Source organism: Mustela nivalis, assembly GCF_964662115.1.
Source record: "Mustela nivalis genome assembly, chromosome: 4".
NCBI classification, from domain to species: domain Eukaryota; kingdom Metazoa; phylum Chordata; class Mammalia; order Carnivora; family Mustelidae; genus Mustela; species Mustela nivalis.
In genome coordinates, this window is record NC_139023.1 from 137,516,791 (window position 1) to 137,794,943 (window position 278,153).

Here is a 278,153-nt window from a genome sequence, read left to right on the forward strand (position 1 = left end):
GGTCATGATCTCAGGGGCCTGGGATCAAGACCCACATCAGGCTGCCTGCTCAGCAGGGAGTCTGCTTCTCCCTCTCTCTCTCCCTCTGCCATCCCCCTGACCCCTGCTAGCTTTCTCTCAAATAAATAAAATCTTTAAAAAAAAAAAAGAAAGAAAAAGAAATCATTGGCTTTAAATTCCTAAACAGCAACACTAGAAGCCAAAAAACAAATAAATGATAACTTCAAAATTCTGTAGGAAAACAAATTTCTCACCTAGAAGTTTATATTCAAATTATCATTAAAGCTAGAGAGGTGAATAAGGTCATCTTCAGACATACAATACAACCAGATATAGACCTTCCACATATCTATTTTCTGTTTTTTTCCATCATTATGAGAGTAAATCCACAAAGAGGAGGATATAGGAAAAAGGCAGGAAATCTAACACATGATGCATATAAAGAGGATTTCTAGAATTATAATGAAGGGGAAAGAGAGAACAGATAATCTGATGCAGAATGATTTGGGTTCAAAAATTTTAGCCACAAAACAAAGCTGGCTCAATGTTCATATCCATGTAGAAGTTATTAGTGACAGAATAAACATACCTGGGACTTTATGTCTCGATGAAGAATTTTTCGATCATGTACATGTTTCAAGGCCAAACATATCTGTACAAACCAGTCCAAAATCTAGGGGGGGAAATCAAATTTGTCATTTCTTCTAAAATTTATATTGTAGTCTTTCCTTAACAATGAAAGCACTCATAGAATATTTGGGGTTGAGCAGAACTAAGTCCTTAAAAAACAAATTTAGGTTATAATTTTTAAATTTCACTATAATTAATGTTTTTAACATTAAGGAGATAATCAAGCCAACTGACACATTATGTGCAGGGTATGCACTAACTTTCAAATGTAAGAGACTGCTACTGAGCATCTCTTAGAAATCAGAAAACAGAAATTTCCAGAGAAGACTGAAAAGTAGAAATACTTTATATTTTATGATACTGTGATGGTGAGTCACTTTATTTTTAAATACATATTTTTTCTACATAAATAAAAGTCATAAAGGAAAAAAAATCAGGCTCAAAATTTGGAAGTCATCACTGATTATTCATCTCTTTCCACACTTACCATATATAAACACACTCTGAAACTGGCTACTTGAAAGTAAAAGAATTTAATTTCTACCCCATTCCTAACACCAAAAGAATTCTAAGTAAATGGCATTTTTAAACAGGAAAAAATTAGACTATAAAACAATCAAAGAAAACACAGGTTAATTTCCTATAATCTTTGATTGAAGGACTTTTAATCCTTCACAAAACCTCTAAATCACAAGAAAAAAGACTGACAATGTTGCATATATAAAATTTAAAACATCTGCATGGCAGAATACATAATCAAGCATAATTAATTATTTAAGAAAATAATTAAAATAAATAAAACAATAACTAGAATAATAGTAACTTGAGAAAAATAAAATAATACACAAGATTGGCCAGAATGTGAGGAAGTAACTCTTTGCATACCTTGTTTGTGAAAAAGTTAATCATAGTCATTTGGCAAAGTATGTAAAAATTTTAAATTCATATACCATTTGAAAGAGCAACTGGAATTTCAAATTTGTCTTACAGATACAGCATCACAAATACAAAAAGGATGTGTTAAAGGATATTCATCCCAGCAATGTTCAGCAGAGCAAAACATGTATAAACATATGAAGAGGCCTAGTTAAATACACTGTGACATCACTGTACTAGAAATACCATGAAGCCACAGAAAATAATTAAGTACTTCCATGTATACTGTTAAGTGAAAAAAAGAAAGTTCTAGAATGGGTATGCATAGCATACTCCTAGCATTTTTAAAAGAAATCTTTGTGTATTTTACATACCTAAGCTCCATATAATTATATATGAGGTATGGTGTTTCTAAGAATGAAAGAAGAAATAAAGGAAGCACAGAAAAATAGCTACCAATTAACAGTGTTTACACCTCAGAGAAGAGAACTTTCATTAGATAAAATGAAAGCAACAAACTAATTTTTACTCTTTGCAGTATTTTTTAAAAAGAATAATCCATTTAAAAAATAACTTTTAATTAATTTTCTTTCAAAACAAACTAATCTCCCAGTGCAAATATATGTATATATACTTACTGAGGGCTACACAATTTTTAAGTTTCTTTCTATATTCACATCAGGCACTATAAGCAGAGAATTGAAATACTGTTCTGACTTTGAGTTCACATGGTGGTTGAAATATATTTATAAATAAATATATCTATAATAAAATGCTCAAGTTTTATAACAGTGATACATACATTAAGAGGGCAATTAGTTCAACAAGGCTTAGGAAAAAGTACCAAAAGATAAAAGAAATAAGCTCAGTGGAGTCTTATTTTTATATGGTCTACCTGTACAACTAGAACACATTTTAGAAACCATGCATGTCTCTTTTACAGATAGGGTTTTTCACTACCATATTTCCCATACCTATATTCCTTTATAATTTGACAAAAATGTATTCAGCACCAATGATATGCCAACAGCTGTAGGAACTGGCAAAAAGGTAATGAAAGAGCTCACAGACCAAATTTATTCTGTAAAGGGCCAGAAAGTAAATCTTTCGGGCTTTGCAGGCCATATTGTCTCTGTTTCAACTCAACTTTGCCACTGTAGGATAAAAGCAGCTATAGATTACTATATGCAAACAAACATAACTGTGGTTTTAATAAAACTTTGCTTACAAACAGACAGTGGTACGAGGTTGGCCCTTGTTTGTTGGCCCCTATCAAAGACTACTGAGGGAGGGGAGTAAACCCAAAGTAGTAATAAAGAAGCACAAAGAAGGACAGCCAATTCAGCCTAGAGGTGATAAAATAAAACTGGACAAAGAGATGATTCCACAGCTAAATTTTGATGGGGAGGTATACACAAAGCTGAGAAGGACACATATCAGTGTAAAGGCAACATTTCCATTACCTCTGTCTATCCAGTCAAGACTCTTTTTAGGGTTTGATTACTTACAGTTGAGGTTGAATAAGAGGAAAGGCCCTCAAATTGTAATGTGCTTCTAAGCTCCCCTTTTCACTTCCTTGTACGTATTAATTCATATTAATATTTGTAAAATACTGCTAGGATAATGGCACTTTTTGCTCAAAAGGCTTTCAAATTCTTGTTACAAAATGTAATCCAGCCAATCAAACACTATATAATGACCATAAACTTGTCTGAATTACAATTTTATGTATATAGCATTATTTTTACTACTATAGATTGTGTTAGATCACTAAAACAATACTACATACCACCTTCTCTAATTCAAAACTCAAGTTTCTTTGTGTAATGAGATATTTAAATTTTACTAAAGTATGCTAAGTTCTGACAAATTTTTTACTAAAAAAAGTTTGAAAAACTTACAGTGCTAAATATATTAACAGAAAAGTAAAACATGGCTTTCTATTAGAACAGTAAATTGATTTTAGAATAAGAACTTACTCTTTACCTTTCTGCATAATGTGCCCAGAAAGCAGATATTCCAAGCCTACCAGAATAATCTTCTCTGATTTGTGCTGACTTTATCATTTGATTTTTTTTTTTGAACAAATGTTAATCATCTATGAAAAAGCTAAGGATCCTTATAATTGCACTGCCTTTATGTATCTTGTTTTCAATTTTTAAATTTTTTTAAAAGATTTTATTTATTTGACTGAGAAAGACACAACGAGAGAGGGAACATAAGCAGGGGGAATGGGAGAGGGAGAAGCAGACTCCCTGCTGAGCAGGGAGCCTGAGGTGAGGCTCAATCCTAGGACCCTGGGATCATGACCTGAGCCAAAGGCAGATGCTTGATGACTGAGCCACCTAGACACCCCAAATTTTTTAAATTGTAGTAAAACACAAATAATACAAAATCCATCATCTTAACCATTTTTGAGTATATACTTCAGTGGTATTAGGTACATTCATACCGTGGTACAACCATCACCACCCATCCAACTCCAGAACTCTTTTCATCTTGCAAAGATGAAACTCTATAACCATTAAATAATAACCTTAATAATAAATAATAACCCATTCCTTTCTCCCCCTCGTCCCCAGAAAACACTATTCTACCTTCTGGCTCTACAATTTTGGGTACTCTAAGTGCCTCATAAAGTGGAATCATATGGTACTCATTTTTTTGTACCTGGGTTATTTGACTTAGCATAATGCAGGTTGATCCATGTTATAGTGTATTTCTAAATTTCTTTCCTTTTTAAGGCTGACTGATAAGGAGGTACTTCTGTCATTTTGTTATTGGTCTTTTATATGCCTCATAGCTATTCTGTCCCTCATTTACATTAGTTTTCTTTTGTGCTTAGGTTTCTATAGTGAAACATTTAAATTCATCTCTCATTCCCTACGTACATATTCTATATCTATTTTCTTTGTAGTCACCATTGGGGCTTATATTTAACATCCTGAGGTCACAATACTCTAATCTGGATTTGTACGAGCTTAACTTCAGTAACATACAAAATCTCTACTCCTTAACATCTCTCTGTCCTACTCCTTTTAGTTGCCAATGTAAGAGAATTACATCTTCATACAATTATATCTTTGTTCATGTGTCCAAAAACATAAACTGGTGATGTTTAAAAGTGCATTGCTTTCTTAAATTTTATAAAAAAAACAAAATGTGGAATTATAAACCAATTACAGTAATACCACGTTTTAGACTAATAATTGTATTTTTTTAAATGTGTTTGTCTTTAAATCTGTAGAAAACAAAAATGGGCACTAGAAATCATTATTACATTATCAGCTTTTGTAATTACCCATATATTTACCTTTACTGAGATCTTCATTTCTACATATGACTTCAAGTCCCTGTCTATTGTTCTTTTACTTCCATCTGTAAGGCTCCCTATTAGCATTTTCTTCAGTGCAGGTCTAGAAGTCACAAATAACCTCAGCTTTTGTTTACCTGAGAATGCCCCTCATTTTTGAAGGGTGATATTGCCAAATACAGGATTCTCGATTCACAGTTTTTTCTTTTAGCACTTGAAAATATCAGCCCAGTGCTTTCTGGCCTCCAAAGGTTCTAGTGAGAAATCTCCTGAAAATTTTGGTGAGGGTCCTCTCACATGTGATGACTCACTTTATTATGCTGCTTTTAAGATTCTTTGTCTTTGACCTTCAACAGTTTGAATCTAATGTGTCTGGTGCAGATCTCATTCAGTTCATCCTATTTGGGAGTTTGCTGAGCTTCTTGGATGTTTACATTCATGTCTTTCATCAAATTCAGGGAGTTTTCAGCTATTAGTTCTTCAAATATTTGCTCTGTCCCTTTCTCTACGTTTTTTCTGGGACTCCTACAAAGCATAAGTTGGTCAGCTTGATGATGTCCCACAGGTCCCTTAAGCTCTGTTCATGTTTCTTCAATCTTTTTTTTTTTTTTCTGTTCCTCAGACCCAATAATTTCCATTGTCCAAGATTCAAGTTCACTCTTTCTCCTTTCCATTCAAATCTGTTTCTAAATCACTCTAATGATTTTTCATTTCAGTTATTGTATTTTCAGCTCCAGAATTTTTTTGGTTTTTTAAATCTTTATTGATATTTTCAATGTGTTTATACATTGTTTTCTTTATTTTCTCCATTTAGTACTTTAGTACTTTGAGCAGCTGAAAGTTGCTTTAAAGTCTTTGTCCAGTAGATCCACCATCAGGTCCTTTTCAGACAGTTTCTGCTGATTATTTCCCTTTCAATGGACCATACTTTCCTGTTTCTTCATATGCCTTGTGATTTTTGTTGAAAAGCAGACACTTGAATCTAATAATGTGGTGATGCTAGAAATCAGATTCTTCTTGATCCCCAGGGCTTCTTGTCTTATTTTTGCTAATTATTGTATGGTGTCTCCATGCCAAGGTTCAGCTTGAGGCTTAAAGGCAAACTTAAATTTTCAGGTCTTTTCCAAGCCTTCATCTTTCTCTGGGTATACATGGTGACTTTCTAATTTCACTTGTGTATGTGGCTGCTTTCAAATACCTTCGTTTTTAATGTCTGTCTCCACAAAGAGAAAAAGAGAAAAGAAGGGGAATAAAGAGGGCAGTGGCCCTTTAAATCCCCTGGAAATCACATCAGCAAGAAGGGTGGGTCTTACAACAATGGGGGGAGGTACAACAACAATGGCTGCCCACATCCTTGTTTGTACCTCCAAGATAAAAAATGACAACATTCAGAACACAGATCCCTGACATTTGGAGGACATGGACCTTTTTGCCCACCCTGGTTCCCACAAGGTGCATTCAAATTCCTTCTGGAAAGCCTGCAGGGCTGATTGCCTGGGTACTGGGAGGTAGGGAATGGGTAGGAGCCACCGTTACCTAGCTAAGAGCTGAAATTGACTGAAAATAACCACAATTTATTATTCAAGCTTTTACTTAGAAATCATACGCTTACAATAGACTCCAGAGATACAAAATAGTTTCATCGGATAGATTCTACCACAATTCTGTAATTGTGTTGGTAGGAGAGAGAGTCCTGCTTCCTATTCTACCACCTTCCCAGAATCCTCTCCAACTATATTTATTTTAAAATATTTTGTCACTTTGATTAAACAGGTAACCAAATATTATTTTTAAGGTATATACAGTATTAATAGAAAATATATTAATATATTAATTAGCTCAAAACTGTTAAGACTAGCATGGTAAGACTTGGTTAATCAACAAAAAAGTTCAGCCTCTCAGGTTAAGTTTATGTAGGAAATTACTATTATTATAAATATTGCAGAAAACGCATGCTTTATGGGAAGGTTTTAGACATACGTCAATGGTTTTGCTACCTATATTTACCCTTAAGCAAAATATTCACCTTTATCAAATGTCCCACAGAAAACTTCTGTTTTATTATTACTATAAGAAATTAACCACAGACTTTGCCTCATTATCAAACAGGCTTTTGCTTCTACTGACCAGAGGCTCGTGGAAAGGACCGTACTAAGAACACTGAACTACTGATACTTCAAAAAATAGACTCTTAAGTACAGGCTTCAATGGACTGAGTCAAGATTTCTAGACTTTTTTATAGTCCACAAGCTGACATACATACATACACCCGGACAGATAAGAATTACTAGAACTGAGGGCTGCCTGGGTGGCTCAGTGGGATGGGCCTCTGCCTTCGGCTCAGGTCATGATCTCAGGATCCTGGGATCAAGTCCCGCATCGGGCTCTCTGCTAGGCAGGGAGCCTGCTCCTTCCTCTCTCTCTCTACTTGTGATCTCTCTCTGTCAAATAAATAAAATCTTTAAAAAAATAAAAATAAAGAATTACTAGAACTGAATCAACTGAATTAAATGAAATTAAATTATGGGTACTTGTTTGGAATATGATTGGTATTATTCTTTTTTTAAAATTTTATTTATTTACTTGAGAGAGAGAAAGGAGGGGGGCAGAGAGGCAGAAGGAGAAACAGACTCCCTTTTGAGCAGGGGACCTGTTGTAGGACTCAGTCCCAGTGACCTAAGCCAAGGTGCCCCAATACCTAATAGGTATTTGTCTTAATGTCCTATTTTATATCTTATATTTATTTTATATTTAATAAACACATGAAGTCTATTTTTGTTCTTAAGAACCATCTCTAGCCTTCAACTCAGCAGATTATGCTTTTGTAAATTGAATTATCACATATTATTTGATTATCTGATTCTCACTGACCCACTCAGAAATCAGAAACAGTTTTACTTTTCAGGACAATATTGTAATTTTCATCAGTTCAATAAAAATCTATACTCCTTGGGGCACCCGGGTGGCACAGTCAATTTATGGGGTCATGATTTCGAGCCCCCCACCAGGCTCACTTCCTCTCCCTTTGACCCTCCCCCAACACACGTATATGCATGTGTGCACACACTCTCTCCCACTCTCAAATAAGTAAAATAAATCTAAAAGAAAAAAGATTTTTTTTAAAAAGTAAAAAAAAAAATTATACCTTTTCCCAATAATAACTAATCAATTATGCAACAAAGCCATACCTTAATTAAAAATTATTTTCATTCAGTTATGACAAGCCCACACTAATAAATATATATGGAACCAATTCCTTTATCACACTGCCAGGAAATTGCCCTAGTACCTAACTTAGAAGGTCTTGGCAAGGTCATTTCCTAATAGCCAAAAACCATGGATGAACAGGAAACCTTCAGGAATAAAGAAAATCACCCAAATCTATAGGTACCACAGGTGAAATCCGCTGGAGAATGTATTGGCCTTAGGACAGAAAAGAAAACAATAATTTGTATATTTTTAAAAAATCTAATTCAAGGTCTTATGAAAACATCTGGACAGAAATCAATTTTGCAGCCTTAGGAGAGCCCGATACTGCAGGGCTCTAGATTATCAGAAAAAACTCAAGGTACTTATATGCTTCATTAATACTCCCACTGAACCTAAATATTAGGGAAATCCCATACTTTTTCCTTTGGGAAAAGTATACATTTGGAAATTATATATGATCAAAAGAAAGTAGACTACCAGGAAATGTATCCAGAACTTAGAAATAAGGTAAAAATAGTGGGAAATCGTTTAAATATTTATGTGGGCAAAGGCCATCCAAGGATTATTTAGTTCATTTCATTGCTTACTACTGATTAAAAGGCACAGATTTTAAGTTGCTTCCTAACTATAACTTAATTTCCTAACTTCCAACTATAGAGCTTTATCCAACAAAGATGCAAACAAGGAAGTATCACTGAAGAGAATGACTTGAGTAGTTGGAGAATCATCTTGTTTCAGAGGTCTTGCTCTTCCCACTTCTATTCTAGAAATGGACAAAACCCATCTCAGACTCATGCTACCTGGCATTCTAAAACAAAAAATAGCCTCTGGCCTTCACATTTTTGTGCTGGAAAGAAGTAGGATGTAGTAGTAGTAGGATGTTTCTCTTTAAATAATCCCCATTTCAAATAAGCTAAAATACAAAGGAAACAGTCAACAAAACAAAGAGGCAACCTACAGAACGGGAGAAGTTATTCGCAATTGACATTACAGACAAATGGCTGATATCCAAGATCTATAAAGAACTCCTCAAACTCAACACTCAAAAAACAGATAATCACATCAAACAATGGGCATAAGACATGAACAGACACTTCTCCAAAGAAAACATACAAATGGCTAACAGACACATGAAAAAAATGTTCATCATCATTAGCCATCAGGGAGATTAAAATAAAACCACAATGAGATACCACTGTATACCAGTTAGAATGGCCAAAATTAATAAGAAAGGAAACAATAAGTGCTGGAGAGGATGTGGAGAAAAGGGGAACCCTCTTACACTGTAGGAAGGAATGCAAGTTGGTGCAGCCACTTTGGAAAACAGTGTGGAGATTCCTTAAAAAATTAAAAAGAAAAAAAGGAAAAAGAAATTAAAATAGTGCTACCCCATGACCCTGCAATTGTACTACTGGGTATTTACCACAAAGATACAGATGTAGTAAAAAGAAGGGCCATCTGTACCCCAATGTTCATAGCAGCAATGGCCACAACTGTCAAACTGTAGAAAGAGCCAAGATGCCCTTCAACAGACAAATGGATAAAGAAGATATGGTCCATATACACAATGGAATATTGTGCCTCCATCAGAAAGGATGAATACCTAAAAAATAAAAAAAATAAAAAAAATAGTAAAATAATAAAATAAAAAGAAAGAAAGAAAGGATGAATACCCAACTTTTGTATCAACATGGACGGGACTGGAGGAGATTATGCTGAGTCAAATAAGTCAAGCAGAGAGAGTCAATTATCATATGGTTTCACTTACTTGTGGAGCATAAGGAATAACATGGAGGATATTGGGAGAAGGAGAGGAAAAGGGAGTTGGGGGAAATCGGAGGGGGAGACGAACCATGAGAGACTGTGGACTCTGAGAAACAAACTGAGGGTTTTGGAAGGGAGGTGGGTAAGGGTTGAGTGAGCCTGGTGGTGGGTATTAAGGAGAGCACATATTGCATGGAGCCCTGGGTGTGATACATAAACAATGAATCTTGGAACACTGAAAAAATAAAGTTAAAAAAAAACAACAAGCTAGGGCGCCTGGGTGGCTAAGTGGGTTAAGCCGCTGCCTTCGGCTCAGGTCATGATCTCAGGGTCCTGGGATCGAGTCCCGCATCGGGCTCTCTGCTCAGCAGGGAGCCTGCTTCCTCCTCTCTCTCTGCCTGCCTCTCTGGCTACTTGTGATCTCTCTCTGTCAAATAAATAAGTAAAATCTTAAAAAAAAAAAAAAAAAAAAAACAAGCTAAAATAAATAATGTTATCTGTGTTAACAAATCATCTTTCTGAAGGGTAGAAAAAATATTATTAACTTAAAAGAAAGACTTAACAAATTCTCATTGTTTATTATGGAATAATCTCAGAGATGGACAAAAATATATAGAATAGAATAGATCTCCATACTAATTTCTAGGATAACAAGATACATATAGGGGCACCTGGGTGGCTCAATTGGTTAAGTTTCTGCCTTTGGCTCAGGTCATGATCCTGGAGTCCTGGGATCAAGCCCCACATCGGGCTCCCTGCTCAGCGGGAAGTCTGCTTCTTCCTCTCCCTCTGCTGTTCCCCCTGAGCTCCTTCTATTTCCTCTCTCTCACTCACTTTCTGTCAAATAAATAAAATCTTAACAAAAAAACCCACAAGATACATATATATTCATACATATACATCATTATGTACCAAAAACATTTATCCAACTGCAGAACCAAATCCACAGACTATCAATGTACTTTACAGGAGAATGTTATGAAATCTAATAGTAAGCATTTTTTTAAAGTCCACTAAAACACAAAGAATAAATGTAAGCACAAGCAATGGAAGGTATTAGATAAAATTCTAATAAAAAACAGCACTCTGTACACTAGCATAAATTATTTGACTTCACCACAATAGTGAAGTTGGCTATGTGGTATGAGCATCCCTATTAAAGAATGAGAAAATAGGGACGCCTGGGTGGCTCAGTTGGTTAAGTAGATGCCTTCGGCTCAGGTCATGATCCCAGCATCCTGGGATCGAGTCCCACATCGGGCTCCTTGCTCCGCAGGGAGCCTGCTTCTCCCTCTGACTCTGCCTTCCACTCTGTCTGCCTATGCTCGCTCTCGCTCACTCTCTCTCTGATAAATAATAAATAAAATCTTTAAAAAAAAAAAAAAGAATGAGAAAATAGTCTCAAAATAGTTAAAAGTCATTTGTTAACATAACTATTACCAAGTTGAAAAGCAGAAAAATGATTCAAACACAAGTTCTGAAGTTCTGTGCTCTGTCTAGTAGGCTTAGTTGTGGAAACAGGATAAGTAAAGTGAAAAGTATGACATTACCCTATTTAATAGTACTTAACTAAAATAGAACTCAAGATTTCAGAACCTTACCATATTATCAAGTTACTGGCAAGAAGCTAAAAGTCTCCATCAACACAGTATTATCAAATGATTAGTTGTGCCAATTAATTTATGGACACAGCTTTCCTAAGTATCCAAAGAGGACATCAGTGAAAATTGTAATCTCTGCTCCACAGTAAATTACAACCTTGTTGGGGAAACAATTATAATGTGAAATTATTCAGCATACATTAAGGGTGCATGATACAGTAAATTAAGTGTAGACTTGGATGAATATCAATGGAGCATTATACAGCAGAAGCAACAAATGCACAGAAAGCAAAACAAATGATCAGAAACTGTACTAAGGGGAGAAATAAAACTGAATAAGATGTAAAACAACAGTTACGCATTTAAAAATACAAGACAGTGGGGCACTTGGGTGGCTCAGTGGGTTAAGCCGCTGCCTTCGGCTCAGGTCATGATCTCAGGGTCCTGGGATTGAGTCCTACATCGGGCTCTCTGCTCAGCAGGGAGCCTGTTTCCTCCTCTCTCTCTCTGCCTGCCTCTCTGCCTACTTGTGATCTCTTTCTGTCAAATAAATAAATAAAATCTTTAAAAAAAAAAAAAAAGGACAGTGACAGCCATTTGGAAAAATACGCAGATATTAATTAAAGATTAAAATAGCAGCCTATGGATGGGAATGAAATGAAAATAGAATATGAACAAATAAAAAAGCACAGGCCTTGCTACAAAGGGATATAATGTAGCTATTAAAACTAATAAAACTGATCTACACAGAGGAACATGTAACAATAATCAAGATAATTTTTTAAATGAAAGCTGCATTTTTTCCATATTATAAATAACATTTTCGTTACTTTCTAAATTATTTTGAGAATAGCTGATACACAGTGTTACATTAGTTTCAGATGTACAACATAGTGATTTAGCAAGTTTGTACATTATGCTATGTTCACACTTGTAGCCACCATATGTCTCTGTACACTGCTGTTACAATATCACAGACTATATTCCTTATGCTGTGCCTTTTATTCCGATGACATATTCATCCTACAAATGGAAGCCTGTATCCCTCATGTATCTACACCCATTTTGCCCTACCCCTCCTTCTCGTTCCCCCCTCATAACCATCAGTTTGTTCTATTTATAGGTTAGGATAATCAAGATAATTTTTAAGTGACAAAAGTAAGACAGAGTACGCTATGTATAATATCCCCTTTCTGAATATGTGTGCCTTGATGTATATATTTCCATGTACAAGTATGAAGAAGAAAGCCTAGAAGAATGTACCAAACTAAAAACAGTGGTAATCTTCAGAGACAGAACAGTAGGCAAAGAATTATTTCCATTTCTGAACCTTTTAATAATTGTACAATTTAAGTTTGTAAACAAATATTAAATAGATTTTGGAGTTAGACAGAAGTAGGTTCAAACACTGACTATATGATTTGGGCCAAGCTACTTAACCTCTGTTAGACTTCTTACTTATTAAATAAAGAAAACTACACTAATTCATGGGGGATTATAAAATTTAAGAGAAACAAATACAACACTTTTAGTACAATGTTTCCCCCATTTCCTTATGTAAAAACACACAAGTTAAGAATGGGTGATAATGAGAAATGCAATAGAAATTTAGAGAAGGAAAAGATCACAGAAGATTAGAGTGATTAAGGAAAATCAAAGAAAAGGCTGGGACTTGAGCTGAGCTGTAAAAAAAGAAAAAAAGGTAGAATATTAGTAAGAGAGTTGGCAGGGAAGCGTTACTAAAATAAAAGAAATAATAGAATAACTACACAGGAAGAAGAATGAGATATATGAGCATGTGTTCCCAACACAAATAGTGCCGAACAAAATGAATGCTCAATAAATATGTGTTAAATAAATGAAAAGGGGTACACATTAAGTAATACTAGGAAAAAAAATAAGACTGCCTCAGTAGGATAAGGTCATATTTTAAAGATCCTTGAGGTCAAAACAGAGATTAGATTTAATGCAATTGTCAATGCAAGGCTTCCAGAGCTGGAATTACCTAGGAAAGCCACATTTTAGGAAAATGTGGTCTATTAGCAGAAAGCCAGACAGAATACAGAATACTTAACTAGTTATAATGAATAATTAGGTTATATACATAAATATAAGTGTTTATTCATACACAAAGGATATAACATACATTTAAATATTATAATATTACTATAGACAGGAAGTGAGACAGAGAAATGACTAAGGTAGAAGCTAATTAGAACAGAAATATGACTGAGATATTAGAATATGATATCAAACTGTCCTAGTAATTATATTAAGAATTTTGTAGTTACAAGTAAACACATATATAAATTTTGAATTGCTTCTGAATAACAAGGATTAAGAGTCAATCTCCTACATGCTAACTTACCTGATCCTCTTGAAACAAAATGCCTTTCTGAGCATTAATTCGTTTAAACAGATCGCCCCCTTCACAGTAATCCATGACTATGTAGAGAGAGCCATTTTCTACAAAATATAAACATGACATTTCATTTTTTTTTAATCTTTTTAAGTTTTTTGTGTGTGTTCTAAGATTCATTCTTTATGCATCACACCCAGTACTCCATGTCCTCCTCAATACCCACCACCAGGCTCACCCAACCCTTACCCATCTCCCCTCCAAAACCCTTAGTTTCTCAGAGTCCACAGTCTCTCATGGTTCGTCCCCCACTCCAATTTGCCCCAACTCCCATCTCTTCTCCTTCTCCCAATGTCCTCCATGTTATTTATACTCCACAAGTGAAATCATATGATAATGTAAGTCAAAAGCACAGCTAAATTAAAGGTACTTAAGGGTTTACTAAAACATAGTGATTAATTATGTTCCACTAAAAACAGAACCACCTTCAAAAGAATTAGACTACAAAATTAAGGTATACTGCTTATACAGATTGTATGATAACCTGGTTTAACAAGAAGCTCTATCATCAATGATTTTCTACTAAGAATACAGCATCTTATTGAATAGCATATCCACAATGATCTAAACATCTCTGGAATACAGACAAAATGCAGATAAATATACTTGGTTTCATTTAATAGATTTCCTTAAACATCATCTATAAAAAATGTTTTTCTACCAATTTATCAAAGATGGGTTATAATTTGGTTTTCAATTTACCATTACTTTTCAGCTTTGTTTCATCCACTTAATCAATTACTTACTAAACAAATAACAGATATTGCAATGAACTCTAGGGATTCAACGGTGAATAAGAATGTACAACCGCTGGAGCTTTATTTGATTTTACTTCTATTTTTAAAAATTAGATATAATCTGTGAGCAACATGAAAATAGGGCAATACTTTATTTCCCTTTATGTCTCAGTCCACAGAAAGAAAGGTTTCTATCACTCTTCCCCTGGGTACACAGGACTAGAAGAACCCTTCTCATCCCTCCCTCCACCTTTATTCTTAGATTAACACTATGCTTATTCTGCACAAATTAGGGAGTAGCTGATATAACTTCTAACATTACTAAACCACTACTTACCAGTGAGACTACTCCAACTCAAAGAACAGTTTTCACTTCCCTTACTTCTCTGTGCTTCTAGCCTAATTCCATCAGTACTTGTACCTTGCACCCTGTGTAGTGTTTCTGTTACCCATAGTTCTTATACCTCCTTTTTTATAAACTGCTCCTAATGTGCCATGGACTGGGAATCTATATGACTGACTAATTAAGATTCTGTATAATTTGTGGGCACTTCTAAGGAAGATGGTGGAGTAGGAGGATCCTGGCCTCACCTCCTCTCATGGATAAAACCAGATAACAATCACATCAATGTAAATAAACCAGAAAACGACTGGAAGACTGGGACTCTCCACAGCTAAATGTAGGGAAGAGGCCAGATGGAAGAGCATAGGAAAGGTAGAGATGTGGTCAGGAGCTAAATAGGTCCATGGGATTGTCTTCAGGAGGAAAGAAGGGAGAGACACCCATGGTGTGGAGAGAAGAAGGAAACAGAAACTAAGCCCAGGCACTCCAGGTACTGCAGGCACCCCAGGCACAGGGAACCTGCGAGAGAAGATGAATGCCCACATTTGGCTGTAAAAACCATTATGTGGGGCATAATTTCATGAGTTCTTATAATCCGCAGGGCTTAACATCTAGATCATTAAAAATCAGTATGCTCAGCTTTAGGAAAGTGAAAGAGCAACAGGAAACTGTCCCCACTCTTAGAGACAACACAACAAATGGCCCAGCAGAGATGCAGCACTAAGAAAAATGCCCGGGATATAAGGGAGGGGGAGTAATTTACTAATCTGCATGTGCAGGAGGGGCAGGGATGTAGGGAGACTTCTACAGGAACAGAAGAACTGGTAGGCTCCATAAAACTCCCCCATCCCCCAGCCTAGATACATGGACACCTTCGAGAACTAGTGCAGTGCCAACACTCTCCACCTAGCTTGCTAACAGCACATCCTGCAGGTACAGTCCCTCCAGCCAGGTCCTTCTTCCACGTTTCCTCCAACAGCAGACCCACACAAACTTTGCTAACACCCTACACCCTGTACCCACATTTTCCTACAGACCTGACCCTTTCAATATGCCCCTGGCCAGAGCCTATCCAAAACAGTGCCACAAGCCTGGCAGGCTGAAATCAGCCCCAACAGGGGCTATCAGCCCTCCAAAGTGACTCAGGTCTGAGAGACAGGGAAAGATAACCACACACCAGACCAACTGTGCCCCAAGCATGGGCTGGAGGCAGACGCCTGGCCTGAACGCAGGCCCCACCCGCCAATGAAAGTTTCTGAGGGGAAAAACAAACGGAAAGTGCATTGCATTTTCATGCTACTGCACCTCTAGTTAATTCCTGTTCTAACTCAACTCAAACCCAAGGCAACCCCAGACCAGCCTACTAACAACACAGGGACCAAACAATGCCTACAACAGGTAAAGTGAACCAGTGCAGACAAGCTAATTAAAAACAACCGCAGCTCAGCCACAACAGTGCCGTATACGTATCACACACAGGAGACACCCTGAAATGCCAGGTTCTGGTGAAGAGAGGTCATTGCACTGCATGGCACTATAGGATCTCTTCTTCATAAGGCCACTACTTTCAAGAGCCAAAATGTAGGAAGAATTTCCTAACGTTACAGAAACAGACACGGAGTGTTAGAAAATATGAAGACAGAGGAATACATCCCAAGTGTATTAAATAGGACCAAAACTGCCATAAAAGACCCAAACAAACAGAGATAAATAATATGCCTGACAGAGAATTTAAAGTAATGATCGGGGCACCTGGGTGGCTCAGTGGGTTAAGCCGCTGCCTTCGGCTCAGGTCATGATCTCAGGGTCCTGGGATCGAGTCCCGCATCGGGCTCTCTGCTCAGCAGGGAGCCTGCTTCCCTCTCTCTCTCTCTGCTTGCCTCTCCGACTACTTGTGATTTCTCTCTGTCAAATAAATAAATAAAATCTTTAAAAATAAATAAATAAATAAAAATAATGATCGTAAAAATATTCACTGGACTTGAGAAAAGAGTGAAGGACCTCAGTGAGACTCTTAATACAGAGATAGAAATAAAAAAGAATGAATCAGAGATAAAGAAATCAGTAACTTAAATTGAAAATTACAGTAGATATGGTGGATCAGTCATCTGAGCCTCCAGCGCTTGGTTTCAGCTGAGGTCATGATCTCATGGATGGTGAGATTGAGCCCCATGTCAGGCTCTGTACTCAGTGGGGAGTCTACTTGAAGATTCCCTCCCTCTGCCCTTCCCAACTCATGCTCACACGTAAATACATACAAACAAACATACATACATACATCTATCTTTGGAAAAAATAAAAATAAAAATATAAATACACTAGATGTAATAAATAGCAGACTAAAGAAAGTAGAGGAATGGATCAGCAACCAGGAGTAATAGAAAGCAATCAAATAGAATAGGAGAGAGAAAAAAAATAAAAGATGGACTTGGGAACTCAGGGACACCATCAAGGATAATTAATAAATCACATTATAAGGATCCTAGATAGAGAAGAGAAAAGGGGGCAGAAAATGTATTTGAAGATAAAATATCTACAAATTTCCCTAACCTGGCAAAGGAAACAAAAGTCCAGATTCAGTGGATACAAAGAGCCCCCAACAAGGTCAATGTAAGAAGGTCTACACCAAGACACATGGTTCGAATGGCAAAAAGTGGTGATAACGAGAGAAGCTGCAAAACAGCAAGAGATGGGGCTCCTTGGGTGGCTCAGTTGGTTGAGTGCCTGACTCTTGGTTTCAACTCAGGTTGTGATCTTACAGGTGAGATACAACCCTCCCTCAGATAAAATAAAATCTTTAAAAATCTTTTAAATCTTAAAAAAAAAAAAAACCTCCTACTAGAGTATTTGTTGACATCATTAAAAGCTTTTTATTTTAAATACTAAAATTTTGGTGATGAAAGAGAAAAGAAACTGAAAGAGATCTGAGGAGAAAGATAAAGGAATCTAAGCTCATGGGAAGAAGATAGTTAACACTGTACTCCTGTACACATAAACGTGCATAAATGATAATTTCACTACCATCATAAAATACAGTACACCTTATGACATAATGTGTTAATTGATCAATATTTTTTTAAAGCATGTTCTACTTTAGTATGTACCCAGTTAATCTGGGAATGAGTATACTTCTGCTCTAAATCAGACTGTATTAGAGCAGTCATTTGAACTATCTACTACTTTCAATCTAAATTATTGTTAAGAGTCACCATACTGGGGCACGTTGGGTGGCTCAGTTGGTTGGGTGACTGCCTTCGGCTCAGGTCATGAACCTGGAATCCTGGGATCGAGTCCCACATCAGGCTCTCTGCTAGACAGGGAGTCTGCTTCTCCCGCTGACCTCTCTCCTCTCATGCTATCTTTCTCTCTCTTTCTCTCAAGTAATAAATAAATAAAATCTTTAAAAAAAAAAAAAAGAGTCACCATTCTGTCTGGAGTGCTTAATTGTGATTATCAAGAGGAAATTGTGTTGCTGCAACACAATCAAGTCAAGGAGGACTATTACTGGAACTCCATGGATTCACTGAGGTTCCTCTTTTACTCGCTTGCAAAATAGCCATAATTAATGAAAAACTGCAACAAATATAGTACTCACAAAGACTCAGATCCTCCAGTGATAAAGGTTTGTGTTATTCCACTAGGTAAAACAGAACACACTCAGCCAAGATGTTGCAGAGGGCAAAGGAGAACAAGGAATTTGTTGTAGAAGGAGAAAAAACATGATTATAAACTTGGGACTCATAAGCAGCTAGAAACTCAGGACCCGAAGAAGCTATTCTTTGTTTCCTTTTTCCTTCTCACCACCACTGCCTTAAATAAACTGTTAATGTTGTCAAATTAAATATATATACATATATATACACACATACATATACACACACAGTATAAAAATACACATAGTATATATACACATATGGTACATAAATATACACATACAGTATATATATACGTATACTATACACATGTATTTATACACACATATACTATATATGTATACATACATGCATATACTACATATATGTATACATACATGTGTTTTTTACTTTTTTAAAGATTTTATTTATTTGACAGAGAGAGAGATCACAAGTAGGCAGAGAGGCAGGCAGAGAGAAAGGGGAAAGCAGGCTCCTCGCTCCGATGCGGGGCTCGATCCCAGAGACCATGACCCGAGCTGAAGGCAGAGACTTTACCCACTGAGCCACCCAGATGCCCCAAAATACTTTGTTTTGTAATGTGTAGGGATTTATGATAATGGGCATGAATTCAAAGGACTTCAACCAACCATCTTGACCTGTCTTTAGAGAAGCTTTGTTCTATCTTAGTTCCTACATTACCAAATATAATAGCATATATTTCCAAAACAACATATAACATTTTAAGCTATGACATTTTTAAGAACCTGAGACCACTTTCAATATACCTCACTACTATGATAATGAGGTAAATAAGAGAACACAAATAAGAAGGATCCCTTTCTAAAAATCAGAACATTTTCTTAGTGGCAGTAGTGGTAGCACTTTAAAAGAAGTTTAATTTAAAATGATATAAATTACTGTCCTTGCTTTGTACAAATTTTTACACTTAACCACATGGCTTCTTTTTAAGCAATCAGAGTAACAGTGAGTCAATATAAAATTACACATGGACAGTATGGTGTAGTGTTGGGTAGAAGCTAGACCTGAGCAGTGGAAGGAATGCCCCAAGGCAGAGTCCCAGTTCTTTTTTTTTCTTTTTTTTTTAAAGATTTTATTTATTTATTTGACAGAGATCACAAGTAGGCAGAGGCAGGCAGAGAGAGAGAGAGGAGGAAGCAGGCTCCCTGCAGAGCAGAGAGCCTGATGTGGAGCTTGATACCAGGACCCTGGGATCATGACCTGAGCAGAAGGCAAAGGTTCTAACCCATTGAGCCACCCAGGTGCCCCCAGAGTCCCAATTCTTGAAGGGGCATTCCCTTCCAGCCCTTATCTGTGCAATCGATAAGGGTTGGAGGCAAGGACAGTGATAAATAAGCTATACATTAAAAGCCTGGGGCACAATATCTGATCTTGTGGCTTCCAAGACCTGGGGCTAACAAACTAAAGAGCCATAGGTGCAAACCAAGCACTCTCCTCAGCCACATCGGCCCCAGTGTAACCTTAGCCCTAGACTCATAATGCATTTGAATTGTGGGTACAGCCCCACCAGATGGAGAAAGGATGCCCAGACCTTTCTGTACAAACCTTGTAAGGCTAAAAACTCTCCCTCCCAATTCATGGGAGGAGTCTCCCAAATGACTAAAAACAGATCCACAGGGCACGTGGGTGGCTCAGTCGGTTGGGCAACTGCCTTCAGCTCAGGTTATGAACCCGGAGTTCTGGGACCTAGTCCTGCATCGGGGCTCCCAGCTCAGCAGGGATTCTGCTTCTCCCTCTGACCTTCTACCCTCTCATACTCTGTCTTACTTGCTCTCTCTCAAATAAATAAAATCTTTAAAAAATTAAATAAAATAAAAACAGACCCACAATACATCACAGTTCTTTCCAGCCCATAGAGATGCAACAAATATCTAATAACAAAAAAATGTCCCCACTCTCCCATGTTGACAGTGTACATTCACTTTTTTTTTTTTTTTTTACGATTTTATTTATTTGACAGAGAAAAAGGGAAAGAGTGAGCAAGCAAGAATGAGCACAAGCAGAAGCAGCAGCAGAGGGAGAGGGAGAAGCAGACTTCCCACCGAGTAAGAAGCCTAATGCGGGACTCAGTCCCAAGACCCTGAGATCATGACCCAAGCAGAAGGCAGATGCTTAACCGACTGAGCGACCCAGATACCCCTGTACATTCACTTTAATAAACTGCTTTTTGTTTGCTACTCTCCTTCTGGCTGTCTTTATTAGAGCACAGATAACCACATAAATCTTCTCATGGGCAATACAAGAACTGAGACCTCCATTCATACAGACTGCCCACCAGTAAATTTGTATTACCCTAGAATCAAGTTGTTAAGAATATGCATATGTACTGAGGCAAAGACAATGTACTTTTCTTCCTGAAAATACTTTATAAGTAAAATATCCGAAAGTTGTCATATGGCTTAGTTCCTTTGAACTCTCTTGCAAAATTTATCTGACCTTCAAATGATTCTCTATACTGGACAATATTTGGATGCTTCATGTTTGCCAATACTGCAACTTCTCTCCTTGATTCTTCCCTTTCTTTATTGGACATCTTAAATGGGAGAGAAAAAGAAAATATTAAATTAGACCATCAGTAAACCATCTAAATGTCCATCAATAAGAGAGTGGTTAAAAAACAATATAAAGCATAGTCAAAACAACAAAATAGGGCGCCTGGGTGGCTCAGTGGGTTAAGCCGCTGCCTTCGGCTCAGGTCATGATCTCAAGGTCCTGGGATGGAGTCCCACGTCGGGCTCTCTGCTCAGCGGGGAGCCTGCTTCCTCCTCTCTCTCTCTCTCTCTCTCTCTGCCTGCCTCTCTGCCTACTTGTGATCTCTCTGTCAAATAAATGAATAAAATCTTAAAAAAAAAAAAAACAAAATAAAGCAGAAGTTAAAAGAAAAGTTGAATCCACAAGTAAAAACATTTTAAGATGTTCAAATCAGATTAAGTTACAGAACAGTAAGTGTATTTTTTTTTAATATTTTATTTATTTATTTGACAGACAGAGATCACAAGTAGGCAGAGAGGCAGGCAGAGAGAGGGAAGAGGAAGCAGGCTCCCTGCTGAGCAGAGAGCCCGATGCAGAGCTCCATCCCAGAATCCTGGGATGATGACCTGAGCCGAAGGCAGAGGCTTAACCCACTGAGCCACCCAGGCGCCCCAGTAAGTGTATTTTTTAAAACACTTAAATACATAAACATAAGCTCACAGCATAGAAAAAAACTGCAAGGATATACAGACTATTCTAAAATTAGTGGTTCTCTCTGGGATTATGGTAGCCTTTCACTTTATGTTATGCCATGCCGTATATTTTTTTTTAATTCTCTAACAATGAACCCATTGAAATCAGAGTATTCATTGAATTAACCAAACAAAATATATACTTACTCTTGAGATGTTAATTTCCTTGATAACATATTGCTTGCCATCTTCTGTAGATTTAACAAGAATGGCTTTTCCAAATGAACCTTCTCCAATCTTCTGTAGTCTAGCATACTTCTCCATGATTCTTTTTCTAAGGCATCTTAACAGATATACTAGACATTTAAAAAAGTTGACAGTTAATAGAGATAAAACATGTCTTCCATAACCATTAATAATATTTAATTCAATTGTAATTCCTTAGTGATTTGCTTACTTAAAAACCAGATATTTAAAATCTTTACTCAAAGTTAAATTAACTTTATCTGAGTTTTACTCATGTGACATAGTTATAACTAAAAAGAGAAAAACAATGACGTTTCAGTTTTATAAAAATGATTTGGAAAGTTGAATACTAAATTTACTTAATGTATATGGAGAGACAGACAAACTTTTCCCTATGTGAATTATTTGGCAGCATTACTTTATTATCTCCAATGTGTGTCTGAAAGTTATTTAACTAATCCTCTTATTAGACATTAAAATTGTTTACACTGTTTGCTATTACAGAAGAACTTTAGATAAAATTTTGGTACATACATTTTTATGTACCCTATTATAAGGATATAAGGATATCCCTAGGATAAATTACTCGTCCAAAGAATATGCACATGTTAAAATTCTGGTCACTATTTGTTGCTGTTGTTACTTCTACATTTGACAGAAAAATGGTGCCTCTTTTTTTTTTTTTTTTTTTAAAGATTTTATTTATTTATTTGACAGACAGAGATCACAAGTAGGCAGAGAGGCAGGCAGAGAGAGAGGAGGAAGCAGGCTCCCTGCTGAGCAGAGAGCCCGATGTGGGACTTGATCCCAGGACCCTGAGATCATGACCTGAGCCGAAGGCAGCGGCTTAACCCACTGAACCACCCAGGCGCCCTGGTGCCTCATTTTTAATTTCTTTTGCTTATCAGTAAATTTGAAAAATTCCTCCACATATATTGAACATTTGTAATCTCTTTTGAACTGTTCATTCATGTTCTTTCTTCATTTTCTATTTGAATAGTCTTTTTAGTAATTTCTAAAATTCCCCTCTTCAATGAGTATGTTAGCCCTCCTCTGTCAAAAATATTTTTTCTTTCTATACTATCTGCCTTTCAATTGTATTTAAATATAAAAATTTATTGGTCTTTATATTTGTTATAAAATGTTATTGGTCTTTATATTTGTCCTTTTGGTATCATAATTAGATCCTTACCAGACTAAGATATTGACAAAGGTCATTAGCAACTTTAGCAATAGTTAATTTCAGGAGAGTGATCTGTGGGGACAAAGTCAGAGTCTAAAAGCTAGTTAGTGAAAGCTTAAAAAAGTCAAAGGGAAGGAGGAGGGAAAGAGAATGATATGGTCACAAGACAATCATGAGCATTACCTATTGGCAAGACTACTCTTATTGTGGAGATACCTGAATTCACTATATCAATTTAAAACTAATGAATATTTAATTTACCTAACTTGCCCTCTTCTATTTCCATTTACATCAAGCAGCTTTCTATGTATGATTCCCTTCTAGGAGAAAATGGGCTTGTTACGAAGGCCATAATAAAATTTCTGTGACAGTTTATATATTTCTCATTGTAAATTAACAAATCCATGTTCTCATTTTATCCATCAATACTAAATTTGCTTAATTTTATTCTGCCTCTAAAATATGATCCAATCTCCTTAAATGACAAAATTTATATTCAGGGCTTATAAAACCAAAGTCCAGAACCCAGCCTCTGATAAAATCAATTGGATAGGGGGCGCCTGGGTGGCTCAGTGGATTGGGCCGCTGCCTTCGGCTCGGGTCATGATCTCAGGGTCCTGGAATCGAGTCCCGCATCGGGCTCTCTGCTCGGCGGGGAGTCTGCTTCCTCCTCTCTCTCTCTGCCTGCCTCTCTGTCTACTTGTGATTTCTCTCTGTCAAATAAATAAATAAAATCTTTAAAAAAAAAAATCAATTGGATAACTATACATTAGGAAATTTTGTAGGAAAGAACCTTCTTCTACCTTAGAAAACATTATAACCATATTGCATTTAAAATAGGACAAGACTTTTGGCAACTTGGAGAGAAATAAGAAATTAATGATTACAATAGCAATACAGCACCATCAGTGAGTTAAAGTCATTCCAAACATATATACTCTCCTCTCAAGTCCACGCTTGGTCAGCTGGCATAATATAATGATTACCTGGGCACCAGCCAGAATTTTATGATTTCTCCAGGACATGAGTATATTACATTACCATGCTATTTAGAAAAAAAAAATCAAGATAAACTCATCTTAGAAAACTGAATTTCATAAGTCAAATTACATTAAATAATAACCATATTTCATTATTCTGTGACTGCTGCCCAAAAAAAGAAACAAAATTTGTCAGCTTGGCTCTGCCTCAAAATTTAGTTGCCAATTCCTTTCCAGGGACCACACTAACGAAATGGAAGCTCCAAGAGTCCCTAGTATTGCACAGTACTGCCTATCACTTTACTGATCATTGTGTTTCTGACAACTCAGTATAGGAGATCTACTACCCCTGGTAGTGAAAAAGGATGACTCTAATTGTCATCAAATGATGTCAAAGCAGAAAGTTTTCTGAATAAAAACTATGCTGTAGGGCGCCTGAGTGGCTCAGTGGGTTAAGCCGCTGCCTTCGGCTCAGGTCATGATCTCAGGGTCCTGGGATCGAGTCCCGCATCGGGCTCTCTGCTCAGCAGGGAGCCTGCTTCCTTCTCTCTCTCTCTGCCTCTCACAGTGTACTTGTAATTTCTCTCTGTCAAATAAATAAATAAATAAATAAAATCTTTAAAAACAAATAAATAAATAAAATCTTTAAAAAAAAAAAAAACTATGCTGTAAATGAGTTTCAGAGAAACTCACAACTCCTCCTTGCCTGCAGAATCTACATGAGACTACTGTGGTAACTGGAGGGAAATGAAGGGGGACACATGAGGAGATAGAGTGCTTTCAGTGTCTTACAACATATTTAACCAAGCTATTTATTTCCTAGTCATGAGACTTCCCAGCTGAATTACAATCCTAAAAGATTTTTCAAACTGAATGAGAAACGTACTATAGGTTTATACATCCACAATCATCATAACGTATAACTGAAGGAACACAGTAATCCTGTCCCAATTTCATATTTGTAATAAACTGAAAATAGGAGTGTTTGTCCTTTTTATGCTTCAGTTTCCAGCATCAAATGAAAATTATATACAAACTTGACAGTATTCTAAGGTCTCCAACTATTTTATCAACTTTATATCTATAATATTAAAGACATTTCAAAGCATAAAACCAAAGACATTTTTGACATTTGAACTTTCCAAAGAGTTATGTGATAAAACAAGCAAAGCAATGGATTTGGAAGAGAAAAGATTTATGACCAAAAAGCAAACCACTTGACCTCTGCACCTTGGTTCCTTCACCTGAAAACACTAACAATTTAAACATAGTGCTATCTTAAGGGCCCTACCAACTCTAATAATCTATGATGCAAAGAGATGAAAATAAAAGAGTTGAGTAGATCAGAAAATAGGAAACTTCAACATTGTTTAAAATTGTACCATTAGCCACAAAAAGTAGGAATGACAGATATGGCCAAAGCCTTTCCTTCAGAGAAATCAAAAGAAGACACAAGAGTAATATTTTTTTAAAGATTTTATTTATTTATTTGACAGAGAGAGATCACAAGTACTTGGTGGGGGGGGGCAGGGTCCCCACTGAGCAGATAGCCCAATGCAGGGCTCAATCCCAGGACTCTGGGATCATGATCTGAGCCAAAGACAGAGGCTTAACCCACTGAGCCACCCAGGTGCCCCAACACAAGAATAATTTCTTCAGCCTGTATCTTTAAAAAGTAAAAAAATAAAGTGCAATTTAGAATTAAACATATTAAACTGAACCTCTCTTTCTACCTCTACTTCTTTCCTAAACCAAATACAACTTGAAAGAGATCAAAAAGGCAAAAATGGAGAGTAAGCAATAGCAACAAATTTCTGGAAGCTAACAAAAATAAGAATAAGCAGCAACTGACTCGGGAGACTAGAGAAAGCATACAGCTTTCTTGTATTGTAACCCAGCAGTGGCAAATAAGTCAATTTCCACTATAGACTAGCTCAATAATTAGAATAAGGTGCTCTGAGAGTAAGGATATCAGAACTAAAATAGAATTGGCTGAAAGACTATGTAATAAGCAGTTAGACAGTTTGCCTCCTCCACCCCTCTCAGTCAGGTGACCATACCTTTCTTGTGTTGGCAAAAGACTAGAGATGTCTCTAGACTGGTGATACCAACACAGTTGAGAACGGTACCATATCTGATATGGGCGATTAAGTGAAGGCTGACATCATTAATGGTTCTAATCATGATGCTGTAGCTCATTATCAGACCATCCCACTTCCCAAAACAATCAAAAACTCTGAGTAAAATGAATAATTGACCAACAGGAATTGAGGGGCTATAATCCTTGAGAGGTAGGAAAACATTAGTCAGTTTCACATCCATCCCAGCCTTCTCCCTGAAGACATTTTCCAAATTGCTGCATAGCATGATGGAACTTAAGTAGAAAGCAGCAATCTTACTGAGCTAAGGAGAGAGAAGTTAGAGTTTAAGGCTGCCAAAGTCCTAGAGAAAGGAAAAAGAACAGGAGAAGCCCCAAATTTTCCATATAAATTTTTCTCCTGTCAGTTAGCCCATTCCTAAGATGTGCATACAAAGGGCAAGTCTAAACAGACTAGTTCTAGGAGAGCCTAACACCATTCCTTGACAGGATCAAGGAAGGTAATCTACTGATACTCCCATCAACCTTCCAGAATAAAACATAAAAATTTTTTGGAAGATACATATTTCAGAGCCTCTATGACTTTATTTACAACATCCAGTAAAAAGTTATGAGGTGTGTAGAAGAAGAAGAAAAACCAAATAGCCCAAGACCAAAAGAAACAATAGAAATAGAATCCAAATGATTCAAATGCGGATTTTAAATAACCATAAGAAATATGTTCAAGAAAATAAGAAGATGAACAAAAGTGATTTTTCTTAAAGATGGAGAACTTCAACAAAGAACTGACATTTATTTTTGAAAATTTAATGAACATTCTAGAACTGAAATACAAGATCTATGAAATTAAGAAGGCACTGCAAGGGTTTTATAGCACTCAGGATACAGTAGAAGTCAGGACTATTAATCTGGAAAATGAACCAACAGAAAATATTCAAGAAAGAACAAAAACACGCCAAAAAAAAAAAGGTGGAAAGATCTAATATCAAAAAGATTTTAATTCTTAGTCTCTACATTTATTCTGACCTATCAAAAACACAATCTTTGTGGGTGACAGTGATTAGACAAGCTGATTTGAAGTTAGTATGAGAAAAAAAGAGTAAATACTGAAAAAAGAAGAAAAAGACTAATGAAGGCTTTTCTATTCAATATCAAAACACAATATAATGCTACAATAATTATGAAATTGACAAGCAAATAATTGAACGTCCAGAAACATATAAAAACATTTTTGGGGGGACACCTGGGTGGCTCAATCAGTTAAGATTTTGATTCTTTATTTTGGCTCAGGTCATGATCTCAGGGTCATGAGATTAAGCCCTGCATCTGGCTCCATGCTGGTTGTGAAGCTGCAACTCCTCCCCTGCCTTTCTCTCCTTCTCTTTCAAAACAAACAAAAACAAAACATCATATTTTTAACTTGGTGGATGACCAAAATTGGTGGGGAAAAGTTAGATTCTTGAAATAAACAGTATTTAGACAACTAGGTAGTAATATGGAAGAGAAAAACTTAAACCCATTTTCTTCACTTTACATCAATATAAATTCTAGATAATAAACTACTTAAATGTAAAGGAAAAAAAACAAAAATAGCAATAAAACATGGGAGGATGACTTGTATAATCTTAGAGTAGAGCAGCTTAGTATGACACAAACCCAAAAAGCCTTAAGGTATTAATACAATTACATAAAAAACATGTATACAAGGGGTGCCTGGGTGGCTCAGTCAGTTAAGTATCCAAATCTTGATCTTGGCTCCGGTCTCAATCCCAGGGTCATAAGTTCAAGTCCCACGTTGGGCGTGGAGCCCACTTAAAAAAGAAAAAAATATGGGGCACCTCGGTGGCTCAGTTGTTGAGAGTCTGCCTTCGGCTCAGAAAATGACCCCAGGGTCCTGGGATCGAGCCCCGCATCGGGCTCCCTGCTCGGTGGGAAACCTGCTTCTCCCTCTCCCACTTCCCCTGCTTGTGTTCCCTCTCGCTCGCTGTGTCTCTCTCTGTCGAATAAATAAAATATTTTTAAAACATCATGATGGGTTCCTGGGTGGCTCAGTGGGTTAAGCCTCTTGCTTCAGCTCAGGTCATGATCTCCTGGGATGGAGCCCCACATCGGGCTTTCTGCGCAGCGGGGAGCCTGCTTCCCCACCTCTCTCTCTGCCTGCCTCTCTGCCTACTTGTGATCTCTGTCTGTCAAATAAATAAATAATCTTTTAAAAAATGTATAAGAAAAGCTAGTATAAGTCAAAATTCAAATGACAGAAAAATGATATATATGCATATTAGTTCATATCACCAAGGGCTCATTTTTCTAATAAATAAAACATTCTCATATTCATAGAACCAAAAAGCTAATCTAACAGAAAAATAAAGGATTGAAGTTACAAGTTAACAACAAAAAGGAATGTAATTAATGTTAAAATTTGCAAAAGTATCCAATCTCTTATAAAGAGAAATATAATTTCTCTTTATAAGAAAATATATATTTCTCTTTATAAGAGATCCTGTACTTTATAAGTACAGGATAAATTTTGTTATGTGTATTTTACCTTGATTAAAAAAAAGTACAAGTGATGCATTTTTCACCCATCAGAATGGCAAAATTCATAAAGTTTGTTACTATACTATGTTAGAAGGGAATATAAGGAAGCAGAATATGATGAGAATACAAACTGATACAAATACCAGGGAAAATAAAATTCCATAATATCTACCAAAATTATCAGTGTTCACTATGATCCAGCACTTCCATTCTTAGGACTCAACCTTATAAATATTTCCAAATGCGTGAAAATGATACATTTACAAAGTTTTCCTCTGCAGTACTGTCTGAAATGGTAAAATGTAAATATCCATAAGCAAATCAAAAGGAAGAAACATTTATATTGATATGAATTAATTTCTAAGTACCAGAATTATAAACATGGTATACTATCATTTGTGTATTAAAAGGAAATATATATGGGGGCGCCTGGGTGGCTCAGTGAGTTGAGCCTCTGCCTTCGGCTCATGTCGTGGTCTCAGGGTCCTAGAATCAAGCCCCGAGTCAGGCTCTCTGCTCGGTGGGGAGCCTGCTTACTCCTCTCTCTGCCTGCCTCTCTGCCTACTTGTGATCTTTCTTTCTCTGTCAAATAAATAAAAATTTTTTTAAAAAACCACTTTAGGGACGCCTGCGTGGCTCAGTTGGTTAAGCAGCTGCCTTCGGCTCAGGTCATGATCCCAGTGTCCTGGGATCGAGTCCCACATCGGGCTCCTTGCTTGGCAGGGAGCCTGCTTCTCCCTCTGCCTCTGCCTCTGCCTGCCTCTCTGTCTGCCTATGCTCGCTCGCTCTCTCTCCCTCTATCCCTGACAAATAAATAAATAAAATCTTTAAAAAAAATTTTTTTAAAAACAAACAAACAAAAAAAAACTACTTTAAAAGGAAATATATATAGGTTTATGCTTACACTTATTTACTTACACATGTGAGTATATGCAAATATATAAAATCTCTACATGTGTACAGACTCACCTAATTGCTTGTATACGTAACACCTCTGAAGGGATAAACCATAAACTGGTACACTATTGGCTGCCTTCAGGGAAGAGAACTGAGTAATTAAGAGGAAGATTTTTTAAATCTTTTGTGCCTTCTGAATTTTAAGCCATATGAATATATTATTTATTCAAAACAGTAAAATTTAAAAAATAATAAATGCTGACAAAAAGAAGAAGAATGCTAGCTAAATCAATTTCTCCAGTTAAAATCTTTCAACAGTTCCCCATTTTCAAACTTCTAACACTGGCATTCAAAGTTTTCCTATACAGCATACTTCTTTTCAACTATGTCAACTATGCTCCACAAAACTATCTTGGCCTGTAGTCAAATTAGACAACTTTCCTTGCATTTAACTAAAAAAATTTTAAGCTACAATAAGCAATGTTTGATATAATAAAATTTCTGTACCAAATATGAAAAATGCCAGAGAATATGAGCAAAAACTATATCCCCTTCAATCTAGAACTTTAAGTTTCTTCAGTTGTTTTAGCTATTTGATGAACAAATTTTCCTGAAGGGAAACACTAGTAGAGGAACATCAACAGATTTCAAGAAGTCCCTATGGTACTGCCTGCAGCTACAATCCATATACATGGTTTTCCAAACATTAAGTAACGTCTGGATGGTGGGAGGGGGACAATTTACCATCTCAGTGAGTCAAGTCCCTGACTTATTATCCAAAAAAGCAGAAAGCAAAAATGGGATTCCTATTAGACTTTCTTCAAAACATTTGTTTTTCTTCTCTGTAAGCCTATACAGACAACAATTAACGGCTTCCCTAATGGAAATTACCAATGTCTAAATAATTTATATTCATGAAATGGTGTCATGACCACAATTTAGATTTGAAGGGAGAGATTAGAGAAAATGTACTTAGAATACAATGCCAATGTATTAAAATGACCTCAAAAGAACTGTGGCCAAGTTCCATAACCCTCACTAAACTGTTAATGCTGATTCCTACTGTGCAAAAACCTGTTTTCCCAAAGAAGAGGCTCCTTACCTTTCACCTAGAACAAAGAGCAATCTTAAGTGAAATAGATCTGTGGATTCTCTAACAACAAACAAATCTAAACTAGAAACAAAGGACTACTTCTCTCTGTATTTGGCTCCCGTCCATCATCTCTACAATACTGCTGCATCATAATAAAAAGCTATTACTTGCATATATTGGATATTACTTTTAATCCTTCAAATACTTCTGATGTTACCATGGCAATAAAAAAATTTCTGCTTCTCGGAGGTGGAGCTTACATTAGAGAATAAAAATTAGGCCTGTATAAAAAAGTTATGATGAACTCTTAAAGTAGTACAACTTTTACTGTCTTCATAGGGAAATTGCTTCAAATAATATAAACTGAAATATAAGATTATAAGCTAACCAGTTAACTGCTACCCATTTTTAATTAAGATGTATATGTAAGTTAAAGAGACAACATAAATGCAAAGTAAATTACTGCTTATGCATACCAAGATTTCTGTTATTTTAATTCCTTTATCAATTAATATTCTTTAACTAACGTCCAAGCACTGCTTTGTAATACATATTGTTCTTTAGAGAATTAACATTTTAATGAGGCGGAGGTATTATTTTCTGTCTACTTAAAGTATCCCTGCAAGCTCTACATAAACAAATCTAAGCAAGGTCTCCTCATTTCCAATATGATTTTACTCTTTTGCATATCATTGCTTCCCGCAAGTTAACTCACCTCAACGACACAGAGCGTTAGTCGGAACACGCATCCGTCTAGGTGCAGCAGCCTTCCTACAGCAGTTAATGAGGCGGGGGCACCATCCAGGATTTTGAAAATGACATCCTGAAAGAGAAACCAAGTCTATCTAACCTGCAGCTCCTCACAGTCCAGTTTAAGGAGGGCAGTGAGACTCCCACTCTAGATACCAGAGTTTCGCTGACCCCTCAGGCTTGACTCCTTCCCGCCTCCGGCAACGCCCAGTGAGACAGCCCCACACTACTCCGGGCGAACAAATTGGTTTCTGAGCCCCTTGGAAACAGCGGGCGGTGGCAGGGGGAGTGCCCGGGTTACCGCCCCTGCAACTTCACAGAGGTGGTTACTAGTGACCTCGGCGGGATGGGGGTGGGGAGATAGCATTTGGGACTGGGAGGCTACCTGCCTGCCACGTCCTTCTGCCTCCCAACGCCGGTACTGGACTCGGGGCTACGCGGAGAACTGCTTACGACTCGGAGCTGACGACTCTGCACCGTAGCGCCCCAAAACCCTACAGCTAATGCAGAGGAAGGGGGAGCGGCCGGCGCGTCACTGGCGCTGACGTGTGACGTCAGCGTGCGGAAGTCGGCACGCAATGGGAGAGGCGGGGAAGGAGTGGCGCGGAAGGGCGGGGCCAAGGCACAGCAGGTGGGAGATGATGCGAAAGAAGGAAAAAATGAACAGGAAGGAAAGGAGTTAAGGCAGAGATGAGGGTTAGAGCTGTTTTGAATAAAGCATTTTATAAATTTGTCCCACATACATAGAGAAAGGGATTTTTTTTAACATGAAGTCTGTTACTTAGGGATACCGCATTTTAAAAAGTAATTTTGCTTTAAAAAGCGAGCCTTTTTCTAGTACATTTTGGATGATTAAAGCAAGAAACTATTTTTAAGTATTGAAAATATTTTAAAAGACTATAATGTGATTTTCACACACATTTACATCCAATGTGTGTATAAATTACTTGCCAGTATATTGAAAGATGGTCTAATTTCATGGCACGACTTTAAAAGATAGGAACAGATTTTCCTGTATAAGGGATTAGGTCTGTTGTCCTGAATAACCCCAGGACTCAACTGCCTTACCTAGAGTACCCCTGAGGTACAGGAGAATCCAAATTTGAAGCTGAAGGAAGATGATGGCTTGTCTACTACATAAGTTACACTCCAGGTTATACCTGTTGTATATGTGATGTATGCAGCCTGCTGGAGTGTCCACAGATTTTGCCAGAAACCTCAGAGGTCAAAGATTCAGATCATTGCTTCAACAAAATCTGCTTCCTTCTCTCTCATCCTCTCTCCAACACACCAACACCCAAGACCTCTCTGAGTTTTTCCAGGTTTCGGTTTAGCCATGCTTTTATAAGAAACCCTTAAAAAGAAAAAAAAAAAAAGAAAAGGGGAAAAAAGGAAAAGAAAAGAAAGTACTTTATTACTAACATGGAAATTGAAAGTTTTTGGCTTCTTTGCCAGAAGATGGCACTGCAAGTCATCTAACCTGGCAAATTGGAGAAAAATCTGCTTTGGTTTATCTCCTCTTCAATCTTCACCCATGCAAAAGACTTGTTTTTCTCATTTTCCCATTTCTAGGCTAACCTCCTGTGACCCCTCCAACCCCCAGTTAGTAGGAATTTTGTTGTCACAATGCACAATAACTCTAGCTCTACCCACGTACGGTTGCACAGCAAAGCAACATAGGAATGTTGCAAATTGCCAATCCAAGTCAATTCTCTTTAGCTGCTTTCATGTAGAATGGCTAGTCAGATACCTCCTTAGATCATTTTTCAGGCTCCTGTCATAGACTGTTGGTGGGACTATGAACTGCAACAGTCTTTGTAGAAGGTATGCTAGCAATATGCATATCCTTTTGACTTGTTTTGCCAATTCTGTAACATACAACATGACACTCCCAGAGTGGTAGAATTGTCGGCAGAAGGGAATGGCCAATACAACCTCCATTCTCAGGTAATCTCCACCATTTGTTTCTCTGTATCTTCCACAGTAGCAGCAAGACTAGTGAACAAACGGTTCTAGACCTGGTTGGAATAGATGAATTCTTACCACTGTGAGTTATTCTTTTTTTCCCTTCCTTGAAGGCTTTAAGATTTTGTTGGCTGCTTAGTAGGAAGGGAGGAAAACTAATTTGAGTATTGATAGAGTTTTTGTTATTAATACTTCACCTTAGTTCTAATCAAAAGAAACTGTAATATACCATGCAAGAACCTGATGTTATTCACATAACTTGTTTTGCTATGCCTCCAAATATTTCTTATATATTGAGGGCTTACTAATTTTTGTTTGGGCTAATTTCTTTTTCCAATTTTATTAAGATCTCATTGGCATACAGCACTCTGTAAGTTTAAGATGTACAGTTTAATGATTTAACTTACATATATTATGAAATGGTTATCACAATAAGTTTAGTTAATATCCATGATCTCATATAAAGAAGAAAGAGAAAAATTGTTTTTCTCTTATAATGAGAACCTCTAGAATTTTTTGCCCTAACAACTTTCAAATATACTATACAACAGTCTCAACTATTTAGTCATGTTGTACATTACATTTCCAGTACTTAATTATCTTATAACTGAAAGTTTATAGCTTTTGACACCTTTATCAAATCCTCCCACCCACCTTACCCTACTGAGGACTTTGAAAAATGCATACTAAGATCTGTGGTCAAAAGATAAATTAAGCAATGTATAGTAGGCAGAAAAATAGCCACCCAATTATGTCCCCGCCCCCAGTCCCTGGAATCTGTGAATATATTAGGTTACATGGGAAGTGGCGAGATGGAATTAAAGTTACTAATCAGCTGGCCTGATTAGTAAGAGGGAGACGAGCCTCGATTATCCAGGTGGACCCAATGTTATCACAAGAGTCCTTAAAAATGAAAGAGGGGGCGCCTGGGTGGCTCAGTGGGTTAAGCCGCTGCCTTCGGCTCAGGTCATGATCTCAGGGTCCTGGGATCGAGTCCCGCATCGGGCTCTCTGCTCAGCGGGGGGCCTGCTTCCCTCTCTCTCTCTCTCTCTGCCTGCCTCTCCATCTACTTGTGATCTCTCTTTGTCAAATAAATAAATAAAAAATCTTTAAAAAAAAAATGAAAGAGGAAGGCAAGAGAGAATCAGGAGGAAATGTGACTATGGAAAAAGTTCAGAATGATAGGATATGAGAAGGACTCAACTCCAGTGTTGCTGGCTTTGAAGATTGAGGAGGTAGCTTGTAGAAGCTGCAAAAGACACAGAAATGGATTCTCCCCTAGAACCTCTAGAAGGAGGCTGACACCTTTATTTTACCCAGTAAGATTTGAGTTGAACTTCTAATCTACAGAACTCTAAGATAATAAATGTGTGTCAATTCAAGCTACGAAATTTGTGGGAATTTGTTGCAATAGCATATTAATGCAAACTCCTATTTTCTTAAGGCTCCAGGAGCAATGTATATCTGGCTGACTGGTAAATTCTTTTTATTGTGTAGGAGAAGCCCACAGCTGGATCTGTAAAAACACCTTATTGAGAGTTACCTCAGCCCGAGGAAGCTCCTTCTTAGCCACCTTCCCTAAAGTAAAGGATCTGGTAAGAACCCCAATCAAACAGGATCCCTTCTATAACACTTGCTGAGAAGGAATGAGATCAAGCTAAAGTATTCACATTGGGACAAATAAAGAAAATGTTCAAGGGCATTGGTTATAGTCCTTACCACGTAAAACACCCAAGTCTGTTGAAGAGGAGATTTATCACCACCAGATTCTTCTAACAAAAATACCAAAGGAATTATAGAGAAGGTTCTTCCCCCGATGGAATCTATTGTTGTATCACCAAACTATCATGTAGCACATTGTTTAGATAGATTGCCCCGTGTCTAAAATACTGGTTCTGACTGAATGCAGCTTATTAACTGGGAATAATTAGGAATTTGCATGTTTAGGCCTAAACTTGGAATAATTAAAACACTTTCTGAGAGTGAAGCCCAAGCAAGAGTATTTTTTGAAGCTCCCTGGGTGATTCTGAGGCAAAATGAAGGTTGAGAACTGCTGGCAAGATGGTTGTATGTTAGAAATCATGGATTTCAAAATAAACACAATACTGTAATGTAAAGAAATAAGGTAGTGCACAGAATAAACAATATTACAGAGAACAAAATATGCAAGTCAACTCATTCTTGCCTGCTTCCAAGAGATCCTTAGGATAATCCCCCATGTAGGAACTAAAACACTATCATGAAAGGATTTAGGACTGATTAATAAAAGGATCATAGAAAGTAGCTATGATTAATAGCTTGTGACTATTATCTCCTATCTCCAGAATCTCTGTGCTCCTTCCCCAAAATAGGCTACATATTTGCAGTGAGAGAAGAAGATATCTAATGTCTGTAAATCCTTGTAAAATGTGTTCAGTGGTGTTCCAAGTAAAATAATATTGTGCTTGGATACTACCATGGCTCAATGAATGTTACCTTGTTAAAAGTAATGAAAGAGTCATACGAAGTTTGACTATATTGTGAGTGCCCCCACCATCACCATGAGCACAAGACCAACTCTAGCCCAGAACTGTACTGTTTGAGAATATTGGATTCCACCCTGGAAAAAAAAGAAATAGGATGGGCAAAACTCACGAGTTAAGCAGAGATAAAGTTACTAATCTGTGACATATGGTGGATAAAGTCAGCAGGGCATATACTTGTGGACATAGGTAGAAAAGGCTAGGAAAGACCAAGAGGTGCCCAATATTAATGAAGCACTAATCATATGAGAGCATCTAATGTTCATTGAGCACTATATTTTCATGATACATTCAATGTTACATGAGACACTCATGTAACAACATTCATGGTTTTTTTTTTTTTTTGTGCTCAAATTCCTACTTTATTAATTGATGACCCAAGGCTGAGTTAGACGCAGCTCTTGGAAGTTAGGTCACAAGCCCAAACAAACATTAACTATATACATGTTATAGTCTCGGAATTTTGTCTAGAGTTTGTCAGTAAACATGGCCACACAATGCATACATCTTACCATGGAAGAGACAATATAAAGTTGTACTCCGTTTACACTAGACCAATATAAAAATGCACATGGTGTCTATATTACTGAAATATACATTCATGGGTCTTAATTCTGCCCTCCAGTGGTGACGCTCACACTGTGTCCCACATGACCTGCTCCAAAAGTGCAAAACCTTCTCACCAGGTTAATTGGCAAGCTACGGATGTGCCCAGGCACTCTTATCCCTGCATCTCTTTGGTAGAGCCAGAGTGTCATTGGCTTAGGCATCTTTCATCTCTGAACTTTTGCTCAAACATCAACTCTCATCCTAATTACCTCACCATCAACAGGAAGGCTAATATGCCAAAAAGAGACAGGACATATGAGCACTGCATAACCACATGTTTCAAATCATAGGTCTTTTTCTCCACTTGTACCCTATCTTAAGTATGTTAATTTTCTTTACCCCCTTGCTTCTCATGGTATGTTAGCCTTTCTGTGACCTCTGGGATTGCTTATCTGGTAGTATATTGGGGAGATATCATTGTATTAATGTGATTTACCACACGACACCAAGCATGTAATATTTGGATATTTCTGGGACTGTGTGTTATAATGAACTTTTAAACAGTGGACCTCTTTTGCCCAATATCCTATAATTTTTAACTCTGCACTCAAAAAATACCAGTGTAGACTTTGCTGGCAACAAGGGGGAGAATCCCTAATTTTGGCAGGTCCTAAGATATGTCCTTAGAAGAATTTTTAATCTTTGGGTTTTCCATGCAAACCTGATTAGCAATTTTTGGAATATTCATTTTAATAGAGTACAGTTTATTTTAATTGCAAGAAGCTAAATTTCTTGATCCTACAAAGATCATTTGAGAGGCCCGCTATTACTGTGTATGTTGGGTGACAAGACCTCATTGTTCCAGAACTAGATAATGAGAATTTTTGGAGTGTTTTGCCTATGTAAGTGGCATAGCCTGAGATTCACACTTATGGAAATACGTGTGAAATCCTAGCTATAAACTTATACAAGACCTAGTGACAGGGAAGAGCAAAGGGGGTTTTGGTACAAAGTTACATTGAGAGAAACATGATTTATGGGTTGGTGCCAGCACTGAATCAGGAAGTGAATACAGTGATTTTAGTCTGTGACATTGTCAGCAGGTAGAAATGGATAAATGAACTAATAAAGCTAGTGCTTAAGCCTCTTAAGGTATAAAACCGTTTCAGGTGAGGGTAATACAAAGGGGACTTCCTTTTTCCAAAACAAAAACAAAAACAAAACAAAACAAAACCCAAACCAACTATTGGATCAGGGAAGAAAGGAGCACTCTTTCATCACTTTTGATAGGTGAGAACAGTGATTCCTATCTTCCTTTATTCTTTTTTAACTGGAATGCTCGCAACTGTTATACTCTACCAGTTCCACCATTGTATTTTGGGAATGTTGGAACGAGATAACTTGGCTCTTTAGTTTTACAGGTCTGCCAATGAAGAATTAATAGATTACAACCAGGAGCCTCATCTTCATCTGATTTGGAAGAGATTTTGGAGTTTGAGCTGATGATATTTAGATTAAGATGAGGTTTTGTACTTAAAGCTAATGCTGTATGGGATGAGACCAATCGGAACCTTGGAAAAGGGTGAACAAAATTTTTTACCTGTAAATCTTCAGGGCCTTGAGGGTGGATTGTGGTAGGCAGAATTCTGAGATGGCCTCAAGCTTCTCATGCTCTGATGTACACACCTGGTGTAATTGCCTCTCCACAGTGTGGGCTCAACTGTGAATATAGGGATTTCACTTTCATTATAAGTTTATTAGTCAATTGACTTAAAATTAATAAAAAATTAGATTATGATGAGTGTGCTTGGCCTAATTAGGTGACCCCCTAGAAAGAAGTAAGAGAGATTCAAGAGAAATTCTCCTGTTGGCTTTGAAGATGGATAAGCTGCCATGTGGTAAGAGGGCCATGGGGTTAGGAATCGAGGACGGTCTCTAGGAGCTAAAAGCAATCCTGGTCAATAACTAGTAAGAAAGCAGAGACCACAGTCCTGCAACCACAGATAAATTGCCCCAGGACCCTAATTACACCCATTTTCTGTTATATGCAGCTAACAAAAAGGAGTTGAAGAATCTAGAATGTTGATATTAATGTTTATTGAGTTCTGTGTGCCTTGAAGATCAAGATATATATGTAAGTCAGATATTCATTACTTTTATACCGGAGGGTCCAAGAAGTACACATAGTCAAAAGCACTTGTAATACACAGTTTAATAAAAATTTGGTAGGGAAGGAAAGTACACAGTTCTCTTGCACATCCCCCTGTAAAACACTTGATGGCAAACTCTTTTCCAACAATTTTTTTTGAAGATTTTATTTATTTGTCAGAGGGAGAGAGCACAAGCAGAGGGAGCAGCAAGCAGAGCAGGCAGAGGGAGCTTGATGTGGAACTTAATCCCAGGACCCTAGGATGATGACCTGAGCTAAAAGCAGATACTTAACTGAGCCACCCAGGCATCCCTCTTCTCCAACAATTTACTCCAGTCCTTTTCTGGGGCAACCTGGCTCTTTTTTTTCCCTTTCCCTTCTCAAAAGTTGAACAAAGTTCTCTTATTTCATGCCAAGTAGCTTCATGTGCTTCCCTGAATTCTGGGAACCAGCTGATACACATCTAGGGTCTTCTACCCCAAACAATTATCAAAATATCTGGCCAAGCTAAGGCAGGAATCTCTCAACAGAGCTTCTGGTGAATCAAGTTTCCTCCACATTTTTATATGTATCTTTGTAAATGCCTAGAAAGTTGCTAGGAAACTACCCCAAACATACTTCATAATATTTTTTTGTGGATAGTGAAACTAAGGTTGGTCAGGGTTTTTTTTTTTTTAAGATTATTTATTTATTTATTTATTTGACACAGAGAAGGATCACAAGTAGGCAGAGAGGCAGGGAAAGAGTGAAGGGGAAGCAGGCTCCCTGCTGAGCACAGAGCCTGATTCGGGGCTCTATTCCAGGACCCTGAGATCATGACCTGAGCGGAAGGCAGAGGCTTAACCCACTGAGCCACCCAGGCGCCCCCTGGTTGGTCAAGTTTTGCAGGCATCAACTTTCAATTTGAATTTTCTGTATTGTTTCAAAATGTTTAAAGTTATTGTGTTAGCTTCCTAATACAAATACAATTATAATACAATTAGCTGCTGTAACGAAGTAACACAAACTGAGGAGCTTAAAACAACAGAAATTTATTTTCTCAGTGCAGGAGTCTAGAAGTCTGAAAATTAAGGTGTCAATAAGGTTACACTCTCTTTAAGGTCTCCAGGGAAGAATGCTTGTTTCTTCCAGCTTCTGGTAGCCCCGATTTTTCTTTAACTTTTGACAGCCTAACTCCACTCTGCTCCCATCTTCACATAGCCATCTTTCTGTCTTTGTCTCTCCTCTTCTTATAGGGCCACTAATTATACTGAATTAGCTCACCCTGATGACCTTACTTTGATCACATCTGTAAAGAACATATTTCTAAATGAAGTCATATTTATGGTGGGGGAGGATATTTGAGGGGACACAGTCAGCCTACAATATTTATTAAAAAAAAACAATTTAATGGCAATATTCTATCAAACAATGTCCTTGGTCTCTTTAAAACATCAGTATCATGAAAAATTGGGGGAGGAACTTTGAAGATTAAAAGAGAGTTAAGAAACATACACAAGGGGCGCCTGGGTGGCTCAGTGGGTTAAAGCCTCTGCCTTAGGCTCAGGTCCTGATCCCAGGGTCCTAGGATCAAGCCCCGAATCAGGCTCTCTGCTCAGCAGGGAGCGTGCTTCCCTTCCTCTCTCTCTGCCTGCTCTCTGCCTACTTGTGATCTCTGTCAAATAAAGAAATAAAAATCTTAAAAAAAAAATACACAAAATGCCTTGCTTGAAATCTGATTGAATCCTGGTCTGGGGGGAAAAAAAAAGCTGTAAGGATTTGTTTTAACAACTGTCAAAATTTAAGTATGGACTGGTACTGGGTATCAGGGAATTATTGCTAATTTTCCTAGTTGTGATAATGTTATTGTTCTTGTGCTGGGGAAGTTGTTATTCTTAGGAGATGCATGTTGAAGTACCTAAGGGTAAAGTATAATGACTGCATCCTACTTTCCTCACGCTTCAGAGGGAAAAAATCACAATATAGAGGAAACAAATATAGCAGAATTTTAAAAATATGACTGATCCTGTCATGTCCATGTCATATTCAGCTATTTTAACTTGAATTTAAGCATCACATAAATTTTCAGCATTTATCATATACCTTAGAGAAACGAAAATAAACATCGCGTATGGGTATGCAATGTACTATTCTTTGAAGTTTTCTGGTCGTTTGGATATTTTTTATTTTTTAAAAATTATTTTATTGGGGCATCTGGGTGCCTCAGTAATTAAGCTTCTGCCTTCAGCTCAGGTCGTGGTCCCAGGGTCCTGGGATCCAATCCCGCATCAGACTCCCTGCTCTCCGGGAAGCCTGCTTCTCCCTCTTCCACTGTTTGTGTTCTCTCTCCCGTTGTCTCTCTCTGTCAAATAAATAAAATCTTTAAAAAAGTGATTTTATTTATTGACTTGAAAGAAGGCAAGAGAGCATAGAGAGGAAGAAGCCAACTCCCCACTGAGCAGAGAGAGCCCTACATGGGGCTCAAGGGAGTCTGGATCCCAGGACCCTGAGATCATGACCTGAGCAGAAGCCAGAAAATGGACTGAGCCACAGAGGTGCCCCGTGGATATTTTCATAACAACTTTGCGGGGAAAAACTATTACAAACGAAAACTTTCCAACCATCCCCAGTTACCATGTATAAAACACGAACTCTTTAGCGTAACTGCTGATTTCCGCATCATCACCTCAGTTCATTATCACCAGAGTACATTTTGCATATTATATTGAAGAAAGGATAACACATAACTAACTTTAGATTTCTTCTTCCCTTGCCAGAGGTTTCTATACTGTTTGCCCCTCCCCGCCGCCCCCCTACCCGCGCGTCAACTTTTTTCAAATTCCAGTTCAGATGTCAACTCCTCCGTAAAGATTTCTTCCCACATTACTCTTTCAAGAAGAGTGCTCCTTTTCTTGAACAGTTATTCATTATTGCACCGGAATATAAACCCCTCGAGCCCGGGGGCCGGGTTTACCGAATTGGGGCTGGCACACGTTAATTTAATAAACGTTTGCTGAAAGTAAATAAATTCAGTTCGGCCGTGTGGAATCCTCAAATTCCGTGTTTTCCCCCAAACCCTTAATTTCCAAGCATGATGCTTGAAACTGCGTAATAGCTAAAACTGGGTTATCCGTTTTCTCTGTATGTAACTTTGGCACAGAACCCTCAACGACATATGAGGCGCGGGGCGCCCCGCTGCATTCCCTGCTCGCGATTGGAAGCACAGACATCATCTGGTGCTGAAGGCATTTCTCTCGATCTGTTTCGAAGCAGAGCTCGCAGACGGCCGCTTCAGCCTTCCGCTTTCGGGGCCGACGCTTGCCGGGACTTCACACGCTGCTCCGAGGCTCCTGCCGGCGTGGAATCGGACCCCCCGAGGACGCCGGGGACAGCGCGTGCCTGCGGCCTTCCGACAATGTTCCCCCCGGCCTTCCGACAATGTTCCCCCCAAGGCGGCCGCCTCGTGTCCTTTCGCGAAGTCACCAGAGGGGCAAAGAGCCCAGCGTGAGTGACGTGAGCTAATCGCCAGGGAAAGGTTTCACCCCCAGCGCGGTCGCTCAGGGCTGGCCAGCTCGCTTGGCCCCTCCTTCTGGCGGGGGCACTGGCCCGCCCACCGTTTCCACATTGCCCAATAGGCGCGGATGCGGCTCCAACCGCGGCCGGTGGGGGAGGTGTTCGGCGGCCAGACGCTGAGCGGCCGTTCACGTCAACGTGGTGACGTCACGCGTAGACGCACCTGTCGGGCTCCCTGGTGCTGCTGTTTCTCTTCCCCTTCCGTGGCTCGGGGCCGGTCTGGTCCGGAACCCACAGCCCCTTTTTCACAGTCCCAGTCCGCCCGCGGCCGGGATTTGGCCTGCGTTAGGAGGGAAGAGGGTGTGGTGGGTTGAAAGGCATTCTACTTCATTTCCGAGTTGGAGCGTCGATTCAGGTTTAGTCTTTTAAGAGGGAAGTGAGGTTGGAGATTTTTATTTTTAATTTTGGGTGGAAGCAGTTGACTTTAGGGCCCTCCAAAGCAAGCGGATTTAACTTAATGATTCTCCAGTGTTTGAAGGAGGACAAAAAAGGTCCCACCTGGCAAAATTTCTGTAACCTCTTCAGTAGAAAACCCAAGGTATCTTTTATATTGCAGTAGTTTTTGTTGTGTCGAGCTTTCTTCAGGTGGAGCTCCCAGGGTAGCTAGGTTTTTAGCTTTGAAACAGATGCAGAATCCAAAGGCAGCGCAAAAAACAGCCACCGATTTTGCTATGCCTCTGAGCTGCAAGGTGAGTTGCATTGTATGAGTGAAGATTCGTTAGCTGTTATGTTCACAGATTTTGGGTCAGCTGATGCCAGGGCTCTCGTCTTGGTTGTCTTATAACAGATACCTACATGATGTCAAACCTACACGGATTAGGTATATACCCTCGGACGTTCTTTTAAGATTTCGCCTACTTCCTTTAGGAACTGTCGAAGGACCTTTTAATAGAGTGCAAGTAGGTCCCAGGAGAAGATAAATATTGAACTCAGAGAGTGGGTTTTACCTTTGCTAAAATTGCCCAAATATAATACTGTTTTTCTATCTTTAGTCTAAATTTATGTGTTCTATCAAGACATAATTTGTGTATATGTGTAACATTTGTGTTTTGATCTTGAACTTTGATTAGAAACTATTTTAGAATCTCAAATAATTTCCCCATATAATAGGCTTTATTTGTATAGTATTTAAAAGTGGAACACAGGAAGTTAATTACTTATTATACATATGTATAAGATTTCTGAAATTTCTTTTTGTTTTGGAGGGAAAAAAACCCCTTATTTATAAGAATTGAATCAACCATTTTCTTTCCTTTTTTTTTTCTTTTTGATAATTCAGAAGTTCACTATATAAACTTTTTTGATCCATGCAATTAAGTTAATGCAGCATCATTGTGGCTTGTGTCATTGATTGTTGGATCTTTCCAGAAATGCTTTGCTTTTCATCTCTGAACGGTTTAATTTAATTTACAAGATTCTTTTCTTGACGAGGTCGGTATGGAAATAGTTTAACTGATGTCAATTTTATGTGCCTTTGTGAGTCACTAGAAAATACTATCTGTGTAGCCCAAGAGTACCTGTAAGAGTGCTAATGTATATATTGTTGATTTTCATCTTAAAAGGTGCTGGTGATTGTTGCTGCATAGTGTGGCTTAAAAACCAGGTGTGTGACTTACAGATACTTTCTCAAATTGAGTATGCTTTTATGACCTCTGGTTGATAGGAACAGCCACTATTTGCAGAATCCATGCCAACACCCTCCCACACCCTACCTCCCACACTCTTCAAAGACTGATTCTTTGCTTGGAAAATGTGTCAAATGATTTTAAGAGGTCAATAGAACTATATAGTACTTATATTTTGGAAATTGTGTCTTAAGCATGTGTTTCCAATCACATAGTTCATTAAGAATGTAAAAATCCAACTTGGTAATGGGTATATACAGTGGATTTGCTGAGATTATGGTTTTATGTTAATAAATTGGCTATTTTCTAGGTTGTATTGTTGGTAGGCTTTCCATTTCCTGTTCTGTAACATGTTGGTAATAATTTTCAGACCACTCAGGGAGCCAGATTTGATCTCTGTGGTGGGTCAGATATCAAAGCAGTATCCTGTGGCATTTGGGCACTCTCACTGCTTTGTGGAACTTTCATCGGAGTTTTCAGTGAAACTTATCAGCAGTGATGTAACACATATAAATGTTAATATTTATTAAGTGATTTCTGTGATTTTGGATCATTTGTGGTTTTTTGTGGATTATCTCAATTATCACGCCAACCCCAGGAAACTGGTATTTTGTTTTCCTGTTGTACAGATGTGGAAACTGAGGCACAGAGGATTTAATTAACTTGCCCAAGTTCTTAGTAAGTGCCACAACCGGTAGTATGATTTCAGAGCGCTTGCTCTCAATAGCTGCAGTATATTTCATGTAACACTAGTCAAAATTTTAGAGGAAAAGTTAGGATGAGAGATACGGTACCGTCGGTTCATTTATTTTTCAATTATAAAAATAATTTAAAATTACAGAAACTGGAAAATATTTGAAACCTTTATTCTACTCTAATAAAGTTTTTTTGTGTGTTTTCTCATACTCACACTCATATGTGTATGTAGACATTGTGGCTATGATTTGTGTTGATTTTTAAGGATGAAATTTTCTTCACTTAAGTATAAATTGTAGGATCAACCCATGTGGGGAAACTGCCCATTTGCATTGCTAAATACAGAGATTTAATCTGTGTCTGACTGGAACCAGTTAAATAAATATATTCTTTGCCCTTTTGAGAAGTGGTTGAACAGTTTGTCTTGTACAATCATGAAAATTACTTAGTTTTCAAAGAGTAAGTCTTCCACATCATCTTTTTGTTGGATTTTTGTTTGCCTTTCATTTTTTTTATAGTCTAAGCTTATATTTTAAAAATTTTTTTGTTTTTCTTTTTGTTTTTACTTCTAAAGTTATCTAGTATTTTTAACTTTTGAATGGCTCCAAAATTTCTTATGAATCTAGGAAACTTTCTTTAGAGAAAACATCTGCTTCTTTTTTTTTTTTTTTTTTTTTTTAAAGATTTTATTTATTTATTTGACAGAGAGAGATCACAGTAGACAGAGAGGCAGGCAGAGAGAGAAAGAGAGGAAAGCAGGCTCCCTGCCGAGCAGAGAGCCCGATGCGGGACTCGATCCCAGGACCCTGAGATCATGACCTGAGCCGAAGGCAGCGGCTTAACCCACTGAGCCACCCAGGTGCCCAAAACATCTGCTTCTTTTAGAGGGTTATTCATTTAATACTTTTTTTGAAGAAAAACATAAGCACAACAATTTGGACATGGAACTAACTTAATAGTAGAGACAAAATATCAATTTATTACTGCTTTTGGGAGAAATCAGTTTCATTATTGTTATATCTTGTATGTGGTGACAATTTGTATCAGAATAAATACTTTATTACTATTGCAATGTTCTGGCCTAAGTTTTGTGATGTTGTATGGAGTAGAGGGGTCATTCTTTGGTAAAGTAAATTTGAGAAACTTTTCATAAATTTTGGTCACGCAGTTAGTGTTTACCACAGATTTTCTCAAGAGCCTTTCCTTGCTGTTAGCCATTACAGTTCTAGAATGGGGTCTGCTCTGTTAACCAAACTTACTTGACTGTGAAATCTTTTACTGGACTTGTATTCTGTGCACATCTCATCTTCAGATAATTTTGTTGGCTTCTTGGCTCCATAGCTTGATTCATGCCAGTAGTTTTGCTTCAGTTAACTTCTCCCATGTCTGCCCCATGAAATCCCACTTTTAAGGTCAAACTCAAGTGTGACCTTGAGTCAAGTGACTCCAAAGAATGCTTCTCACCACCAGTCACACTGGGATGAGAGCTATTTCTTTTCGAGCTCTTAAAACACTACTGCTGTCTTCTGTGACATCTCTCTTGTATTGCTTTTTATTGTATGGCTATACATTACCTTCTGGGAAAGTATTACAGCATCCCTTTTGAGGACTGTATGTAATGCAGTTTATGTTGAACTTGACTTGAAAGCTGTAGGACCTATGCAATCATGATGCCACTAATCAATAAACATTGTTTTTTAGGGGCACCTGGCTGGCTCTGTCTGGAGAGCATTGCTTCCTTTTGATTGTTGACCATTACTTAGCAATAGTTAGAATATGTATATGAGATGCTTAAAGTATTAACATGAAAATGCTTCTTACACACAAGTGGTTAGATCAGTCAGCATTTTATTTCTCTGCCATCATTCCTTGTGAAACTTGTCTGTCTCTCTAGTTACTAATATTTGGGATTTTCTTTCCTTTTTTCACTGAGATTGTGCCTTTTTTTCTGTTTAGCTTACCAGTCAGCCAGAGAGCTGACTGGTAACGGCTTAGAAACTTAGCCATGGTCCTTAGCCCTACCTAGTCTCCCTTACAAGAGAGGCAAAACTTTTTTGGGAGCTATGGAAAATTGGTGTACCTATTTACCTATGTACTGTGTGAGTCCCTTAGCCACAGATTTACAGAGTCTTCCTATTTCTGCTCCCACCCTCCGGTTCTGGTGGGGTTCTACTTAGTGTTTGGAATTTGGGTTCTAGATTTTTGAACTGAATGAAGGTAACTATTCCCTTCATTGTAGTCTGGCCCAGCAGAACTGAAGTCAAAATGTGTAATCCTATAGTTGGAAAGAACACTCCTGTCTTGAGTCCCATAAGATGTAGGAGACTAAAATTTGTTTCTTCCAGCTGTTTTGAATCAGTCAAGTCAGAAACCTTGCAGATATCTTGGGTTTTTTCTTCACTGTTCCTCACAATTTATTAGTTAACCTTGCCCTCTTAAATATTTCTCAGAATTTTTTTGACTCCATATTGTGATGTCTTATGTTATTTATGCCTTCAGTATCTCATGTTTAGGATTGTTCAAGGTTCTACTGGAATTAGAGTCACCTGACTTCCAGTGTTTTGCTCTTCTGTCTTCTATACTGGGGCTACTGATGGCTTGCTAAAATTCAGTTGGTCATGTGGTTTGTCTTAAAAACTCTTAATGGTTTCTCATGTGTATAAATGAGTAAATAAGTTCCTTTGCACAATGTATGAGCTCTTCCCTTTCTGATCTGGCCTGTGTCCACCTCTCCAGCTACTCTCTTGTTCCTTACCTCTTATTTAAGCCACCCAAGCAGGTTTTGTTACTATGCTGCTGTGTTTTCACATGTACTTTTTTTCCTTGTCTGTACTAACTTTTCACCTTATAGTTAGCCCAGTTCACTCATCCTAATCCTTCAATACTAAGCTTAAACATTCCTTTATTAAATGTTCATAGACTTTTCCAGGTAGCATACTTATGCCTTTTTAGTGTTGTCCACATACCTTGTATATTCCTCTCCTTTGATATTTGTCATACCATACTGTAGTTATTTATATATCTTTTACCTTCACTACTTTGGGAATAGGGACCAAATTTTACTCATTACCCCAGTACCTGGCTTTGTGCCTGGTACGTGATAGGTACTGAGTAAATGGTTTTCGGATAAATTAATAATCTGACAGCTAATTTTGGCTGTGAGGGAGATGATGATCCTACAAGCTGAGAGAGGGAGTGTAGGAGGACAAGCAAGTTTGGGGCAAATATTTATTCAGCTTCAGTTTTGTTGAGTTAGAGTTTACATATAGCATCCAAGTAGAGATGCGCTATTTGTTTGTTACCAATTTTTATTTATTAATCGTATAAATTTTAACTGCTCCAGCAAGATTTTGTAGATATAGATAAGATTATAAAATTTATATGGAAAGGCAAACTAGAACAGCTAAGGCAATTCTGAAAAATAAGAATAAAGTGTGACAAATTAATCTGTCCAGTTTCTAGGCTTATTTCAGAGCTAGAGTAATTGAGTCTGTGGTATTGTTGTAGGTATAGACACATAGATCAGTGGAATAGAACATAAAACTGTGAAATAGACATACACAAATATGCCCAACTAATTTTTGACAAAGGCAAAAAATAATCAGTGAGAGAACTTTTTTTTAAAAAAAGATTTTATTTATTTATTTGACAGAGATCACAGGTAGGCAGAGAGGCAGGCAGAGAAAGGGGGAAGCAGGTTCCCTGCTGAGCAGAGAGCCGGGATGCGGGGCTCGATCCCAGGACCCTGGGATCATGACCTGAGCAGAAGGCAGAGGCTTCACCCACTGAGCCACCCAGGTGCCCCGAGAAAGAACTTTTTTCAGCAAATGCTGTTGGAACAATTGGATATCCAAATTAAAAAAAAAAAAAAAGGACTTCAACCTATGCCTTAACACCATATATAAAAACTCATGCCAAATGGATCATGGGCTTACAAATAAAATATAAAACTGTAAAAAAATTGAGAAGAAAACATTTGGGAGGTAGATTTTTAAAGATTTTATTATTATTATTTTTTATTTGACAGACAGATCACAAGTAGGCAGGCAGACAGAGGGGGAGGGGGAAGCAGGCTCCCTGCTGAGTAGAGAGCCTGATTGCAGGGCTTGATCCCAGGACCCTGAGATCATGACCTGAGTTGAAGGCAGAGGCTTAACCCACGGAGCCACCCAGGTGCCCCTAAGTTTTCTAGATAACACCAAAAGTATAATCCATAAAGGAAAAATTGACAAATTGAACTTCATCAAAGTTAAATCTTTTTGCTCTGTGATAGACCCTATCAAAAAGAAGAAAGTCAAGGGCACTTGGCTGGCTCAGTTGGTGGAGCATACAACTCTTGATCTCAGGGTTGTGAGTTTGAGCCCTATGTTGGGTGTAGAGGTTACTTACTAAAAAATAAAAATAATAAATAAAGTCAAGCTACACAGTGGGAGAAAATACTTGGAAACAACATACCTGACAAAGGACTAGCATCTAGATATATATTTTGAAGTATAAAACTTAACAGTAAAAAAAGCTATCCAATTAGAAAATGGGCAAAATATATGAATAATCAATTCACTGAAGAGGTTAGACAGATAGCAAATAAGCACATAAAAAGGTGTTCAACGTGATTAGCCATTAGGGAAATGCAAACTAAAACTACAGTGAACTATCACTACACACCTATCAGAATGGCTAAAATAAAAAGTGGTGATGGGATGCCTGGGTGGCTGAGTTGTTAAGCATTTGCCTTTGGCTTATGTCATGAATTGTGCCTGGGAGTCGGAGTCCTTGCTGAGTGGGGAGTCTGCTTCTCCCTCACCATTTGTCTCCCCCACTCCCACCTCGTGCTCCCTGTCACACATGTGCTGTCTCTTAATAAAATTTTTAAAGGAAATGGTGACAGTGGGAAGTGCTGGTAAGGATGTGAAGAATCCAGATCACCCATATATTTATTGTTGGTGGGAATGTAAAACTGGTAGTTCCTTAAAAAACTAAACAGTTCCTTAAAAAACTAAACATGCAATTACCATATGACCCAGTTTTTGCACACTCTGACTTTTGTCTCAGAGAAATGAAGGGTTAAGTTCACACAAAAACCTGTGCATGGATATTTATAGCAGCTTGACTTGTAATACCCAAAACCCAGAAAAGAGCCAGATACTCTTCAGTGGGTGAATGGTTAAACTAGGGTATAGCCATACTGTGGAATATTACTCAGCAATAAAAAGGGAAGAACGGTTGCTACATATATAACAACATAGGTGAATCTCCAGAGAATTATGGTGAGTGCAAATAGCTAACCCAAAAGTAATATACTGTATGGCTACATTTATATGACATACTTGAAATGGCAAAATTCTAGGAACAGAAAATAGATTATGGGTTGCCAGGGGTTAAGGAGAGGTGGTGGTAGGGTTGGAAGAAAGTAGGTGTGGCTATGAAAGGGTGACATGAGGGATGCTGTGGTGATGGACATATCTTGAGTGTACTATCAGTGTCAGTATTTAGATTGTGATACTGTTCTGTAGTTTTTCCAGTGGTGGAAATTGAGTAAAGGGTACACAGGATATCCTTGTATGATTTATTACAACTGCATGTGAAATCACAATTACTTCAAAAAGTTTGATAAAATAACATGGAACACCTAATATATGCCAGGTGCTGTGCTAATGACCATCAAATATACAATGCTGAACAAAAATTGACACCTTGCCAGACCTTATGATATATATTATATTTGGGAAGACGCTAATTAAATAGTCACATAAATAAGTATAACATTACAACTGTAGTAAGTGATACAAAGGAGAGATCTAAGAACTAACAATGAGGGGCGCCTGGGTGGCTCAGTGGGTTAAGCCGCTGCCTTTGGCTCAGGTCATGATCATCCCGGGGTCCTGGGATCGAGTCCCACATGGGGCTCTCTGCTCAGCGGGGGCCCTGCTTCCCTCTCTCTCTCTCTGCCTGCCTCTCTGTCTACTTGTGATCTCTGTCTGTCAAATAAACAAATAAAATCTAAAAAAAAAAAAAAAACTAACAATGAAAATTTGACCTACTCAGGGAAAATTTGCCCAAGTAGTAAGTAGGTCAGGGAGGCTTTCCTTACTAGTTCCATGACTTTGGGTAAATTATTTAAACTCTGTGCATCAGTTTCCTCATTTTTTTTTTTTTTAAAGATTTTATTTATTTATTTGTGAGAGAGAGAGAGAGTGAGAGCGAGCACAGGCAGACAGAGTGGAAGGCAGAGTCAGAGGGAGAAGCAGGCTTCCTGCAGAGTAAGGAGCCCGATATGGGACTCGATCCCAGGACGCTGGGATCATGACCTGAGCCGAAGGCAGCTGCTTAACCAACTGAGCCACCCAGGCGTCCAGTTTCCTCATCTTTTAAATGAGTATAATAATAGTACCTAAGCTTTAGGATTGTGATTGTATTTAATCCATATTAAATTTACTCATATAAACTGAGTAAATTTGTGTCATGTTTAGGATGGTGTCATACATATAGTGAACTCTGTTTAAGAGTTTGTTAAATAAAGATACAGTTCATATGAGATCTAAAGAATGCATAGGAAGGTTGGTTGGATGGCGAGGAGAGGGTTTGTTCCAAGTTAAGAGAGCTGTAAAACAGGAAACAGCCTGGTAGGACTGAGACGAAGATCGGTGAGTCCAGAGTACTGCAAGAAGTACTCATTTCAAAATGAAGCTATAGAACTAGGCAGAGGCCAGGCTGCATAGGGTCTTGCCTGCTGTGTTTAAGAGTTTGATAGGTTGGTGAGAAGTGATTAGGACTTTAATCCGTGGAGTGGGGAGAGATTACTGATCAGACTTGCTTTTAGAAAAGACAATGCTGGCTGCAATATGGAGATCAGATTAGAGGGGGTCAGGATCATTGTATGTTGTGATCATTTAGGAATTTACTGCAGTAGACCAGGCTTTATCCCTGGAGATTTTCATAGGTTATTTCTAATCTTTATAACTGCAAGAATACATTTGTAGGCTACTCTGTGTCTATTATGCTTTGAAATGATTTCAAATACATTTTTTGGCAATTAAAGAGGAAAAGATGATTTTGTAGTATTTTCAATATTTTTTTTAAGATTTTATTTATTTGACAGAGAGATCACAAGTAGGCAGGGAGGCAGGCAGAGAGAGAGAGGGAGAAGCAGGCTCCCTGCTGAGCAGAGAGCCTGATGTGGGGCTCAGTCCCAGGACCCTGGGATCATGACCTGAGCTGAAGGTAGAGGCTTACCCCACTGGACCACCCAGGCGCCCCTTCAATATTTTTTTTTTAAGATTTTATTTATATATTTGAGAGAGAGAGAGCATGAGAGGGGAGGGTCAGAGGGCGAAGCAGACTCCCCGTTGAGCAGGGACCCCCCCCCCCAATGCAGAACTGGATCCCAGGACCCTGAAATCAAGACATGAGCAGTTGCTTAACCCACTGAGCCACCCAGGTGCTCTTCAGTATTTTTAATATGCATAATTTCAGCTGCAGTATTATGGTTTAAATCAATTTCTGTGAGCAAGCCTGGGAATTGAGTTTAGAACTTTAAAAGAATTATTACTGGTATCTAGAGTTCTTCTGTGCATTTCCTTTATGCTCCCATAGAATTTTGGATATAATGTAGCAGTGCTGTTCAGTATAAGTATTTGTGCTGCACATGTGAGCCACATGTAATTTCATTTTTTAAGCCGTATTAAAAAGGTAAAGAGAAAACTAATTTTAAGTCATGTAACTCAAAATATCTGAAGTATTATTTCAACATGGAATCAACATAAAAATTATTAGCAGAATATTTGACATTCTTTTTTTGCATTAAGCCTTAGAAATCTGGTAGGCATTTTACATTTGAGCACATCTCAGTTTGGACTAGCCATGTTCCAAGGCTACTGACAGTGATTGGTGTACAGCTCTGTGGGTTCCTAGGTTTGTGAGAATAGTTTTTTGTTTTTTTTTTTTAATTATCAAATTTGTAGAAATAACCCATCAAGCCCCGAGTTTAATAGACTTTTGGAACAGAGTTGGTTGCTCTTATTATAAAGGTGTGGGGGATAGATATCTCAGAGATATTGGTGAAATTAAGTTTGTTTGTTTTTTTTTTCCCCAGAGGGGAGAGAGTGAGAGGGGGTTGGGGGGGTGTCGAGGGGCAGGCAGAGAATTTTAAGTAGGCTCCTTGCCCAACTCAGTCTCACAACCCTGCAGTCATGACTTGAACCGGAATAGGCGCCCCATGCTTCACCCACTGAGATACCCAAGCACCCCGAAATTAAGTTTTAAAAACATTTTCAAAGAATTAAGTTGCCAGTTATCACTAATGGTTTTTGAGGCACTTTTAAGAATAAATGGAAGAGATATCTTGGAACTTGCTGTTTGAGGTCCCAGTACACAGACATTTGTAATTATTTTAGAGAGATTTTTTAGTGATGAAAAAATTGTAGCCTCCAACTAATGTTTATTGATGTGTGTTATCACATGTCTTAAAGCCCTTCTAGTCTGATCATGAGGTAAAGAAGTGAAGAATAGAATCCTTGTATTTTTTCCAAAATCTTAGCATATGTTGCTTTGATACATCAAAATTAAAAGGATTCTTGGAATTATTCATGCTTTTTTTTTTAAAAGATTTTATTTATTTGACACAGAGAGAGAGAACACAAACAATGGGAGTGGCAGTCAGAGGGAGAGGGAGAAGCAGCCTCGATGCGGGGTTTGATTCCAGGACCCTGGGATCAGGACTTGAGCCAAAGGTAGATGCTTGCTGACTGAGCCATCCAGGTGCCCCTATTCATGCTTATTTTTGAAAAGGCTTTTGGGTATTTACTCAAGAGCCACAATATTTAATTTGATTGCCTCTATGGACACTGCAAAGTTCTTAGCATGAGCAGTTGTTTTCATACTATTCTGTTTTAACATTTACTTTAAACATAAAACTCTTGCTTTAATTATGTTCTGACAATTATCGGTAAGTTATAATAGGCTGCCTTTGGTAGAGGTAACCCTAAAACATTAATGATGCAGTAATGCAAAGCAGCTAAGTTTTTCTTTGTAATCTCTGTGCTGGTTTTTGGTTATTCTCCCATGACCAGATTAATATTGTTGTAGAGAGCATTTGTTTATTGAAAATTGAATACATTTCTCTTTTTTACGTTATTGACTGAGTAACAATTGGACGTTTTGACATTTGCTATTTGTATATTATGTGCCAGATGCTGTGAATAGAAACATGCTCTTGAGGAGTATTCAAAACTTCACCTTCTCTAACGTAGTCTTTAAGTTAAGAAATTTATAATAGGGACGCCTGGGTGGCTCAGTTGGTTAAGCGGCTGCCTTCGGCTCAGGTCATGATCCCAGCGTCCTGGGATCGAGTCCCGCATCGGGCTCCTTGCTCCGTGGGGAGCCTGCTTCTCCCTCTGACTCTGCCTTCCACTCTGTCTGCCTATGCTCGCTCTCGCACGCTCTCTCTCTGACAAATAAAAAAAAAAAATAAAAATCTTTAAAAAAAAAAAGAAATTTATAATAATAAATCTGTTAAAAATAGTTTTGGGCAATATTTTATTTTTTTAAAAAGAAGTATAAAATCTTTACAAATAATTTTTAATTGTTGTAGCTCTTTGAGGTTATTTTTCCCTGTGCAGAAGGATGGTTTACTAAGGACAAGAGATTGTCTTAAAACACTTCAAATCCTCAGTGTAGAATTCAGCACTAGAATTGGAGTATGTTTAGTGCCATTACCTTTTATTTTCATAGATAGTTATTATGACATATTCTTGTTATACAAGGCTTACTGGTTTGACTGCTTTTCTGACTGTATCTTTCAAGTCCCACACATGAACCTTTCAAGGCTATTGCTAATATCTTGAACTCTTATTTAGATGTTGAGCAGATAAGGTGTATTTAAAAAAATCAAACTATTCAGGAGTCATATTGTTTTTAGAGAGTAAGAACAATGAAAACAAACATTTTTGGTATTATTGCTTTGAAAAAATGAAAATTATTGCTTATTATCGTATTTTCTATGGGTGATACTTGACAATGGACTCTGAAGATTTAAATTTTATAATAATGAAAGGAGAATGAAATTAATACTAAAAAAAATTTACAGCATTTTAAAATTAGTACTTCCATCTGGCAAAATACTCAAAAGGGACAAAAGAGTCTCCCTTTTGGACCTGGTACTTCAGTCATTTTGTTCCTTTCTCCTGTAGGCAACTTCCTTGGAAATCACTCCAGAGATAGTCTGTATGTACACAAACAGCTATACACTATATTTCTTCCTCTCCTCTCCCTGACTCCCCTGCCTTTTTTGGATAAGAAACCCTCACATGTACTGTAGTATATCTTAAACACTTCTTTATACTTAAAAAAAAAAAAAAAGATTTATTATTAGAAAGAGAGAGCATGCATGTGCATGCTCGAGGTCATGCGGGGGGGGGGGGGGCATAGGGAGAGGGAGAAAGAATCCCAAGAAGACTTGCCTGCTGTGTGTGGAGCCCAATACCTGCTCAGTCTCATGATCCATGAGATCATGACCTTAGCCAAAATCATGAGTTGAACACTTAATTGACTGAACCTCCCAGGTGTCCCACTTCTTTGTACTTTTACATTTTTAAAAATATTTATTTAAAGATTTTATTTATTTGAGACAGAGAGCAGGCGGAGAGGCAGAGGAAAAGGGGGATGGGCAGAGGGAGACTACTAGCTGAGTTGGGAGCCTGATGCAGGGCTTGATCCCCAGACCCTGAGATCATGACCTGAGCTGAAGGCAGATGCTTAACGACTGAGCCACCCAGGTGCCCCTTCTCTGTACTTTTTTAACTAAACAGTTGATCTTGCAGATTGTTTTATGCCACTTCCCAGAGAAATCCATTCCTTTTTGTAGCTGCATAGTGAGAATGGAATTATTAAATCATCCCAAAAGACATAGAGTTAGCTGTTAGTTGTTGTTACAGTGAATAACCTTAATATTTTTTTAAATATAGAAATCAGAAGTTTCTTTTTGTCCTGTTAAGCTAGGTGGTTTTCATTAGATATTGGGAAAATGTTAAAACCATTTTTTTCTTCTTTTTTCAGATAATCAGACAGCTAAATGGAGTCTGAGCAGCTGTTCCATAGAGGATACTATAGAAACAGCTACAACAGTATAACAAGTGCAAGTAGTGATGAGGAGCTTTTAGATGGAGCAGGTGTTATTATGGACTTTCAGACTTCTGAAGATGACAATTTGTTAGATGGTGACACAGCAGTTGGTAAGTTTGGCATTACAGCTTTTAATATTTGTGGCAATTAATGTCTAATAAATTATACATTGTTGCAGTTGGTTTTTTGCGTACCTTTTTATTTTTTAATTGAGTTGATTCATATAACATAAACAATCATTTTAAGGTGTTCAGTTCAGTGGCATTTAGCACATTCATGTTGTGCAACTATCACTTTTATCTAGTTCCAAAACATTTTCATTAACTCAAAAGAAAACCTTATAAAAAAAAAAGAGAGAGAGAGAGAGAGAGAGAGAAAGAAAACCTTGTATATGGGTAAGCTTAAAAATTTAAGTGTAACATAGTATGGAGATGTATCCTCAGAGAAATAGAACCTAATAGCATATACATAGAGATATCCAGAAAGAGATTTCTTTTTTTTTTTTTTTTAAGATTTTATTTATTTATTTGACAGAGAGAGATCACAAGTAGACTGAGAGGCAGGCAGAGAGAGAGAGGAGGAAGCAGGCTCCCTGCTGAGCAAAGAGCCCGATGTGGGACTCGATCCCAGGACCCTGAGATCATGACCTGAGCCGAAGGCAGCGGCTTAACCCACTGAGCCACCCAGGTGCCCCAGAAAGAGATTTCTGATGAAAGATTGCCTCACCTGATTGTAGAAGCTGAAGCCTACAATCTGTCATCTGTGAATTGAAAGCCCAGGAAAGCTGGTGATATAGTTTTAGTCTAAACCCAGGGACCTGAGAACCAAGGTAGCCAGTGGTGTAAGTTTCAAAGCTGCAGATCTAGAAGTACTGATGTCTGAAGGCAGAAGATAGATGTTTCATCCAGCAAAGAGCTGTTTAACCTTTCCTCTCCCTTTTGTTCTATTGAGATCCTCAACTGATTGGATTATGCTTACTTGCTATTGGTTAGGTCACCTTTTTTAAGTCTACTGAGTCAAATACTAATGGAAAGACCCTCACAAACATACCTATAAATAATGTTTTACCAGTTATCTGGGCATCCCTTTGCTCAGTGAAGTTGACATAAAATTAGCCATCATAACAATCAGCAGATCTTATGTGTAGAAATTATACAAAGTGAACATATGGTCATTATTATCCCTCAATCGAAAAATAAAACATTACCTGTTCCTTCAGAATTCTCCCTTGTTTCCCTTCCAATTTCAAAAGTGACTATTATTTTGACTTCTATTGGTATTTAAACATTATATAAATGGAATTATACTATTTATACTCTATTGTGTTTGGTTCATTTATGTTTTGAGATTCATCTATGCTGCTGAGTATAGCAGTAATTATTTTCATTGCCATGTAGTATCTCATTGTGTAAATATGCTGCTGTTTTTCTGTTCTATTCATCATATATTGTTGGCAGATATTTAGTTTTTTTTTTTCTTTCAGATTTTGGTCACTAATAATGCTGTTATTTTAGCGTACCTGTATTTTAGCACACATAATATTATTCAAATCTGGGGGGTTTATACCCTGGAATGGAATTCTTAGGTGATAGGGAATGTGGATCTCAGTAGTACTAGCTCCTGTCAAAGATAGTTTCAAAGTAGTTATAGCATGTTCATTATACCAGGTGTGTGTGTGAGTTCTAGTTCCTCCCCATCTTCACTAATACTTGGTATTTTCAGTTTTAAAAATTTTGGCTATTCTAGTGTGGGTGCAGTATTCTCACATTTCGGGTTTATTTTACATTTGTCTGAAGACTTAGGAGTTTAAATACCTCTTTTGCATGTTTACTGGATTTTTAGATTGCCTCTTTAGTCTTATTGCCTATTTTATGAGTTCTTTATGTATTCCGATTAAGAGTCCTTTATCAGATACATGTATTGCAGATGTCTTTTCTTGCTCTGGCATGCCTTTTCACTTTCTTAATGTAATCTTTTGATGAAGATGCCATCAATTCTAATAAAATCCAGTTCATCTTTTCCTTTATTTTTGTCTTTTTGTGTTCTGTTTAAGATCTCTTTCCATAGCTCAAGGTCATGAAGGAATTAGCTGATTTTCTTCTGGAAGTTTTATTTTTTGTGCCTTTCACATTTAGATTTATCATCTACCTTGCCACTAATTTTTATATGTGATATAAGTTAAAGGTTTAGATTCATTTTTTTCCCATATGGATAACTAGTTTATCCAGCACTATTTATTGAAAAGACCTTCCATTCTCCTGTGTACTGCGGTGACATCTTTATCATCTATCAAGTGGATATATTTCTGTAGATTTGTTTCTGGACTTTCTACTCTGTTATATTGAAATATTTTTATTTCTTTATGCCAGCATATATATTAAGTTTTGTTTTTCACTTTGGTCTTTTATTGTCCTGTAGACCATGTAATGTAGTCCATTTACATTTAATGTAATCACCGATATAGTTGAGTTCAAATCTGTTGTTTTTGTTTCCTGTTTGTCATGGCCCTTCTTTTTCTCTATTTCTGTTCTTCTCAGTACTTTGTTAGTTACACACTGTCTTGTATTTTGTTTGGTGCATTACTCTAGAAATTATAACATGTACTCTTGACTTTTTAGTTCTATAAAATTAGTACTTTTACCACTCTATGTAGAATGCAAGGACCTTAGGATATTTTACTTCATTTTATCCCCCCTCCCACTTTTTGTGCTATTGTTGTCTGTTTTAATTTTGCATATATTTTATATTTCACAAGACATTATTGTTTCGTGTCAGTGACTGTTTATTTATTCAAGATTTTATTTGAGAGAGAGAGAGAGAGAGACCACATGCACACAAGCAGCGTGAGGGACAGAGGGAGAGGGAGAAACAGACTCCCCACTGAGCAGGGAGTACTGTAGGGCCTCATCCCAGGACCTTGGGATGGTAACCTGAGCCAAAGGCAGATGCTGTATGGACTGAGGCACCCAGGCACCCTGTTAGTGTCTATTTAGATTTAGCTGCACCCGTTTAGATTTAGCACTCTATTAGTGTCTATTTAGATTTAGTCCTTACTTTTTCTGTTGCTCTTGATTCTGTATTGCATTTTCATGTTTCGGTCTGGATTAGTTATCTTTCTGCCTGAACAACTCTCATTAGGATTTCCTTTCATTACTATTAACAGTAAGTTCAGTCAGTGTTTGTAAAAGTTTTTGTTTCCCCTTTATTTTTGTAGGATATATTTGCAGTTATATATTTCCAGATTTATAGTTCTTTTCTGATTTTATTTATTTGACACACAGAGAGAGCATATGAAATAGGAAGTGGCAGCAGCAGGCAGAGGGAAAAGTAGGCTCCTGGTGAGTAGGAAGCCCACTGTGGGGCTTGATCCCAGTACCCAGGATCACGACCTGAGCTGAAGGCAGATGGTTAACCAACTGACCATCTAGGCATCCCCGTAGTCATTTTCTTTCTTTTTAAAAAAATTTTTAATAATTTTATTTATTTGAGAGAGTGAGAGAGCTTGCATGCATGCAAGAGAGAGAGAGCAGGAGCATGAGAAGGGGGAGGGACAGAGGGAGAGGAAGAAACAGACTTCCTGCTAAGTAAGGACTCTGGGATCATGACCTAAGCCAAAGGCAGATGTTCAACGGGCTGAGCCACTGAGGATTCCCTTATAGTCATTTTCTTTGAACACTTTAAAGATAAATTCTTGTGTCATTTGCCTTCCATTATTTCTGTTGAGAAGTCAGGTATCGGTCTAATTTTTTCCCTTTTTGCTGCGTTTAAGAATTTTTTCTTTGTTTAGGGTTTGGTTTTGAGAAACTTAACCAGGGCTGCCTAAGTGTGGTTTTCTTTGTATTTATCCAGTCTGGGGTTATTAGAGCCTCTTGAATTGTGACTTGTTTTTTATTTTTCCTTTTTTTTTTTTTTTTTTAAATCTTTGGATAATTTTGACCAGTGAATCCTCAAGTCTTGTTTCTGCCATTCTTTCTGCCATCTCCTTTTAGGACTCCAGTTACATGTGTTAGATCTTTTCTCTGAGATCCTTGTGTTTCTTAGGCACTCCTCTTAGGCACTTTGTTTTTGTTTTTTTAATCTTTTTTTTTTCCTTTTCATTTGGATATTTTAACTCATTTGGGTAAATACCAAGGAATGTAATAGCTGGATCATACGATAAGAGTGTGTTTAGTTTTATAAGAAACTGCAAAATAGTCTTTTAAAGTGGTTGTACCATTTGCATTCCCACCAGCAGTGAATGAGAAAGTTCCTATTGCTCCATGTACCTGTCACATTTGGTATTGTCAGTAGTTTGGATTTTAGTTGTTACAATAGGTATGTAGTGGTATCTCATTGTTTTCTATCAAATTTTGAATTTCAGCTATTTTTCAACCATCACATTTCGATTTGATTAATTTCCTATAAATTGCTATACTCTGGTAGAAATTCTCTGTTTTTTTTGTTGTTGTTGTTGTTTTGTTTTGTTTTTAAACATATTGATTGTTTAAAGTCCATACCTGAATATTCTACATGGACCTCTGGGTCTTTATGTGTTGCCTATTTTTATCTCTTGTTTTTCCAGTCTTTTGACCTAGACTTCAGGTATGCTTTTAAATTTTTCATTGAATGCTGGATATTGTATACAAAAATTAAAGATGCTCCGGATGATGATACCTTCACCTGTAGTGTGTTTAATTTTTTTCTTGGTAGACAGGTTGTGTAGAAGCAAATTACAATGATCCCATTAAAGATCAAGAGAATTTGCCTTATGGTTTCAGACTTTCTAGATGGTCTATATTTTGACTTACTTTATTTTTAGGGCATAGCCCTTGAGGATTTTAGTAGAAAGCTATGTGTTTACTAAGACTCCTTCTCTTTGTTGGGTGCTAAAATTTAGTTTTTATCTCCTTACATTTTGAGACTACTGACAGCTTTCCTTATCAGTTTAGTCTCTTAACCACTTTTTGCTTAGTTTCTTGGCCTCTTGCTCATGAAATTTAGGAACCATAAATATTTTTAGGGGGAAAAGTATCATAGAATGAGTTGTTCTATCTCATTTCTCCAGGACATTGGACCATTCGAGTCCACATTGGTGATTCTGAACTTCAGATCCTGTCTCCTTGACCCCGTAAGACTGCCAAAAGCTCCCCACTTTCACTTTCTGCTAGGGTTCTCAGTCTCTATACTTATAAATCAGGAAGAGGCTCAAGGGCAAAAAGTTGCTGAGACTGTTGTTTACCTGCTCCATTTTTTTCTTCAGAATCTTGCCACTTTAAGTTCTTAGTGCCTTGTATGTTCCCTGGCAGTTCTGGATATTTTTTGTTTAAAAAAAAAAAAATACAGAAAGAAAATGCAGTATTTTGCTCTTATTAGTCATTTGCTGTCTTCATTACTAATGTGTTTTTTCCTAATTTTAGTTATAAAGTTATAAACCAGATAAACACTTATATCCATAATTTGGAAAATCAGGTGATATTTAATAGTGTACCCATTTTTATGTGTTTGAGTAGCTTCTTGGCTCTTTATATACAGATACAGAATTAACTCTTTATATACAGATACAGAATTAACTCAAGGAAGTAAAAACCCCTAGGAGGACATAAGTGTTTCCGTCTTTCCACGCTGCCATCAACTATTGATGATGTCTTTATTTGTGGTTTTCAATAGGAGAGAGTACCAATTAGGAAGGAGTGGGCAAGGGTATAAAAAAGGATTTTTTGTTGCTCTTTTTCTTACCAGAGAAGATACTTTTCCTAGAACTGTATCAGTAGATTTCTTATATCACTGACTAGAATTGGATCACATGCCCATACCTAGACTGATGACTGACAAAGAGGAGTGGGGTTACTGACTGGTTAGAACAATCATAATTTGTTCCTTGGAATTAGGCACAGCACCAGCCAAACAAAGTTAAAATTCTGTTAGCAAGGAAGAAATTGGAGTACTGTAGAGTAAGTAGCCATTTTTGTTTTCCATACAGATTCGGTTCTTGAAGATTAGTTAGTTTAGTTGAAGTACAAGATGTGGAACAGCAGTTGACAGTTAACTATGTAAGTGTTAAATTGGGTGGTACAGATTTTAGATGTTATACTTCAAGAAAAAGGATATTATTTTGATAACCCTTTAGAATTGCAAAGACTGTTCTAGAAGGGGAGCTAATACATGAAGTCCCAGCAGTAGGAAAATGTATTATGTTGTGAGACGGTGAATGTTCTTTTGTAAGGTAGTGATATCCTTTCTTTCAGCATAGCTGATAGGGTTCTGTTAACAGCGATTGGAAGGGGAACATCCTAGAAGAAACGGTCTCAGATCTACCCTTATGGACTAGGGCAGATGCAGATGTCAGAGGGAAGAGTTTGTTTCTGTGTCTGCTTAATGTCTGGGCAGCATTTAAGTGGATAGTTGGACAAGCAGTCGGGTATTAAATATTCTTTCATGACTCTGTATTTTTTTAGTATACCAGAAAAATAAGGAGTTGATCACTGGAAAGTACTGATAGTGTTTTGGCATATGTGTTAAATGAAGATCTGTTATGTTTAGTGGCTTTTAAGTTGTAGACCTGTATTTACATCCTGGCTCTGCCAGTTACTACCTCTGCAAGTCACTTAGCCTCTCTATGCCTTGTTTTTTTATTCCTCTTTAAAGAGGAGGAGTACTCTTTAAATGATTGCTGTGAGAATTAAGTGTGTGTTGAGACTTTATTATGTGAATAATATATGTAGAATCTTTAGCACAGTAACTAATTAATGGTAGGGACTCTAGCTGTTTCTATTTTCTTCTATGTTCCTTTCCTGTTGGATATATTGGACTCTATCTTCTGGCAGATGTAAAATATTTTCACAAAGGATACCTATCCTCCACTTTTTGTTACGAGGCCTTCTAGTGGCTTCTATTCAGTCTTAGGTTTTGTTAGGCTCTTCAGTTTCCTAAAGAAAACTGGCTGAAATAAAACAAATAACTATTATAACTCCAAAAGATAATTCTAAAATCACTGCTATGTAATATGTAGCAAACCTTCAGCAAAAAAATAAATAAATAAATAGATAAAAATAAATTAAAAACAAATACACGCATACACTGTTGACTTCTGAAACCTTCTATAGAATCCATCTATACAAAATACTCTAAAATATATCTGTGAATCTTGCCAGAATATCATAAATGTACTGTATACTAATGCCTCCAGAAGCAGTGTAGCCCAGCAGTCATCTTGATTTTAGACTTCTGACTTCCAGAACTGCAAGAGAATAAATTTGTATTGTTTTAAACCACAAAGTTTGTGTTAATTTGTTACATTAGCAGTAGGAAACTGATCATATATATCATTTAAATAATAATTTAAATTATGAAAAGTATTATTATGAAAAGTTTCAGCTTTATCAGTCCCCTGAAAAGGATGTTGGGGGTCTTCAGGGGTCTGTAGAACACACTTGGCCCCATGTTGAAGGTTCTCTTTCAAGATAAGCCAGCCACAGAATACACATTGGGTAACCGAATAGAGTGACTTGTATTGTAGGCCGTAAGAGTGGAAAGGCTTATTATATTTAAAGGGCAAAATCTTTATAATGTGTTATCATTTCTCTTAAAATATTATATATATATATATATATGTACACACAACTTTGGAGAGAAATACACCAAAATAATGATTTTTCTCTTGGTGTTGGAATTTGGCTGCTTTTAATCTTCTTCATGCCTTGCAGTGTTTTCCAAATTGTCACTAGCTTGGCTACACATCTATAAAACTGAGCTGAAACTTATAAGTCATTTTTTTTTTTTTAAAGATTTTATTTATTTATTTGTCAGAGAGAGAGCGAGAGCGAGCACAGGCAGACAGAGTGGAAGGCAGAGTCAGAGGGAGAGGGAGAAGCAGGCTCCCTGCGGGGCAAGGAGCCCGATGTGGGACTCGATCCCAGGACGCTGGGATCATGACCTGAGCCGAAGGCAGCTGCTTAACCAGCTGAGCCACCCAGGCGTCCCTGAAACTTATAAGTCATTTTAAGGTGTATTTTCAACATAGGAGGATAGAATATATTTCTTTAATAGTTTGTTGACTTGCTTGATAACTTTTAAATATTTAATCACATGGCAAATGAGTCTTCCTTTGTACTCTTGGTGTGGGCCTTGTCAGTGTTAGGGTTTGGGCATATGCCAGGCTGTTGTATCTCCAGGTCTTTGAACATGTTTCCTTTGCCCATATACCAATTATTGCTTGTACTTTGCTTCTCATGTTAGACCTCACTTCCTCTGGAAAGCCTTACCAAACTTTCCAAGTTTGTGCTAGGGGCCCTTCCTATCTAGTTAATTGTATTGCTTTTACTGTGTTTGCTTTCTTGACTTTCCTTACTTGCCTTTTTCTTTATAGCCTGCCCTCCTCCTAGATTAAGCTGTACTCTCTTTCAGTATAATTATCCCAGTAAATCTTGTTGGCTTGTATGTTGTTTATTTTTCTGCCTATGTGGTTTTAGAGCTGATCCATTATGTATTGATTACATATTTTAACTCCTGATGAGCAATCTTATTTTCCTTATTTCTAGACTTTGTGAGGACAGGATATTAGTATATCACAGGCAGCCACATATGCTGTTTATTTTATCCTCCCTTCTTATTTATTTATTTATTTATTTAAATTTTTTATAAACATATAATGTATTTTTATCCCCAGGGGTACAGGTCTGTGAACCGCCATTATCCTCCCTTCTTAAAATGCCTGATATATTGGTGTGCACACAGCAGAAGCACATTGAAAGGTTGCTGTTTTATAAAAAAATATATTTTACCATATTTGCCAATCATCTTTTAGGATTTTTAGGAGTATTTTTTCCTTTTCATTTGTTGAACTAATATGGCTATATAGAGAAAAGTTTTGATTTAACTGGGCACCTAAGAAGCCTAGGATATTCAGTGGAGTAGCAGGAACTATGAGTATACCCATATTGTTACAGCTGTATTGCTAAGGGTCCCACCATGGTGATGGTGCTGTCTGAGAGGAAGAATGCGAAGGATGGAAGATATTGGCTCTATCAATATCAATATCTGGCTCCCTGACATTACTCATTGTCATCACTTCTATTTCTCAGTTTTCTTATCTGAAAAATAAATGCAAAATATCTATTCTACCCACCCAATTCCACTCAGTTTTTGGAAACAAAAGAATATAATAAAGGGTGGAAGTGTTGCTATTATGTTTGAGGGTCATTTGTGGCAATTTTGGCTTGGGTACTCAAAAGTTTAAACTTATTTACACTTGTGCAGCTTTTTTTTTTTTTTTAAACTTTTTAAAAAAGATTTTATTACTTATTTGACAGAGAGAGATCACAAGTAGGCAGAGAGGTAGGCAGAGAGAGAGAGAGAGAGAGAGAGAGAGGAGGAAGCAGGCTCCCTGCTGAGCAGAGAGCCCTATGCGGGACTCGATCCCAGGACCCTGAGATCATGACCTGAGCCGAAGGCAGCGGCGTAACCCACTGAGCCACCCAGATGCCCACACTTGTGCAGCTTTGAGGTTACATGTTGACCTTCAGATAGATTATCCTGGGTTCACAAAAATCTTAAATGGTTAACTCCAGGACTTAATAATGGATTGCCCTGGAGAGATGCTGATTCTAGAACTGAGCAAGGAATATACAAGATGAGCCCAGATTGTGTGTAGTACCAGAAGTAAGGAAGTGTCAAAACAAAACAGAACAAAAAAAACAAACACAAAAGGGTGAGGGATTGTCCAAGGAACACAGGAATTAACCTGAAAGAGCTCCAAATAGCCAAAACTGGAAAAATTTGAGCAACCAAATAAATAGTGCACAATTAGATTATAACCAAAGTATAAATTAAATATAAATGAGCATGTATATATGATGTAAGTGATAGACATTGATATAAATGATTGAATGAATAAATAAATGGAGGAAAAGAGACAGGTCTCCCTTGTAGAAGAATTCCAAATAATTTATGTAAATATTCCTTCCTCATGGAGGAGGAGCTTACTTCCTATCTCCTTTCCCTTAAGGATGTGGTAGACTTAGTGATTTACTTCCAAAGAATAAAGTAGGAAAAGAAGGAGAAAATAGTAACTTTGCAGTGGAGAAGCGTGGCAGACACTACTGTAACCAAGTAAGGGAGGTTAATATCACCTGTGATATCCTGTGGATATTACATACTCCTATGATGTGACAGGATGGGCAGTTTACCTTTGTGATAATTCTTTTCAAAGACCCATAATTCCACTCTAATCCCCAAGAGAAACAATAGACAAATCTCCACTGGGGGGGACATTTTGCAGGATACTTCACCAGTCAAGGTCATGAAAAATCAGGAAAGACTGAGAAGTTGTTGTAGGCCAGAGGAGTTTAGGGAGACATGTTAAAATACATTGTGGTATCTTGGGTTGAAACCCGGAATAGGAAGAGGACATGAGTATAAAAACTGGTAAAAAAGATAAGGTCTGGAGTTTACTTAATAGTTATGTACCATTGCCAGTTTCTTAGTTTAGACAAATGTACTATGAGAATAAAAGATATTAACAGTTAAAGAAACTGAGTGGGAGGTATTTGGGACCTCTTTGTACTGTCTTTGCAACTTGCTGCAGATCTAAAATTAGTTCATAATAAAGTTTATTTTAAAAAATGAGTTGGGGGGCGCCTGGGTGGCTCAGTGGGTTAAGCCGCTGCCTTTGGCTCAGGTCATGATCTCAGGGTCCTGGGATCGAGTCCCGCATAGGGCTCTCTGCTCAGCAGGGAGCCTGCTTCCTCCTCTCTCTCTCTGCCTGTCTCTCTGCCTACTTGTGATCTCTCTCTGTCAAATAAATAAATAAAATCTTTAAAAAAAAAATGAGTTGGGAAGAGATAGCTTTTTATTTTATTTTATTTTATTTTTTAAAAAGATATTATTTATTTTAGAGAGAGAGAGAGAGAGAGCATGAGAGGGGAGAGGGTCAGAGGAAGAAGCAGACTCCCCACCGAGCAGGGAGCCAGATGTGGGCCTTGATCCTGGGACTCTAGGATCATGACCTGAGCCAAAGGCAGTCATTTAACTAACTGAGCCACCCAGGTGCCCCTAACTTCTTAAATAATAAAAGCAAAAATATGTTTATTGTAGGAAACATGAATGATAAAAATACAAGTTAGTAAATGAAAGTTTTTCATAATCCTGCTATACATTGATAACTGATAATTCTGGTATTTTACTCAAGACTCAGTTCTATGCATATTCCGTTCTGTAAATAATTATTAGGCTCCTTTTGGGCCAGACACCATGCTAGGTGGTTGGTGGTTGAATTGTTGCTAAGGTAAAAAGCCTGAATGCTGCTAAGATAGAGTTGGTTGCTTTCTGTGAATAAGAATAATGAAGCTCTTTGTTAGCAATTGCAGGTAGAAAACATTAATAAAGTAATCCAGGAGTAATTTTTTTAGTAAATATAGTGTCCTTGCATGTGGCTTTATAGGCAAAAAAAATTACTTAGTATAAAGTTGTGGTAGAACTCCAGAAATCCCAGAAATGTATTTTGATGATCTGACTTTGCTCAGAGTTTTAAAGGTTACATTTGTGTATGTTGTCTTTAGTAGATGACAGGTTCATTTTAGTCTTACTGTTTTATCTGACATGTACAGATAACATTGATGGCATTGTTCTAATAATGAGGCACTTGGCTCCAAATCTAAATTTGTTGGGGCACCTGGGTGATTTAGTAGGCATCCAACTCTTAATTTCGGCTCAGCTCATGTTCTTAGGGTTCTGAGATTGAGCCCCATGTCAGGCTCAGTGTGGAGCCTGTTCTCTCTCTGCTCCCCAGTCCCCCAGGATAAATAGATAAATAAAATCTTTAAAAAATTTTGAATTTGGCAACATTAAACTATTAAGCCTTTAAAAAGCATGAGATGGTTATATCATGAATCTTCTTGGTAAAGGGGTTTTTAGAAATTCTTTAAGATAATAAAATACTGCCACTACCATTTAATGGCTCTCTGTTGGGAAAAGGTCATAACTCTTTCAAATGGTCTACTCAGAATTATTTTTAGAAATAAATAATTCTAAGGTTCATGTGATTCTTATTCTAAGCAGTGTCATGTTCTTGATAAATTTGACACTCTTTATATTCTGTTGCCAATTGTCTTGTAAACATTTTCTGCACCTGCATCTCCAGGTCACTTCAGTCAGAGCAACCTATTTCACCTACCTAATATGTGTGGAGTGAGGGACTTCCCTAATTTGTGTGTTTGTGTAAGAGCATGGTAATGCATTTAGGGAAAAATAACCCATACTAAGTTTATGAAGTGCTGTCATTGAAGATGTTACTAATGAACAAAGGAAAAGAACTTGGTATTATAAAGTGACACCTTGATAAAAATAGCCTAAAATACCAGTGGAAAGGCAGTCAAAGCCAGTCAAATACTGTCATCATAAAGGTCACTGGAGGGACATCTGGGTGGCTCAGTCAGTTAAGTGTCTGACTCTTGGTTTCAGCTCATGTCATGATGCTAGGGTTGCAGGATCAAACCCAGCATTGGGCTCTGCGCTAAGTGGGAGTCTGCTTGAGATTCTGTCCCTCTGCCCATTCCCCCCATACATGCACATATCTGCATTCTTTCTCTGTAAATAAATCTTTTTAAAAAGTCAGTGGAAAGAAGTGAGCCTAGTTTTTATTGAAATATATAGAACCTGATGATTTATACCTAAAATATTAACTGCAGTTATTACCATTGCTCTACAAAAAATCAAATTATTTATTTATTTATTATTATTATTTTTAAAGATTTTATTTATTTATTTGATAGAGAGACAGTGAGAGAGGAAACACAAGCAGGGAGAGTGGGAGAGGGAGAAGCAGGCTTCCCGCCAAGCAGGCAGCCTGATGCAGGGCTCGATACCAGGACTGTGGGATCATTATCTGAGCCGAAGGCAGACGCTTAACAACTGAGCCACCCAGGTGCCCCTAAATTATTTTTTTAAAGCCCATAGAAAGTTAACTGAAATTGAGTCAAGGAATAATTTTTGTGTGTGTACTCTACCTCTCTTACCATAATGTCATGAAGTAATAAATTAACGTTTCTTTTTTTTTAAATATTTTATTTATTTATTTGACAGAGATCACAAGTAGGCAGAGAGGCAGGCAGAGAGAGAGAGGGAAGCAGGCTCCCTGCTGAGCGGAGAGCCCAATGCGGGGCTCGATCCCAGGACCCTGGGACCACGACCTGAGCTGAAGGCAGAGGCTTTACCCACTGAGCCACCCAGGTGCCCCTAAATTATTTTTTTAAAAGCCCACAGAAAGTTAACTGAAATTGAGTCAAGGAATAATTTTGTGTGTGTACTCTACCTCTCTTACCATAATGTCACGAAGTAATAAATTAACGTTTCTCCTGTGCATGTAGAACATTACCTCTGAACTGTTCTTGGAAGAATTAAGAAAATAGCTGGTTAAATCATGTTTCGTGTTGTGATTCCAGTTAAGAATTCTATTTGAGAAAGCTTTCAGGAGTTTTGAGCTAAGCCTGTAACATCATATACTGAAGTAAATACATAAAATCATGTGGAGTTTTTGGATCTGTTTAAATAGTCATTTAGGGGACGTTCCTTGGAAGAAGCTGTGCTTATAACAAATAAAAGTCAATGTAGATACTTACAAACTTGTTTTCTGTAACTGAAACTGTAAATAAGATTAGACTAGAGTGTTGGGGTAGAGAAGCAAGAAATAAAAATAAATCCATATTAGATGTTAATAGAATTAAAGATAGGATAAGTTTCTATCTCACAAACTGAGGATTTTGGAGGGGAGGTGGGTGAGGGTTGGATGAACCCGGTGGTGAGTATTAAGGAGGGCACATATTGCATGGAGCACTGGGTGTGATATGTAAACTATGCATCTTGGAACACTGAAAAAATAGAGTAGAGTTTAAAAAAAAAAGTTAAAAAAAAAACTTTTTGAATTGTGAAATGTAACATATACCAGAAAAATGCATAAAGCATAATTATCCAGCTTAATGAGTTATAACAAAGCAGGGACTTTTGCAGTATAACCAGGTTAAGGAAATAAAGCACTGGGGCTCCTGGGTGGCTCAGTTGACTGAGCATCCGACTCAGTTTCAGGTCAGGTCATGATCTCATGGACCATGAGATCCAATCTACCTCTGGCTCAGTGGGGAGTCTGATTCTCTCCTGCTGTCCCTCCTCCCCCTCATGGGCATGTGTGCGCACACATGCCTTCTCTCTCTCTCTCTCTCTCTCGCTCTAAAATAAATGAATGAATGAATGAATGAATCTTTAAAAAAGAAAAGAAGAGGGGTGCTTGGGTGGCTCAGTTGTTAAGCATCTGCCTTCAGCTAGGTTCATGATCCCAGGGTCCCTCTCCCACTCCCCCTGCTTGTATTCCCACTCTCGCTGTCTCTTTCTGTCAAGTAAGTAAACAAAATCTTAAAAAGAAAAGAAAAGAAAGCGTTACCATACTTCAGAAGCCTCCTGCACGTACCTTAACAATCTCCTGCATGTACCTTAACCCTTTTCCTTTCCCTAGAGGTAAATACCATTTTCTCTTTGTCTAGTCACCTTTTTTTGCTTTACTTTATGGCGTGGTGATGTAAGTATACATCCTTAAAACTATAATTTAGCATTGCCTGTTTTGAAGAATTACAGATTATTAAATAAAAGGAATTATATGGTATGTATTTCTTGCTTGTGTTTATGCAGTGTGATTTTCAAGAATCTTTTTAATTTTCTTTATTTTTTATTTTTTTATTAGTAGCTTTATTTTTTTTTAATTTTTAAAGATTTTATTTATTTATTTGATAGAGATCACAAGTAGGCAGAGAGGCAGGCAGAGAGAGAGAGATTGGAGGAAGCAGGCTCCCCACTGAGCAGAGAGCCAGATGTGGGCTCAATCCCAGAGCCCTGGGATCATGACCTGAGCCGAAGGCAGAGGCTTTAACCCACTGAGCCACCCAGGCACCCCTCAAGAATCTTTTATATTGCAGGCAGTAGGTGCTTGTTGCCATGTTGCTCTAGACTACATTATTCTTTTTTATGAATACCATACCTGTTTCTTTTTTAATATTGATGAATCTTTGAATTATCAGCAGTTTTTGGTGGTTACAAACATTGCTACTTTGATTATTTTGCATTTGCTCTGGTGGATATGTGTGTAAATTCATTTGGAGTGAATTTATTGTAGCATAGGTTATGTTTTCCATAGTGGTATTCGCATTTACACTTGGGTGAGCTATGTATGAAAGCTTCCTTTGCTCCACATTCACCAACCTCTTAATTTTGTCACACTTTTAATTTTGTCCATCTGTTGGCTAAATAATAGATTCAGATTGTGGTTTTCATTTACATTTCCTTGGTCACCAAGGAGGGTGAGCATTTTTTCATGCTCGTTGGCTATTTAAAAAAAATTTTTTTGAAGTACCTATTTAAGTCATTTGCCCATTTTTCTGTTGATGTATCTGAGATATTTGTGAAAATTCTTTATTTTCTATATACAAGTTTTTTGTTGGTCATATTGTTATAAATATTTTCTGTTCTATGGGTCTTGTTTCATTTTCTGTTGTCCATTTGGACTGCTTTAACAAAAATACTATAGACTGGTTGGCCTAAACAACAAGCATGGCTTTCGGTTTTATTTTTATGTGTTGCTCACAGTTTATTTCTACAGTTTTGGAGGCTGGGATGTCCAAGACACTGGCAGACTGGTTGTCTGGTGAGGAGGTGTTGCTTCTGGTTCATAGTCTGCAGTCTTTTTGCTGTGTCCTTGAGGTAACTCTCTGGAGTCTCTTTGTAAGGGCACTAATCCCATTCCTGACCACCCTCATGACCACTTCCCAAAGTTCCCACTTCTAAATACCATCACATGGGGGATTAACTTTCAACATAAAAATTTGGTGGGATATAAACTGTCTGTAGCATTCTCCTAATGGATGAATTATGAACAAATATTCTTACTTGTAACGTGGTCCTCTGTATTAATCTTTTGCTTTATGGCTATTGCTGAGATCATGAATATATGAATATATTTTGCTATATTATTTTGTAAGAGCTGTATTTGCCTTTTACTGTAGAACTATATTTACCTTTAGGTCTATAATTACCTGAGTGGTGTGTGTATAAGTGTGTGTATGTGTGTGTATGTGTATGTATGTATGTGTAGGTGAATGGATTAGGTGTATTTAGCTTTTTCCCGTATGGATAGCCTGTTGTCCTAATGCTAAATACTAAGAAAATCATTTTTTTCTTCATTCTTCTATAGTGCAACCTCTGCTATACACCAAGACTCATATATAGGAGGATCTATTTCTTGACTCTTTATTGTGTGTGATTGGTTTATTTATTTATTTTAGCTGTATGCCAGAAGCATTCTGTTTATAATGTTTCTGTGATTAAAACACTCTCAGTATCTGGTAAAGCAAGTCCTCTCCCTTTAAGACTGTCTTGATTATTCTTGGGCCTTTTTATTTCTATGTAAATTTGAGTGTAATTTGTCATAAAAAAGCCTGCTGGGTTTTTAACTAGGGTCCAAGGATGCAAGAGCACCTGGCTCCAGGGTTCCCAAATAGACCATGTTTGGCCACTCACTGCTGACAAAATTGGAAGGCAGTGAGACAGGTGATGGTGGAACAACAAAGGAGTTTATTTCTGTGAGGCCAATGCCAGGAAGATAGTGGACTAACGTTTCAAAGACTGTCTCCAAAGTGCAGAAAGTATTTCAAGGTTTATGTAAGGGGAATGTGGGACAAAGGTTGATGGGTACATGCAACGTTGGCTGTAAAGGTCAGTCAGGTTGATCATTGTCTTCGTGTAAAAAATGTGGGGTCTTACTGGTGTCAGGGTAGTTTTCGTTCCCATTACAGGATGCTTTTGCACATTGGGTCTTCTGCCTCAGCTGGAAAGAAGAACTTCATCATTTAGAAAGTGCACACTAAGGTCAGAACAGAGGTAAAGTCTTCTTTCAGGTTTTTGATTGGCATTTAATTGAGTCTCGAGTTCACTTTGAATCTAATTTTTGAAAATGGTATTCTCCTCTACATATTGAGTTCTTTTTTTTTTTTTAAGATTTTATTTATTTATTTGGCAGACAAAGATCTCAAGCAGACAGAGACAGGCAGAGAGAGAAGGAAGCAGGCTCCCTGCCCAGCAGAGAGCCCGACATGGGGCTCGATCCCAGGACTCTGGGATCATGACCTGAGCCGAAGGCAGAGCCTTTAACCCACTGAGCCTCCCAAGCGCCCCCTACTTGAGTCTTTTTGAATATCTTCCAATAAAGTTTTAGTCCTTCCTAGTGACCTTTGTCTTCATTATTTGTTGCATTCATTCCTAGGTAATTTTTGTAATGCTGTTGGTATTTAATGCTATTTTTAGTTTTAAATTTAAAATCCTATCTGCTGGCATATTTTTGAAATACAGCTTCTGAATATTGATTTTTTAAAAATTCATCAACCTTGGGGTGCCTGGGTGGTTCAGTGGGTTAAAGCCTCTGCCTTTGGCTCAGGTCATGATCCCAAGTCCTGGGATCCAGCCCCGCATCCGGCTCTCTGCTCAGCAGGGAGTCGGCTTCCTACCTCACTCTCTCTGCCTGCCTCTCTGCCTACTTGTGATCTCTGTCAAATAAATAAATAAAATCTTTAACAACAACAACAAAAAAATCATCAACCTTGCATAACTGTAATTAAAATGACCTATTTGTGATGTCTCTTAAGAATATAGTCGTGTTGGGGCGCCTGGGTGGCTCAGTGGGTTAAGCCGCTGTCTTCCGCTCAGGTCATGATCTCAGGGTTCTGGGATCGAGCCCCTCATTGGGCTCTCTGCTCAGCAGAGAGCCTGCTTCCCTCTCTCTCCCTCTCTCTGCCTGCCTCTCTGCCTACTTGTGATCTCTGTCAAATAAATAAATAAAATAAAAAAATATATATATAGTCATGTCATTGGCAAATAGTGACCACTTTGTTTCTTCCTGGTCTTTATAGTTTTCCCTACCCTTTCCCCCTTGTTTAACTGCACTGGGTAGATCCTCTAGTAAACAGTTGAATGTAAATGGTGATTGCTGGAGTCTTTTGTCTTGTTCTGATCCTGAGGTTTCACCATTAAGTATTCACCTTGAAATTTAAGTGTGATGTTAATGAATTTTTGTGTTATCGTTTATTAAATAGGTTTACATCCATTCCTAGTTGATTTAAGAATGAATGGTTTTTGGGGACGCCTGGGTGGCTCAGTTGGTTAAGCGGCTGCCTTCGGCTCAGGTAATGATCCCAGCATCCTGGGATCGAGTCCCACATCTGGCTCCTTGCTCGGCAGGGAGCCTGCTTCTCCCTCTGCCTCTGCCTGCCATTCTGTCTGCCTGTGCTCACTCTCTCCCCCTCTCTCTCTCTGATAAATAAATAAAATCTTTAAAAAAAAAAAAAAGAATGAATGGTTTTTGCATTTATCATTTCCTTCCATTTTTGAGGTGATTATTTGATGTATATTTTTGTTTCTGTTAATAAACTGTTGATTTTTCAGATGCTTAAACCAATTTGCATTCCTTGTATAAACTCAGTTTGATCATTGATGTAGTAGTGTATTGTTTTAGGTTTTTCTCTTGTATATAAACTGCTGGGTTTGGTTTACTTTTGTTTAGGACTTTTGCATCTGTTTATAACAGATTGCTGGTAGCTTTCCTTTGTCATTTTGTTCTCATTTTAGTATCAAGGTTATATTTCCCTCATGAAGTGAGTTGTAGATGATGCCTTCTTTTTCTAGACTCTGGAGTGGTTTATGAAATGTTGGCATTATTATTTATTCCTACATTTTGGTAGAATTTGCCAAAGAAACTCCAGGCTTAGAATTTTCTTTGTAGGAAGGGTTTCTTTCTTTTTTTTTTTTTTTTAAAGATTGATTTGGTTGATTGATTTGACAGACAGAGATCACAAGTAGGCAGAGAGGCAGGCAGAAAGAGTGGGAGTGAAGCAGGCTCCCTGCTGAGCAGAGAGCTCCATTCTGGGCTGATCTAATGACCCTGAGATCATGACCTGGGCTGAAGGCAGAGGCTTAACCCACTGAGCCACCCAGGCACCCCTGTAGGAAGGTTTTAAATTATAGTGCAACTTCTTTAATAGTTATAGCATTGTTCTGATTTTCTGTTTCTTTCTAGATTGGTTTGAGAAATTGTATTTTTTTTTTAAATTTACCTTTTTACTTAAAAATTTTATTAATATAGTCTTTTGAATGCCTGCAGTTTCCTTAGTCTTGTCTTCTTTTTCTTTCTGATAGTGGTTATTTGTGCTCTCATTGTCTTCTTCCCTCTTTTTCCTCTTATCTTCTTTCCCATTCACCTTTTTAAAAAAATGATTTATTCATTTATTTATTTGACAGGCAGAGATCTCAAGTAGGCCAGGAGGCAGCCAGAGAGAGAGAGAGACAGAAAGAAAGAGAGAGAGAGAGAGAGAGAGGAAGGGAAGCAGGCTCCCCTCATAGCAGAGAGCCCGATGCGGGGCTTGATCCCAGGACCCCAGGATCATGACCTGAGCCGAAGGCAGAGGCTTTAACTCACTGAGCCACCCAGGTGCCCCTCCCATTCACCTTTTAATCAGTGTCACTGTACATTTATCAATCGGTCTTTCCAGTGGACTAGCGTCCCTCTTTTTAAAAAAATTTGTTTTCTGCTTCATTAATATCTGATCATATTTTCTACATTTTGGGGGGTTTATTTTGCTGTATTTTTTTCCCCTGATTGAAGTGAAAGGTTAGCTTCTTAATTTTAAGCTTTTCAGGTGAATACATTTAAAGCTGCGACTGTCCCTCCCAATTCTGTTTTTTTATATTCAGTGTCATGTGTCTTCATCATTATTATTGAAAAATAATTTCTAACTTCCATAATGATACCTGTTTTGATGTACAGATATCCAAACGTGAGGAATTTGTGTCAAGTAGATTTAAAATAATTAAAAATAGTTTAAAAATAATTTCCAAAATATGAGGAATTTCTGGTTGTTTCAGGTTGACTTAGAACATTATTGTATTGTTGCCAAAGAATATACATTGTGTAATAGTAATATGTTGAAATTTTTTGAGACTTGCACCGTGGCCGGGAGAAAAGCCCTTTTTTTTTTTTGGTCATTGTTCCACCTGTGCTATAGAAGAGTATGTGATGTGTGATGTGAAGCTTTTGGTTAATGTTTTTCTCTATGTCCATCATGTTAAGTTTGTTACTCTCCTGTTGAAATCTCTAGTTTTCCTACTGGTTTTTCTCTCTGTTTGTTTCTGTCAGGTGATAGCAATATATTAAAAATTTTCACTGTGTTTATAGATATCTACTGCCACTTCTTGTCATTCTGTAAATTTTTGCTTATACTTTGATTTCATGTTATTAGGTCATCTCTTTCTGGTGAATTGAACCACCTTTTACTTTGAAGTGATTCTTTTTATTTCCAATTATACTGTTTTCTTTAAAATGCCCTTTGATATCAATATGGGTCCCCAGTTTTCTTCGAATTAAGGATTGCATGCTCTTTTTAAAATCCTTTTTCCTCTCAACATTTCTGCATTGATATGTTTTAGCTGATATTCTCATAATTACATAGTTGGCTTTTAAAAATCCAGTGAGATAGTGTTTATCTTTTAAATGGAATATTTTGGGGCGCCTGGGTAGCCCAGTGGGTTAAGCCTCTGCCTTCAGCTCAGGTCATGATCTCAGTCAAGGTCCTGGGATGGAGCTCGGTGTCGGTGTCCGGCTCTCTGCTCAGCAAGGAGCCTGCTTCCCCTCCTCTCTCTGCCTGCCTCTCTGCCTATTTGTGATCTCTCTCTCTCTCTGTCAAATAAATAAATAAAAATCTTGAAAAAATTTAAAAAAATGCTTTAAATGGAATATTTTAGTGTATTTACATTAATATAAATATTGTTAAATTTGCATTTCAGTACTTCTAAAACTTAGAACTCTTAAAGTTGTATTTTACTCAGTCTTTGTATCAGTTTATGTATATGCATGAGGATATTTGACAAATTTCTTTTTTATAAGATTTACTTATTTTAGAGGGAGAGAGAGAAAATGTGAGTGGGGGAGGGGGAGATGGAAAGAGAATATCAAGCAGACTCTGTGCTGACTTTGGAGCCCGACATGGGACTTGATCCCCAGGACACTGAGGTCAGGATCTAAACTGAAACCAAGAGTTGCATTCTTTTTTTTTTTTTTTTTAAAAGATTTTATTTATTTGACTGAGAGAGATCACAAGTAGGCAGAGAGGCAAGAGAGAGGAAGGGAAGCAGGCTCCCTGCCGAGCAGAGAGCCCAAAGCGAAGCGGGACTCTATCCCAGGACTCTGGATCATGACCTGAGCCGAAGGCAGCTGCTTAACCCACTGAGCCACCCAGGCGCCCCCAAGAGTTGGATTCTTAATCGACTCTGTTCCCCAGGTAGCCCTTGACAAATTTCTTGCAAAGGAATTGCTTAGACATTAAAAATATTGGCCATTTTAGTCCTCTCTCTTTTTTTTTTCGTATTTTTTGTTTCTGATTTTTCTTTTTTTTAAAGATTTATTTATTTATTTACTTGAGAGAGAGACAGGGAGAGAGAGCATGAGCGAGGAGAAGGTCAGAGGGAGAAGCAGACTCTCCATGGAGCTGGGAGCCTGATGCGGGACTCAATCCCGGGATTCCGGGATCATGACCTGAGGCGAAGGCAGTCGTCCAACCAACTGAGCCACCCAGGCATCCCTGTTTCTGATTTTTAAAAATGATTATTTGGTATTTATGAAAGAAACTTTTATTCATGTTTTTAATCTTAAGGTAGATTATTTGGGCAACCAGACAGCCATGTTGAGAACTAAAACATTTTATGTTTGTGAGATATGAATATTGCAAAAGCATTCTGTGTTCTTTTCAATTTATTTTCTGGCTTGTCATTTCTGAAGAATTTCCATGTTCTTTCTTTTCTGCAGTAACTTTGCAGCTAACTGTGTAGCTTGAATTGATTTTTTTGAAAGCTTTGCTACCTCTTTTTTCTCTGGTGCTTTTGCTCAGGGAGGAGAATTGACAACACAAGTTAAAGTTTAATGTCATATAGTGTGTCAAATACAAATGTAAAGCAGCTATACTTAATGGAATGTAAACTACAGTTAATCTGATACTTCTAGTAGTAATATATTCAGTTTGAGGAGTAAAGGATGTAATTTTTTGTTAATGTTTATCTCATAAAAGTGATTTTATTTATAAACATTTCTTTTAAAAAGTATCTTCTATACAAAGGCACAGGGAAGAGATTATGTATCTTTTTGCTCTCAACACTAAAATAATTATCAGTTTATGGCTAATTTTGTTTTATCTCTACTTTCTATTATTTTGAAATACATCTGAGGCATCATATCATTTTATTTTATTTTATTTTAATATTTTATATATTATTTATTTTATAGAGAGAAATCACAAGCAGGCAGAGAGGCAAGCAGAGGGAGAGGGAGAAGAGGCTCCCGGTCGAGCAGAGAGCCCGACTCGTGGCCCGATCCCAGGAACCTTCGATCTTGACCCCGAGCCGAAGGCAGAGGCTTAACCAGCTGATCCACCCAGGCGCCCCTGAAGCATCATATCATTTTAGATATATAGATGTTATACTGATAGAGTCTCACATTATTCAAACTTTAGTCAGGCTCATCTGGATTCTTTTCCGAACTGGGTCTCAACTTTGGTCTGTTTTTATGTTGCTTCATTTTGGCAGTTATCTTGGCTAAGTTGGTTTAGCCAGAATTCTGTACTCTTAATACCCTTGGGTTAGCCCCCACAATCCTCCCAGTGATGTCCTATCACCCTGGGCTCTCTTCAGCAAGAATTCTGTTACATCTGTTTATCCAGAATCCCCGTTACTCCCAAGTGTTTCCTCTTAGTAATTTTCCATCCACTGAACACCCCAAGCCCCTTCTCCTTGGCTATAAATTCCCACTGTTTCTTGTTGTATTGGAAATTGAGCCATATTCTGTTATTGAAATCTCTTTTCCCCTTTTGCAGTAGTCATAAATAAAATCTGTTTTTACTCTTTTTAGCTCTTGTACAGTTACATATTTCATTATGTATCTCTAAAACATAAGAATTCTTTTAAAGGCTATTATCAAATCGCTTCTTGGTCTTTTGGCTAAGATCAAGTGTAAAGGCAGTTATCACATCTAAAATATATGATTGCTTAAAATCACGTATCTTGTTTATTTTTTTCTCCAATTGTTTCATAAAAAATTGTTCTTTGAGATTGATATAACTTTAGGATCTTTTGTTTTGCTTAGTTTTAATTTCTCTAGGTTTCTTCCCTTTTTTTATCTTACTGTGTATTTGTTGAAGAAATTATCATTTGTTTCCAAGTTTGGGTTTTCCTGATTATGTACCTGAGCAGTCATTTAATATGTTTCTCTGTTTCCTGTACTTCCTGTAAACCGGTAGTTAGATCTAAGGGTAAAAAACATTTTTTCTCTAAAGATTTTATTTTTATTTGAGAGAACATGAGAGAGGGAGATAGCACAGAGGGAGAGGGAAAAGCAGACTCTCCCCGCTGATCACAGAGGCCCACATGGGGCTCAAGGCAGGCTCAGATCCCAGGACCCTGAGACCATGACTTGAGTCAAAGGCAGACACTTAACCGACTGAGCCATCCAGGTGCCCCCATTTTTTTTTCTTTTGTACTTTTAATGTTGTAGATTCTTGGATCATGTGTATAGAAGGGACTTAAAGATTGAACATTGTAATATTGTAGTTATATTTGTATGGTTAGAATACCATAGTCCTCTATTTTACCTCCCTGATTTACACATCTCAGAGAGGTTGTGGTTTATCTGGAATCCCACAACAAGTTGAGGTTAGAATGGAGGGTGCATTTGGAAGTAGAAATATCTTCCCCTTCTGAATTTTTTTTTTTTAAAGATTTTTTTTTTTTTAATTTATTTATCAGAGAGAGAGAGAGGGGGAGAGAGCAAGCACAGGCAGACAGAGTGGCAGGCAGAGGCAGAGGGAGAAGCAGGCTCCCCGCTGAGCAAGGAGCCCGATGTGGGACGCTGGGATCATGACCTGAGCCGAAGGCAGCTGCTTAATCAACTGAGCCACCCAGGCGTCCCCTGAATTTTTTTTTTTAAGATTTTTATTTATTTATTTGACAGATCACAAGTAGGCAGAGAGGCAGGCAAGCAGAAAGAGAGGAGGAAGCAGGCTCCCCACCAAGCAGAGAGCCCAATGCGGGGCTCGATCCCAGGACCCTGGGATCATGACCTGAGCTGCCCTTCTGAATTTTTAAGTCCTTTTTTATGTTGCTGCTTTAATGTTTTTGTTCTTCAGATATTCCATTGAGAATATTATCCCGCTACAAATCCCCTAGCTGTGCCTATGAATTCTTAAATTTGTCTTTTGTTCTCTTTCCACTTGATCCCCACGCTGACTATAGTTCAGTTTGTTAATCTGATAATACCTAATCTGTGTCAAAGTCCTCTTTTGCCACACCTTCAAATCTACTCTGTCCTTTTCTAAAGCCCTTTAGCCCTGAGTAATAATCCTTTGCTTTAAGAAAAAATACAGCCATGGACCATAGGCATAAGAGATTTGTTTACTTTTTTTTTTTTTTTTAAGATTTTATTTATTTGGGGTGCCTGGGTGGCTCAGTCATTTGGGCATCTGCCTTAGTCTCCGGTTGTGATCCTGGGATCAAGCCCCGCATCAGGCTCCCTGCTCAGTGGGAGGCCTGCTTCTCACTCTCCCACTCTCCCTGCTTATGTTCCCTCTCTCATTGTGTTTCTCTCTGCCAAATAAATAAAATCTTTAAAAAAGAAATAAAGATTTTATTTATTTGAGAGAGAGAGCACAATCAGGGGGAGTGGCAGGCAGAGGGAGAGGGAGAGGGAGAAGTAGGCTCCTTTCCGAGCAGGGTAAGCCTGTCATGGGACTCGATTCTGAGACTCTGAGATCGTGACCTGAGCCGGAGGCAGTGGCTTAAAGCTGAGCCACCCCGACACCCTACTTTTTTTTTTTTTTAAAGATTTTATTTAATTTTTTTTGGAGAGAGAGCACAAGCAGGGGGAGTGGCAGGCAGAGCAGGCAGAGGGAGAAGCAGGCTCCCCGCTGAGCAAGGAGCTCCATGTGGGACTCAATCCTAGGATCTTGAGCTGAACAGAAGGCAGCGGATTAACCAACTGAGCCACACACGTGTCCCAAGATTTGTTTACTTTTGAAATTTTTTTTTAACTTTTAGATTTATTATTACAAAAGTAGCATAATTATTAAAAATTTCAATAGTAATATATTTGCTTAAAAATTAAAACAGTGTGGAACCACATAAAGTAAAAACCAAATGTACCATGATCCTCCTTACTTCTACTCTTTCCTTCCTCAGTGATAAGGTTTATTAAGAGTTTGGTGTGCCTCATTCTAGATTTTATACAAATATAATTTATATATTATATATTCTCATACACATGTACAAAAGTTTTGTTCTTTAAAAATAATTCAAAATTTTGTGCTTATGTTCAAAAGTTACTTATGTAACATGGTTAGTATATTTTATAGGGAAGGTATTCTTCCTCCTGTAGTTAATGCTAGCTAGCTTTAATTTTCATTTTTCCTTTACGACTGAGTTGTAAATCAGGAAAAACAAGTTAAGAGGGGAAATACCAGGAAAATTTACAGAGAGATTTTCATTTTACATAAAGATGTGGAGCAATGAATGCTATATGGCATATATTTTTTAGAAGTCTTATAACAGTAGAATTTATATACCAAAGGACCAGAAAGGAAGACATTTATATTTAATTTAGTGAAGTTAGCTCATTGTCAAAATTTTATGTATAAAAAAAAATCAAAATTTGGAAAATACAGAAAACAGGAAAAAAAACCCCATCCATAGTCTTATAGTAAATGTCAATAGCCAAAATCAGAATTAGATAAAATATTCCTATTATAATATTTTATCTAGCCTATATTTCTTTCCTAGAATCCTTTTTCGTAAATCTCAGGTGAGATTTTATATGAAGGGCTAGCTTTCTCTGAGGTTCAAACTTTTTGAAATCTAAAACTTTATTTAACCTAATTTTTAAAAGAATCCCAAATAACAAATAGAATTACTCTCTTTTTACTGCCATGTGAGTGCTTTATTTCCTTCCCCTCCCCAGTTCTCACACAAATGCTTTGGCATGAAGTGGACCTTAAAGTTTGGCTCATTCAGTACTTAGGGAAACAAATTTTACAGAGACTCTTAGTCCTATGGAATTGCTTCTAACCAGTAACACATCTTAATTTAGTGGCACTGCAGCAACATAGCTATTTCGGGAGAATCTAGCCTAGAGGAATCACCTCAGAGGAACTGTAAAAATGTGAATTCAAATGAACATCAGCTTTTTTTTTTTTCCTCCCCAGAATGATGGATTGAAGCAAAAAGTTACTTTCATTTCTGAATTTCATAAAAATGTAAGAGTCAGTTGGAGTATACTTTGAGACATATTTTACTCAAAGTCTTTTCTTGAAGCACAAAATCTTTGTGAGGTAGGAAAAGTAGGAAAATAGAAGAGAAAAAACTCTTACCCAGTAAATCATTTTGCATAGTTTCACAAATAATAGCTAAGTTACTGGGTATATTGTTAAGTTTTCTTCTAAAAAACAAGCATGTCTTTCCTTAAAGGAAGGAAACAAGGGGCTGCTAGAGAGGATTAGGGAGATAAAACACTATTCAACTGTTAAATTACTAAAGTTTTTTAATCCACAGAAAACTGTAGTACATTTCAGAATTAAGATTAAACTTAAAAAAAAAAAAAGAATAGACTTTTAAAACCAAGTCTCGAAGCTTTTGGTATGTATGTAAAATTTAGCACATTTTTATTATAAAAACATACAACCTTAACAGTATGTCCCTCCCATTTTTTTTTTTACATCAGAAATGAAAAGGAGCATTGTCTATATTCAGTATTTCCTTTTCACATCTCTGTATTAAATACTTTGTGTCCCTTATATTTATCTTAAAATGGAAAACAAAGAATGTTTTTATTGTTTTGCTGTAGTTGCCATTGATGTTATAGAAGCTGTATTAAAATTCTCAAACTAGTTTTGTCTGTTTTACTTGGAGCTTAGTCATCATCATACGTAGCAGGACCTGATTAAGAAGGCTGTTCCGCCTCTAAGCCTTGCTAGATTGTAGCCACTAGCAACCAGGCTGCAATAATTTCCCTTTGATGACATCATCCACTGTGGAAGAACCCAGTTGCTTCAGCGAGTCGAACTACATACAGTTCTAACCCTCATCAAATATGGCATCTCCCTTGCCGGCTGCAGCAGGGGTGGAAGAAATGCCAGTGTTTTTTTGAGCTAGCGAGCTTTTCTTTTCTTTTTCTTCTTCTTTTTAAAAATTCTAATCATGGATGCTTCTTCCGATCCCTATTTGCCTTATGACGGGGGAGGAGACTGTATTCCCTTGAGGGAATTACATAAAAGAGGTAATACCATCCCCTTGCTGTGAATCCTCTGTTGGTATGTTTGCATGTGGCTGGGCGGTTCTCTAGTTTAAACAGGTCCTGGATTGTCCTTTAAATATTGCAGTATGTTGTTTAGTTGCCCTGGAATGTTAGTAAGGGGCAAATGGAGTTTTCTGAATGGCTCTGTAGTCGTCCCTGATTGTTTTCTCTGTGCAGATTAGTACTGCTTCAGATCACATCGGACTCAGACTCGGACTCTGACTCCATCTTCTATGTGAAAATCCTCTTTCTGTTTAACTGCGAAAATGAATTAATCCGCTTTTATAGGTAACTAGAGTCATGTTAGCACCTAAAAAGTAATGTTTTTCTTCCTTGGAAAACTTACGTATTTCCTTTAATTTACACAGAGAAATCATGTGTCTGTGCACCTGTGTGTTTCAGCCAGTTACCATGTAGCCACCACCAAGTAAATTTATAGTAAAAGCTCTGCCCTCATTTTAAAACACTTTACAGTGGCAATACAGATGGACAATTCTATATTAATATTTTTCATTTAATATGTATTTCAGCTGATTAACATTAATTACATTGTTTCCTACAGGTATTTCATAAAAATTGATGATTAAAAACAATAAGGGTGATTTTTACACACCAGAAGAAATAATAGTAGCTTGTAAAAGCCGGAAAAGCACCCAGCATTCATGTAAATCTTTTGGAAGGTGCTGCCTGGTGTTCGTATAACTGATTTGTGTTAATAAAATTGCCCTTTTAAAATTTTTCTTAAACTAATCTAAAAATAGACTGGTTGGTGGTAGTTCTAGAAAAAAAATTGAACCTTAAGGAAAATCTCTTATCTTGATGATTTCATTTATGAGCCACGTTAATTTGAATTACTGCATGATAGTATAAACTCATTTTATGGTTTAACCCATATTTATTTAACTCATTATTTATGAGGCAAAAAAGGAAGTCATGATTTTCCTGAACATATTTAGCCTGCTATTTAAAATATAGTTTGTACTCTGATAATACCTTTTTTTTCTTTTTAGTATTAAGTTCCATTAGCATTAGAAAATGTTAATGTATTCAGCAAGTATTTATTGATTACATTGTGTCTGCTAGGTACTATTTTAGGCTCTGAACAGTTGTAACATTGAATATCCTGTAGTATTCTGTTGTTAGTGAAAGCTTACTTTTCAGATTTTGAGGAAAAATTATATGAAGATCATGTTAACATATAGTGTACGTCTCCTACAGAGTTGCTGTCGATAAAATTTCTCTAAGTATGTATTACACTTTTAAACATTTGGGAAATATCTAAAAGCTTAGAGAAGAAAATATATTTCTCATAATCTTACCATGTAGAGGTTTTTTTGTTTTGTTTTTTAATTTTTCACTTCTTTATATGTTCATAAACTCCTCTTTTTCCTATGTTTTCATCATTCCTTTTCTGGTAAGGATTTCTTTAAACAGGAAGCAATGTGAATGAATGGTAATAGTTCAAATGTCACAGTATTTGCTAATCAGTAATTAAACTGTAAAACAAGACAAACTGTGTTTTTTCCTCAGCTATTACAACATGTTTGTTGATGGTGATAAACCAGAAAGCCTGGGCTTGGGAAATTTTAATTCCCAGTGTTAAGCTTGACATTCTTTGAACTTACTATGGACTCACCTCTATATGAGATATGCAAATAATAAGAAATAAGCCAAAATTTATGTGAGCATGAGGCGTGGTTATTGATGTGATTATTACTAAAGCATAAGCTTTTTGTTTCTCTTGTATTTTCATAAATAGTCTTTTAGGAATCTTGCTTAAGGTCTAAATTAGGCATGTTCTTAGCAGCCCAAATAGGTTCCTTATTCCTTTTTTTTTTTTTTTTTTTTTTAAAGATTTTATTTATTTACTTGAGAGAGAGACAGAGAGAGCATGAGCAAGGAGAAGGTCAGAGAGAGAAGCAGACTCCCCATGGAGCTGGGACCCCGATGCGGGACTCGATCCTGGGACTCCAGGATCATGACCTGAGCCGAAGGCAGTCGTCCAACCAACTGAGCCACCCAGGCATCCCAGGTTCCTTATTCCTTGATGAGACTTACTATAATATAAGCCAATTTTTTTGAAGTTAACATTGTGTCTTTGTAGTGCAGATCAGTCAGTTATTAGGCTCACTTGACTGTACTGTGGTATCCTGATATCTACAGATAAGAGGTTATTTGTTTTCCATAATTTGTGACCTACTGTAGCCATGGGTCAACACAAAGGAACTGGAGATGTAGAAACAAGCAGCTGGCATAAATCAAGAAAACTGAATCACCTTGCTTAGGAGGACAAAATTACAATGACTAGAAATAGGCTGATGGTGAATGAAGAGGCAGCTAATCAAAATGTAAAATTATAAAGGATATCAATAAAGTAAACATGAATCTGTTACTGAATATCTCAGTGCTAGAGTTAGGGACTACCTTTGTGGAGTAAATAAAATTCAGTTCTAATTTTCAAGGTGAGGTGGTAGATGATGAAGCTTCCTACTTAAGTTTCTGTCTGATAATATATAGACTGGAAATTAAATTAAACAGAATTAATTAAATGTTATTGGTAGATTAGAAATTCATATGGCATCTTAAAAATAGCCATTTTTGAGATAAATTTCCTATACAGAAACTATGACGTTTTCTCATACAATGTCTTTTCCATTTTAATAAGGAAAAAAATTTAAAAATTTGTTGATTTGGATTATTTATTTTAATACTTGGACTTTTTCTTAATTTGTTCATGAAGTCTAAGTAATTTGGAGAGTTGAATTCTTTTCTTCTACCAGGCCTTTTTTTGGGATTTCTTTTGGACTTTGAGCCTCCTTTTACTCCATGAGAGGATCTTTAAAAATTATTTGAATATTAAATGTTTCATTCAAGTATTTATTGAGTTCTGTTAGGTGCTATGGAGAATACTGGTGGTAGTAACTGTAATATTAATAATAGCTAATACTTAGTTTGGAATTTACTGTTTGCCAGATATTTTTGTAAGAGCTTTAGGTATATTCATTCATGTGTACAAATCATTTAATTCCTCTCATAGTCTTGTGACTTAGATACTGTTAGAATCCCCATTTTCCTGTTGATAAAACTGAGGTAAAGAAATCATAAAGAGTAGTCAGGATTCAATCCAAATGATATGGTTTATCCTCCAATTGTGGAGAAATACTTCTTCTTACTAGGTATATCCCTGTAATTCTTGACATTTGAAGCTTGGCAGGGGCATAAGAAAGCTTCCCAAGTTTAAAAACAAAAAAAGCCAAAGCCCATGGAAATCAATCAATTTCTGGGGAATGGTATAGAGTGCATGGTTTGTGGGATTTTAGGGGAGGAAGATATCAGTCTCCTTTTGACAAGTGCGATCTATCATAGTAGTCCCAAGTGCTTAAGTACACAAGGGAATTTGATAGGACATTCCTGGTAGAAAGGATAGAATGAATAAATGCTCTGATGGGAGTAAATTCGTAGTTATGTTGTTTCCTGATTAGTTTTTATCAGCAGGTCAGTTAAGGGAGGCAGTATAGGTAGGCAGAAAAGTGCTGGATTCTAGAGGAGATTGAATGCCAGACAGATGATGGTCTTAAAGCACAAAACGTGGGGACTTCCTATTGAAATAAATGTTTGGAGTCTTAATTTTCTCCCTGAAGTCATTTCGTGATATTCATTAGCTCAGAAATGTATTTGAGTAAAGCTTTTTTGTTACTATTATAATAGGTGAGTTTTTCATTTTTATTTCCTCCAAAATATCATTAGTTAGCATTTTCTGGCACATTATTTTGGAAATCCAGGTATTAGGTGATATTTTTACTGCCAAAGGGTCATTCTCTAGGCTCTTTGTAAAATGATTTTAGGATCCAGGTCCTTACTGTACTTCCATTACCTCTTTTAGCCAACTAGAAAATTAATTCTCTTCTTATAAATTTATTCATCTAAGTATCTGTAAAATTAAAAGAACAAATATTCTTTATTTGATGTCAGAAACTCTTTGTAGTCTAAAACAATAGTGTAAAAACAAAGCCTGTATTTAAATTTATTTTGCTCATGGTATCTGGATTTAAAACCTTCAATAAAATCTGGTTCATATTACATTACTATCTCTAGCTCTATTTTCTAAAAATAACTGACATTTTACTATGATTAATTTTATATCTCACTGCTTGTTAAGTCAGAAATGCTTTGTGTATCAAGATTTCAAAATGTGAGCAGATCTTCTGCCATGCAGAGTAATTTTGTAATTTTGGCTATTTTTCTGGCATTAAGGTCTCTGCTTTGTATCTACACAAAGCCACAGGAGACTGGTGGCTTAAGTTATATTTTAAAGTTTGGTTTTGTTTTTAAATAAACATATGTTTAATTTGTAATTTTTTGGAGTCCATTACAACCTTAATTAAATAAAAAAGATTTTGTTTCTATCCTTTATTTCCCTTGCCACTTAAGAAAGCCAATTTTATAAGTCTTTTATTCATGTAATACACAGATTATCTTACATTCAGCGATAATAGATGAACATGGAATTTGTTTCCAATTATACAGGTGTCTTACTACCCACTTTATCATCTCTGCCTTAGGATGTAGGCTTTTTAGTTTGGGGTGGCAATGGAACAGAGAAGAAAACAGTGAATTGAGTAATGGACTCAGCATTGCTACTGACTGGTGTGTATCTTTGGTGAACTTCTTCGGAATTTGGTTTTAATGACCAAGACTTTACAACTTAAGTCCTAGTTAAATATGAGTGTGGGTGGCAGAACAAGTTTCAAGAGCATATACTTTATTCATTTATCCAGTGGACATTTGATTGACAACCTACTATGCACTTAGCACTGTACTTGCCGTTAACCTTTTTAATCTTTCATTTGGGAGTCTGCTAACATTCTGGAACTTCCACTATCAACTTACATTTACTTTCTCCTCCCTCAAGAGGATGACCATTTCTTATCACTAAGGTCACAGAGGCAAGAAAAAAAAACACAACGGGGACTAGACTTCCTGTTCTTAATATATGGAAGAAACTGGGTACTCAGAATATGTAGAATTTTGGATTTCTGCCTGTCTTTCTTCATAATTAAAAAAAAAAGTGTATATATTGTGTGAATGATAGGACAATAGTCTGCATTATGACTTTTTTTAAAAGATTTTTATTTATTTATTTGACAGAGAGAGACACACAAGAGAGGGAATAAAAGCAGAAGGAGTGGGAGAGGGAGAAACAGGCTTCCCGCTGAGCAGGGAGCCTGATGTGGGGCTCGATGCCAGGCTTGATGGGGGGCTCAATCCCAGGACCCTGGGATCATGACCTGAGCCGAAGGCAGACACTTAATGACTGAGCCACCCAGGCACCCCTGCATTATGACTTTAAATGCCAGGGATCACATCTCCCACATCTTTTGAGATGGACACTAGACATAATAAGTTCTAGTCTTAGTGAATAAATGTATATGTACTTTTTCATCCCTGCCTATTATTTGGCTGTTCCTCTTGGAGAAAAGACTTAGGCTACTGAACACATGTGACTATGAAATTCACTAAAAAACTTAGTTTAAGGTATAGCAGGTACTTTTTTTTTCAGTTCAGTTTAACAAATATTTAATAAATATAAAGTTTTCTGTGGAAAAGCAGATCATTTTATTAATGTCTATTTTTTAGTTCAGTGTTTGTTAAGTTGCAGATTTTAACATGTTGGTCATGAAATCAACTGGGTTGTGACTAGTATCAAAAAAAGAGAAAGGACATAGTAAAATATGACTTATTTGCCAAAATAAGTATCCTAAGCATTGGTTTTACTTAGGTACATATCTGTATACTTTTATCATGTCAGTGAGAAATGTTTCTTGCTATGGGCCACAATCACAAAAGTTTGAAAAACAGTTTCTAAGTATACACCTGGAGGGGCAGTTAGCTCTCCCTGGGATAAGGTAGGCTTCTTATGGCCCACGGAATGACCTGACAACGAGAGTGGGGTGTGTTATTTTCATTAGACCCCTGTTAAAGCACAGGGACATGAATGCTGGTAACAAAGCAGTGCCCATGACTATTGTTGAAACAGTTTTTCAGTGTAGCATTTTAAATAATATAGGACAAGTGCTCTGGAACCAAAGGCAAAGAAGGATGATAACGGTGAAGGGTAGGATTGCATTAATCGTCTAAAAGCTAAGTGCACGTGCACAAGTCTTTGGGAGAAGACACTTCCTAAGGGTTCTTAACTTACTATGGGAGAAGAGTGTCCACATATCATATAAGTATATACAGGCAGACAAACTAACTATGAAATTACTTTTTAGTCAGTATTCCGTAGTGCTAAGAAATGCCTTTGGAATGAAATTGCTTGAATGTGAATCTCTGTTAACTACTTTGTAGATATATAACCTTAACTCTCTGTTTTGTTTTTCTGATTTATGAAATGGAGTAATTCTTATTTCATGGGTTTGTTGTGAAAATTAAATAAGCTCATATATGTAAAGTGCCAAGTGCCAAGAACAGTGTAGATATTGTTTTATTGTTGTTAGATACCAGATAACTGTGTCTGGCTTCTAGGTATGAAAGATTTTTTTAAAATTCTGATGTAGTCTAGTGTTATCTGTTACCTCTTTTGTCACTTGTGCTTTGGTGTTATTTTTGCAAAACCACTGCCTAACCCAAGGTCATAAGCATTTACTGTTTTAAGAGTTTTATAGTTTTAGTTAGCCCTTAAGTTTATATCTGTGATCTATTTGGAGTTAATTTTATGGTAGTATGAGGTACAGATCTAGCTTTTTTCTTTTGCATGTGGATAGCCAGTAGTACCAGCATTATTTATTGAAAAGACCAACTTGTTTTTTTTGTTTGTTTGTTTAGATTACTGATACCAGTAAATGAATTTTTGTTTACATAGGTATGTATGAATTTTTTGTACATAACTTTATAGAAGCATTTTTCATAATAGCCAAAAAGGAGGAAACAATCTAAATGTCCATCAGTGGGGACGCCTGGGTGGCTCAGTTGGTTAAGCAGCTGCCTTCGGCTCAGGTCATGATCCCAGCGTCCTGGGATCGAGTCCCGCATCGGGCTCCTTGCTCCACAGGGAGCCTGCTTCTCCCTCTGACTCTGCCTTCCACTCTGTCTGCCTGTGCTCGCTCTCGCTCGCTCTCTCTCTGACAAATAAATAAATAAAATCTTAAAAAAAAAAAATGTCCATCAGTGGATGAATGGATAAATAAAATGCAGAATATTCATAAGTATTCATAACAAGTAATAAAGTACTGATACATGCTGCAACATACATGAACCTTGAAAACATTATGGTAAATAAAAGAACCCCAATACATAAAACTATGATTCCATTTATATAAAATGGCAAATAGGCAAATCCATATAGGCAGAAAGTAGGTTAGTAGTTGTTAGGGAATGGGGGTGGTAGAAGAGATAAAAAGTTTTGCATCTGGGGAAAAAATAAACAAGACAAAGTTCTCTTATCAATAAATTTATTTTTGCGGGACACCTTGGTGGCTCAGCTGTTTTAGGTTTAGGTCATGATCCCAGAGTCCTGGGATCAAGTCCTGCATTGGGCTTCCTGCTCAGCTGGGAGTCTATTTCTCCCTCTCCCTCTTCCTGCTTCTTTCCCTGCTTGTGCAGAAGAAATGAAATCTTCAAAAAATAAAAATAAAAAAGAAGAAATATACAGGAGAAATAAAATCTTCAAAAAAAATTTAAAAAATAGTTTTATTTTTGACAGAAAACTGCAGCTCAGTTAACAGCTCATTGATTGGATAATATTTCCTGCCTACTGAGCTGTTTTAGTGTTGGTGATAATTGAACTATGGAAATATTGTTGATAATATTTGAATTGCAAAATATCCATTTTATAGAAAGATTGGTTATTGACCATAGATTTTAGAAATGTGTTTCTATGTCCATAGAAGCTGGCCGTAATTAGTTAAATTATTTACTGAAAAATCTATAGGATTTTAGATTAGTATACAATTGTAGAAGAGCTCATTGTTCAAATTTGTAAGACATTTTCCTCCCCCTTCTTTGTCATTTTGTCAGTCTTCTGGGTTAAAAATAATGCCATATGAATAATATAATGCAGCCTGGTAAAGTTTTGAATACCAGAATATTTGAGTAGAAACAGTAACTTGTGTTTGTTGATTTCCTGTTTATCAGACTTAGTATTAGATATTTTACATGATTTATTTCCAGTTTACACATCGTACTCTAAAAGTGGGTGAAAAAAACCCAGTCACCACCAAGAGGTTAGTAACTTGTGCAGGGTATAGTTACATAGCTAATAGGTGGCAGAGCTGGAATATGACTTTGCTCCAAGGGCATTAAGGTAATGGAATTTCTCTACTAGGTCACTCTGCAAAGAAGGCAGTCTTTTTTCTAGTCTCCCTATCATTCTTCCAGCCATTACGTAGTAGAAGGGTATTCATTGGCATCTGGTAGTCAGACCTCCAGAAACGTTTTTCAATTTTTTTCTTAAATTCAGAAACTGTTACTTTAATTAATTAATTAATTAATTTGGGGGTGGAGGGGGACTAGAACCTTAGGTTGTACTTTCTTATAATCCAAGTAGCAGCAGCTGTCCTATCCTTTGGAAGTGAAGTCATTGAAATTAATAGACCCCCAGTGTCTTTGTATCACAGTGCTCAAGACTTACATTTCCAAGAGATAGTTTTATCAGTCTGCCTTGGATCATGTGCCTTTTTCTTAGCTGGGGAGGGGAGGACACCTTGATTGATGCTCTCACCAAGACTATATAAAATAAGGGATAGGGGGCGCCTGGGTGGCTCAGTGGGTTAAGCCACTGCCTTCGGCTCAGGTCATGATCTCAGGGTCCTGGGATCGAGTCCCGCATCGGGCTCTCTGCTCCACAGGGAGCCTGCTTCCTCCTCTCTCTCTGCCTGCCTCTCTGCCTACTTGTGATCTCTCTCTGTCAAATAAAAAAATAAAATCTTTAAAAAAAAAAAAAAATAAAAAAAAAAATAAAATAAGGGATAGAGAGTTCCTAAAAAAATTGGGTTCTGTTACAGAAAGAAAAGGAAAGGGTTTCTAGGTGGATAGAAACAATAAGGGACCATTATACAAAGAAAAATCCTAATCTGAGGACAGCTCCTGGTTAATGTGGTTATTTTAAGCTTGGAGATATATCTGGTTATTGATACTCAATATCTGGGCACGTTTGAGAAAAAATGTTAAGAACAGGAAAAAAGTTAAAAATTTAAAAATTGGGAAATAGAGTGACTAATTAGGCTCACATATGTTCATTGCATATACTGTTTGTAAAGCAAACTAACCTGGAGGTTTAAATTACAGTATGTCACAGCAGTTAATCTGAAGTACATTGAAAATGATGTGCATATGCACTTAATGATATGAGATAGTTTTTAGAAAGTATGCACGGTAATGAAGAGCTTGTAAATAAGTGTGGCTAGTATATCATCTATATTTTTTTGTTATAGGAAAATGTTAAAGACTGAAGCCAGTTGCCAGTTTAACTATTATAACTTCTGTTTACTCAGTTCCTCTCCTTGCCTCCCCAGCAAACCTCATGTAGTCATGTAAGGATTGGTTCTTCATCTGTTCTTTTTTCAATCCATGTCTTACTGCAGAAACTCAAACCTTTTCTTACTTAAAGCCTTTGAAACCTGGAAACCTATCACTTAAACTCAAAGATACTGGCTTTTAAAATTTTGCCTTTCTATTGATTTTAAAAGCCTAAATTTGAAACTCAGAAGCCAAAGTAATGACTCTTGTTTTCTGTGCTCTGTTGTGTATTTCTTTTCCTTCGGCAATAATTGCCTCAATAACTGGTAGAAGAAAAATGTGTGGAGAGGACAAGGAAGTAGTGTTGGGTAAGGAACCTTGATCAGTATTTTCAAAAGGTATTCTGGTACACCTCTACCGCTCTCTTCACAGATAAGTAAATGCAAGCTGTATGTGCCTTGAGAAATGGGAAGGCCAGGCTAACTCATGTCATTTTGTGTTAATAGAGTACAACTATAAGAACAGCATTTACTGAGGACAAAGAAAGGCATACTCAGGAAAGTATGGCCTGACCACCTTTATTTCATCCCATAAACCTCTTTGTCTTATGGATTTCCCTTTCAGATATCAGCTTTAGGAAATTCGTATAATAATTTTCTAATTAACCAACCCCTGAAGTATTATTTTAGGAAAGAGAGAGATCGAGTTTATGCACATACTCATGTATATATGTATTTAAATTTGTGCTTGTGGCATTACCTACAAGATACATGCTTCATTCATGCATAAGATGAAGTTGCGAGGTGAAGCTGGATAACTTGTACTGCATTTTATTAACACACATAAATAATTTGTATTTATCTCATTTTAATATATGTAAGTTAAACTTTAGACGAATCTAGGTTGCAGTGAACTATATACAAAGAAATGATACATTAGGAATATTTTTAAAATATTGTAATTATTAGGACACATTATACCTTTAAAATGACTCCAGATGTGGGGTATGTAGGCACTTCTATGATTCTCTCAAAAATGAATGTTCCCTACCCAGTTTAGAGTAGGATAGAAAGTTTTTCCTTTTCTCCTTCTTCATATTACTCAGATTTCCATGTTTGGCAGAACAAACTATAAAAGAAATATATGAAATGTCAAACATACTGAAATAAAAGTTTGAATTTTTTAAAATAGCCAGCTGATCTTGAATTTTATATAGCACTCCTTTTATAATAATAGATTTTATTAATTTAATTTTTCCAATATTGCTAAATTAAGTTTTCTATAAATGTCATTGAGTATGATATTAATTCTTTGGTAGAATTTCTTTTTAAGTTTTCAAATACACACTTAAAAGACAATATGGAATAAAAGATCATACAGAAAAGCGCATATATGAAAAGTTAAACTCACCCTATACAATATCTTATTTGTTATTATTACAATAGTATTGACTCTATTCCCTATGCTGTATTTTCGTTCTCCATGACTTATTTTATAAATGGTGGTTTGTTTCTCTTAATCCCTTCACTATTTTATCCACCCCCCACCCCCTTCTCCTTTCGCAGTGACCAGTTTTGTATATTTTGAGTCTGTTTCAGTTTTTTGTTTGCTTTGGGATTTAGATTCTACGTATAAGTGAAATCATATGTTATTTCTTTTTCTTTTCTCTCTTTTCTTTTCTTTCCCTCCTTCTTTCTTCCTTTCCATTTCTTTTCTTTTTCCTTTCTCCTTTTCTTTCCTTTCCTTATTTCGGATAGTGTAATACCTTCTAGGTCCATCCATGTTGTTGGAGATGATAATATCTCATTCTTTTTCATAATAGATGAATAATATTCCACTATGTATAGATACTAAAATTCCTTTATCCATTCACCTATCTATGGACACTTAGGTTACTTCCATATCTTAGCTGTTATATGTAATGCTGCAGTAAACATAAGGGTGCATTTATTTTTTCTGATTAGTATTTTCATTTTCTTTAGGTAAATACCCAGAATTGAAATTATTGGGTCATATAGTTTTTCTGTTTTTACGTTTTTGAGGATCCTTCATAATGTTTTCCATAGTGGCTCTACCAGTTGCATTCCAACAGTGCATGAAGGTTCCCTTTTTTCCACATCTTCACCACATTTGTTTTTTTTTTTTTTTTTTTTTTTTTAAGATTTTATTTATTTATTTGAAAGACGGAGATCACAAGTAGGCAGAGAGGCAGGCAGAGAGAGAGAGAGAGGGAAGCAGGCTTCCTGCGGAGCAGGGAGCCCGATGTGGGGCTCGATCCCAGGACCCTGAGATTATGACCCGAGCCAAAGGCAGCAGCCCAAACCACTGAGCCACCCAGGCGCCCCTTCACCACATTTGTTACTAAATTTTATCTCCTTGATACTAGTCATCTGACAGGTATGAGGTTATACCTCACTATGGTTTTGATTTGTGTTTCCCTGATGATGAGTGATATTGAGTTTCCTTTCATGTGTCTGTTGGCCATCTGGATGTCTTCTTTGGAAAAATGTTGATTTAGGTCCTCTGCCTGTGGTTTTTTATTTTATTTATTTATTTATTTATTTATTTTAAATCTATTTTTTTTTAAAGATTTTATTTATTTATTTGTCATAGAGAGAGAAGCGAGAGAAAGCACAGGCAGACAGAGTGGCAGGCAGAGGCAGAGGGAGAAGCAGGCTCCCCGCCAAGCAAGGAGCCCGATGTGGGACTCGATCCCAGGACGCTGGGATCATGACCTGAGCCGAAGGCAGCCGCTTAACCAACTGAGCCACCCAGGCGTCCCTGCCTGTGGTTTTTTAATTTTATTTTTTATTAACATATAGTGTATTATTAGCCCCAGGGGTCCAGGTCTGTGATTCACCAGGTTTACACACTTCACAGCACTCATCATAGCACATACCTTCCCCAGTGTCCATAACCCAACCACCCTCTCCCTACTCCCCCTCCCCTCGGCAACCCTCAGTTTGTTTTGTGAGATTAAGGGTCTCTTATGGTTTGTCTCCCTCCTGATCCCATCTTGTTTCATTTATTCCTTTCCTACTCCCCAAACCCCCCACATTGCCTCTCAACTTCTCATATCAGGGACATCATTTGATAATTGTCTTTCTCTGATTGTCTTATTTTGCTCAGCATAATACCCTCTAGTTCCATCCATGTCGTTGCAAATGGCAAGATTTCATTTTTTTAAAATCTCTGCCTGTGTTTTAATTGGATTTTTTGGGGGGTGTTCTTTATATAATTTGGATATTAATGCCTTATGAGATATACCATTTGCAAATATCTTCTCCCATTCAGTAAGTTGCCTTTTCATTTTGTTGGTGGTTTCCTTCATGGTGCAAAAGCTTTTCAGTTTGCTGTAGTTCTTGTTGTTCACTTTTTGTTTCATTTCTCTTGTTTGTGGAGGCAGATCTCAAAAAATATTGCTAAGGCTGATGTCCAAGAGTTCACTGCCTATGGGTTTTGTGTTTGTTTCTTTTTTCTTGTTTTAAGAGCGTTATGGTTCTTGGTCTCACATTTAGATCCTTAATCCATTTTGAGTTTATTTTTGTGTATGATGTATGAAAGAGGTCCAGTTTCATTGTTTTGCATGTAGCTTTCCAGTTTCCCCAACATCGTTTGTTGGGAGACTGTTCTTTCCCCATCAGGTTTTCTTGCCTCCTTTGTTGTAGATTATTTGATCATATAAGTGTGGGTTTGTTTTTGGTTTCTCTATTGTATTCCATTAATCTCTGTATCCTTTTTTGTGCCAGTATGTTACTATTTTAATTACTATACCTTTGTAGAACATTTAAAATCTGGGATTATGATACCTCCAGCTTTGTTGTTTTCTTAAGATGGCTTTGACTGTCTGTGGTCTTTTGTGGTTCCATGCAAACTTTAGGATTATTTGTTCTACTTCTGTAAAAAATATTATTGTTATTTTTAGTAGGGATTGCTTTTGAAAGTGTAGATTGCTTTGGATAGTATGGACAATTTGACAGTATTAAGTCTTCCAATCCATGAGCATGGTATATCTTTCCATATATTTGTGTTGTCTTCAGTTTCTTTCTTCAGCGTCTTTTGGTTTTCAGAATACCGGTGTTTCACTTCCTTGGTTAAATTTATTCCTAGGTGTGTGTTTGTTTGTTTGTTTGTTTTTTAGATGCCATTGTGAATAGGATTGTCCTTAATTTTTTTCTGCTAGTTTTTTATTAGTGTATAGAAATGCAACAGATTTCTCTGTATTGATTATTTATCCTGTAACTTTACTGAATTCATTTATTTTAATAGTTTCTTGATGGTGTCTTTAGGGGTTTCTGTATATGGTATTATATCACCTACAAATAACAACAGTTTTACATCTTCCTTACTGATCTGAATGCCTTTGGTCTTCTAGTACTTGTTGAATAAAAATAGTGAGAGTGCTCTTGTCTCTGATCTTAGTGGAAAAGCTTTTGGCTTTTTACCATTAAGTATAATGTTAGCTGTAGTTTTGTCCTATCTAGTCTTCATTATATTGTAGTATGTTCCCTCTGTACCCACTCTGTTGAGAGCTTTTATCATAAACAAATGTTGGATTTTGTCAAATGCTTTTTCTGCATCTGTTGCGTCTATTGAGATGCTCATGTGATTTTTATCCATTTTGTTAATGTACATCACATTGATTTGTGGATTTTTTAAAAAAGATTTTATTTATTTATTTGACAGAGATCACAAGTAGGTGGAGAAGCAGGCAGAGAGAGAGAAGAGGAAGCAGGCTCCCTGCTGAGCAGAGAGCCTGATGTGGGGCTTGATCCCAGGACCCTGGGATCATGACCTGAGCCGAAGGTGGAGGCTTTAACCCACTGAGCCACCCGGGAGCCCTAGAATATGCTTTTTTTAAACACCATTGCTCTGTATGTAGAAGCAAATAGGGATAAAGGGACAGACCGACCTACAAACAGTCTGTTGGGGACAAAAGCTGTTCTGGCTAAATCCCATGCTAACATGTCCTGTAGCAGTCCCAGAAGTTGTAAGGGACAAAACCTAAAAGCCCCAAAGCACAAAATATTGGTTCATAGGGTCCTCTGGTTTAAAAAGTTTGAATCCTTAATTTCTGGTTTTCAGATATTTTGAATTGCTTCATTGTTTTGTAAGTTAGATGTCAGAGTAGTTTCTGCTGAGTAACTTTTAGAAAATCATTAAAGACAAGACCCATAGTTAATGTAAATATTGTTAATTGTATTGCTCTATCTTTTGTTACCTCATGAAAATGAGTATCTACTTTTTTACTTCTGCTTTATGTCTTGGAGTAATATATGCTTCATTTGTTTATCATCTTTGTGGTGCAACAACTTGACAATTCTTATTGTGGGGCTGCTGATGTATTGTGTGGATATATGTTAAGTGGTATAGAAATTTTGCTTTTTATATTTTGAATAGAAGAGCAATTAAGATCAGCAGTCCATGTTTCTTTAACTCTACCCAAATAAAGGCAACATGGGGTGGGGGGAGTTGGAAGTTTTCAAAATATATCATAGTAGACTTTTAAAAAACATTTTTTTTTTAAATTTCAGTCTTAGAGATGTTGAAAAATAGTGAAAAGAATCCTTTATACCTTTCACCCAGATTTCTGAAATGTTAACATTTTACCACATTTGTTTATTTTCTCTTACTCTTTTTCTCACTGTTCTATGTGCTATTTGCTATGTAACACATACTGTTTTGTATGTGTGTGTGTGTGTATGTATAATACATCACATAATGTGTTTGTGTGTGTAAATACTTAAGTGTGTGTATTTCCTTATGAATGATTATTCCCTAATAAATAGCCACAGTACAGTTTTCAAAATCAGAAGATTGATATTGATATGTGCCATTATCTGATTTAGAGACTGTTCACAAATTTTCCAGTTACTTTACTCTGTGCTTTAATGTAAACAAAAAAAAACCCCTTTTTTTCCTTGTCCACATTCTAATAATCTAGAAGCAAGTTACGTTTAGTTGTCATGTCATTTCTCCTTTAATCTAGAACAGTTCCTCAGTCATTCTTTGTCTTTCATGACTGACATTTTTTGAAGAATGTAAGCCATTTATTTTATAGAATTTTCCTCAACTTGTGTTTGTTTTTCCTTTTAAGATTCAGTTTATGCATTTTTGGCCAGAAGTGATGTCATCATATCAGAAGACCATTGAAGCTTTTGATACGTTCTTCCAAAAACATGTTTTAAATTACCAATTTTATTATTGTCTAGAAAGCAGAGTCCGAGATTCTCAAATTTGTCCAGACATTATAAATACTCATTATGTTCATTCTCCAGTAGTTTTTTCCTTAAGAAAATTTGTGGCCTTTCAGCCAGCTTTTACCGAGTGGAAATTGCTGAATAAAATCAGGATAGAGAGAGGAAGAAAGAGCTAGTGTAAAAACGCATAAGGTTGTTTTATGTAAATCAACATGGGCTGTTGCAGGGATTGAGCTTTTAAACCCTCAGCCAAGAATGATACATTATTCATTCCTGGAGTACATCTGCCAGAACACTGAGATCAATATACTATTCTTCTTTTAGTAGTTTTATACTTTCCAAGGCAAATATTTCCAAGGCAAATATATCAGATAGGAAGGGAAGGGAGAACCCTGTTCTACCTGGTAGAAGTAAATAGACATTAAGTTTGTTTATAATATTCAGTATTATATTGAGTCAGGGACAATGTTTTTATTACCTTTGTATCTCCTATACTATCTAGAAGAGTGCCATTAAGTACAAAATTCCTAGTAAATGTCTTCAGTTGAGTTTAGTTTGTGCTGTAGAGACTTTAGATCAGTGGTTGGGCCAAATGCTGCTCTTCACCTGTTTTGTAAAGTATTACTGAAACACAACCATACCCACTTATTATATATTATCTGTGATTTCTTTTGTGCTACTGTGGCAGAGTTGTGTTGTTGTGACTATGTGGCCTCCAAAGTATTTACTTCTGGCTCTTTTTTTGACCCTTCTTTTGGATTATGAGCACTTTGGCATTAATTTGTTTTCCTTCTAGAGCACACAGTGAGATGTTTTACCATACTGTGTATAACTTAAGGATTTATGCAAGTGTAACTGCAAAAAAAATTTTTTTTTTTGCTGGGTTTGAGAGCATCTGTGTATTTAAATTTTGGTAGCTTTGACTTTCCAGAGGGGTTATACCAGTTTATACTTAAACTAATAATTTTGTGGCAAGCGTTCTTTCCCCATAACTTTGCTAACTCAGTGCCTTAGTCACCTGTTTAATCTTTACCAGTCTGATAGAGGAAAATGATATTGTAGGTTTGATTTGTATTTCTCTTTTTTGTGTTGGATTGAACTTTTTAAATTTAAGAGCCATTCGTGTTGGGTTGAGCTTTTAAAATTTAAGTCTTTTTTGTGTCCTTCCTGGTATTAAGTCTCTTAAAAGTATATAGTGAACATGTGTCAAAGATTTATTTACTACTAGTAAGGAAACTAGCTTGATGACAAAGATGACTTAGAAGAGAATGTGTGAGTTGATGAAGTATTGGTGAGAAATTTTCTTACAGGGCAAAAACAAAAACCCTAATACTAGAACTCTTAAGTATTATCTTTTCTACTAAATGAAATTGAATTACATTTTTGCTGGATGAAAACAATAATTTTCAATTTATCAGTCTTCTCTAAGTTATTATCTAACTTTACAGAGTCAATGTCCTAATCCATAGAAAATAATAAATCAAAGTCTTCTGCCTCAGAGCAAATGATGACTACTAGGCAGGCTTATTTTTGATACTGTAGTATACGTTTGTAAGGACATGCTGTGGTCTTTCGCCTTATTTCAAAGTTTTGGATGACTTTTCTTGATGTTTTCCTTCCTCTCTTTTACTACATTTCAAGTGATACTATTTCTTTATGAATTACTAGTAAACTATTAAGAAGGTTACATAGTTCACCATTGTCTCTCATAAAACATACTGTTCTTTTTTTTGCTTTGTAGGAACTCATTATACAATGACAAATGGAGGCAGCATTAACAGTTCTACACACTTGCTGGATCTTTTGGATGAACCAATTCCAGGTGTTGGTACATATGATGATTTCCATACTATTGACTGGGTGCGAGAGAAATGTAAAGACAGAGAAAGGCATAGACGGGTAAGTGTTTTCAGTAATTTATAGTGTAGTGTATAACCAGATAATTTAATAATATATTTTTGCCAATGATCTCAGGCTACCAAAATATATATCATGCATTAAAGTACATTTAAGTAAATTTCTACATTTTATGAGTAATACATGTTTTTTTCCTCTCTCTATGTAATTTTTTAAAAAAGTTTGTTTATACCTCTGGAAAGGACTTGAGGTAGCTTAAAATAAAAAAAAGTAAACTAGTTCAAAAAAGGAAGGACCAGGAAAACACAGCATGTGAGTTGGGGAGGAAGATTGAGGTATAGAGTCAGCACGATTTTTGTCTTTGAGCAGCACAGCAGCTACAGTAAAGGAGGAAAGTTGTTATGTAATTCCCATTATTACAAAAGAAGAAGCATATTGGAGAGATAGCTTCGTGGGATTTTACTGTTTTCTTTTATATCCTTTCTCAGTTTTATTTATTTGTTTTTAAAGTGTTTTTTTTTTTATTTGTTTGTTTTTTTAAATTTAGTTTTGAGAGAGAGAGAGAGAGAACATGAGCAGGGGTGGGAAGGGAGAGGGAGAAGCAGGCTCACCAAAGAGCAGGGAACCTGATGCGAACTCAGTCCCAGGACCCTAGGATCATGAGCTGAACTGAAGGCAGATGCTTAATTGACTCAACCACCCAGGCACCCTCCTTTCTCAGTTTTAAATGCTGGGATTTCTCAGATTGAGTCCTGTAAAGGGCATATTCAAGTTTTGTAATGAATCACTAATTTAAAAATAAGAATTACTTACATTGTAATAATATTTCCAGTGGTTTTTATAGCAAATGTATATTTCAGATATATCTTGGGATAAAAAGAGTTGAGCTAAAATTTCTTCAGAAATCAGCTATTCCATTTGTAACATCAAAAAAAGAAATAGATAAATTTCTGCTAAATTAAAAAAAATTAAAAATTTAAAGGTTTATCTGTATTTTATCCATTAAATAAAAAACGTTAAAAGAAGAATGGCTTAAAAGTGCCACTTGTGAGTTGTGACTTACTGATATAACCCAAAAATAAATTAAAAGAAAAAAACTCTCTTTGAAAAATAAAATTCCAAATTCCAAAAGACTTGTTATAACTTTGAGGTCTGAAATTTACTTATAAATGAAAATAACTGCTTGTAAAATTAGTTAAAACCTTTCATATTAATGTATACATTAGATACATAAATTAGAATTAGATTATTTTGTTTATGACGAGTATAACCCCTGAGATTCATCAGTCAGTATTTACCTTTTTGAAGATACAATCCAGTGGTGATTTTCAAAGTTTTCCAAGTTTTTTATCTTAGAACACATTTTTGTTTTATTTTATCATCTGAGAATACTTATTTTTTAGATTTATTTTTTTAATTTAAATTCAGTTAATTGACATAGTGATTATAAGTTTCAGAGGTAGAGTTCAGTGATTCATCAGTTGTATGTACACAGTGCTCATTACATCATGTGCCCTTTTTAATGCCCATCACCCTGTTACCTGATACCCCGACCCTCCTCCCCTTCAGCAACCCTGTTAGTTTCCTATGGTTAAGAGTCTTTTATGGTTTGTCTCCCTCTCTGATTACATCTTGTTTTATTTTTCCCTCCCTTCCTCTTTGCTACTCTGTTTTGTTTCTTAAATTCCATATATGAGTGAAATCATATTATAACTGTTTTTCTGTGATTTATTTTGCTTAGCATAATACCCTCTATTTCCATCCATGTTGTTGCAAATGACAAAATTTCATTTTTTTTGATGGTTGAGTAGTATTCCATTGCATATATATACTGTATTCTTTTTATCCATTCATCAGGAACACTATTAAACTCAAAACTCTACACAGTTATTGAGGATGCCTAGGGAATTTAGTTTATGTGGTTATATTAATTGATATTTACCATATTAGATACAGAAACTGAGAAATTAAAAAACATTGATTTATTTAAAAGTAACAAAACCCCATTACACATTAATATCAAAACATAATTTTATAAAAGCAAAAGAAAACGTATTTTTATGAAAAATAACTGTGTTTCCCAAAATAAAAAAATATTTAGTGACTGATTCCCAGTACTTAAAGACTTTTCTAAAGCGATCAGGATTGATACTAACAAGTATGATTTTTTAAATATTGTATAATGAAAAGTGTCATTCTTATAAGGATCCTTATAAATAAGGAATCTGTCATCATTGCAGTGATATATGTTACATTAAAAAAAATCTCATTGTTGGTTTAATGAAAGACTGCTAGATTTTAATATCTGCTTCTGCCTTCAGTGTGTTGTGGTATGTTATTTGGGTTGAAATATATGAAGAAAATCCAACCTCATATAGATGGGTAGTTGGAAAATCTAGGAATTTTTTTTTTTTTTTAATTGTCAGACAGAGGGAGAGAGAGCGAGCGAGCACAGGCAGACAGAGGCAGGCCGAGGCAGAGGGAGAAGCAGGCTCCCTGCCGAGCAAGGAGCCCGATGTGGGACTCGATCCCAGGACCCTGGGATCATGACCTGAGCCGAAGGCAGAGGCTTAACCCACTGAGCCACCCAGGCGTCCCAAATCTAGGAATATTTTAATAACCTTTTTATATCATTGTAGATATTCTTTGATTCTATACCAAACTGACAGGTGGTAGTTTCTTAAAGATTAGTTGCCAGTGGGTAATCTGAAACTCTACCAATGAACTTTTTATCTTTTGTTACAGTAAAATCAGTTCACCTTCAACTCTAATAAATAATTTTGTAACATCATGCAGTAATCATTTGGAAAATATTCAGTTTTATGCAGTTCTTTCAGCTATTGACACTTTTCATTAGACGATATTAAAAAACAGCATTTGTTAATATCAACACTGATCTCTTTGTAAAAGTCTTTAAGTATTGGGAATCTGTCATCCTTACAGTGATAGATACAAGTTTTCCAAAATTGCTTTTACTTCAGAGCTCAAATTCTATCACTAGAAATAAATACATATTTATTTCACTTGAAATGATAGACTTCTTTGGTTTGTTTTTTGGAGGATGCCTGTAAGATTCCCAAGTCTGAAAAACCATAGTTTGGTGTCTTTCTTTCGAGTAAAAATGGCATATCGTGTGCAGGTATCAGCTTTATTTTGTAAATCACATAAATACTTTTCCTCAAGGCATAACCTCACACTTCAGTATGCATCAAAAGGCTTTATATATACCTAAGTCATCGCACCTAATATAAACAAGACTCAATGACTGAGGCATAATAACTTTTACTACTACATCAAAGTCATTCGTAAGTGAAACTGGCGTTTACTTACTTTGTTTTTTTACTGAGATACGTGGCAGTGAAGAGTAGGATGACTACCAGTATGTTTGGATGCTGCTGCCTTGATTTGTGCTTGGGAGCAGCCGTTTTGCGTTTGCTTTTGCATTATCAGTGAAAATGTAAACACAGTGAAATAGGCACATTGTGTTTTAATATTACAATGCAAATAGTTTTTATCTTGAAGACCTGTTTGAGAAGGTCTTAGGGACCCTCAGAGTGTATGTGACCACATTGTAAGAACCAGTGTTTTAATCCCATATGCCTATTGCAGGCGCACTGTAACTCCTGCATCTTGTATGAGTGTTAGATAAATCAGTTGCAGTGAGAACTGTATACATTTGCAACTCATTAACATACTCCGGTTGGAATTTAAATGTGTTGCAAAGTGAGGTAGTATGAAAGTGTCTGTAAGACATCATGTTCATAAAATTCTAAAGCAATTTAAAACTAAAAGATACCATGATATACTTTTTCTCTTTGATTTTGAAGGTAGTCCATAGATCTTGAAACATTTAAAATAATATGAAGTAGTCAGTGTTTTAGCTGGTCTTATTAAAGGTCTCTTTCTAGATAGGTCAAATACCATTTTCTGTACTTTGATCTATGCATAAAATTTTTTTTTTAAACCTGGGAAATTCTCTCTCTCTTTTTTTTAAGATTTTATTTATTTGTCAGAGAGAGGGAGAGAGAGCGAGCACAGACAGACAGAATGGCAGGCAGAGGCAGAGGGAGAAGCAGGCTCCCCGCCGAGCAAGGAGCCTGATGTAGGAGACTCTATCCCAGGATGCTGGGATCATGACCTGAGCCGAAGGCAGCTGCTTAACCAACCGAGCCACCCAGGCGTCCCAAAACCTGGGAAATTCTATACATTGGTGTTCTTATTGCTGTTTTTTATTTAATTTATTTATTTTAAAGATTTAATTTATTTATTTGACAGAGCACAAGCAGGGGGAGTGGCAGGCAGAGGGAAAAACAGGTTCCCTGCTGAGCAGGAAGACTGACAACAGGACTCCATTGCAGGATCCTGAGATCATGACCTGAGCCAAAGACAGACGCTTAACTGACTGAGCCACCCAGGCACCCCTTTACTGTTTTTTAAAACATTACATTAAAAGAAAACTTTATATGGCAGTGTGTATGAGTACATAATTCTTTTTTCCCCCAAACTTCTTATTAGACTTAATACCCCTCCTACCTCCAGTTTTGAGGTAAATCAACATCTTATCATTTCAGATACTACTATTTCGGTATTTTGCAAAATGTCGGTAATCTAATTGTCATTCCTTCTTTATTTATTAGCATGAAAATTTCTGTAAAGAGAACCTTCAATTATTTGGGTTCTGTAAAGTTCAGATTATATAGAAAAGGGGAAGTTTGAAGTTAGATGGTTCCCTAGTATCCTCAAAGTTGACCAGTGAGAGTTCGGTTTGCTTGTTTGACTTCTGTTTCTGTATCTTCATGCACTCATAGATTGGAACATATTTGATATATTTTAATCATCCCCATTATTATCTTTTCTGATGCCTGTGTTATTCCATTTTTGACTGGAAGAGACCTGGATTGGTGCCTGTGTCCTTTGACTCATCCTTAGTAGACTCTGGCGTATTCTAGGAAAACAAGATGATCCTTACTCATCTTATACATTTCCTGTACCATATCTGGAGTCAGCCACTTCTCCAAGGAGCCCTGGTTCCTTGGAAGTAAGATGATTTATAGGCAGTGTGGGCACTAGACGTACTTCTTGCTTCTGGGTTGGCCCTTGTTTTCTGGCCTCATAAGTTTATGGGAACTTTCTAATTTAAATTCAGTACTAAAGGGCTTTTATTTAGCCTCTAGTTCTTAAATCTGTACCATCTTTCAGTCATGCCAAAAATCTCAACATCACATGTATAATCATATGATTTACTTCACAATACACGCACAACAGTTTCAGATTATTTACCAATGCTATCCCCATTGATGTGCTTACTGAAAAGTTTTAGTGTTTTCTTTCTTTTCTTTTCCCAATAGTTTTTGTTCTCAGCATTTATCCCATTAAGGTCACACATACAAAGTACTTCGTTTTAAACTCTCGTTTCTGTTCTAACCTGTTGCCAGCCTCTTAAAATGATGATTTACTTTTAAAACTATATGGTTTATCCCTTTATTTAAAAAAAAAAGTCCGTATATTTATATGCTTATTTTTTCTTAGAAGGATGGTAGTGTACTGTACACAGTTCTATCCACCTTTGCTTTTCTCCCCTCATAACACTGGATCTGTCTCTTTCTTTTTTAGTGAGTGCAGAATTTTTTTTTTTTTTTGCATATACTACAGTTTACTTAACCAGTGCAGTATTGATGAACGTTTAGATAATCACCAAATTTTTAACTCATGTTATATGAAACATTACAGTTACTGAGATAAAGCAACATGGGGTTTAATGATTATTTTTGAAAGAAATGAGCCTACCTTCAGAGTCTAAAGGATGCTTAGTATCTGTGATTAGTTGCTTATAGTATAGAAGGTATAAAATTGCCTTATTCATCCCAGAACTTAAGTGAGCCTTTTAAGTGAGGAAATAGACCAGATTTTTGAATTCCAGCTGTAGCTGTGCTGTGAGATGATTTGAGCACTGAAGTCCTAGACTGAGAATATGGGCTTTTGTTTATTTATTTATTTATATTTTTTCAAGATTTTATTTATTTATTTGATGGAGAGAAAGTGCACAGGCAAGGGGAGAAGGAGAAACAGACCACCCAAGGAGCAGGGAGCCAATGTGGAGCTCTATTCTAGGACTCTGGAATCATGACCCAAGCCTGAAGCAGATGCTTATCTGACTGAGCCAACCAGGCAGCCCAAGGATATGGCTTTTTAAACAACCTTAATAGAATGGAAGAGGTTTGGGCTAGTTAGGGATAGGTTTAAAAGTACTTTCTTACTAAGAGAAGAAAAGTTGCCTTCTTGTGTTTTAGTCTAGTGAGATCTGGAAATCAAATCAATTCCTATCCTGCTAATCACACTTCCTTCACTGTATTCAGTAGAGGACACCTTTGCCTTACACAGTGATAGAAGAGAGCCTCTGGACCCTACGAATGGGATTAGAGTTCTGCATACCTGCGTATTTACAGGCCTATAAATTTTGGCAGGCCCTTTAGTCACATGATGATTCTATACTGTACTTATGGGCATAATACTGTTATTAACTTATGTTTTAAAGAACATTATAATCCACTTAATTGCTAGAACCAGAAAGTGGTTAGGAAATGACAAACATTTCAAGCCATAATGTCTTATTTCTGTTGATATAAAAGTTATGTATCAGCTAAATTTGATTCAGTTTAAAACAGTGTAGGCCAGACTCTGTGTGGTTTATGGACCCTTTGCTCTTAGATCCTGAGGTTTTTGTTAAAAATGCAGATCTCTGGATAGATGTTTATCATCTGGTTTACAGGTGTAACAACTGTCTGACGTAGTGATTCTGCCCCAAACTCCCCTTTTCCATGATTTAGTTTATAGATTACTATAGTAATTGAAAAAATATAGTAACTGTATAGTAACTGAAAAAAAAAATTGTTAGATTCTAGAATTGTGGCTTCTGTTCATAGTTTGAAAAATGAAGCATAAACATTTCTAATTTCAGATCAACAGCAAAAAGAAAGAATCAGCATGGGAAATGACAAAAAGTTTATATGATGCATGGTCAGGATGGCTAGTAGTAACACTAACAGGATTGGCATCAGGTAAAGAAAAATTTTAATGTAATCCTTTTTTGGTTAACAGAAAAATGAATCGTTCTCCCCTCCTTCCCACAATGTTTTTTTCAGGTCCTGTTGCATTTTTAAAGGTATTTATTTTGTTTCAAGAAATCTTCTTAAATATAAGACTGCTAGAAGGCAGGATGCTTTAGAGTCTAGTCTTGGCTCTGTCACTTTGTTTATGCAGTTTGGTTGATCTTTCTGGGTTTCAGTTTCTGTGTCTGTAAAATAGGTAGTTTGGTCCAGATAATAAGGTATCTTAATATTAACATCATAATAAGTAGCTATTTATTTTTTGAGTGCTTCCTATGTGCCATGCACTGCCTTGAAGTCTTTACAAGTATGTAAACTGCATGGCAGTCCTGTGGTATAAGTACCGCTGTCACCACCATTTTACAGATGAGGTGCCTGGAGCACAGAGTTTGGTAACGTGACTGAGGTTGTATGGCTAATAAGTGGCCCAGCAAGATTTACGTTTAGGCAGTTCAGCTCAAGAGTCTGCATTTTAACTACCATGCTGTCGGGAGCCCACAAAGTGCCTGTGTGTGAGATTTTGAGAAGTAGGAGTTGAAGATCTGAAAGCAAACATTAAGGACTCTTTTAATGACTTTCAGTTTCCACCGTCGAAGATTACGTCTACAAGAACGTGAGGAAAATTAAAATTTATGTGGAGTCTAGAGGGAAGTACTGATACCTCTAATTGACATGCACAAGAATTTTGTGACCACTGTGTATGTGACCTTTTGATCTTTTTATATGATGAGAAGGTCTTAGATTTGTCCACAAAGTTGTATATTTTTTGTATTTTGTCATTAAAATGATCTTCATACTTTTAATTTTTTGTTATTTAAGGGAGAAAAACAGTCTGTCACAGTGATTCATTAGTGCTATAAGTTTCACTAATTATTTCTAATGAACATTAAATTTTAATGATATTGAGATAGTTTGTAAATTTATTAAATTTCATATTGAAGCATAATAGTAAAATCTCAGACTTTAATAACCTGATTTGTGAACCTCCTGCTAGCTGTCTTTTAAAGATGTTTTAGTATCTTTTAAAAACCTTTATTACAAATCACAATTAATTTAAATAATGTAACTAGTTTTAATTTCAAACAAAGAATAGCCATTTTATATTAAAATGTGGCTGTCTATACTTTTTTAGAAGTAATATAAAATTATTTATACTTAAGACTTAAAATCTTAAATTTATATAATATTTAAATTAATATAATATTCCCTTTATGTATAGGGAATCCCCAGCTTTCTTTGAACCTCTTAACTTGGTAGTTCTTAAAACTATAAAAATGGATTTAACTTTTTTTTTTAAACTACCTTCAACCTGTTTTTACAGGGGCATTGGCTGGATTAATAGACATTGCTGCTGATTGGATGACTGATCTCAAGGAGGGCATTTGCCTTAGCGCACTGTGGTACAACCATGAACAGTGTTGTTGGGGATCTAATGAAACAACATTTGAAGAGAGGGATAAATGCCCACAGTGGAAAACATGGGCAGAATTAATCATAGGTCAAGCAGAAGTAAGTCTTGCTGGGTTTGAAATGAATTAAGAATTGAGATAGCTAAATGAGTCTTCAGTTCACTTAATTATAGAATTAATCACATATTAGATGATTGTAACTGCATTAAAAGTAAAATGTAATAGGATAGATTGGAAAATAGGAGAACTCATTGCAGCGAGTAAATTGTAAAGTTTCAAGAAGCTCTTATTAGTTAACTACATAGTCACATTCAAGTCTTTTCAATTATAACATTAAATATATCTTATTGTAGAAAAGAAGTGCAGTAGGATCTGTATAATCACAGAAAGTCAGTATGCAATTATTAAAACTGCTAGACATACCATGATTGTTGAGAAGTATAAATTATCAAAAAGTTTAGTAAATAAGCCTTGTAACTGGAGACATCTTAAAGAAATCCATAGACTTTTTTTTTGTAGCATATTTAAATGATTACTGTTCTTGATGTTCTGTAATGAAGTACATTGTAAAAGTTAGAATATTGTATAATACATATAGTTACCTGGTCATAAGGATGTTTTAAAAATTTTGTTCTAGCTGAAGTTTTGAGCCAAAAAGAATAGATTTGCTGATAACATGGCCAGTATGCTGTTTCTCATTTGATCTTCAGAACTACAGGAGAATGCAATCACAGTGCAAATGCAATTTTATCTTCGGCTATTTCCAAGATGTGGTTTGTGGGTAGGCAGAAGTTAAAGTAGAGCTGATTTTCGGCAATAAGATTTTAGGTATCAAAAAAAATCTAGGAAAACATTAAACAGATTAAGCCTCTTTGTATATATAAATGTTTTTTGATTCTTCTTAAATATTTTGTTCATATAAAGCTTTAACTATTGTGGAAGTAAACCAGGAAACTTTTATGAGTTTCACACAAGTTTCTTATGTGGAAAGCACTTGCATTCGGGGTGCACTGTACATTAAATTCATACTATTAAATGATTTGCCTTTTAGGGTCCTGGCTCTTACATCATGAATTACATAATGTACATCTTTTGGGCCTTGAGTTTTGCCTTTCTTGCCGTTTCCCTGGTAAAAGTATTTGCTCCATATGCCTGTGGCTCTGGAATCCCAGAGGTAAGACAAGCAATATTTTAGTATCATTAAACATTTAATAATTGTTATGATATTAATCTTTTGCCTTTGGGGGGGAAAGTAGTTGTTTTTCTGAGGAAATTGTAATATGAGAAAGAAAATTTTAAAATTAAAAAAAAATTTTAAAAATGATTATCACAAGAACTTCTTCTCCATCATCATTTCATTAACTGTGGAGGTTGATTTTTTTTTTCCTCTACCACTAATTTAACATATGACTAAACAAATATCAGAACACTAAGTTATAAAGCTGGAAAAGTATTATGTGGCCTAAAATTCTTTGATGGATTAATTGATGTTTTGCTGCTGTGAACCTGATTTGAATATATTCACTCTTTTTATGACTATATTTTAATTAAATAAGTTAATAATTCTTGAATTTGGCAGATAATCTTTATAATCATTTAATACTTTAAATAAACATTTGACCACAGTGAGGCAATAGTACAAACTTTTGGGTTTTATTTTTTATCAACAGTAATTTAAAGAAATATTCAGGCTTGAATGGTGTAATTTAAAGAGTACACTTAGGATTGAATGGTGTGATGGAAATTCACATCTTTCCCCTTTTAATTTTTCTGTCTTAAGTAAGTTATTAGCTTTTTCTAATGAATTCCTTTTTGAAACTTAATTTTAGTGATTTAAAAATTTTTGTTAATTAAGAATGTCTTTAAAGGCAGTATCGTCATGCAGCATTTAGCTGTTGTCACTTGCCCTTCTTAATATATAGGAAAATATTACACATAATAACGGCACTTTGAGAAGACAAAATATCCTAAGTTCTGACACGGCATGTTTGAATGTATCTAACTATTTCTACAAGAGAAGTATTCAAATTTACCTTTTCCTTGTTATGTAATTACAATCCTTGTATTAAGGTCTGTATTCCCTTTAACATGGCCTTATATCCTAGTTTTGTTCATAAGCTAGGGTTGCCTTCAATCCTTGCTTGAGGAGAGAATTAGAATCTAGATTTATCTAGATTAGATCTAGATTTATTAGATCTAGATTTATTATTTGTAGCATAATAGTTAAAGCTTTTGAAAAATATTGAATTGTTCCATGGTCCACCAGAAAAATTTGCAAGGTAGTTTTGTAAGTAAAACAAGAGAGTAACTTAAATTACTTTAATTTTCCTGTTTCTTAAAAGAAATTAAGCTGTTTTAATCTTTTCTTTGTAGATTAAAACTATTTTAAGTGGATTCATTATCAGAGGTTACTTGGGAAAATGGACTTTAATGATTAAAACCATCACATTAGTACTGGCTGTGGCATCAGGTTTGAGTTTAGGAAAAGAAGGTCCTCTGGTACATGTTGCCTGTTGCTGTGGAAATATTTTTTCCTACCTCTTTCCAAAGTATAGCACAAATGAAGCTAAAAAAAGGGAGGTAAGTGACTTTTGTGGCTTATTTGATAGATAAATATCTATTACATAGACTTATATCAGTGAAAATTTTCTAGGGTAAAGATCATGTTTTTAACTTTTTACTTTCTTAATAAATTCTGTATTCACATTCAAATGTGAAAATTGCTTGCTTCTTTCCCCCTTTTTGAGTATCTCTAATGTCTTTCTAGAACCCATTCCCAGTGCTGCTCAGTTACTCTGATATTTTAGAGAAGTTTTTTTTTTTTTTTTTAAAGATTTTATTTATTTATTTGACAGAGAGAAATCACAAGTAGATGGAGAGGCAGGCAGAGAGAGAGAGGGAAGCAGGCTCCCTGCCCAGCAGAGAGCCCGATGCGGGACTCGATCCCAGGACCCTGAGATCATGACCTGAGCCGAAGGCAGCGGCTTAACCCACTGAGCCACCCAGGCGCCCCAAGAGAAGTTTTGATAGACTACCTGATGTCCATTGGTTTCCGTTGAATTTCAAAGCTTTTTTCATTTGTTTTTGCTTTGCTTTCCACCTTTCTTCCTCCAAAGTTTTTCCCAAATGTAACATTATTTTTCCCCTGATTTCTCACCGTCAGTATTTTTCCAGGGTTGGGAAGTCTTAACAGTTGTGTTTTCCTCTGGAGGAAGTATCTAATGCCCCCGAGAGAGGTGTGTCATCTGCAGAGAGCTGTCTGCCACCATGAAGATGTTCTGAGGGCCTTTAAGACCTCTTGAGGTTTAAATCGGAGATTCACACTAAAGGGAATATAGGAATTCCTCTTTATTCAGCTGTTTACGAGCATTTATTTCCTTTACCTTTTTTTTTTTTTTTAAGGCCAGCCCAAGTATTTTTAGGAAGGCTTTAAGCTTTAAGTATTATAGAGTTCCCTAATGTTTGTACATTCCTGTGGATATTTTCTAGAAGAAAAATGGGCTCCTGAGACCTTTTGTATTAGCTCTACACTTCGGGAGCCCAATCCCTTCTTTTTTTCCCAATCTAATCTGTAGGCCAAGGTGATACAGAGCACTTTAGGTTTTTAAGATATATTTTTATATCATTAAATACCAAGAACTCAGAGGTCTCTGACCCTCGTGCAGGACCTTTCATCCTTTTGTTTTAATAATTTAACAAAAAACTAGAATATTTTTATCAAAGTATTTGATTCTTCAGTTGAAATGAGTACTCCTTCATTTTAGTGTTAGTACTAAAACACTGTTCATGCATTGGCAGTAGTCTGAAAGGGGAACACTTCAGACCATCATAGTTCCATCTCTGAATGATAATGTGATTCTAGTACTATGCTCTAACAGAAATCGCTAACATTATTGATTATTTATTATGTATCTGGCTCTGTGACAATCCCTTGCATTTTAAAATTTAAATCCACAATAATCCTATTAACTTGGCACTATTATCCCCATTTATAGATGGGAAATTAGGGCATAAATGCTAACTTGTCAAAGTTTATGTAACAGAGTGTCAAGAGTATGGATAAAAATTTATTTTTTTCTGACTCCAAAGTCTGTATTCCTTACAACTACTACAGTTTCTTCTGTGACTATGGATATGTGTGTATGTTAAAAGCCATACAAAACATAACCTCAAACTACATTGTAACATAGCAGATTAGGGCTAAAATGGAGATACAGCATTTGTCTCTCCAGTGCATTTCCTTTACTTGCTATTATACCTTGACATTTTGGGGGTAAGATTTTTCTTTTTATTTACTCATCTTAAGTGCAGAATGTAATTTTATTAGAAAATGCCATAGAAATTACATTCACTTAAATTTTAAGATGTACACTGTGATGATTAGTAATGTTTATGACATTAACTTTGTTCACCTTAGTATATAAATGGCTAGAGTTTACTTATTAGTAGGAAACATGAAGGCCTCATATTTTGGCTTTCTTCCTATGTTCACTTCCCGACATTTTTAATTAAATAATTTCTTAATACTTATAGAACATTAAAACTTGTGTGCGTTACGGGTACTGGGTGTTAGCTTGATTGTAAAATTCTGTTACATTAAATGCACAGTCAGAGAATTCAGTTAAGTGTGTTGTCTACAATCCTTTAGTGGGAAAAAACAAAATCACTTAATTTACTGTCCTCCCCCAAATAAGCAGAGTCTGTATTCTTTAAATCAGGTACAATTTACTTATTTTTTTAAAATATTTATTTATTTAAGAAAGAGAGAGAGAGCAAGAGAGCAGGGATGGAGGCAGAGGGAGAGGGAGAGAGAAACCCAAGCAGGACCCTTGCTGAGAGCAGAGCCCAACTTGGGGACCCTCTCACAACCCTGAGATCAGACCTGAGCCAAAACCGAGAGTTGGATGCTTAACCAACTGCACCACCCAGGCACCCTATCCAGGTACAATTTAATTAAAATGAGTATTTGCTTATTTTTAATTTGCCAGAAGCAGCCTAAAAATGGAGATCATGGTCTTAGTTACATATAATTTAATTTCGATTATTTTTAGTTTCTTTTTCATAAATGTAAAATTGACCATTTGGTAAAATGGTTTGGTACCCTTGTATATTTACTGGAATGAAATAGTGAAAGGAACAAAGATTCTTAGAAAAGTAATTACAATGTAAGTGTCCAGTGAATTTTTATGTGTAGTTGGCACTAGTAGTTCTCTAGTAGCACTCAGTAGTTCGCACTGCTGAGAAGTGGACAATGTCCTAGTGACGGACTGGGGAATTGGGGAGAAGATCTCTAAAAGCTTTTGTGGATATTTTTGTCTTAACTAGGGGGAAGCCATTGTCTGTGCTTTAGAATGAGGCTTTCCCTATTGGCAGCAGTGGTGTTTTCAGAGGATTTAGAGTAGTGAAAATAAGGTAACTCAGTAGGTTTTAAGTTCTCTCCATATTTTACTACGATTTAGAAAACAGTAATTATTAGGGGTGCCTGGCTGGCTCAGTCAGTAGAGCATGTGACTTGATCTCAGAGATCTTGAGTTCAGGCTCCACATTGGGGAGTAATTATTAATGATGTAAAGCAGTAATTATTAATGATGAAGAAGTTAGCTCTAAAATATGAAGAAATTATATCCTGTTTAAAAATAAACTTCTTGGGGCACCCGGGTGGCTCAGTGGGATAAGGCCTGTCTTTGGCTCGGGTCATGATCCCAGGGTCCTGAGATCGAGCCCCACATCGGGCTCTCTGCTCAGTGGGGAGCCTGCTTCCTCTTCTCTCTCTCTCTCTGCCTGCCTCTCTGCCTACTTGTGATCTCTGTCTGTCAAATAAATAAAGAAAATCTTTAAAAATAAATAAATAAAAATAAACTTCTCTCCCCCTAAACCCCAGTTACTGTTCTCTCCACTGGTCTTCCCAAACATCTTGAGAATTATCTGTATTCATTGCCTTTTCTTCTTTGCATCCTGTTTACATTAGTGTATCTCACACAAATGTTTTTTTGACTGAATATTGAATATGTGAGTGTCCTTTCAATTAAAGCAAAAGAGGAAAAAATATCTTTTTAGAGGATATAAATATTTGCCTCTGCTTGGGGAGAAAAGGGGTAGACATGTGAGTTAACTTCAGAAGAGGCGTTTCAAAAATTCAAGCAACATGAGGAACTTTCATTTGGTATATTTGAATTTCTAAGAATATACGAAATAAGCCAAATCCTCTTTTTAGGTGCTATCAGCTGCCTCAGCTGCAGGGGTTTCTGTAGCTTTTGGTGCACCAATTGGAGGAGTTCTTTTTAGCCTGGAAGAGGTAGGTAAAGAAAACAACAACTATAACATTGTGTATAATTACCATTAAAATACATATTTTGGTACACTTTTCAGTTTTATAGCTAGTGTAATAGATATAGACTGTTTTTTAAAATTTTCAGGTTTAACCTCATAAAGTTATTTTTTGCTTATTCTTACCTACAGAGTAATACATTACATGTGTCCTTTACCTTGAGAAAAGCCTTAAAAATGTTATTCATGTATAAATATTAAGTGATTATTTAAAGTTTAACTTTGTTGACATGCTTAAAAGTAAGCAGAAATGGATTTGGCTTAGTTAAATGGATTTAACCACTGTTTGTTAAATTATCACCCATGTTTTTATTTTAAAAGTTTTAATTAATTCCTAAATTGTGAGATTGTCTTGTATGCTTATTTCTGGGGTAGTTATTCATGTTTAAGAAGATGATTTTAGTCGCATCAGTGGCATATTTTTTGTTTTCTCTGATGCTTAAGACTTTTTTATATGTTTACACAAAAATGATTAGGAATGGTTTAAAATTTACTTTTCCAGTTTGTGTTCTTTTCCTCTTTTTTCTTTAATATAGAAGAAACAAATACTTCTTTATGAGCTAATAGGAGTTGGTGATGGTACATTTATTCTTAACTACATGATTGAATTGGAGGTGAAACTCATTTTGAAAATAAAACAATGCTAGGTATTTGAAATAATTATTACAGACATTTTTGATCAGTTGATATTGGGAACTTGTAATGATGTCATAGTCAAAGTTAATAAAACATCGATTTTTTTTCTTACCACAGTAAAATGTATTATCTGTAAATTCTAGTTAAATAGCAAAAATTTAGACTATGATATTAAAGTTATATCAGAAACATCTTATAAAATTATACTATTTTTCTCCCCCCTCCTTTTTTTTAGGTTAGCTATTACTTTCCTCTTAAAACTTTATGGAGATCATTTTTTGCTGCTTTAGTGGCTGCATTTGTTTTGAGATCCATCAATCCATTTGGTAACAGCCGTCTGGTCCTTTTTTATGTGGAGTACCACACACCGTGGTACCTTTTTGAACTGTTCCCTTTTATTCTTCTCGGGGTATTTGGAGGGCTTTGGGGAGCCTTTTTCATTAGGGCAAATATTGCCTGGTGTCGTCGACGCAAATCCACCAGATTCGGAAAGTATCCTGTTCTTGAAGTTATTGTTGTTGCTGCCATTACTGCGGTGATAGCCTTCCCTAATCCATATACCAGGCTCAACACAAGTGAGCTGATCAAAGAGCTTTTTACAGACTGCGGTCCTCTGGAATCCTCTTCTCTTTGTGACTACAGAAATGACATGAATGCCAGTAAAATTGTCGATGATATTCCTGATCGTCCAGCAGGCCTGGGAGTATATTCAGCTATCTGGCAGTTATGCTTAGCCCTCATATTTAAAATTATCATGACAGTATTCACTTTTGGTATCAAGGTAAGTGCTAATGTGAGGTGCTATTTAAGTAATTTTGACATGTTTAAGAATTGTATGGGAAATGAGCAGTGCAATGCTTATATAAAAGTGGTTATTTCATAAGTGTAGGCTAAAAAAGTTCTTAACTTTTGTGTTTCATTTTAAGTAATGAATAAAAGAATTCTTTTGGATATATTGTTGAACATGGTTATCTGTTACTGTGTAACAAATTACCCTCAAGCCCAGCAATTTAAGATAACTCTTTATTTTGCTCTTGTTATTGAGTCAGTAATTTGAGAAGGACTCAACTGGGCATGCTTTGTTTTTGGTCTGTCATATATGTCATCAGGCATGGCTAAGGCTGGTCATCTACCACCTGAGCTGAGAAGAGTCAGATAACTGGGTCTGGAACATACGGGCTCCTGAACATCTCTTTCTCTCTGACTCTCTCTCTGTCTTTCTCTCTGGTTTTTCTAGCGTGGTGCCTTTCAGGCATTTAGATTTCTTACATGGTAGCTCAGTGTCCCAAGAGAATTGTTTTTTTAACCTGGCCAGGGAAGTCATGCACCATGCCTTATGTTACTTTCTGTTTGTCTGGGAAGTCACAGAGGCCTGCCTCTTAATGGGAGCATTGCCAGGGAATTCATGATCATGTTTTAAAAGCACTTACATTAATTTCCTTTTGCTACTATAATAAACTGCCACAAACTTAGTGGCTTAAAAATCACACATACTCATTACAGTTTTGGAGATCAGAAGTCCAAAATTGGTTTCATCGGGCTAAATCAGGGTGTTCATAGGGATATATGGAGATTGTAGGGGAGAGTCCATTTCTTGCCTTTTCCAGCCTTCTAGAGACTGCCCATATTCCTTGGCTCATGGTCCCCTTCTATCTTCAAAGCCAGCAATGGGTAGTTAAGTCTTTCTTTTACCTCATTATCCTCACACTAACTCTTCTAAATCATTCTTCCACATTTAAAATAACCTTTGTGATTACTTTGAGCCCACCCAGGTAATCTAGGATAATCTCCTGTTTTAAAGTCAGCTGATTGGGCGCCTGGGTGGCTCAGTGGGTTAAGCTGCTGCCTTCGGCTCAGGTCATGATCTCAGGGTCCTGGGATCGAGTCCCGCATCGGGCTCTCTGCTCAGCAGTGAGCCTGCTTCCTCCTCTCTCTCTCTCTGCCTGCCTCTCTGCCTACTTGTGATCTCTCTCTGTCAAATAAATAAATAAAATCTTTAAAAAAAAAATAAATAAAGTCAGCTGATTAACAACCTTAATTTTTACCTGCAACCTTAATTCCTCCTTACTGTATAACATAAGGAATTCATAGTAATCGGGATATAGAAACTTCGAGGAGCTGTTACTCCTCCTGTCGTGCTATAGGGTATTCACTTGAAAGGACACTGCAGACTCTGTTAAATTACTAGCATGTGAATACCATGTCTTTTTCCATCAAAGATTTAAAGGAACTAGGTCCAGTGCCCTGACCCATTACTTCATTTGAATGTGCAAAAGTGAGAATAACATTGATTAATTGGTGATTTGCCAATAAATGTAATTTTCTTATATGACTGTCAGTGCTGCATATGAAGAGCAAATGTCAGCTAATCATTTTTTAAATAATATTCACTAGTGATAATATTATTTCACAGATGTAACTTGTGTGGAATAACACCTTAATTTCAACAAAATCATGACAGTTTTTGAAATATGGTCTCTTTCTTTTCTGTTGTTCTCTATTTAGTCCACTGGGTATGAGTGTTAAATAATAGAAAAATCTTGAAGTTAAAAGTTTTTTTCATAGTGAATCAAGTTAAAGCAACTATTGAACCTCCTGTTTCTGTGTAAGCTGATTTTCTGTAAATCCCAACTTTCTCATCTTCAGTTGAGCTACAGGATGCTGGAGACAATTGGCAAGTCTTTGTTAAGTCTCGCATTGCACGGTTCTCTGGCTGATGAATCCTGACTGGCAGTAGAATAAAACACATTTTGATCTCTTCTATTTATTTGGATGACCTTTTAATGATCCTGGTCCATGTTCAATGTGCCATCATTTTGTGCTCACCTTATTTCCTATCCAGAACATTTTAGAACTATTAGTATTTTAATCTTTAAATGATCTTGCTTAAGATGTTTACTATTCCTATTTTCTTCATTAAATTTAATTGATCAATAAACATTTTTCTCCTTATATGTATCACTAAAAAATATTTGAAGGACCTAGTAAGATTGTCTGCTGCACACTGTACCACTTAAGAGGAATCACATCTAATATTTTACCTAATATTTTTATTATTTGATAGACAACAGATAAGTAGGAAGGATGTAATTGTGGAGTAAAGGACAGTACTTCTCATTGATTTGATTTTATTTTTTGAAAACTGCTTCATATTGTCCTTTTTTTCCCTTCCCCGTTTCAGCATAGACTACTAAAAATTTTGTTAGGGACTGGCATTAAGGAACCTTTGAGCTAAAGGATAAATAACCTTTGGTTATTTTCTCTTTGGGTTAGAGAATGTCACGTGGTACTTTGTAACTGAATTAATGAAATTGTTAAGGTACCAGTAGAACAGTATTTTGCTTTAGTTTTATTTGTACTCGGATTTTGCTATATAAATAAATTGTGAAAAGAATCAAAAGTGTTAGAAACAGGCCCATAGAATGTAGGTTCTGAGCATCCAAGTAGAGACTGTGTGCCCAGTTTAGCACTGTGTTTCTGTTACAGGTGCCATCAGGCTTGTTCATTCCCAGCATGGCCATCGGAGCGATTGCCGGAAGGATCGTGGGGATTGCAGTGGAACAGCTTGCTTATTATCACCATGACTGGTTTATCTTTAAGGAGTGGTGTGAGGTTGGAGCTGATTGCATTACACCTGGCCTTTATGCCATGGTTGGTGCTGCTGCATGCTTAGGTAATTTAACTGTGTCTGTGGATGGATGTGTGTGAATCTGAGAGAGAAAAGAGCAAGAGTGAGAACACGTTTATGCTTAGCTGGTGAGGTTGGTGAGGGTGGTACAGGACAGAGGAAGAGAATGTTGAAACTAAAATGAAACAGTACTACTATTATATGGTGTTTATATAGTACTAGTTTTCATTTTGCCTGTCTCTAAACATTTGTTAATGCAAACATTTAATGGTGGTTACCATCTTTTAAATATTGTGTGATATTTAATATTGTGACAGAAAACGTCTCAGTACAACATAAGCTTAATTTGAATCTTGTCCAAGGAGAGTTTTTTCTTTTACTGTTGAGGCTCTTGACTTGCCTATGATGACCGTAGCATGATTCCTGAGATTAGCATTCTAGCAAAGTGTTAGAGTAGCTCTGGCTCTGCAGTGACTTAGAGTTGGCTGTAGAGAAGATTTCAGCCCTCCTCCATTTAAGGTGCATTTATAGCAAAATGAAGAAAGGTAACTGTTGTTTTAATGAAAAAAATATATATCTGCATTAAATACTTAAGAGTCTGTGTATTCTCTTGGATGTAAAAAATAGTTATTTTTTTATATTTAAAATGTGAGCTGAATTTTGGTTATGATATTTAATAATAGTTGGTATTTTGACTTATTTTTGTTCAGTGAATCAAAATTATATAATTACTGATCTTTAAAAGTATAATATCAAGTCCAAGTGAGGGAAAGAATCATTTTAATCAAAGTAGCAATTATTTAGTAGTTATCCATTTTCTTTCTCTTCAGCACTTTCTCTTCAACAGTGCTAGGTGCAGGGAGTGATACAAAAAGAAGTATAAAACATGGGCCCAACCTCAAGTACAGTCAAGTTGGGGAGACAAGATCAAAACTGAGAAAACAATACTGAGCAATTTAATGATTATATAATGAGTATTACATAATGAGTCTATGAAAATTATAGGAGTCTAGAGAAAAAGAGAGCTGATGTAGTTCAGGTATAGTAGAACATAAGCTTTACTTAAAATTGGTAGCATTTAGGAAGACTGGGTGGCTCAATCTTTAAGTACCTGCCTTTAGCTCAGGTCATGATCCTGGAGTCCTGGGATGGAGCCCTGCATCAGGGTCCCTGCTCAGCAAGAAGCCTGCTTCTCCCTCTCCCTCTCCCCCTGCTTGTGTTCCCTCTCTTTCTGTGTTTCTCTCTGTTAAATAAATTAAAAAAAAAAAAATCTTAAAAAAAAGAAAAAAGATGAGTAGCATTTAAAGAAGAGGACTTCCTCTTCTGATGGTCCTGTGGGTTAAAATGATAGTACCTATGGAAGGTGGCAAATTATAAATGTTAATAAAAATGGGGAGGGGGGTTTCAAAAAAACATAAAGAAGAGGACTTTTTTTGAGGAATATGATCATCTGAAGGCAAAGGAATTGAGATAGGGATAAATTTAGTATTCATGGAGCTTTGAAGATACTGACAATATTGAAGTAGAGTGTGTTTTGGATACTTTTGGGAAATGAAGTTGGGTTAGTGAGAAGGAACCAGATTATGAAGAGGCAGTGATTTGTGTCGAGATCATTTTATATTTGGAATTGGTCAGATCGTGGAAGAATTGTGGCTTTGGGATTTTGTAGCTTGACGACTTTGGGAGTGTTCCTTTGCTTTGATTTGTTATTTTCTTATCTTTAAAACAGAAATAATAACTTTTTATCTCCTACTGTTTTGAGGATTAAATGAGATCAAATGCATGTAAAGCTGTTAGCACAGTGCCAGGTTAAAATAAGTCGCTTAGTTTAAAAAAAAAAAAAAAACCTTTATGAACTGACTAGGGACATGCCTGGCATAGTGTAGATAAGTAATATATAGTAGGTTCTTTCTCCCTTCTATTTTTAGGTTAGAAAACCAAAAGGAAGAGTTTAAGCTTAATACAGTATGAACTGGTGATTCCTGGTAGGTTTTTGAGCAAAGGAGCAACATGGCGAAAGTAGTACTTAGGAAAGATTAACCTGGGAACATGATTTATAAAGTGTATTGAATGAAGGTAATGGGGCCTGCAGTCAAGAAGGTAAGATAAATTAATATTAAAATTAAGGAACAAAGTTGTTGGGTTTTTTTTTTTAAGATTTTATTTATTTATTTGACAGACAGAGATCACAAGGAGGCAGAGAGGCAGGCAGAGAGAGGAAGGGAAGCAGGTTCCCTGCTGAGCAGAGAGCCCGATGCGGGGCTCAATCCCAGGACCCTGGGATCATGACCTGAGCCGAAAGCAGAGGGTTCACTGAGCCACCCAGGTGCCCCAGAATTAAGGAACAAAGTCTTGAGAGTCTGGACTAGTTTGGTAATAGTGACAGTATTAAGAAAGGGACCCATAGATATTTTGCAAAGCAAATCAAATAGGAGTGGGTGAGGGTCTAGCTGTTGGGTTAAAGTAAAGAGATAGATCTGGAATGACTGTCTAGGTTGCCAAGAATGTAGTGCTGGTGCTAGAGTCAGGTAAGTTGGAATGGGTAGCTCTTTGGGGGAAGAAGAGGATTTTGGTTTTAAGTGTGTGGTGTTTTTTGTGACAGTGGGTCATCCACAGTCTTTTTACGGTTGGAAAACAAGCAAACAATAAAATATGGTCTGCAGAGTTGGAGACATGGGACAAATGCAACAGTAAGTGGAGACGTGGATTATGAGGCATCAGCATACAGATGGTAGTTCATCTATCTACTTGGGTAGATGATTTGGGTAAACAGATAGATGAGTTTTCTAAGGGAGGGGATATTACCCTATTAACAGAAATCACAAGGCATTGAAATATTTTACTCATTTTGAAAAGATACAGAATAGAGATGTGTATTAAGTTAATATTCTACCCACATATGAACTTAATTTGTAAATTGGCAGCTGTGGCATAAAAGGTAGCTCTTACATGCTTCACCAAATTCTAATAATCAGCTTTCCTAAGAGTGAAACTATGTCCTTGCTATAGCAATAAACCAGAATGACAAGCTTGCTTTAGTTGGTCGGCTGTGTACTGTGAAGTAAACAGGTTTTGAAATGTTATTTTAATAGTCTTTTATGTTAACTAAAGAAAATCATTGTTTCTCTAGATCTTATTAAAATAGTGATAATTGTCCTAAGAGAGGAGTAGCAGTTTTGTTTTGTTTTTTTTTAAGATTTTATTTATTTATTTGACAGAGATCCCAAGTAGGCAGAGAGGCAGGTAGAGAGAGAAGGGGGCAAGCAGGCTCCCCGCTGAGCAGAGAGCACGATGCGGGGCTCGATGCGGGGCTCGATGCGGGGCTTGATGCAGGGCTTGATGCAGGGCTTGATGCAGGGCTCGATCCCAGGACCTTGAGACCTGATCTGAACCAAAGGAAGAGGCTTTAACCCACTGAGCCACCCAAGTGCCCCGAGGAGTAGCAGTTTTTGATGATAATCCTTTTCACTAAGTTTTATTTACAATTCATGTTCAAATGCCTAGTACAAAAATTCCATTAACATGTCCCTGTCCTCCTTGACCAGTGGTGCTTATATATTTATTTATTTTTTTTCCAGGTGGTGTGACAAGGATGACTGTATCCCTGGTGGTTATTGTTTTTGAGCTTACCGGAGGCTTGGAATACATTGTTCCCCTTATGGCTGCTGTTATGACCAGTAAATGGGTTGGCGATGCTTTTGGTAGGGAGGGCATTTATGAAGCGCATATCCGGTTAAATGGATACCCTTTCTTGGATGCAAAAGAAGAATTCACTCATACCACCCTGGCTGCTGATGTCATGAGACCTCGAAGGAATGATCCTCCCTTAGCCGTCTTGACACAGGACAATATGACAGTGGATGATATAGAAAACATGATTAATGAAACCAGCTACAATGGCTTTCCTGTCATAATGTCAAAAGAATCTCAAAGATTAGTGGGATTTGCCCTCAGACGAGACCTGACAATTGCAATAGGTACCCTTTTTAAAAAATACACACACATAAATCTATCTATATCTGTATCTGTTGGAGTCTACATATATTTAGATATATATAGACTTATAATAGATTTCTCAAGAAAAGGAAAGCAGTAATATTTAATAGGTTGGGTTTGTGGAGGTGAGAGGTGTATTTTATTTATGTCCCTGAAAGTCTTAACATTCATTAGGAAAGGAATTATGCATCTAAATTGTTTCCCCACTAAGTACAGTTTTTTTGGGTCAGTTTATATTTATTGGAATAGATAGACATTCTCGATGAATGAGGTGAAAATAAAATTTAAAATAGTATGATATGTCAGTACAGTTCTTTTTAAAGAAATCTTTTCATTTATTAAAGATTTTATTTATTTGAGATAGAGTGTGCTAGAAAGAGCATGAGGGGGCATTCAGAGGGAGAGGGAGAAGAAGGCTCCCTGCTAAGCAGGGAGCCTGGTGTGGGGCTCGATTCCAGGACCCTGGGATCGTGAACTGAGCCGAAGGCAGACACTTAACTGACTGAGCAACCCAGGCTCCCCACTAAATGTAGTTTTATCTTTTGATACGGCATTGTTGTCAGAGATTGAAGTCAGATTCTTTCTTTTTCCGCTGATACAAACCTTGTGAAGTTGATATTGTTCATAATAGCGTATAAGATAAGGCCTTAGCAAGTGCCAGGACCTCCCGCTAAATACATTCTTATATTTAATATTAGCTTATTTAAATGCAAGTTATTGAAAATCTCATTTTCATAGTTTGTTTCATATTAGATTCACAGGTTTTCCTTTTCCAGCTTTTGGATTTAGGTTTATAATATTAACATAAAATATCTGCTTGAAAGTGAAAAAAAATTGAAATTTTATTTTGGTCAAGTGCTGTTGAAAATTATATATAAGTTGTATTGTATTTTGAGCTGATATTTCTGCAAATATAGAAGAAAGGCATTAGCCATATTATATTATTTCTTGGAGATAAATTAAACTTTTATGAGGAGGAAACAAGTTGTGTTCCTCCAAGATTTATTTTTCTCCTCATCTTACAGTCCTGAAGTATTGATGAGGAGGCTAATAAGGCCTTTTCTATACAACCTGATTCCTTTCCCACTCTTCCCCCAAATCCCAAAGGTGATAAAGGACATTTTCATCAAGCTGTGGTTTTCATACTCCCGAGTTTTCAGTGGAGGACCTTGAGCCAAAAATGTTAAGCATTTGGTCCTGTGATCACATCCTCTACAACTTATCTCTATAGCCATTTGCAAAAGGATTGTAAAATAATTTAATTCTTGTGCCATTGGAAGAGGGAAGACTTACGGGAGTATTTCTTAAATCAGAATGGAAATGCTCTTTTTATAAGAGCTATCAAGGGGCGCCTGGGTGGCTCAGTGGGTTAAAACCTCTGCCTTCGGCTCAGGTTATGATCCCAGGGTCCTGGGATTGAGCCCTGCATCGGGCTCTCTGCTCAGCAGGGAGCCTGCTTCCCTTTCTCTCTCTCTCTCTCTCTCTCTGCCTGCCTCTCTGCCTACTTGTGTTCTCTGTCAAATAAATAAAAAATCTTAAAAAAAAAAAAAAGTATCAAATAAAACAAAAGGGCCTACAGAGAATGTCCTATTTAAGGAAAAGGCTATAGCTTTGGAAGAGTTTTTTTAAAGACTAGCAATCCTGTCATTTGAAGTTTTGCTGTAGGTAGTAGAATAGTTGCCGAGAGTGGGCAATATGTATGGCTAGACTTGGCTCTTGTGTTTTAGTGTTTTAGCTTCTAAGCTGTTACTGTGGCCAAACTCACAGAGAAGAATTTCATTGTGTAGATTCAGATTCTTTAGGTTTTAATGGTAGCCAGCCAAAGAAAAGAAAAAGGTCAGAATTTCTGAATTTACTTAGAAATTTAAAGGAAAACACGGGTTTTTAAAGAAGAAAAAAATGTTAAAAGTTAAGAATTACTCATAATCCTGTTGTGATTGTATGGATATATTTTTCAGTTTTATTACTATCTTGAAACAGAATATTGTGATAGCAGATAATGTCAGTTTAAGGGGAGTAGGTATACTTTAGACATGTGAAATAACCAGTCATGTCATCAGAAATGTTTCACATATGATGACTTTTAGGACACACCTTAAATATTTACCTACATATATTTTTATAAGGTTTACATTTTTCCATGAGAGAAATAGGCCTGTACATGAGGTTTTGTATATATGTGTAATATATAAATTATGTAATTATATGTGTTTATATAAAATATTTTATGAAAGACAAAAAAATGCTTGAGTAACAGGTAAACTGTATACCATACCCAGGGATGGGAAAACTCCAGATTTTAAAAGTACAGTTTTCCCATAATTTATAAACTCTGCATTTGTATGTCATTTCATTATTTAAAAATTTTAGATTACTTATAGATGGTGCATTCACATAGTTCAAATCAAGAAGATTAAAATTATACAGTGACATAGGGTGCCTGGGTGGCTCAGTGGGTTAAAGCCTCTGCCTTCAGCTCAGGTCATGGTCCCAGGGTCCTGGGATCGAGCCCCTCATCAGGCTCTCTGCTCAGCGGGGAGCCTGCTTCCTCCTCTCTCTCTCTGCCTGCCTCTCTGCCTACTTGAGATCTCTGTCAAATAAATAAATAAAATCTTTAAAAAAAATTATACAGTGACAAATGTCTCTCACCTATGACCTCATAGTTATCAGTTTAACTCTCTGTAGGCAGCCATCTCTGGTTTCTTATGTATTCTGTAGATACTGTTCTATACTTCTATAAGTAAGTATATATGGTTTTTTTCTTTTTAAACAAATTGTCATGCTATCTAATATGTGGTGTTGTGTACTTTGTTGTGTTTTTTTTTTTTTTTTCAAGATTTTGTTTATTTATTTGACAGACAGAGATCACAAGTAGGCAGAGAGACTGGCAGAGAGAGAGGAGGAAGCAGACTCCCTGCTGAGCAGAGAGCCCGATGTGGGGCTCAATCCCAGGACCCCGAGATCACGACCTGAGCCGAAGGCAGAGGCTTTAACCCACTAAGCCACCCAGGCGCCCCTGTTTTTTGTTTTTTTCACTAGACAATGTTTTCTTGGACATCTTCCCAGTGAATTTCTTCATTCTCTTCTTTTAAAGCTACACAATATTCCATTAAGTAGGCATACCATTGGGATACCTAATGATTTCTAAAATCAGTTCCTCACTGATGGACATTCAAGATGTTTCCAATTTTCTGCTGTTATAAAGATAGCTCCCTTTTATATTTGATTATCTCACATATTCAATATTCTGCCTATGTGCAAATGTACAAAAATTACTGTAAGTGGAATTGTTGGATCAGAGAGTAGGTGCATTTGTAATGTTGTAAGATATTTTCACATCACACCAGTAGATTATACCCTGTACTCCCACCAGCAGTGAGTGATAGTTTACTATGTTAAAGTTCAGTTTAAATGGAGAGACGTTTTTCCTGCATTTTTATGTCAAGATTAAGAGTGAGGCTGAATGTTTTATAGATTTGTTTAAAATGAAGCATATTTAACAAAATGTGAATTGAATCGTCTTTCCTATTTTCCAACTTAAGGTATAAAAAGTACACTTGTTCGTTCTATTTATGTAATACCCATAAGTTTTACAGGGGGACTCTTAGTATATGAAAATTCAAATATCATTTACATATTGAACACAATAGGAAGGTACATGGTACAGTGACGGGCTGCTCCCCTATTTGTACTTTTCTCCTATCCCCTCAAGATTCTTTTTTCCGAATACAGCTTTAGTTTGCGTACTGAGGAGAGCTAATTTGTTAAAGGTTCCCCTTTCCATAGCAACATTTAGAAACCTTAAAATGAGTTTGTAAAATAATATGCATTGCCAGTAAGTGGACTTGTCTTTTGTTTATCTCTTTGTAATAGCTAAAGTAAACTTTATACTGCTTGGTTAGTTGAAACACCATTTTACAGATTTAGAGATTTTTTGCTTTCTAAGATTACTACAAGTGTTGAAAGACTTCTAGATCCATGCGGAATGCTTTTGTAGTCTATCACTACCAGGTTTTACATAGTCAAAAATGAAGGGGACAGCCTGTGTGTCTTTGTTGATAAGTTGTGAGAAGTTAAGCCCTTGAGAGTGTATTAACATGAACAAGAATAATAAAACATAGAACTTTAGGGGGAGAAAGGTGATCACGTTCAGACATTTTATGTTTAACATTATGTTAGATAAGAACCATTTCCATTCCCCTGGAAGTGTAACTCTATTTTGCATGCATACTTAAAAAAAAAAAATGCCTGAATCGTATCAGAAAATGAAAACTATTATATTTTCTGCTTTAAAAGCCTTTGAATAAATGGCATTATTTTTTATCAAACAAAGCAAAGCAATCCTAGCAGATGTCCTGGGCACTTTGTAAGTACTCAATAAATGATGCCTGTTAAAATAGTTACTGTATTCATATAGAGGACAAATTTAAATCAGGATGTGTGTTCACTAGCCTTGTCCCTTGTATATCAAAGAAGATTACAATACGCAAATAAATAAGGTTAATAACTTTTTCTAAAATTTTCTGAAACTTCTATCATTAAATGTTTATTTAAATAATCTCAGCATATTTTCATTGATGGTATAATATTTATTTTAAAGTAAGTTTGATGAGTAGGGCTGGTTTTAACTCAGCATCTGTCCTGCTAACAGTATTTATACTCCACCATTCATAGGTCATTAGCCAGATGCTTCTGTGAGTTAAGAAAACTTAAGGAACGGGCGCCTGGGTGGCTCAGTGGTTAAGCCGCTGCCTTCGGCTTGGGTCGTGATCTCGGGGTCCTGGGATCGAGTCCCACGTCGGGCTCTCTGCTCAGCAGGGAGCCTGCTTCCTGCTCTGTCTCTGCCTGCCTCTCTGCCTACTTGTGATTTCTCTCTGTCAAATAAATAAAATAAAATATAAAAAAAAAAAAAAAAAAGAAAACTTAAGGAACATCTTTTTTTTTTTTGTTTTTTAAGATTTTATTTATTTGACAGTCAGAGATCACAAGTAGGTAGAGAGGCAGGCAGAGAGAGAGGTGGGGAATCAGGCTCCCTGTTGAGCAGAGAGCCCCATGCGGGGCTCAATCCCAGGACCCTGGGATCATGACCTGAGCCGAAGGCAGAGGCTTTCACCCACTGAGCCACCCAGCAGCACCCCAAGGAACATCTTAAAAGAATCATTTATATCACTTGCCAGTAGGCTTTCTTCTTTTCTATGCCTTTATCATGCTTTTGAAGTGTTTTAGTAAGTAGTAATTAGAACTTCACTTAGTGTCTTCCTACCTGAATGTTCCAGCACAAGTTAAATAAGGCTTTAAGGCTTTAGAGGTCAGGAGGAGCAAAAAGAACCGCAGTGTTTGTTTATAAGCTGCATATGTTTATCTGCTCAGTCTAGGACTGATGCTTATTATTTTGGCTTAAATATTTTTGTAACAAAATTCATGTTTAAAGTATGTACAATATAGGAAAAGCAGATTTGTGAACACAGTTTTGAATACATCCAAACTCAAAATACAAACATAGAGCTATTTATTTTTGTATTCTCTCCATTTCATGGGTTTCCCTTCTTGTCTTGTGGTCTCTGTTCTGCAGTTTTTTGCCTTTTTACCATTTACCACTCCTTGTCTACCACTGTCAAAGGTCGGAGTGGAAGTTGGCAGCAAACAGAAGCACTTGAAGCAGAGCACACCGAGAGGGGAACTTAACAGAGACTTTACAGACAAAACTTGAAAAATAAGTCTGTGTTCATCATGTGCATAGTGGTAGTTTCAACCCACCTATTAATGCTCATGATTCACTTAGAAAATTGAACTTTAACATTAGAGAAAGAACTAGCTAATTCACAGGGGTGGAGTATATACAGCATAGTCAAATCAGGAACGAAACTGTCTGTAGTCCCACCTTTTAGGATAAGTGACAATAGCCTGGACAGCTGTCACTTAATGATGGAATCCTGTAACAAACCATGCTCTAATTTGTGCAGGTTTTCAAAAACCATATTTCATTCCTGCTTCCTTGTCCTTCAGAGTTAGGAAATAGCTTCAGCCCCAGAAAAGAAAATTGATAGATCATAAATATCTTCCTTGCATGAAGATGATCTGTTCTTGGTGTATTCTTTTTTTTTTTTAAAGATTTTATTTATTTATTTGACAGACAGAGATCACAAGTAGGCAGAGTCAGACAGAGGGGGCGGGGGAGAAGCAGGCTCCCCACCAAGCAGGGAGCCCGATGTGGGGCTTGATCCCAGGACCCTGAGATCAAGGCCCGAGCTGAAGACAGAGGCTTAACCGCTGAGCCACCCAGGCACTTCTGTTCTTGGTGTATTCTAGTCCTGTCCAATATAAGAAATTACTGTATCAGTTTTCACTTAATTCTTTTCTTGGTTAAGAAGGTAGGAAAAAAATGAAGGGACCAGAAGTCATGGGATACATTTGTTTATTTTTTCAAGTCTCTAAGCAGATTCCCCTTAACACAAATTAACGTTGGGTCTTCTCTCTGTCTCTTCAGAAAGTGCCAGGAAGAAACAAGAAGGCATTGTGGGCAGTTCCCGCGTGTGTTTTGCACAGCACACCCCGTCTCTTCCAGCGGAAAGCCCTCGGCCCCTGAAGCTTCGGAGCATCCTTGACATGAGCCCTTTCACCGTGACCGATCACACCCCGATGGAGATTGTGGTGGATATTTTCCGGAAGCTGGGCCTGAGGCAGTGCCTTGTAACTCACAATGGGTAAGTCTGGTGGAAGAAATCAGTTTGCCTCACAGAATTTTTGACACTTTTTAGTGGAATTCATATTCAGTTCTTAGGGGAGAGTTTAAGTCATTTTCCAAGTGGGAAAATCTGTCTTTTTAGTGTGGTTATACATACAGGATCAGTATTGATCAGACTGGCACTTACCAAGAATAAAAAATCGTCAACTGGCAGATCTTTGCCAAAATGTAAAGTAGCGTTGTGAGGAACACTTCAGAGGTGGCAAAGAGGAAGAGTGGACCTAATCTCTGTGGAGCAGAGAAAAAACCCCATGTTTCCATTTTGTATGTATTTCATTCTTTGAATTTAACATTCTAGTTCAATAATAACTTTCTAGATATTTTTGCCATTTACTATTTCAGCCATTATTTTTTTTTACCATGTATAATTAAATGAAATTTGTAAGTTAGCTAAAATCCTCCTTTAGCAAATGCTTTTTGTTTCCCCTTTTCTATCTTTTCCATCCACAAATCTTTCATGTAAACTCCTTATGACAAAACTCATATATTTAAAATTTATACATTTGTTCATTTATTTTTCTGTCCTTCACACATGGATACCAGTGTTTCTCTAGGATAGGACTGTAGAAATGTTTTGTTTGGCAGATGTCCCAGGGACAAAGTGGAGATGTGGTACACAGTATGCCTCAACAGCTGTACTCCTGCTTCATTGCTTCTGCTCCCCTCTGTCTCTGTCCCTGCCCCTGGGATCCGATTCCCCACCCATTCTCTCTCTGTTCCCCTTCATGTCCTTTATACTGCTGTTTCTCATTGAAATACTTAAGAACATTGTTTTATCTGAAGGCTAAGACAGAAAGGCTGAAAATGAGAATCAAAGGGTATTCTTGATGGTGCATAAATTAAATGGTTTAGCCCTGCCCTGCCTGAAGCTGGTTGAAATACTAAGCACTTGGAGAATCACAGCAGGTTTTTTTAAAAAAAAGCATTTCGTTCAAGACATTTGAGTGATGAAACACATGATCCCTGTCTAAAGAAAGGAGGAAAAAAGAAAAAAAAAAGGGAAGGAAATTTGTTTATTGAATACCTTCTTGAGGTTTCTCAGTTAACTTCGTAGTACCTTTGCAGAGTAGGTGTTAGCATCCCTACTTGACAGGTGTAATAATTGAAACTCGGAGGGGGTTAATAACATGTCTAGTCATGTGGTTACTAAGTCATCAATCTGCGAATCAAGTGTCTTTCCAGTTTTAGAGCCCAATCTCTTGCTACTGTTTTTACACTGTTACTGACTTATAGAATATATCTGCTTTTTTTTGATTCCTTAAACTTCTACCATTTTCTTGAACAATATGTTGTTCCATATTGGGTTAAGAATAGAAATATAGAGAATTAGATCCATGTTTAGTGTTTTCACTGTGCTAACCAATTAGAATAACTCTAAATGTGAAATAAATTATTAAAGGTATAAAATCCTTGATGAAAGCCAGGAAGTTTGGAATTATTAAATATCACAGATACTAATTGGTAAAGAGATACATGTAATAAAAAAAAAAAAAAAACCTATTTTCTTTTAATGTTGTTTAAGTAGAAAAATAACAGTTTCCAAACTTCATTGTTTGAAAACTTAGTACATGTTAAATGGAGTAACTTTTTATGAACTTATGTGGGTTTTAGGGCGCTTTTAATTATAAATGGCTCAGTTAGAAGCTAAACTGAGTTGTTATAATTTTTACTTGCTTTGAATTACTCTCTGTGCCTGGCATGGTTTGCCCTTTTGTGTGCTAACAAATATAAATGTCACTCTAGTTATGATCACCTCTGATCACAAACCTGTATGGGTCAATTACTGTATTTCACTTTGCTGACAAATTTCCAGATTTTCAACAGCACAGACATTAGAAAGGAAAATATTTTTTAGAAAGTGTAAAAATAACAAAATGTGGGAGAAGAGGAGGATAGCTGATTAAAATCTTACCTCATACTGCCTGTTTATAAGAAAGCTTGTGGTGGGGGGTAGCTTTTTCTAAAGGAATATGTTTAATTGCCTTGATTATTAAATTTTTCTTATTTCTATCCTTCAAGGAAAATGCATTGGTATATATAGTAAGAAAAGAGATCATTTGTGATGGTAGCTCTTGGGTCTTTATTTTCTTGGAAGTATGTAAGGAAGTAAAGTGTTTTTATTCTTTCTTGAAGTTAAATGACTTGGAAATTAGAAAAGAAGCCATTTCTAATAGTTTTTAGTGGAGAGTGTGAAATTCTGGATAGCTGTCAGCATCTTCTAGTTCATAGTGGGTCCTTAGAGGTGGAAAATAACTATTTGGGAAAAGAGACACAAGTCCAGACTGTAAGGTGCAAGGAGAAAATGAGAATGAGGAGATGAGGGAGAAAGTGTGTCTGTAAATTTTAAAGATGTCAGTTGTAGATTTCCCATGTTTTATATTTTAATTAGCAGAATTTCTCAAAATCTTTTTAGTCCTTTTTAAAAAAAAAGATTTTATAAATTTGTCAGAGAGCACAGAAGCAGGGGGAGCAGCAGAGAGAGAGGGAGAAGCAAATTGCCCACTGAGCAGGGAGCCTGTTGCGGAGCTGGATCCCAGGAACCTGAGATGATGACCTGAGCAGAAGTCAGATGTTTAACCTTAGCCACCCAGGTGTCCCAAAATCTTTTTATCAGGAGTTTTATAGGCATTACTCAAAAAGAGTTTTGTGATCATGTAAGTTTGGAAAGTATTGGATTAAATACAATTGAGGTTTCTCTGTTGTGGAATATCTCAAAACTTATAAAATGTTGATACTATTTGAGTCGCAGGGCCGATAGGAAACATAGCTTTCCAAACTTGTTTGAACGTGCAGCCTTTTATTTTATTTTTATTTTTAATTTTTTTTATTATTAATTTTTTATTTTTTATAAACATATATTTTTATCGCCAGGGGTACAGGTCTGTGAATCACCAGGTTTACACACTTCACAGCACTCACCAAGGCACATACCCTCCCCAATGTCCATAATCCCACCGCCTTCTCCCAAACCCCCTCCCCCCAGCAACCCTCAGTTTGTTTTGTGAGATTAAGAGTCACTTATGGTTTGTCTCCCTCCCAATCCCATCTTGTTTCATTGATTCTTCTCCTACCCACTTAAGCCCCCATGTTGCATCACCACTTCCTCATATCAGGGAGATCATATGATAGTTGTCTTTCTCTGCTTGACTTATTTCGCTAAGCATGATACGCTCTAGTTCCATCCATGTTGTCGCAAATGGCAAGATTTCATTTCTTTTGATGGCTGCATAGTATTCCATTGTGTATATATACCACATCTTCTTGATCCATTCATCTGTTGATGGACATCTAGGTTCTTTCCATAGTTTGGCTATTGTGGACATTGCTGGTATAAACATTCGGGTGCACGTGCCCCTTTGGATCACTACGTTTGTATCTTTAGGGTAAATACCCAATAGTGCAATTGCTGGGTCATAGGGCAGTTCTATTTTCAACATTCTGAGGAACCTCCATGCTGTTTTCCAGAGTGCCTGCACCAGCTTGCATTCCCACCAACAGTGTAGGAGGGTTCCCCTTTCTCCGCATCCTCGCCAGCATCTGTCATTTCCTGACTTGTTGATTTTAGCCATTCTGACTGGTGTGAGGTGATATCTCATTGTGGTTTTGATTTGTATTTCCCTGATGCCGAGTGATATGGAGCACTTTTTCATGTGTCTGTTGGCCATCTGGATGTCTTCTTTGCAGAAATGTCTGTTCATGTCCTCTGCCCATTTCTTGATTGGATTATTTGTTCTTTGGGTGTTGAGTTTGCTAAGTTCTTTATAGATTCTGGACACTAGTCCTTTATCTGATATGTCGTTTGCAAATATCTTCTCCCATTCTGTCAGTTGTCTTTTGATTTTGTTAACTGTTTCCTTTGCTGTGCAAAAGCTTTTGATCTTGATGAAATCCCAATAGTTCATTTTTGCCCTTGCTTCCCTTGCCTTTTGCGTTGTTCCTAGGAAGATGTTGCTGCGGCAGAGGTCGAAAAGGTTGCTGCCTGTGTTCTCCTCAAGGATTTTGATGGATTCCTTTCGCACATTGAGGTCCTTCATCCATTTTGAGTCTATTTTCGTGTGTGGCGTAAGGAAATGGTCCAATTTCATTTTTCTGCATGTGGCTGTCCAATTTTCCCAGCACCATTTATTGAAGAGGCTGTCTTTTTTCCATTGGACATTCTTTCCTGCTTTGTCGAAAATTAGTTGACTGTAGAGTTGAGGGTCTATTTCTGGGCTCTCTATTCTGTTCCATTGATCTATGTGTCTGTTTTTGTGCCAGTACCATGCTGTCTTGATGATGACAGCTTTGTAATAGAGCTTGAAGTCTGGAATTGTGATGCCACCAACGTTGGCTTTCTTTTTCAATATCCCTTTGGCTATTCGAGGTCTTTTCTTGTTCCATATAAATTTTAGAATTATTTGTTCCATTTCTTTGAAAAAGATGGATGGTACTTTGATAGGAATGGCATTAAATGTGTAGATTGCTTTAGGTAGCATAGACATTTTCACAATATTTATTCTTCCAATCCAGGAGCATGGAACATTTTTCCATTTCTTTGTGTCTTCCTCAATTTCTTTCATGAGTACTTTATAGTTTTCTGAGTATAGATTCTGTGTCTCTTTGGTTAGGTTTATTCCTAAGTAGCTTATGGTTTTGGATGCAATTGTAAATGGAATTGACTCCTTAATTTCTCTTTCTTCTTCTTGCTGTTGGTGTAGAGAAATGCAACTGATTTCTGTGCATTGATTTTATATCCTGACACTTTACTGAATTCCTGTATAAGTTCTAGCAGTTTTGGAGTGGAGTCTTTTGGGTTTTCCACATATAGTATCATATCATCTGCGAAGAGTGATAATTTGACTTCTTCTTTGCCGATTTGGATGCCTTTAATTTCCTTTTGTTGTCTGATTGCTGAGGCTAGGACCTCTAGTACTATGTTGAATAGCAGTGGTGATAATGGACATCCCTGCCGTGTTCCTGACCTTAGCGGAAAAGCTTTCAGTTTTTCTCCATTGAGAATGATATTTGTGGTGGGTTTTTCATAGATGGCTTTGATGATATTGAGGTATGTGCCCTCTAACCCTACACTTTGAAGAGTTTTGATCAGGAAGGGATGCTGTACTTTGTCAAATGCTTTTGCAGCATCTATTGAGAGTATCATATGGTTCTTGTTCTTTCTTTTATCGATGTGTTGTATCACATTGACTGATTTGCGGATGTTGAACCAACCTTGCAGCCCTGGAATAAATCCCATTTGGTCGTGGTGAATAATCTTTTTAATGTACTGTTGAATCCTATTGGCTAGTATTTTGTTGAGTATTTTCGCATCTGTGTTCATCAAGGATATTGGTCTATAGCTCTCTTTTTTGGTGGGATCCTTGTCTGGTTTTGGGATCAAGGTGATGCTGGCCTCATAAAATGAGTTTGGAAGTTTTCCTTCCATTTCTATTTTTTGGAACAGTTTCAGGAGAATAGGAATTAGTTCTTTAAATGTTTGGTAGAATTCCCCCGGGAAGCCGTCTGGCCCTGGGCTTTTGTTTGTTTGTAGATTTTTAATGACTGTTTCAATCTCCTTACTGGTTATGGGTCTGTTCAGGCTTTCTATTTCTTCCTGGTTCAGTTGTGGTAGTTTATATGTTTCTAGGAATGCATCCATTTCTTCCAGATTGTCAAATTTATTGGCGTAGAGTTGCTCATAGTATGTTCTTATAATAGTTTGTATTTCTTTGGTGTTAGTTGTGATCTCTCCTCTTTCATTCATGATTTTATTTATTTGGGTCCTTTCTCTTTTCTTTTTGATAAGTCGGGCCAGGGGTTTATCAATTTTATTAATTCTTTCAAAGAACCAGCTCCTAGTTTTGTTGATTTGTTCTATTGTTTTTTTGGTTTCTATTTCATTGATTTCTGCTCTGATCTTTATGATTTCTTTTCTCCTGCTGGGCTTAGGGTTTCTTTCTTGTTCTTTCTCCAGCTCCTTTAGGTGTAGGGTTAGGTTGTGTACCTGAGACCTTTCTTGTTTCTTGAGAAAGGCCTGTACCGCTATATATTTTCCTCTCAGGACTGCCTTTGTTGTGTCCCACAGATTTTGAACCATTGTGTTTTCATTATCATTTGTTTCCATGATTTTTTTCAATTCTTCTTTAATTTCCCGGTTGACCCATTCATTCTTTAGAAGGATGCTGTTTAGTCTCCATGTATTTGGGTTCTTTCCAAACTTACTTTTGTGGTTGAGTTCTTGCTTTAGAGCATTGTGGTCTGAAAATATGCAGGGAATGATCCCAATCTTTTGATACCGGTTGAGTCCTGATTTAGGACCGAGGATGTGATCTATTCTGGAGAATGTTCCATGTGCACTAGAGAAGAATGTGTATTCTGTTGCTTTGGGATGAAATGTTCTGAATATATCTGGGATGTCCATCTGGTCCAGTGTGTCGTTTAAGGCCTTTATTTCCTTGCTGATCTTTTGCTTGGATGATCTGTCCATTTCAGTGAGGGGAGTGTTAAAGTCCCCTACTATTATTGTATTATTGTTGATGTGTTTCTTTGATTTTGTTATTAATTGGTTTATATAGTTGGCTGCTCCCACGTTGGGGGCATAGATATTTAAAATTGTTAAATCTTCTTGTTGGACAGACCCTTTGAGTATCATATAGTGTCCTTCCTCATCTCTTATTATAGTCTTTGGCTTAAAATCTAATTGATCTAAGGATTGCCACTCCTGCTTTCTTCTGATGTCCATTAGCATGGTAAATTCTTTTCCATCCCCTCACTTTAAATCTGGAGGTGTCTTTGGGCTTAAAATGAGTTTTTTGGAGGCAACATATAGATGGGTTTTGGTTTTTTATCCATTCTGATACCCTGTGTCTTTTGACAGGGGCATTTAGCCCATTCACATTCAGGGTAACTATTGAGAGATATGAATTTAGTGCCATTGTATTGCCTGTAAGGTGACTGTTACTGTATATGGTCTCTGTTCCTTTCTGATCTACCACTTGTAGGCTCTCTCTTTGCTTAGAGGACCCCTTTCAATATTTCCTGTAGAGCTGGTTTGGTATTTGCAAATTCTTTCAGTTTTTGTTTGTCCTGGAAGCTTTTAATCTCTCCTTCTATTTTCAATGATAGCCTAGCTGGATATAGTATTCTTGGCTGCATGTTTTTCTCGTTTAGTGCTCTGAAAATATCATGCCAGCTCTTTCTGGCCTGCCAGGTCTCTGTGGATAAGTCAGCTGCCAATCTAATATTCTTACCATTGTATGTTACAGACTTCTTTTCCCGGGCTGCTTTCAGGATTTTCTCTTTGTCACTGAGACTTGTAAATTTTACTGTTAGGTAATGGGGTGTGGGCCTATTCTTATTGATTTTGAGGGGCGTTCTCTGAACCTCCTGAATTTTGATGCTCGTTCCCTTTGCCATATTGGGGAAATTCTCCCCAATAATTCTCTCCAGTATACCTTCTGCTCCCCTCTCTCTTTCTTCTTCTTCTGGAATCCCAATTATTCTAATGTTGTTTCGTCTTATGGTGTCACTTATCTCTCGAATTCTCCCCTCGTGGTCCAGTAGCTGTTTGTCCCTCTTCTGCTCAGCTTCTTTATTCTCTGTCATTTTGTCTTCTATATCACTAATTCTTTCTTCTGCCTCATTTATCCTAGCAGTGAGAGCCTCCATTTTTGATTGCACCTCATTAATAGCTTTTTTGATTTCAACTTGGTTAGATTTTAGTTCTTTTATTTCTCCAGAAAGGGCTTTTATATCTCTCGAGAGGGTTTCTCTAATATCTTCCATGCCTTTTTCGAGCCCGGCTAGAACCCTGAGAATTGTCATTCTGAACTCTAGATCTGACATATTACCAATGTCTGTATTGATTAGGTCCCTAGCCTTCGGCACTGCCTCTTGTTCTTTTTTTTGTGTTGAATTTTTCCGTCTTGTCATTTTGTCCAGATAAGAGTATATGAAGGGGCAAGTAAAATACTAAAAGGGTGGCAACAACCCCAGGAAAATATGCTTTAACCAAATTAGAAGAGATCCAAAATCGTGAGGGGGGAGAAAGGGGATAAAAAGAGGTTCAAAAAGGAAGAAAGAAAAAAAACGAAAAAAGAAAAATAAAGAAAAGAATTAAAAAAAAGAAAACACCTAAGAAAAATGTAAAAAAGAAAAAATATATATATTAGATAAACTAGTAAAAAATCGTTAAAAAAGAAAAAGGTAACAGTTAAAAAAAATTTTTTTACCGGAAGGCGAGAAAAAAAAACAAAAAATGAAAAAGAAAAAAATTAAATTAACTGCAAGACTAAAAAAAATCACAGGGAAAAAGCCATGAGTTCCATGCTTGGCTTTCTCCTCCTCTGGAATTCTGCTGCTCTCCTTGGTATTGAAACTGCACTCGTTGGTAGGTGAACTTCGTCTCGGCTGGATTTCTTGTTGATCTTCTGGGGGAGGGGCCTGTTGTAGTGATTCTCAAGTGTCTTTGCCCCAGGCGGAATTACACCGCTCTTACCCGGGGCCGGGGTGAGTAATCCGTTCGGGTTTGCTTTCAGGAGCTTTTGTTCCCTGAGGGCTTTCCGTAGAGTTCCGGAGGACGGGAATACAAATGGTGGCCTCCTGGTCTCCGGCCTGGAGGAGCTGAGAGCCCAGGGCCCCACTCCTCAGTGCGCCCTCAGAGAACAGCGCCCAGTCACTCCCATCTGCTTGACCTCTGGCCACGCTCCGAGCTCACCGAGCCTGCGACCGGTTCAAGGTAACACCGACCTGTGAGCTTACTGTCGGCTCTGTCTCTGTAGCCGGCTTTCCCGTTCCAATACCCGCAAGCTCTGCGACACTCAGACACCCCCGATCCTTCTGTGACCCTGCGGGACCTGAGGCCACGCTGACCCTGCGTGGGCTTCATCCTGGTTTAGCCTTTGGAGCGATGTCCCTCAGTGGAACAGACTTTTAAAAGTCCTGATTTTGTGCTCTGTTGCTCCGCCGCTTGCTGGGAGCCGGCCCCTCCCCCCGGGGTCTATCTTCCCATCGCTTTGGATTCACTTCTCCGCTGGTCCTACCTTTCAGAAAGTGGTTGTTTTTCTGTTTCCAGAATTGCTGTTGTTCTTCTCTTCGATCTGCCGATGGATTTTCAGGTGTTTGCAATCTTTAGATAAGCTATCTAGCTGATCTCCGGCTAGCTGAAGTAGTCTCAGCCTGCTACTTCTCTGCCATCTTGACTCCTCCCCCACCTTTTAAATTTTTTTTTGATGGAGGAAAGAGCACAGAAGAATTCTTGGGACTGGTGTTTTCGGAACATATTTTGGAAACATGCTCTGTTAACTCTTAAATCATTGCTTGTTAGCTGCCCAAGGAAACAGCAAATTATTCTGTATATAAGTTACATTTTGCATTGATTTTCTTTGTATTTCCTGCAATTAATAAAGCACTGAACTTGGCCTTCTTTTTCTCAAATCACTTTTCTCCATAGGAAGTACATTATTTCCTCCTTTTTATAGGATCATTACTTTGTAATATAGAGATTACTATATAAATATCCAAATTTGCCACTTGGTTCTTAATCAATCTGTAACTCTCCTCATTGTGTACCTTATGATTTGGCAGAGCTTACTAATATACTAACTGAAGTAATCATTGTATATATAATTGAAAAGAAAAGAATGAGTAAGAATTAAACTGGAATTATTTGTTAAGGTTTTTTACATTTCCTGATTCCCAACTATAAACTAAAGTGAGTTGATGGTTTTTTATTGTTTCTGTCGCACTGAAAAGATCATCCATTGAGTGATTAAGTACTTAGTTTATGTATGCATTTTTTCTTTCATAAGTGCATTTTCTGAGTCTTTTTGGAGGGAGAACTTGTTCATATCCTCTGACAACTTTTCAATTTATTTTGTTCTTAAGGATCAGTACATTATTTTAAATAATGAGAAAACATTAGCAGAGAACCCGTTTCTGCCTTTCCCAATGCGTGCCCTCCCTGCTCTCCTACCCCCACACCCAGGCATCATCCTTAATAACTGTTTTATAACTGACGTATCTGTAGGCCTTGACTACTCTTTAAATGAAGTCCTCTGGTGACATTCTTTAAGAAGTCATAATATTCAGGGACGCCTGGGTGGCTCAGTTGGTTGGGCAGCTGCCTTCGGCTCAGGTCATGATCCCAGCGTCCTGGGATCGAGTCCCACATCGGGCTCCTTGCTCGGCAGGGAGCCTGCTTCTCCCTCTGCTTCTGCCTGCCATTCTGCCTGCCTGTGCTCACTCTCTCCCCCTCTCTCTCTCTGATAAATAAATAAAATCTTAAAAAAAAAAAAAAATTAAAAAAAAAAAAAGAAGTCATAATATTCAAAGGCAGTTGAATAGTAAAGTTGACTTAACTAGATCACCAAGGAAATGTCCAATACCCTGATGGGCATTCTTGATGGCCTTCCAGAATTGAAGATTAAGGCTTTTTAAAGCCTTTGACTTTCATTATTTTTGTTGCTATATATTGTAGTTGAATTCTTCCATTATAAAACCAGTAACCAGGATTTTGTTCTAATAAATCTGATTATTTGCAAGTATCCTTGTGAGAATTTATGTCCCTCATTTTGCTTGGTATTGTAATAGTGATAGATTAAGTGAGAAGTAATCATTTAGAAAAAAATGCATAATGTAAAAGTCATTTTGACCTCTACTCATAAATATATCTTATTAGCTTACTTTAAGGAGTAGCTTTCAGTAGGTCCTAAAAACTAGGGGATGTGTGTATTGGTTGGCATTATTTATTTAAGTGCACATTGCCTTTCATTTTAATCCCAAGTAGTCGTAAAACCCATGGGATTTTTTTTTTTTTTAAGATTTTATTATTCACTTGACAGACAGATCACAAGTAGGCAGAGAGGCAGGCAGAGAGAGAGGAGGAAGCAGGCTCCCCACTGAGCAGAGAGCCTGATGTGGGGCTCGATCCCAGGACCCTGGGATCATGACCTGAGCCGAAGGCAGAGGCTTAACCCACTGAGCCACCCAGGCACCCCAACCCATGGGATTTCTTAAGTCTCCTCATAGGCAATTGAGGCTAAGCTTTTTTCTACCTTTACACTGCTGAGGTAGATCCAAATAATAGTGGCAGCATTGGGACATTTTAGAAATTAGAAAAATACTTTCCCCTAATGAAGGAACACTGAAAATGAAGCTAAGTTTTAGAAATTTATAGCTGTGTATTGATATTGTTTCTTTTGTACTTTTCTTTATAGTCATATTCATTGTGAACTTTTATGATTTTGATTTTTAATTTAAAAAGAAAACAACTCACCAATATTTAGAAATAGTATCATGTCTCTTATGAAACTCTGTAAAAGTTATGCAAATAGCACCTAGGATTTCAAATCATTTTTGTTTTTAGTTTTTTAAAGTTCATTAAAAGCATTCTTATGGTTCATGTTTTTATTTTTTTCTCATTCTTTATCATTATGATTGGAACCTCTTTTAATTTAATTTCTCACACAGTTATTAGCATAACATGATCTGTTTCAGGATTGTCTTGGGGATCATCACAAAGAAGAACATATTAGAGCATCTCGAGCAACTAAAGCAGCACGTCGAACCCTTGGTGATTAGATATATCAGATCTCCTCATTAGACACCTTAGAAGTCAGGAAGCATGAAACTTGTGAACTGTTCAGTTCTGTCTGTCCCAGATTATCTGCTGAATAAAAAGATCCTACATGCTGCCAATTACATTTATATCTCATAAACTATGTCTGTAAGATTAATTTAGATATTTGTAAGATTCTGTTCACAGGAAGTTAGCAGAAGTTAATGTCTCTCATCAAAATCATTGGTTGCAATTTAAGAACTGTAAACAATTTGTTAGTTAAATGAGTAAATATTATTGGACGTTCTTAAAGTAAACACAAGTTTGTACCTAGCAGATACACTGATCTCAGAAGGTGCTTGACTGGTTAAAAATGTCTGCGCCCGCCCCCCAAAAAACCCTCCTCCTTTTTTATGTTTCCTAATCTTGTGGTAGTCTTGTGGTAAATCTAAGCTCACAAATGATTTTAACTGAGCTTAGCAGTGTTAGAATTGCCGAATGTTAAACAGATTTTTTATGGGCACACTAACTAGTGTGTAATGTTGTATATATTTGTGATCATAACATTAGTTCCTTTTCTGCTACACCTTGCATACCTTCACAGTCAAGAATGTGTGTCCTGCTGTTTCATTAGTGAACTGTACCTAGATTATATGTGTGCCCCTTTTGTATGATGTTTCCAGAATGCTGTGAGCAGCTTTTGGGGTCAGATGCATTTGTTTTAACTGGCTTTATGTCCTAGTGGTTTCATGACTAAAGATAAATTTTGAATTACCTTACCTTATAACCTAAAAATTGTCTGGCTTTAGCAATTAATGCCTGAAATTATTTTGCCCTGCAATTGTCATACCTATATAAAATCCGTCCCAGTTTGCTTAAGTACACAACTGATTATGTATTCCTGTTGTATGCTAATATTTCACAAGTGTTTCATGCATCCTTTTTTAAAAAACTACTAACCAGAATAATAAGTAGCTTCTCATTCATTCTGCTTTCTGCTTCACCTATAATAATCTTTTAGGATTGCTTCTTGATTTTTCACCTTTTACTGTAAGCATTAACAACCAAGACTTTCATAAAAGCACTGTATTTACCTTTTTTGGCCAAAATCAAAAGAGCAAAACATTGATGAGCGTATTAGAAACTTGGGTTGTTTTCTAGATTTATTCTTGGGGCTCTGAAGTTTGGGATTGGAGTTCTTTGTTGACTATCTCAATTGTATGTGCTTTCATGAAGATTCTGCATACAACTGGGCAATTCTTAAGTTATTTTTTTGAAGTTGGTTACGTTTGGTTTTAAAAAAAATGGAATATTGAGGAGATTTAGTCATCATATTATTGCTTTCTTGGTATCATGGCAATGAATTTTCCTTCTCAAATGGGATCAGTATCATTTCTTGTTCACACATCCTCCCATTTTTTTTTTTTTTTTTTACTTTTTTTGTTGGCATACATGAATCAAAGTACCTCTATTTCAATGAGGCATGCAGTCCTCAAGAGTCTTGGTGGAAAGGACATTGTACTGTTAGTGACCATGATACTTTCATATCAAAGGATGGTTGCTGGATAATTTAATATCTTTACCAGTAAAATACTCTTTGAAAATATAAAATCACAGTGCTTGCTTTGCTCTCTTCCTGTCAACAAAACGGGTTTAGCTATAGAGTTAGCTTTTCTTTTCTTTTCCCTTTTATTTTAATAGCAATCTTCTGTTTATTGCTTTCAGGCGCCTCCTTGGCATTATAACAAAAAAAGATATCCTCCGTCATATGGCCCAGACGGCAAACCAAGACCCCGCTTCAATAATGTTCAACTGAATCCTATAGATGAAGAGAGAGAGGAAACAGAAGAGGAAGTTCATTTGTTGAATAGCACAACTCTTTAACCTGAGGGAGTCGTCTACTTTTTTTTGTCCTTTAAAAAAAGAAAGAAAGAAAATCTAAAAGCCGGGCTTTTGCCACACAGTTTGCAAACACTGCTGGTGGAATGGAGGAATTGTTTGGGGAGGGAAAGGAGCGACAAGGAAGTGAGTGAGATATTTTCCTCGTCTAACCAAGAGCAGCAGCAAATCATCTCCTGTTCTGCACTGGATGCATTCAGCTGAGGATGTGCCCGGGACCGCGGGCTGGAGCGTTGGCAGAGGGGGCACTGCATTCTTGGAGCACCCGGAGCACCTGGCCTGTTACTCCGATGTCGCACAGACGCATTCGCATCCCTGTTTCTGGAGGGATTACTTTGAATTGAGCCATCGATAAGACTGCAAGGTCTTGCCCTTTTGTATCAAAACTGTTCTGTTTAATTCATGAATTATATAGTTAAGCATTATCTTTCTACATTCCAGAAGAGCTTTCCTTTCTCTCTCTCCCTCTCTCTTTTTTCTTTCTCTCTTGAGCTGTGACAAAGCCTCTTTAAATTGGTGTGCCCTTTTGAAACAGTCCTTTCTCATATTGAGATGTACTGTGATTTTACTGAAGTTTCATCACAAGAAGGGAGTGTTTCTTGTGCCATTAACCATGTAGTTTGTACCATCACCAAATGCTTGGAGCAGTCACATGCACCACAACAAAGGCAAATCAAACAGGTAAAATCTTGAATGAACCGTGAACAAAATCTCTCAGCTTGTGTGCATTGTGGTTCAGAATCAACAACACTGAATGTGACTTGTAAGGATAAAGAGTTTTCTTTTTGTTTTTTTTCTCTCAGACTTTATGGATAATGTGACTTGGTCTTATGCAAATTTTCTATTCTAAAACTACTATAATACACAAGTACTATTCAGCATAAGGAAACAAAATGCTGCTGCTTTGACAGTAAAGAGAAGGAAGTATTCTGTTTAGCTGTATCTGGTATTAATTGCATGTTTAAACACTGGAATTTTTTTTCTTGAAATTAGATCAGTCATTTTTTTTTCTTTCTTCAAGATATTTTATTGCTGACACTGAAGAAGAAATGTAATTCATAACTTGCACTAAATGTATATTTCTTTTCTTAAAAATTTACCATTCTTATTTATATTTTTATGGATTAAAATTTATAAAATACAGATCAGTTAATATCGCGCTTAAATAATTTTACCTTTTTAATGTGATTTTTATAGACTAATTCAGACTTACAAATATGGAGATATGAACAAAGTTTACACTGGGAACAAGGGTTTAAAAAGAGGTTGTGGTTATTTGTCTATGATCCAATGTGTACATAAACCTTTTTCTGATCTTTCACTGCCATCCTCTGGATTATGTCTTCAGACCTGTACATTTTGATTCATTAACTAGAAATTTAAAACACGAGAAATCACTTTGCAGATTAAAACCAAAAGTTAAATAATGTTAACTTAAAAAAAAAAATCAAACAACTGAAAACATCAGTTGCAAAGGTAGCAGTTAAAATATTAATCTGAACATAATCTTTGAATCTTGGGGTATATCACATCCGTAAGTGTTAATGTTTTGAGTATCCACAGTGTACATTTTTGCAGGATGAGTTGAAAATGTACTGGGGTGTGTTTGGAATTTTTGTTTTTGGAAATGTCTGTCTGAATCATGGTCTGAATTCACTATCAGCAAAAGCAGTTTACTTGAAGGACTGGCCTAAATAATCTGGGCTTATGCATTCTTGGTAATGAATGAATTACCAATTTGGTAATAAATGAGTTTTGCAGACAGACATTTTCTGAAACGTAACCGGCAATGAGCCGTTTTTACATTTTGGAAGTGACTCTTCACTTCCTAGTTCTTAAAAATAATATATCTGTAAGATCTTGAAGCTTTATTAGATCATGAAGCCATATTAGAATGACAGTTGAAAGTTGAACAACATTTTAGGAATTTTGTGAAACATTTCTCATTTTGCTATCTGCCTAAAATCAGTATTTTGTCTGAGTTTACTTCCCCCACCCCTTTGGCAGACTTCAAGCTTTCTTAATTACCCCTTCAAAGTTCATTTGGCCATCTGGAGTGAAATCTTTTCTAAATGATACTTCTATATATCTTATCTTCATCTTGTCCTGAGTGTCTCTGCAGTGTGAACTCCTCAGCATTGGCTACTGAATGGCTTGTTTGTCTTGAGTCTTCAAAGAAGAAACCAGCTTCTTTGCAGATAGCTTTGTAACATTAAACGTCACATGGATTTAATTTTCCATGTTTCCTTTTGATTTCATGTCCTTGTCCCATTGCTCATCCTGCTTCACAGACTGACATTTCAGGGTGGATATTCAAGGTAGATATTAATTTTCTTCCTGGTATGTTTCTATCCCTTGATGTGTCTTACTGCTAAAATACAGGAAGAGTGTTGTATTTCTAATGCATTCGGTGGTTTTCTTCAGTAATACTACCTGTTCCACTTTTCTTTTTGATATGTTGAGGTGTGTCTACTTTTCAACCAAATGATGAAATAGTGGAGACCATGAAATATATGTGCCTGGCTAATTGGCAAACTAATTGACCAAAATAATAAGTGGAGCGCCTTATTGGAGTACCCTTTTTGAGAAGGTATGATGAGAATGGGCAAGGGTGTCAGCATCTCTTATTAATAATTGTTTTCAGTTTTGGTTCATGAAGAATGCTTAGTTTGTTAATCTGTGATGTTGCCTAGAGCTGTATTTATCTGTTTTTATTTATACTAGTGTAGTAAAGCTGCATATCATTACAGTAAAAATGATTACTGTGATGAGTTAATCAGAAAATCTATTAAAATCTGTATGACAATGTGTGGTTTGGCCTTTAATTATATCTGTAATATCCTCCCACTTCTGCTGCTGCTCTATGCAGTGTAGGCCAATATGCCTGGCACATGTAGCCTCAAAGAGGTGACAAATAGAATGCTTCTCTCAGGTTACAAAGACAGGCAAGGGGGTGACAAAAGGAATAGATGCTGAATCAAACAGCAGGATATAAACACTACCAGCAATAGTAGAGAGTCTCTGCTTGTCAGTGCAATCTCCAGGTTTACAGAAAGATTTCACACCAGTTTACTTTCAAAAAAGAAATATTATGCTGTTGGCATGAATTTAAAACATGTAAATGATTTACATGATTTTTTAAAAAAGATTTATTTATTTTAGAGAGTGGGAGGGGCAGAGGGAGAGGGAAAGAGAATCTCAAGCAGACTCTGCATTGAGTGTGGAGTCTAACCTGGGGCTCAGTCTCATGACCCTGAGATTACAACCTACGCCGAAACACAGACGCTTAACCGATTGTACCACCCAGGCACTCCTACATGTTTCTTAAAAGATCACTTTGTAGGGGCACCTGGATGTCTCAGTGGGTTAAAGCCTCTGCCTTTGGCTCAGGTCATGATCCCAGGGTCGTGGGATTGAGCCCCGCATAGGGCTCTCTGCGCAGCAGGGAGCCTGCTTCCCCTTTTCTTTCTGCCTGCCTCTCTGCCTATTTGTGATCTGTCTCTCAAATAAATAAATAAAATCTTTAAAAAAAAATTCCATTGTACATTTGCTAATAGAACTGCCTAAAAGAAGGTGGTAACATTTGAATTCTTAAAAGATTTCAGTAGTCTAATACTAAATTCATTAAAGTAAAGCTATTTGGACTGAAAAGTTAAAGCTATTGGACTAAAAAGTCTGGAATAGATTTTTTTTTTAATCATTCATTTCATTTGATCATTCACTGAGCTTTTATTGAATACTTACTGTGTGATAGGTACTGTGCTGTGTTCCTGAAGCTTACATTCTAGCAGGGACAGACATACATGGTATGTCAGATGATGATACATATCACAAATTAGTTAGTTCAGCAGATTTTTTTTTCTTATTCCTGTGTGCCACACAGTTCTAGGCATACATAAGTCAGGAAATAATTCCCATTCTAATGGAGAGAAATCAGTAATGGGAATTTTTATAGAGGGTGATGAAAAAGGGCCTCAGCATTAAGGTGACATTTGAGCAGAATCTTAAAAAAAGTAAGGGAATGATAGTTATCTGTGAGGAGAATGTTCTGAGAAGAGGAAGTAGTATGTGCAAACATCCTGAGGTAGGATATACCTGACAGAAGGAATACCAAATAGGTCACTGTGGTTGGAGTGGGGAGTAGGGTGTAAGAGGAAGAAAGAAGTTAGGAATATAGTCGTTTGACTTTTATTCTGAATAAAATGGGAAGCCAGTGGGGCAGAAAAGTGACATGATCTGACTTAACGTGGTGTCTGGCTGCTTTGTTGGGGATACACTATAATGAGGAAGGGGTGGAAGGAGGGAGACGCAATTAGAAGGCTCTCAGAATAACCAAGGTAAAATATGATAGAGGCTCGAACCTGCCTGGGGCTGGTGGAGGTCGTTCAAGTGGTTGGACTCTATAGACGTTTTGGAGGTTGCATAGACAGGATTTGCTAATGGATCAAAAGTGGAGTGGTACAAGAGGAGTAAAGGAGGTTTCCAATGGCCACTGACTGAATTGGGAATGACTTCAGGAGGACTAGATTTGAGGTTGTTTACAGAGGAATTTTGGTTTTAGACATTAAATTTGAAATGACTTTTTGGCTTCAAAGTGGGGCGGTCAATTAGGCAATCGAATATACAGAGACTCAGGTTCAGGAGGAAGGTCCAGCCCAAGAGACCTGAAACATCTGGGAGGTATCATCCTGAGCCAGGAGGGGATCACCATGGGATTAAGTGGTAAGAGAAGCCAGGAACGTTGACATACATGTATACTTAGATTTGAGGTGATGAGGAGCCGGCAAAGAGGGAGCCACCAGTGAGGTAGGGGGAATACTGGTGCTTTAAGAGAAAGGTGGTCCCCTAAGGTAAGTGAATAAGTTTCAAGGAGGATCAACTTTTCGGGTGTTGCTGATCCAGTGAAGTAAATGGGGGCTGAAAATTGCCTAGTGGGAGATAATGGATAATTTTAACCCAGGCTGGTTCAGCGAGATTGGGCAAAAGTCTGATTGGAGTGTGTTTGACAGAGATTGATTAAAGGAACTGAAGGCAGCAATTTTTTATTTTTTTTTTTAGGATTTTATTTATTTGAGAGCATGAGCAGGTGTGGGCAAGGGGCGGAAGAGAGAGGGAGAAGCAGACTTCCTGCTGAGCGGGGAGACCTGTCATGAACCCTAGGATCATGACCTAAGCCAAAGACAGATGCGTAAGGAACTGAGTCACCCAGGCATCCCCAAAAGGCAGCTATTTCAGCTCTTGCTGAGTTTTCTGAAAACTCAATGTGTGAAAGACAGTGTTTTGTTTTAGGATATAGGATATTACAGCTTTTGTTATTGGTAGGAATATTTGAGAGGGAAAATTGATTTGAAGAGAGGGGAGAGGTCTTTGAGTAGGAAAGGGGATGGCATCTTGGGGGCACAGTGGGACATTAAGCAAGTCATACCAATGTGGAAGAGGCAGAGAATATTGGGTAGTTGGTAGTGTGGGGTGAGATCTTGTGAAGTTACTTTGCTTGTTTTTTCCTAGTGAAATAAACTGAGGGCTGGGAGGTATTGTTGCATGTTTGAGGAAAGATGTGGAAGTAGTAGGATGAATGGGCAGTAGTATGACAACCTGAGGTTAAAACAAGACCAGATGTCATGGTTATTATTTTTCTCCCCAGCCACCTGATACCAAGCAGAAGCAGGAGTAGGCAGCTTTTTATCAGGCTTAAGGTTCTAACGTAAGTACAACTAATGGAGAGAGGGGCAGTGGAGTAGATGCCAGGGAGTGATTATAAGGATGGAGAGTGGAATATAAGGGTGGGTGAAGAGGGAAGCTAGAATGCCGAGTGAGTGAAGAATAGTGAAAAGGGCTGTTAGATCAGTGAACTGGTGTAGGCTATGGTGGGGACTAGAGGAGAGGAAAAGATGGGTGATGATATTTTGGACAGTAGGATGCTTAAAGCAGATTAGGTTTGCATTATTGTGCTGACAGGGGTCTAGGGTGTGACTTTGGAGTTGATGGCTAATGAGGGGGACCGTCTAGATCAGGGATCAGCAAATTTTCTTCTGTGGCATGCCAGATAGTAAATCTTTTAGGCTTGGGGGCCATAATACTGCCAACTGCTCTGCCAAGCTATAGGCACACATAATACGCAAACGAATGGGTGTGGCTGCGCCTCCATAAAGTTTTAATCTACAAAAACAAGGAGGAGTGGGCCAGATTTGGCCCTCAGCCCTAGTTTGTTCACCCTGGTCTAGATATTGAAAAAAACTGTGAGGTTTAAGGTATCAGAAGGATCATCTGTGTAGATAGTATCTGTCATTGTGGCGAAGTAGTTTGTAGCACTCTCTTAGGATTAAGTTTTATAGCTTTCATTTTTTTCTTGGGTGTATCTTTCTAGGTGAGTGTTTGAGAGGTCATTCAGAAACTGTTATCAAGCTCCAGGAATGAGCTCAGCTAAATTTGAGTAGTGATTCTGTTAAATTCTTACTGGGATAAGGTACTTCACTTGTGAGTGTAGGCCCCTAGAAGGTGTTCTGTGAACAGAAGTAGATAGGCGGCGTGTGGAAATGACTAGAGCCATTGGATGGCCACATTCTAGGTAGATAAAAATATTCAGCAAACTGGTTTTTAGCAGACTGTGCTTCAGTGAGGGAAAAAAGAGAAGTTTGGTATTACCTAAGGATCTTCCTCTTTAATGAAAAATTTCAGTAGTTGGAACCTGTTTGAAACATGTTTGCAGCCCTCTGACACAAATTGGGAGTTTGAGATTGGAAATCCACAACTACAGTATCAAGATTATAAGAGCCATATTGGCACTGGTATCCAATTCAGTCTTGGCTGTTATATGATGCCTAGCTTTCTGAAAATACACATTCATCTTAGGTTTGTATAAGGGTGGATGAAAAACTGGTCTATTTTTTTGTCCCCCTTCACTTCACTTTGTTCCTTGGTAAGAAATCCTATTACAATCCATATTACTGATCACAAGAAGGTGTATTTTTAAAAAAGCTACAAACTATATTTGAAATTATTGGATCAAGGAATGGCAGAATGGCTAACATTTCTAGCCAAGCAGATTGGTTTCGTATAAGATTTCTGAACTTATTTGAATAGTCAGTATTTAAAAGATCTATATTAACTATTTCTGAATACTGCCCCCAGTATTAAGTACCTCAGAAACTAAGGAAGTCTGAGGAAAAAAGCTCAGGAGCTTCTAAAATGTTCAATTAGTTAAGACCCAATATGATTTGGTCAGCTTTTCTAATCAAAGTATGTGTGAGCTAATGTTCCTGTCATCTTACAGCTTCATTCAGATGGGGCTAGGACCGGCAGCTGCTTATGCACTCAAATGTGGCAGTTCCTTAAAACCACTCGAGACCTCACATCAGAACTATGAAAGTTCTGGTAATGAAAGGGAAGGTACAAGGGTGTTTTCAGTGTAGTTTGGCTACACTATTATATAAAACATCTCTTGAACAAAGCATCTTAATGTCCTACAAAGGCAGCCTGGACCATGGGAAGGAGAACAGATACTAGGTGGAGGCTGTAGTAGCAGAGGGGATTTTTAACTTCAGAAGACATTCTGTTGTCTGAGAAGTCAAGAATTCTTACTTCAAGGGCATCTCAGTGGTTTCCCAATAGGGTCATTTTGTTGAATGGAATAGGGTCATTTTGTTGAAAAAAAAAAAATAAATACATACTCAAAGATTTATGTTACTGAGAGGGACATATACTGATAAAATACATGTTCTTTAAAAATTTGCAGCTTAACTGGGGAGATGAGACAAGCTGTTCATATTAAAAATCCTGGCTGGAAGTGTTTGCTCATAGACTGCTCATACTTTAATGTCAAAATAGGAAGTTATCTCAAACTATCTTAAGGAGACAGCTAACAGGGTAAGTGACTCTGGAGACTGACAATTAAATAAAAGTTCTTTGGTTAAGTCAAGTCAATCTTCTGCCAAAAAACCCTTACAAGATGACCCAAGGGCTTTTTTTTTTACCTTGAACTTCTTACAAAGGGGGAAAAGCTTCAGCCCAATCCGCAGAGTTGGCTATTTTATATTTCATGGTTTGTGCTCTTATTCTTAAGGCAAAGGACATTTTGTCAGGCTTGAGGAGGGTATGAATCTGGTAAAACACAGCTGTAATCACAAATCTCTACTATAAATCCAATGATATAATTTGCAGTAGTAAACTTTAAATTAATAGTATACTGGTTAGTATACTATACTGTGTATCAATATTCTGTACTACATAGATTAGTAAATACTCTGAGTCAAAGAACTGTTTTAAAGAATACACCTAATAGGTACCCGGACCACATATCCGGGTATCAGTATCCCCAGATACTGTATAACAGTATCCCCTTGGAGATACTGTTAAAATGCAGCTTTGGTACCTCTGGGGTCAGGCACCAAGTTTACTTCCCCTTATCCCCTCCCTACCGCCCATAAATCCAGGCCTAAAGCTATAGCCATTATTAATTCAAGCCTGAGGAGTAAATTTTTAGTTGTCCATATGTTCAGTATTGAAAACAGGACTCCCTGATGAGAGGTCTGGTATCCACAGGCAGTAGACTGTGACTTCCTGTGACACGTAAGAGGAGGACTTCGGTTGTTTTTCAGATGTGATTAGGGCATCACCATTTAGATCACTGACTGCCATTGATCTGCACATGAAAGAAAAGGGCTAAAAGAGCTTTATAGAAGTTTTTAGTAAATATTTCCATCAATTTATTTTCTGTATTCCTTAAAAACAAACAAAAATCACAAGTTTAATACTAACGCTTTAAAATATATACCGAAAGAAAGCCAACTCATTCATGCTGAAAGTTGGTCTATGTTTTCTTTACTTCTGTTTGCCAAATGATCTTCAATAATTTCTGCAAAGAGATTCCTCTTCAACAGATTATATGCAAGAGGTAAAAGCTGGCCAGCAACTTTATGAAAATACTGAAAAATAAAAGAATATAACATTAAGTAGAGATATAGCAGATGCCCCAGTAAGTAGCAAAAAATACACTGAAAAAGCTCTTGTTTAACAAAGCATACTCTCCAAATCATTTTAATTACTTTCTAAATTGGTTAGGAACAGTGAATTCACACAGACACTTAGCACTCTGTTCAAAAGGCAGTCCTATAGTTCTAAAAGACTAATGGTACATCTTGAAGAAAATTCAGAAGAAAACTAAGTTAAAATTTTAAGCTTTCTTAATCCCTTAGATAAGGATCATCATCCTTTTTACTTTCCCCGAACTATGTGCTCAAATGCTTTTCCTTCTCTAGTGCTATCCCTACCAGGTAAGACTTTAATCATTATTTTCCTTGGTGTTTACTCTACGAAGCACTATGCTGAATCTGAGTTTTCAAATAATATTCCCCTTTATCTTCAAATTCTCTCTCCTCGACCCCACCCTGTAACCCTGCTCCATTGCTTAAGTCACTGCCTTGGGTTTATCAAGTGACTCAGACTACTGCTATTTTATTTATATATTTATACACACACACACAACATATATAAACACACTATAAACCTCGCAATGCTTCTGTTGATGGCATTTAGCACTTACTAGATGCTCAGTACAGTGCTAAACCTTTTCATATGTTGTTTAGTACTCAAACCAATCATTTTTAAGTAAGTTGATGTTCACATATTTTGGCAAGCCCAGCATTATTCTGATTGGTCAATGACTGTTATTCTGGCTGTTAAACATTTTGATTATATTTACTGATAGCCATATCTAAGGTAGGCAGAGAAACACACTGATACGGTTTGGAGCAGAGTTCTCAAAACAGACTCCCCTGCCCAATGGCATCAGCCTGACCTGGTTAACGGGTCAGAAATCCAAATTCATAAAACTCACCCCAGAACTCGATCAAAACTGGGAGGGTGGGCAGTGTCGGGGTAAGTACACCAATCTGTGTTTGATCAGCCCTCCACACAGCTGTGCTACATGCTGGAGTTAGCCACTGGTTTCGTCTTGGTGCCCACACTAGTCTCAAGAGGAGCAGTTTTACCAACACCCAGGAGCATGTCAAATATAGTCTCAGGCCTCACCCCAGATGCACTGAAACAGTCTGCATTTTAACATTATCTCTAGGAGATCTGAATGCACTTTACAGTTTGGGAATTTAGACACTAACTCCGGAACTAGACTGCCTGGAAACTTGAGCAAGATGGTTTACCTCTTTATGGCTGGTAGGTGACATCATAGGTTAAATGAGAAAGGAGTGTGTGTCTGTGTGTGTGTGCACGTGTGCAGACATTTTATAGCTAAGAGAGACAGGTACAATGGTGTTCCTGAGCTATAAAATGCCATGCCACACAGCTACTAAGTGGGGAAGATGGGACTTAAAACCAAATAGTTTAGCTCCAGAAACATGCTACAGACACTACATCTCGAGGCAACTACAGCGAATAAGCACTGATTTAACTGTTAGGTAGATCTTTCCTATTTAATAAGCAAAGGTCATGACCAAAAAACAAAACAAAACACCCCAAATCCTATGTTTTAAGTAATTTCATTGAAAGCCTATTTTAAGATACAGTGGCCCCCCACCTTATTCACAAGGGATAGGTTTCAGGACCCCCAGTAGATGCCTAAAACCACAAACAGTATCCTCTGTATGCTATGTTTTCCTATATGATAAAGTTTAACTTCTAAATTAGGCACAATAAGAGATTAACAAGTAATAAGATAGCTTCAGTACAGTCTTAGTGTTCTACATGAATGTGGTGGTTTTCCAAATACTGTCCAACCTTTCTGAGGATGATATGACCTGACAAAATGCGTACATAGTAGGATGAAGTGAGGTGAGTGACGTAGGTACTGTCCTACAGTGTTAGGCTACTACTGCCCTCCTGACAGTATCTCAGAAGGAGGATCTGCTTCTGGCCCATGGCTTATAACAGGTAACTAAAACCATAGGAAGGGAAGTCATGGTTAAGGCAGGTCGGAGGCTAGGGACTATTGTAGTATTTATTTTTCATCTAGGAATTCAAGCATATATGGAACAAATACCCCCACCACAACAGAAGACCAAACAGAGCCCTATGACAGGTATGTGTACACAGCCACACACATAACTAACTAAAGGACATATAGCTGTATAATATGTCTAATAAGTAAATTCACTTTAATGGAAACCTGAAGGCAAATAATCTTGGTTATTCACCTCTGGCAGAATATAAGATGAATTTCAAATAAACATCTTCAGACAGATGCTTACCAAAAAGTTCCTTTTGGGAAAAAAAAACTCATTTGAACACACAAGATGACTTTATATCCTGCCCATGCTAGTGGGGACATAAATGTGCATGCTGTAGTATGCCTGTATGTGGAGTGTGGTAGGGAAGAGAGATTCAGTGTCGGTTGGGAGGTAAGAGTTTGTTTTTTTTTTTTACTCACGTGTGAGCCATAACAAAAGAGATCCATTCCCAGCTCAAGCCCCATACCATAATCACATTCATCATTAGCAAACTGCACAAAAGTCATCATTTCCTGAATGGGAGCAAAAGCTTTTAGTCTGTCCTCATCACTTGGTGCCTCAACAATTGTCTTGCAAATTCTCTTGAGGTCGGCTGTAAGAAACCAAGGATACAAAAAGATGATCCACACCCATCAACAAAGATGGTAAGATACTAAGCTGGATTTTTCTTCAACAATTTCTACTAGTACAACAAATGCCACCTTGGGTGGCACTACTAAATGACAACTTTATAATTTAAGAAAAATGGCTTAACAAAAAAGATTTATATATTAGCGAAGTGTGACTATTTTACTATGGATCTAGTTGCAATCATGATTATACATAAACTTTTGAAGATTTTTAGTAGGCTAGTCTGCAGATCAGCAAACTGTGGCCAAACCTGACCCACCCTCTGTTTTTAACTGCCCTCACACTAAAAATGTTTTTCCATTTTAACCAGTTGGAAAAAAGAAACTATGGTAACAGAGACCATATATATGTAGGCCACCTCTGGGCTAGACCATATTAAAAGCTGGATTTAAAAAAGAGAACAAAACCAAAACAGGCCATAAGGTTTATTATTTATTGTCCTGTCCTACCTGTCCTACTAAAAACATACGTATACAGAAAAAGACAATATAAGAAATAAGAAGTCATTGCTGAATTAAACCTTTACCGAAGTGTGGGCACAGCAAAAGAGTAATTTGAGGTAAGAACACAGAAAAAACTTCTAAACTCTAAATTTAAAAAGTCAGTGGTTTAACATTTTTGTTTTGGCTTTCAACACTTTTTTCCCCACTACTTTCTGGATATTGGTGTGCATCAGATCTCAGGATGTGTATGAAGGTACTTAACATTAATCAGACTTCATCATACCTCCTTTTTGACCAATACTTTCCTCAGGATAAACCAATAATTTAAAAAAAATGGATATTATTCAAACCAACCAACAAAAATGTATTTTTTTTTTAAAGCTTTTTATTTATTTGACAGATCACAAGTAGGCAGAGAGGCAGGCACAGAGAGGGGGAAGCAGGCTCACCTCCTAGCAGAAAGTCTGATGAGGGGCCCGATCCCAGGACCCTGGGATTATGACCTGAGCCAAAGGCAAAGGCTTTAACCCACTGAGCCACCCAGGCGCCCCGAAAAATGCACTTCTAAACCAAGTGGCTGCTATCTTGGGGGGAGGTGAAGATTCATTAAAATATTAACAAGTTACACCTAAGAATGATACATAATTTTAAGTTTTATGTATAAGGCACAATACTCTATTGATACTAACTACAGTTACGTAAGATGATCAAGAGTGGTAAAGAAATACCAGGGCTTTTAAGCTCCGAATTTGAATATATTTGATTCGGCTGTGACAACCACAAATAATACAAACTCTATGTGAAGTCACAAAACGTTACTTTGTTCGTTTTCTCACCTTTGGTAGATAAGTATAACATTGAACAAATTAACACGTATCACCTATGTTCCTGACTCTAAATAGTTGTGACACATTTATTGGTTTGAAACTTTTTAAAAGACTCTATACAAACTTCATAAGCTTCCTTTCCTTTTCTTTAGAAAAAAATCAGTGCCAATCATTTCAAGGAAACATATCTGGCCTCCATCAAAACCTTAAGGATAGAAAATGGGTTCCTTCCTGACCCCAAAGAAGACGTAACTAATCTATTGAGACCCTTAGAATCTTTCTCACCACAGTGCTCCAGGCAGCCCCTACAACTCACTTAGAGCTGTCATGGAATTAAAGACCTACTTGTCTTCTGTTAGCAAGTAATTTAAAGTTTATCACTTTCTGATGTCTTCTACTTTCACTCCAGGCAAATCATATATGGACTACAAAAGAATAAGCAAGTTACAATTGCTAAGCTATACTAAACAGAGAAGAAAATATTCAGCTCACCAACAGTGTGAGGGAAAAAATCTGTTCTCCCACCAATAAAAAATTCCACAAAAATTCATGTAACAGAAGCCCAAACTTAATATCTAAATGAGACCTTAAATTAACCACTCAAAAATGCTACCTTAAATGTTACTATTCAAAACAATGATTTAGAAGTTTCAACACTTGGTTCTTATTTTATCCTTCTACTACCAACAACTGGAAGACTTAAGCTAAGCCATAGTGATTGTGCCAAAGTTAAAGTTGGGCAACTAGCTAAGCTATTATTCTTTGGTTAGTGGTAAGCACACTAGTCAGAAAGACCTAAATTTAAGATCTAGTTTCCACCTGAAAATGGGAATAAGACCTACTTTAAAGAGTGGGGTGAGGATTATTGTGTGTGTGTGTGTGTGTGTGTGTGTATATAATTTGATAAAAATCTATTATGACATAAATTTCTCAGTAAAAGGCATCTTATTTGCAAGGTTAGAATGTTACATTTAAGCAGTTTCAAAGGGAAAACTGGTTACGAACAAACTACATTGTGATTTGCTGAACACTGCTGCACATTAATAAACTGCCAATCAACTGTAGTTCCTGGCAAACAACACTAGGCAAAAGCAAGATGATACCAGGTCCCTAACTTTATGGCTTGCTGCCTTCTCAAACAAAAATAATTAAACCACAGAAGGATCTAATGTCTAGAATGTTAGCAAAAAGTAGAGATAAACTGTGATTTTGGATATAAAAATACAGAACCACAACCAGGGTAGGGTAATAAGGTTTACTCCAGGGTATTGCAATTTAATACCTACTACCCCTGAAGTTTTAGTGACTCTTAGATCCACTACAAAGGTTCTCAGACTTTCCCAAATAAGACAGTAATTCTGCTTTATAAAGCTCTGAGTGCACCAGCACACAGGTAGGCAGAAGGTTGGAGTATAAGCAGAAAGACTGAACAGAAAATAGCAAGAGCCTATACTCACTCCTTCCCCATTAGAGACTGATTTATCTCTGACTTCAGAAAGGAGATATAGGACAGATTTGCCTGTCCAAAGAAAATGTAGGCTTCCTATATAATTAAGGTTTTTTTCTTCTGTAGCTATATTAAATATATGAAACTAATTTTAAGATATTTAATTCAACCCATCATATCCAAATAGTAGCACTTCAACATATGATCAATATTAAAAATTTTAAGTGTCAGTTTTTAAAGTTCAATGAATTAAAATGACAAATTCAGCTCAATTGCACTAGCCACATATGAAGCACTCTGTAGCCATGTGTGGCTACTGGCTACCATATTGTATAGCTCAGTCTTATTTTCCCCATGGAATTCCTCTAAAGAGGTAGGGGTACAGCAAAAATAATTACACATGAATAGCTGTGATTTAAGACACCAATCTCGGCTGGAGACTCTGCACCACAACAAAGTTTGAGAACAGCTGCTTTAGAAAACTGGTTAAAAATACAGATCTTTAGGTCCCAACCCCAGAGACTATCAATCAAAGCTGACTAGTTCTGTTCTGAAAAAATGGATAGCCAATATTACATGTTTGGGCAGGACTACTTGGTTCTTGAGCAAGTGCTTTTATTTCCTCCTAAATTTTATCCTCCTTGGAAAAGGATAATATATAAGGGAATGCCAAAAGGGATGTTCAAAGAAAGAAGGAAATGGAGGAGAGGGGAAAGAGTTGAGAATTGATTTTCCTCCCTTTTTTCAAAATATCAGTAATTAGATTTATATATACAGTCCATTTTCAGAGTTTTTGTTACTTATAAACGAAGCAGTTCAGGATCTTGGGCTTCTGAAAGCTAAAGAATCTTACACACAGATGAAAAACTTTTCACAAAGGACTCTAAAACCACACACTATTTCAGTAATTATTTAGTAAATTGACTATAATGTCAAATGTCTGAAACAGTTCAAAAAAAGTAACCCAGGCAATAGGCTAAAATTCTTTAAACTCTTAAAATTAACCACCGTATTTTGAGCCCTATTAGGTAAGCACTGTGCTAAAAACCTTACATACTCTTTACACTCCAAACATCCCTATATATGAATAGTATTCACCATTATTAACCATTTTAGAGATGAAAAAGACAAGGTTTAGTAGGGTTAAGTAATTTGCTTATGGTTACACAGCTATAAACCTAGTTTTAATTCAGGCCCGACTGACCCTAAAACTTGAGCTTGCTCTTTATCCATAATACTGATTGTCCCACAAAAAGCATACTTACTTACGTTGTTCTCAGTACAAGGAAAACCTTCCACACACATATGCATTAAGAAATACATTACCATCTGTTTCAGGGAGCTCTCTGTACCCAACATCATTTTTATCTACTGGGACAACCAAGCCTGCACCATGAAAGGTCTTTGTCACGACCTAAATAAAAAAGATAAAACCACTGGTAAACAGACAAAATAGACATGGCACATCGATATAAACAACGACAAACTCTCAACACATCTGTCAAAATGTAACCTTTAATGACATTCATTTTGGAGTCCACCGCTGAAGTTTATTATTATTTCTTCAAAATCAGCAAAAGTTAAGCACATGAAGAAATGGGTTTTACTAACTGCACTCAGAAGTCTGCACCCTGATTTGGGAGGAAAGAATGCCAATGCATCCTATTATAAGAGGCAAGCCAATATGTAAGTTTCTGTTAGGTCACTGTACTTTCTGTATTTTCTGGGTAGGAAGCATAAGGAACTAAACCTAAAAGATCAAGGAATAGTTTAGCAGGAAAATGTAGTGGGACAGAATTCCTCTTGTGCATCTCGCCAACTTTAGGGCCCCCATTTTTACCTAAAAAATTCAGGCCTGTTTTTGCAAACTTCCCCAAAATAGGGCAGTTTTCAGTTTTGTGCTGCCCTTTACAGAAGCAAAATAACATAACCAGTGATCTTTTAGAAAGTGGTAATCTTCAAAGACAAGAACAGGCCCAACCACAACGACCACCATAACCCTCCAGTCTACATTCTTTTCATGCACAATAGTGGTATTATTATTTGGTCCTTCCTTAACAAAACAACTACTTTGAATATTACACTTACTTGTGCAGCCAGTGAAAACTGCCAAGACAGAAGGACCCAAGCCCCAAAGTCTTCTCACCTAAGTCTCTAGATCTTAAAATCTATTTCACTCAGATGCCCCAATCTCTTGCTTCTTTCACTCTTTCTTAAGTAAAAGAAGGGACAGATTATTCAAAATAAGTTCTCAGACAACAACTTGCCATTTGCAAAAAAAAAAAAAAAAAAAAAAAGGTCACTGTTGTATCTTACTCTTTATACCAAAATAATTTGCAGTTGGATGTCAGGATTAAATATAAAAATAAAACCAATGAAACTTCTAGAAGGCAAACACTTTTAATAATTTTAGAGTGGAGAAGGAAAAGACAGACCTGACTACATAAAATTTGAAAAATCAAAAATCAAGAGCAAAAGATACTGATAAAAATATCTGTAATATATACAATAATAAAAATTAAGATTAATGTCTTTAAACTATAGAAGAGTCTTACAAGGAAAAAACATCCAACTTAAAACATAAGTAAGAAAAGGTGAATTCTAACCCTGACAGAAAAATGGCCAAACCTCAGGCAGTTCACCAAAAAAATACAAACGGCCAGTAGATAAGTGAAAAATATTTAATGTCCTTTATAATCAAAGAAATACTAAGTAAAACAATGACATATCATTTTATATCTATGCAAATGGAAAAGAGCAAAAGGGACTGCTAATACCTAACAATGGCAAGGGTATGGGGAGAACAGGCACTGGTACATTGCTTCTACACTGGGAACATACACTAGCTTCACTCATACAGGGGAGTTCTGCAAACGAAGAAAATAAACTCCACTAAATGAAAAACCAGCAAAGAAAAACTGTTGTTTTTCTTTAAATCTAAATCTCGAAATCACTCTGGACCTGGCAATACTACATCTGGTAATTTCTTCCAAGGAGATAATCAAGTAAGTGTGCAAAGAAAGGTATAGAAGGTTATACATGGCAGGATTTGTCTTTATTTGTGAAAAGTTTAAAGCAACCTAAGCTATGAACATCAGCACACTGCTCTGCAGCCATTCTGAAATTTATGAGGTGGGTCTTTAATTTAGCAATACAAAATGATAATCATAATCACAAGCATAAAAAAGCAGGTCATAAAACAGTATTGATAATGACAGAAAAAGCAAACATCTATATAGTTACTGGCCTATCTTCTCTTCCACTCAGGCTGACACACAACAAAACCATGGGAGGTATATATTTTCATATTTTTTACAGATGACTAACTGCACTAATTTTCCATAAAGAGGTAGCAATTATTAGCCAAGTACCAAAATCCTAATTTTATTATGAAAAGGGTTACAAATTCACTCTGTGCAAGGGTGGGCAATATTCTAAAGCACCAAAGGATGGAACAATGGAAGGATGTACCTTCATTTTATAGCAATATTAAACCAGTTTTTATTTTTAAAAATGAAATCTAGGTATAAAAAAAGGTAAAGTAGCTTTTGGTAAGATGGAGTGGAAAAAAAGCTAAATATCAAAGATGTAAATTTAGGTGTCAGGTCACTTATGATTTTAAGCAAGGAACAAAGTCTCTGTAAACCTTGATTTACTGATTGACACAGGATAATTCCTCCTTTGTTTGCGGACTTGTTGTAGAGATTGAATGAGGTAACTCATAAGGGTTTGGCATTCCAAAGAACCACAAGGTATCATCAGTATAAAAACAATTGTTTCTCATGTATTATATAGTGCACTATTACACTAGAATGGATATACTACTATCCTACATAAGAACAAAGTCACTAATTCACATATATGAATGGAACTGAATTTTTCAGAACTAGAAAAATATGAATTAAATGAATATCTGACAATATAAGAACAAACATCCTTTTTAATGGAAAAGGAAGAAAAAGCAAAATCAGCAACTAATTGTCTTTGGGAGGATAAGATCATGGTTGTCTTTTAAGTTCTTTTTTTCTCCCTTCATGTTCCTACCAGTTAATTTTGTGGACAGAAAAAATATATACTTAAAAAAACAACAACAACAAATGCAAGGGGAAGGGAGCCAGGACAAATATACCTATGAAATTTAAACTCCAATGTCATCTTATAATTATGGGGAAGGATTAAGGAAATCTCATCTGAAATAAATTATAATTGACGGTAAAAAATAAGGTTCTGATGAAAGAATTTTCTATCAGTTATTTTGTCTACATAAGTACAGGTTTTAGTCAAGGTAAGTTAGGAATACATAAGTATAAGGCAAGAAATGCTCATTAGGTGGGAGAGGCTCCCTATGGAAACTAGGAAGGTAAATGGCCAAGTAACATCTTAAGTAATTTAAAAATGTCCCACTGCAGTGGCTTTCGTTCAAATGCAGTTTTAGAAATTATTTCTGGCCTCTAAGATTAAAGGAACACTTGCCGAGACTGCAGTTTAGTGACTATGACTTATGTGACTATCATGCCTGCTGCTGAAGTAGGATTTTCAATAACCAAATTCACTAAACTACTTAGTTACCAGTGTTAGTTTATCCAGGAATAACCAGTACTTAATTTGGCCTAGAACTTTCAGATGAACCTGTCACAGCAGATAATGGTGTGAAACTGGAGTGCCCTCATTCCCCCGTGAGAAATCTCCTTCCTCACCAGAGGTTATAAGAACAAAATCCTATAGAATTCTCATTTACCCCAAAGCAGAATTCTTCTATGTTGTCTGTTAACTTCTTCTCAAAAATTTAAGTGAAAAACCAAAAGGATCCAAGACCCAGAAGTCTTTCCTGTTTACAAAACTCTCCACTCACAATGCAAGTGTTAGGAGAGATGCAAAAGGAAATGGTAATAGAATCAATATGGGAAAAGGAGACAGGTCTGCTTAGACACACATCTGCTGCAGAAAATGAGCAAATCTCAACACATATTGTCCTCCGAAAGGAAACTACCTTTGAAGCCCTTAACTGAACCACTCTAAGGCATACCTTCACAAAACTACTCTCCCAAAACACCTTGAGCGAAATCAATGATCCTTAGCTATTAAAGAAGAAATGCAGGTAAATACTATGCACAAAGCTGCTTTCACTCAGTTCTATGAGATGTGTAACTGGTCAAACAAGATGAAGAGAATGGGAAGTCCTGGCATGAGCTAGCAACCAGAGCAGAACCATCTGCTCGTGGCTCGGTCTAACAACTGATGAGAGTCACCCAAGCCGTACCCCGGTGCCACCCTTCTAGCAATCCAGGGGATGGACAGCCCTGGAGCGAGCCCCCGAGGGGTGACATCTAGTTCTCCTCGGGATGGGGCAGAAGGAAGGATAAGGTGTACATGGGAAGGAATCAAGAGAGAAAAACATCCTACTGAGTAGCAAAACAGTCCGAGACTAACAGATTTAAACCGTACTTTCTTATCTCTCTGTTTCATCTTCATGGTTCTCTGTTCCAGTGAGTACCCAAGTTCTCTGGCTGCTTCTGTGAGTTTTTCATCTATGTTTTTCAAGAGACTAGTTTTCTTTTTATCTGTTACTTCCTTAAGCTTTTTCATCAGAAATAATCTGAAAAAGAAGTAAAAGCCCTCATTATTATGTAGGCTCCTGTACTAAGGACACAGACTTTGGGACATTAAGGGAGTATATTATAGACATCAAATTCCATGCAAGAGAAAGACTGCAGAATAATTACCAGCAGTTGTCTCAGAACCCTTAACAGACTTCTTCAAACAAGAGAAAAGCAATTATCAATAAAAAAAAAAACTACCAGTCACAGAAACAGCAAACATGATTCAAGTCTGCATTCTGTAATGTCTTCAATTAAGACATAAAAGGTATTTTAAAAGCTGAGATTCAAACCAATTTTAAATCATATCACTGGACATTAACATATGGCATACTGCTTTGGAGAAGTGTGGCATAACAGAGAAAAATAGTATGCAGATAACAAAAAGGAGTTTAAAAGAGCCAGAGGATACTTAAAATACTTAAGATCAGCAGATTTTTTTCAAATGTTATCTACAAATTTGTGTTAAGATAAATTTAGAAACTGTAAAGGGAAATCGAAGCTATTTTAAAAGCTTATACATAAGCACAATCCAAAATAATTTTATTTATTTATTTTTTTAGACAGAGCGAGCAGGGGCAGAGGGAGAGGATGAAGAGGGGCAGAGGGAGAAAGAGAATCGTGAGCAGGTTTCATGCCCAATGCAGAGGTTGTCACGGGGCTCATCTTATGACACTGAGATCATGACCCAACCATAATCAAGACTTGGATGCTTAACCAACTGAGGCACCCCTGAAATAATTTTCAAGTACGTGAATAGTACAATACATTAATGTCAGTTACAGAAATAACTTCTTGTTTTATTACAAGCAGGCTAATAAGACTTTTCCAGCAGAGCAGAAGGTCAAGTGTAAAATGGAGAGTTGGAAGCAGCACTCCATTGGACACAGACCTAATCCCCTTCCTCTATATCCACTTCTATACTCCCAGGAGGAAACTTGCCTCTATTCACTACTAGCATTTGATAGTTTGCTATAGGGTGGGCACTGTAATGAGATTAAACATTCAGAGTGGGTGCTACTCGAATCCTCATTTTACAAATAAAGGAACTGAGGCACACAGGATAATCATCTTATGCAATTCATAGACTTAGTATGAGTAGATTAAAATACACAGAAGCCAAGACCACCAAAATCATTGTCTTCAGTACATATATTACACCTAACGTTACCTTCAAACTTGACCAGCTACATATCAAGAGAATGTATTTACATTAACCATAAAAAGCAAACTAATCATGTCAGGCCTAGGTGAATCAATCTTTATAGTCTTCCTCACCCTGTCTGGGTGCATCTAGGCAGACCTTCAAGTACTCTGTGCCACTTGTTTTCATATTTCCATGCACATACTATTCCCTTACCTAGAACACCCTTCTTTCCATTCTTTGTAGTAAGTTCTTATACATTTGTCAAGGTCTAGGTAAAATATTCTCTCTATGAAGACTTCCCACTATTTAAAGCACTTAGTGGCTGTCTTCCTGTAATTATTGCATTATTATGACTATTTCTGTATCAGTTTATTAAGCTTTGCTCTCTTGGCTTCAAGCCTAATCTCCAATACTCCTCTGCTTTGTGATGCTTAAAGTTGAAATATGCAAGCTGAAACAACCACCATGACCATTTTATACTCTGTTACATTAAATCTGCTGGGATATACTTTGAAACTTGAATGAATCCTTCAGTGGTCATTTGGAAATTACTGGCTCAGTAAGTTATGCAGATCTTAGAAATACTGAAATTTTTCATTTTGTCAAATTTTTTCCACAGATATTGAAGATGATGCAAACAAATGGAAAGACAGCCCATGCTCATGGATTGGAAGAATACTGTTAAAATGTCCATACTACCCAAAGCAATCTACAGATTTAATGCAATCCCTATCTAAATACCAAGAGCATTTTTCACAGAACTAGAACAATCCTAAAATACAGAAGCACAAATGACCACAGATAGCCAAAGGAGACTTGAAAAAGAAAAAGAAAGCTGGAGGTTATGACACTTCCAGATTTTAATTTATACTAAACTAGTAATCAAAATAGTATGGTACTGCCATAAGAATAGACACAGATCAGTGGAACAGAATAGAAAGTCCAGAAATAGATCCAAAAATGTATGGTCAATTAGATCTTCAACAAAGAAGGCAAGAATATGCAGTGGGAAAAAGTCCTTCAACAAATGGTGCTGGGAAAACTGAATAGCTATATGCAAAGAATGAAGCTAATGGGACCACTTCCTTATATCAAACAGAAAAATAAACTCAGAATGGCTTATGGACCTATATGTGAGACCTCAAACCATAAAATTCCTAGAAAAGAGCACAGGTAATAACTTTCCTGACATCGGCTATAACAAGAGCTTTCCAAAAAGGTCTCCTAAGGCAAGGGGGAGAAAAGCAAAAATGAACTACTGGGACTACATCAAAATGAAAAGCTTCAGCACAGGAAACAACCAACAAAACTAAAAGACAACTTATTGAATGAGACAAGATATTTGCAAATGATCTATCTAATAAAGGGTTGGTACCTAAAATAGAACTTCTACAACTCAACATCCAAATCACAAATAATCCAATTAAAAAATAAGCAGAAGACATGAACAGACCTTTCTCAAAAGAAGACACACAGATGGTCAACAGACAAATGAAAAGATGCTCAGCATCATTCATCAAGGAAATGCAAATCAAAATCTACGAGGGGTACCTGCCTGGCTCAGTCAGAAGGGCATGTGACTCTTGATCTGGAGTTGTGAGTTTGAGCCCCATCCTGGGTAGAGAGATTACATACATACGTACATACCTACAATGAGATACCACCTCATACCAATCAGAATGGCTAAAATCAACAACACAAGAAACAAGTGTTGGTGGGGATGTGGATAAACAGGAACCCTCATGCACTATTTGGGAGAATGCACACTGGTGCAGCCACTGTGGAAAGCAGCGTGAAGCGTCCTCAAAAAACTAAAAACAGGGGCGCCTCAGTGGCTCAATGGGTTAAGCCTCTGCCTTCGGCTCAGGTCATGATCTCAGGGTCCTGGGATCGAGCCCCACATCAGACTCTCTGCTCAGCAGGGAGCCTGTGTCCCCACCACCCTCTGCCTGCCTCTCTGCCTACTTGTGATCTGTCAAATAAATAAATAAAATCTTTAAAATAAATGACCAGGGGCGCCTGGGTGGCTTAGTGGGTTAAAGCCTCTGCCTTCTGCTCAGGTCTTGATCTCAGGGTCTTGGGATCAAGCCCCACATTGGGTTCTCTGCTCAGTGGGGAGCCTGCTTCCTCCTCTCTCTCTCTCTCTGCCTGCTTCTCTGCTTACTTGTGATCTCTGTCAAATAAATAAAATCTTTAAAAAAAAATGACCAATAGACACATGAAAATATGCTCCATATCACTCAGCATCAGGGAAATACAAATCAAAACCACAATGAGATACCATCTCACAGCAGTCAGAATGGTTAAAATTAACAAGTCAGGAAACGATGAGAATGAGGGGAGAAAAGGAACCCTCCTACACTGCTGGTGGGAATGCAAGCTGGTGCAGCCACTCTGGAAAACAGCATGGAGGTTCCTCAAAAAGTTGAAAATAGAACTAACCTATGACTCAGCAATTGCACTACTGGGTATTTACCTCAAAGATGCAAATGTAGTGAAAACAAAGGGGCACCTGCACCCCAATGTTTATAGCAACAATGTCCGCAATAGCCAAACTACAGAAAGAACCCAGATGTCTATCGATAGATGAATGGATAAAGAAGATGTGGTATACACACACATATACACATATACATACAAACAATGGAATAGTATGTGGCCATCAAAAAATGAAATCTTGCCATTTCCAATGAGATAGATGGAACTAGAGGCTCCAAAAAAAAAAAGATTTTATTAATTTATTTGAGAGGGAGAAAGAGATAGTGAGAGAGAGGGGGGAGAGAAGGTGCACAAAAGCAGGGGGAGGGAGAAGCAGACTCCCTGCTGAGCAGGAAGCCCAACATGGGGCTTGATCCCAGGACTCTGGGATCATGACCTAAGCCAAAAGCAGACACTTTTTTTTTTTTTTTTAAAAGAGAGAGACAGAGAGAGCATGAGCGAGGAGGAGGTCAGAGGGAGAAGCAGACTCCCCCGCCTGATGCGGGACTCCATCCCGGGACTCCGGGATCATGACCTGAGCCGAAGGCAGTCGTCCAACCGAGCCACCCAGGTGTCCCATCCAAAGGCAGACACTTAACTGACTGGGCCACCAAGGCGCCCCTGGAACCAGAGGGTATTATGCTAAGAAAATAAGTCAATCAGAGAAAGACAATTATCACATAATCTCACTAATGTGTAATTTAAGAAACAAAAGAGAGGATCATAGGGAAAGAGAAGAAAAAATGAAATAAGATGAAACCAGAGTGGGAGATGAACCACAAGAGACTCTTAATTATGGCAAACAAACTGAGAGCTGCTGGTGGGGAGGGGGACGGAGGGATGGGGAAACTGGGTTATGGACATTAAGGAGGGCCTGTGATGTAATGAGAACTGGATGTTCTGTAAGACTGATGAATCACTGACCTCTACCTCTGAAACCAATAATACATTATATGTTAATTTAAAAAATTATGAGTGCATATTATTAATAACTTTATTATAATCAATGGAATTTTATAAAACAAAAATAATCAAGAAAATGAAGTTTTACAAAAAGTATTTAGGGGCACCTGGGTGGCTCAGTGCGTTAAGCCTCTGTCTTTGGCTCCAGTCACAATCCCGGGGTCCTGGGATCAAGCCCCACATCAGGCTCTCTGCTCAGCAGGGAGCCTGCTTCCCCCACCCTACTCATGATTTCTCTCTCTGTCAAATAAATAAATAAAATCTTTAAAAAAAAGTACTCAGAACTTATGTTTGAAAAATCATTTTCTACAGTAATAAATTCATATTACCCAAGACAGCAAGGTAGGGTAGCAGAAAATGTGGGGGCAACAGGCAAAAGGAAAAAAGATTATTTAACAAGTTGATCCATGTACTGGCCCCATTTATTCTTTTACTATGTACCAAATGTTTTACATTGTATTTGGGTTTGCACAAGGTAAGCATTCAATAAATGAATGTTTACTCATTTCCAATGTTCACTTAAACTTAATTAAAACTATAGAAGTATAATTTTGGGCTACATTTATTTATTTATTTATTTATTTATTTAGATTTTAGTTATTTATTTGACAGACAGAGATCACAAGTAGGCAGAGAGGCAGGCAGAGAGAGAGCCAGATCCCAGGGTTCTGGGATCTTGACCTGAGCCAAAGGCAGAGGCTCAACCCACCGAGCCACCTAGGTGCCCTGGGCTACATTTAGATATACTCATAAGATGTATTTTAAAAAGATATTCCTGAGTCCTACTCTAGATGTACTGAAGTGGCATCTCTAGAAGTAAGACCTGCAGAGCTCAAGGTAAAGTACTTTTAACCAGTAACTCATGAGGTTCTGATATATAGGTCTGAAACCATTAACTAAATAGCAGTTATCAAAGAATGGTCTGGGGACCCTGAAACCTTGCAGGAGATCTGTGAGGTCAAAACTAGTGCTACAATTATTTTAGAGGGAAAATAATGTGAAGAGAAAAAATTATTCTTAATTTTGTGATCCAAAGGTAAGTATTTTATAGATTGTATGAAAATGGAATCACCCCATGTTACTCTTTTTTTGACCTCTTCACATAATGTATTAAACATCTTTCCAAATCAACAAATCAATAACCTGGTATTATAGTGTCCTGATATTCCATATTTATTTACCTAATTTTCCCTATTGCTGGATAGAGGTGTTTTCTCCAGTTTTTTTTTATATACATATATATTATATACACATATCTGTATACCTGTCCAAAATTTTTTACATAAATAGCTAGGGGCGCCTGGATGGCTCAGTTGATTAAGCCACTAACTCTTGATTTTGGCTCAGGTCATGATCTCAGGGTTGTGGGATCAGGCCCCGAATCAGGATCCGTGCTCAGCATGGAGTCTGCTTGTCCTCTCCCTCTGCTCCTCCCTGACTTGTGCTCTCTCTCCCTCTCTCTCTCAAATAAGTAAACAAACAAAATCTTAAAAAAGAGAGAGAGAAACAGCTAGCTAGAAATGGAATTGCTAACCTAAGGGTATAAATGTTTACTGAGCTCAGTACCTGGCAATGTTAATTATTTGTCAAAAAATCGTTTTTGTTTTTTTTTTTTTAAGATTTTGTTTATTTAGGGGCGCCTGGGTGGCTCAGTGGGTTAAGCCGCTGCCTTCGGCTCAGGTCATGATCTCAGGGTCCTGGGATCGAGTCCCGCATCGGGCTCTCTGCTCGGCAGGGAGCCTGCTTCCCTCTCTCTCTCTGCCTGCCTCTCTGCCTACTAGTGATTTCTCTCTGTCAAATAAATAAATAAAATCTTTAAAAAAAAAAAAAAAAAGATTTTGTTTATTTATCTGACACAGAGAGAGCACAAGCAGGGGAAGCAGCAGCAGAGGGAGAGGAAGAAGTAGGCTCCCCATGGAGCAGGGGGCCTGACTCAGGGCTCTATCCCAGGACCCCGAGATCATGACCTGAGGCTAAGGCAGATGGTTAACTGAGTCCAGGCACTCCTTTCTTTGACCATTATTAAATTTTGCACAAAGAGAACTAGTTTTTCTGGGCATAAAAGTAAATTGTTTATTACAAGTGGTTTTCCTTAAAAAGACAAATGGTCTTCCTTACAAAGGGTCCTTCCTTAAAAAGATCTTCCTTATTCAGGTTGATACAGAAATATGCTAAGTGCTCTGATTAGTTCACTTAAGTAAACAAGGAAATAACATTAGGTACTCAAATACTTCCTGGTCTTCACCTAAATTATAAGTTAATCACCAATTTTTTTTTCTTTCTGCTAAAAAAGTGAAACAAAACAGAACAAAAACCCAGAACAGTCTTAGATTATGTTAGACAACCAGTCTATCTTTCTTTTTTAAAAAGATTTTTAGTAAGACTAACAGACTAATGAAAAATTAGGCATTTTTCCATATCTAAGTATTTGTAGAGTGAATAAATTATTTATGGAGCATCTATGAAAGGGCAGGTGCATGGGGAAAAGTCTCTCTGCCCTCAAAGAACTTGTATGTTAGTTAATGCAAGAGACAGAAATTATGCAAGTAAACAACTATAGTTTCTAATAAAGAGACCACCAATTTAAACTGAATAAATCTAAATAGCCTAAAAGAATATATAAATAAGAAGAAACATTTTATAAAAAACTCAGAGGCATCAGGAGATAAAAAACAACTTTTTTTGGACATCTACCAAACAACTCCTCTTTTAGATACATCAGTAGGTATGTAGCAGTCTAGACGGAGCACTGGCTTAGTTTAAATTCTATTCACTGCAAATTTGCACTATTAAGTCATAGAGAATACAAGACTTTTAAAAATAGGGGATTGGGGTGCCTGGTGACTCAGTCGTTAAGCGTCTGCCTTCAGCTCAGGTCACGATGCCAGGGTCCTGGGATCAAGCCCCACGCCAGGCTGCCTGCTCCATGGGAAGCCTACTTCTCCCTCTCCCACTTCCCCCTGCTTGTGTTCCCTCTCTCACTGTGTCTCTGTCAAATAAATAAATAAAAATTTTTAAAATAAATAAATAGGGAATTAAAAGAGGTCACAGAAAACATGATCTACTAATGTTTACATTGACAAAGATGGCTTTCTTCATTTTATTTCAATGTGAATTGCCCAGCTGCAGGGAGATGGCTTCAAATCATGTCTATGGCTAGTAGAGTGTGAACCAGCTCACGAGGCTCCATTCTGAATCCCTTTCACATTAGAGCTGCTCCATCTCCCAGACTACTCTTTAGCTCAAGCTCCACGTGGGACTTAGCTTTTCTCAAACAGAAACAACTCCCTGGAAACTGAAAGGCAGGAAGAAGTACTAGGTGGAGAGGGTGTCTGTTTCTACCAGTGAGTCCAGTTAGAGGCCTCTGATGCTCTATTTAACAGGTGCAGCTGCGATGTCAGTGCCTGATCCTTAGCTTCCATCATGGCTGAGACACAGAGGCAGGGCATCCCTTTTACTACCACAGGTTAAGTCAAAGACGATGTGGTCCTAGGGCCACTGATGAGCAGATCCTGATTGCCCCAGCTTCTTGATGGTGGCAGAGTGAGCCAGTGCTGCCACACAACTGGCACTCCCTGAGACTCATCTCCACTGGCCCTTCCAAGAATTTCAGGAGCACCTTTTTTTTTTAAATTCTCAGATGGTCAACATATAGTGTTATGTTAGTTTCAGGTGCACAATATATTGAGTGATTCAACAATTTATAAGCACCTGCTTTCACCGTATTAAATCTTGGTCAGAACTGTACACAATGGGTTCTTATAATAGACTCTTAATGATGGTATTTAAAATGTCTAAAATATCTTTTGGTTTTGCTATGGGACTAATGAAGTCAAGATTAAGTAATATTTTCCCTAAATAATTAGTTATAAAAGAGGTTTTTTTTGGTGAAAAGTAGCAGAAGTGTGGGTAAGAATACTGCAAGTCATGGAAATGATCTTTAGAAATGTAAAATTTTAGTTACCTCAATGTCCCTCAGTGGTGGACTGATATAGTAGTACAAAAACTGCAAACAAATATTATAAATAGGAGGGAGATTGAAATATTTTCTTACTTGACTGCAGCAAACACATTATCTCCATTTTGAACAATAGTGCAGTTTTTCTTTGCTTCATTTGTACCAACATATACAGGAAGTTCATCAGGAGAATCCCTGTTTAAGCAAAAGAGATTAAAATTTAGCTGCCCATGATTTATCAGGCAAGTAAAATTTCAGGCCTATAGACAACAATTTATGTATGCAGGTTTTAAGAAACTGGAACAAATTTGCCAGGTTCCTAGGAGACTTAGAGTTTAAGTTTCTCAGGAATATCTACAACAAATCTTACTTATAGAAGAGATCCTAAAATTAAAATTCTTAGTCCTAGTTACCTATATACCTAAATACAAAGAAAGGGGTAATAAGGCCTGTCAAAAGGGAGGGAAAATTATACGCAATCCTCTCTACCCGTTTTATAGTCTATGAAAAAAAAGGTAGGAAAAACAAAAAGAAACAGGATTGTAAAATGTGAGAGGTGAAAGGATAAAATTTACACACATGCGCGACACCGAATCCTTTTATTTTACAATCAAGGAAACACTGGAGAGACAAAAGGACTCAGCCAAGGTCCTAGTAAGTTAATGGCAAAGCAAAAAGCAGAATTCATATAACTCAATCCTCAGCCTTGTGTGCATTCTGTAGTACCACAATCCTTTTCTTTTTTTTTTAAGATTTCATTTATTTGAGAGAGGGAGAGAACATGAGAGGGGAGAAGGTCAGAGAGAGTAATAGACTCCCAGCTGAGCAGGGAGCCCAATGTGGGGCTTGATTCCGGGACTCTGGAATCATGACCTACACCAAAGACAGTTGCTTAACCAATTGAGTCACCCAGGCACCCCACAATCCTTTTCAAAAAGGCATGTTTCTTCTACTTCATCTATTACCCTACAGTTAATCTTTAAATAACAGCATCTCTACTGGTATAAGTGGACAAGGTATTTTATCTCTCAAGCTACTTCTACTTCTTAACATTCCAAGCACTTGCATGTATATCCATCTAATCCTTTTTTTTTTCTTTTTGGTGAGAGAGAGCGAGCAGAAGCAAGGGGAGCGGCAGGGAGAAGGAGAAGCAGACTCTCTGCTGAGCAGGGAGTCCGATGCGGGACTTGATCCATCCTGGGATCATGATCTGACCCGAAGGCTGATGTTTAACCAACTGAGCCAAGCAGGCAACCCCCATTTAATCTTAATATTCCTACTAGGTAGATATAATTATTATCCTCATTTTTACAAGAGGAAACTGAGTCACAGAAAGTCACAATGACTAAAGGTGACTGGCACATAGTCTTTCAGATAATAGAACCAGTCTGACTCCAAAGCACATTCTTAATTCTTATGGCCCCTAGAAGCATATGGCTAATTTAAGTCATGGCAATTCTCTAAATTATCTTCCTTGGGCTAAAAGAGTGCTCCTAAACCCAAAAAGTAAAGAAAATTTATAACCACAAAGGTATCACCAGTGAGGTTAAACCTAAAGAGTTCACTCATCCTAGGGTAGGTTAGAATGGCAGTATCAAGAACACCAGATGCCTATGTATCCACCAATCAGAGGGAAATATGTTCTCCATCTTGGGTGAGTCCAGCGAATGCCTATTTATACTCATTAGAAGGCCCTGTAGCTGCATTTTAGAGAAGAAAAGATTCTTTACCTGAAATACCCCATGTGGAATTGAGTTTTATTATCTCCAATAACAATGGTCTGGAACTCAGGAGGATCATAGTAAAATCTCCAGTGAAGGTTAAAATTCAGGCTTGATGATTTTTTCTTCATTTTATGTTTTCCGGCAAGGATATCATAAGGACCCACTAATCGAAGTCCAAGGCTTGTGGAAAGTGAATCTATAAATTAAGTTTATGTAGATAATAACTTTCTGAAGGCAGATAGGAAATCATGTCTTTTATTTGTAAACTACATCTAAGCAATTTTCTTAAAAACAAAAAACACAAAACTTCCAAGCTTCGGTTACATTTGAAGACATTAGTTATAAATACTCAATGAAAAATCAGAGGAATGAAAATGTGGCACTTACACTTAAGATTTTCTCTTAAATTTACCACTGATTACATTTCAAACATACTGCTGTTTCTTATTTTGGCCAAAGCAAAAACGGTTTTGTATTCTCATGGGCATTTTAGAGCTTAGAACACTTACCTTATCTCATTACTATGTTGTTGTTAGCCTCAAATATTTGTAGCACACCCATATTAGGGGAGAGACAAGATAGACAGTAAGTGAATTTGCACTAAGGAGGGTAAACAGTTAATGTATTTAATGAAAACATTTCCATTCCCTTCCCTCTACCTCAGCTAACTGTCACTCTCAATTCCTTTGTCTCTGGCCAACCCTAACCCTAGATGATTCCATCTTCTTTCTCCCTCCACAGATCACAAAGGGAGATTGCTAAATAAAACTAGAATTATGGAATGTAAACTTCAAACATATGTGTTCAAAATATGCTTTACAGCATCAGGTGGGTCCTTGTTGCTTCTTCAAGAGAGAATAAGCACTCCAGGCAGGACCTGGATATGTAAGAAGATAGGGATGGAGAGAGGAAGAAAATTCTGACGAGGCAACATGAATAAAAGCCTAAAAACAGCTTATTTAAAAGGGGGAAAAATAGTTCAGCTTAGCTGGAGCTTAAGATAGCATACACTAATTTTCAAAGCAACAAAAACACTAAAATCACCCATCTTGTTAGCCTATAGAGATAACGAGGTTATTAGTCTGGTATACAATAACAATGTTTTCCTGCCTGTATGACTATATATAGAGTTATTTCAAAGGAAACCATGCTGTTTTGTGGTGTTTTTATTGTTTTCCATTCTTTCTGCACTCAAATTTTCTGATTATTTTTCCATGCTATTAAATATTTTTTCATAATTTTTTTTTTTAAATCTTTTTTTTTTTTTTTTTTAAGATTTTATTTATTTATTTGACAGAGAGAAATCACAAGTAGGTAGAGAGGCAGGCAGAGAGAGAGAGGAGGAAGCAGGCTCCCTGCCGAGCAGAGAGCCCGATGCGGGACTCGATCCCAGGACCCTGAGATCATGACCTGAGCCAAAGGCAGCGGCTTAACCACTGAGCCACCCAGGCGCCCTTTTTTCATAATTTTTAATGGCTGCACAATAGTCCACTGACAGACATTTACTGCTTGTTATTTTTTTACTCTTCTAAACAGTGCTTCAGTGAATATCTTTACTAATATATGACTTTTTGGTTTGTTTTTGTTTTAAGTAGGCTCCACACCCAGTGTGGGGCCAACAGGGGGCCTGGGAACTGATGACCCTGAGACCAAGACCTGAGCCAAAATCAAAAGCTGGATGCTTAACCAACTGAGCCACCCCAGCACCCCTTTGCTAATACATGTTTGTGCAGTCATGAATATTTTTAGACAAGTTGCTGCACGGTTTAAGTGTTCTGCTATATGCCAAAATTCACCGTTATCTACTAATCCACATTTCCATCAGTAGCATATGGAAGTACTTCTCTCCCATCTGTGAAAACATGTAAAAAGTAATTTTGTCACAACCATTATCAATTCTTTGTGCATCCTTTCAGAGATAGCATAAGGACACATAAGGTACATAAGAATATGTGTGTCCTTGACTTTTTAAAAAATACAAATGGTAGCACTCTACACACATTTTTTTTCTCACTTGAAATATTTTAGGCACCATACCTTATCATTACCTAAAATCCACCTTGCTCTTTTAAAACTATGAATATCCACTGATAGATGTGTTAATGATGGGCTTTAGACCATTTCCCATTTTAGTTTCAATAAACATCACTAAACATGATTTTTAGTTCACCTAATCCTGAAGTTCCTAGAACTAGAACTGCTAAGTCATACTAAAATTCCTGCAACGTATCAAAGCACTTGTTTTCTTTCAAACCCTCATCAAAGTGCACTGTGGAATTATTTACCTTTGCCAGTGTAACAGGAGATAGTCACATATTATCACAGCATTATTTTATATCTCTCTTAGAAACATGTTTGAGAAAGTTCCTTTTCTGTGAACTTAGATCCTTGGTGCAGTTTCCTACTGTCTTTTCCACTGGTAGAAGCAGGAGAATGATTCTGGAGCAACTCACCAGCTGGGTTTTCAGGATCAAGTTCTTCACAGAACTTCCAGAAGTGATAGAAGTCTTCAGGCAGAGAAAGCTTATAATGATTTTCTATTTCTTTCCGAAGGTCACTGGAGACATCAGCTTCACAGGATTTACTTTTCTTCACATCAACTGTTTTTTCACACTGAAAATCAGCATACAAAACTTTGTTTCTCCAAAAGTAACAATATTGCTCATTTTTGTTCACCCAGCTCTGAAAAGCATGTTTTCCTTTCAACTCTACAAATGGTATTTCTGAACAGAATTTAGGGATTCTTTTGGGCAAAGGAAAACAGTATAATATATAGCGATCAAGAAGGATGCACACAGCAAATCTTTATATTTCTCTAAGATAATGGAAACAGAAAAGAAAAAATATTAAAGAAAAAGTAAAGGGCAGGAAGAATAAGAAATAGGAAGGTTTTGCCTTCTTTGGGTAAATTGGTCATTATGCTTTTTGTTTAAATAGATTCAATGATCACACCAGAAGCCAATTGTCAGAAATAACTGGATAATAGTGGATTTACCAGCTAAAACTATTATTTCAGAAAAAGCCTTTTAATGTCAGAACTATGTTATAAAACTCAATCTCTAATATCTCTGCAATATGTTCATTGCATAAGTACACTAGGTTTTATAATGCCTATTTGATAAATGTCTATAAAGATAAAATGCTGATGGGCGTGTGGGTGGCTCAGTCAAACAACTGCCTTTGGCTTGGGTCATGATCCCATCCTAGAATGGAGTCCGAATGGGGCTCCCTGCTCAGCAGGGGGGGGTCTGCTTCTTCCTTTCCCTCTGTTCCTTCTCCCTATCCCTCTTGCTCTAAAAGAAATAAATAAATAAAACCTTAAAAAAAAAAAAAGGATAAAATTCTGAGTTAGAGGTTACATATCTTTAGTTTTGTAAGTAGCAAAGTTCCTCTTTCTAGGAACCTAGATCCTTTCTTTTTGGACTAAATTCCTTTCTTTTTATTCTTCCTTTCCACCTCTATTAGTGCTTCTCAACAGGAGTGATTTTGCCTTCCAGGGGCACATGTGGTAATGTCAGAACTTTTTAGCTCTTACAGATTTAGTAGGAGAGGGGGCTGACATTTAGTAGAGGCCAGGGACACTGCTAAGCATTCTGCAATGCACAGGATTAGCTCCCTGAACAAACACTTAAATGGGCCCAAAATGTCCAGTGTGACGCTGAAAAATTTTTAGATATTTCTCATTCATATTTATATTCTTCCATTCTCCCAGTAAGCTCAAGTTTACTGATGCTACTTTATGTATCAAAGTCTACACAATATATTTATGATTTAGATGACATACAAGAATGTTCTTGATAGCTCTCTAAGAGCAGAAAAGAGAACAAATGAAAATGCCTACTGACAAGAGGATAAAAAGTTACAGGATTTCAAACAATGGGATATTCCTCTTAGTGAAAAGGAAAACAGCCACACACAACAATACAGATCAGTCTTAATAATATAATGTTGAGGGCGCCTGGGTGGCTCAGTGGTTAAGCCGCTGCCTTCGGCTCAGGTCATGATCTCAGGGTCCTGGGATGGAGTCCCACATCGGGCTCTCTGCTCAGCGGGGAGCCTGCTTCCTCCTCTCTCTCTCTGCCTGCCTCTCTGCCTACTTGTGATCTCTCTCTGTCAAATAAATAAATAAATAAAATCTTAAAAAAAAAAAAAAAATAATGTTGAATGAAGGAAAAAAGTCCTTGAAGTTTATATGCAGCACAATAGCCTTCTTAAATTCAAAAACAAAAAATAAATACTGTTTGTGATAAGGCTATAAAAAGAAGGCAAGGGAAAACATGAGGATGGTAGCTACATAAATGGAGGTGACAGAAAGTTAGGCAAAAAAGACAGTGAGCAACACTTGTAGAGCTAGTGTCAGGGTTTCAGTTCTGGGGTAGGGCAACGGGTTCACAGGTGTTTCTTATATTATTAAATAAGGTGAAAGAGGACCATGCATTGACAAATAACAGTTTATTGTGCCAAGGATTTTAATGTGTCTGAGGTCATAAAAAAATTAAACAAAAAGGCTGTTGAAATATGGATCCAAAAATGCATGCTGATAATAATTAATAGTAAAAATGGTAAGTAATAAATAATACTAAATAATACTTATTATGCACTTACCATGTGCCAGGTCACTGTTCTAAGCACTTTCTGTGAATTAACTCATAACCCTCTTAAGAGTTAGATACTATTATCCACATTTTACGATGAGAAAACTTAAGTAACTTTCCTAAGTCCCTAACCCATAAGTGGAGCAGTAAAACCCAGGTGGGCTGGCTCCAAAGCACAGATTTCTCCACTTTATGCTGCTTCTCCAGTTACATACAGAACAGCAGGAACGTATCAAATGCTGACCTATTCTCCTTTGTTTTTACAGCAGTCTTTGGTTAGGCTTTCAAAGACTCGTTCAAACCTAAGATGTTAGAAAGAAAAGCCTTATACTACCTTGCTGAAAGGCAGTTTTTCCTAATGGTTAGGCTGCCTGGGTTGACTCTTGACCTTCCTGCTTTCCAGCTGTCACCTTAGGGAAGTTACTTAACCTGTGCCTTATTTTCTCATCTACAAATAGGGCATGTAGTACCTGTATCACAGGGTTGTTAGGAAGAATAAGTAGTTTGTAAAAATACACAGAACAGTCGTAGCACATAATATTTAAGCACTAGCTATTACTGTTAGCTGTGGTCTCTATAGGCTCATTTTCATCTCTGATATTTTATTTCTAATACTATCACTCAGTCAAAACAGTTTATACCACCTTCAATTGGAAATAAAGATTTTTTTCAGCTTTGTCTTAACTCACACATGATTTCAGCATCCTCAAATCCCCAGTAACTAGAATTTAGGGCACCTGTCCCCTTCAGAGGCTACACTCATCCTTCAGTCTTTATCTAGAAAGCATGACCCAATATAAGCAATGCCCAGAACTAAGGTCCTCTAGCAGATAATTAAGCTAACACTGTCCTGCTCTACCAGTTTAGAACACAGAGTAATTCTGAAAACTGTCCTTATCACAAGGACACTTTTCTCCTGCCTGCCTCTCCTAAGAGTACAGCAGTATTTGCAGAACTTCTGAAATCGTATAAAAGTATGAGAATGTGCAAATACTTTATGCCCCCCATCATTGCCTTTAGGATCAGGTCCCTCTTTCCCATCTCTGAGTGCAGGCCCAACTCCGCTGTACCCAAACATCCTCTACATGTATTTCCATTTCTTATCCCTTATTTCTCTTTTCTTCCTTCAAGGGTCATGTGCAACTTGAATTGCCCTTAAAAGATTTCCTCAGCAACCCCCTGGGACTTAGATCCTACTTCAGTGTTTCCACAGCACTTTTGCAACAACAGCGTTACAATGCCAAACAAAACATTCGCAGTAAAATATATATTTACTGTGCCCAGCTTCCGCAGGCTGGGGGCTGTACATGGGGCAGTGGCGGCACCAAGCATCTAGAAACCGCGGCGCCCGGCACAGTGCCTGGCGTACAATCGGTTTCTAATCAATTTGTTGCTGGTTGAACCAATGAACCATTGGTTGTCTTAATCGGCTTCCCCAGGAACCCCACCAGAAGGAGGGCAGAAAATGAAAATTTCAAAGTTCTTTGCTCCAAACCCTAGCATAGCAGAAAACAGCGCCCTGCGCAGACCGCCGTTCCTGCACACACAGCAGCGACTCAGTGACTACTGGATAAGTGCAACGTGCTGTCCCTTGCTGCCTTATCACCCAAACGGCCTTGAGGATCCCACACATCCTCTGTTAGCGGTACCTGCTGCCCCTCCCCGCCGGGCCTGCGTTTCCCGCCACCGCCGGCCATTCTGTAGCTGCAGCGCCGGCAGAATCCCGCGTCCCGCCGTTGCTTCCGATAGCCGCCGACTGCTTCCGGTTCAAGAGACTCCCGTCTGGAATCCTGCGCAGCGGCGGCGGTGCAAGTAGAACGGAAAGGCTCCGCCCGAGCCCGGCCCCCCAGGGTGGAGGAGGGGCCGGCAGAAGCTCCGCCCACTCGCGCGGGGGGGCGTGAGGGCACTGCTGCAGGCGCGCATTCTGGCTGTCCCCAGGCGCAGGCTACGGTCTCGCCGGCCAACGCCAGGGATGCTCCGGAGACCCCAGAGTCCCGAATTTGGATCCGTTAAGATGGTCCGGCCTTCCTTCTCAGGTGTTTAATAGTGGCAAGGCTGGACGTCTGGTAGTGCCCTCACCCAAAACTCTCCTTTTCCCTTATTTGTATATATTTAAAAGATTAATCGTTGTGTTCCTCTTTTCTATCTCTCTCTCCCTCCTCCACTATATTGTTATTAACGGACACTAATTCATCCTTAATTATCTCTCAGAAGGAAATCAGATTCTCTCATTGTTTTTGGGGGAGTCATGTTACAGTTTGGGAGTCATGTTACAGTTTTCCACACCAGAACCATCAACATCAGCATTCTGAGGAGAGCTTGTTAAAAATTCGGAATCTTGGGGCCCTATTCAGACTTACTGAATCAGAATCCGCATTTTAAGCAAGATCTATATGCACATCAAAGTTCCAGAGGCAGTGCATTCAAATGAGCTCCTGGGGTCTCCTTCGCTAACATCCTGGAAGGTCCTCTGCTTCATTCCTGAGATCCTCTATTTCCCGAATCTGTATCTTCCCTTTTCTTGATTTTATGCGGTCATTTTGTAGAAGATACCTTCCAAGAGCTTCTTGAGCAATATTACAGGCCGGTGTCTTCTTTTTTCCCCTTTTCATTAGAACTTGCATGTCTGTAACTGTCTTTATTCTGACTTAATATAGAATTCTCCTTTGAAAATAATTTTTTAAAAAGAATTTCTTTATTTATTTCACAGGGAGAGAGAGATCACAAGTAGGCAGAGAGGCAGGCAAAGAGAGAGAGGGGGCAGCAGGCTCCCCGCTGAGCAGAGAGCCCGATGCGGGGCTCGATCCCAGGACCCTGAGATCACGACCTGAGCCGAAGGCAGAGGCTTAACCCACTGAGCCACCCAGGCACCCCTGAAAATATTTTTAATATTTTAAAATTTAATATTTTATAAAATATTTAATATTTTATAAATATTTAATATAAACATTTAATATTTTAAATTATAACTATAATTTATATCTTTATAATTATAAAGATATAATTTATATCTTTATAATTATAAAGATATAAATTATAAATTATAAATATTTAATATAGATATTTAGTATTTTAAAATTTTTAATCAGAATGTTAGAGGTTTTGCTTTACAGTATTTTAGCTTTCAGTATTGCCACTAAGAAATCCTACCTCATGATTCCAGTTCTTTATGGGTGACTGACATTTCCTTCCTTCCTTCCTCCTTCCCTTCCTTCTTTCCTTCCTTTCTCTCTTTCTCTCTCTCTCTCTTTCTCCCTCACTTTCTCCCTTCCTTCTGTTTTTAAGCAACACAGATTTACTATCTTACCATGCTGGAGGCCAGAATACAAAATCAGTATCAACCAGGCTAAAGCCAAGAAATAGGGAGACATTTACCTACTTCATCCTTGGGTGACTAATTTCTTTGTGTGTAACCTGTTTCTGTTTTGTTTTGTCTCAAGAAGTTTTAGGTTTTTCCTCTTTATTCCCAGCATTCTCAGACACAATCATGTATCTTGGTTGTGGGTCTTTTCTCATTTTTTACTCAGCTGGTGGTATTCGGTTGGCTGTTTTTCATCTTGAAACCATGTCATTTAGTTCTGGAAGTTTTTCTGGTGTTGTTTATTTAATAATCTTCTCTTTTCTATTTTATGTTCTTCAGTTCTGGAGCTTTTGCTGATACTATTTAGTTGCTAATTTCCTCTTTTTTTCCCTTCCCTCACTGTACCTCTTCTTTTTCGGAAATTTGTTGTTCAGATGTTTGATCTTGAATGATGCTTTTCTCATTTGTCTGTTCTGTTTTGTATCTCTTTTGTCTTGTTCCACTTTACTGGATGATTTTCTCAATTTAATTAGACAGATATTATATCAAAAAATTTTTTAATTATATAGGCATGCCTTGGAGATACTGTGGGCTTGGTTCCAGACCATGGCAGTAAAGCAAATATGGCCATAAAATGAGTCAAGTGAGTTTTTTTATTTTCCAGTTTATATAAAGTTATTTTTATAGTATACTGTAGTGTAACAAATATGCAATAGCATTATGTAAAAAAATATACATCCCTTAATTTAAAGATAATTTATTACTAAAAAATGCTAATTTTCATCTGAAATTTGAGCAGAATCTTTTTGTTGGTGGAGGGTGTTTCCTTTAAGTTGATGGCTGCTGATCAAGGTCGTAGTTACTCAAGGTTCAGACAGCTGTGGCAATTTCTTAAAATAAGAAAACAATGAAGTTTGCCACATCAGTTCATAACTGGGTGAACTGGGGAGGCCCGTGAGTCCTCAGGTCTCCAACCAACCCATGCCCAGGATGTTGCTGGAGGCTCCTGGTCTCGTCGCAAGAAAAGAATTCAAGGATGGACCCGGCACGCTGGTTGAGTGGTGCATGTGAAGAGTTTACATATTATTAAAGAGAGAGTACGCTCTCAAGATGTGAGGGGGGCAAGCTCAGGGCTGTTCCCCCACCCCCTGGGTTTTGGTCTCTATACTTCATTGACAGTTGTTAACTAGGGTGTGGAATATTTATTATTTGAGAGGGGATTTTTGGGAGGGAGTAGAGTTTTATACCTTTTCTCCCTTACTTGGTCAGTATGACTGACATTTTTCCCCCTCTATTCCCTTATTTCCCTCCCTTCCCTCCCTTTTTGAAGCAACCCAGATTTATTATCTTACAATTTTGGAGGCCAGAGTTTTTGTTTTGTTTCAGGAATTTTTAGGTTTTTCTCTTTTGGATCTGAGAAAGTGGATGCAATGGTAAAAGCTAGTTTATTCAATACCTGCTGCCAGATTTCACAGGGTGGTTTTGTGATGTGCACATCTCCCCCAAGGGGCTAGCACCAAGGGCTTCTATTATTCCAGCCTATATAAGGCCTATTGCCCTTCAGATTCCAGTGTGGGGTTGGGTAGAATTATATATTGAGACTCCTGGGGAAACCACATACCCCAGGGTGTAGCTACTCTGATGTTTGGGGTTATCAGTGCAAAAAAATCTTCGAGCCATATGGGTTGGGTGCAGATTGGTTGCTGTAGGGGACGCCTGGGTGGCTCAGTCGGTGTAGAGTCTGATTATGGCTCTTGGGTCGTGATATCAGGATCCTGGGGTCAGACTCCGTGCTTGGCAGGGAGCTTGCTTTGCCTCTCCCTTTGACCCAAGCCCCGCTTGTGCTCTCTCTGTCTCTCTCTCACATAAATAAGTAAAACCTTAAAAAAAAAAAAGAAGAAGAAGAAGATTGGCTCCTATAGGTTATGAGAAGGAGATAATTGAAAAGGGCACATAAGGTTATGGGATAACTCACTGTTTTCAGTTTCTGGAACTGCTGGGCCCACCTAGAAGAGTTATTGTGTGTGCAGTTGGCATGTAGACGTCCTCCTTTTATTCTGGGGGAATTTATGAGCATAGTTGAGGGTAAAATTAGAGTGATCATAGGTGTGCAGTGCAATTATATTATATTATGTATATTATATTATTATATGTTATATCCAAAACATGGATATAATATTGGGGTTTTTTGTGGACAGATGGATCTGGCATAAGCCCAGTGGGTGACATCACAATCTGCATTCTTTCTCTCCCTTTTTAAAATAAAGGTTTTATTTATTTGTGTCAGAGAGAGAGAGAGCGCACACACGAGTAGGGGAGTGGCAGGCAGAGGAAGAAGCAGGCTCCCTGCTGAGCAAGGAGCCCTACATGGGACTCTATCTCAGGACCTTGGGATCACTATTTTTATTTTCTAAACAAGCATACCACGTTTTGCACTTAGCTCATTGAACTGAGCCATTGGAAAATTGTTTGACAGTCCAAGAATTTTGAGTTACTCCCAAAGTAAAATGAGGAAGTGCCATTACTTGGAAGCTGACCCATCTTTTGGATTTGTCTTTGGTGTTATTTGGCAGCACTTACTCAGAAATTAAGTATAAATTAATTCCTGAGATGTCTCAGGCGGTGGGAGTGGATTAAGTTCACACATGTCCGATTTGGGCCAACAAGCATACCATCTAGGGGAGAGGAACTAGGGCCAGTATAATTTTTTTGGAGGACAGTTATACTGAGAGAATAAGTGGGATAAAACAAGGGTAAGAAGGGTCTTTTTGAGGATGTAAATGACAGATTCAAACAGAGAAAGGTTTTCCCCCTGAGAGATTATGTTGGAAATATTTATGAGATAGTTTTCCCTTTACCCCTATAGACTTGTGGAAGTTAGAGCAGTGATAAGAACAAGTAAAGGTGTCCATAGAGGATAGGAGGTTTTTATGTGCCTCAGATGGGGGCATTTGTGTGAAGTCTATGTTTCAGTCCTCTTCAAGGTGTATGCCTCACCTTTGGATGGACTGGAGGAGTGGAGGTGGTCTTACCCTTCTCCAGAGATGTTCTGGTAACATGGATCCTGGTGACTTCCTTCATAACCCGTGACAGGCCAATTCCTAAAAGACTGCATCAGCTAAGGAGGTTAATGGGTCTCTTTCCAAATGAGAGGAGTCGTGTGTTCCCTTGATGATTTTCCACTGGGATCCATGGGGAAGTGTCACCTTTTGGTCCTGTGTTCATCATCTCTCAGAATTTAGTTGGTAGACATTGTACTGAGCCCAGTTTATTTTCCTTTCTGTATATTGGGGCCTTTGTTGGAAGATTGGCCCATGAGGGAGTAAGGCTGCCCATACTGGGAGGGCTTCCAAGGCTGCATTTTTAGCCACATTGCCTGCTCAGTTATTTCCTGTAATAATATCAGTCTTTCCCTTCTGATGGCCTCTGCATTGGATTACAACCACTTCTGTGGGTTCTGGTACTGCTTGTAAGAGATCGAGGATCTCTTGATGATGTTGTATGGGGAAAGTTTTGACGGTGAAAACCCCTTTTCCAAATGGCAGTATGAGCATGAAGAACAAGAAAGACATACTTAGGGACGCCTGGATGGCTCAGTTGGTTAAGCAGCTGCCTTCGGCTCGGGTCATGATCCCAGCGTCCTGGGATCGAGTCCCACATTGGACTCCTTGCTCCACAGGGAGCCTGCTTCTCCCTCTGACTCTTCCTTCCACTCTGTCTGCCTGTGCTCGTTCTCACTCACTCTCTCTCTGACAAATAAATAAATAAAATCTTTAAAAAAAAAAAAAAAAGAAAGACATACTTAGAGTCAGTGTAGCTCTTTTGTCCTTCCCTAGTTTTAAGGCTCTAGTTAAGGCCATGAGCTCAGCCTTTGTGCCTCTGTATGGGGGAAGACCTTCTGCTTCTGTGACCTGGTGAAGGTCTACCATGGTATGGCTGGCGCCTTTAATCCTTCTTTATAAAACTGCTGACATCAATAAACCATATATTGTCTGAGTTATCAAAGATTGGTCTTTTAAATCTGGCTTATTAGAATAGACCTGTTCTGTGGTTTCCATACAAGCATGAGTAAGTTTTCATCTCCTTCAGTTGGTAAGTAGCCAGGTTAGGAATTTGACATAGTTTAAGGATCACCTCTGGAGTAGTGTCTGGTATTTAGTAAGGTGCCCTCCCGTTAGCCAGTGTGTTCTTTAATCTCTAGGTCTCCCTGTATCTGGTGTGGAGTCCGTACTTCCAGGGAGTGACCGAAGGTTAATTTTGTGACTTCGTCCACCAGCAGCACATCAGCAGCAACTGCCCTCAGACATCCCAGCCATCTGGTTGCCACTATGTTCAGTTGTTAAGAAAAATAAGCCACTCGCTGTAGGGCTGGCTCTAAGTTTTGAGTAAGTACCCAGTGTGAAGGGCTTTAAGTTTAGGAATTCTCAGCACAGGGGCTCTTGAGAGGAGGCTCCTTTCTCCCCCACCCCCAGACTCTAGTTTTTTTGAAAAGCCACTTGTGTTTTCTTGTTCATTTAAGCGGGTCAGAATCTGGCCCCTTTAAAACATCATACAGGGCCTTAGCTATCAGTCCAAACCCTGCAATCCAGATTTGGCAAAAGCCTGGCAACCCTAGAGACATTCTAAGCAGCTTGTTTTGTTTGTGGTGGACCCACGCGCAGTCAAACTTCTTGGCACTTCAAGGAAAGCATCCGCTTTCCCAGGGTCAGATCATGTCCCAAGTAAGTTACTTCCTGTTTGGAAACCGGGTCTTTGTTAGGGCATCTTTATGCCCTTGTTCTCCCAGAAGTTGAGAACTCAGATAGTGTTTTTGTCTGATTCGTCCTTACAGGGGCTACAGATGAGTATATCCTCTGCATATTGCGAGAGTCTTGGTGGTTAAAGTGAGCTCTCTGAGTGCTCTGAGAAGAGCTTTGCCTGGTAGGTGGAAAATCCCTAAAGCTCTGTTGGGGGACTGTCCAGGTGTACTGCCGAGTTACATTGATAGATAGATCAGTCTATTTAAAGGCAGACGAATACTGAGATTTTGGATGTAAGGGTATGCAAAAGAAAACATCCTTAAAATCCTGGACTGGGAACCAAGTAGTGCCTTTAAGTACCTGGGTTAAGACAATGTAGAGTGTAATCGCTTCTCGGCCTTTTGGCTAAGATCAAGTGAAGACAATGTAGAGTGTAGAGATTAGGCCCAGTGGGGTAGAGAGGAATGGCAGCCTTGTTTATAGCCCAGAGGTCCTGGACTGTCCAATATTCCCCATTTGGTTTTAAAACTGGTAGGATGGGAGAATTGCAGGGAGACTGGCATGAGTCTAGCAGGCCACATTTGGGGAACTTGTCTAGTAGGGGCTGAAGGACTCACTGGATTTCAGGTTTAATGGGATACTGCTGTTTGTAGAGATAAGTATTTTAGTCCCATAAGGTAATTTTTGCAGGTATTGCAAATATTGTTTTCTTGGAATTCCTTTGTCCCACACCTGGAGATTAACTTGGTCCCAGATTTGGGGGAACATATTATCAGGAGGATCTTACTTGAGTGGTAGTAGGGGAGGGTGCAAGCTAGCAGGGAAGAAGCCCCTTCCAGGTTAGATCAAATGACTGAGTCAGGCTCCTGAGGTCCTTAGTAAATTTGCTGAGATCCTCAGAAAACTGCCTAAGTGCTCAGGGTGCCGCCTGAGATCTGACATTGAAAAGGAACAGTTACTCTTATGTCTCCTGAGGCCTACCCTGCACTTCCTGTAGGGGGCAGGGGAGCCCTTTCTCTTGGCCTGACTCTGTTAAAGGAAGACAGTTGGTGGGAGGTGGGGCGTGGCAGGGAGAATTCCTTTGGCTGGAGTCCACAGCTTTAGGGTGTTGCTCTAGGTTTTGCCTTGTTCCCTGAAGGCCCAAATGGACCTTCCCTACTGTGCATGTTTATATTTTTTAGGGTCATCCCTGAGGGCTGTAAAGACCTAGATCTAAAGGATCTCTGCTCAGTTTTCTAGTCTCTTAAAGAAGAGATCAAGTTGCAATATAGGGTTACAGTTAAGACTACTATTTTCTGGCCCTACTTGCCCATCCTCTAGCTTATATTGAGGCCAAACAGTAGTACAAAAGAAGGTAAATGTTTTTAGGCTTTTTCGGATTTTTTTTTTTTAAAGATTTTATTTATTTGACAGAGATGCCAAGTGGGCAGGGAGGCAGGCAAAAACAGAGAGAGGGGAAATCAGGCTCCCTGCTGAGCAGAAAGCCAGATGCAGGACTTGATCCCAGGACCCTAGGATCATGACCTGAGCTGAAGGCAGAGGCTTTAACCCACTGAGCCACCCAGGCATCCCTTTTTAGGCTTTTTAATGAGAGTTGATCCCAGTGTCTGAAAGTGCATCCCAGGGGGAAGTCTTTGGGGTGGAGGTAGAATTTCTCATTGTCTTCAGGGAGAGAATTGACTCTTGTAACCAAAAAAGGAGCAACTAAATAAGGGTTTACATTGTTAGAAACCCAGAGTCCTATTTTCCTGCAGAGAGTTAGCTCCCTCCTTCTAGGGAACCTGATAAGGATCTCAGGTAGGTACTCTCCCGGAGAGTTCTGATGGTGAGTGAAACTTGGGCATCCCCAACCTGCAGTACCTTTGTCTCTGTCATCACAGCTGTGGCCACCATATTGTGTGATGACCCTGCTGGCCTTGGTGTCCTAGAACACGATGCTTCATCCTGGTGTCTGCAGTCTTGGAAGCGGAAGCCTTCCTGAAGACCCCAATTATAGATGATGCCTGATAATTAGCTCTGATGCCTTGGCGTGAATCCTTCAGGAATGGGCATCATCATGACTCCAAGATCTCTGAATATCTCATTATCTTTGTTCTGATAGGCCTCTCAGCAGTTGGTGACAAACAATGGCCACCAGGGCGAGGTCCCTTTGATTGTTTAAATATTTCTTGTCTGACCCATGGGTATCTGTTGATCTCTCCCACTTTGCTATCAGTTCCCGTGAAACCAACCTCTTTTTTTCCAATTCTCTTTGTATCCTTGAATTGTTTGGGTTGAGTCCTATTTAATTAAGTGATGAATAAGGCAGACCCATAGGGAGAATCTCAATAGCTAGAGTCTTTTGCCAGGGAGTAAAATGGTTATAGTCTGTTTTATGGTAGCTTGCACACATACAAAAGTCTGAGTTGGTAATCTTTCAGGACCTTTGCAATAGATGGCGAGACATCTCAGGTCCTGGTGCCCCTTTTCCAACAAAGGAAATTGCTGAAATGGGAATGAGAAAAAGTGGCTAAAGCTAGGCTAGAGTGGGGTAAGGGGGCATTAGATCCGAGTGTCCCACACCTAAGAAACAGATTTTGCAGAGATAGACACAGCTTGGGAATATCAGACAGTGCTGTTGGGAAAATGGCGCTGATGGGCTTGCCTGATGCAGGGTTGCCACAAACTTTGATTTGTTAAACAAAAAACAAAAAACCTGCAATATCTGCAAAGTGCAATAAAGCAGAGGGCAATAAAATGAGGTATGACTGTAATTTCTAAGTGCTCTTTTTATTTTCTGTTCTTTTTATAACATCATGTTCTTTTTTTTAAAAATGGATATAGCGCCTCTAATGTCTGAGACATAAATTATAAGTTTTTAAAAAATGTTTTCTACATACTCCTGCATTGGTGTTGATTCTTTTCTTTTTTGGCTGTTTGTTTATTTTATATTTTTTAAAGATTTTATTTATCTGTTAGAGAGACAGAGAGAGCATTGAGTGGGTAGGGGATCAGAGCGGGAAGCAGGCTCCCTGCTGAGGGACTTGAATCCCAGGACCCTGAGACCCATGACCCAGGCTGAAGGCAGACATGTAACTGACTGAGACACCCAGGTACCCCTGGTTGTGTGTTTATATTTAGCCTCTGTCCTTCATACTAGTGGTGTTTCTCGATTGTGGGGTGATCCTTGCTGTCAATTCATATATAAAAGCCATACTCTAAAAAGGTGCTTTCAGGACAAGAGCAGGGTTTAACAACTGCTGAGCACATTCTAAGATGATGGGGCAAGGGCCCACCTGTTTTCTTCCAGGGAGTAACCTAGTTACTTGTTTTGGGAATCTACTGGTTTTCTTGGAGCACAAGGGGGAAAGGAGCCTGGAAATTGTAATAATTTCAGTATATACACCTTCACCAAACCCACTATTCCATTATGGTATCTTTACCTTAAGCTGTGGCTGGTGTCCCTGAATCCATGGTCCTCCGGGTGTGATATTTCCAAAAAAAGAAATGATTCCGCAGGTTCCAGGTCGGGAGTAAGTGATTAGAGAATGTTCCCCTGACCTTGTCTGGTGTGGTGGGGAATCCTTCAATCCAAATGCCTCTAGGACTTTTAACCTTTTCTTTTCAGCTCACACCATCTGGGATATTTAGTGCTTTCAGTTCCTAAGCATTTGTGAGCTTTTGCAATGTCAATTAGGTTGCTTCCAGGCGTTGCCTCTGAAAACACTTGGGTATCAGTTTCCTCTGGGCTGTGTGAGTGTTCACTAGTCCATATGTTTAGCACTGTATTAATCTGCTAGGACTGTCATAATAAATTACCACAAACTGAGTCGTTTAAAACAATGGATATTTATTCTCTCACAGTTTGGGATGCTAGAAATTCTGAAGGCAGAAGGTTGGTTCCTTCTAGGGGCTCTGAGGGCTCCATGACTCTTTCTCAGCTTCTGGTGGCTGCTTACAGTACCTGGCATTCCTTGGTTTGTATATGCATCACCCCCGTCTCTGCCTCCATGAGCACATGGTGTTCTCCCTATCCCCAAATTTCCCTCTTTTTATGAGGACGCTTGTTGTTACGTTAGAGTCCACTCTAATCCAATATGACCTCATTTTATCTTGATCATATCTGCACAGACCCTATTTCCAAATAAGGTCACCTTCACTGTATCTCAACACATGTCAGTCAGTTTCTAAAATTCTATGCATTTTTCTGTTGTTTCCTTTCCAGCTTTCTTTGTTCTTATGGGTCTATATTCCCTATTCATTTATTTTCTCCTGTTTTTGTTTTAGTGAGGCTTTTATAGAAAGAGGAGGAAAGTGGATATTTTCGATATGCTGTGTTAACGGAGGGTTTATTATTGCTATTTTTAGTTAAATTGTACCAGATTGGCAAGTAAGACCTATAAAACTCCACTTAGTATGCATACTTTCAAGTTCACAACTAAAACTTTGCTTTGAATAATAGTTCAGATAATTTTGTAATGATTTTTGATAGAATGTAAATGAAATTTCTATTTTACCTCCGCATTTAATGTTTAATGTCTTTCATTCGGTTTGCACATTTATTCCATAATAATGTTATGGAACTGATAGATTTTACGAAACTTGGTGTACTTCTTCAGAGTATCAGTGTCCACCACCCTGAAACAAAGAAAATATTGATAAGTGTTTTCATTTATTATTGCTTTATTTATATAGGCACAGATATAGCAATTTTTGACAGAATTTGGTGAACTTTAGCACATCAGTATTGTTATATAATGATATAGTATTTACCATGCAGTAGTACTGTTCTCTGTGCTTTACATATATTGACTTATTTAATCTTCTTATCAATCCTTAGGGAAATTACTATTTTTATCCCCATTTTACAGATAAGGCAGCTAAGACTCAGGTCAAATGGGTTGTTCAAGGTCATATGGCAGGTTGGGAGATAGCATTCGAACCCAAATAGTTTGACAGTCCAGAATGCTGTCAACACTGTGTAATATTGCCTCTTTGCAATCATTGTGATTTACCGAGCTATGTAGTTGCACTGAATAAAGTCTATAGTCCAGAGAAGCACTTGCATTTTTAAATCCTGTTTGAATTAATGTAGGAAATTTATATCTGAAGGATGTATCTTTTTGGCTATATACTCTGAACATCCCCTTAATCAGGAGGGCAGAGTGTTGGGTCCCTTGTTTTCCAAATGGTTAGTAAAAGAGGAAATAAGGAGATGCAACAATTATTTCCAGCTGCCTTCTTCAAATTGGTTGGCAGGTTTGTCACTCCTTTGGAGAAAATAACTTATTTTCTTGCCTCCTTGGGTGTTGGAGAAGGTCACTGAAAGGACGTGACCTCTATTTGATTCTTGAACTGGACCTGGGCAATCTGAGGCTCCTCATTCCTTCTTCTGTCCCTGGCATGTGCATTATCCTTGCCTTCCCACACTAGAAGCTGAACCAAAGACAGAGCCTTAAGATAGTAATGTGTTATTGAGACCATATGGACATATATGTGACTAAGCCCATTTAAGGTCTCTGTATAAATTTCAGGATTCTGGAAGGCAGTTGAAAAGGTCTACTTGTCTTGTAGCCACCCAAGACAAGCCTCATGTGCAAGTTCCCTTGTTTATTAAACCTGCAGCCTACAGATTTGGAGTGGTTGTGGTGCTTTCCAACTGGATGGGGACCGGGGGCATGGGTGGTGGAAGAATTCACCCAAGGCAGAATAAAGCGAAGTTTATTGAATAGCCATAAGGGAGCTGTGGGCGGGACAGCAAAAGAGAGATTGCCACAAGGTGGTGGTGAGGGGCTATAGTTATAGGGTGGAGTGAGGAAGTATTGGAACCTGTGGAATTTTCCTTTTTTGGTAATCTTATAAGTAGCTGATTGGTTAATTAGGGCCTATGGCTATTTTCCAAATAGGTCGCTTAATGAGCCTGTTTGAGTTCAGCTTGGTGGTCACTGTAGACGCTTTTGCCATGGTTAAGTTCTTATTGCTCAAGCCTGTTGCCTCTATGGTGGTCTGCCTCTTATTATTATTTTAAATAAAAATGTATTTGTGAGACAAAACAGTTTCCCTCAAATTAAGCTACAATAGGGACGCCTGGGTGGCTCAGTTGGTTGGGCAGCTGCCTTTGGCTCAGGTCATGGTCCCAGCGTCCTGGGATCGAGTCCCATGTTGGGTTCCTTGCTCAGCAGGGAGCCTGCTTCTCCCTCTGCCTCTGCCTGCCATTCTGTCTGCCTGTTCTTGCTCTCTCCCCTTCTCTCTCTCTGATAAATAAATAAAATCTTAAAAAAAAAATTAAGCTACAATATGTCTATAGGTTTGAATAAGACTGCTGACCTTGCCAGGAGAGAAAATTATATTTATTTGGGTTGTTGTTCTTTTTGTGCCAAATTGGTGATGATGTGGTTATCACCAACAGACTTTAAAATAGATGTTTTTGTTGGTGTTGGTACTGGTGGGCTTCTATAGAAAAATCCTCTATATGAAAATGGAAGTGTTTGGTGATTGCTAGAACCTTTGGTTTTCCGGCAAAGAATTATAATATGATATTTTAAGATACATCTTTTTAGTTAGAAATGTAAAAGAAGGTACATGGACATGGCTCTGTAGAATTCTAAAGAATGAGAATTCAGGTACGAGCTATGAGAACTATAGCGTGACAAGTAAAATAAATGAAATGTTAAGATGGCATAGTGTAAGGTTCTAAAGCCAAATAAAATGCTAAAAAAGGATTCTAACTACAATACAGATTGAGAAAACACACACACACTGTAGCGATAGTAGTGATGAACACATAGCTCTTTTAGAGCTTAAAGTTGCTGGATATACTACTATTTAGGTTGTAGGCTTGTAGAGTTGCTTCAAATTAAAGACAAGACAGGATGCTACTTAGGCATTCCAGGTCTTGGGATACAGCCATACTTGGCACTAAAGCAGAATTTAAGGCATGATAGCCACATAAAGTGGCCTATATGTAGAATTTCATCCTTAGGCAAGTCAATTCGTAAGGCTTTGAATGGTGGAAACCATTCATCCTGGCAATCAAGAATGAGATGAATCCTTGTGACTAAGGTCATTACCCACCCCCAGAGAATAACATTAGCTTTGAGAAGGCTCAGACCCCATAGGACATTTAGATACCCAGCCTATCCTATCAAAAGGACTCCTTTTGGGAACTGTTGATCATTGGGAACCAATTAGGGAGATCCAGGTGACTTCCAAATTGCCAGATTAAAAGGCAGTAGAAGCATCAGGCATTCGGTAGTTGCTACATACATCAAGCATCCGGTAGTTGCTACACTGATGGGCTGCAGATGAGCTGTCTCATTAACCTTTGACACCACATGCTTATCCTCTCTGTAACCACTTGACCATGGCAAACTACTAATCAGTAACGAAACTCTGGTCTGCTCACCCATGCTTAATCCAGATCAGTAGCCCTGGGAATATGTAGCCCTTAGTCAGCCCTAGGTGGATGATCCAAATACATCTTAAAACTTCAAAGCATCCCAAATCTTCACATTTACTCTGGGTATAAAGTCCAGCTGATTCACCAGTCCAATTTTTTCTTTTTTTTAAAGATTTTATTTATGTATTTGACAGACAGGATCACAAGTAGTCAGAGAGGGGTGGGGAAGCAGGCTCCCTGCTGAGCAGAGAGCCCGATGCAGGCTCCATCCCAGGACCCTGGGATCATGACCTGAGAAGAAGGCAGAGGCTTTAACCGACTGAGCCACACAGGCGCCCCTCAGTCCAATTTTTTCTACCACAATTTCTTGGAATCTAGTTCGTAGCACAAACTGCATTTGATATTTGCTCAATAAACATTAATTGAGTGGCTTATCTGCATTAGTGAATAGCAATCACCATCATTAAATAGCTACTCCTCCTTCTTTCCATCTTTTAGTCATTTATTCATTTGAAACATTTATTAAGTATCAATTATGTATCAGAACTATGTTGGGCACTGGACCAATGGAGATGATGCCTTGCTCCAGAAGCTCATAGTCTATTGAAGAGTGCTGTAGACATCATGCAGTCAAGCATTCCTGTTATTCATATAAAAGAGGTATAAACATTATGTAAGGCATTATCATACTTCAGTCTTCCGGTCACACTGCTCCAGACCAGTCTCCTTAAAAGAAGTGCTCTAATCATTTTATTCTTTGAATATCACAGAGTTGATCAAATCTAACATAGTCAATGATACAATAACAAAGGGCATTGTTGGGAAGAGAAAGATCAGTTGATACAAGTTTACTAGTTGATGTTACAGTGGCCAAGATCAGGAATGGGGAAAACAGCTAAGAAACAGGAATGGAGGGGCACCTGAGTGACTCAGTCAGTTAAGCATCTGCCTTTGGCTCTGGTCATGACCTCAGAGTTCTGGGATCGAGCCCTGCATTGGGCATCCAGCACAGTGGAGAGCCTACTTCTCCCTTTTCCTCTGCTGCTCCCCCTACTTGTTCTCTCTCTCTGTCTGTCTCTGTCTCTCTCTGTGTCAAATAAATAAATAAAATATTTTTAAAAAGAAGAAAGAAACAGGAATGGAGCAGTTACTAGAAGGATCCAATCACATTCTGCCAACAATATTTGTCTTGTATAAGGCTATTCTCCTTACCCTCCTGTTAATTTTCTTCTGAATATAAAATTATACATTAATTTTAGAGACTCTGAGTAGTATGAAAAAATAAAAAGATAACTCATTATGATATCCTACCACCTAGGAGCAAACTCAACAAATGTTTAGTATAGTCAGTGTTTTCTATGTTTCTTATATTTTTTACATAACTTACATTTTTTACATTTTGACGTTTCTTATATTTTTACATAACATAAGATATACTGTACATACAATTCTTTAACTTGCTTTAAAAAATTAAGCTTTTTGGATGCCTGGGTGACACAGTTGGTTAAGCATCTGCTTTCGGCTCAGGTCATAATCTCAGGGTCCTGGGATCTAGTCCTGCATCAGGCTCCCTGCCCAACGGGAAGTCTGCTTCTCCCTCTGCCTCTTCCTCTGCTCTCTCACAAAAATAAAAATTTTTTTTAAAAAATTAAGCTTTCTAACAAACACTGTTAAAATGATTCATAAAAATTTCAATGGCTACACATATGTGCCATTGGACAAAGTTTGATAATGTTACTATTCCCTTAGGTGTATGTTTTCACTATTTTTCCTCATTTTTCATTCCAATAAATAAGTCTATGTCAACATCTTAATACACATAAAGCTTTAAAAATATCTTGGAATATTATCTTAATATAGATTCTTTGAATTATCTCTGTATATGAAGACAGGAAAAACTTAGTGCTGTTGCACATTGCCAAATTGCTTTCCAAAAAAAGCGGTTTGAAATTGGAACAAAACATGTTTTATCAGTTAGAAGCAGTATTTGAGAGTGCTCTTTTGAAAATAGCATTGGGTATTCTCATTAAAAATAATTTTTGCTGATAGTTCTGTATTTCTTTTGATGTTGATCAGAGTTAGCTAGATAGTCACCAATACTGGGTGCCCGCCTTTCGCTTCCATTAATCTGTCAGAGGTAGGAGGCACAAGTCCAGCCAGGGATTTGCTTTCTCAGCCCACCCAGCACCTGGATGTGGCCAGATGTTCACTATTGCTGATGGAATGTGAATAGAAGAGATGTCTGTCACGTCCAGGTCAGGTTTTCTCAAGAAGCATGTGTTCCTTCTCCATTTTTTCTTCCTCCTTTGCTAGCGGGATAAAGAGGGCTCTAAAGCCCCAGGGGAGAAACAAAGTCACATTGTAGAAGAAACCTGTTTCTCCCATTCACCACATGGAGGAAAACCACTCGATAGGGACAACTGAATTGATTGGACTGCTCCATAAGCAAGAAATAAACTTTTATTATATTGACCCACTGAAATGTTGGCATTAATTTGTTATGGTAGCTAGCATTGTCCTCTCCAAATAGGTATCTCCATAAGAGATTATCAGATATATAAATCACCAAGCTCTCCTTTTTGATTTTTTAACTGCAGAAGCCATATATATGTCATAATGAACATTCATAATGTTTTACTTAAAAATTAAGAATAGAATCGATGTCTAATACTTATCACATTTTTGTCTACCCATCTAACCAGCTGGCCAATCATTTAGCAAATATTCATTGTGGGGTCACTTCTGTGTGAGACACTGTGAATTGGTCTTTGTAAGTTTCTCAACGTATCCACATGATCCCAAGAATGATTTAGACACTGTCTACCACCCTACCTGGAATCAGTGGCAGTTCACCCCAAGTAGACTTACCAGGAGCTCTTTCCTCAGGAGGGAAGTGAGCTTTCATAAATATTCAGTTTATGCACTTTTATACAGGTTACATTGGAGTTGGAGAGGGTAGCTGTTGTCCATGAGGGCAGTTTATGAGAAGAGAGTTCTATAGACAGGAATGAACCTGTAATACCAGTAATACACTGGTTATCAGAGTGGTACTTGGAAGCTTTGAGACAAGAGAGCTAAGAAAACATCATAGAAAGTTAGCCAAGACTGAGCTGTGTGAAAAATGAGGTGAGAAATAGGTCATTGCAGGTGTGCTACTGATGTAAGAGTAGATCTTCAAATACTCCTCAACAGGCAAGGTATAAGAAGCCTTCTTTGGTCCTCAACAAAGGAGCACCAGTAAATATGTCAAGTTTAGAACATTTTTTTTTCTGTGATTACTTTCTGGTTTTGAGTTTGTATCTTAATAAACTGAGGCCTGCTGTCTTAGTCTTTTTAGGTTGTTATAACAAAATTTTGCCCTTGCCCCCTTCTCCCTAACCAACCCCACCAATTTATGTCCTTCTCACATGTCATCAACTCCAAAAATCTAAATCCAAAGTCTCATCTAAATATCATCTAAATCAGATATTGGTGACACTCAAGATATGATTCATCCTGAGGCAACTTCCTCTCTAGCTTTGAACCTGTGAAATCAGACATATTATGTGCTTCCAAAATACAATTACAGGCCAGGAACAGGATAAACATTCACATTCCAAAAAAAAAAAAAAAAAAAAAAAAAAAAAAAAATAGGAAAGAAAGGGCTTGAGTTAAATCTGAACTGCAACAAGGAAATTGTTATACTTTAAGGTTTGAGAATAAGTTTTGACTCGATATTCTGTCCATTAGGCTCTTTGGGGTAGAGGTCCTGCCTTTCAGAAACATTGGAGTGGGGATTTCACCTTTGCTGCGTGGAGTTTGGGTCCCCAAAGTTCTGGGTGACCCTGCACCCATGGGTTTGCTGGATACAGCTTATGTTGTGGCTCCCATCAGTTGACTCTCCTAATGGGAATTGGACAGTAGTCACTCTACTATCGGTCTGGGGTAATGAAGGTAGTATCATCTTCGTGGTTCTGCAGGGCATTGCCCTAGTTGGGGCTCTCTGTGGTGGCCCCACTCCCATTGGGGTACTCTGCCTGGATTCTGAGGCTCTTGGAAGCATCCTTAGAAATCTAGGAGCAGACAGCCATGACCCCACAGCTTTTCTGGGTACAGCATATGCTTCACCAGGGCCTGCTAGAGCCCAGCCTGGGGTGGCAAAGGAATGGAATGTTGCAGTGGGGGGAAGCAGAACCTATGATTAAAGATGGCCTCTCCTTTGAAATTGTTCTGCCCCCTTGCACTCTGGGCCTGTCCTGGAAGGGCAGCTCTGATGATCTCTATACCTTTGAAGCCATTCTTCCATTGTTTTCGAAATTGGGCTTATACTCTCAGAATAACAGAAGATAACAGAAAAAAACAGATAACAGAGGAACAGAAAAATAAATGTTAGGTCTTTGACGGTGGGTCCTAAATGGGTTCCTAAAACACTTGTAAATTCCTAAGTGATAAGATCACCAGAAGCATCTTTTGTTCTAATGAGATAATTCTAGGTGGGCCCCTGGATATGAGCTGGTCACTAGAACAACTAAGCTGTGACTAGAAGCTTAGAACTTTCAGCCCTACCCTCATCTTCCAAAGAGGAGGAGAGAGCCGGAAATGGACTTAATAACTGATCATGCCTAGTGTTAAAAGAACAGAAATTCAACTGAGTAAATTTGAAGCCCGAATTGAAGTGCTAATTGGCTTTATTAAGTGACTCATGAACCAGGGTAGAATCCTTTCTAGCAAGGAGAGAGAAACTCTGAGGAGTTGAGCAGAACAGGAAGGTTTTTATAGGAAGGAGGGTGGGGCAAGAAAGTTATTAAAGGAAAAGAAAGGGTTGTTCCAGGCAGGGCCATTTTCCCTTAGGGGTAAGGGCAGGGTGTCTTATGCAGATTACTTTATCTTCCTTTGCTGGGATAAACAAAAAGGGGATAGACAGGACCCACGTGGCTGATTACTTTGTTGGTGCTTATCAGAAAAATCCTGACTAACCAGTTAAGATTTAGGTTTCTGGGGGAGGTTGAAACTGCAGGTAGATTAGGTACTGAGCTCTGGTTTGGTGACTTGGCCTAAGTGATGCCATTTTGGATCTGTGATTTTTTCTTTTTGACATTATGTAAGGAGAACTCCACAAAATTCTAATAGTAGGGGATTCTGAGAGCTTCCAGGTTGGTGAGCACGCACTTACACACTGGGAGGGTGACACATCCCAGCTCCATAGGGACAGAAGCTTCTGCACTCAGGACCCTCCCAGACTCAACTGATGCATCTTTTTATCTGACTGTTCATCTGTATCTTTTATCATACCCTTTAATAAACTGGTAGATGGTAAATAAGTGTTTCCCTGAGTTCTGTGAGATGTTCTGTCAGATTTATTGAACCTAAGGAGGGGATTATGGGAATATCAGATTTATAGCTGGTTGGTCAGAAGCAAGGGTGACAATGGGGACTTGCGATTGGCATCTAAAATGGGGTGGGAACAGTCTTGTGGGCATGAGTCTTTCATCTGTGGAATTGGGTGCTATTTCCAGGTAGTTTCAGAATTGAGTTAAATTGTAGGACACCCAGCTGGTGTATGGAGAACTGCGTGGTAGAGGAAATCCCCCGTATATCTGGTGTCAGTGTTGTGAGTGTGGTAGTAGTGTTAGGAGTAAGGGAGACACAAAGGAGGGAACCCTATAGGTGTTTTCCGATAGGGCTTGTGTGTAGATGGCTGACTCTTCTCCCCGTTGTCTTGAAGAATAGCTCCTGGCTTCGGTTGAGAGAGCTGATCCATATTAATCTCCTTATCAAATTTGGCCAGACCTTATGTGTTTTTCCAATATAGATGGGCTGATAATTTTCTAAATCTTTAAGTCCTGCTTTGCTTTTAAATCATAATTTCATCTTTAAGTTATTTCTTGCTCACATTTTACAATGAAGCTGTCATGAGGAATCAGGCCATTCCTTTTATACTTTGTTTAGATACTTCCTTAGCCAAATACCCAGTTTTATCACTTGCAAGTTCTACTTTTTACAAAATACATGAGCACAATACAGCCAACTCCTTTGCCACTTTAAAACAAGGATGGCCTTTGCTGCACTATCTAATATGTTCCTCATTTCCATCTGTGATCTCATCAGAATGGCTTTTCTTGTCCATATTTTTACCAATATTTTTTGCACGGTTATGTAGATACTCTCTTAGAAGACTGTGGCTTTCTTTATAGTTCTTTTCTTTTCTTTCTGGGCTCTTAACCAGAATCACTCTTAATGGTCTGTTCGTGGCAGTACAGGCTTTTTCTAGGACACTCCTCAAAATTCCTCCAGCTTCTACCCATTACTCAGTTCCAAAGCTGCTTCCTCAGTGTGTGTGTGTGTGTGTGTGTGTGTGTGTGTGTGTGTTTGTCAAGCAGCCTTCCACTCTTGTTGCCAATTTCCGTCTTAATCCATTTCAGCTGCTATAATAAAATACCACAGAGCGGATGGCTTATAAACAACATAAATTAATTTCTGGAGGCTGGGAAGTCCAAAATCATTGATTGATTTGATGCCTGGTGAGAATCCGCTTCTTCACTGATAACCATCTCTCATAATAATCTCACATGGGAGAAGAGGCAAGGGAGTTTTCTTAGGCCTCTTTTATAAGGGTGCTCATTCCTAAATCACCTTCCAAAGATCCCACCGCTAATACCACCATCACGCTACATGGTAGGTTTTCAACATGTGAATTTTATGGGGACACCAACATTCAATCTATAGCATCTGCCAGATAAATTATTTCTGGATAAACAGAAAATTCTGTTCTTAATCAACTTTTGAGAAATTTGAGTCATGGAAATAGGTGGTTTTCCTTTTTTAACACATCTATATTTTCTCAATGCCTCAATAATTCCTAAATTCCAGACCTTGCTTTGGTAAACTAAGCCACAAAATTGATGAAAATGACTTAAGATGTTGTCTGCAAAAATAAAGAGGTAAACTCTGTTCCTTCTATCCTTAGGTTTTATTTTCTCTTTCTAAGGAAATATATATTTGTTATTGAGCTGTTTATTCCTAGGGCTCTTAGACTCAAAGCACATTGTCATGGCTATAGCTACAATGAAACTGCTTCTTTATATGCTTTTCTGCTTAGATCAGGGAAAATTTGTTGGATTAAATTAGCCACAGGAGGGCTCTATTGCAGTTTCTGGGGGGAAACAATCTGCAGCTTTATCTTCCTGGCACATAATTGTATTTCTACAGTTTTGGATGGGTCAGACCTATTTATAAAGGTGAAGAACCAGGGTACGTAGCCCAGGTACATTTAGAATGTTCACTAAAAAATTCCAGGGGAATTTCTGGAAAATGAGGGTATATTTCCATGGAAAATAGCATAAAAATGAGACTTGAAATGATAAGCTCTGATTTATTTATTTTATTTTCATCTTGGGCATTTAAAATTCACAGCAACAATTCTTATTAAGCATATGCAATTTATAGATATCTAATGCATGAAAAATACTTGCAGTTATGCATTATCCACCATTTTTGTTCCTGTCAACCCAACAGACTTTTATTATAATCCAGTCTGACAGGCCAGATGCTGCATGTCTCTATTTTCATCTATAACAGTGCTTCCTAACATGTGTCTACAGGATGATAATAGCTATTTCAAGAAGAAGAGTATGAGAACTTCCAGGTGAAACAAAATTGAATGTAATTCCTTACTGCAGAACTTCCCAGAACCTCTGAATCACCGAGAGAGGCATTTCATGTGTATTTCCTGCTTTTCTTTAGGGACTAAAACCAAGGATTCAAAGTTATTATATCAAAAAAAAAAAAAAAAAAAAAAAAAAAAAGAAAGAAAGAAAGAGAAAAGAAAAAAGAAAAAAGTCATGAAAAGAGAACCCCAAATCTGAGGCCATACCTAGAGAAATGGTGAAAACCACGTGGGAAATATAAAGTGTTCTATGCCTGATGTTTCTGAGATTTCCTCCTGTACCTCATTCACAGGAAAAGACACAGCAACCCCTCTAGGAGTTTCAATATAGGGCCAGACCCAACAACAATCTGGACATTCCAAGATTTGAAGTTTTTTTTTTTTTTAAGATTTTATTTATTTATTTGACAGAGAGAGCAAGTGAGACAGCTCAAGCAGGGAGAGCAGCAGAGGGAGCAGCATAGGGAGAGGGAGAAGCCGACTCCCCGCTGAGCAGAGAATCCAAAGTGGGGCTTGATCCCAGGACCCCGAGATCATGACCCGAGCCAAAGGCAGATAGTTAACCAACTAAGCCACCTAGGTGTCCCCCAAGTTTTGAAGTTCTAACTCATTCTCCTGCAGCTGTTAATGGCTGCACTTTACCATTTCACTTGCTTCTTTTTATTTGGGGGGGGGGGGGAGTAGTACCTAGGGGGTCTAGTAAAAGCAAAATCTCAGTGATGTATCAGACTATTTTTGAGGATTGAAAGTACATGAGCAGAGATATTAGGTCTAAGGGGAGAAATGGTCATGGTCATGTAGGAGAGATGAAGGAGCAGCACAATGAATTGTTGTATTTTGAAGAAAATCACTAGATCTTGCAAGGATATCATTCTGTAAATCACTAAACATAACAATAGATAATATACTCTTAGAAAAAAATAAAAGGATGTTTTTGTGGCTAAATGGTGCTTTATATCACATTTCCTAAGAATTCATGGAAAATCATAATCCATTGTCTTTCTCTGAGCACGTAAGCCAATTTTTCTTAGTTTTGACGGATCTATCCTCTAGGTACCCCACAATTTGGTTCCTAGTATGGTTTTATAAACCATTCTTTCCCTTCTCTTGCATGTCTCCCTGGTCACACTCTCACCCTCTGAACACACAGAATTAAACCAAAGTGGCTGGCCATACTGAAGCCTTTTGATTGACTTTTTAAAATTATCCACGTTGTGGAAGAGAAGAGCAATGAGGAGGAGCTACTCAGATGTCTGAATAGAGGACTGTGCAAATAGAAACCCTCCTTCTATGGGGCACGTGGATGACTTAGTCAGTTGAGTGTTGGACTCAGTTTTAGCTCAGATCATGATCTCAGCGTTGTGGGATCAAGACCTCTGATGGGCTCTGTGCTTGGTGGGGAGTCTGCTTGGGTTTCTCTCCCTCCCTCTACCTTTGCTCTACCCCCTGCTCTCTGTGTCTCTCTCAAAAAGAAAATAAAAAGAAACCTCCTTATATAGGAGTTGTCAGATCAAATCCTGCTGCCATAATAAAGGAATTAGTAAAATAAACATAGGCTTGAACTCAAGACAAACTTGTCATGTGGTTAGCACTAGGGAGGTGGGAGAACACAAAGGGGACAAGTAGCTGCCAGACATGCTCTTCTGTTAGAGCTGCTTCTTATAGAGTACTCAGATTTGGAGGTAACTGAGTCCACTACCCCATCTAATACTTCTGTTGTCTTCTAGGATCTCCTACTGAGAGTATACCCTCCTGTCAGAATGGGATGTCATATTAACCCATACTTTGACCACCATTTACCTTTTGTAACTTTGTTCCCTTATCTATGTTATTCTCCACCTCCACCTCCCGTTTTGGAAAGTTCTCCTTAAGGTTCTGAAGTAGACAATGTTGATTTGAATCCCTGATCTTCATTTCCCACCTGTGTGAACTTGGACAAATTACTTGAAATTACTAGGCTTTAGTTTTCTCATATGTAACTGCAGAAAATAATAGTACCTATTTTGTAAGGTTGTTGTAGGGTTTAATTAGTAATATGTGTATAAAACACCATATTGAGCTATTATCATTATATGAACTTCAAGTTTCAAATTCACATTCCACTTCCTCCTAACGTCTTCTCTGATAATCCATGTTGGAAAAGATAGTTTCCTTTGCTAATTTCCGGTAGCATTTACTGTTCTCATGACCATAGGGTCATGGTATACACAACCTTGTGGTCTATTTATTTGTGTACATGTTTTCTCATCTGAACTAGACAGAAAATTTCTGAATGGCAGGAAGTATGTCTTATGTAATATCTTTAGCACCATGCTCTGCAAATAGCAGACATCCCATGAATTATAATTAAACCAAAAAGCCAAACAGATATCTTAATGAATTGGTTGAGTGAATCATGATTTAGGTGGTCAAAAACCAGTTTTGCAGCTCTTCATCCATCACTTGCATGGAAGGCATAAAAGTGTTGGAGGAGTTGAAAGGATCTTTAGAGAATTCAGCTCCTGGGGACCCAGAGACACCCAAGTAAGTGGGTGCTCAGGTGTGGTAGTGGGAGGCCAGAAAGGAGAGAGAAGCACAAGCCCTACTTTCCATGGCAGGCCTTAGCCAAGATGCAAGATCTTATCTTTTAATGAAGATTGAAATTTTAACTTATTACACCAGCATGGATATATTCATCACTAAATTAAGAATAATTTTTAATGACTCGACATTGCTGGAACACCTTTTGTAATTTGAAAGTGACTATAAGAGTTTTTATCCAAATGTAAGGGGAAGAGCTCTCCCCAAAGAGTAGATTCGAATGATCAAGTGGGAAAACAAAGTTGTTTTCTAATTTCATACCAGGAGTCCCACTACTAATGTAGTGGTTTCAAGGGGTGGCCTTCGTGTCAAGCGTGCTTTGTAGAACAGCAGCTAGAGGTAGAAGTGTTTGCAAGGAAGGGAATAAAAGCCATCAGAGGGAAGCAGAGGTAATGAAAGGATGACCTGCTCCTTGCAGGAAGAGAGAAATGCTGCTGCGTGACCATCGACTGAATTCCGCCCAATGGCCTTGATTGCTGCAGAGGATATGGGATAGTTACACAGATCTTTATCTTTTACTTTTCTCTCTCTACTCAACAGTAAGGGATAGGTCTTTCTCATCTCCTCCTGCAGCCACTACCCTGAGACGTTGCCCAGCCCTTTCTTCTTGGGCCCTACAGCACAAGCCAGGAGCAAGCACTTCAATTTACTAGAATCTCAGGAAAGTTTTGATTCTTCCAAATCTTGATTAGATTGTGTGTGTGTGTGTGTTTAAAGATTTTATTTATTTATTTGACAGAGATCACAAGTAGGCAGAGAGGCAGGCAGAAAGAGGAAGGGAAGCAGGTTCCCTGCTGAGCAGAGAGCCCGATGTGGGGCTCCATCCCAGGACTCTGGGATCATGACCTGAGCCGAAAGCAGAGGCTTAACCCACTGAGCCACCCAGGCGCCCCGATTAGATTGTTTTTAAAAAGATGGTACTATTGGAATGTAATTTTCAGTTGCCATGGTATTCTGTGCAAACACAGGCTCTTTTATTCTGTGGGATGCTTTCAGAAAAGTCCTCACACCCTGTCTGTCACAGAATGAATTGCTATTAAAACCAGTTTATTTACAGGTTACACCTCTAGCTGGCAAGCCCTTGAGATTTTATCATTTATATTAGCTGCACCTGAGATCCATTTGAGACTCACAAATTATCACATGTGAAATTGTAAACTCTGACTTAACTGTTTATTGGGATGGGCTTGGGGAGGAAAAGACATGTTTTGGAGAACTAGGTAGGCAAATATAGGAACTAGGTAAAGTTGTTTCCTTTAATGCCTAGGGATTTGAGTTCTGATTACAGAAACAAGGTTTGATTGTAGCATCACAGTAACCAGTGGTTTAGTGGCCAAAGGTAGAAACTAAGTTGAGGTTATGTATTTTGTTATCCCTCTAACTTCCTTTTTATTTGTGCCTTATTGTTGCCTCTCTGTTACCCCACTGCCTCCTATTATTTCCCACTTTAGAGCCTTGATAGAGTTTGTAATTTCTGGGTAGTGGCCCCTATTCCAGATTTTTCTGTCCTTCTATGGTAACTTAGCAATGCCAGAAGAGCAGCTAGGAAATAGCAGCTCAGGCTATTAATGTCAGTAGCCAAATGCATGATACGTGGGGCTTGAGAGAACTGTTTTTGAATTGCAATGGGAAAAATAAACTTTGGAAAATAATAGTGCGGCATGGGTCTCAGCTTGAGCCAGCACCTAAGGATTTTATTCTCATTGGGGATTTGGCTGGAGGAGAGTGCTATCTGTAGTGAGGGAAAGATAGGAATGCCAAGGACAGCTTGTTGTTCGTCAGGCATAGCATTTCAGAGCAGATTCTACAGACAGAAGGCCTGGGGTCAGGTACCAGTTCTAGCACTTAGTGGCTGGTGACAATCTTAAACAAGGAGCTTGATCTCCTATACTTTATTTGTAGAATGGGGATGTTAGTTGTAAGTGCCTCACAGGAGTGTTTTGAGGTAAGCTGTGTAAACGACTTCAAGCAGTGCATGACACTTACGTGCTTTGGAAGCGCCAGCTAATATTATTCTGTTTCTTCCGCCCTTTTCAGTAGACACCTCTCTGAGCCAGGTGAGGAGAGGGGCTGCAGGAGGGACTCTGTGAGACCCAGGGACACTGTCAGCGCTGTGCTTATTCCCACTTCAAAAAGTGAACCTCAGGGAGGGAAGAAGAACTCTCTGCCTTGAGGAACATAATGTGATTTTTGGTGCAGTGACAGCCCTAGGCTTTAGAACCCCCAGGATTTCTTCTCTCTGGGAATGTCATCGTCAGGAGCCAGTACAGCTTTCACAGAGGGACCAGCATCGATGCTGCTGCTGGGAAGGCAGCCTGGGATAGTGAGGGCTGCCATTTGTGCACACAGAAGCCATGCTGTAGGGCTCTCAGAGATACTTAAGGGAACTTTCCAGGCAGCTGAAGTCCTGGATTATTAAGGTAAGGATACAAAGCAGTTTAACCTGAACTATAGCTAGATGTGACCCATCAGTATGCAAAAGCTGGCAAGGTCTTGGAAAACTCAGATTACACTATAAAAGAAATGAAATTCACTTACGCTCAGCAAGCGTCTCTTGGAGACTTCTTCCTTTCTTGCTATCGTACTCATTTTTTTTTTTAAGTGATTAAAACTTGTCTCCTTTCTGTTTTAGATTTATTTATTTATTTTAAAGAGAGAGTGCAAGCAAAGGGAGGGGAAGAGGGAGAGAGAGAATCTCAAGGAGACTCTCCACTGACTGGGGAGCCCAGTATGGGGCTCAGTCTCATGATATGACTTGAGCCAAAATCAAGAATCAAACGCTCAACCAACTGAGCCACCAAGGCACCCCCTCCCCCCACTTTTTAATGGTTCATGGGAAATGTCATATGAAAATAGCATTTTTTTTTTCTATCAAATGTGATCTCTTGCTATCTTACCTTTACTTGTTTCCCAGACCACAGGGTTGTTCTCTGTCTGGGTTTTTAATATATTATTGGTTCCATCTGTGGGAACCAGAAGCCAAGCTAAGAGGATATTTTAAAACTGCCTTCACTCAGGTTTAGGATTCTTTCTTGTGGATGCTGCCTCAAATCTACCATCCTTGCCCTCCATATTTAATATTACTCAATTAATAAACTCATTGAAAATGCTGATACAAATATTGTTAGCAAAGCCGAGATAACATAGGAGCAATGATTGATGCCTCTGTGCTTGCTGGTGATGTAGTTTCACCAGGTTTCATCTCAATGCTGGGTAAACATGAAGATGGTCTAAGCATGAACATTTGTGTGCTTCTGTCATGTGTTCCTTGTTGAATGAATGATCTGGCTGTTGGTGGTTGAGGATTGATCTCCACCTTTGCTATCCCAGTCAGGGAAGATCTGTGATCCGTATCTTAGAATTTAGCACTTAATTGCTCTCTAAACAATTGCTTCTTATACTCTAGTGTTGTCTTTTACAGATAGATGATAATTTCTTGGAGGCAATGGTCCTTTTACATATCATAATTATTTTTGCGGTATTTAGCAGAGTCTAGAACATAATAAAGGCTTAATAAATATTTAATTGCTTCTGTAAAAAAAAAGTGCAGTGAAGAAAAAGTACAGTGAAGCAAACATTTTCTTCTTTCAGTTCACATAGCATTTATAGTATTGTTGCTCCTATGTTATGTCCACTGTAAGAAGGGATTAGTTCTCTCTACTTCTCTTACAGAATTCTCCACACCTTCCTTTGGTGTGTGGTTGATAACGGACTTTTTACACACTAGGGAATACAATGCCTTCATGTTAATAACACTGAAACAAGGAGTGAGGACTTATAGGAAAATTCATTGTAAGAAAGAAATCTTTTCATTGTTAAACTCGGCTCTGTTGTGAATCCGCAGTGATGGTGGAAATACACAGAATGCAATGGCAGTCTACTGGTCTGAATAGCATCACACTAACGCATAAAATGAACATGTGGTAGAACAGAATGCAGAAATGAGAAACAAGCCTTTACAGATGGATCCTTATTAATTTATACGATAAGTGTATCTCATTTTGTCCTCATTTTATTGGAGCAAACTTTTGCTAACCATGCAAACATTAGACATTTACTTCTGTAATTTCCCTTGTGTATATTTACATACATTACATTTTGAAAATGCAATTGAGAATTGGATTTTTGCTCACAATAGCTCTCTTTTTACTGCTTTGACACAGAAATTATTGTTAATAGACTTCTCTATGAGGATTAGGTCTTTCTTTCCAAATGTTGAATACAGTGATAAATTAAATGAGCAGGCAATGCAATTCCTTAAACACAAAAGCTATTCATCCCTCCTCCTCCTTGACTCCCCTTCAAGAGCTCCTTCTCAATCCTTTTCCTTCTTTTTTCTTTGGAATTTTGCCACTTCTGTATAGGAGATCTAGGCTTAAAGGGCAGGAATATCTCTTATCTCAACTCCCCTCTAGTGGTGTGTATTAGTTTGTTTGGGCTGCCACAACAAAATGCCACAGACTGAGTGGCTTAAACAACAGAAATGTATTTTCTCACAGTTCTGGAGGCTGGAAGGGCCAAGATCAGGTGTCCACACGGTTAGTTTCCCCTGAGGCCTCCCTCCTTGGCTTGCACGTGGCTGCCTTTGCACTAATTCCTTACATGGCTGTCCTTCTGCCTGTGTTTTCTGTGTCCTGATCTCTTTTCACAAGGACACTAGTTATTTTGGATTAGGGCCAACCATAATGACCTCACTTTAACTGAATCACCGCTTTAAATAAGGCACAAACTCCAAATACAGTCACATTCTGAGGTACAGGGGCTTCAACATTTAAATTTTTCGGGGACACTTCAGCCCATAACGAGGTGTTATTTGAAAATGTAGATCCTGCCTAATCTTATTCTATTTAGAATAAAGATGCATAAGCTCCATGCATTATTTTTAAATATTAAAATTAGATGCCATCTTTCAAATACATAGAAATGATTTCTTTCTTTTCTCTTAAATGATTAAACTAGTAGTTTTTGATGAAGACAGGACCATTCCTGGTAGCACTTTAGAAATTTGGGGGAAGTTTTGGCTGTCACGATGATTGGAGGGTGCCACTAAGTAAGGCAGAGCATCCAATTATTTTTGTAGCAGCTACATACCAAACTAAAATTACAACTTGCTTTCTTTTGTTTATATTTTACAATTGTAAAATAAATTAGAATGATATTTTATAATTTATGTTACAATTAAGACGTTATATGTATTTTTTTTTAGTTTGTAGGCAAGTGACCTATGAATTTTATATCAGAATCATAATGGTGGCATAACAAAATATTTGTTTTAAAAAAGAGGTGTTGAGCTGGTTGGGGTTGAGACTCTGCACTAGTTGTTAAGTTTCTTAAGGGCAGGGATATCTCTTACTCATTTTTCTTTCCCAAACTCTAAACCACCTACGGTACATAGGAGGTATTCAATATATAGTTGTTAATAACTAAGTGAATGCTTTACTCAGATATTATTTTATTTTTACCACTGTGGAAATATTGACAAAGGAGACATTTTAATAGTTGTGTATCACAATTCATATGTTTTCACTGATTTCTGTATCCTTTCGTTAATTTACTATTCATTAATAAATGAGAATAAAAATCACATGAAATTGACTGGTCATAGAGATGTAGGAGGTGAGACAGAAAATTTCATGTCTTGGTGGCCAGAGGAAGAGAGAATTTCAGGAGGGAGGGCAGTATCTCAAGACTAAATCCCTTGTTTTTGTAGAAATTAATTTATAGACTGAGAATTGCCTTGGTTTGTAATTAAATGAACTTGATTCTGAATGCGTCCCTAAATGGAACCTCCTGTAATTCCAATCCTTCAAGTTCTCTGAAGTAAAGAAAGATGAAAGATGATTAGGAGTTAGGCTTAAGAATCTCCCATCCCTCCCTCAACAAACAAATAAATAAAAATACCAGTTTAGTAATTCCAATGTTGCAGTAATCCCAGTTCCATGGGAAGCCTCTGAATTCAGCAGGTAGAAAATTGATCAGGGAGTACTTTCAAGCTGTAGATGAGAAGGAAAGGTAGCAGGACTGTGCCAAGGAAGAAGTTGAACTGTAATGGAATCTTGGTGAAGGTCTCAGTTGACCCCATGGGGAGCACTGAAACCCCAAAGCCTTCTTGAATTTTTCTAAATTTCAGGGGTAGGAGTTGGACTTTTATATGCCACCTTGACCAATTCCTGGGTACAGGCCGCTGCAGGAAGAGAGCATGACCTTGAGTGAGCTGGCTTTTCTCAGCTGAGAATGATCTGGAGAGAGGGACTCAAAGGAGAGCCCTGAGCCGCCAGGCATTCCCAGCAGCTGAGGGCAGGGGAGTTGCAGTGCAGAGGGGCATTAGGCAGGCTCCTCACTGTGTCCATTTCACCTCAGATCTGCTTTCCTGGGATTCTGCCTAAAACTAGCAAGTGCACAAGAGATTCACGCTTACAATGTTCAATGTTATAAGTAAAAGAGGGTTTTGATATGGATAGTTCTCTGGTTTCTGAAATCTTTCTATCTTCTAACTTTGAGGATTTATAGTCTTGGTTTGTTTTCTTTCTTTTTTTCTTTCTTCTTCTTCTTTTTTTTTTTCCTTTTCTTGAAGACCAGTGTGAATAATGAGACAAATGTACCCAAATCCAAAATAGGTCAACTTAATACCTCATCTAAAGCAGATGGAAGAATATTTCTTTCCTGTCCTAATAAACATAATTTTTCTCTTTTGTATAATTGAGGTGGTAAAGATTTCTGCTTCAGTGTGGGACCTGTCAGAACAGTAAAGCAATTTTGCTTAAACACTTGTCCTCCCATCTGCCTTTGAGATGAATTACCAAACTAAACCACCAAAACTCGTGCTCAACTCTTTGTTCTCTTCATATTTTCTTTCCTGTTTCAACTGGAAATTTTTTCCCCCTACTTCTTGTCAGCTACTTCTATGGGAAATTCTCAGATAATGTCCTGAGATGATCTCCCACATTCAAATACGTTTTCTTCAGCTGAAAGATTTAGGCTACTTAGTCGAACTAATTCTAGCTCTCAGATAATTTAAAAGGCTGGCATTTGTTTTCCTGACTAGAAGCTTTCTGCTTTGGGGCCAGAAAAATCTATTTTGATTTCAATACCAGCAACTGAAAAATTTGTGATACAATGGGGCTAAAATAAGCAGGAAATTCGAAGTAATATTTCTCATGGTTTCATTTGGCATAGAGGGTCTTTTATCATATGCTGACACTAAGCGTTTCCATCTTTACAGAAAAACTTACAAATTCTCTTTTTTTCACTTCCCTTAATCTGTAGACCAGAATGTACAGATTATATTACATTAAAAGTAATGCTAAAAAAAGGTATGTCCCATTTGTGTCCTGCTGAGGGCTTAAGCAGTTTCACGAATATCCAGGGTGTTAAACAGAAATGTCTTCATTGGTTGGTTGTCTCTTACTAGTCAAACCTTAGGCTTTGATTTTTCCATGTTGGTTTCTCTTAGTGGGACTTTGGAAGACAGACAACCTTTGGGTTGTAAGACGACACAAGATAGGTCCCCATAGAGAGGAAGCGGTGGAAGCTGCAGGCAGGTTTTCTTCTGTTTGGCTGTTCGTCTGGTTCTTCAAGTCAGCATAATTTGTGAGATGCATCTAGATTTTGCATAGAGGTATAGATCATTCACTGTCTTTTCCGTGTCAGGGGTCATCTTAAAACCTTCCTTACCCCAAATCTTATTTCATCACTAAATCCTGTTTATGTAATCTTCCAATATATTCCTAAAATCTTGCTCCCTCCTGCTATCTCCTTAGACGCCACCCAGGCTCCAGCCAGCAGTACTTGCTTGACAGCTGCTCTTGTATTTTGAGGAATATCCTCACTCTCACCCTTGCTTTCCTCTAATCCTGTATATACATGCAGCCAGCGGAACCCCAAAACCCCAAATAAATAAAGCAGATTGTAGTGTGTTAGTCACGAACTTGAAATATTTCATGGATTCCCAGTGCATAGCCCAGTGAGGATACTGCTTAAAACCCACACATAGTCTGCAGTCCCTCCTGCGTGACTGGCTTCTGCCTAACACTGCCCCTCTACTCTCTCCTGCCACTTTTTCCAGCCCCGTTCGTTATGTGCTTTCCAGTTCCTAGAGAGTCAGGCACCTTCCTGTTCTTGAGTTTGGCATATGCTTCTTTTTTTTTTTTTTAAATGTATGTTATTTTTTCTACTTGAGATAGTTTCCCACCCTCCCTTAATGTGGCAAATTCCTACTCAGTCATCTCTCAGAGAGCCGCCTTCCCTGATGTACCTGCTTCCATTAAGTCTCCCTGTTATTTTCAGACAGTAACTGCTGCCTCTGACATATTACAGTGTGATTGCTTAATGCTTCTCTTCCCATTAGGCTGTGGGCATTACGGGGGCATGTCTGTTCTGTTTCCTGTGGTGTCTGTTAGTGCACAGTGCCTGGTACATAATGACAGCTCCCAGCTATTTTGGGAATGAACAGCTGGTTAATACGAAGTTTTAGGGACTATGACAAAGTTTACCAGAAAACTAATTCAGGGGGACTTCTCATTTACACTTTTTGATCTGAAGCTTTTCAGCTGAAAATAGGTAAATTTCTGAGGTGGTAAAGATTTCTGAGCACCTTGCAACTCAACCAGTCAGTGTAGGTAACCATTCACTTAATGAGCTGCACTGGCCAAAGGCCAACCTTTCATTTTGGAGAAATACAACCCTTAGGTTAGAGGCAGCATGTGCACTGAGCCAGAGTTCCAGTTTGAAATTTTAAAGCTGGCTACATCCTCATAAATCACATCCGAAGGCAACATCCATCCATCCCAGCCCCGTTTATGCGCTCCTCCTCCTCTACTGTAGCAGATAGACAATACATAATTTATTAAGTGAATGTGTAGAGAATAAAATGACAGGTAAGTTGACCAAACTCTGGATTGCCAATGGCTTTTTAGGCCACAAGAGGGAGCTCTTTAAACTCTTGTTAAACAAACAATTGGAAGAAGAAATTTGGCAATCATGAGGTTGGCCAGATGGACACCTATTTATATGATATTGACTCTGGAATTCCAGTTAGTTTTAAGCTACAAAAATTTCAATTCTTTTCATCTGCAATGTAATTTGCATTTTAAGTAGTGTTGTTAAAGGCAGAGAATTGTTTTTGCTTTTAAAATCTAATTTTAAGTCTAATTTAACTAGTGTGAAAAAGTAGCAGTATTCAGCTAAGCGAAAAAGAAATGAACGTAACTTTCAAAATCAATCTTATTTTTAAGTACTTAATAAACAGCCTTAGGAAGGAAATACCTTCTTCTTTAAAAAAAAGAAAATCACAGTTTCTTTTGGTAATTAGTCTAGAGAATTTAAATGTGTAAATATCTATGCAAATTAGGTTTTTAAAAGAAATGTACAAATTGTGGCTTGAGAACTTATTTCTTAACAATGAAAGTCCAATTATAGACATGTTTATATATAACGGATTTAGTTATACAGTAACTACACCTGATAATACTCCTGGTCACCCTGAGAATGCAATGAACTGTCAAAGGGGCATGACCCGTGAGCAGAAGTAGCTTCTAGTGAGAAGCTAGTGAGAGGTGTATCATTTAGTGTCAAATGACTGTAGTTTTTTAAAACAATTTTGTTAAAAATATTATTTATTTATTTGACAGGTAGAGATTACAAGTAGGCAGAGAGGCAGAGAGAGAGAGAGAGAGGAGGAAGCAGGCTCCCTCAGAGAGCCCAATGCGGGGCTCGATCCCAGGACCTTGAGATCATATCCTGAGCAAAAGGCAGAGGCTTTAACCCACTGAGCCACCCAGATGCCCCCAAATGACTGTAGTATTAACAGTACTAGTAATATTCACTGGGTGTTTAATGTAGGTTACCAGGCACCGTGATAAGCCCTTATATAAGCTAGCTCATTAATTCCTCACAACCCTGTGTGGCAGCCATTATTACTGTTTTTATTTTAGAGATGAGAAGACTTGAGGCTGAGAGAAAGTGACATATAAGATCAAAAAGCTATTGCGGGGGGCAGGGCATCATCTGAATCCCTTTCCAGGGTTAGTTTCCCTAAGTGAATGCTACTCAGTTGGCAAATCTGACTGTGGGTCAAGTCATTGGTCTTCTGGGTAAAATGCTTCTCTCCCTATAATGAGTTAAACCTGTACATTATTATCCTTACCTTGAACACTAGGATTCTGCTAAGATTCTCTTCCTCCTCTGAAATGTTTTGTCCTAAGAGGGGAGAGGGAAACTTTTATAGTTGTATATACGGCAGCTATACTTGGGATGATTGTCAGCAAATAGGAAATGTGATAAAGATGCTGGTTTTCCAGCATGAAGTTTCCTCAAAAAGTTGAAAATAGAGCTACCCTATGACCCAGCAATTGCATTACTGGGTATTTACCCTACAGATACAAACGTAGTGATCCGAAGGGGCACGTGCACCTGAATGTTTATAGCAGCAATGTCCACAATAGCCAAACTATGGAAAGAACCAAGATGTCCATCAACAGATGAATGGATCAAGAAGATGTGGTATATATACACAATGGAATACTATGCATCCATCAAAAGAAATGAAATCTTGCCATTTGTGATGACGTGGATGAAACTAGAGGGTATTATGCTTAGCAAAATAAGTCAATCGGAGAAAGACAACTATCATATGATCTCCCTGATATGAGGAAGTGGAGATGCAACGTGGGGGGTTTGGGGGGTAAGAAAGAATAAATGAAACAAGATGGGATTGGGAGGGAGACAAACCATAAGTGACTCTTAATCTCACAAAACAAACTGAGGGTTGCTGGGGGGGAGGGGGGTTGGGAGAAGGTGGGTGGTGTTATGGACACTGGGGAGGGTATGTGCTATGGTGAGTGCTGTGAAGTGTATAAACCTGGCAATTCACAGACCTGTACCCCTGGGGATAAAAATACATTATATGTTTATAAAAAATATATAAAAAATTTAATTAAAAAAAAAAGAGTTGAATTCAGAAAAAAAAAAAAAAAGATGCTGGTTTTCTGCTGATTCACCCATGTGATGTCAAGCCGTGCAGAAACACCAACAGACTTAAAGCTGAATCATGAAGAACACACACCATATAATGCCAAAAGAGAAGATATCCAAAGTGTTCTAAGCAGATGACTGTAAAAAAAAAAAGTCCTATGTTTTACTGTAGGGATCTAGAGTCTTAGTGTATCTTAAGTAAATAATAAAACATGTACTATCAGTAGAAATCTAAATATCATCTTCTCGGCTCAAGGTGGGGCTATGACCCATCAATTACAGGAAAAATAGGAAGGTCTGAATCCTCTTGCTAATGATTGTCTATTGTCTCTGCATATTCTCTTTACCTCTACCCTCAACCCTATTTGTAACCCTGCTTGTAAATCTAACGGCTCTTTAAACACTTAGAAAGCATGCTGATTTTTCTTGTAAGAGTATTTATGAAAAAATGGAATTATTGAATATAAAAATAAATGATTCATTCTTGTCCTTTAATTTTTTGTAATGTATTCTTAGGTCTCTATTTAAATTTTTCTTATGAACCAGGCACAGAATTTGAATGAGTTTTTAAGAAGGACTGAACACTGCAGTGTCTTACTCTATATTTTTTGTTGTCAGTGTAGGCTCAAGCCTGCTTCCTTTTTAATTTCAATGGTTGACCAAAGCTGGCACCAGGACCGAGACTGGGACATAATTTAAACCTTAGAAACATGTGTTCAGTATGGTAGCAGATGTGAGTTCTCTGGTAATAAGCTGAGGTTCACATCTTAGGCATCCCTTCCCACAGGGTTGCCAGTTTAATACAGGCTATTCAATTAAATTTGAAATTTTGATAATCAATCACTATTTTTTTTAGTGTATATCCCAAATACTACATAGAAGATAGCTTTATCTAAAATGATTCATTATTTACCTGGAATCCATATTTAACTGGGTGTTTTACAATTTTATTTGCTAAATCTGGCAGTTCTACTTTTCCTCTCCCTGCCTTACTGGTCAGTGAAGCATAGTGGTTCAGTGTACAGATCCTGGAACCAGACTGCTGGGATGACTTGCTAGCTGTGTGATCATCAACAAATTTCTTAGCTTCTCCGTGCTTAGCTTTTCTCACCTGTAAATTGCATATAAGAATAGAACCCCCCTCACTTCAGTTCTGTCTTCAAAACTAAATGAATTACTGCATTAAAAATACTTAATAAGCAAGCTATTATTATTATTATCATTATCATTATTACTTTTAGAGATGTTTCTTATCTCTAAAATCAGGGATAATAGTAATTCCTCATAGTATTGTGGTAGTTACTATGAGAACTGAACTAGATAATATATTGAAAACACTTGGCACAGACCACAACTTCCTTTACCAAAATAGTTAAACTTCTCTCTTTTTAAAAATTAACATATAACGTATTATTTTTTTCTGGGGTATAGGTCTGTGAATCACTGGTCTTACACAATTCACAGCACTCACCATAGCATATACCCTCCCCAAAGTCCATAACCCAGCCACCCCATCTCTCTCAACCTTCTCCCCTCCAGCAACCTTCAGTTTGTTTCCTGAGAGTAAGAGTCTTTTAGGGTTTGTCTCCCTCCCCAGTCCCATCTTGTTTCATTTTTTTCCCTCCCTTCCCCCATGACTCCCTGCCCTGCCTCTCTAATTCCTCATATCAGAAAGATCATATGATAATTGTCTTTCTCTGATCAACTTATTTTACTTAGCATAACACCCCCTAGTTCTATCCACATTGTTGCAAATGGCAAGATTTCAGGTTTTTTTGTTGACTGCATAGTATTCCATTGTATATACGTACCATATCTTCTTTATCCATTCATCTGTTGATGGATGTCTAGGTTCTTTCCATAGTTTGGCTGTTTTCCATGATTTCCATTGCTGCTATAAACATTTGGGTGCACGTGCCCCTTTGGATCACTACATTTGTATCTTTAGGATAAATACCCAATAGTGCGATTGCTGGGTCATATGGTAGCTCTATTTTCAACTTTTTGAGAAACCTCCATACTATTTTCTAGAGTGGCTGCACCAGCTTGCATTCCCACCAACAGTGTAGGAGGGTTCCCCTTTCTCCGCATCCTCACCAACATCTGTTGTTTCCTGACTTGTTAATTTTAGCCATTCTAACTGCTGTGAGGTGGTATTTTACTGTTGTTTTGATTTGTATTTCCCTGATGCTGAGTGATGTTGAGCACTTTTTCATGTTTCTGATGGCCATTTGGATGTCTTCTTTGCAGAAATGTCTGTTCTTGTCTTCTGCCCATTTCTTGGTTGGATTATTTGTTCTTTGGGTGTTGAGTTTCATAAATTCTTTATAGATTTTGGATACTAGCCCTTTATCTGATATGTTGTTTGCAAATGTCATCTCCCATTCTGTCAGTTGTCTTTTGGTTTTGTTGACTGTTTCCTTTGCTGTGCAAAAGCTTTTGATCATGATGCAGTCCCCCAATAGTTCATTTTTTGCCTTTGCTTCCCTTGCCTTTGGCAGTGTTTCTAGGAAGAAGTTGCTGTGGCTGAGGTCAAAGAGATTGCTGCCTGTGTTCTCCTTAAGGATTTGGATGGATTCCTGTCTCACATTGAGGTCTTTCATCCATTTTGAGTCTCTTTTTGTTTGTGATGTAAGGAAATGATCCAGTTTCATTCTTCTGCATGTGGCTCTCCAATTTTCCCAACATCATTTGTTGAAGAGACTGTCTTTTTTCCACTGGACATTCTTTCCTGCTTTGTCGAAGATGAGTTGACCATTAGAGTTGAGGGTCTATTTCTGGGCTCTCTATTCTGTTTCATTGATCTATGTATCTGTTTTTTTGCCAGTACCATACTGTCTTGATGATGACAGCTTTGTAATAGAGCTTGAAATCTGGAATTGTGATGCCACCAACTTTGGCTTTCTTTTTTAATATTCTGCTGGCTATTCGGGGTCTTTTCTGGTTCCATATAAATTTTAGGATTATTGTTACATTTCTTTGAAAAAAAATTGATGGTATTTTGATAGGGATTGCATTAAATGTGTAGTGTGCTTTGGATAGCATAGACATTTTCACAATATTTATTCTTTTAATCCATGAGCATGGGATGTTTTTCCATTTCTTTGTGTCTTCCTTAATTTCTTTCATGAGTACTTTATAGTTTTCTGAGTACAAATCCTTTACCTCCTTGGTTAGGTTTATTCCTAGGTATCTTATGGTTTTGTGTGCAATTGTAAATGGAATCAACTCCTTAATTTCTCTCTGTCTTGTTGGTGTATACAAATGCAACTGATTTCTGTGCATTGATTTTATATGCTGACACTTTACTGAATTGGTGTATGGGCTCTAGCAGTTTTGGAGTGTAGTCTTTTGGGTTTTCCATATAAAGTATCATATCATCTGCAAAGAGTAAGAGTTTGACTTCTTTGCCGATTCAGATGCATTTTATTTCTTTTTGTTGTCTGATTGCTGAGGCTAGGACTTCTAGTACTATGTTGAATAGCAGTGGTGATAGTGGACATCACTACCATGTTCCTGACCTTAGGGGAAAAGCGCTCAGTTTTTCCCCATTGAGAATGATATTTGCTGTGGGTTTTTCATACATGCTCTCAGGAGGTTTTGTTCCTTGAATGGTTTCTGTATAGGTTTGGAGGAGGAGAATGAAGATGGTAGCCTCCCAATCTCCAGCTGCAAGAGCCAAGAGCTCAGGGTCCCACTCTTAGTTCATCCTCAGAGAAAAGCAGTCAATCACTCCCATCCTGCAGCTGTACTCCGTGTTCACCCCACCTGGGATTGAGCATTTCTATCTCTATTGCCTGGCCCCTTTGGAGTCTCCAAAACCAGCAGATTCCTGCAGTATACTCCTGCACTGCTCCTCCCAGTGGAGGAAGGTGAGTCTCCCTGGATCTGCCACTTGGGGTGGGGTCCCTGCTTGAAGAGCAATGGTCAGACCATGCCTTGGATCACGGTTTAAGGTAACCCCGAACTGAGAGCCCACTCCTCAGCTCTGTCTCTGCAGCCAACTTCCCCTCTCTGATACCTGGGAGCTCTGCCACACTCAGACACTCCTGGTCCTTTTGTGACCCTGCAGGTCCCAAGACCACACTGTCCTGCAAAGGCTCAACCCCCTACTTAGCCTCTGGAGTGACGTTCCTCAGTGGAGCAGACTTCTAAATTTCTGATTTTGTACTCCGCTGCTCTACTGGTTGCTAGAAGTTGGCCCCTCTTCCCTTGGTCTATCTTCTCGTGTATCGCCGCGGATTCACTTCTCTGCACGTTCTACCATCCAGAAAGTGGTCGCTTTTCTGTTCCTAGAATTGCTGCTGTTCTTCTCTTCTATCTCCTGCTGAGTTTGTAAGTGTTCAGAATGGGTTGATAACTATCTAGCTGACCTCATGGGACCTGATAATATTCAGGTCTCATACTCCTCTGCCATCTTGCTCCTCCCTTAGTTAAAGTTCTCTTATGAAGGTTTCTATGTCATTAGAACTCTTTCTTTCAGTCCTGTAGATGACTGAAGATATAGCATTTTGTCCTGTAACTACAAAGGATGGGTCTTTGAAAGGTCCCCAAAAGGAGGGGACAGGGATATTTAGCAGATAGCTTTCTTCTTAACACCTTAATCATGTACACTTTTGGTTGAGCTTATAAATTTATTCAAAGATTCTCAGCCTGGGGAGAGTAAGTGAGTTGGCCAAGGTGAAGCCTCAGTGTATATCAAAATATAGAGCCTACTCCTTGGATAGGTGGGGCCTGGGAGCTTGTGAAGTATGGAGGTAAGGAGCCTTTTGTAATCTGTGACCATTTGAGTGCCCTCCCACTGCTCTTTAGAAGGCCAGAAGCTCTCTCTCACAGGTGATGGCAAGGAAGGAATGAGAAGCTCCCTCACTGGAGCAGGAGCGTGGCAGCAGGCTAAACAGCCCCCCAGAGGTACCTGCAGGAGTTAATGAATCTTCCCAAGAGTCTCATTCATCCCTGGGGAAAGATTTAAGTACTAGAGAGAATAGTTATTCATGTAGAGCCCCGGATATGTCAGAGGGACTGTTGAATATAAATTCAAGGTCGAATAATTTTTATTGTCTATTAACAGCTGAAATATTGAAGGTTTGTGAACACTGAAATCTGGAGCTACTGAGAACTATGTGTCTGCAATATTGATGAGGCTTTCATGCTGTCATCAGTTTTCTTACTTGGAAATCATTAAAAATAGGACAAAAAGAAATAGTACTTTTCTTTCCATCCTATTATTTACACTAAAGATTGCTCTGTGGGGCCATCAGAATAGAGTGCTACTATTCTATTTCAAGCAAAGGCTAGAGAAGAGAAAAGAAAGCTCAGAGCCTACTCTTTGAGCTTAGCTTTCTCTAGAGAGGAAGATGGGATGAAGACCAAAGCCAGATGTGAAAGTCTGTCTGCCCCTTAGACATGTAAGAGTGCCCCAGGGTTAGAACCAAAAGATATCAGAACTTGAGTGAGGCAGAGCTCTACTAATCTAATACCACCTTAAAGTGGCTTAAAGGCTTCAAGGTGTGGAAACCCAAGCCCAGGGCAGTCTGGAGCCATCCACAAGGTCATATATCCAGTTAATGGTAGAACTGGAGTTAGAGCCTTGTTCTGTTCTCTCTCGGGCAGTTGTTGGTATTGTGACTGTTGCCTTCCTCCACAAATGCCAAGCTGATATTTGCTGAGCATTTTAAACCCTGCTAGAGAAGAGGAGATGGAGGAAGGATACAGCACCCTTGCAGGACTGAATGTACCTTTAGGAAATAGGGAAATGGCCGAGATTGTACTTCAAATGCAAAATATTTTAAGAGTCAGGTTCATTTTTGCATCCAGTTTATCTCTTCTATGAAATATACATGTGTGGGTGATGGGCATAGTAGGGGGCGGTTGGGACAGGGAGAGTGTCAGTGGACACCATGCAAGAGAATATACTGTTACCAGAAGGAAAGGGGGGACAGAATTAAAGAGGGCACTTGTAATGGGCATCAGGTATTTTATGGGTAGTGCTGAATCACTACATTGTACCCTGAAACTACTATTTTTTTTTAAATCTTTTTTTTTTTTTTTAAAGATTTTATTTATTTATTTGTCAGAGAGAGACACGGAGAGTGAGCAAGCATAGGCAGACAGAATGGCAGGCAAAGGCAGAGGGAGAAGCAGGCTCCCTGCCGAGCAAGGAACCCGATGTGGGACTCGATCCCAGGATGTTGGGATCATGACCTGAGCCGAAGGCAGCTGCTTAACCAACTGAGCCACCCAGGCGTCCCTGAAACTACTATTATACTATATGTTAACCCACTGGAATTTAAATAAAAACTTCAAAAATAGGAGCCTAAGTTGTTATTCCTGCCTATACAGTCTTTATGAACTGCTTGAGGGAGGCAGAACATCACACATGGAACCATGAGAGGGTGATGACTCGCTGTGTTATAGGCAACCAACTCCTAAGTGAAGTTTTAGAAGCAAAGGTGTAGCGCATTTATCTGATCCTTAGGTAAACTAGCTTCTGTGAGCCATTCCAGTGAAGAGAGCTGTTTTGTCTCAGTAAGATGGTATGTGTGACTTATAAGGGGGCTGGGAGTCTTAAATATATAGGGCTCCTATTTAACAGAAAATAAAACAGCAATAGACTACAGATTTTTACAAGTTTAAAAGTTTTGTTTGTAAAATGCTTTCATTTGATTATATCAGGAATATGCTGTAAAATAGCTTCCCAGTGACATTAGAGTCACGAGTACCATTTTTTTTTCTTTTTTGGTCTTTTTTTTTTTTTTAATTTTAAAGTTATCTACTCTTTTCTCTCTTGTGTTTTCTAAGGCTGAGTATTTGTTTCTAATAGGTTCCTTCAGTGTCACTTTAATGATAGTTGAAGATACTGTGTTTGTATGTTTTACAAAGATGAGAAAGTCAAACCTTTCCCTGATGGCACACAATGTAGCAGAGAGGAAGGAAGAAGCAGGGGTAAGACAGGTACATAGAATCCTCTGCCTCCTGGGAGGGTGTAAATAATGCCATAAGAAAAGTATCCAAACATGCTACATGAGCTGGAAATTAAATTCACTTTGGGGCAACCTTGAGGAAAGAGAGGAATTAGGAAAGACTACATGCATGTTGAAAGTGGCATTTGAATTGGTCTTTGGAGAAAGAGTATGCACTGTGTTGCAAAGTGAGAAGTGGATCCGGGACAAATGAATAGCCTGGTCTGGCTGGGAAGCAGGGTATTTTGAAGGAGTTGGTGGAGATAAGATTGAAAACACGCTCTGAGAGTACTTTGGTTGAGGAGGAGTTTGGACTTAAGTTGATAGGCAATAGCAAAGCCTTGAAAAATCCCTGAGCAAAGAGGAGTGATATGCAGGGAAATATCTACCATTCCTTTTTCACGTGTTACTTTTATTAGAGGTGAACAAATGACAAACAAACTTTGTTTACTCACTTAAAGAATGACTAATTTGTTTTACAGAACTAACTATACCATATTTCCTATACTTTCTACATGTTTGTAACTTTATATATAAATATTGTTCATATCAGTGGCGTGAAGGCTATAAAGTAGTACTTAGGGAATCATTGAAAGAAAATGTTCAAGGTAGGTGAATCTCAACGGGATTGTGCTAAATGAAAGAAGTCAGATACAAAAGATTATATACTGCATGAATCTGGTTACAGGAATCTCTGCATCTGTTATAGCTCATAGAACTGAACACCAAAAATTTTACTGTATTTAAATGTAAAACATAAATAAACAAGAAAAAGAAGGTTCAGTTATGTTTAGACAGCTTTCTAGAAATAATATTTTTGTTGTCCAGTTTTTCAAGAACTGGTCATTTGTAGTACACAGGGCAAGTTCTATATATATGAATTTAATTAGTATATAAATAATTACATAGTAATATGTAATTGATTCTATATTAATACATATTTAATGAATGAGAATGTTAATTATCTAACTATGGCTAAAAGAAAAAACTTGCTACTTGTTCTCAGATACTCAGGATCTTTATTAGAGATCACATTGGGCCTGTTGTATTAAATAGATAACTCTCATGAATAGCATATTAATTGTTTTTATGGTGATTATTCTTGAACTCTTGCTTTTTAATATTTTTAACACATTCTTCTTCCAACCTTGTTTATGTTAGAAATTTGTTTAATAAACTTTTTGATTATAATCATATTAAATATAAGCCTTAAAGAGCTTGACTTAATGGTATTCAAAGAAGTGAAGTTTGTTTTTGAAGTCTGGTTGTTGTAAGTACTTTTCTATCAGTAGGGAATCTCAATGATAGTTGACCATGTTTTCAAGGTATAATGACTATAGCATATAATCCAAATCAAAGGTTCAAGCCTCATTATCAATGTGGCAGGGTGGAAAGTAAAGGGCTTTGTTGTTTATTATAGACCAAGATAAAAAGAAGAACTGTCCTATTATAGATTAGAAGTTCCAAAATGATTTCACTCTGTTTCCTTTGAAGATTCTTTCTAGTTACTCTAACTTACTATGTGTTTTTGACTAAAATAGTGGTTGATGACTTCTTTAAAATAACACACTGCCTTTTGACTTAAACCTGTATTTACTTTGTAGAATAATAGGTTTCAGAATCCAATTGCTGTGCTCTTCAACTCCACCATGATTACAGTTTGCATGTTAATAGGGGTGGTGCTCCCAACCAGAGAGGTGCCCCCAACCAAATCTAACTTTTTTGAGAGGCAAAAGGTTGTAGCCACAAACCACAGAAGTCCCATGGCATGGGATGGAATGAGCAGTTTGGATGTCCATAGACGTTTTTAGTTTTGTTCTCATGAATGACTGCCACTGATTATAAAGGGCAAATATATATTGTTAGATCTATTTTAAAATTAGTAAAATTAGGTTGTCGAGATTTTAAGCTCCTTACAGTATTCCAGGGCACTGCCTTCATCAGACATAATTTAAGCATCTTGACTTGTAAGCTTGATTTCTACATCGTAGGTTCTATTTCTCCCCCATTGTCACTGGCAACACCCTGCCTGTGCCTTCATTGTATTCTGAGTGCTCCCTGTTCATTGCTTCAATTACACAGCAGCAGAACTCACTGAAAAAGCATGTGTATTTAAAACTCTCCAATGGATTCTTAATTTTTTCCAGATAAAATCCAAAATCTTCAACAGGACTCAGAAGGCTGGAATGATCTAGCCCTTGGCTACTCTAGCTACTCTAGCAGCTACCTTCTTACTGCTTTAATTCTTCCCCATAGTTCTTTCTTCTTTAGAGCCTTGGCACAGCTTACCTCCACCTGGAATGCTTTTTCTAGACTTCTCTTGAAGATATCAAAGATATCTTCATATCCTTTATTGAGTGTCCTTTTCTAGAGGCAACTTCCCTGAACACCCAGGCTGAGTCACTTTGCCTTGTTATTAGTATCTTTTCTTTCTCCTTATTAGCATCTGCCAAAATTGTAATTGAGCAATTACTTATGAAATTATTTGTTGATCGTGTTCCATGATAGAATTAGCCCCACACTTCTAGGGAACATTTTTGTCTTCTGTGTACTGGTATTTCTCCAGAGCCCAGTCAAGTGCCTCGTCCATAATGTTTGTGCAGTGAATATTTGTTGAGCAAATAAATGAAAAACAAGAAAACTGTATCTGTAAGTATAATTAAATTTTTTTTTTAGTTTGTGCTGTTGAATGAGTCAAATGGTGAAATGAGAAGTGGCACAAGTTGACTCCAGCCTGTGCGTCCTCTGGGTCTCAAACATAACTGTATACACATAACCTGGGGAACTTGATAAACATGTAGTTTCTTAGACTTCACCTTCAGAAACACTGATTTCTATATTTGGTGCCATGGCTGAAATCTTCGTGTGTAATGAGCATCATGGGTGATTTTGATACAGGTATTTGAGAACTGCTCTTTGAGAAGCAAGGCTGTGAGGTAATGATTTTCACCCAAAACCAGTGCAAGGGTTTGGATATGGTGATCAAATTCAGTGTAGCCACCTTGGAAACAGGTTTTCAACCTTACAGAAAATTTAAAAATAAACCTCTTGTAATTGAGGAGTAATCGAGGAGTAGTGGAGGTAATTGAAAGTTATTCATTAGAAAATTGGGTTAGAATGCTGTATCTAAGTAATAAACCAAAGGGCCTGGTGCTATTCAAATTAGTAAACCAATGAGTGTCAATATCTATAATAGAATATATGAATCAGTTATGATTATAAAATACTAATCTTTCCAAATTAACCCCTTACTGAAAACCCAAGTCTTTTCCTCCCTTTCCCTGAAACAGCATGGGCAGCAGATACCCAGTTCTCCTTGGCAACTATCAGTCCAGAGTCTCCACTCTCATCTCTGGCACATATACCAGTGTGTTTTGGGCAGGGTGGGGATTGTTTTATAAGTGTTCTAGTATCAGCACCCATTTCGATACCGGGTGATGATGATTTAAGTGTCAATGGAAAGAGAAAAAGATGCAGAGGCAAAAGATTGTGATTTTCACTTTTTATTTAAGGTTGTTCAGCTTAGGGCCAAACACAGTGCTGATTGCCTCTTGTGGGCTTTTGCTTTAAGGGAATAACGGAAGGGGAGGAATATGAACAGCACAAAAAAAGGGAACATGCTGCTTCTTATGGGTCTGTTTTTTCATTGCATGTTTTGTTAGAAGTCCCATAAATACATATTCTGTCATGTGTTTTCAAGGACTTGTAATGTTGTAACTATCTTGGCAAATTACTATCCTATTTAAATTAAGCATCCTTAAAGAGATCAATTCACTGTCTCCAAACCAAATTCCATGTAGCTATCATTGCCTAAGAGATTTCAGGAGAGCTCCCAGGTTTGTCAGTGCTTACTACTAATGATCTGATCTCAGGACTTGGCATCCAATTGATATTGCATAGCCTGCTGGTTGTAGGTTGTGTTAGAAGAACAAAGAAGACATTAAATGTTGTGTTTGAAAGGTCACTGTGAATATCTCTGTTCTACAATGCATTTGTATTCAAGGCTTTGGGTCCTGAGATAACACCTTTGCTTAGAAAACCATTGTTTCTTTTTGTGTGTGAGAAAAGGTAGTGAAAATAGCTTTTATATTTCATTAAGTGTTTTCAATACCATGATCTCTTTCATTTAGTTGGAGGCCTGCCTCTGAAATCAAGGTGTCATTGAACATGATCAGTCATCATAATTAGTTAAATTTATCCATAATAATCTTTCAGTTAGCAGCTATTTTCAATATCACTGACTGTTTAAAGTCATTGGAGGGGGGGGCACCTGGGTGGCTCAGTCAGTTAAGTGTCTGTCTTTGGCTCAGGTCATGATCTCAGGGTCCTGTGATGGAGCCCCAACAGACTCTCTGCTCAGTGAGGAATCTGCTTGAGATTTTCTCCCTCTGCCCCTCCCTGCACTTGCACACGTGTGCAAACACATGCACTCTCTCAAATAAATAAATAAATAAATAAGTAAATAAAGTCTTTTAAAAAAGTAATTGGAGGCACAATCTGGCAGGATCTGGTGTTCAACTAGGAAAGACACAGCCCTAGGAAGATAAATTTTGCCTGTACTTTTCCATCCAAACTAACCTCTTTAATCTCTGGGGGGCGTGGCCACCCTACAGGAATCCTGAGTCCTTTCCATTTGACAGAGTTCAAAAGCTGGGGCCGTGGTAGTGGTGGTGGGAATAAGCAAACAAGAACTAATCTCACACATATGTGGATTCTTTTACCAGCAAACAGGCCTCTTGCAGGGGGTGGGGAGGGTGGGAATTAGAACCTATTTCATAAACTTGGGTTTCTGAGAAAAAAAAAGATCTCAGGCTTGCTTGTATTAGTTTTGCTAATGAGGAGCTATCCAGGGTGCTAGACTCTTCCATCTGCCCTTGCTGACCATTTAGATCTGACCCTCTGTAGCTGTTTTGCTGCTCTGTTTGCCCTGAACTTGCCTTTTCATCAGAGAGGAGCCAACACCTACTGCCAAACCAAGTTCTGTCCTGCCTGACCTGGTCTGACCTATGCCTGACCTGACCTTGTCTAACCTCTGCCTTACCTGCCCTCTACTTGTTATGTTATAGCTGTGTCACTGTTTGCTGTGACAAATGCCCTTGTCATGCCCTAAGTCAGTGGTTCCCAAACTTGTCTGTACATCAGCATCATGAGTAACATGAATCAGAATCTCTGGGAATGCGTTCGGAGAATTTGAGGATCACTATGCTAGATTAATTTCTTGGTTCTCTTACCATTTTTCTTTTCAAACATGGGTCTAATTCCTCTTATTTTTTCTTTCACTGAATGGCAAGTATGTTGTAGTATCTAAGTTTTTTCGGAGGGATTGGAGAGAAGTATAATAAAAAACCCATATCCTATAGAAGATAGTATGGAAGACCCTCAAGAGGTTAACGATAGAACTACCAAATACCACTTCTGGGTATTTTTCCAAAATAATTGAAGTCAGGATTTTAAAAAGAAATTAGCACTTCCCTGTTCACTGCAGTACTATTTGTCAATAGCCAAGATATGGAGGGCAACTGGGTGGCTCAGTCATGAAGCATCTGCCTTCAGCTCAGGTCATGATCCTGAGGTCCTGGGATTGAGCCCTGCATTGGGCTCCCTGTGGAAAGCCTGCTTCTTCCTCTCCCGCTCTCCCTGCTTGTGTACCCTCTCTCACTGTCTCTCAGTCTCTCTCTGTCAAATAAATAAATAAAATCTTTAAAAAAATAGATATGGAAACAACCTAAAAATCCATCAAAGGATGAGTGAATAAAGAAAATCTGGTATATATACATACAATTCAATATTATTTGGCCTTTAAAAAAGGGAAATTCTGATATGTGCTGTACCATGAGTGAAACTTGACATTATGTTATATGAAATAAGCCAGTTACAAAAAGACAAATACTTTACAGTTCCACTTATATGAGCTATCTAATGTAGTCAGACTTAAAGAAATAGGAATCAGAATGAGTGATTGTCAGGGCATAGTGGCAAGGAGAAATGGGGAATTGTTTAATAGCTATTGAATTTCAGTTTTGCAAGATGAAAATGTTTTAGAGAACTATTACACAAAAATGTGAATATAGTTAAGACAACTGGACACTTAAACGTTAAGATGGTAAATTGTATATTTTTTGCTATATTTAAAAAATTTTAAAAATTAAAAGAACCCACCATACTCTGGGAAATATTATATTCTGGGATAATTTAACTCAAGATAGAAATGAATAAAACGATTAGTAAGTAGATCCATATATTTACTAGGTTCTAATTATCTTAGATTTCACAAGACTGCTACATTTTATTTCCCATTCTTGCCAGCAGAATATAAGTTAACACATATACCAGTAGTATCTCTGAGTGTGGCTGCTTTATAGGAAAGGGTATTCTAGAAATGGTTATCTATAACTTGTGACAGACCTTAGGGAATACTAGGGAATGCTTTCTCTGGGTCACATTTTTTAAAAAGATCTTATTTATTCATTTGAGAGAGAGATCACAAACAGGGAGAGAGGCAGAGGGAGAGGAAGAAGCAGAATCCCTACCAAGCAGGGAACCCAACATGGGGCTTGATTCCAAGACCTGGAGATTGTGACCTGAGCTGAAGACAGACACCTAACCATGAGAGCCACCCAGGCACTCCTCTGGGTCACATTTTGAATTAAATTCATTTAAATGTTGTTGATACTATTTGATTCCATTGAAATATATTTAATTCCCAGCTAACTCCTGGAAACTTATAGAGTTGAAAGAGCTTTTAGTAGCAGAAAGTAAAGTTCATTGGGTCACTATTGACCACTAGCACTTAACATGTAGGTGAATTTGATGGGAAAAACTATTTTGCAATAATTGCTCTAAATACAGATCTAAATTTCCCTTTGTGGTGTCTGGGGAAGTTCACATATTCTTGACTAGATTTGACCCCCTCCCCACTAAGCCTACCTTACAAATTCATATGAATGTTTAGTTTGATTTTGCAATTGCTCAGAGTTGTTGGATAAATAGCACTGGGGATATAACCTGAGTGATATCATCTCTAAGATGAAGAGAAAACAAAGTTCTTTGAACATTTATTCAAAGAACTTGGGACAGTGTCAGGCTGCTGTTGAAGTATAATCAGAGAATGCTTGTGGTAGAGGAACTAGCTTGTGGGAATATAAACATTCTAGACTCAAGTGGAACAGGACTGTTGACCACTGGCTGTCAAATCAAGAGAAGGTGCATCCAATTTCTTATTAACATAACCTATTGCCCATACAGAGCTATGTACATCCTTGATAAAGCTAGTCAACTCTTACTGCTCCTTATTTCAGGCCCATTCAAACCCTGCATGTCTGATTCCAAGACTTTTGATTTCTACATTTCTTTCCTCATTTCCAAGCTTGGCAGTGTCTTCCAACTGCTTGGCATGTATCTATGGATATCTGGACATCTGTTTCTGTCAGGGAAAGAGAGGACTGCTTAACTATTACCATTCTCCTAGGGAAAGTTGTTCTAACTTGAGTTAAAATGTTCCCATTAAATGTACTTATAGACATAACTTGGAAAAACTGCATGATAAAATCCAGGAGAGCTCTGGGAAAAATTTATTTTTATCTCAAACTTAGATGTCAGCATCACCAAGTATTTTATCATTAGCCAGCTATGACCCCCATCCTCCGCCCTCTTAGGATGTATATTTAAGGGATGAGAAGTTATTATTTTCTATTCACATCAAAACCTTTCAATTTGTGACCTAGACTGAGACTAATAGACTAAAAAAGAATGAGATGAGATGAGGGACTTTGAACACTTGTGTCTTTTTTGTTTACCAAGTATTTCTGGTAAATCTTTCTTGGGCATTTTAGTTCTCTTTTCTGTTGATTGTTGATTATCTAAAATTTGCTCCATATTGGGGCAAACATAGGGGTGTTTCCCTTCTAGATATGGATTTAATAAGATGAATGAACAACTGAAAGGCTTGCAAACAGGGTGGTAGACCACATGCAAAAATAATGTAGTCTACCATCCTTTTTTCAAGAGGTTCCCAGAATCTTAGTAAAGTCTCTATTACTTACAAAGACTTGAGAGTAGTTTTTAAAATATTGTCTTCTGAAATATTCTCTCATTATAAAAACATTCATGCTCTTACATGCAGAAAATTTGGGAAATACTTAAAAGTATTAAGTGCAAAGAAGTAAAGAAAAATAAGTCATATTTTCTTATAATAATAGGTGCTATTTATAACATGTATTTCTATATGTCAATATTAAATACTTTACATTATTACAACATTGTTTAAATACTTTACAATCATAATCTTTTTTATATTTTAAATAATACTAAGAATTAATGTTATTATCCCAGGTTTACAGATAAGGAAACTGAAATTTAGAAACTAAGTGATTTGCCTAAGGTGGAGAAGTGGCAGAATAAAGATTTTAAACCTACATTGGTTTGGCTCCTAAATCCAGATTTTTAACCATAAGCCTACTTTTTCATTTAGTATTACATGTGAGCATTTCCCCATGTCTTAAAATATTTCTTTTAAAAGATTTTATTTATTTGCCAGAGAGAGAGAGAGAGAGAGAGAGAGAGAGCAAGCGAGTACAAATAAGCAGGCAGAGAGGCAGGCAGAGGCAACGAGAGAAGCAGGTTCCCTGCCCAGCAAGAAGCCTGATGTGGGACTCGATCCCAGGACCCTGGGATCATGACCTGAGCTGAAGGCAGCGGCTTAACCAACTGAGCCACCCAGGCATCCCTTAAAATATTTCTTTTAAAGTGTAACTCTCTAATGGCTGCATGTTATTCTACATGTGGACATGCCACAATTTGCTTAATCTGTATTGCTCTTTTGAATTTATTTGTTCCCTATTCCATTTGTTTCTCTTTTTGTTTATGTTACACACATTGGCATAATAAATAACAATGGTTGTACATTTTTATCTCCATCCTCTTTTATTATTTGCTTAGAATAAATTCCTAGTGGGCGCCTGGGTGGCTCAGTGGGTTAAGCCGCTGCCTTCAGCTCAGGTCATGATCTCAGGGTCCTGGGATCGAGTCCCACATCGGGCTCTCTGCTCAGCAGGGGGCCTGCTTCCCTTCCTCTCTCTCTGTGATCTCTTCCCTTCCTCTCTTCTACTGTGATCTCTGTCAAATAAATAAATAAAATCTTAAAAAAAAAAAACCTTTAAAGAATAAATTCCTAGACATGTGCTAATTGGAACAAAGAATATTGATGTTACTATAGCTGTAAATAGTACCTACTTTCTTTCAAAAATTATATCAATGTATATGAAGAGTTCACTGTAAACTTGACTAAACTGAAGATTGTTATTATTTCTAACAATTTGTTCTCTTTTTTCAACATTAAAAAAAATTATTTATTTATTTGAGAGAGAGAGAGGGAGAGCATGAGAAGAAGTGGCACAGAGGGAGAGGCAGAAGGAGAAGGAGAGAATCTCAAGCGGACTCCAGGCTAAGCCTGTAACCCTATGTGGGGCTCAATCCCACAACCCTGAGATCGTGACCTGAACTGAAACTAAGAGTCAGATGCATAACTGCCTGAGCCACCCAGACACCCCTCTAGTAATTTTCAAGTGAAAAATCATATTTTGCTTTGATTCAGTCATCTTTGATTATTAGAGAGTTTTGGTTGTTTTGATCCAAACCTTTAGGTAAAGCTAGGCTCTTTGCCTTTGTGCACCTGACTTGGTTCTTTCTTGGCTTTCCCTCTGTCCAGGGTCCTGCAGAACTCTCCCCTTATCAATAGAGTAGTTCACCTGGATTTCCACACAGCCGGCCCCTCTTGGAAGGTTCTCTTCCACTCTTTTCCCATAGCTCTACTTTTGCTTTTCATTGACATCAGTCTTTGCAAGATTACACCCTTTAGTATATTAAAAATCTTCCCTTCAACAAATAGATTTTTACTGCATACTTATTATGTGCCATATGCTGTTTTAGGCTGGGGGAAAACAGCAAACAAAGCAAAAAAAAAAAAATCTCTTCTTTATGGGGCTCACATTTTAGTGGAGAGAGGGGGAAGGCAATAAAAAAATTAACATATAGTACTTTAGATGGTGACAGATGCTATGAGAAAAAGAAAGCTGTGAGGGGATGATAGGAAAGTTAGCATAGAGGGCTCCCATTGTTACACACAGCAATCAAGGAAGTCTTTCCTGAGAAGATAATGCTTCAGTAAAAACTTCAATCTTCCTTTATGTTTTGAGGGAGCAAATTGTGTAGTGGTCTGGGCAGAGAATCTTCTAGGCTGAGGGAACACCAAGCGCAAAGGCCTTGAGGCAAAAATGTTCTAGTGTGCTCAAGCAACAGTAAGTCAGACAGCACTTACACTAGAAAGCCATGTTTTGGGAAGATTTGTCTAGGTGTAGGGTGCAGGACAGATTAAAAAAGAGGGAAAAGAGAAATTTCCAGTGGGCACCAATATCCGTTCTCTTTTTATTCTGGGGCACACAGATAAATTTCATTTCCCTGACTCCTTTGAAGTTTGGTGCAGCCATGTGGCTAAGTTCAGGCCCATAGAATGCAAGTACAAATGGTATGAGTTATTTCCAGGCCTGGTCTACAGAGACAATCATGTGCATTCCTCTCTCTCTCTCTCTTCCTTTCTGCAGCAACTGTGGAGATGGTACATTGATGATAAGCGGAGCTACAAGATTAAGGAATTGTGAGTCCCTGGTACTCCACATGGAAGGCCACCTTTAGAACACTTTCCTGAGACAGTTGGTGTGTGATAGAAAAAGAAACTTTTTTTCTTTTTATTAATGGTCATCATGCTGTACATTATATTCCTGGACTTATATATTTTATGGACTGGAAGTTTATACCTTTTGACCCCCTTCACCCATTTTTTTCCACTCCATACTCCCCACTTCAGGCAACCACTAGTCTGTTCTCTGTAGCTATGAGGGTTTTTTTTTGTTTGTTTTTTTTTTGTTTTTTTACTTTTTGTTTGTTTGTTTTAAGATCATATGGTACTTATCTTTATCGGATTTATTTCATTTAGCATAATGCTCTCAAGTTCCATCCAAATCATCTCAAATGGCAAGATATCCTTTTTTAAATGACTGAATAATATTTCATTGTATATGTATACACTGTATTTTCTTTATTCATTCATCCACTAATGAACACTTAGTCTACTTCCACGTCTTGGAGCTGCAATGAACTTGGGGGTACATATATCTTTTTGAATTATTGTTTTCATTTCTTTCAGATAAATTCCCAGAATGAGAATTGCTGGATCATATGGTATTTCTATTTTTAATTTTTTGAGGAACCTCCATACAATTTTCCATAATGGCTACACTAGTGTACATTCTCATCAGTAGTGCACAGAGATTCTCCATATCTTTGTCAACACTTATTTCTTCTTGTTTTATTTGGTAATAGCTGTTCTGACAGCTGTGAGCTTATATTACATTGTCATTTTGATTTACATTTCCCTGATGACTAATGATGTTGAGCACCTTTTCATGTACCTGTTGGTCATTTGTTTGTCTTGGGAAAAAGAAGATACTCTGCCCATTTTTTTAATTGGATTTTTTTTTTTACTCTTGCATTTATGAGTTCTTTATATATTTTGGATATTAGCTCCTTATCAGATTCATGATTTGCAAATATTTTATTGCTAGGTAGGTTGCCTTTTCATTCTGATGATGGTTTCCTTTCCTGTGAAAAAGCTTTTTAGCTTGATGTAGTACCACTTGTTTGTTTTTGCTTTTGTAGACTTTGCTTTTTTTTCCCCCCCAAATCCAAGAAATCATTACCAAGATCAATGTCAATGTCAAAATTTACCCCTTACTTCTTGCAGGAGTTTATGGTCAGGTCTTTTGAGTTAATTGTTGTGGATAGTGTAAGGTAGTGCATGGTTTCTTTCTTTTGCTTGCGTATGTTTGATTTTTACAACACCATTTATTGCAGAGTCTATTCTTTCCCCATTGAATATTATTGGCTTCTTAGTTGTAAATTAATTGACCATAAGATGTAGGTTTATTTCTTCACTCTCATTTCTGTTGCATTGATCTATGTAACTGTTTTTAATGCCAGTACCACACTCTTTTGAACACTATAGCTTTGTAATATAGTTTGAAATCAGGGAACATGATGCCTCCATTTTTGCTTTTTGGGATCTTTTGTGGTTTCCTACAATTGCTAGGATTATTGTTCTACTTCTATGAAAAATGCCATTGAAATTTTGATAGGGATTGCATTGAATCTGTAGATTGTTTTGAAGTATGGATATTTTATTTATTTTTTATTTTTACATTTTTATTTATTTTTATTTTTTAAAAGATTTTATTTATTTATGAGAGACAGAGAGAGAAAACAAACAGTGGGGAGGTGCAGAGGGAAAGAGAGAGGGAGAAGCAGGCTCCTTGCTAAGTGGGGATCCTGATGTGGAGCTCAATCCCAGGACTCTGAAATCATGACCTGAGCTGAAGACAGACGCTTAATTGACTGAGCCATCCAGGTGCCCCATGGATATTTTAACAATACTAATTCTTCCAGTCCATGAGCAGGAGCTAGCTTTTTTTTTTTTTTTTTACATTACTGTGTCTTCTTTGATTTCTTTTATTAATGTTTTATAGTTTCTAGTATATAGGCCTTTCACTTCCTTGGTTAAATTTGTTCCTAAGCATTTTATTCTTTTTAATGTAATTGTAACTTTTCTTAATTTCTCTTTCTGTTAGTTTGTTATTACTGTAAAGAGATGCAACAGATTTTTGTGTATTGGTTTTGTATCCTGCAGTTTTACTAGATTTATTAGTTCTAACAGTTTTTTGGTGGAGTGTTTAGGACTTTCTGGATATAATATCATGTCATCTGCAAATAGTGACAGCTTTATTTCTTCCTTTCCAATCTGGATGCCCTTTATTTCTGTTTCTTGCCTAATTGCTCTGGCTAAGATTTCTGATACTATGTTGAATAAAAGTGGCCAGAGTGAGCATCCTTGTCTTGTTCTTGATCTTAGAGAAAAAGCTTTCAGTTTTTCACCATTAAGTATGATGTTAGCTGTGGGCTTGTCATAGATGGCCTTTATGATGTTAAAGCACATTCCCTCTGTATCTCTTTATTGATAATTTTTATGACAAATGGATGTTGTTTTGTCAAATGCATTTTCTGCATCTATTGAGATGATTATCTGATTTTTATCTTTTATTTTGTTAATGTGGTGTATCACATTGATTGATTTGTGGGTGTTAAAACATTATTGCATATCTGGTATAAATCCCACTTTTCATGGTGTGTTATCCTTTTAATGTAGTGTTGGATTTGGTTCGCTAATATTTTGTTGAACATTTTTGCACCTATGTTCGTTAAGGATATTGGCTTGTAATTTTCTTTTCCTGTGGTGTCCTTGTCTGGTTTTGGTATCAGGTGATGTTGGCTGAAAAATAAACTTCTGTTGAGTTAAACCTATGATAATTTTTTTACTAACAATATTCACAAATAGTATAGGAAATGACAGGCAAGATAATTATTCCTCTTTCTTTGAAGAAACACAAAAACTGAAAGGAGATGGTAAGATAAAATCATTTTATTTTATTTATTTTTTAAAAGATTTTGTTTATTTATTTGTCACAGAGATAGAGAGAGTACAGGCAGGCAGAGTGGCAGGCAGAGGCAGAGGGAGAAGCAGGCTTCCCATGGAGCAAGGAGCCCGATGTGGGACTCGATCCCAGGATGCTGGGATCATGACCTGAGCCGAGGGCAGATGCTTAACCGACTAAGCCACCCAGGCATCCCTATAAAATCATTTTAAAATAAATAAGAAAGAGTAGAGAAAAAACAAAGTAGGAAAATAAGATGGATTAAATGTAGTATCCAGAGGGTTAGGTATTTGGGGCAGATGGATTTGTGGTGGTAAGAATGGAAAAGAAAGAAATGGAGTGAATTCATGGTTATTCATAAGAAAGAATGGAAGAATGAGCGGCATCTTATATAAGTAAGTCAAAGATGACACCATAGTTCTAGGTTGGAATTTGAAAGGGTGTTGGTAGCAGCAGTTTTAGTAGGATACATGCAGTAAAATAGATGTTTTTAGCGTATAGTGTGCTCAGACTGCTTCCGCTGAGCTAACCAAGTTCTCTTTTTGGTTAAATCTACTTAAGCTATTGGACACTATTTAAAGTCTTTGGACAAAATTTACATGCTGTCTCTATCTTAATTCTCTTTTGATACCATTCCTTTCTGTTTTGTTTTTTAATATGCCTCTGCTCAGCATCCTTCAAAGATTCTTCTTTCTCTAACTCTCATTTAACTGTGGGTGTTTCCCCAGATTTGGACTTCAGTCCATTTTTTATTATTCCATCCCACAGGGGATTGGCATTTTTTTTCCTTTGTAAAGGGCCAGATGGTAAATATTTTAGACTTTGTAGGCCATATGGTCTCTGTTGCAATAACTCAACTTTGCTGTTACAGTGTGAAAGCAGCCATCAACACTATGTAAACAAATGGGCCTGGCTATATTCTTATAAAACTTTATTCACAAAACAGGGAGTGGGCCAGATTTGATCCAAGAACCTAAGTTTGATGACCCCAAATTTACACTGTCTTCTTGGTATGATATCAATTCCCATGACTTTAAATACCATCCATGTGATAATGGCTCCCGTATTATATTTTGTTAGCACAAATATATTTCCTAAGCCTCAGAATACTATGAGCTACATCTTTACTAGATACTTGAATCTGGAAACTCTTATTTTCAGTTTGGAACATGTACCTGTCTCATACTCTTCAATGAAACAATGTATGTATTTTTTTCCTGAATTCAGAATCACAATGAATCACTCTCTCACCAGCTAGTCTAAATAGAGACCTGTGAATTATCCATCATTTCTTCTCAATCTAATTCAACAACATCCTCTTTGAACTTAACACAGCTATTCATTCTTTTTTTTTATAAGATTTATATTTTATTTATTTATTTATTTAATTTATTTATTTTTATTTTTTAAAAACATATAATATATTTTTATCCCTAGGGGTACAGGTCTGTGAATCGCCAGGTTTACACATTTCAGAGAACTCACCAAAGCACATGCCCTCCCCAATGTCCATAACCCCACCCCTCTTCTCCTAACACCCCTCCCCCCAGCACAGCTATTCATTCTTGCTCCTTGAAACCTATTCTTCAATCTGTTATCAGAGTTCTCTTTCTAGCATGTAATATGATTGAGTTTCTTCTATATTATTAATTTTCAATAAAGCCTCAGAGTAAACTTCAAACTCCTTAGCATGGCATTCAAGGCCCTTCACCATCCAGCCCCTGCTTACTTTTGTAGTCTCACTTCAAGTTGTCATCTTGCAGCCCAGACTACAGCTATAGTGAAATGTGGGCAGATCTCAGATCTCTCAACTATACCTTGAGCTGTCATATGTAGGCCTTTGCACATGCTGCCCTCTGTTCCAGGAATACCTTCCTCCATACACCATTACCCCTCTCTAATTTGCCTCTACCCACTCCCATTCCCATCTCTGGTATCCATTCTCATCAAGATCTAGCCTTGTGTTATCTTTTGGAATATTTCCATGGACTCTTGGGGGGCAGATCCAGGTTTTGTGGGGCATAAAACTTATACAATGTCAGTATTCTTCTTTATAATCAAAAACACAAAAATATATTCTTTTTTCTTTTAAAAATTTACAAAAATTTATGACCATGTGCAAATATTACCAATGAATATATTGCATATACCTCTCCTGCTAGGGGTTTTACCTATATGTTCTCATCAAGACCCGTGGATATGTCACCATTACAACTCCTAATAGACAGCACTAAATACATGGTCTGTTCATTTTTCTGTGCTCCATGTTAGACTGAAATTCCTCAAGAATGAGTATGGTGGAAGTGCGTGGGTGGCTCAGTGGGTTAAGCCTCTGCCTTCGGCTCAGGTCATGATCCCAGGGTCCAGGGATCGAGTCCCACATCAGGCTCTCTGCTCAGGGGGGAGCCTGCTTCCCCCTCTCTCTCTGCCTGCTGCTCTACCTACTTGTGATCTATATCTCTCTGTCAAATAGATGAGATAGAATCTTAAAAAAAAAAAAAAAAAAAAAAAAGAATGAGTATGGTGTACCCAGCACATAACAGTTCTTTAATAATTGTTAGTACAGTAAGTGAAAATGTCAATGATGCATGCAAGTTATACAAAGATAGGTAGAATCCTGCCTTGATTTCAAGTTTTTTATAATGCAGTAGTGAAGTAAAGGGCAATATCAAAAAGATGAATTCTAGTATACATAGTTGTTCGGAGTTTGATAAAAATATTCTTTGCCTATTATAAAATCCTTTACCTATTAATTCTCAAAGTGTATTGAACATACATTCTAAGTTTCCTTTTGATTTTAATAGACCTTCAAGAAAATGCTATAGTTGTTGTAAGTCTAATTTATTTTATTATACCTCAAAATAACATTATGCTTTTTCATGAATGCATCTGAATATGGAGAAAGAGGTGAGAAGTCCTAGCAACTGGCCAGGAGACCTGATAGCAAAATCTAAATATAGCTATATTAAAAGACAAATACAATATATTTAACAGATAATAAACTGACTGACTTGAAAAGAGAAAGCTAAGAGAAATAAACTTTCAGCTATGTCTTACTTTTTCTCAACTCATATGACATTATAAAATTATTTAAATGTGAATGTCAAAAACACTGAGGCATTGCAATTATAATTAAATTATATACTGTATTATTATTGGATCAAAAAATGTCTTTAATGTCAAATGACAAATGGCAAGCACTGTAGCTTTCAGATATGAAGTGCATTTTATAAATCAGGAATTATTAGAAATTCTTTGAGGAGGATAGTAAATCTAATAAAACCTGGGGATCTTGAGCTAATTCTCTCATCTCTATATACATTCTCTCAAGAAAGCTCATGGTTTTAAAACTCATTAATACACTAACAATTCGTATACTAATACTTCTTGGCCTAAATTCTTCACTGAACTCTAGACATGGATACCCAACTGCCTACTTAACATGTCCACTTGTGTAAATAAGAGACATTTGAAACTTAATAGATCCTATACAAAACCTCTGATTTTTCCCCACTCTACCCCCTTTCGGAAGATGGCACCACTTTGATCCAGTTACTCTGGCTCCAAATCAAGGAGGGGATCCTCTCTTCTCTCATTCTCAACAGCCAACCCATCATCAGGTTCTGTTAGTTTTGTCTTCAAAAGATACTTCATATCTGCATACCAGCAACTCCTGCTTAGAATTTTGCAACAATCTAATACCTACTCTCATGTTTTTTCACTCTTGCCCCTATAATTCATTCTCTATATAACAGAGTAATCTTTTTTTTAACTGAAATATAGTTGGCACAAAATGTTTTATTAGTTTCAGGTATACAACATAGTTATTCAGTATGTTATATGTTATGCTATGTTAGCCACAAGTGTAGCTACCATGTTTCACCATACAACACTGTTATAATACTATTGACTATATTCCCTATAGGACCTTTAATCCCTGTGACTTATTCATTCCATAACTGGAAGCCTATACCTCCCACTCCCCTTCACTGATTTTGTTCATCTCCCTATCACCTTTCCCTCTGGAAACCATAAATTTATTCAGAGTAATCTTTTTTTTTAACCTTAGTATTTAGCTTTATTTAATGTTCTAATTTTTTAAATTTAAATTCCAGTTAGTTGGGGTGCCTGGGTGGCTCAGTGGGCTAAAGCCTCTGCCTTCGGGTCAGGTTGTGGTCCCAGGGTCCTGGGATCGAGCCCCACATCAGGCTCTCTGCACAGCAGGGAGCCTGCTCACCCCCACCCCCACCTGCCTCTCTGCCTACTTGTGATCTCTGTCTGTCAAGTAAATAAATTTAAAAATTTTTAAAAAATTAATTAATTAATAATTAATTCCAATTAGTTAACATACAGCATAATATTAGTTTCAGGAGTGGAATTTAATGATTCATTACTTCCATATAACACCCAGTGCTCATCACAACAAGTGCCCTCCCTAATACCATCACCCATTTAACCCTTTTCCCCACCCATCTCCCCTCTAGAAACCCTCAGTTTGTGCTCTGTGGTGAAGAGTATTTTTTATGGTTTGCTGGTTTCTCTTTTTGCCCCTATGTTCATCTGTTTTATTTCTTAAATTCCACAGGTGAGTGAAATAATATGGTATTTATCTTTCTCTGGTTGACTTATTTTGCTTGGCATTATACACTCTAGCTCTACCCATGTCATTGCAAATGGCAAGATTTCATTCTTTTTGATGACTGAGTAATATTCCATTATAATATATATATATATATATATATATATAAACAAATATATATATTTGTTGAAGAATAGTTGACCACAGAATAATCTTTTAAAAATATAAATCGGATCATGTCCCTCCCTCTTGTACTTAGAACTCTCCAATGGCTTCTGATTACAAACTCCTTACCATGGCCTGTGAGACCTTACATTAACCGGCCCTTATCCACCTCTCTGACTGCATCTCCTTCCTTTCTCCCCTGCCCTTTTCCACCACAATTGCTGCCACATGAATCACACCAAACCATCCATCTCCAGGGCTTTTGTATTTAAATGTGGTTTTCTTTCCTCCACATCTTCAAATTTTTTACTACGTCTTATTCTTTAATAACTCATGAGAATGAAATGATTGCCACCCTCTCAGAAAGGTCTTTCCTGACCTACCTACGGAATTTCAATCATATTATCTCTTTTTGTTTTCTTCAAGTACTTACCACTAATTGAAATTATTATGTTTATTTGTTTCCTAGTTCAGTACCTAACAATCACCACTAAATTTAATCTCCAAAGGATAAAATATTTGCCTGTTATTTACCTTTTTATACCCAGTGCCCGCAGTAGCACCTGCTCATGGTAGGCTCTCATTAAAATTACTTGTTCAATGAATGACTGAATGAATGAGTGAATGAATAAATGAATGATGTGACTATCCTATGCATGATCTTTGCAGCAGGGCCTGACTTTTTATACAAATGTATAGGATAATATATGCCATGGGTACCTCTATGGGAGAAGCAATTTAGGTAGGATGGGGAAGACAAGCTCTCTAGATGACAGACTGGAGTTCTGAAACTTGATTCAATATATCTATATCTATATCTATATCTATCTATCTATCTATTTATACTATTGCTCAAAATAATAATTAATTCCTTAATTCTTTAAGGGAAAACTTTTAGCATGAAATGGAGTCCTTAACAGCTCTATTTAATTAATATTAATTGGTATTAACAAGGTATATTTACAGAACCCACATTAAAAACAATTTTTAGCTCCTCTTAAGGAGTTTTAACCCTGGGGAATAAGAACCAACAAGCTTGTTATTCAAGAAGTTCCTGAAGTTTGTGATGAACAAATAGTCAAGGAGAAAGGCATGGGGGACCCTTTCAAAGTATTCTTCAGTCCCTCAAATGTCAGTCAATAAATGGAATCCTCCAAATGAAGGTCATTTTCACTTAGAAGCCTTTTACACATTTGCAATATCTTTTTCTCCCTTTTCTCCCAGAGGAGCTAATGAGATGTATTTCTCTAGCAGTAGCTTTCAGGGTTTTTGTTGTTTGTTTGTTTTTTTGCATTTGATAGGTTGAATCACAAAATTAGAATCACAAAATAAGCTGTAAGGGATCTTGATGTCATTTAGTTCGAACTCTCTTGTGCCTCTTTCTCATGGATACGAAATTATACTGTCAATTTTTAAAAAAGATTTTATTTATTTATTTGACAGAGATCACAAGTAGGTAGAGAGGAAGGCAGAGAGCAAGCAGGCTCCCTGCTGAACAGAGAGCCCAATGCAGGGCTTGATCCCAGGACCCTGGGCTCATGACCTGAGCTGAAGGCAGAGGCTTTAACCCACTGAGCCACCCAGGTACCCCTATACTGTCAATTTTTAATACCATTTTCAAGTCTTAAAAACAAAGAATTATAGAGTGTGAGCTCCTTGAGGGCGGGGACTATCTCATTTATTTTATATGCTCAGTATCTGGCATGGTTTTCACAATAAAAGAAAGAATCATTCCTAATATAGTAACTTTGGTAATTAGACAAGCTTGTCAATCCTTAATTATTTACAATAAAATAAATGGATAAAGTCCTAGATAACTAAAATAACAGGCAGTTGCATAAGGTTTTATTAGGTTTGGGGAATGAGTGAGAGGCTAATATAAGTATACACTTTTTCAAAGAACTTCATGTTTTTATACTATGTTACTAACTTTGTATTTCTGTTGGTGACTCCTGCTTAATTGTGCAGTAAGTATATTCCTAAATTTCCTCAGATAATCTACAAAGCAAAAATCAATTTTATAACAAATGTTTGACTGAAAATAGAAATCAGACTGTAAGATAATTTTTATCATATAATTCATTTCATCTTCTGAAGAATTCAGTTTGGAAGGTATTTTTGTATCTCCTTATTCTATACCTGCAGACCTCCATTATATATAATCTATATAATCTATGATATGGTTATATACCAGCATATTATTTGTGATGAAACTAATGGTACAGAGAGGTTTAAGAACTCACACAAAGTCACACAGCTAGCTACTTGACAAAGCCTAAACTCAAAAACTAATTCTGACTCTCTTCACTAAACTCCAGTGGTTCTGCCAAGTCAGAGAGCTGAAAGGGATTTGAAGATGACTTAGTCGTATGACTTCATGATACTGATGAGGATCCTGAGGCTAGAGAGAGTGACACAGCTCTCAGTCACACATGGCTGGTTAGTGGTAGAATTGGAGCCAGAGTTGGCAGTCTCCTAACCATGAAGCCTTAATGCCTCATGAAATTGGATGGGACCAGAACTAAGGAAATGGGATGCAAGGCCCAGAAATAATGTGGGAAACAATGTGAGAAGATAGCCCATACTTTATTTATTAGCAGTATGAGCAACAAAGGAGTTGCTGTCAGATTTGCATTTTATTTTATTTTTTAGATTTGCATTTTAGAAATATCTCTCTGGCATAGCATAAAGGATGGATTGAAAGGAACAAACAAGTGAGAAATGATAGGACATGTCCTAAGATGGTAATATGGGGGCAAGGGTAAAAGGGATGGACTAATGAGATATTTTAATATATTCTTTCAATGAGTGGAGAGTAGAATTGGTGACCTAGGGCAGATTTGGGATTAAAAATCGGATTTTCCGGGGTGCCTTTGTGGCTCAGTTGTTAACCATCTGCCTTCTGCTCAGGTGATGATCCCTGGGTCCTGGGATTGAGCCCTGCCTCAGGCTCCCTGCTCAGGGAGAAGCCTGCTTCTTCCTCTCCCACTCCCCCTGCTTGTGTTCCCTCTCTCACTCTCTCTTGTCAAATATATATATATATATATATTATATTATAATATAATATATAATATAATATATTAATTAATTATATTAATGTAATACAATATTATATATATATATATATATTTTTTTTTTTTACAAAAATTGTATTTTCCTAGCCTCTGAGTAGCGGCATTTTCAGTGGCACTTTTTACACATTACTGCTGTGTGTTCTTTAATTTTGTCTTCTCAGATGGGCTGGAAGCTCCATCCGTCTTGCTCACAATTATAGCTTTTGTGTTTAACACAATGCTCAACACACAGTAAGTATTTAAAGACTATTCAGTGAATTAAGACTGAAATAGTCATTTCAGTCTTTTGAGATGTTTCAGGAATGAGGTAGTATCTTAATGGATATTTAACTGTTTAATGTCAAAGCTTTATCCTTCAATTTGATAGTACCTAAACATATGTTATTCAAATTCAGTGTCATAAACAGTACAGTGACTGTAAGTTGTCTTTTCCTTGATGATTCTTATATATTCAGTTGTTGGCTTACTTTAATTTTCTTGGATTGTTAGATTCTTGAGAGTAGCAAACTGCTATATTTGTCAGATAATCAAGATAATGCCACTCACTACACAAAGACTGTTGCCAACCTCCCGGTTAAGAATGGGGTGTCATGGGCACTTGGGTGGCTCAGTGGGTTAAGCCTCTGCCTTCGGCTTGGGTCATAGGATCAAGCCCAGCATCGGGCTCTCTGCTCAGCAGGGAGCCTGCTTCCCTCCCTCTCTCTGCCTGCCTCTCTGCCTACTTGTGATCTCTCTCTGTCAAATAAGTAAATAAAATCTAAAAAAAAAAAAAAAGAATGAGGTGTCATATAATTCCATTGGTCATGAAAGATGTAAAGAAATGTTTTTGCAGCCTGCAGACTTAAACCTTATTTTTAGAATAATAAGGAACAGAGAGTTAAAATCTTTAGGTTTCATAGAAAGCTTTCAGCAATTCTGGGCAATCTAAAAGAAGTATAGAGGAATAAATCATCCTTATTCTCAGATACAATATTAATAGGTTCTTATCTGGAGAATATTTTTTGCTAGTATGAAATCTGTGCTCTGAAAACAGATCAAATGATGCTGGCAAGAATAATTTACCAGGGACGCCTGGGTGGCTCAGTTGGTTGGACGACTGCCTTCGGCTCGGGTCATGATCCTGGAGTCCCGGGATTGAGTCCCACGTCAGACTCCCAGCTCCATGGGGAGTCTGCTTCTCTTTCTGACCTTCTCCTCGTTCATGCTCTCTCTCACTGTCTCTCTCTCAAGTAAATAAATAAAATCTTTAAAAAAAAAAAGAATAATTTACCAGATGAAAATAAGAGAAAGAGCAAGAAATATTGATCAAAGAGAGAGTGTTACAAATAAAAGGTTTTTCTCTTGAATAATAATAATAAAAAGATGGCATTTGAACTGAGCAACTAGCTGATAATTTGGACTACTAGCAAGCGTCTTATTTTCTAATGCATTAGATACCTAAATTGATTTTGGGAAAACATTGTTGTCATTTGCACATTTATTATAATTTAATTGTTCCTTATTATATGCTCAAAAGTATTTTAGAAATTTCAGCTATTATAGAAAATTTATTTTATCTCTTTGATTCAAGGCAAGAAAAGGTGTATTTTATTTTTTGAAACATTACAGATAAAGAGCAGTAAAAGTAATATAAACACTATAATGAATCAGAAGAATGGAAGTAAGTATAGGATTAGGAACTCTACCTTATGTCCCTAACATTATGTAGACTGACTGCATCTGTACCATCTCGGAGTGAAGGGTTCCAACGCTATGTTTAAAGACTTAAAAGGGAAAAGTTTGCCCTGTTTCTGCAATGTTTTCAGTTTAAATAAAACTGAAGGGATTATAGGAGCCAGTTAGAGATTGCATGGCTAAAGTATAGGGTAGCCTCAGGCTTAACCATGGTACCCTCTGTCTTAGTCCATTTGAGCTGCTATAACAGTGTCATACGCTGGGTGGCTTATAAACAACAGAAACTTATTTCTCACAGTTTTGGAGGCTGGGAAGTTCAAGATCACAGCACCAGTAGATCTGGTGTCTGGTGAGAGCTCCCTGTGTTCTAACAGGGGCAGGGAGTTTTCTGGGGCCTCTTTTATAAGAGCACTAATCTCATTCATGAGGGGGCTCTGCTTCATGACCCAGTCACCTCCCAAAGGTTCCACTGCCAAATACTGTTACAATGGGAGTTAGGTTTCAGCATATGAATTTTGAGGGGATTCAAACATTCAGTCTGTGGCATTCCTGTAAGGAAGAAGGACATGTGTGAATCTGCCTGTGTGAGTGTATGTGTGTTTGAGAATGTGTGTGTGTGTGTGTGTGTGTGTGTGTGTGTGTGTGTGTTTAACTCAGACCAATGCTCCTGTCCAGGAACATGGATAATTGAGAGCTGACTATATTATGATTAATAGCATTATATCACAGAGTTACCATTAACAAAGGCTGAATCATCACAAGGACTTGGAAATCTCTGAAGTGAATAAAATTAAAACTGCCCATCTGGGTGAAGATGCATGAATATCTTTTATAGGCAGAATAGTTGGCTATCACTATGGGCTTGATACCATTCTGTGCAATGAATGTGTAGTTTCCCATTCAGTGCATACAAGAACCCGAATGAAGTTGGTATCACCTGCCTATTGCAGATTAAGGGGGGCGGGAACTGAGGGAAAGAGAAGTTAAATCACTTTCCTGAGACACACTATCTGTTAAAAGTCAAGCCAGGGTTGGACCAGGATGGGCTGGCATTATTAGAGTTTTAAGATTCTGAAAGATTATTTTCAATCTCTCAGGAACTCTTTGATGAATTAAATCAAAGATAATTTGTGAAGCAATGGTGTGAAGAGCACCAGAAAGGAGTCATGATAATTTGGTTAAGTGTCTTAGGATCCAACAATAACTCCTGAAGCTAGCTTGAGGGTTGCTTCACTGACTTTGAGCATTCATAGAATTAATGGCACATGAGGAAGACATCAGGCATGAGGAAGCTTATGGAGTTTATTTAAACAGAAGCGTGGAGCCAATTTCAGTGTCTTTATTGGTAATGAGATATAATATGTTTTAATATTACATGAGCATGGTAGGAGAATAAGATTTCACTAAAACAGCTATTTATACTTCTTTCTGTTCTTAGTTTGGAAAATGTATTTTATAACATGCAAGATTTAGTTGACTTTGCTAACTTAGCTGTGAAGCTTTCAATATGATCACCATATCATTTATGTTGTATCTCACATAAGGAAGGTATTCTTCTAATTTTTAGTTTTGAAAAACATATTTCATCCATCATTTTAGATAGTCTGGCATTTTTTTCCTCTCTTCTGTTCTTAAACCTTAAGCTTTTTGAGATTGGTCTTGCACAAAGGTAATTCATGACTTAAAATTATCGTCTGAATAATTAGCATCACAGTTGTGAAGTAATTTCCAAACTGGAACTTTCCATTTACCCAGCCTTCCAGGTCTCCACAACTGTAGCTGAGCCCTACAACTCCATCCTCCCTACCCACACCCACACCACACTGTAGCTCTCTGGCTGTGCTTTCATGGTAGACAATGTGACCATCTATGACATCTATTATAGAAACCTTGATATCGACCACCCAATCTACACTAACCTGAATAGGATGATAGGTCAAATTATGTCTTCCATCACTGCTTCCCTAAGATTTGGTAGAGCCCTGAATGTTGATCTGACAGAACTCCTGACCAATGTCATACCTTATCCCTGTATCCACTTCCCTCTAGCCACATATGCCACTGTCATCTCTGCTGAGAAAGCCTACCATGAACAACGTTCTGTAGCAGAGATCACCAATGCATGCTTTGAGCCAGTCAACCAGATGGTGAAATGTGACCCTGGCCATGGTAAATAACATGGCTTACTGCCTGTTGTGCCATGGTTACATGGTTCCTAAATATGTCAGTGCTGCCACTGCCACCATCAAGACCAAGCATACCATCCAGTTTATGGACTGGTGCTCCACTGGCTTCAAGGTTGGCGTTAAATGCCAGCCTCCCAGTGTGGTATGTGGTGGAGACCTGCCAAAGTACAGTGAGCTGTGTGCATGCTGACCACCACCTGAGCCATTTTGGGGGCCTGGACTCACCTGGACCACAAGTTTGACCTGATGCATGTCAAGCATGCCTCTGTTCACTGATACATGCATGAGGGTATGGAGGAGAGTTTTTTTTTGAGGCCTCTGAGGACATGGCTGCCTTTGAGAAGGCTTATGAGAAGGTCGGTGTGGATTCTGTTAGAGGAGAGAGGAGGAAGAAGGAGAGCAGTACGAAAGTTAACATGTCACAAAGATGCTGATTTACAGGGAAGCTTATTCTGTGTTAAACATTGAAAAGTTGTGTTCTGACTGGCTAATTTGTATGTAGCAATATATACTCTCACATACATTTACTGACCTATGTTTTAAATACAATGCTTTGTTATAGACCTAAGCTGTCCATTTCTCGGATGAGTTTGAACGAAGTACTCCCTGTCATAATAACAAAAAAATAGATCCCCTACTTATAAGTTATATTGTTTTCTGACAAGCCATTTGAAAAAGTATGAACATCTCTTACAGACAGTGAAAAGGGTTTTCAATCAGTCCACAACATATTTTGATTACTATTTACTCCATGTTTTAAGTATAATTTAATATTTCTAACTGTTAACAATACTAATAGTGTATTAGCCAATAGTTTATTGGTCGTTTATATTTCTGTTGAAGGATTCTTACTTTCCTGATACTTCCTTCTATGTGGAGGAAGCTTCACTCATTTGTGTCTTTCCAGGGAAGATGATTTAATCTGCTTGGTGAGTTTGGAAGGAGAAAGTGAGCACATATAACTCAGCTCCTTCCTCTCCCCTCTCCTTAGGGGAGAACTGCCCACAGGGAGCCAAAATTCTCCTCAGCTTTTCCATGTCAGGATAGGCTTGAGGTGATGTATTGTCTGTAATTGGACTTGTGAGTGTCTCATTGTAGGGTATGGTATTTAGGAAGTCTGTCTGCTTGCAGATGTAATCTATGTCCATCGACCTAAGCTTTATCAGTAAAACATAGAATATTTTGGCTCTCCACCTCTGACTTTTTTGTATTATTTCTCAACTGGTTCAGAAGTCAGGGTAGAAGAGAAGTCTCAGTTATCAGACCACCTCACAGACCCAAACCCAAACATCTCTGTATCAGTGGGCTAAGTCTTAGGACATTAACAAGAAGTGCAGTTAGTGAGAACAAACTATTGTGTGAGGATGGAGGTTTCTTGCTTCAAAGGTGCCTTTAGCATTGGTGAGTCTGTAGCAACTACCAAACAGGTCTCTAAAACTTGTGGCAGTTTTGTCCACCGTCAAGAGGCCACTTATACAGCTGATCATGTTTCTCTAGATGCAGAGGTGCTGTACCAGGGTTTAAGCTGAGGCATGGGCCTTTGGCAGATATGTGGGGATCTTAGAGGCAGACAGACTGCTGAAGGTACAGGTTTTATTCTAAGCAGGCAAAGCACAGGCAAGCATTTGATTACTGAAGAGTCTTCCCCCTCTGGCTTTTAGCTGCTAGGGCGATATTCACCATTTGAAAACTGCAGTGCAGCTTTCAATAGTGAGATTCTACTTTTTTTTTTTTTTTTAAGATTTATTCTTTTCTTTCCTTTTTTTTTTTCTCTTCTTTTCTTTTCTTTTCTTTTTTTTTTTTTTGACAGAGATCACAAGTAGGCAGAGAGAGAGGGGGAAGCAGGCTCCCCACCGAGCAGAGAGCCTGATGCAGGGCTCGATTTCAGGACTCTGGGATTATGACCTGAGCCAAGGCAGAGGCTTTAACCCACTGAGCCACCCGGGGGGGCCCTAAGATTCTACCTTTAGCTAACATGTTAGCTAAAGGTAGATCTAGGTAGGCAGTGTGGATCAGCTGCCCTAATTTCTGTTCTTTTCTTGTGTTTTTCTTTTTAAAAAGATTTTATTTATTTATTTGGCAAAGAGAGACACAGTGAGAGAGAGAACACAAACAGGCGGAGTGGGAAAGGGAGAAGCGGGCTTCCCACTGAGCTGTGAGCCCAATGCGGGGCTTGATCCCAGGATCCTGGGATAATGTCCTAAGCCGAAGACAGACACTTAACCATCTGAGCCACCCAGGTGCCCCTTTTGTGTTGTTTTGATGGACTTCACAATGAAGAGAGGAAATGACTGATCCTGAATTCATGATGTTTGTTCACAGCAAAGGAAGCCAGGCACAAATGAGTATATACTGTCTGATTCTATTGATAGGATGTTCAAAAGCTGGGCATAACTGATTTACGATGACAGACACCAGAATACCTGGTTTCTTTAGGGTGTTATTAACTGAATAAGAACTCGAAGGAGACTTCTGGGGTGTTGAAAATGTTCAATACTTTGATCTAAGTATTTGTTACTCAGTTACATATGTAGATAAGAATTGATTAAAGCATGTACTTAAAAGTTGTGTACTTTATTATATCTCAGTTTTTAAAATTGCATAGACATATTTGATCTATCCATTATATAGATGCATATGGAGGGCTTTTCAGTGAAAACTTAGCAGCGTGTTCATAGTGTAAAATATTTGCCTTTTTTTGATCCCTTAATTCCCATAGGATATACAGCCTATTGGGGGAAAGATCTTGTCATTTTCTATAATGTCTTACCATTTCCAAGTTTATTTTTAAATTTTAACTTATTTATATTTGATGCATTCTTGGTACCTTCTAGCTGCTCTGGAGACTCAACCGGTGTAAGTGGTTTAAGAGACTCATCAACTATAGGGTGCTCACCCTACTGTATTCCTGAGTGCTTACCACACAGCTAGGTCAATCCAAGCTTGGTGCTTTAGGTATCCCATCTACTAGTAGGATAAATCCTCTGCCCCTGGGTTTATTTTTGTACCAAATATAAAATATATATGCTATATTAAAAATTTTTGCTCACAGATAAAAATCTAAACCAGAGGTTGGCAAACTTTTTCTTTATAGCATCAGACAGTCAATGTTTTATGCTTTGTAGACCATATGATCTTAACTCTCCATGAAAGCAGTCAAAGACAATACATAAATAAAGGGATGTGGCTGTGTTCCAATAAAACTTTATTTACAAAATCAGGTGGTGGGCTAGATTTGACCCATGGGCCAGAATTGGTAGACCAGCACCTGGTCCTCCTGAAAAATTGCAATAGTATTGAAAAATTGACAGGGAAGAGATCATTCCATCTTTTTTTTGTTTTGTTTTTGCAAATAAGGAGACTGAGGCTTGGTGAATTGCATGAACTTCCTAGGTTATTCATGGAGTGATTTCCAACTACAGCTCAGATGAAGAATTATATTCAGGCCACTGACATTTTGTAGTTGTGTTTTAAGGCCCATAGAGTGAGGGTGTCAGGTAGTGCTTAGCGTTCACTTATTTATATTCAATAAATATTTTCTTATTTGAGCAATTTTGTGTAACTTCGATCTTGAAGTATCTTCCTAGTCAGGCTTCTTCATGAGGTTATAGTCAGACAATAGGAAATTTGTGGATAAAGAGAAAATCAGAAATCAAAGCTTAGATTCTGATCTTTTCTAAGCTAGCTGTGTAATTCTAAGCCACTTAACTACTTGGGATGAAGCTTCATGTAGGACTCATTCCTAGGTATCTAAAAAGAGGCCTCCAAAGAAGGCAACATCCTAACGTAATTTTAATAGAACCAAATGGTGCACAGATGAAGGAGACAATTTAGAAAAACATTTCAGATCAAACCATATCACTATCTTTACCTTGTTAATTAAGATGTCCATGTGACTATAACCACACTAAGTGATGTGAAAGTCCCTTTCACTCACATCCCATCCTTCTGAAGCCAATAACAGGCTGAAGAGTGTTTTCAGATCAAGAGATAAGATTAGTCCTTGTTATATACTCTCCTATCAAAGGATGCAAATACATATTTTCTTCCCCTTGGTGGTTCTGAGCTCTACCCAAGAATTACTAGGCACTCATTTTTTCTATACATATATAAAAGAATTGACCGGCAGTTGTTTGAATCGTTTCTTTATTGCCCTTATTTAGATTTTATTAACTACTCCAGAATTCACAAAAAATCTATGACACACCATGCTGACCCCAGGGGCTGCATGTGAATAGTTCGTTGTTACTACTTCCTTCTTGGGATGCCTCTGAAATTTCAGAGGATGTAAAATGTATAAGAAGTACTCAGGAAAAAGGAAGGAGAAAATGATGTTTTGTTGTGTAAATTACTGCTCCTTCCCTTGCTGCAAAAAATATATTAAGGGAAAAGTATTTGTTATTACGCTGTCCTTCGTTTTAAGAGAAATGCAGCACCATATTTCTTTTTTTTGAAGGAGAAGAAGAAGCTTGGCCAGTTTGAATATCACAGAGTCACTGGGAATCTCCATGGGGAAGTGAGACATAGGAAAGGAAAGTAGGGTGGCAAAGGAATGGTGAAAATCCTCTTCTTTCTTCATGAGTTCATTTAGGGTCTCATAACTTTCACTTAGGGTCAGCTGTGCAAGACACCAATATTCCTCATTTGCATATTCTAAGGGCATCTTGCTGGAAACACTACCTTTGTTCTCCTCCAAACTATTCCCCATCTGAGGACTCCTCCTCATGTATGAGTCTGATCATGTCCCTCGGCTACTTTAAAATCTTTCAAGGGGCACATGGGTGGTTCAGTCGGTTAAACATCGGACTCTTGATCTCAGCTCAGGTCTTGATCTCAGGGTCCTGAGTTCAAGCTGGGCATGGAGCTTACTTTAAAAAAAAAAAAAAAAGAAGGAAAGAAAAGAAAAATACTTCAAGTGTTTCTCATTGTCTAGTGGAAAAGGTATACACTCCTTAGCTTGGCACATAGTCCTTTGATGATCTGGCTCTTTTCAACTTTCGTTATGTTCTATTCCCACGTGCATCTTGAACTACAGCCATTCCAAGTAGTTTCTAGCTCTACATACCAAACTAGTTCCAGCTTCCTTGCCTTTGCCCATGCTGTGACTTCTCCTAGTATACCATTTCTCTATGCATCTCCCTAAATAAGCAACCACTCTAGCTCAGACATCACCACCTTTGGGAAAGCTTTTTGACTTTCTTCGCCAGAGATAGGAATTTTCTCTTCACTGTGATAGCATGTCTGAAAAAGGATACATTTTCCTATCCCACTAGAGTTAGTGCCCCCTTAGCAAGGTCTGTTCACTTTTGTATCCTTAATGATTGACATAATGTAGAATTTAATAAATGTGTGTTAGAATGCATGAGTGACTATTTTATACAGGAGAAGATAATATTTGATTTCTAATATACTGCTTCATAATATTGATATTACAAACAAGGTTTTTATTTTCATTTTTTCCCTGATTTTTAGTTTCACTCTAAAAGCTTATTTTTTATTGAAGCACAATTGACATGTAACATATAATTCTTTAGATTAGTCAGTATTTGTATATATTGTGAAATGTTTACAGTAAGTCTACTTAATATTTATCATCATACATGTTACAAATTTTTTTTTTCTTGTTAAGAGAACTTTTTAAATATCTGCTTTCTTAGCAACTTTCAAATATGGAAACAGTATTATTAACTGTCACCATGCTGCACATTACATCCCATGACTTACTTATTTTATAGCTGGAAGTTTGTACCTTTGGTTCCCTTCACCAATTTTGGCCTCCCATGTCCACATCTGGCAACCACCAGTCTGTTCTCTGTATATAAATAGGAGTTTTTAGAGTGTAGAGAGTATGTCTCATTCATTTTTGTATTTCTTATACTAACATAGAGCCTGGTGGTAACACTTAATACATATTTGGTGGGTGAATGGAGGAGTGAGTAGTTAAATGGATGATGTGGTATAATGATCCAGTGGATGCCCAGTGCTCAACCTCCATTTATCAGTGTATATGACAAGAGGAAACCTGGAAGCTGTTGGCAGTGCCAAAGACTCAGAGCTCCTCTCTCTTTGAGATGAATGTCTGAGATGACAAAGGGAATCAGAGCTATTGATCAGAAGCTAGCCTGGGGTTAGATAGTAACACATGTACTCATGAAGTCCTTAGTTCATTTGTTTATTTATTTAACAAGTGTTTATGGAACCATGAATTCTAATCTAAAGCTTATTAGGCCAGATGTGTAACAGAATTCAGATTTTTTCAGATTTAAAAAAAAAAGATTTTATTTATTTAATTGACAGAGAGAGAGAGAGAGATCACAAGTAGGCAGAGCAGCAGGCAGAGAGAGAGAGGGGGAAGCAGGCTCCCCACCAAGCAGAGAGCCTGATGCGGGGCTCAGTCCCAGGACTCTGAGACCATGACCTAGCCAAAGACAGAGGCTTAACCCACTGAGCCACCTAGGTGCCCCCTTTTCAGATTTTAGAATAGTAATGTACAATATAGCATGTAAAATGGGGTCTAGGGCAGCACTGTGTAATAAAACCCATTAATAGTTCTGCAGAAAAGTGTGTTTACATTTACAATACATTGTGGGATAAATGGAAACTGTAACCAGGCTTATGTCAGTTCAGGTCAGGGTTTGACTTCAAATGAGTTCAGGCCAGATCAGCTTTTGTTGCCAACTGTGTTATGAAACACTTTCCATTTTCAGAGCTTTTGGGGTTTTAGAATTGTGGATGAGGGGTTGTAGAAATGTGACAATGTTCCTCTGGGGGGAAAAAAAAATTCCTTTAGAAGAAATTTAGAGAAGTATCCTACAAATGTATACTCTACCAGTGATTCCCAATATGGTTTACCAAATAAAAGTTATCTCAAGGAATATTATTAAAATCCAAAGAAACAATGAATTTAAATGTACTTTTTATTAAAAGCTAAGCCTTGATATCCCATGTGTTATTCTTAACCAGGAGCAAAGTAGATCTAATTAGTAGGATAGAGGGTTTCTAACAGAGCAGCTGTTTCTTGTGATCTTTACTATGGGAAAAAAATCGGTGAAGGACAGGGCAAGGGGACAGCAGTAAAGGAAAAAAAGGAAGTAGCTCCAATTAGAGACTATACTCTTCTGGGTCTGGTAATTAAATTTGCACTGTACCTATGAATGCTCCACAATTATTGCCTTTTCCTGTCATTTAACACTGGACATTCCTTTATCTATGCTGGGTCCATTCCTTCACAGAAAAACAAAAGAAAAAAATCACACACACACACACACACAAAGTTGATACAAGGAACTACACTGTGTATATGACAGAAATAATATCTTCTCAAAAAGTGTAAGCCTCACTGTCCCTGTCCTGGTGATGTCTAGTGTCATACTACTAGGTGAAACCCTCATTAAAAGCTATTATGAGGGGCGCTTGGGTGGCTCAGTGGGTGAGGGCCTCTGCCTTCGGCTCAGGTCGTGATCCCAGGGTTCTGGGATCGAGCCCCGCATCGGGCTCTCTGCTCAGCGGGGAGCCTGCTTCCTCCTCTCTTTCTCTCTGCCTGCCTCTCTGCCTACTTGTAATCTCTGTCAAATAAAATAAATAAAATCTTAAAAAAAAAGCTATTATGAAAAATGCCTAACATCTCCTTCAATTGTCCTGGTTCCTAAAACTTTTTTTTTTTTTTTTTTTTTTTGAGAGAGTGAGGGAAAGAGCGGGAAGGGACGGGGAGAGGGAGAGGGAAAGAAAGAATCTTAAGCAGGCTCCATGCCCAGCAGGGAGCCCAATGCCTGAGCCAAACCAAGAGTCAGACACTTTAACCAGCTGAGACACTGAGGTCCCCCTGGTTCCTAAAACTCTTTAAACTGTTCATCCCTAGTCTCCAACTCTTTTGGCTTTTGCGGGGAAATGAAGATTCTGTAGTTGAGCTACTTTTTTGAGGAGCTTTTTCAGACTTTACCAAGGCATCCTGTTAAAAGTTTCACAGAAGAGAGCTTGAGATACATGTAAATCTTACATCCTTACATGGGTTGGGATTATGTGACAGTCTAAAGGTCAGAGTTCCCTGGGTCTCAGCAGTCTCTCCCTCCCATTTCCTTTTGTCCTTGTTTTCTCTGTCCCTGGTGACCCCACCCTGCCTTGCCTGCCTCGACCTGCTCGCTCCATCCCATCAACCTCATGCTCTTTCTGCATTTAGTCTCTGCTTAGATCAATAATGGTTCATTAACTGAGACCTTCAGGGTTGGCCTGGAGAATATCTTTAGTCTTTTACCAGAACAATATTTTCCTCCTTGCACCATCTGCATGGAGTTGTCAGTCTCTCTTCTGAGAGAGTTCTCATAAGACCAGATACAGCTGATTCTCTATGTTCATGTTTATGTTCATATGGAGTTAACCATGACAAGGGGAAGAGAAGGACCTTTTGCCACCATACTTACACTTAGAAGGGGCAACAGGAAAGAGAGATCTCCATCTTTGTCTGAGTATTCAGACAGATTGGAATGGCAACTTATAATTTATAACCCCCCATCCCCACTCCTGCCCTTGGGCTTGGGCTTCAACCTCTTAATTTGCTATGATGGTCCTGAGACTACTTTTAGGAGGAAAGAAAGGATTATCTGTGTTCAGAGTGCTAAGGCATGTATATTAGGGAACTTTTGAAGTTAAGCATGATCTCCAATTAAGAGATGAAGGACTTTGCCCTCATATATGGGTTTTAGGGGTCAAAATAGGTGGATGATCGATTTTCACAGGGTTGGATGATTTTGATAGAACTAAAGACATTCATCTATCTATGAGGCTGGCCCTTGGGAACCAAACTCTGTGGGGTCCCAGCAAGAGCCCATAGTAGAAAGTGTCACTGCACTGGAAACAAGCTCATACTCTAACTCTTTTAGAAGGTGTCAGTTATTATTGAGCACATATTAAAATCTGAGCACCACAACTCCCAGGCCTCTTATAAGCAGAGACTTTAGAGAAAGGCCCTTCGGGACTAATGAGAGCAGCAGTCATTTATTGAGCCTGTACAATGCCAAGTACTGAGCTAAGCAGCTCACATGGATTCTTTAATCTCTTGCTCACAATGCTTCTATGAGAGGGGGACTATTATTATCACTCATTGGACTTATGGTGCCACTGAGGTCTAGAGGAGTTCCGTAGCTCTTACAAGGTCATATGGCTGCCCAGTGGGGGACAGGAAGGCTGTCCACAGAGGCCTCGGCTCCACCCTGTAGTGTGTGTGGTGAAGGAGAGCTCTGAATCACAGCCTTTCACCTGATTGTGCTAGTTGAAGAGAACAGGGGGTAGTGGTGCCTGAAAGAGAAGAGGACTTTGGTCTTTTGACACATTGAGCTGGGAGGACAGCCTCTATGTTCTTCGTCTGGGTAAACAACTCTCTAACAAAAATGCACAGATCAGTGAAAGCAAAAATTTTAAGTAACCCTGCAGAGTGAAGAGAGCAACAAAGGGAATGGATGATCTTTCTTTAGGTTTTGTTGATCACTGTCGGCTGAGTTACATGTTTTCTAGACAAAACAGAAAGCTGGGGCTAGGTTGGGGCCTGAAGTCACCTAAACTCTGACATTGTTTTCTTTCCACAACTTAACAATTTTGAGAATGTAAATAGTTGAACAAGAAAAGCAGGATCCAGGTCCAAGTGGGATAGGAAGGAGCAAGTGAAGGAAGTGGAGCAGAGGTGAGAGATGAGGTCCTCCCAGGAAGGAGTCTGTGGGCTCTTGACCCTCCTTATGAGTACAGACAATTAGGCCTTTTCTGTTTTATATAAAGTGCTATAATACTGGAAGTTCAGTTGTCTCTTTCAGTTAAAATTTCTGTTCCTGACACATGAAACAACAGATGTTGGCAAGGTTGTGGAGAAAGGGAAACCCTCTTACACTGTTGGTGGGAATGCAAGCTGGTACAGCCATTCTGTAAAACGGTATGGAGGTTTCTCAAGACGTTAAAAATAGGGCTACCTTATGACCCAGCAATTGTACTACTGGGTATTTACACCAAAGATGCAGATGTAGTGAAAAGAAGGGCACCTTCACCCCAGTGTTCATGGCAGCAATGTCCACAATAGCCAAACTGTGGAAGGAGCCAAAATGAGAATGATCCCCAAGTTAATTATCTATAAAGAAGAAATCCTTAGGAAGGTTTTTTTCCCTTAGGTGTTCACTGCTAATTCTTAGTCTTTTTCTCACTTCTCATGTGCTCTGCAATCTTGGCAGAACCAAAGCAAGTTTCTTTCCCCTGACTGCTCACAAATTGCAATACAATTTGTGTCTCTTTGATGTTATAGAGTATGTTGTGTCCTCTCCCATAGGGACCAGGAGATTCTGTTTTCTCAGATTTCACTTTATCTCTTCTATAACATCCAGGAGAAAAATGAAACCACAGCAGAGTGTTCTCATTGATCAATCCTTTTAATGTCTTCTCTTTTGCTTCTTGGCAGTGTGACATCTTATCTTGACTCTGTGACCTTTAGGGTTTAGATCGTCATTGTCCTAACCAAAGTAACACAGTGCTTTGGATATTGAAAGGCACCTCATTTGTTTCCATTCTAGTTGGAAGAAATACTAGCCACATAGTGCCCTTTCATCTCAATAAGCAGCAAACAAACAGAGCCTGGAATGTTGCCGTCATCACCCATTGCTTACTTCCTACCTTATAATACTGGGGTTATAAATTCTGTACAATACAGTTGAGACATCCTGTAAACCACAGTAATTACCATAGAATGAGCCCTTCCTCTATCACTGGAGTGGTAAAGAGCTACACCCCAAATAGATTGGTTTTAAGTCTGTATTAGCCCTTTAAGGTCATGTTGAATAAGTAATCCACACAAAGAATGACAAGCCTTAGCCATTACATCATTTTAGGATGCAAACAAGTGGCTTGTGTGGATGTGAGTGGGAACAATTACCATCACCATATGTGGTAACATACCTTAAGCTGAGGGAGCCAGGGGAGCTGGTTCTGCCATCCACCCTGTGACCAGATACTAGTATATTTATTCTCAAGCATCATCCTCAAAAGAGCCTTGAGGGGCGCCTGGGTGGCTCAGTGGGTTAAGCCTCTGCCTTCGGCCCAGGTCATGATCCCAGGGTCCTGGGATCGAGCCCCACATCGGGCTCTCTCCTTGGCGGGGAGCCTGCTTCTCCCTCTCTCTCTCTCTCTGCCTGTACTTTAAGACTCTGCCTACTTGTGACCTCTCTGTCTCTCTCTGTCAAATAAACAAATAAAATCTTTAAAAAAAATTAAAAAAAAAAAAGAGCCTTGAGAAGAAAAAAGTAAGGCCATGCATCGATTGAGTCTTTGAATTTTCCCTGTGCTGAGTCCATTGCCTCCTATTTTATAGTAGTTACTTATAAAGGAAAGTCAGTTTTTTAAAGTAAGTGTAGAAAATGAGTATATCCTGTTTTAAATACAGATGCCCTATTTGTAAACGACCTTGTTGTTCTGGTGTAGGGAGGACAGCTTTGCCCCATGAAGCCTGCCAGGTAGAGCCTTATTTATGGCCTATAGTCAGGACTGAAAGATCACACTTAGGATTTTGACCTGGACTCAGACTGAGTCAGTTACTATGTGCTTTACAAAGAATAAGCCATTTACTATCATGAATATGTCTTCGGCCCTGTACAGAAAAAATTCAATGCCTTTGTTCTTACAGAAGGTATATTATTTCCATTACATGTCACTGCATCCATCACTATGAAATAGGTATTATCCCCAGTTTTACAGATGAAGAAATGGAAACTGAGAGTCTATAACCCATCCAGTTTCACATGACTGATCAGTGGCTGGACGAGGATTTGAATTTAGATTAGTTCGACAGGGAAGCCCATGCTCTTTTCTCTGGAAAATGTCATCTGTGTGAAGTTCAGGGAAAAGAGTGAATTAATAAAGTATTGTCTCCATCATCAAAGAAGCTTATACTCTTGTTGGTGAAATAAGATGTATAAATAAGTTATAAAGAGAAGAGATTAAGTAAGTTTAATTGCATATAAAAATGTCAGTCAACTGGTTTAGACTTATCTACTGCACTTGGCAAACTACCCTGTCCTGCCACACAATATGGTTTATACTCCAGAGCAGAGAACTAGCAGACTACAGCCTGGGGCCAAATCTAGTCATGCTCATTTGTTTACATACCATCCATGGTTGCTTTCCTGTTACAGTGGCAGAGGTGAGTAATTGCAACCAAGGTTGTATGGCTCATAAAGCTGAAAATATTTACTATCTGGCGCTTTATAGGGAAAGTTTACCAATCTCTGGTGTAAAGTATAAAAATGAACAAACAGCAGTAATGAACACATAACAAATGAAGATAGCAGAACAAGCCATCTGCTTTCACAAATGTCTTTAGTTTACTCCTTTATAGGAAGAATTAAATGAGTTACTTAGTTCTTACAAAAGCTACATTATTTCTATTACCTATTATTAAAATGATCGATAAATATGTACTTTAAGACTCTGGCAAAATTACATAAGTTTTAGATTGATTTATTAATTGGATCAGTTCATTTCTTGGTAATTCAAGTAGTAAGTTTTGTTGAAAAACTAGAACCAAAAATGAACAGGAGAAACTTCAGCATGCCTCACTCTTAACAAGTCTAATTTTGATGAAACCAATAGCCAAATGCAAAATGAAGCAGGATATTAACCCTAATAGCTGGAGTTCACATCTGTTTACTTTACATATAGGAAAATATTTTACATATAGATTGCATTCTCTTGGCTCTTTATCAACTACATCCTTAATTACCTAAAGACTTTAGATTCTTTAGCCTGATGACTGGTTTTCAAATTTCGTGTAATGACTAGCCAGAGTGGAAAACAGGAAATAAGGCAAACAGTGTGACACATAGGAAGTGGCTCAGGGAGCCTGGAGTTCTAATCTTGGCTATGCAGCTCACTGACTCAACCAGACATTTAATCTTTCTCTGCCCTCATTTCCTATAACCTGCATTTGAAGACACACAGCTTGTGTGTGTGGGAGTAGGGCCTCCAAACTTTATTCCTACCTACCTTCTGTCTGAAAACCTTTTGTACCTCTCCATATTCTTGGGATCTTTGACAGTCAAATGAACCCAGTTGAGTTGTTAATTTCAGTGTCCCTTCAGAGATTGTTCTAAAAGCCTGTTGGCTTCTTCCTGGCTAAAGATGAGGTATTTTAGGAGATTGGTTGGGCTGAACCAGGAAAGAGGGAGGCCATGGTATGTTAAGAACTAAACTTTTGACCTTGTGAAAGACTGTTGTTCCCTGTAAGCCTGATTAGAGAAAAGAAATGGGAAGGTCACCTTCACTCTGATCTATAGAACTTCAAAATTCTCCATTCCCAGAAGTGTCTGCTCCATTCAAATGACCAATCAGCTTGGCTTGAGTGTCTCCAAATCACCCACTATGGCCTAGTCCAACTTCTACCACAGATAAGTGGTCAACCTGAGACCACTGGCCTTTACCTGAAAGATGCCTGCTCCAGTGAGTTTAGAAGCTTAATTCCCTGGAGTCTATGGATACCTCGCTTGAGAACCCCCTTCTTAAGTGCTATCATCACTGTTCTTTCTCTCTAGTGTTGAGCTGGATTCTCAGCTTTCCTTTTGGGGTTGTTTCCTTAACCCCCAACAGTGTTTCTAGTTTTGATTTTTCCTTAGGCACAAGGGTAAACTGGCCTCATTTGTCTAGTCCTGTGGTCTGGTGGGTTTTCAGTTCTTTCTCAGGACAGTTCTTCACTTGGCAGGGAGAACTTAGTGTATTTTCTATAAAGGATTATTTGGGAGTTACTAGTTTAATGTTTTTCAGATTTTTGTATCATAGACTTTATTGGCCTCTTATATCCTCTGTTGCTGAGGAAAGTATATAAAATTTCTATGAGTCATGGATTTATCAACTTCTCTTTTGTAATTCCGTCAATTCTTGCTTTGAAAAAAGTTGAAGCTACAACTTAGAGGCACACAGGTTTAGATTGTTATATCTCCTGGTGCAATTTTCCTTCTTATTAATCTTTCCTTTCCTACAAATTTTTTTGGGGGGTCCAAAAGCCTATGGTGTTTAACACTTGCCTGGTATATCTATTTTTTCCCCTTAGCTTTAATTCACTTTATTTTGCTGGTGTAAAAACATGGGCTTGGTCACAGAAGAATTCTGAGTTCTCCACAATGACACTAAGTGTGGATCTTTAAGATGATCAGGAAACTCCTGATCAGAAGATAATCTTGCAGAGGTCAGAGTTAGAGATGGCATTAAAGATAGCTTTCCCAAGTTACCCAGGGTGACAGCAAAATACCATTGATCAGCAGCAGCCAGCTGGATGGAGGAACAGAAACATTGCCACTATGGAAAGATGGGATCAGATGCACAAGCATGGAGTCAGAGTGCCCAGCCATCTTGCAAGGAGAGAATAGGGTTTGCTGATTTGTTTCTCCAGTAGTTTTCCCTCAGATAATGGATGCATTGCCTAGATGATGACACCATGAATGGCACTTACTACTTCCTTGGAGAATTTGACATGTAGATCAATGAGTCATTATGGTTCTCAATGACCCCTTTTATTGTCTCTGAAAGATGGCCATCTTTAATATCTCATTCTCAAGAAATGGCCCCAAAAGGAAGTCAACAAAGGAAAAGAAAGAGATCTCCAGGAACTTCATCATGTCTTTGACCAGATGGTCCAGTTTGGTGTCCAAGACCACTTCCTGTTTCTATCCTTGTCCTCTCTGCCTGTCCTAAGCACCAGTATCATCTGCAGTCTTTAACCCTTGGTGATAACTTGGAGAAGCCATAGTGTACGTGTACATTTTCCATTAATTTATTTTCACCTTTCTGTATCATATGTTTTCAATATGTTTCTTTTAGCTCATAGCTGATTAGAAAAAAACTGATAAAAGAAGCATCCTACTCTGAGCTATCAAACTTATACATTCATATTTATCATGATTATTAATGCATATGATTTTATTTGTTCTACCTCCTGTGTGTCTTCATTTCACCATTCCCGTTTTTTGGCTCTTTTTTATTTTTCCTTATTGCTTCTTCTCCCTATTACAGTTTTGATATTATACATTTTATTGCTATTTTTGTGGTAACCTTTACAATTTTAACATGCATGATTGACTTAACAAAGACCAAAGTGATATTTCTACCTTCCTTGAAAACTTATGTTTTCATTCTACTTTCCCCACTCCGTTTTTAATAGTTTTTTCCTCAATATTTTATTTTATTTTTTTTTTTTTAAGATTTTTTTTTTTTATTTATTTATTTGACAGAGAGAGATCACAAGCAGGCAGAGAGGCAGGCAGAGAGAGAGGAGGAAGCAGGCTCCCTGCTGAGCAGAGAGCCCGATGCGGGCCTCGATCCCAGGACCCTGAGATCATGACCTGAGCCGAAGGCAGTGGCTTAACCCACTGAGCCACCCAGGCGCCCCTTTCCTCAATATTTTAGTTCTACCTCATTTGTAACCCTCCCCTAAATGTTGTTTTTTGTTTGTTTATTTATTTATTTTTAAGAATATACTTAGTACATTTACTTATGTTTGGCAGTGATGTGGCTCACTTTTCCTCCAGCTTATTCCTTCCTTTGTGGTCCAATTTTTGTCATCTTTCCTTTCTTTCCATAAAGATCTACAAATGATAATTTTTTCCAACTTTGTTTTTCTGAAAATGTTTATTATTGCACTGTAATTCTTCAATGAGAGCTTGGCTGGATCTAGAATTTTTGCACTTTGAAGATATAATGAATGTTGTTATTGGAAACTAAATATCATAGCTTTGCAGATAATCTTTTATTCATTGTTTTTGTTACTTTGAAGGTTTTCTCTATAATGTACTGCAGTTTCACTGTTTTTTCTAAGTGTGGTTTACTTTTATTTATCCTGTTCTGTGCTCAGAAAGCCCTTTAAATTGGAGGATATATCTTTCCTTAATCCTGAGTCCTTTTCTTCTGAAACTCAAAGGTAAAAAGATCTCTCTCCCTGTCTGTCTTTATATATCTATATTTATAACTATATCTAATCTATATCTATAGCTTTCAATTTTACAGTCTACAATTATTAAATTATTTTCATACTTTTTATAATTTCTGACTGATTATAGTGTTTTTTCAAATCTATCCAAGCTGCTTAAATGATTATATTTTTACAAATCAAACACTAAATAAATGTTAGCTATTATTATCCTTCCTTTAATAGCTTCTAACATAATGATTTTATAGTCTGTCAGATTGTTCTAATATCTTGGGTTCTTGAAGGTGTTCAATATTCTTGTGGCCTCATCTGCTGACTCCCTCATAGGGTGTATTGCTTCTTTGCGAAGTTTCTAATTCTTTAATATTTGACTTATTTGTAGCTGTTTGTTTTTAAAATGGGAAATTCATGCTTTTTTGCATCCATTTCTGTTGGTTTTGCTCAGGTTACCACTGTTTTGAGGTAAATTTTTACATTAATTTCTTAACTGTTGAATCTAAATGTGCCCATGGTACAAACTTGTAGTTTTCTGCAGAATACTTTTTGTATTTTTTTTTGCATTTTTGTGTGTGTATGTGTTGTTTAACCAAATTAAAGATTTTATGGGCTTTGGAGTCCTTTACTCTCTATGTCTGCATGGTAAATTTTTAGTTTGCTGTCAGCTGTTCAATATTTGGCCTTTCCTTAGAATACAAACAAACAAAACTCAAAAATTTTGAAAATGTAAGGAAAAAATTCCTTATTTTATTTATCTTGAGGATGGCAATGAATTCGCCAAGGAGCTATCAGAGAAAACAAAACAAAACAAAACACAAACTGACTGCTTTAAGGCTGATATATATAATAGAGACTTTCTTGTATGAGATATTTAGCTAAACCTTACATTCACTAACAGTGAAAATAAGAGTCAAAATTTTATTTTATATGTATTTGGAGCTTTGAGGTAGTAAGAATAATCTAAAATTATAGGTTTGCTGAAAATAACTGGCATTGGGATTTGTTTAGAATTTTTTTTTATTACTGTCAATAATTTGGTGGATGTTTCTTAACCTTTCTTAGGGACAGAAAAGTGCACTTACATGCAAAGATTTCTGTAAATATTCAGGGAGTTTATGGACCTCTTGGGGCCTACACAAAGACGTAAGATTAAGACTCTTTGAAGCATATGGTATTTGGGCTACAGTTAAAATAAATTAATCATATTCAAGCACCCTTCTTAGAATTTCTGAAGGGCTTCCGTTCAGGGCATCCACCTTCTCCACCCAGTTTCCCAACAGCTTCATAAATTTTTTTTAAATGTGTGAAGTCTTAAAAAGTCCTCTTTATTTCAAATAAAGGTCAGGTTAGAGGATATGGATAATAGGGAACCAAGTGTCTTTCCTAACTGAACATGAAGATTAGCCTGATTTACCCACCTAGACCCTGGAAGTCTGGACAGGGCTGATGTCTCTGTCTGGAGAAGTAGTAAGTACCAAGTATTTAGGGAATATACTAAGGCAGGAAAGTACTAATAAATAGTAAGGCAGGAAAGATCAGAAGACTAGTCTCTGTCTGAGAGAAGGAATGGAGTGGAACTCAGCTATAGAGCAGATATATTTTTCCAAATTTACCAATGACAGAGAAAATAAATGTGAGAGAAAGGCTTGGGAAAAATCGCTCCAGGTGGAGACCACGAGATAACAAAATATTTCCCCTCAGCAGTGGTGCTATGGATGATAGGTGCTAACTTGTATATAAAAGGGACTAAATAGATTTGCTATGGAAAATCTTCAATGGGAGTGATTTATACCCCCCGGTTGCCTCCCTAAAATTAATGGTGCTGGCAATGCAGCTCCTCATCCCAAGAAGAATGTATGGAGGCTGATTATGAAGGACTTATCCCTGGTACCACTTTGTTTCCCTGGCAACACAGTCTACTTCCACAGCTCAGAACACAGATTTCCCAGGTCCCTTGTCCTTATGAGAAGAAATTACGTGCAATTTACTGAAATACCTTGAAGTGATACTCTTCTTTATTCCCAAGGTTACATTTTTAACTAGTGTACAGTAGTATTCCAGGGACTAATAAAAATCACGGAAAGGTCAAACTGTCTCTCTTAATATATTACCCTTTTAGTTGGATGCTAAAAAAGGTGAATCCATTGCTTTCTAAAATTTATTAATTTAAAAGTTTAGTCTTATGCACTTTCCTGAAGTCTTATTTTTTTTCCTCATAACTTTTGGCTTATACCCCTTGTAAGTCACAAATCTGTGACCACTTTGAACTACTTCTTTATGGCCCCCTTGCCTCAAGTCTTTCATAAACTTCAGTCCCTTTCCTCTCTTAGATTTTCTCTCATCTTTCTCATTTAGTGACATAACCTCATTATGTTCCTAAAGGCCTGTAAAAGATGTTATGTACCTATTACGAATCCTTTAACATAGAGTGTAGCTGCTGTGGTTCTGAAGTCTTTGGCTCTAATTTTACTTGAACTGGGATTAGTATTTTTGGGGCCAAAACAGCTCAGCTGCCTCTGTAAGGAGTCAGTGGTTACAAATGAGGATCACAGAGCACAACCGTTGAGTCACTCCATCAATATCCCTTCCTCTCATGCTTAGTAGTAAACACTGTGTTGTTAGTATTTTAATACCTGTTTACAGGGAAACTTACATGGCTTTTCTTGAATTCCAAACCCATTTTGATTTCATTTCTTTTTTTTAAATAAGTGAACATTTTTATTGTAAACTTTTATGAAAACTCCTTAATTGCATTTTTTTATAATATTCTAAATTTTTAATTTTTTTATAAACATATATTTTTATCCCAGGGGTACAGGTCTGTGAATCGCCAGGTTTACACACTTCACAGCACTCACCAAAGCACATACCCTCCCCAATATCCATAATCCCACTCCCTTCTCCCAAACCCCCTCCCCCCAGCAACCCTCAGTTTGTTTTGTGAGATTATGATTTCATTTCTGATGGAGCTCTAATTTTTCTCAGACTTCTAGCCTTCTCCTTAAAGCAACATAGGAAGTTGTAGGGGGGAAATGTTAGGTGTATATTTTGAGATATATTACTCAATAGTTTTCAGTTAAGTCTCAACCTTATTTTACAAATGAGGTAACTTGAGACTTAAAAAAAGTAGAGGAGGCTGGACTTGAACCTCGAAATATCCAACACCAAAGCCAGTTTTTTGCACTGCTCTACGATGCCCTCTTATTTTTTTTTATTTAATTTTATTTTTTCAGTGTTCCAAGATTCATTGTTTATGCACCACACCCAGTGCTCCATGCAATACATGTCCTCCTTAGTACCCACCACCAGGCTCACCTAACCCTCCACTCCCCTCCCCTCCAAAACCCTCAGTTTGTTTCTCAGAGTCCACAGTCTCTCATGGTTCGTCTCCCCTTCTGATTTCCCCCAATTCACTTCCCTTTCCTTCTCCTAATGTCCTCTGTGTTATTCCTTATGCTCCACAAGTAAGTAAAACCATATGATAATTGACTCTCTCTGCTTGACTTACTTCACTTAGCATAATTTCTTCCAGTCCCGTCCATGTTGATACAAAAGTGGGGTATTCATCCTTTCTGATGGAGGCATAATATTCCATTGTATATATGGACCATATCTTCTTTATCCATTTATCTGTTGAAGGGCGTCTTGGCTCTTTCCACAGTTTGGTGAATGTGGCCACTGCTGCTATGAACATTAGGGTACAGATGGCCCTTCTTTTCACTATATCTGTATCTTTGGGGTAAATACCCAGTAGTGATGCCCTCTTATTTTAATCTTTTAGAATTTTTCGAGGTTGTGTCTCTGTTGATCTTAACATCATGTCAGTCAAGATAGGTTGTAAGAGTTATACTACATAATACCCATACTTTTATCTGAATAAACTATGTAGGAGATATTTTCCAACTAATTTCAAATCTGTTCAACTCATCTCACAAAGCCTTGTTTACTGACTTTCAGAATCTGGAGAGAAGGGACAAGTTTTGGTTTCTATTTTGCCAAAAGGACAGATTGATATTTATTTGTTTTGTATAATCCTACTTGGGCAGTTACAACATAAAAATGTAGTTTTATATATAACCACTGACTAAAATATTGGTTCATTTCACCCTACAGTCCTGTATTAATTTAAAAAATGTGTCTATTAAATGATTTACTATACATTCTTAATGTAAAGAATTAAGACAAGAGGAGACATTTGGAGTAAAATATAAAAGTCTCCATTTATCATCAATGAATTAGGTTTTATACCTATTTCTACATGTAACCACTGAAAGCAGTAAAGTATTTACTGTTCCAGTCCTTTCTATATTCTTGCTTAGGTGTTTATGTACAAATACCCACATATATATTGAATTTATTTATTCATTGTTTAAGGTGAGGTTAGGTTATGCTTATTGTTTTGGATTTGAATTTTTTCACTTAATAATATATCTTGAAGGTATTAACATGTCAATTCAGATGAATCTACCTCATTCTTCTTAATAACAACATAGTGTCCCACTCCTTATTAACACCAGAATTTCCCAAGGTGCGTTTCATGGTCAAAAGAAAGGAAAAAAAAGTGGGGGGGGGGGTGGAATACAAGATTAAATGCAGCTAACTAGAGTTCTTTACCATAAGCTAACAGAACCTTCAGTATGAAATGTGTTTTGTTAATCTCCAAGAAGACTTATTTAGGATGGAGTATTTACCAAACTTAGTTTGCTACTTTATTTGATTTCAAACTTCTTCAGGGTAGATTTGCCTGTCATGGATGATGCAAATCTAGGAGGTTATGCTAATACTTAAGATGCCAGATCTTAGCTGACTGGACCCTAAGGGTGCAGTCAATAGGATACAGTTTAACAGGAATAAAAATGTTGCACACTGGTTTCAAATATCAGCTGTATAAGTATAAAATAAGGATTAATGATTTTTAGAAAAAGGAAAAGTCTTTACAATTGTTTGTGAATGCAGGTTCAGTCTAAGCTATCAAGTTGATTTGGTTGCTTAGGAAGCTAATGAAAATTTCAGGTACATAACTAGAATTATGGTGTTCAGATCAGCCAAGGTAATTATTTTACTATACTTCTGTTGATCCAGCTTTGGTCCTTCAGCTTCTCATAGGGAAAGCTCTACCTCTTAGCACCAAGAGCCAATAAGACACTCTTGCCCTTAACTCTGACTTATCCTTGGAGAGGGAAAGAGTGGGGTAGAAAGAACAGATAGGAACCTGCAGATAACTTAGAAACCCAAAGTAATACTGGATATAGACATTTTAGTTTAAAAGGGTTTTCTCTTACTTCAAAGAGAAAGGGTTTTCTCTTAATTCAATGCTGCAAATTATTTCTTCATTTGAAGAAATGAACTTTGGCCAGAGCTAGGTTTTGACCTTACTTTCTTTGATAGCAAGTCTAGGTTTTTACAACTATACTACTATCATGTTTGTATATGTGTATTTTTAAGCACTCCTTTCTGATTACCAAATGTGTCCCAATTCTGTGTCTGAGTCTTTGCACTCCCCAGAATACTCCAGGTAACAATTATGTCCATTCCAGTAGAGCTAATCTGATTTCTGATTACTCACTTCCTCCACATACTCTTCTTCTTCCTTTCTTTTATGTAATGATGAGCTGATTACTGACAACTGGATTCAAATCTACTTTTCTAATTTATTCTTCCACTCCAAGCTGGTCTCAGCTCTTTGGCCTTCTGACCAGGATTTGCTGCTGTCCATTGTCCCAGAACTTGCTTTCAGAAATCATCCCCATTATTTACAAAAAAAAAAAAAAAAAAAAAAAAAAAAAATCACTCAATTACTTATTTGAGGTGGCTAAAGGCCTATTTTTCTGTGTTCTGCTACCTAGGAGTAGTCAGCACTAAATTTCTGAAGTGGTCTTTGATGGTATCGGCTTAATCATTCACAGTGTACATAGAAAATATGACACTAAAAATTAAATACCTAAGTTATGAAGAGTAAATTTAAAAACATTCTATTGCTAGTAGAAAAAACCCGTTTCTCTACAAGAAATTGCTGTTATAAAATGATTATTAAAATGTTGGTATAATCCCAAGATTGCTTTTTTAAATCAGGTTAATGGGAAATATACAAATTTATGGTTCATAAAATTCTCAAACAAAATATAACTTCTGAAAGCATATTAAAAAAATCTTTCTTTTGTTCTCCTGGATCAACCACTTATGTTTTTTAAGTCAAAGTTCACAATATGTATTCTAAACTGACATACTGGTTCTCCAATTGTACAAAGCACATTATCTAACACATCACCTAGAAAAATTGTTAATATGTTGAACTTTTGTGTGTAAACTTCATGGAACCAAATTTAAACCTCAGAAACATATAGATATTTTTGAGAAATATTCAATTATATTGAAAAAAAATGTTAGAAGATCATGATATGGATATCGTTTCATGAGAACAGATTGAAAACTGGCTTCTTCCTTCTTTCACAAACTATCCATATAGCTCCAGGACTTGTGACCAGCATTGACATTACTGATTGCACCATATCTACCCAATCATCTTGGTTATCTTACATAAAATCTCTCAGTCAAATAATGTAAGCCCGTAATTTATTGTTAAATGTAATTATGCTGGGTAACTGTGGGGGAAAGCAAGAAGCTTAAAGTAATGACCTAGAGTATGGGCAACTTCAATCTAGTTGAAGAGATAAGATCATGCCTGGCAACAAAGTTGGAACTCATTACATAATTGTTAATCAAACCAGAGAATTTTTCCCTTTCCTTCAGTGTGGTGTAGACATTAAATGAGAAGGAAAAGAAGGTTTGTGTAGGAGATAAGTTTTGAGCACAGCTTTGAAGAATGGAGAGGATAGCAACAGCTAGAGAAGATTCTGGAAGTCCTAACAAGGAAGTGAGAATGTCCAGAAGAAAGGAAAAGAAAGAAAGAGTCATTAAATATTTGCAATATTCTGGACTCTGTTTATTGTCTCATTTAATCCTCATAGCAGTCTACGAAGTGGATAATGTTTTGCCCATTTTTTTTAGAAGAGGATACTGGGGTGCAGATTCCAATTCTAATGTCTGTGCTTTTCCACAGCACATTGCCTCTGTAAAACCCTTGAAGGTGAGACAGCACTCTCACATGAACCATGTCCTTACTTGAAAAATGATAAGATAAAGTACAAGAAATTCAAATATATCTTCAAAATGAAATAGCCATTTGGGTCATTGTCAGTTCATCCTATTTGCTAATTTGCTATTTTCATCTATATAAATTGCTTTCATATTTAATAAATGTCATTGGGTTTGGCCTTTTGTTAACTTGACTTATGAAGTCTTGGTTTCCTCATGGCAATTATTTCCAAATTTATGAATGAACAATCTGGTCAATGTGGACGTGTGCCTAAGTAATTACAAAACTGTGGTTTTTGACCTCTGCTGGAAACCCTTACCTTCCTATGACTTGGCATATTCCCTCTTCTTGAAAAGAGGGATTTCACCATTGCTCAAATCAGCTATGGCATTAATGAAAGTACAGAATAGCTTTAAGTAATTAGTTAGGACCATAAATTTTTATTTACCTCACATATGTAACTCTTAATTAGCTCTAGTATATAGAGATGGATGCCACAGAAATTTACAGAATATAGGCAGACTTCACTGAGAGACTAGATTTCCTCATGTCCCTTCTTTACTGTCTTAATCTTAACCCCTTTTGTTTTGTTTCAAGCTTACTTAGTGACTCCTTTTGTGGGAACCAAAGGCCTCTAATGGGACTTCAGGTTATACTCTGCTCTAAATTTCTTTTCCCTTAATGACCTCTCTTTGAGACCTTCAAAATTTCATCTTCATTGTTACTAGGAGCAGCATTCTGCATTAGTCCATGATTATTTGTTTACCTTCAGAGTTCATAAACTTCTAGCTACATTTTTAAAAATCACTATAATGCTGTGGCATAAAAATCTTTGTTTTCAAAGAATTCTTTGAAAGGACATTTTTAAAGAACAATAAAAATAATTGATTTTATTGCAAATTTTGTTGTTGTTGACAGTTTATTACTTAAAAAAATTGTGGATTGAATAGAAAAAGCAAAAAATGACCCTGCAATCAGGTGAATATTCTTTCATAATTTTTTTAAATTTAAATTTACTTTTTCAGTGTTCCAAGATTCATTGTTTATGCACCACACCCAGTGCTACATGTAATATGTGCCCTCCTTAATACCCACCACCAGGCTTACCCAACCCTCCAGCGCCCCTCCCCGCAAACCTTTAGTTTGTTTCTCAGAGTCCATAGTCTTTCATGGTTCCTCTCCCCCTCCGATTTCCTGCAACTCACTTCTCCTCTTCTTCTCCCAGTGTCCTCCATGTTATTCCTTATGCTCCACAAGTAAATGAAATCATAAGATAATTGACTCTCTCTGCTTGACTTACTTCACTCAGTGTAATCTCCTCCAGTCCCTTCCATGTTGATATAAAAGTTGGGTATTCATCCTTTCTGGTGGAGGCATAATATTCCATTGTATATTTGGACCATATCTTCTTTATCCATTCATCTGTTGAAGGGCATCTTGGCTTTTCCCACAGTTTGGTGACTGTGGCCATTGCTGCTATGGACATGGGGTACAATGGCCCTTCTTTTCACTACATCTGTATCTTTGGGGTAAATACCCAGTAGTGCAATTGCAGGGTCAAAGGTAACTCTGTTTTTAATTTCTAAAGAATCTCCACATACAAATAACAAAAATGTACACATTTTCTTTAATTTGCATGCACCTCTCAGTAAGCCATCATGGACATGTTTCTGTAGCAATACATAATGATTTATTTTATGCATTTGAATGCAGCATAATATTTCATTGTATGTGTTGTGATTTAATCCTATTGACAGAAAAGTTGGTTGTTTCTAAGTTTTCATTTTTTTAAAAAAAGATGTCATAAATATTATTTTGTATTCATATATTTCATCTATCTCTTTATCCTTATCCTTTGGATAAATTCCCAGAAATTGAAGTTATGGATTAAAATGTATGCGAATTAACATTTTGGTAGTGCTAATTTGCTCTCTAGGAATTTCCTGCCAATTTATATTCTAACAAACATTATGTGAGTGTATCTATTTCCAAACAGTCTTTAGCACTTGACATTAAATTTTGACATCAAATTTTGTCAAAATCATTGGCAAAAATTGATATCTCAGGTTTTTATTTTCATTTATATTTGACTACTACTGATGTCAGGCATATTTCTTTCAACTGAAGTCCATTTATATTTCTTTTATGAATTATATATCTGCATTTCCCCCCACTGGTTTAACAGAGGTGTTGATCTTTTTCTTATTTATTTCTAATACAACTTTTTAAATTATTGCCATTTTTATTGTAAGTATTTTCTCTATATTGCCATTTTCCAACCATTGTTATTAAAATATGGCAATTTTTACATTTAAATTTTAATGTATTTGTAACTTATTTGTTTGCAATACCAAAATCTAATCTTATTTTCTCCCCAAGTGATTCAATTTCCCAGCATCATTTATTGAATATTTTATTATAGCAGATTAATTGCAATTGGCTCACTCCTCCCTGTATCTAAGCCCTTTGGTAGTGCCCTCCTCTGCTGACTTTGTGCTTAGACATATGACTTGTTTTGGCCAATGAGACAATGGTAAACATAATGCAGGCAGAGACTTGAAAAATGCTTGTGTATTGAGGTTTAAATGTTTGTTGTTCTCAGAACTCTGATCTTATATAAAACAGCCGAGTTTAGCTTACTGAATGGTAAGAGACATGTGGCCTGGTCTCCACTGTTACTCTCAGTAAAACAGAAGATATATAAATGAGACCATCCAAAACCATTCATCTCCAGCTGGCCCATCAGCTAACCATAGACCCAAGAGCCCGCTCAGTCAACATCAGCCAAGCCTGGCTAGACCTAAAGAACCACCCAGTTTACTCCAGCACAAACTGCCAAACCACCAAATTGTGAATTAAGTAAATGGTTCTTATTTTAATCTATTCCATTTTTGGGTGGCTTCTCAGTAAAAGGTAAACGATAATTGGTACAACCATCTTTTCCATGCTGATTTGAGTATCACACTTTTTGTTCACTAAATTCCTATTTGCATATATGTTTATTTCTGGGCTCCTATTCTGTTTCCTTGATCTCTCTTTCTCTGGTAACTTCATACTTTAAAAATTATTGTAGCTATATGGCATGTTTTGTTATTTGGTAGGCTCATTTATCTCCCACCATTGTGATTATTCTTTTTTATTTAGAGGAAACATGTCAAATTCTCCAAAAAATGTCTTGTTAGAATTTTATTTTTAATTGCATTTTGGGGGAATATTTTGAATTTCAGTGAAGTCTCTTATCTACATTATCTACTTTTATGTTCTTTAGCAATATTTAACATTTCTCTCTATAAAAGCCCCACACAAATTCTTGTTAACATTTATTACCTATTTTATCAATCAGGGTTCAACCAGAGTAGTAGAACCAGTAGGGGATATATATTGAAAGATGTGTCGCAAAAATTGGGTTTATACAACTGTGAAGCCTAGCTAGTCCAGTCCAAATCTGTCAGGCCATCAAGAAGGGCAGGCTGGAACTCTGAAGTCTAGGCTGAAATGGCTATCCACAGTTGGAGTGTCGTCTTCTGGGAAGACTCAGTTCTGCTTTTAAGGCCTTAAATGGATAGAAAGAGGCCCACTCAGGTTATATAAAATAATCTCCTTTACTTAAAAATCAACTGAATATGGACTTTTAGTCATGCTTACAAATGCCTCCAAAGTAATACCTAGGTTAGTGTTTGATTCAATACTAGGAATATTAATGTAGTCAAGTTGACACATAAAAAAACACCATGGGGACGCCTGGGTGGCTCAGTTGGTTAAGCAGCTGCCTTCGGCTCAGGTCATGATCCCAGCGTTCTGGGATCGAGTCCCATATCGGGCTCCTTGCTCCACAGGGAGCCTGCTTCTCCGTCTGACTCTGCCTTCCACTCTGTCTGCCTATGCTCGCTCTCGCTCACTCTCTCTGACAAATAAATAAAATCTTTAAAAAAAAAAAAAAAAAACACCATGATGTTTATATTTTGTGTTTTCTTATTTTGGGTTTTTCCTTATATTTTCTGTTCATTTTCAACAGAAAACAAGTGATTTAAAAATATTTTTCTTGTACCTTGTACCTATATTATTTTGTTTTAAATTTATTTTTTGCTTTTGAACAAAAATAATATTTTCACTTGCAATATTTTTGTTTTTACAATATTTTCTTGCTTTATTTTATTGGTCAGAATTTTGAGAAAAAGCTTGAAGAATAAAATAAAAAGACTTCTGCTTCTATGGACCTTGATGGTATTATACTAAGTGGAATAATCAGGCAGAGAAAGACAAATAACTGTATGATCTCACTTATATGTAGAGTCTAAAAGACAAACAGAGCCAAACTCTGTATCAAGAGATCAGATTTGTGGTTATCAGAGGTGGGGGCTGTGGGCTGGGGGAACTGGATGAAGGTAGTCAAAGGTACAAATTTCCAGTTATAAGTTTTGGTGATGCAATGTACAACATGATGACTATACTTAACATTGCCATATGGTATAATTGAAAGCAGATCTGAGAGTTCTCAGCACAAGGAAAAGAATACTTCTTTCTTTCTTTTGTTTGTTTTTTGTATATATATATGAGATGATGGATATTAACTAAACTTCTCGGAATAATTTCAAAATATGTGTAAGTCAAGCCATTATGATGTTCAACTAAACTTAAGCACATGTTCTTGACTTACAAGGCTCTGATCTATGATTTTTCTGCTTTGCCATGGTGCAAAAGCAATATACGTTTAGTAGAAACTGTACTTCAAGTTTAGAACTTTGATCTTTTCCCTGGGCTAGCAATGTGTAGTATGATATAATGATGCTGGACAGTGGCAGCGAGCCACAGCTCCCAGTCAGCTGGGGTCACAAGGGTAAATACCTACTATACTCACAACCATTCTGTTTTCACTTTCAGTGCAGAATCTAATATATTACATGAGATGTTCAACACTTTATTATAAAATAGGCTTCATGTCAGATGATTTTGTCTAACTGTAGGCTGATGTATGTGTTCTGAGCTACAAAGATAAGCTAGGTTAAGCTATGATGTTCAGTAGGTTAGAGGTATATTACATGCATTTTGATTTACGGTTGTTTTCAATTTACAAAGGGTTTGTTGGGATGTAACCCCATCATAAGCTGAGAAAGGTCTGTATACATCAGTAATACTGGGGGAAAAGAAGAAAAATGACTAGTGACTGCTGTTCCTAATAGAATGAACCAAAGGACAGTATTATTAATTGTATTTGAATCCTTAAGGTCAACCAAAAGCTCTGACCATAGAATAATGAAGGAAAAAAAAAAAAAAAGACTTCTGCTTCTAGGAGTCTCAGACTATGTCATTTAGATCAATCCTTTTTTGGAAGCCAAATAATAAAATTTGTGTAAAATATAAAGAACATCTAAAAACCTTCAAACAGCTAAGAAGATGGTAAGGTATTAAGAGGAAGAGAACCCAGAATTTGAGCCAAGTGTTTGGGTCTACTTTTGCCCAGAGGGTGTTTCCTGATCAGAAAGAGACAGCTGTGTTTTCAGGGGATAAGGTTGTAATCCAGGACCTACTGGGGGTAGAAACCTGGTAACTCATTCTTCTGTTGGGGCTGGCTTCTCGAACATTGGCTTGTTGGCGTAAAAATAATCAGAACCTAGTCCTTGCACAGATTTCAACTCAGATTCAGCATTCTTACCGGCCAGCAAAATTCCAAGCCCTTACTTGGGTTGAAGTGACCCAGACTGCTAGTGCCCCAGGTACTTGGAACAAGCAATGCTTTAAAAATTCTCTTTGGAGGAAGTGTACATTATTTTAGTCTCAAATTATTCATATCAATACTTTTTAAAGTAAAACAACTAGGAGGAGACCCACAAGTGATAAGAGTCTATGAGCAAGAGGTAATAACCAACACAGAAACAAATTTACAAAGATGCCAGATAATGCAATTATCCAGCATGGGGTGATAAACTCCTTGTTTTTTTCATGCTTTGGAAGAAAATTAATTTTGTGTCTCTCTATTAATTATAGCATTTCTTCCTGGTTTCCTATAAATGCCACTCACAAAGATAGACTAATTCCTCTCCTTAATTTATTGAGATTCTAGAAAATCAGTAATATATATTAAATCATAAAATCTTTTTCCAGTATACATGGTTTGACTTTTGTCATAAAATTTGTGGATTTTCTATCATTAAACCATTATTACATTTCTAAAATAAATCCTAATTGATGTTAATGTGCTTCTGATTTTATTTGTTAATATTCTTATATTTATATTTGTAAGTGAGACTTGTACCTGCCATTCATTCATTCATTCATTTATGATTTTATTTATTTATTTGACAGAGAGAACACAAGCAGGGGGAGCAGCAGGCAGAGGGAGAAGGAGAAGCATACTCCCCATGGAGCAGGGAGCCAGATGCAGGGCTTACTCCCAGGAACCTGGGATCATGACCTGAGCCAAAGGCAGATCCTTGACCAACTGAGCCACCCAGGCATCCCTGGTATGTGCCTTTAAAAAATTTTTTTTTAGCTATCTGTCACATTTTGGTAGAGATCATAAAAGAAATTGAAAAACTTTCCAAAATATTTTTATGGTGTGCATTTGTGGTTTGGATGGTCATAATTATTAAGGATTATCTATTTTATTCTCTTTTTAATTTTAGATTCTGTTCTTTTTGGTTTATAACTGTAGGTGATTTTGAACATCTTTTCAATAGTATTTATTTTGTTATAAATTGATTACATTCTTAATATTTTTGGTTAGTCTATTGATAATACTCATAAATTTTTGGAGTATTCTACATACTAAGGATACTAACACCTTCCCATTATAAGTATTACAAATATTTCCTCCAATTTTAAAATTTTAGTTTGATTTGTTTATTGCATTTTTTTCTATAGAAATTTATAGTTTTAAATCAATTTTTTCAATGAATTCTATCTCTTCTGTATTTTATGTTTTGCTTAGGAAGCTCTCATTCTAAGATTATTTCTTTTTCATATTTCAAGTTTTTACTTAAATTCTAGTTAACATATAGTATCATATTGGTTTTAGGAGTGGAATTTAGTGATTCAAACTCAGTGCTCATCACAAGATTCCTCCTCAATATCCATCACCCATTACCATTCTTCCCACCAACCTCCTCTCCAGAAGCCCTCAATTTGTTCTCTAATAGTTAAGACTCTCTTTTATGTTTTGCCTCTCTCTTTTCCCCGCATGTTTATCTGTTTCATTTCTTAAGTTCCAAATGAGTGAAATCATATAGTATTTGTCTTTCTCTGACTGACTTATTTTGCTTAGCCTAATATACTCTAGCTCCATCCAGGTTGTTCCAAAAGGCAAGATTTTATTCTTTTTTTTTTTTTTTTAAAGAATTTATTTATTTATTTGACAGACAGAGACCACAAGTAGACAGAGAGGCAGACAGAGAGGAAGGGAAGCAGGCTCCCTGCTGAGCAGAGAGCCCCACATGGGGCTAGATCCCAGGACCCTGGGATCATGACCCGAGCCGAAGGCAGAGGCTTTAACCCACTGAGCCACCCAGGCGCCCCGATTTTATTCTTTTTTAATGGCTGAGTAATATTACATTATATTATGTATATTACATGTATTATATTAATTGTATAAGTGTATATATATATATACAGACCACATTACATTATACATTATACAATGTTTATATATACACCCCACAACTACTTTATCCATTCATAAATTGACGGACTTTT

The 278,153-nt window shown here is 37.5% G+C and overlaps 3 protein-coding genes and 1 long non-coding RNA gene across 24 annotated transcripts in view; 2 read left to right on the top strand and 2 right to left on the bottom strand.

Moving 5' to 3' along the window:
* NEK1 (NIMA related kinase 1) overlaps positions 1-32,077 on the bottom strand; it is a 214,428-nt gene extending 182,351 nt beyond the window's left edge. For 6 of the 15 annotated variants that reach the window (XM_082727277.1, XM_082727274.1, XM_082727276.1 and 3 more), the window contains exons 1-6: positions 31,902-32,067; positions 31,482-31,589; positions 21,939-22,087; positions 21,004-21,100; positions 13,763-13,860; positions 590-673 (exon numbers count right to left, since the gene is read on the bottom strand). In XM_082727277.1, the coding sequence (XP_082583403.1) occupies positions 590-673; positions 13,763-13,860; positions 21,004-21,100; positions 21,939-22,055 (396 nt within the window). In that variant the 5' untranslated portion in view covers positions 22,056-22,087; positions 31,482-31,589; positions 31,902-32,067. Of the gene's footprint in view, positions 1-589; positions 674-13,762; positions 13,861-21,003; positions 21,101-21,938; positions 22,088-31,481; positions 31,590-31,901 lie in introns of all 15 variants that reach the window. The other 9 variants (XM_082727275.1, XM_082727273.1, XM_082727270.1 and 6 more) reach the window with 4 other exon arrangements.
* A 10,306-nt stretch (positions 32,078-42,383) lies between these two features.
* Positions 42,384-146,675, top strand: CLCN3 (chloride voltage-gated channel 3). 6 transcript variants are annotated; one of them, XM_082727281.1, is made up of 15 exons: positions 42,410-42,942; positions 43,816-43,856; positions 55,627-55,802; positions 100,475-100,632; positions 107,549-107,648; positions 109,018-109,205; positions 110,157-110,279; positions 111,479-111,685; positions 115,320-115,400; positions 116,304-116,849; positions 119,555-119,741; positions 123,275-123,673; positions 130,180-130,396; positions 141,910-141,985; positions 143,696-146,675. In XM_082727281.1, the coding sequence occupies exons 3-15, from the start codon at positions 55,643-55,645 to the stop codon at positions 143,852-143,854; spliced, it is 2,601 nt and encodes an 866-aa protein (XP_082583407.1). In that variant the 5' UTR covers positions 42,410-42,942; positions 43,816-43,856; positions 55,627-55,642; the 3' UTR covers positions 143,855-146,675. The 6 variants fall into 6 exon arrangements, with proteins under 6 accessions (XP_082583406.1, XP_082583409.1, XP_082583407.1 ...); XM_082727280.1 differs by lacking the exon at positions 43,816-43,856 and having other exon boundaries at positions 42,384-42,942; XM_082727284.1 differs by lacking the exon at positions 141,910-141,985 and having other exon boundaries at positions 42,411-42,942.
* Positions 146,676-152,550: 5,875 nt separating this feature from the next.
* HPF1 (histone PARylation factor 1) lies at positions 152,551-180,474 on the bottom strand. 2 transcript variants are annotated; one of them, XM_082727290.1, is made up of 8 exons: positions 180,289-180,474; positions 176,498-176,657; positions 174,051-174,240; positions 172,417-172,515; positions 163,623-163,773; positions 159,504-159,591; positions 155,250-155,422; positions 152,551-152,793 (listed from the first exon to the last, which is right to left on the bottom strand). In XM_082727290.1, exons 1-8 carry the CDS (start codon positions 180,334-180,336, stop codon positions 152,662-152,664), a joined length of 1,041 nt encoding a protein of 346 aa, XP_082583416.1. In that variant the 5' UTR covers positions 180,337-180,474; the 3' UTR covers positions 152,551-152,661. The 2 variants fall into 2 exon arrangements, with proteins under 2 accessions (XP_082583416.1, XP_082583417.1); XM_082727291.1 differs by lacking the exon at positions 172,417-172,515 and having other exon boundaries at positions 180,289-180,434.
* Positions 180,475-180,560: 86 nt separating this feature from the next.
* Positions 180,561-186,848, top strand: LOC309862888. Its single transcript, XR_014310773.1, has 3 exons — positions 180,561-180,675; positions 182,510-182,583; positions 186,772-186,848. It is a non-coding gene; the product is annotated as an uncharacterized lncRNA (long non-coding RNA).
* Positions 186,849-278,153: the final 91,305 nt, after the last annotated feature.

Excerpts from the sequence above, each read along its gene's own strand:
- HPF1 (XM_082727290.1), bottom strand. The coding sequence starts at position 180,336 with ATGGCCGGCGGTGGCGGGAAACGCAGGCCCGGCGGGGAGGGGCAGCAG. Across the intron at positions 176,658-180,288 it reads CCGGCGGGGAGGGGCAGCAG|TGTGAAAAAACAGTTGATGT; the intron begins GTACCGCTAACA and ends GCTGATTTTCAG. Across the intron at positions 163,774-172,416 it reads AATGTGTTTGCTGCAGTCAA|ATTATTTCTGATGAAAAAGC; the intron begins GTAAGAAAATAT and ends CTTCTTTTTCAG.
- CLCN3 (XM_082727280.1), top strand. The coding sequence starts at position 55,643 with ATGGAGTCTGAGCAGCTGTTCCATAGAGGATACTATAGAAACAGCTAC. Across the intron at positions 100,633-107,548 it reads ACAGAGAAAGGCATAGACGG|ATCAACAGCAAAAAGAAAGA; the intron begins GTAAGTGTTTTC and ends TTCTAATTTCAG. Across the intron at positions 116,850-119,554 it reads TATTCACTTTTGGTATCAAG|GTGCCATCAGGCTTGTTCAT; the intron begins GTAAGTGCTAAT and ends TTTCTGTTACAG.